At 30.3% G+C, this 288,358-nt stretch overlaps 3 protein-coding genes and 1 pseudogene across 13 annotated transcripts; 2 read left to right on the forward strand and 2 right to left on the reverse strand.

Moving 5' to 3' along the window:
* Positions 1-20,324: 20,324 nt before the first annotated feature.
* On the reverse strand, positions 20,325-50,219 carry LOC142325793 (T-complex protein 1 subunit beta-like; annotated as a pseudogene).
* A 2,303-nt stretch (positions 50,220-52,522) lies between these two features.
* On the forward strand, positions 52,523-102,423 carry LOC142325580 (T-complex protein 1 subunit beta-like). 5 transcript variants are annotated; one of them, XR_012756572.1, is made up of 4 exons: positions 52,523-52,650; positions 53,426-53,735; positions 85,079-85,196; positions 102,285-102,388. XR_012756572.1 is itself a non-coding variant. In XM_075367498.1 (4 exons), the coding sequence occupies exons 1-3, from the start codon at positions 52,648-52,650 to the stop codon at positions 100,892-100,894; spliced, it is 450 nt and encodes a 149-aa protein (XP_075223613.1). In that variant the 5' UTR covers positions 52,523-52,647; the 3' UTR covers positions 100,895-100,904; positions 102,285-102,423. The 5 variants fall into 5 exon arrangements, 3 of the variants coding, with proteins under 3 accessions (XP_075223613.1, XP_075223612.1, XP_075223614.1); XR_012756571.1 differs by lacking the exon at positions 102,285-102,388 and adding an exon at positions 100,758-100,896; XM_075367498.1 differs by lacking the exon at positions 85,079-85,196 and adding an exon at positions 100,758-100,904 and having other exon boundaries at positions 102,285-102,423.
* A 2,963-nt stretch (positions 102,424-105,386) lies between these two features.
* On the forward strand, positions 105,387-169,277 carry LOC142325578 (kinesin-associated protein 3-like). 6 transcript variants are annotated; one of them, XM_075367496.1, is made up of 6 exons: positions 105,387-105,522; positions 109,296-109,397; positions 112,704-112,925; positions 114,462-114,627; positions 116,048-116,173; positions 134,164-134,808. In XM_075367496.1, exons 2-6 carry the CDS (start codon positions 109,347-109,349, stop codon positions 134,208-134,210), a joined length of 612 nt encoding a protein of 203 aa, XP_075223611.1. In that variant the 5' UTR covers positions 105,387-105,522; positions 109,296-109,346; the 3' UTR covers positions 134,211-134,808. The 6 variants fall into 6 exon arrangements, with proteins under 6 accessions (XP_075223611.1, XP_075223608.1, XP_075223606.1 ...); XM_075367493.1 differs by lacking the exon at positions 134,164-134,808 and adding an exon at positions 123,814-124,490; XM_075367491.1 differs by lacking the exons at positions 105,387-105,522; positions 109,296-109,397; positions 112,704-112,925; positions 114,462-114,627 and adding exons at positions 151,980-152,136; positions 159,095-159,365; positions 165,941-166,133; positions 168,932-169,277 and having other exon boundaries at positions 134,164-134,346.
* A 48,296-nt stretch (positions 169,278-217,573) lies between these two features.
* Positions 217,574-267,798, reverse strand: LOC142324586 (dynein axonemal heavy chain 10-like). Of its 2 annotated transcripts, XM_075365431.1 has the most exons (12): positions 266,706-267,798; positions 262,486-262,684; positions 260,571-260,741; positions 255,941-256,213; positions 255,070-255,254; positions 252,377-252,488; positions 250,677-250,897; positions 245,238-245,426; positions 240,071-240,265; positions 237,818-237,995; positions 236,353-236,550; positions 217,574-217,969 (listed from the first exon to the last, which is right to left on the reverse strand). In XM_075365431.1, exons 5-9 carry the CDS (start codon positions 255,076-255,078, stop codon positions 240,233-240,235), a joined length of 564 nt encoding a protein of 187 aa, XP_075221546.1. In that variant the 5' UTR covers positions 255,079-255,254; positions 255,941-256,213; positions 260,571-260,741; positions 262,486-262,684; positions 266,706-267,798; the 3' UTR covers positions 217,574-217,969; positions 236,353-236,550; positions 237,818-237,995; positions 240,071-240,232. The 2 variants fall into 2 exon arrangements, with proteins under 2 accessions (XP_075221546.1, XP_075221547.1); XM_075365432.1 differs by lacking the exon at positions 255,941-256,213.
* Between the last annotated feature and the right edge of the window lie 20,560 nt (positions 267,799-288,358).

The following is a 288,358-nucleotide window of genomic DNA, read 5'->3' on the forward strand; positions in this document are numbered from 1 at the left end:
TTTTTTTAAAAAATCACTGTAAAAAAAATTAAAAATATAACTTAAGAATATATAAAAACAATTATAATCATAATAATTAAATTTATAAGCTGACTGTGATGATCAACATGCTGAATTTTAAGCATAATATACTTTAACTATAATATGTAGTTAAAGGCATTTTTTCATCTATCACTTTAAAAATTTCATATTTTTTTTAAAGGAAATATTTAATACATCTTCAAGTGTCATAATTCAATAGAAACAATAACAATGTTAAAAAAAAATTTTAGTTTATAAAAAAGAAATGTAAAACATTCTTTTACCAGTGATAAGCAGTAGAAACTTTAATTACTGTGTATGTAGACAAAAATAATTTTCTTACATATGAAAAATCTACCACAAAATAAATTTTACCAGTAAAGAAACTGATTAAAAACCATCAAAGGAATTGAATGTACAAAAAAATTATCAATACCAATGCTTAAAAATATGTTTACAAAACACTCAACTGAGAACTTTACTCCCTTTTGTTAAACTACTAAATAAAATATCCTTGTCTCATTTTGTAAATTAGAATTTAAGTAATTTTATTATAGCATGCCAATAACATGAAAACTGTAACTTAACTATAATGAAACATGAATAGAAGTAGTCCGAAAAATAATCTGAGTGATGGAAAAATACAAGAAAACAGTTTAAATGTTGCTAAAAATAAATAAAAAAAATCGCAAAATGTGATCTGTTGAGAAATAGTAAATACCACAATAAAGGTAAAGGCTTATAGAATGAAAGCTTTTTTAAATAGCAAAAATTCATAACAAGATACTTTGCTTTTTGTGCCATAAGTTTGTTATAAGGTCTACACACACTAAAATTAACTGCTTCTGAAAATGTTACTTTTGCATGTTGTTTTTAGGCAAATTAAAAACTGTCAGTAACCAGTTGACCGCTACAAGGTTCACCCTCAACATTCACCCTACCAGATGTACAAAATGTTATTACTTATCAACTTATACTAGCACGATCAATGATTTCAACACCATAAATAGCTAGAAAACAATGAATATCACCATTAAAGTTCACTTTTTTGATCTATAAAGATCAAAATCTGTGCATGTTATCTTAAACACATTAACAAATTAGGCACATTCCAACGGCTACTGAAAATAACAAGAAAATGGAATTGATGAGATCTGGCATGTAGTAGTGAAATGCAACTACATGATGACAGCATGCATCACCCTGTAGGAATGTTTTGTTCACCCATTACATGCAATTGTCCATTACTTATCACCTGCCCCTCATATTTATACTTCCATCCTTCATCTTGAAACCATTTAAGATTTCAGAAAATATTTTTGAACCTTTATCAATACTTTTCTTTATTACAATATACACCTATTCCGAAAGAGAAACAAAGAATTTCTTAAAGAATGACTTTTGAAGTGTACAAACAAATTAGTCAAAAATATCTGCACTCTTTCCAAATTTTTGTTGTAAAAATACACTTCACGTCTCACAGGTTTTTGAGCAAAATTATATTAAAAAAAAATTAATTTTGAGCAAGTTTTCATCCGGTAACAGCGTATCAATAAACTACAGTATTAAAAAAAAAAGGAATAGCATTATACGGATCACCTCGTGACAGAAAAATTTATTAAACCTAAGATACCCCACTATAACTAAAAATATTAGACTGTAGATAAAATTAAATTCAGAAAAGGGTATTCTTCCCTTCACATTAATGAAATTGTAGAATCATTTTTTTTTTTTTTTTTTTTTTTTATCTATTCACACAGTAAAATTGTTCAATTGATCACAGCAAAATTTTTTTGTTCAACTTACGTTTTTGTATTTCCTAATGACAAACTTACAATAAATTCCTGCAACAAAGCTGAAAAAAATATATATAAAGAAAAATCTCATCTTTTGAAACAAAAAAGATTTTTTTTTTAAAACATTTTTCCTCAAAATGTACCTTCATTTATTTATTTTTACAAATAAGTACCAATATTTGCTTAAACAAGAACCAATGAGCTGATTTCAACAATTCTTTTAGTACTACACTAACTGAACTCAAGGACAACTTTATTTCATATGTAATTTTATCTATATAACTTCATTATTGGGTAAGTAAGTAAACTAAAAGATAACATCTTTTACACATCAATTTTTGAGTAGTAGCTGTTTGTGATTTTCTACTAAAGGCACATTAAACAGTTATCACTTTCCATCTCTGATCAGTTTAAGATCATGCAATCTCTACCACTCTTGCAAATAAATTTTTATTTCATCCAACTCATAAAGGAAGGGGGTGGCATCAGGTTGAAATGGGCAATTTGAGTTGGAAGACTGTTTGTAGGCTAACTATGTTTTTGAATGAGATTCCCTAAAATGATAAATGTTACTTTTTTTTTGTCAACAGTTGTTTTTACTCTTATTCTATAAAAACTGGTAAAAGTATTCATTTTGTAAAGTTTTGCAAGTATTGTTTATCAATACGTATTACTTCCTCAATATAATTTTTTTTTTCATTTATTTGCGTTAATACTATTTAAATATATATGTATATTTAATATTATATGAAATAAATATCCACCAAACTGCAGTAATTATAAGTTAAATTTACCATATTAATTCCCAAGAATCGATTTTCTCAGCATCCCAGATCTTCAGTTGGTATTGCATTCTGTAATTACATTATATTTAAATTCTATTAAATAAACCAACAATTACAGAATACTCAGATAAGACATAACTTACCTATTTTTTCATGAAAGTACTTTCACGGGATCCCGCATCTTCAGTAATGATCAAAATAATTCTGTTATTGCATGATAAAAATTTAAAAATAAAAATACTAAAATAATGAATTAATCTATTAATTAATGTTAATAATGTATTAATTTTGTATGAGCTATGTTTATTAGATGGTATGCTATATTAGATAATTTATTATTTTTGAAATTTCTATAATGTTCAAGGACTCTTATTTTTAAGGATGTGTTTGTTTTTCCAATAAAGATATCATCATAATCATTACATTTAATTAATAATATGAAATTTAAACAGATTAATTTCAGTAAAATAATTACATTATAATATTAATCTTCAAAAAAAAAATATATATATTATTTTAATTTTATTTTAAATTAATCTTTGTTTTGAATTTTTGAAGTATTATGAATACATATTCAAATTTTCCTATCAAATTTGCAAACATGTTTATAATAAATTTCAAAATTTTTAAACAGAAAACATCTTGACAAATTTACAAATTAAAAAATGAAATTGTTTTAAAGTAGTTATAGATTTCAATACAAACTGAAAGTGCGGGATCCTATCCTGCAAATCGATTACTGTAAATTAATGTGGTAAGTTTAACTTATCTAATTACTGTGTGTTGGTGGTTTATATTTCATACAATATAAAATATTCATATAATATATTATATAAAATTTCATATTAATTTTGTACAATATTATATTATCATTATTATATATATATATCAATCCAATCAACCTAAGTACAGAATAATAAAATAAAATAGGATGACACCTACCATATTCCATAATTCAAGCAAGATCGCTTTCGCAAGTCATTCTCATCATCAGTTGCTCTATATAATTTTTCAAATCAATCATATCAAATTATACATTAAAATCGAAATTAAAAATCTTATACTATACATAAGATTTACAATTTTAAATTATCTTTTACCAAATTAATATCAAAACAGAAATTAAAACTAAAAATTTTTAAATTCAATTTTTTTAAAAATTTAAATAAAATTAAAAATTGTATATATATATGAAGTCATTTAATAAAATTAAATTAAAAAGTCAAAATTAAAATCAATAATAAAAACAAAATAAAAATTATCAAATTAAATTTACTTTTATATTTACACATATAAAATCTTTCAAAAGTGTCAAAAATCCTATTATTTATATTAATACTGTATTTCTTAATTTCTAGTATTTCTAAATTTGTATAAATATCGGATATTGATCAGAAACATCAAAGAAACCCAATTTTTTACTTTTATATCTAAAGTATTCATGAAATCTAGTTTACCTACATACAGAGTTGAAGATGACACAATCATAAAAGCTGCTGTAAATAGCAGCACTTCTTTAGTGATTGATAATTCTTAATACTTCAACTCTGTACAGTTACATAACTTTGGCTAGCTAGTTCACATGAATTTCTATTTTGTTTTTAATTATGACTTTTTAATTTAATGTTATTAAACGACTTCATATATTTGTTATATATATGAAATTTTTAATTTTAATTTTTTTAAATGTTTGAATTTAAAAATTTTTAGTTCTAATTTCTGTTTTGATTTTAATTTGGTAAAAGATCTTTTAACAATTGTAAATTTTAAATCTTATGTAGAGTATACGATTTTTAATTTCAATTTAATGTGTAATTTTGTACGATTGATTTGAAAAATTAAATAGAGCAACTGATGATGCAAGGGACCCACAAAAGCGCTCTTGCTTGAATTATGGAATAAGGTAGTTGGTGACATCCTATTTTATTATTCTGTATTTAGGTTGATCAGATTAACATAATTTTTACAGTGCAGAGGAATATGATTCTCGAAAGGATTGATTTTAGAATTATATATATATATATATATATATATATCACTACAAATTCCTAAGAATCTACTGATGATAAATGTAACAATCAAAATGCATCTAGATTTAAGTAACTTTTTTTTAATGGTGCTTTCAGCATTTTCTTTTTTCCAACCTAGTCTTTCAGTCTATTTTTACAAGATGGATTTTAACACCTAACATTGTTTAGTTCATTCTACCGTTTCTAGATCCCATTACAATCTATTATTTATTTTTTTGCAATATGCCTGGCACATTAATGAAATTAAATTTAAATCAGTTTATCCCAGGAAAGGAAAATGTTCTTAATATTCCCTTTGTTGAAGCAGATCGTGTTACTTTACCACCTCTACAAACAAAACTAGGTCTGATGAAGAATTTTATAAACATGTTAGATAAAGATGAAGATGGCTTTAAATATTTAGCCGAGGATTTTTCATAAGCCAAATTAAAAGAGGGAATAATATTTATCGAGCCACAAATAAGAAAATTAATTTGTGAAAATATATTTGACAGCAAACTGAATACTAAAGAACTAGCAGCATGGAAGTCATTCAAAGATGTTGTTACTAATTTTCTTGGAAAAAAAACGCTGAAAACCATGATCAGCTTATAAATGAACTCTTAGTGTAGTAAAATAATTTAGGCTGCAGAATGTCATGGAAAATTCATTTTTGACATTCTCATTTGAACTTTTTCCCTTTATACTTGGGTAACAAGGAGAAAGGTTACACCAAGATGTATTGCAGATGCAACAATGTTATCAAGATAGATGGTATGAATCTATGATGGTGACTACTGCTGTATGATAAAAAAAGACTTCACTGAACACAAAAGGAAAATGAAAAAAAGAAATTAAGATAAACGTAAATGTCTGCAAAATAAAGGTAGGAATTTTAATTGTAATTATTATATTTTTGTATTCTATTATTTAAGAAGTTTCTTAATATGTTAAAGGGTTATAACTAAAGATCTGAGGGTGATGAAAAGCTGATTTCATTTTAGGATTCAGTCCCAAATTATTTTTTTTTTTGGTTGACCTGTGTTATTTATTGGCAAAATATTCAAACAAGAAATAAAATCTTATGACCAAGCAGGGTTTGGTGGCTTCTCGCACATTTTTGTAATTTTAAGTTAAGTTTAAGACAGCAGAGACCAAGCTAATCTATGAAGTTTCATTAAAAGTAGTTAAGCCATTAAGTAATTTTATTAGCTATAAATAAATAACCTTAAATTTTTATTATTATTTAATAAATTGACTGCTACTCTAATTTTATACTAATAAGAGTTCATAATAATAGACTGCAGGTCTAAACCTGGATCTGGTGAACTAGATGGGAAGTGGCTAACGAAATGCAAGCAAATCATCAATGTATAAAAGCTATTAAAAAGAAGTGAATAGTCAAACAAACAGAATTTCTTATTTGTGTTCTGATTATAACATAAAATTAAAACAGAATAGCTATAAGTTTATTGACTCATTTAATAATGGCAGTTATTAAATTAAATAAACAATATTAAAGTTAATTTAATCAGTAATCAGTAAGTTAATTTAAATCAGTTTTCATTAGATAAGTCTATAAATACATGTATTTATAGACTTATTACTAATGTATTTATTTACTTTGTTCACTAAACAACTAAATATGTTACATAAATAGTTACTCTACATAATCATATGATTCAATAGAATAAACTGGAATGTAAATTTATAAATGGAATGAGTACAAATAATGGAATGTGCATGTGTTGTGTGTGTGTGTGTGTATGTGTGTGTGCATGCGTGCACACGCACGTGTTCACTCTCACTCTCTCTCGCTTTGTTTTAGAGTTACGGCCAGGGAAAGATTTCACCAGATTACAGGTACTCTAACAAAATCCTACCATAATTTCTGGGCCCCAATTAAGGAGTAAAGTAAGGGTTTCTTATGTAATCTGAGTGGAGAAATAGGATAAACAGGTCCCAGAATAGCTTTTATGATATCTAATGTAAACCACAAAATTAGATGTTGAAAAACATTTTTTTTTTTAGTTTCATAGTACAATAACTTTGTTAAATTACTAATAAATGCGGAAGATTTAGCAACAAAACTTGTACAGAATTTAATTCTGAGAAAATTAATGTAAATACAGTCAATAAAAAGTAAATAACTTTTAAAAATCGGTTTTTTGTTAAAGCAAAACAGACAAAAAATAAACAGAAAATCATATTATTCTTTCTTCTTTCTGTTCCTAATAAACAATATTATTGTTTACTAATATGTTTTAGTATTGTTTACTAATTTTGTTTTGTTACACTTAATATACGTGTAACAAAACAAAAGAATAAAATATACGAAAGATACGACGAATAGAACAAAATACGACAAATAGAAACAGAATAACAAACCTTAGTTACAATAACTGTTTAAATTTCCTCCTTCACAATGTACACAGCACTCTGCTCAACATAAAATACTTCCGGTGGGTTTCCGTATCATCTCAGGATCATTTCGTATAAACTCAATAGCATTTCATACTTTAATGAGTAACTCTTCTTTAGTGTTAACTTTTTATCGATATACAATCATTTTCATATGGCCCCAAATGTAATATAGAGGTGTTAAGTAAGATGATCATGGTGGCCGATAAGATTGATCCAACACGTCCAATCCAGTTAAAAAAATTAGCATTCAAGTGATTTCTAGCAACTAAAGAAAAATGTACGTTGCACCACTGTACTGGAAAAGCTCTCCTGATATTCAAGTCAAGCAGCTTTAGAATTTCCATTACAAAATCTATAAAAAAAAGTTATACCAGCATATTCCTCGTTAGAAAATTGAAAACTGCATTTTTACACTACGATATGATAATACTACATTTCCTTTATCTGTATAATAATTTATGACAACAGACTCAAAGTACACAATTTTCATTATTGACCAGCTGTTAATATTGCCAACCGATACAATAAATTTTTTTTAGATATTTCAAAATTAACATACATTTCAATTTAGTTTTTTATGTACTTATTTTGTTTTAACTGTATAAATTATTAAATTTAATATATTTTTAATAATTTTTTTATTTCTTTTAAAACCATTTTCAGCAATTAGCAGTTTTGTTTTAAAAAAAAAAAATGTTTTTAGGTACAGCAAAAATAATGATTTTTTTGCTGTCTATTTTTCGTCAGTTTTGCTTCAATAAAAAAGGAATTTTTAAAAGTTTTATTTACTTTATATTGGCTGTATTTACATTAATTTTTTCAGAATTAAATTTCCTACTAGTTTTGTTACTAAACATTTTTCGCGTTTATTAGGCATTTAACAAATCTACTGTACTACAAACCTAAAAAAACTTGTTTTTCAACACCGACTTATTTTTACATCGGATATCTTAAAAACTACTGCAGTTACAATTTCAGAATCTGTTTCATCCTATTTCCTAGTTCAAATTACATAAGAAACCACCAACTTTACTCCTTAATCTGAGTTCCAAAAATTACAGTAGGGCTTGCTTAACTCAAACACAAAGCATTTCCAGATCTATGTTCATATGAACATTATTTATTATTTTCTATATTAGAATATATCCTGAAAGTTTCTCAGTCTCTTCATGAAACACTCTGAGAGAGAGAGAGAGAGAGAGAGAGAGAGAGAGAGAGAGAGAATTCTTAATGCTTCAATATTAATATTATAATAATATTAAATACTAGACCAAACTATGTGTATACACATACATACGTAAAACATCTTTGAAGGTTTAGTTTTATTGTTTCCTTATAATAAAGAAAGATATAAGCAACTTAAAACCTAACCAATAAAGACAAACCACAGTTATGACATATAACATTTTATGAATGAAATGAAAACATAAATTTAATTTTGTATTTACATTAGCAAAGGTTTACAAATTTACCATGGTTTTACAAAAGATGTTGATAGTGAGCATCCTGCACAGCTGTGCACTTTTGTGCTAGAGTGATTACAATGAGAATCACTGGACGTAAGATGTTGTAGATGTTGTAGTTGGCCTTCAGTTCATAGACTGTATGGAAATTCGATTCAGAAGCTCTATCGTTCATAGTGCTCCAAACAAATAAATTGCAACTAGATGAATCTAAGCAATGCGGAGGCCACCACCCTCTGCTGACATTCATTCTTCTAGTCACACGAATGTGTGTAACTGAATTGTTTGATATGTGATACATTACTCTGTCTTGTGGAAGTACTATTTTTCAGTCTATTAATTGAGCAAATTTTTTTTTTGAAAATTGTACCTCTTTAATAAGAGTACGGTCAAAAAATAATGGCCACAATATATGCTTATAGAAACAGCAACCATACATTAATTTTCCCATCAGAAAGCGGATACCTAAACATCTGGTAAGGATTTTCAGTCATCTGATAACTGGTATTACGCAAATTAATATGCCCAATAAAAAAACCCATGCCTTGTCCGACATGAAGTACAACATCAAGTCTATCTGTTGATCAGCAATGTTTTTGAGAAGCCATTTTCGCAATAATTAAGATGTTTTGGTTTGTCCGTACCCTTACATTGTTGCAGTTATATATGATCCAAATTTAAATCAAGAAGTATCCTATAGGAATATGAGTATTTTATACCACTTTGCTGAAATAGCTTAAATGTAGCTTTTTTCAGGTTGGCAAATATTCTTCTTTGAATAAAAGTTTATAAGTCCTAATGGAAGACTGAATATTTTGTTTCATATCTGAGCCAACCTTATGGTATGTCTCTAACTGAATTCAACAACTCAGCTGAAACAATGGCATTTAGAAATTTATCCGCGAATATCTGATGCATTTCTTGAAAGTATCCAGAATCCACATAAGCTTCTACTATAGCAACCCTATCATCAATCAAATAAGGCATTTTACAAAAATGCAACTGCAAAGAATAAAACTAAACTGAAATGAAGGATGAAAAATTTACAACTGACAACTACAGACAAGAGAAATAATACACAACTAATAGTGGTGCTAGTAGTAGCAGTGTTAAAAGTGAGACTTAAGTAACTAAAGCAGAATTGAATACTAGATCATAGGTATCGATGTTCTTTGATGATTGGATTTCAATTAACCATACATCTCAGGAATGGTTGAACTGAGACTGTACAAGACTACACTTCATTTATAATCATACATATCATCTTCACTCATCCTCTCAAGTAATACCTTATGGTGGTTCCAGAGGCTAAACAAAAAAGAAGAGTTCAAACTGGCTCAGTTCACTTTTAAGTTGCTCACCCTACCTCAATACAAATCTCATTATCTCAAATACAAATCCAAATGTTAGATTAGATAATTTGGAATATAAATTGAAATCTACCCTGTAAAATTTTTCATACTAGCATTACAAACTTTTCATTTAGCTGGCTTAGCATAAATTTTTTTGCACTATACTGGAACTTTCATAATCAAACAAATAACCATAATTAAACATTTGAGAGAATGAATTAACATAGAATTTTATTTCTTTACATTTATAATGAAATAGGAACATGACACCATAGTGCATTTTATTAATCTGCATTTTAAAAGCATCTTTTAACATAGAATCTCTAATTCATTAAAAATACTAAGAAATAAGTTGCACGATCTGTACAGGCAATTTATTAAAGCTGAACATACCACACTGAACATACAATGAGTAACTACAAATAAATACAATTAACATATCTAAAGACTGTTAACTAGTTTTTAGTAAGATTCCAGACATAAAGTATTTAAAAAAATAAATAGAAAATTTACCTTCAGTTTCCAACTTATTCAACTGTTTTTCAATTCTTTCGACTGAAAAGGAAAAACAAATATATATAAATGTGTGATATGATACATACAAAACAATTATTAATGTAAATTTTTTTTTAACATTACTAATCAATAATTAAATAAATACATGTCCGGATACACCTGTGCAATGTTTATCCTTACATAATTCAAATCATAACTTATCAGACGGTAGCTGACTGCAATCACCTAATTCTTCAACTATAGTCATAGCAGTGTATATCAATGATCAGAACTAGGACCCCATCAAGTGTATACCTGCTAGATCAAACTCAGTACTAGTACTACAATAGATTTCAGAGAACAGAGTAAAAGGGAACTGTACCAGGAGAATAAGGCAATTTTACTGGTTTTCATTAAGGCACAAGTTACATAATTATTCACTGTCCAACTGGTAATACCAATCTAATCTTCATACCAAATAATTCCACACATAAAATATTTCTAAAAATCAATAAAAAAAATTACCCTCATAAGTAGGATTTTTGATTTCCAATTTAATCAATTGTTTTTCAATTCTTTCAACTAAAACGGAAAAGAATATTATATACCTTGTCATGCATTCAGTTCCTTATACACCTAGCAAAAATTACATGAGACAAGTCTACACACTAATGGCATGCAGAATAATATAAGCTTATTTACTAATGTTATGTTTTTCTCTTCTTACTTTATTTTTTACAGAAACCCGGTTTCAATAACATCTAATGAAAACTGGAAGAAAAATTAAAAAGAGTACAAGAAGCAAAGTGTATTGTTATTTGGAATGGAAACTTATAATATAACAAGCACAATACAAAGAGGTTCAGAGCTGTAAAGATAGTTTTAAGGAGAAAGCTGCCGATTCTCAAGGTTGCTGTGATACAAATAAGATAAAAAACAAACATCAATGGAGGGAGATATTATGAGAAAACTGAAAGATGTTTGAAATGATACAGCCATCTACAAAGAATGAAGAAGGAATATTGGCCAGACAGTATTGAAATAACAACCATCTACAGGTGAGGAAGAACATACGGTAAATGGATAGGACAAATCATGGTGACACTGAGAGTGATATAGTAAGAGTATTGAAGAATAAAGTATACATGAATCAAAAGATTATGAGACAGCCATGAGTCCTGTAAATTACTCATCCCTTAAAAAAAAAAACAAATGTTTATTCTTATGAATTTTCTTTCAACTAAAGTCTACTTCGGTAATAAAAAGTTTTCTTATAAATCAAGTTTTCTTATAAATTAGTAATGTTTAATCACAAACAATTACGTCATAATATTCTAGGAAATTAAAATAATATTAATACTCCTATGAATATCAAACACTACAAAAACAAAAGTTTCATCCAAACACATTCTGCAGTTAATTGTTCATAGTCTGACAAACTGGTTTAGAAAAATTAATAATTAAAATATATGATATAGCTTGTTCGGTTTGCATGACTTAAAATTTCTTCCTGTTATTTTTTTTAGTTGTACAAATATGAAAAAATAAGCAATTAACAGATTTATTATTCACTAGTAATACAATACACATAAATAACACTCACTATAACAATCTACTGATAATGACTCCCTTAGTTTATTAAAAATAAGCAACTGATATGGTTTGCATAAAGAAAAGGGGTTAAGTCCTTGCAATCATACAGCACTTTTTATTATTATCTCCCTTAAATTAAAACTTATTCCTCTTTTTTGTAGCTATCTTTCATTCCAATATAGCTTTACACTTAACACTCTATACTAAAAAGTCATTTTTTTCAAATTAATGCAATATTTCTCAACCTATGGGGCACACTCCCCTAGAGGGTTTGTGATAACACTAAATGGATGCCACAAACATATTGGAAAGAAAATATTATTACAAAAATGTATAAATTTACTGAAAGGAAAGCAAAACAAAATACACTCTGACATAATACACTTATAAACATGATTGTATCAGTACTGCACAGTGTATTTAATAATTAGCTTATCAATACTTAATTAACAAGTTTAATAATTATTAGTAACTCCATTGGCCTTGTCTTGCAGAGCAAAGTTTTTCGAAGGAAGGTTTAATACTAGAAATAGACATGAGTTCTTTTTCTATGTTTAGCTAAAATCTATATTTTATCTTCAAAGCAGCCAACGTAGAAAATCTGGTTTCACAAAGGTAGGATATTGAAAATGGTAATAGTATATGAAATGCTCTTGTATTCAGTGCAGAAAACTCATCATCCTACATCTTTATTGTTATCTGTTGCCTTATCAAGCTGAAATGAAAACAATTTCTCACACAACTTTCCAAAAAAGTTTCCAAAAGATGCTCTACATCTTCAGCTATATCACCGATTACACGGGCAACAATATCATTTGATAGAGGTATGGTCTGCAATTGTTTGGAAAATTATCTCCAAACATAGTTTCTATAATCTCAATTGCAACTGGCAAAATAAGCTCTTCTTCAATGGTGTGAGGCTTTTTACATCTGGCTATTTTATATGAAACTTTGAAAGAGGAAAGTAAAGCTTTTTCATTCACAAAATTTTGTTTAAAAACGATGTTTGCTTTGCTTTTCATATGATTTTAATTTTAATTTGAAGAATTCTAGGGGTTTGTTAACGTACTCACTATGAAGAGTTTCTAAATGTCATTTAAGTTTATTAGGTTTCATGCTGTCTTCTGCCAACATTTTTGGGCAAATGACACATAGGGTCCTTCTTCTTCATTTACTTTAGTACTGATAAACCGAAAATTTAAGTATTCTTGAGAATATTTTCTTCATTTTATTTTCAAAACCACGCTCATCTCTGCACTTGATGCTTCACTATCATCTAATACTCACTTACGCCCATATAAAAATATATCCATGATTCTGTATAATTCTACTGTCATGAATATTTAATACTGTGAATTGCAATTAACATACAAATTACAACATACACATTCACAATAGATTCGATAGCGATTGAAGGATCGACTCCACTGAGACTGGCTGGAATTGAACAAGGTGCAGCATTTATACACATTTGCGCAGACAGTCGTGCAGATGTTCCAGAATGTTAGAGACAAATCAGAACTTCTCATGAAACAGTGAGAATGTCCGATATGGTCGACTAAGACAGAGAGCAATAGAGAGGCATCAATTCTGGTTTTGCCAAATATCAATAAATCTGCTTATTCTTGGTAATATGTAAGGTTTATAATTAAGGTCGTAATGTAGCTTTGTCAAAATGCATTAATATTGTATACATTAATTCTCATACAACATGGAAATTGCATGAGAAAGGAGCGCGATGAAAATTATGACTGAAAATTGGGTCGCAAATACTGAAAGGTTGAGAAACACTGAATTAATGTAATTTCACACTATGAACTGTAATATTTTAAATGGATTTTGTAAATGTATGTTGTTGCCTGACCTGCATGATTAACGTTTTTTACCATAACCATTTGAATCAAGAAATTCAAGAGAATTAAGAGTTAGTGTTGTTTTCAATGTCCTGTTTAGGGTACAGTTATCGTTTTATTGTTTCTTTAACTTTATATTTGTTATAATTATTAATTTGCACCAAATAAATTATCAGGAAAGGAATATACCTTTGTAAGCATATTAGTGATAAAATGGGTAAAAAAATAATAATTTCTTTAAAAGAAAATTCTAAAAAAGAAAAAATTCTAAAATTCTAAAATTCTTGAAAAGACTTAATTCTAAAAGTAAAGATTCAGTAAAAAAAAAATAAAAATAAATGAAATAACTTAAAATGTAAATTATTTCTGTTACGTTAAAAAAAAAAATCAAGGACAAATATTTGAAAGATGAGCAAGTGTTTTAGATGAAGTACAAAAATAGCCTTGGCATTGCCCGGCTGACTGACTGAACTGTTTATTCAATATCACACCTGTTTGCATGCTGAGAACGCCCATATTTCATAAAAATATATAATACTATAAAAATTTAATAAAACAAAACAATCGCATCATCCATCAATTGTTTTGTTATCTCTGTGTATTACAAATTTATACAAGTTTTGTTTTATAAACCCAATAAGAAATATAAATAATATAATAAATAATATTTTATAAGAACTACAGCCTGTTTTGTGAAAGCAACTTTTCTAATACTGAGATATTGTATCATTAAAGACTATACTTTTATTACTATTCTACATATCAGAGTCTAAACAAAACCGGATGAACTTTAACCAGCATGCATGACTCATGAGTTGAAGGTTAAACAATTTTTATTTCAAAAGATTAGTTTTTTGGTTTTGACTACAACCAGAAGAGTATGATTTTTTTTTTTAATTACTACAAACCGGTATAAATAAACTGTATTTTACAATTAAATTCATTAAAACCGTCAAACCATTAACTTGTGCATGACAGTAGATTATTTACATAAAATTTTGTAAACAGGAGTAATACATTTTTTTTTTTACTGTTTTAACGTTAAAAACTGTTCTGTTGATTGTCTTAACGTTTAACACTAATAAAAATAAATATACAAGAGGAATACTCATGTTTGCAGACAGTCAGAGATTAATGAAAGCTGCAGAATAAATAATATTCAGCTCCTGTGGAAGTAAGGATAATAATACTATACTGATCCTATGAAAGATTTATGAAAGCCACATATTGCAAAACTGAATTTTTTGACAGACAACTTAATCAGACAACTATTTCTGCAAAGACCTTACATACCTGAGGAAGAGTTCTGTCAACAGTGGGTGGTATTGTACAACTTAGAAGATGAATCACATTCCAACATCAAAATACTATAAAAATGGCTAATCATATCTCGTAAGTTAAAAATAAAGGCTTGTTATTTAACAGCGAAAAAAGCCTCACTGGAATTCAAACCCAGAATCTTCTGGATGAAAGGCAGAAACGATATCTTTGCTATGGAAGTCGGCAAACAAAATATTACCTTTAGTTAAATTAGTTATACATATATAGCTAAAGAAGTACACTTGCTTTTCAGTGTTTTTTATAAATAATATCACACTGTTGAAATTCAGTAATTAATAACCACAAGAATCAATATTACATTAAATTTAATAATAACAAAAGCATAATAAAGTTTCAAATTACCTTTTTCTTTATCAGCATTTCCTTTCTCCGGCAATTTCAGTTCTTCAAGTTTTTTTCTGAGTTCTTCAGCTAAAGCAAAAAAAATTAAAACACATTTTACAATTTATAAATCTATCAGACTTTCTTACAATCAATTGATTAAAGCAATATTATGTTATTAAAACATAAAAACTTAAAATTTGAAACAATATAAACAACATTCATTCATCAGATAGTAGGGTGAAACAAATGTAGTCAAAATATTGCCTCATTATAATAATGTTACTCTAATGAGTCACAGTTTAATTTTCATTCTCACAGCTTCTTTTGCTGTACGTTTATACATTTAAAATACAGAGGAAAATTTCTAATACAGAAATTGGTAATGAAAAGTACATGTCAACACAAAATTTACTCAGATCCCAACCAATTATGCTGTTTTACGCAGCTATAATTTCTAGTGAAAATATGAACATTTTACATAAAAAAATATTGGTGGTGAAAATACAAAAATTATATATTAAGCATAACATTTTCCTTGTCCTTTACATAACTGAATTAGTAAATCATTCTTATATATGTAAAAGTATTCACAATCTGTTCTTCTTCCAAAAGATAAAGCAAGTATATTCTTGCACTATGTACTTATAATGCTACTTACAATACATTCAGCTTTAACAATGGAATATTCTGACAAAATGTAAACAAATTAATAATAAATAACAAATTGCAGCTACATAATGCATTGAAACCAGACTGCACTTGAATGAGAGAACTCCATTCCACCTGTACCTTTTTTATTTGAATCACAATGATTCAAATGACGGCAAATTTATCAAATATGCCTGCGAGATACCACAATGCGCTTCCTTGACAAAAAAAATACATGTTATCTGTAGCCTTATTTACAATTAAAAATTGTGTAATTGAACTGATACTCAACAGAATGATAAACAAGTTTAAATGAAAATATATTGGAATATTAAATATTTATTGCATGGTTTTTTTTTTAAAGACTGTCTTAAGCTTTACTTTTCTAAAAGTCTCAGGAAAGACATTTTATATATATATTACTCAGAAAAAAATAATGAATCTAATAGTGCAATTAATTTTTTTCTATGATCTCATTTTATAACGGAATAACCCGACAAAATCACATGCCAAGTTATATGATACTTGGTGTAATAGTTTAACTGAGAAAGGAATGACACATCACATTCAGAGATAAAGCAAAATTCACAGAATGAAGTATTTAACATGTGACTGTTTCTTTACATTTTAATGAAAAAATTTTTTCATTAAAATCTACAGTTTGAGACATTTGAAAAAAAAACAACTTCTTCACATCTTTGGAAGTGAATTATCCATACGTCCAAAATATTTTTTATGAACAAAACCTTTGACTGCCAAACCTGTATTCTTATTTTTAGTTAATAACTGTAACATGCCAAATCCAAGATAACGTTGACTACATTTATAACATTTGCTAATTCGAATTACACTCATTACATGGCAGTTTAGATAACTCCCTAGAAATGTTGTCAAATGTTATTTTATGAACACTATACATTACAGTTTGAATAATCTTATTTTTTACACTGACAAACCAAGTGACTTTTCAGCAGTTGATCACAAGCTGTTTAGTGTTTATTATTTAAACACCAAACATCAGTTCATAGATTGTATACAACTACTACTACAGTAAATAAATAAAATTGTAAGTAGCAACTTTAAATAAAATAGTAAGTGGCAAAATCAAATTTTTCCACCTAACTGTGATTACAATGAATTAAGTGAAATTTTAATTCTTGATTTCAATATCAACTAATTGCACAATTTTACACTGCCCAAAGAGCACAATACTACTTCAATATTCAGAAAAAAAAATCTGTTATTCTACTATTTATGACAGTATCTGAAATTATAGGTAGCAACCAATAGATTGTGTCTAAAAAGAACAACAATCTCTGTTTTTATTGCTTGTTAAACAATTTTTCTATTCAGGCATAAATTTTATTGTGATATACTTATTCAACAAGTATAAAACTGACATTTTTGTCTAGAGAAATTAACAAATAAAAGAATGATAAATGAATTTTTTTTTCCTTTTTTTTAATAAGAATTGAAATTTGTTTGGTCTAGAGCCAGGCCAAACTTTGAAATGGCATCTTCAGTCCGAGAAGTTAGGCACCAAACAATACTGCGTTTACTTGTGTGGCCTATTGTCAGGCAAAGTTTTATTTTAACTCTTGTGTTACCTAACACAATATTTTATAATTTATTTCTGTGTAGAACCAAGTGATAACCTCTGTACCATCCTACATTCAATACCAACACCAGAAGACTGTAACGATAAAAAGATATTAGTTACAACCTGCCTAAAAATTTCCTCCACAAATTCTACTTGTTTTTTGTATTTTTTCCACACTTATATTTTTTTTTATTTTCACTCTCAAGAGGCAAAACACTTGGAAGCGCACACAATCTTGCAAAAAACACAAGTATAAAAGAAATTAAACTAACCTTCTTTTTCAGCTTCTAGTCGTTTGGCTTTTTCTGCAGCCAATTCTGATTTCTCAGAAACTGCATGTTCAACATGGAAGTTCATAACTTTTGTCAGATTTTGAATAACATCATCTGTAAAAAATAATAAATAATAATAATTCAATTTTTCAGGCCAAAAGCCAAATGAAACCATCACATTTACGTTTTAATTTAAATTCCTAGAATTTAAGTATGGCTTTAACTTACCCTTGGAGTAGATATCAAAAAATTTCTCACAAGATGTAATTCAAAAAATGAAGCAATTCCAAGCCCATCTTTATATGAACTTTTTTTTATTTCCACTTTAAGGATATGTCCTGACATTCTTTTCAGTTATTTGTGAGATAACTCTTTCTCACTCGCACTCACACTGAGTAAAAGGTGAGAGATACCAGGTGATTCAAAAAGAATTTCCGAACTTTAAAAGCATACAAATATTTATTTACGTGTCTTACAGATTCAGCTTAGGTCTCATTACATAGCAAAACACATCAAGTTTTGACTCACATAGTTCATTAGTACCAAATTTGGCCACCAGTGTTGTTAGAAATGGAACAATTACTGGTGCAAAATGTGCTCACTGTGTTTTGGTTTCACAATTTGCAGTCAGCAAATGTAGTTCAATTTTCTTAGAGAGTTACTATTGTCGCCAATCCTTCATTTAGACAGGTTGATTGTTATTTAAACACACAGAAATCACCAAGGCACCCATACGTCCCTGCAGCTGTTGTGGAACAAGTCGAAGAAAGCTTTACACATAGTCTGAAGAAATCAACTTGACATGCATTACATAAGAGTGGCATTTCAGAAACAACTATTTGGCACGTATTACTTAACGATTACTCTTGAAGCCATATAAGCAAGGTTCAACAAATTACAGATTATGACAAAGTTGCTCAGCTGCAGTTTTATTGAAATGATGGATAGAATTCAGACAATGATACTTTTTTAGACAATGTAATTTTTAGTGATGAGTCAACGTTTCACATCAGCAGCAAGGTGAACACCCATAAGCCTAATATGGGGTAGTAAAACTCTCATGAAACTTTGCAGCACAATCTTCATAGCCCTAAGGTCAATGTTTTTTGTGCCCTAAGCAAACAAAGACTATACGGCTCGTTCTTCCTCCAAGAGGCAACCGTAAATTCTGTAGTTAATTTAGTATATCTAGTATAATCTCCATATATTATTGATAACTCCATATAAATACCAAACTCCTGTTACTCTTGCTTCAGAGAAAAAGAATGGCCCATTCCAACTTGCATCATAGTACTACACAATAACATTTAATTTTGAGTTCCTTTCGCATTGTAAAAGTTCACGAGGATTTTCAGACCCCTACCTCCTCGATAATGACATTACGTGTATTAACTTTTACACTAAGATAAAAACGTTGACATATAACTAAACAAAATACGAACAAAAAAAAAAATCATCTTCAGGCTGCAACATTTTGATTCCGAAGTCAACACAAAGAGCATAGTCGGTAGGTTTCAACGCCTTTAACAGGTGTAAATGATATGGATGCATATGTAGGAATTTCCTTAAAATATTCCACATTGTCATCACTGGCATAGCTAGTTCACATTGATCTTCGACAGATTTTTATGGACTAAGCAAGAAAAAAACCACCAGACACCTTCAACATTTTCTTCACATACTCTTGGACAACCCGTACATACTCTTCCTTTTACAAAGACATCCAGTCGTTTCATACTGATTATGTCATTAATGAATGTTATTGTGACTTGGAATTAAAATTTTACAGTTAAACTTCCAGAATACATGTTGAACTTTAACTACAGATTCACACTTAGAAAACATCAAAAAACACAGAAAGCTATCCGTTTAGAAGTTGCCTTTGCTAGTGGCACTGACAAGTGGAAAGATAAGAAATAAATCTACGGCCATGCACACAACTAAAACTGTCCTTTTTGCTCCTTGAACCTAGCCTTAAATCAACAGTGTATACCGCATGAAAGGGATCTAACAAATTAAAACTCTGTTATTTTTTTAACATCTGAAGTGCATATGTAGGAAAAACACTAAACATGGAAAGAAAGGCCACCATGCTTTAAAATGGTATAAGGTATCAAAATATAACTTGTATTCTATAATTTCAGCAAGGATTTTTTTTAAAAACAATAAAAATGTCAGTCCACACTCACTTATGGTCTCATGAATTATAAAAGTGAAGCATGTTAAAATATTCTGTAAAATCATAACTGAAATAACAAAGGTGCGCTATGCAATTCACATGCTTTTCCAAAACTCCAACGACTCATCTACAAAGAGGAAAAATGTTACTGTAACTTACACGCACTACTTGAGGAAGCAGCAGCACTAGCACTTTCTTGGTAACTGGCAATTGTTTCCTCAACAATTTTTCTTATCTTCTCTTCATTACTTTCTATTAACAAACATATAAATCCACAAATAAAAATATAACATAAAAAAGAACAAAATATAATTTTTTTTTTAAAAATAATAAAACATTTAGAAAAAAATGTGCTAAAAAAGGTATAATCTAAACTTTTCTTAAAATTCTGACATTTAGAAATCTCTACCAAATTAAAAGTTGGTAATTAAGATGTAATTATGGGTTAAAAATTAGTTGCAAGTTTTTAATTTTTCCAGTAACTTCACATGACTGATTTTGAAGTCGAGAGTTCTAAGGTTCAAATTCTAGTAAAGGAAGTTACTTTTATAGAGATTTGAATACTAGATCATGAATACCGGTGTTCTTTGGTGGTTGGGTTTCAATTAACCACACACCACAGGAACAGTCAATCACAGAATATACAAGACTACACTTCATTTACATTCATACATATCATTCCAATTCAACCTCTGAGATAATACATTACTGTGGTTCCAAAGGCTAAACAGAAAAAGAAAGTAACTTCAAATGTGTAAATTTAAAGAAGAACTGAAGAAATATTATCATTTGGGTGTAGATTTTTTAAATACATGTTTATATAATAGAAATGAGAGAAAAAGCTCAATTTTATAAAAAAAAATTAAAATTTGTTGGTAAAATGAGAATGCTACAGCATGTACAGATTGGTTTATTTCTAGAATGAATTTTTTTATAACATTTTCCAGCTAAATTTCAAGGATTTTTACAAAAAAATATTTTAAACAGAATGATATCTGGCTAACTATAAAAGGCCAGTACCAAGTGATGACTATGATAGAAAATCACCATCAAATCATTTTCATTGAAAATGTATTTTTTCATTTAATAATTATTCATACTTTAAAAACTTGGAATGGGATCACAAGAGAGAATTCTCCAAGTGAATACAAATTAATTGCAGAAATTAGGCCATTTGTTTAATAGTACAATCAATATACAATTAACCTCATTACAGGTTAAATTGGAAACTTAGTTTTATTTATAGTTGATTAAAAATAAGACTGAGTACTTAATTTTCATCATAATTGTTTTTAATTACAAATAAATAAAAAATTGCAGCATCATAGAATAAAGCTAGATGAGTCAGGAGCCAATTGCGCACAAATCCCTCCATGCCCTCATCATCTTCAAATCATTGTCCTCCTAGAGCTTCTTTAAGCAACCCAAACAGATGAAAATTGCAGGTCGATAGATCCAGGCTGTAGGGATGATGATCAAGTTGAGTCCAGTGCATTTCTTCTAGTTTTGAGACCGTTAGAGGTGCAGTGTGGGGTCTGGCATTGTCATAGAGGAGGATGACCTCTCGAATCGGTTGGTCTCATCTTTAGCGCCAATATGCAGCCCTCACCTCATTTAACAGCTCACAGTAGTAAGCAGCACTGATTACACATCGCTCATGCACAAAATCAATGAGCAAAATTCCTCACCAGTCAAAAAAAAATGGTTGAAAGAAACTTCCCAGCTGACAGTAGAGTCTTGGCTTTTACTGGGGCTCCCTCCCCTTTCTTCCACTAATCCATACTAGCTTGTTTTGACTAGGGAGTGTAGTGGTGGACCCATGTTTCGTCGTAGGTGACAATCCAACTCAAAAATACATCACCTTCTTTCACAAACCTTGCTGTAAGCCTTTGACAGATCTCCAAGTGTCTTAACTTCTGATCTCCGGTCAAAAGACGAGGGACCCATCTGGCACACACTTTACAGAACTGTAGATCATTTGTGATGGTCGCTTGACAGCTCCCAAAACTTATTCCGACCTGTTCTGCAGTTTCAGATACTCTTACCCATCGAACGTTTTCATGAATGTCTTGAACTGCATGAATGTTTTCATCTGTAATACTGGTTCACGGACGGCAATCATGTTCCTGATTTTCCACTCATTCTCGTCCTTCCTTCAATTCTTTATGCCAGGCAAACACATGAGTCCTTGACAATGTTTGGTACCCGAACTGTGCAATCAATCTCCGGAAAATTTCCATTGCATCAACTCCTTCATGAGCAAGAAATTTTATAATTATGCATGGCGCAGTAGAGGGGTGCACCACCTTTGCTCCCACATCGTAAGTGTTACTGACAAATTGGTTGGAAGTGTGGAATGGCCGGCGGCTCTGCCCACTCCTAATGATCCTAGAAGTGCAGGCCCAGTCCTACCAACCATAGATGCTCAGGAACAAAAATCGCGTTTATATTTGATTTACCCTCATATACATAAATAATGAATTTGCAATTATGAATCATAACAATAACAAAATACCAGAAAAAAAGTTTTAACATTTACTACTTTAATATTTTGTTCTTTATATGAGTACTTTTGTAGTGATCACTAGTTCATCAGATTCAAACAAAAAACTTTTATGTTAAAAATTAAAATAGAAAGAATTACATTTCACCTTCTAGGTCAATAAATACTTATATTTTTTTTTACATATTTATAATTCTTACATTAAACATTAAAATAAAAAATTGTGTTTGTCTTCTAGATCTTTATTGACCTAGAAGACAAAACATTTCTTTTTTATTTTAATTTTTAACATAAAAAGATTTATTTGAATTTGATGAAGTAGTGATCACTATAAAAGTGCTCTTATAAAAAAACGAAATGTTAAAACACTATTTTATCAGTTTTTTAAGTATTTTAACTTTTATTATTGATAAAATAATATATTTACAAAATTAGCAATTATTGAATAAATTTGTACATAACTGACACTGAAATTAATATTGTTATGTCAACAATTGGCACATATAATGAGAAGTGCAGACTAGTCAAAAGGTTCATGACACAAGCAAAAATTATTCTTTACTTGATTATTTATTAAATTTAGATTATCTGTTTTTTATACAAATTTTAAGTGATAATGTGCTAAGATATTAGCTAATAATTAATTAAATTGTAACAACATGCAGTGACCTGCAACCAGCATTATTTATGTTTAGTGATCTACAGAAACCAGTTCATTAATGTGTTTTACCTACCGATAATTTACTTTATTTCATATCCCTTAAAATTGAAAAAAAAACTGCTATGTCCTGAGGTAGTCCTTGCATTAGGAAAACAATCACATTTTAAGAAAGCATACAGTAAACAGTTTTACTCAGGACTCATTAATCATTTTTAATTATTTTTATGATTAACAAAGAAAAATGTTTTTCAAGTATAATACTGTTTTGGAATATTAAAATAGATTTTAATTTTTTAAATCTGGTTTACAATAATTTTATTTGGCAACAGAATTGATGAATTAAAATAATTTTTTTTTCAGTTTGGGAAAAAAAAAAATCATAATTTTTATAATTATCTACTTTTTCTTCAAATCACTATATATTTTGTACCACTCGAGTGAAATAATCTTTCAAAACTTAGTTCATGAAAACCAGAGAGCTATTCTGGACTAACAAGAGACAAACTGTGAAAAAAATTAAATAAAAATAAACACACACAGACCTGCAGAACTTTTGTTAATTCTGCCAGAAAGCAGCTTCCGTAAAATATTCTCTTCAGCCATCTTAATCACAAATTCTCAAAAAGTAAGTATAACCTATAAAAAAATAAGATTGAAAACAAAACACATAATTAAAATACTTTTAGTTAACAAATTTTTAAAAATCTGAAAATAAATTCATAAGAAAAATTCCACAATAATCTAAGATTCCATGAATCTGGTGCAACTTTACTTATGAGGATCTAATAAGAGCTGCTACATTCTGTCTGTTACATGAATGCTTGCTTTTAAATCTCTTCAAAAGTGTATTCACAAACATTTCATTACAATAGGATTTTTAAAAACATTAGGCTGTACAAAATTCAATAGTTTGTATTTACTACTAATAAATAAAAAGATCATTCATATGTTTTTGAAAAACTTACCACACTCCATCATAATCTACATTCATTCCAAGACAGTAATCAGTAAGCCCCCATTATACTGAGATAACATTGATCAATAGACAGAAATTAAGTAAATTATAAACCAAGAATTGCAAATAGTGACCAAACACATATAAGAAAAATGAAAAAAATTAAAATGTAATACTACAATTATAAATATTTAGAACTTTTCAAAATGGAATTAAAAATACAATTTGCCAATCCAATCTGATAGATGTGACACATGATGTTGGCAGTACCACATGTTAAATTTTAACTGGGGTGGTTGGAGATAAATGTGCAACTTTGGCTGACACAGAGTACTTATCAAAGCAACATCAAACTTGTTGTGTAAAGCAATATCTAAATAATAATAAATGTGTAATTAAGGTACAACGGCTGTTTAGGAACAAATCTGAAGTTTCATAATACATCATTATAATATTTTGCAACAGAATTTTGAACTGGATAAAAACTTGACAAACCAGCATTGATATCGCAAGAAAAGTAGATGATGTTATTTAGTCTGAACATCACAGAAAAATCAGAGCGAGTAAATGATGCTATTTATTTAAGTTCACACTTCTACACTGAATTTCAAATTCATACGGCCTGAATTTCAAATTCCATAGAAATCAGTCTGCAGAATTTTGCGTTTGAATTTGGGTATAGATCCCTCTAAATCGCAATGATTCATAAATTACAACCTCAAGATAAACAGGAATAAGTGAACTTTAGAAAGCCCATGTTAAAACTAACTTAGGCAAAATATTTTGAGTTCATTAATAATGTCAGATGATATTATTGTCATCTTTTCACTCTTCTGGGTATAATAACAAAACTTTCACTACTGGTCAAGGAAAATAGACAAAATACACATAAAATTCTTCTGAATGTTCACATCACATGTCTTGCATGATATAGCTCAATTTGGGGTTACTAGCCCACACAATTCTGACAAAAATGAACAACCAGTTTCTTTGATTCCATGTTGGTAGTATCACATGACAAAAATCATTTAAACTATGACTGGAAATACTAATAATCAAATGTTATGAGTTAATCAAATGTTATAATCTAGTAAGAGAGTGCAACAGTAAAGTCAGAATATGATTTTATAAGTGAGTTCCAGAGACTGCCTTCCAGATTCTGTGAAATGAATAATACAACTGCTCAACCACACTTGCAAAATTTACTTCCTTCTACCTTCACCAGGAGAAATTTTTTTAAAAATTATATAAGTTAATTACATGAACAAAAAAAACCCATAGAAACATAAGTTTCTTTTTAAGAAGTCATTCCCTGTCAAATAGCCTAAAAAGTCAAAATGTAACTCACTAGATTTTGATAAAACACACATATTGATCAAATTTTTATAAAACTCACATTTTTATAATTGTGGTTATTAAACTCGTAAAAATATCCCTATTTTAGGGATATTCTGTATCCTAAATATACGTTAGGGATATTTTTAAAAAAATAGTCAGTCATCCTTTGACTATTTTTTTTCTATGAATTTTTCAATTTTCGGATTTTTAGGCTGTTTGGTTACTCATGTGTTCAGGAAAAAAGCTGTTACATTACAAAATTTTATTTTTTGCTTAACAGATGCATACAATTCACACTAAAATCTTGAGTGGTTACAGCAGAAAAAATTTTTTAATTCAAAAAATTCATTTGAACTGTCATTTTCTGAGCTGTTAAATAACACCAGTATCATAAAACTAAAAATTTAATGAAATAAATTAGTCGTATAGCAAAAATATTTAAGATAGCTTTCGGTCCTTGGATTAATTATTTATGTAATGTTTCATTAAAATCTAAGATGGATTACATAACCAGAGTGATCTAAGAAGCAATAAACCACTGTAATGTTAAGTTTTCAGCTTGTACGATGTATGAGATACTGAAAAAAATTGTTATAATTTATAACTGAAATAGCGATTTTAATTACATTAGCATTTAAGCAATAAAACTGAGTAGCTGATGAAAATCATTTAAAAGATATAATTTTGAAAAAAATAATAATACGCATAGCAATATTGATATATGAAATTGTAGCACATAGATAAATAAATTTTTTTTTTTTTAAATCGATACATTTTTTTCACATCAAGTCCAAATGAAAACCATCAGTTTTGACAGGCCCAACGTATATAATATAACAAATTTGAGAATTTATATTAAAAACAGAAAAGCCCAGTTCCAAGCTGTCATACCAACCTTTTTGTTTTTTTTATTTTTACTAATGGTAATTTTTTTCCTGGCTCTTTTAAATGTATTACTGGAGTAGCTATAAAAAATGTGCCACTTGATACCTTTTAATGTAATACATCGCTAAAAACTGCTGGGATTTTAATACAAAGTAACCCAACCTATTTATATTTATTTAATTAAATACAGAAAAATTTTGAACTATAATAATTTTTGGGGCTGATATTACTTTAATGACATTAGATTTTTTTTTTCAATTCTATTTAAACTTAGTCATACCTGAAAGATTTAACATATTAATTTTAACTTAAAATAAGAACATCTTCCCTTCATACTGGGTTAGGCTGCCAATCGTGGATCTCCACTTAAGCCTGTCTACCATTACTCATCCTCAAAAATGTTCTCTTCATCACTGCTTTTTTTTAGGTTTTTACAATCTAACAATCTCTTTTCAAAGAAATTACATATAAATACTTTATAAACATAACATGCATATTTTACACAGTGCATATCCTGAACTGGGCAAATTCTATTGTAATTATTGTACTATGTAATTTATTACAAATAAAATTTGATACACATATTTTAATGCAGCATTTACAATCACGAACTTGACACATCCTAATTAATAGGACATATGACACTATTAATAGGACATTAGGTCATACTATTAAATTTATTATCAACAAATTGTACAACACAATATATAAAATGAATGAACACAACAGATTCTAATGTTTATATGACCACATTACAAGTTACCTGACCCGCAAACCAAAATTAACAGCATACGTAAAAGGGATCAAAACTTACATTATGTTAAGTACCAAAACCAGAAAGGTTGTAGACAATCTGACAAGTAACAAGTTACTCCTAAAAGAAAAAAAGCAGCAGTGATTACTACCACCTCAGTTTTCTCCAGTGCTAACTCCAGCCCGGCATCCCCCATCCATGCTCTAATCGCCAAATAAGAGTCATGTATCTTAGCGACAGTCTCCCTACGAGTGAGGGTATCAATCACCATTGCCAGGTTATTGGCATATCCATAAAGCATGACTCCCAGAGGAAGGGCAATCCAGAACACGCTGTCGTATGTGAGGTTCCAAATAGGGGAATCTACGACATAGTGGTCTTGATAGGGCCACTTCAACCACAGTCCATTTTGAATCTGGCATACCATCTTACATCCTGTAACATATGACCGGACTATCCTACACAGATACTGCTGGACACCACGAAGGAGTGCATAATGATAATGTGAGGAATGCTATTAAATGTACTCCGCACATCCAGCGTCACCAGAACACACATCCTGTCGCCACCAGTTTTAATAAAAATCTCTGCCGTCTTGCTCACTCCACCAGCCATGGCAACTGATACCTAACTCTTGTCTGATACCTAATTCATAATATAACAAGCCAATATTGCCCAATACTGTCTGCATCAAATAACTACCAATAAGTACATTTTTAAATCAGAAACTAAGTATAAGATTCTTTAAACGCATAACTCAGTAAAGCAAGTGACAACCACAGGGATGGGTCCAGTAAATGTCCTTGCCGGGGAAAATCAAATAAAGTGAAATATCAGAAAATATATACTTTTTCAATATTTCAAAAATACTAAAAAGTACGTACTTAACCAACCATAAAGGGAATCATTACAACAGTTAAATATTAATTAAAAACAAGAAATTAATTAATTATTCTTTAGACAATACTATAAAAAATATAGTTTATTAAAAATTCATAAAAAGCTATAGCATAACCAAAAACACTTACTTATTAACAACCAGTTATAAATAATTGGGAGCAAATTCAGAAATACTGAATAATTTTGAATAACTATAACTATAGGAAATGTAATATTAAATTAATTTTAATAAAACACATTAATTATAATTATTGAATAAATACAAAAACTTTCATCGTTTTTTTTTTTATAGAAAATTTAACTTGTAAAAAAAATTAACCAATTGAAGATAATTATTTACAATTAGGGATTCACATCTGAATTGGATGAAATTTGAAATATACCTTATTTAGGACCTAAATTATTCATTTTCACCCTTATACCTAAGTTACGTCCCTTCTAAGTTACACAGTACCCTCACCAAAACGTTTATAATTCAACACTATAAGTGTAATATACATTATTTTGGACTAAATAGTTTAGTTAAGTTTGAGAATTAAGTTAAGAATGAGATCAGACTCACTTCAGACTAAATTATGTTTGGTTAAACTTAAATGCAATATACATTATTTACAGAATAAATAACTGGTTTAAGTGAAATTTAATTGAGTTCAATTAGGTTTAGGTTTGGTAACTATATACTGAACTTTGTACGATATCAAAATATCCTAACCAAACATAACGCTCACTTCACGCATATATTAAATTGACCGATTAAATATTAAATTGACCGATTGTTAGGCTGAACCCAAAATTAAATACAATAACAAATTATTTAGAACAAAAATAATTATAATACACTTGTACGACGCTGAATTATGAAATTTTTGGCAAGAGTAGTGACAACTTACAAGGTACATAACTTGAATGAAATATATTTCAGAAAGCAAATTTCAATTGTATGAACAAATAGATCATAAATAAAGTATATTCCAGATTCCATCAAAATCAGAGGCAAGTCCCAATTGTAAATAATTGCCAAAATAAATGTACCTACAAACATTTAAAAAAATTACGTAGATCTAACTGAACATTGAAAATTTTGATTATGAAGTATAAGTGTATGACAAGAAATAACTAGTCATTTGGTGCTATAAAATATACAAATATAAATCTTCTACTGGAAAGTAATCACCTCCCTCTACAACTTAAGGAACATCATTTTACTTCAATACTATAAAATTAATTTTTCATTTGTCTATTAGAGAAGCAAACCGGTTTTACATAATTCTGAAATAGTGAAATTCTATTCCCACTATTAAATGCTACTAATATGGGAATTCTAAATTTACAATAACTTCTCTTCTAGAGGCGTATTTTGAAAGTGAAGTATACTTTTTTAACTATACCACGCTAACCCATAAATTACGTATTTTTCAAACTCAAAATTTCATTTTTTTCAAATTAAACAGCTGCAATATATGTTGAATGACATATTTTGTAGCTGTTGCATATTTTAGGGAAAAAATATTCATGCAAATTTCGAAGGACCAACTTGTAACTTGTATGGAAACTCTTAATTTAAGACGTAATAAATAGCTCTTAAAGAAAGACTCACAATCTTAAAAAACCATTATTTTACTCTAATAATTTCTAACACTTTACAAAAACAGAACAAAACCTTAAATGGTGTCCCGAACACACAAAATTGTTAACAAATTAAAAAAAATTTCATATAATTGAAATATTGAATATCATATAACTAAGCAAAATTAGACGTCCCAACACAAAAGTAAAATTTTGTTTGTAATTAAACCCAAAATACTTTTGGGTTATAACGTCAACTAAACTATGATCATTAGTTAAATTCAATATTAATAGTTTTTAAACACAGAAAACCACAGAAATATGGAACTACAACGATTAAAAATACAGTATAATTCCTTACCTAAGTAAATTGATATTAAAATTATGTAAATTAATAAACTCCCTAATAGCAGTCAAATCCGGTTAATTACTGAGGTAACTTTAGAATGCTAGATGTAAATAAATGCATAATACAAAACACAAAATCTTATCACTCCAAAATTACAGCATGTTATGGGAATTACCGGAAAGCCTACAATATTATTGGTACCACACAACGCACTCTATGATTCCTGCGTAAAATCATTGATGTTTTGGTAAATAACCAACCAACCAAAATAACCAATGTAAACTGAACTTAATAAAATCCAAATATAAAAAATGTAATAATATAAATGTATTTTATACATTGGTCATACATTTGTATTACAATATTACGACAAAAATCGTAAGGTAAAATCCGAGACTATGACGTTGCATTACAATCTGAATCGAAATCTTCTCAACTCTCTTAATACCAACTCTATCTACAGACGTCAATGATTAACCATGACAAAAGCTTCACGCATTTCGAGCGTAATTAAATCAATTTCATGCAGTACCTGACAGGGAGTAAAGTATAAAAATAATGAAATCATTCCTACTTGTAAATTACGATCTACTAGTTGATAAAGATGGTTAGCTTAACAATCTAGCTTTTAAAAATCTGGTTCGATTTTACCACTGAAAAAAAAACTATTTTTTATCTTTAAAATGTGCAAAATTATGTTCGGTAGTTTTAATAATAACCTAGAAATAATACGTTCATTTTATAATAAGAATTACATAAAATTCAACTATGTATACGTTATTTATTTAACATTAAAAATTGAAATTCTTAATCTCACTTTTAATAAACTTTTTTATTCAGTAACAAGTGTGTAATATATTCCAGTTATGAGTAGCTAAAGTCTTATCAGTAAAATAAATTATCTAGTTGCAGTCACATGCTTATTATAAACTTATTTAATAATTAAATAACAATTTGCATGTAAAATAATTTAATTATAATTAAATAATATTCCACATAAAATACATTATAATCTGATAATTGCTACAATATCAAGATATAATGATTTATAAACTAAAAAAACTTCTCTGAAGTAAAACTTCTGAAAATAAAACACACTGGCATACTCAGACTGTTTATGTAATAGTCTTGATGCTGTATTTCGTAACCCAATTTAATCAGTGAAAATATAAAACCAACCAATATATATAGTTTTTTTTTTTTTACTTTTATGAAAAATCTTTCATGTATCTTTACTGATTTTAAAACATTAATTTACTGGATATAAATTTTGCAACAGGCATTATACTAGCACATTTAATATGTAGTATAGATAACAGAAATTAATGAACAGAAAGTAAATACATTTCTGCCTAGTACATTTAGTTTATTAAAACTAATTTAACGATTGTAAAGAAAAGTTTACATTTCTTAAAAAAACTGCAGAAATTAATTATTCTCAGACAAATTTACAGTATCTAAATATTATTCTGTTTACCTTTTTGCTGAATTTTAAATTTACTGATAGAAAGTAATAAAAAATACATCAATAACATTTCTTCTATTTAAAAAGAAAAATAATAATACAATGTCTCAAGGAAGGAATTGTAGTAAAATTATTATATTTAAGATAATATTTAATAATAGATTTAACACTATAATATGTCATTTAAGACACATAATAGAAATTTTATTTCTTGAAGGTGACACATTGCAGGTAAACTGCATTTTTGTACAAACATTCCTGCAGTCTCTTAAAGATATTTTGCATAATATGATGTAGCATTTCCAATGTTTGCAGAATTGCTATTGCTTTAAATAACTGTTTGATTTAAGTTCCTGGATGATTTCCAATTTGTACTCCAAATTTGTCTCCAACTTAGTGATATAAGTCCTGTAACAACATTCTTCAAATTCTTAAGCAAAGAAACTACAGACACTTCTTAAAGATGTGTTGAATGATATGGCTTTTTCTAGCAAACTGATTAGTCTCAATTTTGTACTACGAGTTCATACACTACCTAAACGTCTTTTTAGAGCAAAACTTGTTTTCTCAAACTTCTATAATTACATGTTGACTATACTATAAATGATTATAGAATATGATTGTGACGTCCTAAATCAGAGTGACGACAACATTTTCTACACACACTAAGACTGTTTTTAAAAAATGCTTAGACACAAAAGTAATATATTGCATGCTATTCCATTGTTCTACGATAACTTAATGGAAAGATACTGTAAGCTAAGTTCATTATGTTACTCAGCTGTACCAAGGTAAGGGGGCTGCGGTCTACCAATACAATTTTTTCAAAGTTTCTCATTTCCTTGATGCAAACTATATAACATTTCTTTTATTGTTTACTAGATATTAAGTTAGTCTGTGTCAAGAAAACAACAGATGCCGTAATTAAATTAAAAAATAGAAATCCATTTATAATTTTACAAAGACTGTTATAGCAATACTAAACTGACTTTAAAAATACTAAAATTGTGCTAAAATTTATTTTCAAGTATTTTATCTTATTTTTTAATTTATATTTATTTTGAATTATTTCTAGTTGTTTTGTACTTAATTTGCTAGTGATTTTTTAAAAATTATTTTTTATTTATAGTAGCATCAAAACAAGTTAGGTCATTAACGACTTATCAGTGTAATGTAACTGTACAGTAAATGTGTAGTCTTCAGCAAACTCAGGCCGACCATTCCTGAAACATGTGGTTAATTAAAACCTAGTCACCAAAAACACAGACATCCACAATCTGGTATTCAAAACCGAATAAATCAACTACCTTTCTTAGGACCTTAGAACTCAACTTCAAAATCAACTTATCTATGACGACAAGTTTACTACTAAACCAACTTTATACATTACTACTGATTTAATTTGTAACTTTTATGTTTTAATTTGATATGAAGGGATGAATATATAATACGAAAGGTAAAGTCGATAGATGGGTGGAATATATTGAGTTATACGAAGGAAATGAATTAGAAAATGGTTTTATAGAGGAAGAAGAGGACGTTAAGGAGGATGAAATGGGAGAAACAATACTGAGATCTGAATTTAAGAGAGCATTAAAAGATTTAAATGGCAGAAAGGCTCCTGGAATAGACGGAATACCTGTAGAATTACTGCGCAGTGCAGGTGAGAAAGCGATTGATAGATTATACAAACTGGTGTGTAATATTTATGAAAAAGGGGAATTTCCGTCAAGACTTCAAAAAAAGTGTTATAGTTATGATACCAAAGAAAGCAGGGGCAGATAAATGTGAAGAATATAGAACAATTAGTTTAACTAGTCATGCATCAAAAATCTTAACTAGAATTTTATACAGAAGAATTGAGAGGAGAGTGGAAGAAGTGTTAGGAGAAGACCAATTTGGTTTCAGGAAAAGTATAGGAACAAGGGAAGCAATTTTAGGCCTCAGATTAATAGTAGAAGGAAGATTAAAGAAAAACAAACCAACATACTTGGCGTTTATAGACCTAGAAAAGGCTTTCGATAACATTGATTGGAATAAAATGTTCAGCATTTTAAAAAAATTAGGGTTCAAATACAGAGATAGAAGAACAATTGCTAACATGTACAGGAACCAAACAGCAAAATAACAATTGAAGAACATAAGAAAGAAGCCATAATAAGAAAGGGAGTCCGACAAGGATGTTCCCTATCTCCGTTACTTTTTAATCTTTACATGGAACTAGCAGTTAATGATGTTAAAGAACAATTTAGATTCGTCTTTTTTTTTTATATAAAATCTCTAGACCAGGGGTTAGTAGAAAAAAGAAATTACTGGCAAAGGCTATTCCAGACGTTGATCGCAAAATTAGATGAAGGAATGACTGTTAGGGAGGCCTTAAAGAAAGTCACCTTAAAAGATGTAGCATACTGGATTGGTTCAGCGTGGGCTGAGATGAAAACCACTTCCATTCAAAAATCTTGGAAGAATTTGGCTTAGAAGGAGCCCCCCCCCCAAAAGTGCCAGAACAGGATAATGTAAATAAACTAGTGCAACTAGCCAATGAGCTACCTGTTGAAGATCAAATCAACAGCGAAGGTATTCGTGATTGGTACAATGAAGACCAACAATAAGACAATTATTGAAGAGTGCACACCACATGATATACTGTCTCTACAGTGTTGGCATAACTGCAAATCATCTAACAGCACAGAGGCTGAATCAAAAATCAATCTGACTTTTTACAAAAAAAAATAATCTTAAGTTTCTACATGCTTACAGGTCTGTAATTGTTTATTTTACATTTTTTCTTACAATACACTAATTCTGTATATTTTTAACTAGTTTTTTCGTTATTTTTAGCCCAACAGCATACTTAACCTCCATTTCGTTTTTCTGTATCTGAAGTGGTCTCAGTCCCAATTACCTCTGATAACTGCGAGTCTACTGTATTTCTAAATCTGAATTAATATCACAAATAGAATCTTTATTATTTACTAGATTGTCTTCCGTATCAGATAAATGTAATTTATTATTTTTTGTAATTTCTATCATATTTAAGAAATCTAGTTTTAAAAGATTTATTTGTTTTTCCTATATAAATACCATACAATCATTATTTTTCTTTTGTAGATATTTTATTATGTGATTATTAGATTTGTATGTTAGTTTTGATGTTTCTTATTAAAAGTTTTAGTAATGTTTTCAATGATATTATTTAAATATAAAATACTTGATGTACATTTCTTCACTCTTTTGTGTCTTATGTATCGGTTGAAGATAGTTTATTTTTTTTATTGTTTAGATAGTTGTTTATAAATATTATTAATTACAGTAGTATCATATCCATTTTCAACCTCTATATTATTTTATGATGTTTATTTCATTATTTAACTTTTTTTGTTATTATGAGAGGTTATTTTAAAGATAACCTAAAAAGTTAACGTAAAGACCATTTCATTGTAAAAAAAATTATCCTGAAAACTTTATAAATATTTTTTTCCTCTTAAACTACAAACTATTTCTCAATAAAATCGCCACATGAATTAAGACATAGTGATAAGCCAGCTTCAATATACCCTCATCATATTCTTCTGCCACCAATTCGTTTAGCCACTGATTAACCTTTCACCAGCTTTCTGAAGCCTAAAAGGTCACGAACAATGCGACCAGTAATAGCTCTTGAAACATCAGGAAAAAGAAAAGCCAGGTCGGAAATCATTGAGTAATGATCTTTTCTGATTTCATCATCAACACGTTTCAAAAAGTCCTCAGTGATTATAGGGGGTCTCCCTGAACGTTCTTCATCATACACATTAATTCTGTTATTTCTAAACCTTTCACACCATTTTTGGACGTTTCTTTCATTGAATACATTATCATTGTACACAGCAACCAACTAACTGCCTATGAATTTCAGCCAGCTTAACGTTTTGATGGTTTAAAAAACGTATGACTCCACAAATTTCACAGTCAGTGGCAATATCGATTTTCCTATTCATTTTATAACGTAATAACTCAAATGTAATCAAAGATACTAAAACGCTACATCTTACAGACAACAATGCAGTGTGTACATTACGCATAGCCATGAATGACACAAATTCACCAAATTTAAGGAGAGAATTTCCCAGCAGTCTTTACTTTAGAGATATCCCTCGTATGTTTGTATTTGTTCTATTAATCATATCTTTATAAGTAAGTCCCAGCAGTCTTTACTTTAGAGATATCCCTCGTATGTTTGTATTTGTTCTATTAATCATATCTTTATAAGTGATTTTACTATTAAAAGAATATCTTATGTATGAGATTTCTACTATCAGCAATTATGTCAGAAATATATTTACAGGAGTTTGAGAGTAAATTAGTACATGTTATTACTCATACACATAGTTTTAATAAGGACACGATATGTAGATATTCAACATACCATTGGTGTGTTGATGGTATGTTTGATGGGTTATATATAATGACAATACCAACAGAGTAAATATTTTTTCTATTTGCCATTTTTTCTATTTTTTCCATTCATGAATTTTTGAAATTCTTTTTCTAATAGTGATTACTTGTTTATTACTTAAAAGTTATCCTTTTAATACTTTGGAGAGTCAAGTAATAATTCAGATGTGTAATACCTTAAATTACATTACTCATAAATTTTTCTTTTCTTTTGGTGAACAACATCATAAAAAATATAGACCTATGGTGTACATCAAATGCAGTACTTAATTACAATTTCATTAACAAAATTTGGTGGAAATTTGTATACTCTATGCTATAGAGTAACATATACAACCCAGGTCAATGACCCAAATCCTATATTAGGTTTTTATTTCACTATAATCAAACATCTCGAGTTCCCCCGAGGGGAGAAGATCCCACCTCGTAGCGTGTCCGGTCGCTACACCACCCCCTCCGTTCTCCTAGCCAGTAGTGGCTTTAACGGAGGACATCTTCTCGCCCTCAAACTGATTGCGCACCACAGCTTTCTGGTCAGGCCCCGCAGAGATGCCCCGAGGGACATCTGCATCGGTAAAATTCACCCCGAGATAGTTTTAGTGTTTATGCCTTCAGAAAGAAGACAACAGACACCTGCAGCTACCACGTCGCCCTCAAGAACTAAGCTAGAAGCCTAACCGCGGAACGAAGACCCCGCGCCTAGCACTAACTATTAATGAGCCAATTTATTGAATGTCTCAGATCCAAGCAACAACCACTATAACAAAACTTTCCCACTAAAAAGCTTAACACAGTGAAATTTAGACCTAGTTCCCTTAAAGAACCTCGCTTACTACTCGTATGAGTTTCCTAACTGACTCCGCTCTGGTCTGCCCGGGAGAGGAGAATGAACACCTACTCCCACACAGCTCCATCGCGCAGTCCTGCGTGACAATCACCATCTATCGTAAAACGCCGCTGCATACCACTGAAGCGGCACCCAGAGACGCCTCGCCGACAATGTCGTTAGCTCACAAAATGCTCCCGTCGAAGCGCGACCGCACCCCCCGGGACAAGGATAACCATGCCCGTTGGCCAGTAGAAGAATCAGCCCACCTAGCTTGCCAAGAATCAAAACCTTGGTCTTCAATTTCCCGCATACGCCCGGAGGTAAGAAGGCCTGCCTTCTTTGAAATAAACCGCTGGCTACACTCTGTAGCCAACTATAATCAAACAATTTAATCAGGAGATATTGTGAATTGATTGACAAATGGTAACTGTTTCTTTATTTTCAAGTCCCTTTTTCAAATCACCCTTGTCAGCTCTCTAGGAGGTTTTTTTTGGAATTTTAGACTTTCCTACGATTCTTAATGCTACGGAACTTTCTTGGTATCAAGATTGAAGTTTCTGTTATAGAACTTTTTTTTTAAATATTGAAATAAATAATTCTGTTCCTTTTCTTTAACAAATGTTCAATATTATTGTTAATTTATAAATATTGTAATTGCAACATTATTAAGTATCTTACTTAATCCATATGTTTCATTTCCTTTTGTATGTGCAGCACGCAACTCGCTTATTAATTGTGCAGAATCATAACCAGCATTATCAGCAATAATAATAGGTAACATCTGTAATGCTCTTGCGAATGCTTCCATAGCAACAGCTTCTTTGCCGGGTGTTTGGGTAGCCTCACTCTGTACAGCACAAGCCATTAACATTTCACTACAACCTGCAAAAAGTTAAAATACATTAAACAATATTAAGAAAACTTAAAGTTAGATAATATACAGAATGATTAGTTTTAAGAGGGATTGAACCAAATCTTTTAATGTAACAAACATCAAGATGTTTTAAGTTAAACGTATATAGCTTTCATCAACTGCTGTTTTTTTTTTTTTTTAATAATGTAATTCCAGCTGAAGTCGTAACAAACAGTTTTACAACATCGTTCAAAGTATAATCATAAAAAGTAACAAATGTGAAAAGCAACACCAGCCACACTCAGATAGTACTACACTAAGTGACAGCAACAAAACAGTGTATCTAAACAAACTTGGTGCTCATTTCTTACATTGACACCAATCATAAAAGCATAATATCATGTTCATATCACAAACATGCATCACTATCATAAAAGTATTTTACGAAATATATTTTCTGTTAATGTAAAAATAATGCTGACCTCCTCCATAAACAACTCTTGTTTCACGTACAGTTGCTGCTAAAACACATAAAGCATCATGCAATGATCTGTCAGCTTCATCGATGATTTGCTTAGTAGCACCACGTATTACAATACTGCAAGCTTCACCCAAAGGTACACCACCAAATCTCAACAAAGTATCTTCACCAATCATTATCTGAAAGAAAAAACCCACATACAGCATTTTAATTATATATTAGTATCTTCTGCATATTTAATATTCTGCTTAATTGATATTTTTTTTAATTTACGCATTCATATTACAAAACAGACATAATTCAAATTTTAAAAAAATTTGTTTAAGTAGGTGTATTTGAATGGATACATGTTTAAAAATGTACAAAATCTGTACATCTGAAAATCTTTAGAATCTAAAGTCATTCTTTAAATCTAAAATAAAACCTTATATGAATATTACTAATTATATTGCAGTATAGGTTCTTTTCATAAATTGAAAATTTGGATTATTGAATTTGTCACAGGGTATAAATAAATCCTGGGTAGAAATGCCACAATATATTTGTTATTTCAGTAGCGACTAAAAATACAGGTAACTGTAATGCAATGAACTATAATACCAACAACGTCATGTTGCCAAGATCAAGCATATGTCTGCCTATTGAATGAAATAGTATCATTAGTCTACCATCAAGTCATCTTCAAACACCAGGGAATCAGGTGTTTAACAATATTTCTATTCCATGATCAGCAAAAAAGTAATGAGAAGGTACAGATCATGTTGAGTCACAGATACGCATATAATAGGGATGTTCAGAAAGTTCTCGGCCTGACACAGAAATGGAGCAAGTATGACAAAATGACTTTGATATATGTTAAGAATAAGATTTTAAGGTGGCATGCTATTAAGTTTCAGATGCTTGTATATAATTGCTCATTTATGGCAATCAAACAATATAAACAAGTTTTGATATTTTCTAAAAAAATGGATAAAATTCCCCTTCAGAGGATTCTTCCTCCTTCATTTTCAACAGCAAAAAAGTTGGTTGCTGAATTTAAACACTGTTGAATATTCAAGATGATGAACACGTGGGATGCTGAAAAACCACTATGAACCAAGAACACAGTCATCATCATTCAATAAAGGCTTCGCCTTCTCGATTTAGCCACGTCACTCTCATCTCCACTTCTCTTTTCAAGTCATTATACAAACCAAGGCCCATCTCTTCTTTAACAATATTGATGATGGTTGCTCTCGGTCTACCTCTAGGTTTTTAACCCAAAACCTTGCCCTCAAATATATTCATCAAGAATAATGTTTTCCCTAACATTAAATTTCATTACTATTATTTATTTCTAATAATTCTAGATTTTTCTCTATTTTTTATCATACATCCATTTATAATTTTTAAAAAATTCGGCAATATTTCACAAATTCTTTAATCTATTTTTTTTAGTAATTTAAAAATGATCTAATAATTTATAAACATTATAATTAATACAGTACATATATTAATGATATTTATGCAGTAAAATTTGTTAAATCAAAATGTAGTAAATGATAAAATAAAATGTTATCACTAAACAACATACCTCTTCAATAACATCACAATGACCTAATTTAACTTTATCTGGGAAATCAAAAGTAGAAACAATTTCACCACCAGTGACCAATGCAAGGCGTTCAATAACATCAAAATCAGCATGCTCAATAGCCATTACACCAGCATCAACAAACAGTTGTTCAGGATAATTGTATATAAGTTGCCTACAAATGAACATTAAATAAAGTAATAATAGTAAAAAAAAAAAAATAATTAAATTTATCAATAAATGCAATTATATGAATATCAATGAAACTAATTACTAGTAAGAAACAACAGCAATGTACCTGTTAATGAAAACATTAGCATTATGCTTAAGAATCTTTTCCACTTTATCTTTCATCTTCTCCTTTTCAGCCACTTCTAATTCAGCAATTTTAGCCATAGAATCAACACGTACACAAGAACCAAACACCTTAATCTTATCAGTATCCATAGGTGTGTTGGCAATTAATATTTTTTGCATTTTCAACACGTTTTGGCTGATGCTGACCAACTTTCTTATCCAATAAAAATCCTAAATAAAACAAAAAAGTAGAAATAAATGACCACTGTAGCATTAGCATTATCAATTATTATTTTATATTAGTAATACACAGACATCATATTTTGAAAAAATTCAAAAATTTTGTCAAAATAAATTTCAAAAACAGAGAAAATTTAATTCATATTACATGAGTATTTAATCTAACATGATATGATATCAGAGCTACTTCATAAGGACAAAATATTATATATATCATTAAAATCATCATCATCATCAGTGTTCTACTATTAAGTAGGTCCTTACACAGCATTAGCTCGCTGTTCTTTTCTATTTTCAGCTATCCTTTTTGTATGAACATAACTTCTTTCTACCTTAATATCAAGCACTTTCCTCTTCGTTGCAAAAAGTCCCTGTCTCAGCCCCATATAATGCTATACTCCATACAAAATATTTGGCAAGTCTTTTTCTCAGATGTTTATCAAGCTACACAACAAGCAACACTTCCTATTGAAAGCTTCATTTCCCACTGTAATTCTAGTTTTTATTTCCTTTGTGTATCTCACATCATCACAGACAATGCTTCCAAGATATTTAAAGAACTCCACCTGTTCAATCTCTCTCCTTCTAGGTTAACTAACATTCTTTTTTTTTCTTTATCAATCATCATAGATTTAGTTTTCTTATTACTGATTTTCATACCAAAGTCCTTACCCATTCTATCGAAGTTCTCCAGCAATCCTGCAAATGTCTTGATATTTTCTGCTAGCATACTATGTCATCAGCAAATCTACTCTTCCCACAAAAACATACACCCTTTCCTTTCTTGCACTTTCCTATGATCTCCTCAACGTAAATGTTAACAGGGTACAACAGATGAAAAACAACACCCCTGTCTAACACCTCTTCCAAACTTGTCTTCTTCCCTAAGTCATTTCCTACTTGATCTTTCACTTTTTGTTCAAGGTAAAGGTCTTTCCTTCCAGTCAACATCTTTATTTTTTATAATGGTCACTAGTTTATCCATTCTACTCTGTTGAAAAAATTTTCAAGAGCCTACAAAAACTATATATACATCTCTTCCTTTCACAATGTACCTTTCACCAACAGTTTTCAGTAATCCAATGTATCTCATGTATTCCTTCCCTCCTGAAAAGCAAATTGTTCTTCAGCACCAGATTTGAAAAGTCTGCTGCATATCCTTCTGTTCAAAACCCTCAGAAGCACTTTAGTTGTATGAAACAACAAACTTTAGGATTCTGAATTCCTCACACTTGATTATATAAATATTTTTTCTCAATTGGTATCATCACAGTTGATAAGAAGTCGCTTTGCCATATTAACTGGAACTGCAAAAACAGAATAGTAATTTATAAGAAAGTTTATGAACCACAAAGTTCCATTTTACCAATCCCCTTTTCCTTTCCCACTAGTTTGTTTCCTGAATTCTTCTCTCATTACTCTGTTTTGTTTTGAAGCTTATTCTTCATAGAAATCCCTCCTTTCACATATTTGTTTTAATTTTTTATTGATTCCCAATTTTATGTTTAAAATTTCTATTCCTTTTTTTTTACACTTCTTTATCTTTACCAAAATGTATGCTTTCAGTTTTTTTATATAAATATAAAACATTTATTTATTTGAGACATGAGAATATTTAAGATTTTTTCTTTAAAAATTCCTCAATTTATTCAAGGAAAAAAAACAACTGACATTTTTAATCCTGTAATGATTAACTTGTGGACTTTTTTTTAATCTATTTTATTAGGAACAGAATGCTGCATTAATAGCACACCAAAGTGTTTTTTCAATGTAATTCTATAAATATATATAAATTGTTAATAAAACTGTAAAAAATTACCATCATCCAAAAATGAATCTTCTAAAGTTCCACCTTTTTTACGTATAATTTGAATAGCTGAAAGATTACCGGATCCTTTAAGGCGAAGAACAGCATCTACTGCTAATTTTGAAAAATGTTCTTTATACTGTGATAAAATTTTTGAACTTAATGTCGTACGAGCAATATTAAGTAAATCTTCACGGAAAGTTGCTTCATCACCACTAGAAAAAAATGAACTTATTTAAAATATATGTTTATGTATAAAAAAATCATATTATTGAAATTATTAACATCTTACTTTAGCTCATTTAGATACAATTTTTTTCTGTTAATGGTGACCCTTATGCCACAATTTTTTTTCATCAGTATCACCATGAGGCACCAATAGTCAATATTTCATTGATAAAAATATATCCAAGGAGTAAATTCTGAACTGGAAATACTTTTCTCATTATAAAGTAAATTTCTTAAATATATGAGGGAAAACTGTAAAAGTACATTAAACAAATAACTACTTATAAAAAAAAATCTTTTCTAATAGGAAAATTATATGAAAGCAAGCTTTAAATTTTACTTCCATAACAAAGAAACTTACATTACACTAAACCTTAATAATAATCAATTTAGAAAGTTACATAATTCAATCAACATAAACAGTATTATGAAAAAAACCATTTGTACAAAGAGAATGCAGCATATATGAAGTTAAATTTGATATCAACTAAAGGAAAAATAATTTAGACAACACTTTTTACTTCCTAATACGTTTAGCATATGACCTGTTGTAACAGTTTTTAAATTAAGTGAACCTTAACCTTTATTGACCTGTGTAATTAATTCCTTTTGTGATTCTGATGTAAATTTTGACTATGTTAACTAAGGACTAAGGATAATACTTTTAAATCTCAATAATTCAAAGATCCTTTTTTATTAAAAAATAAATTTTAATACCAATATTGTTATTTTTTTAAGGTATTTTTTAACAATTGTTTCTTCGGTCATCATTACTTATAAAATTTATTGCTCATTTTCTAATAATACAACAAATATGACTCGCAGTTCAAAATATTTTGAAAATTCAACAAAACTGGTGAAAAAACTAAGAGTAAATCAACAATTCATATTCTCACATTCTAGTCAGTCTTAGCTCATGTTCATTAGCAGTCTCTTAACTTAATTTATCTGAATTTCTTATTTCTATCAAAATGTAGTGAAATAATGCTTGATATTCCTAGATTCCAGAGAGCCTTACTTGAACTTGATATAAGTCTCTTCATATCAGTTCTCAGTACTCCTTTTCTTATCGTCACAAAACTTTTGTGACACTAAGAACACAGTTTTGTCACACAGTTTTTACACGTCTAACCAAATTTTATATAAAAACAAAATTAAATATGCAAACTATGCAATAAACTTTAAAGATGTAAAAAAATTCTACCAAAATACTTTATCACTCTAAATTTTGACTCCTAAATTAAGGGAGCAATGCAATGTTGGTATTGTTTGTTTTTAATTGAGAGCTGACATCAATAAGTCAAAATTTAGGTAATTAAAAAAACTATTATTTTTTTCATTTCGATGCATGTAATCTATTTTACTTTTTAAGAAGAATTATTTACATCCTATTACGTTTTTTTAAATTCTATCCAGCATGAGTAACAGCTAAAAATATAGGTTTCATTACGAGGGATTTGGCCCACTGATTATTGTTTCAAATTAAGAAGAAATAGACTGCTATGATTTCATCATATAGAATCACTGACTAGTTAAAATACTGAAAGTTCATTAAAACAATTTACATCACTCATGCTTATTCCTGTATAAGCAATAAAACATTATAAAATTGAAGTAATAAACAAATTAAACAAAATCACTGAAGCAGAAACTCCTTTGTAATAGTTTAATAAGGAACTAAAATATAAAATACATCTTTTGAAATTATTATTTACAAATGTAGAAATTACTGTAAAATCAGGAAGAGGAAGATCATTGGGTGATAAATGAATTTTATTAAATGAGGAATATCTAAAAAATAGTTTATCTACTTCTGATAAATGAAACAGCAAAGTAAACAGACTTTTTTCCAAATTTAACTTTTGGGAACTGTGTGGCTAATTTTATACAGAAAAATAATGCTTTAAAATATGACACACTGTTTAACGTTGAGCCCCATGGCTGTTAAGACAGTTATATCAGGGGCTGTCGGCACCATCTAGCAGTCTATGCATAAGTAATATGGAATGCATTTTACTTATGCTACCCTTTCAGTTCAGCTGTTAAGATTTATGTGGTGTGCAAGTTAAATACTTAGTGCTATAAAATTGCTTGTGGTCCCCAGGTTTTAAATTTGGTAAATTTACCAAAAACAAAATTTTTGAAAAAAATACACTACTATAAAATAAAACTACATGTATCATATTTTTCATATCATAAGCCACTGATAAACCTTGTTCCTAATCAATCGTCATCAGAAGAATTAATGGAACTAAACTAATCAAAATAAATTCGATGAGCTTTGTTTTATATGACAACGAATACTTCAATAATTTTTAAACTGTATAAAATAAATATTATTTAATTTAATTTAAGTGTTATTTATTCAAACTTTTATTCATGGTGTATAATGTATTCTATCGATCGTTTGACTCTGTTCAAATTTGTTTGAATGTATAAAAAATTTTTTTTATTCATGCCAAAGAAATATAACTTCTTACGTGCATATATAAGTACACACAATCTTTTTTTTTAACTTTAATTTTATTATATAACAGTATATTCTTAACGTAAATTTTTGTAACTCATACCAGCGCTCAGTTTTTACTTTGCAGGTATTATTTCTTGTATTCTAATATTATGTGTGTTTCTATGTATTTAAAAAGAGGAAATAAAATTGAATTGAATTTAAGTAAAAGGAAGTGATTTGGGTTCTAAACCTAGAAGAAACAATATGCCTGGTTGTAATTATGCTATCTGTAAATGAAAGAAATAAATGATTTTAATAATTGTACCAACTAAAAAATACTTAGTAATATACTAGAACCTGTCTTTATAAAGGTAAAATCTACCTACGTAAACATATAAACAAACATCACTTACCTGTGATCTAATGAAGCATTCATCAAGGCATTTCGGGCAACTTCAGTAGCACGTCTCCAACCAGCAATTATGGTCTGTGGATGAATTTTTTGATCAATAAGTTTTTCGGCTTCTCGAAGAAGTTCAGCAGCTATTCAAGGGAAAAACATATTACAGAAAAATACTCCACACACAATTTTGTTCAATGTGAGCACAACTTTTGTTACACAGCATACATCCATTCAACACAAGAGTTCATCTTGTTTTTCAACAGCAAGTCTGGAATTAACAAATGCACAAATGTTTCATTCCTAGCCTCAAAATGGGTAGATCAGTACATACACAAGATCCTTTATAAAACACCAAAGGAAAAAATCACGGAGTCAAATTGGATGACCTTGGAGACCGCCGCAAACTCTCTCATCATATCCATGCCAAGCAATCCAGCAGCAAGGAAAACATCATTCAACCAATCCCATGCACGGTTATGCCAGTGAGGATGCGTACAATCATGTTGCAAATGAAATTCTCTGATCCATCTTATAACCGAGGAAAGAGCTATATATACAGAATTTCCAAATAAGCAATTTCTATTACTCTTGCTTCAGCAAAAAAGAAAAGCCCATAAATTTGCATTGGAACATTGAACCTAAAACAATTAATTTTAGAAAATCCCTTGAATATTGTAAGAGTTCACATGGATTTTCTGACCCCCAGATATTGACATTATACGAGTTAACTTTTTCACTAAGATGAAATACTGATTCATTACTATACACAATATGATCAAGAAAGTCGTAATTTCATGCTGCAACACTTTTATTGTGAAGATAGCATGCACAGCATAGATGGTGGGCTTCAAAGCCTTTAATAACTGTAAACTGTCCAGGATGTAAGTTGAACTGTAACTACAGGTTTAAATTTCACAACCCTGTAAAATACAAACGGCTTTCTGTTCAGGAGTCACATCTTTGCTAGTGGGACAGTCAAGTGTAAAAATAGGGAATCAATCTATGGCCATGCATGTAACTAAAACTGTCTCTTTTGGTTTGATTCAAGCCTTAAATTAACACTTCATCCGAATGTATAACAATTTAAACCCTGATACTCCTTTTTAGTACACCCAATAAACAGTTACAGAAAATCCCATTATTGTGATAAACCTCATTAAGTATAATGATATTCTGTAAAAACAACAAACTCCTTTAAAACAATGTAATTAATCGGACCCATATTATGTATTTATTTCACTAAAATGAATTTCAAGCCATGTAAAGTGAAATAGTTGACATGTAGATTAAGTAAATGAAATTATCTTTTATTCACATCGGCACTTTGTGTTTTAAAATTTGTAAGTATGATTGGTACCTAAATACCATTAAAGTATAATAAATATGTACCACAAATAAGACAGAATATCAGTGAATCTTAGAGCAAACTATGTACTCAACCTCTTCTGTGACTTCAAACATAGAAGTTACAGAAGTTGATTGAATTTTTATGCAGGTAATCAACCACCAAGTTTCCTTTCGATTGAGAGTAATTTTAAATATAATTTTTTTACATTAATCTTGGTTTTAATTACATGAAAATGATACTATAAAATTCTGTCCAGCTCTCTTAACAGCTAGTGTTTTGTTTATGTTAAGTGGACTGTAAATAAAACAAATACCGATTTGAATTAAAAATTGATATACTGATATATTAACATGTTCATTATTTTATTTAATTTGTATTACATTGTTGAAAAAAAATACATAATTTAATGCATATACATGTCTAATGTATGATGTGTAAATTTTGACCGAACGATATGAGTCTTCAAATGATAGATTGAGACTTGCTGGACAAGGAGAGACTGGCAGATTCTAGTATTGAGCTGGCTTATATAGTGTAGATGGGGCAGAGTTAATTGCCAGCAGCTGTGTCTCAACATTTTGCCCGCCATAAGTTAACACATCTTACGATAATGTAATAAGATTGAATCCAACAAGCTTGGCGACTAGGCCATATCGTATGGTTGCATGCTACGCACTAATAATTAATAAACAATAAACACATATAAAATACAAACAAATTATGTTGAAAAGAAGGAAAAACTAATATTTAACATCACATTGTGCCAGACAGCAGTGCTGTCTGAACAAGTAGTGTGAACTGTACTCAACCATGAATACACAAATATCAAAAAATTATAAAAGAAATTCAAATTAAAAAATTGCAATTTTATAACACCAAATCAAAATTATATATCCAAGGCCATCTGTAAAATAGTAGTGGGATACCAATTGGTCAAAACTTGGCAATAAAACATGACAGGGACATGAAGTTTAAGTTAAAAGGAGGAGAAACTATCTCAGTTTTCAATATGGAAATAAGTTTTGGTACCAGCACACAATGTTGTGTTACAAGGTCAAAGGCCACGAACTATGCTTTACCAGATATAAAATTCAGGTTTATATAAATTTATCCACAGGATAAAATTAAACTATTTTTAAAATATGCAAAATTGAACCTCAAAATGTCATTATAGAACATCAACATGATAGCAGAAAGTTAATGTGTGATGCGCAGTTGAATGAATGAGACACTGTTCATTTTGTTTTTGTTAAAAACTATAACAGAAAGCAAGAAACTTTCTGGATATCTCAGAAGGGTATGCAGTGCTCTAAATGCCAGAGAATTTCATTCTCCAGTTAGATGAAGCTCCTCCACATTTTGTCACATTCATGTGGAATTATCTTAAACATTTCCTCAGCAAAGTCTCTAGATCTTATCCCTTTGAATTTCTATTTATGGAGTTATGCAAAACAAGAGCGGTTCTTTATTCCAATAAAAAAAAGTGCACCATTTAAAAGAAGGAATCACCAGAGCTATTTTAATGTCAACCAGTTCTCTGCCTTGTATACCAAGAAGTTGAAAATCATCTTGATGTCTGCAAGGCAACTACTGGAGTTCATATGCAGATCTAATAAACAGATAAGGTTCTTGGAGAGTTTAACATATTTTGACATATACTTCATGTTTCTGTCATAATTTGTTGCAATACTACCACTGTTTGAAACTCCGTCATTATTTGACTCACATGCTATGATCAAAATATTCTAATTAAATTATTATTATAAGTAATATTACAAATTTTTTTTAAAAAGTTGCTTAATACTTTTTAGTCATACTTTAATCAAATTATCATATATTGCATTAATCAGTAGGTTAGGTGTTGCATACTGCAGCAAAGAACCAAGTTTTATTTGGTCATTGGAATAACCAATGAACAAATAACATTCAGTAAAAATAAAATAATGTTTAAATAAATTTAATATTCTAAGATTTTATTTTTTAGATATTAAACTAGTCAACAAAGTTTAATTTTTTGTTTGTTAAGTGGGAGTGAATTGCTAACTCTTATAATATTTTCTATGCTGATTTCATGTATGTTAATAGCTTTTTTCTACTGAGCTCAATTTTTTAAGAATTAAAATTTTTTTGAAACAAAATATGTAAGGTGAACGTAATATGACAGTACATTACATGCACTTTGTACTCGCCTAAAATCTATTTCTTTTGGATTTTCTGCTGTAATTTGCTATAAGTAGATTCCTCTTAAAATTCCAACAGTAGTCAGCTAACACTTCTGGGTTCCATTTTCCCTGGTAACATAATTGTAGATATGTCCTGGTGAAAGCGTTCTCCATATTCATCACTGGTAGCACCGAGATTGTTAGAGAAAAATTCCAAATGTGAATGTAAGAAATAGATTTTGAGTGCATGTTACCCCCAAGTTCTATACAGTTTTGAAGAAGTTCACTAACAAGTTCTCTGTAGTTACTGGCCTTATGGTTTCCAAGGAAATTGTTCGCCACAGTTTGAAATGATTTTCATGCAGCAATCTCAAAATCAACATTCTTCAATCGCCAGATTACTCATAGTTTTATTATTTGTGGCCCAACAAATATAACTTCCTTTATTTTAGCATCACTTATATTAGAGAATTTGCTTTTTAGAAACTGAATTGCTTTAACAAAATTTTTTAATAAACTACCTTAACGTGTAGTGGTGTAAGATAAACCTTTTCTGGTTTTACTAATGCCTGACTAATATTCTTTTCTCTTACAGTTAGTATTGGCCACTGGCAGTCACTACTGTCTACTGACAGTCAGCACAGACCACTGACAGTCAGTACTGGCCTCCTACAGTTAGTGGTCTTTGGCCACTGCTCTTTTTTCCTATTCCTGCTGTCCCACTCACACAAAAGCAACAGAACTTAGTATAACCAAGTTGCAATCCAAGTGTTTCCATATGCCATAAATATTTCTCTTACTGAATCCTGTTCAATACAAGTTTCATATTTTCATAAGACTCCTTCATGTGAACACGTATGCTAATGGTATTGATGAGTATTTATTTCTAATGTGAAGAAGAACAGCTTTCAAACTTGAAGTTTTTACAAGTCAATAAAAATTTCCCATTCATCAGGATGGTGTGTATGTCCCAAAGCTTCCTGTAAATAGTTCACATCATTGCAATATACTAAGTTTTCATACTGAGAGATAAATGTTCAAATTCTGACTGGATGTCACAGAAAGCACTTATTTAGTGTTTGGTTGTAAAAGATGCCATCCTTTCAATACTGAAAGGATGGCATCTTTTACGTTGGAAAGTCAGCACAAAATTTGGCATCTTCATCTAAGATCTGTGTTTCTGGTGGTACTGGAATTGGAATCTCTTGGCTATGTGGCACTGGCTGCATGGCAGAGGGAATATCAGGGTATTTAACAGTACACCTTTTTATCAGTTATCCCAGATATCTTTATTACACATAAATAACTGTTTGTGGTTTGATTCTTTGGTCTCTCCAAACTTTTGGAATTGCAAATGGCATGTGACAAGATCTATTTAGCCAACTAGTCAGCAATGTTACACAAGAAGCACAGTAATTATAAGGATCCCAACTGATTTGTACTGATCACCTAATTTAATTCAAAATACAGTTTGTATGACATTTTTATCGATGGAGTTATATTTCTTTTCTGAGACTAGAATGTTAACTTACCAGAGATGTAGCAGAAATTATTTGAATGATTAATGCAACTTTGAGGCATTATTAATATAATACAATAACTAATGTATTTTAAAACGAAACACTTTGTAAACACACTAATTTAATAAAAAAACACTCAATTTAATGAACAACATATACTCGCAAATACGAAAGTCAGCTACAAAACTGAATGTTACACACATGAGAACTCGCACTTGAATGAGAATTAAAAATATTTCTACAATCTGCACAACAGTTTATATATAAGTAAATATGACAGAAATAACTAATGAGTAGATGATATCTTTATAGTAAGATGAAAATAGGAAGACCAACCAGAGAATAGAACCACCAAAGAACACCGATATCCACGATCTAGTATTCAAATCCGTATAAAAGAAATTGCCTTTACTAGGATTTGAACCTTAGAACCCTCAACTTTGAAATCAGCTGACTTGCGATGACAAGTTCACACCACTAGACCAACCTGGTGGGTCAATAGAGGTATACTGAAATCCAGGTGAAATATTTTTGCTAGCCTTAACTCTATGACAGAGTTTTTGTACATATGATTATATGAACATTTTTCCTTATTTTAAGCTTTATAATCAATTCCCAAATTATTTCCCCCTAGTCCTGAATTGCTCTGTATATCTGAAATAAACCAACCAAATGTACACAGTTAAGAATTTATTTTAATATCCTTGAACATTATTAAATTGAACACCATTGAAATCCATCATGCTTTCAAACAGCATTCTAAATACGAGGGTTATTTTTTTTTCAAGGTCCGATCAGTCAAGAAATTAAAACCACAGTGAAAATAAAAAAAATTTTAATTGTAACAAGTACTTACATAGTTACACTATTTCTCTACATAGTCGCCACTCCAATTTAGACATTTGTCGTAACGTGGTACCAAGTTTCCAATACCCTCGTCATAGAACAGAGCCGCCTGTGTTTTCAGCCGTGTTTCTACGCTGGTCTACAGCTCCATGTCTGTGCCAAAATGTTGTCCTCCTAGGCAGCGTTTCATGTGAACAAAGAGGTGAAAATCAGATGGAGCGAAGTCCGGGCTATATGGTGGGTGATCAAACACTTCCCAACAAAAACGCTGCAGGAGCTTCTCTGTTACAGCTGCAGTGTGTGGCCAAGTATTGTCATGGAGAAAGACAATGCCTGATGACAACATTCCTCTTCGCTTATTCTGAATTGCCCTTCGTTGATGTTGAAGAGTCACGCAGTATGGGGCTGCAGTGATGGTCATGCTATGTTCCGCGAATTCCACCAAGAGAACTCCATTCCGGTCCCAGAACACAGTAGCCATACACTTTCTGTTGGAGAAGGTTCGCTTGAACTTCTTTGGTTTATTGGGAGAATGAGAATGCATCCACTGTTTGGATTGTTCTTTTGTTTCTTCAGTTTCAAAATGGACCATGTCTCGTCTCCTGTGACAATTTTATCAAAAAATCTTCTCCTTCATTGTGGTAGCGCTGGAGAAACGTTAGGGAGGCGTCCATTCTCATTGTTTTGTGATGGTCGGACAGCATCTTGGGAACCCATCTCGCACACAGTTTGCAGTACTGAAGTCTCTCACTCACAATGGTGTAGAGAGCTGACCTTGAAATTTCAGGAAACGAATCGAGTATAACACTGGCTTCATCACTGAGAAGCATTACAACTTTTGTGTGATGAATTGCCGATAACTCAATACTGTTTATATTGCGAATAGTTATCAACGCCCGTAAGAAAGTTGTATACTACGACGTATTCTCAACGAAACGTGTTATTGAGTATACTTTAAATATTTACTATAGCTGATTGTAGATGCGTGGAAAATAAATTTCTCTGTGAATATTAATAGCAGTGTCTCTAAAAATATTGCGCGGTCGCGCACCCGCGCAACCTAGAGGAAACTATGCTTATACCTAAGTATATGAAGTACGTAGAGTATGTCAACGGTTATCCGATATGTTTCTTTTCTAATCAACATAAGCAATGTCGACTATCTATAAAAACGAATGATATAAATTAAGTTTGGGTGTGCAACATTTTTAGTTTTATTTATGGAGCATTTTATTTTTAGAAAATTAAAAATATATTAAAAAATACGTTCATTGAAACTAACAAAATTCATATGGTCATAGATATTTTATATCATTTCTTCAGACGTAATTATAGATTAACAATGTGATTTTGGCATTATAATAAATTACTTTACTAATAACTTCCCAAAGTAAATATTCTTTTTTTACAATGATTTTTAAGAATAAAATACCGTAACTACTTTTGTTATATATTTTTTTTAAATTAATATTTTTAAGAAGTAGTAATTTATAACTTTATCTTTTTTTCCATAGCAGCGGCATAGTATTTGTCATTGCTTTATGTGGGTGGATAACCTGCTTTCCGTTCACCAGAGTTGAGTTTCTCGAGCTGTGAGGTTATATTGAAATCGTTACATCGTTTATTGTATAAATAATTTCAGAATGGTAAGCTTAAGTTGAATCATTTTATATTCATCCTTTTTAAATAAAATTATATGTATCTTTTAATCATTATAATTACTTATTTAATGCACTTACGACGAACATTATAAACCGGATGGTTCACATGCTTGTAACTGTAAACTAAACTTAGAAATTTGTAATAGTACACATGTTTTGTTTTAAAACATTAGTTTGTTTTTCCTTTGTGAATGTATAGTCGGTTCAGTTGTAAAAATCAAAGGTAGTCAATTATTGAGTGAGTAGTATGGTTTTTTATAAATATTTTTCATGATTTCGTACTAAATGGTTCATTTCTTCATTCGGTTTTATTTTGAAGTTAATGTACCTGCAGGACGTTTTTTTTATGGTTCGGGGTGGTTCTAAAATTTGAGATTTTGTTAAAGTAAAGAGAATATTAATTGGCTAATCCGTTGTCATTGTTATGACACTCATTTATAATCAGTTTTAAGAAATGATATAAATACGTGTGAAATATAATGACGCTATTTTCATTTTATATATACATATATAATATCTGTATCTAATATCCTCCTTAGCAGTATAAATTGCACATTTACGCTGTCACAGAAGATTGATTATAGTCTTGAATGATCTTTTATGTTATTCCCAGGTATGGTAGCAGATTCTGTTTTTTGTATTTGATGGTTGTAAATGCCTACTCTGTATTTTGAGTATATAGAATGATTAAGTTTCATTTAGTTTTCAGTGTATAAGTCTTTATTATTATTTCAGGTATCTGATTTTATTTATTTTTTAGGTGTCATTAAATCCTGTAAGAACATTAAAAAATGAAGCAGCTGAGGAGAAAGCTGAAACAGCTCGGATGTCTTCATTTATTGGAGCAATTGCTGTTGGTGATTTAGTTAAAAGCACTCTAGGGCCTAAAGGAATGGATAAAATATTAGTTTCATCAGGACGCAATGAAGGTCAGGTTGAAGTTACAAATGATGGAGCAACCATTTTAAAAAATATTGGAGTGGATAATCCTGCAGCTAAGGTTTTAGTTGATATTTCTAGAGTTCAGGATGATGAAGTTGGTGATGGAACAACTTCTGTTACTGTGTTGGGTTTGTAAATTTTTATTAATTTATTTGCTTAATTCATTTAATATTTCATGATATTTTTTTTTAATGTTTATTAATTTATTTTCAAGAAAAGTTTGTTGAGCTCGGAAACTATTAATTAAAAAAAATTAACTTGCAGTGAATTTTTTGATTTTAATTGAAGAAAATTGTTTTCTAATATCTGTTTTCTATTAAATATATTATACAGTTGTATATATATTTAATGATAGATAAGTTAAACTTACCATATTAACTTATCTATTTACTGTGTTTTGTTGGTTTAAATTTCTTTTCATATTAAATTTAATTAGCACAGTTAGTCAGTATGTTAATGAATTATTTGAACTTTCAAAAAATTATGAGTATATATATATATATAAAATTATTTAATTGAAAAACAATTACAGTTTTTTGGCAAGGCTTACAAGTAATTATCTCCTAAAACTGCCATCAACATTGCAGGAGAGTCAAATGATGAAATTATCACATTTGAACCTCCGAGACTCTATTTAATATTTATATATATATTGATGGCATAATTAGATGGGAAATTGACCCTAGTATTAAAATGACCAGTTGACATCCTATGAACACTTTTCTTTAATTGCACCATAGAACTAGAATATATATATATATATATATACAGCATCATGAAGATGAAACAAATATAATAGGCATAATTTAGTAAATTAATTTCAGTTTTGTTTTTGTAATTAAGTTAAAATGCAGTTGGCTTTTATCATAAAACATTTGGATTGTTTCACGTTTTAGAAAACATAAGCTTTTGTTAGAAAAGTTACTAATTGATTATCTCCTTCGTACTGCTTATGAAATGTGTGTTCAGGTTAACCCAATATTAAAAAATCTGATAAATACAGAAAAAATTATTTCTTTTTTCACACCACACCTTAGTCTACTTTTTTTTGAAAAGTTGGAAATGATTGCCTGTCAAATATGGTAATAACAGTATTACGTAGTCAATGTTGGCAATATTGAAATGAAAAATTATTCAAATCTTTCATCTCAGTATAGTAATTTTTTGTTTAAAAAAATTTCACTTATTCAAAAAAATTCAAGTTAATTCATAAAAAAACATGCAAATGAGCTATCAGAAGAATCTCTTCTACAAAGTAAAATAAAATGTTATAAGTAGTATATTTGGTAAAATAAGCAAATAAAAAATTAATAAGTCTTTATTACGATTGGAGTATAAAAAAACACTATAGATCATGTCACTATAAGATCAATTATAAATATAAACAAATTATGAAAAAAAAAATAGATATATATTAAGTTCATTTTAATTATTTAAATATAATTACATTTTTTTTTTTTGTCTTCAGTCATTTGACTGGTTTGATGCAGCTCTCCAAGATTCCCTATCTAGTGCTAGTCGTTTCATTTCAGTATACCCTCTACATCCTACATCCCCAACAATTTGTTTTACATACTCCAAACATGGCCTGCCTACACAATTTTTCCCTTCTACCTGTCCTTCCAATATTAAAGCGACTATTCCAGGATGCCTTAGTATGTGGCCTATAAGTCTGTTTCTTCTTTTAACTATATTTTTCCAAATGCTACTTTCTTCATCTATTTGCCGCAATACCTCTTCATTTGTCACTTTATCCACCCATCTGATTTTTAACATTCTCCTATAGCACCACATTTCAAAAGCTTCTAATCTTTTCTTCTCAGATACTCCGATTGTCCAAGTTTCACTTCCATATAAAGCGACACTCCAAACATACACTTTCAAAAATCTTTTCCTGACATTTAAATTCATTTTTGATGTAAACAAATTATATTTCTTACTGAAGGCTCGTTTAGCTTGTGCTATTCGGCATTTTATATCGCTCCTGCTTCGTCCATCTTTAGTAATTTTACTTCCCAAATAACAAAATTCTTCTACCTCCATAATCTTTTCTCCTCCTATTTTCACATTCAGTGGTCCATCATTGTTATTTCTACTACATTTCATTACTTTTGTTTTGTTCTTGTTTATTTTCATGCAATAGTTTTTGCGTAGGACTTCATCTATGCCGTTCATTGTTTCTTCTAAATCTTTTTTACTCTCGGCTAGAATTACTATATCATCAGCAAATCGTAGCATCTTTATCTTTTCACCTTGTACTGTTACTCCGAATCTAAATTGTTCTTTAACATCATTAACTGCTAGTTCCATGTAAAGATTAAAAAGTAACGGCGATAGGGAACATCCTTGTCGGACTCCCTTTCTTATTAGGGCTTCTTTCTTATGTTCTTCAATTGTTATTGTTGCTGTTTGGTTCCTGTACATGTTAGCAATTGTTCTTCTATCTCTGTATTTGAACCCTAATTTTTTTAAAATGCTGAACATTTTATTCCAGTCTACGTTATCGAAAGCCTTTTCTAGGTCTATAAACGCCAAGTATGTTGGTTTGTTTTTCTTTAATCTTCCTTCTACTATTAATCTGAGGCCTAAAATTGCTTCCCTTGTCCCTATACTTTTCCTGAAACCAAATTGGTCTTCTCCTAACACTTCTTCCACTCTCCTCTCAATTCTTCTGTATAAAATTCTAGTTAAGATTTTTGATGCATGACTAGTTAAACTAATTGTTCTGTATTCTTCACATTTATCTGCCCCTGCTTTCTTTGGTAATAATTACATAAAATAATGTTAAGATAAATATATTAAGTATTAAAAAACATTACTACAAAATCATTCAGAAGCCGCTATTGAAAATTATTTTGATCATATATTAATTACATATGTACACGTTGGACGAGCTACAAATAAATCTTTTTTTTTTCTTTTTTTTCAATTAGTATTATTTAAATAAACTCTGTGTAAAAATATTCAGGAATTGTGTGAGATAATGATTAAGGAGGAACTGAGATTGCTTCGTATGTACTTTGATAATTAGTGTCTGAAACCTAACACAACAGAGAAAAGCTGCTTCCATTTAAGTTACAAAAATGCCAGAGAGTTGCTAAAGGTCTTATTTGTGGGGAAAGAACTGCGACACAAAACAAACCGAAAGTACCTCAGCATGATGCATGACAAAATCCTGACCTACAAGCAGCATACTTCCTTGCCGCGCTGTCTGGCTTTGAGTCCTAGTCAGGCTCAATATTTTTACACCCTAAAAATTAATTTCATAATTGGAGAAAAAATAACTAGATATTAATATGTTCAATTCAAATTAATACATTATTTAAGATAAGTAGATATGAATATTTGTTTTAGTAATGCGTGATGATAAAAGTTCCTTGCCGCGCTGTCTGGCCGGCGCCTGGTAACTTGCTAACGAAACGTTTTCGGACCTATGTTTATATGAACTTTTTATTTTTAGCCTCTAGAATGAGTTGTCAAAGTATTGCCCTATCCTCCTGAATCACGCTGTATATTGAGTTTGATTACGAATATAAACTGATTATTAGATGATATAAATAAATAAGTGAAAATCACGTTATAAGCTCCTTTGTGTATGGTTGGCTATTATAGTAATACGTACATTCATAGTTTAAGTGAAAAGTTATTCTCTTTAATATTTTATGTAATTATAAGTTTGTCAAGACTGATAATAAATTATAATAATAAAAAAATAAAATAGTTTAATATTAGACAACATATAACGGATGGTCTGTTGTTAAAAAAAAAAAAAAAAACTGATCGTGAATGAAACAGTTTGCGGACCAAATTTTACATGGAGTAATTTTTGATGACGCTTTGTTGTTTATAAGTAGAGGTTGTTGATGATGTATGTCGATGACGTCATTGCCGTGGCAATGACGTCAGAAAAACATGATGACTACAAAAAAACGTTACGAAATCTAACCAGTCTTGCACTTATTGGCGGGGAATTGTCGGTAGAGTATTACTCAATACTACAGTGCCTCTAGTCGATATTGTTGTTTAAACCTAACCTGATCACTTGTTAATGTATCCAGTTTACTTTTTAATGAGATATATGATTAAAGAAAGTTTTATTTTTTCGTTAATATTATTACAATTTCTGAAATAAAAATTTGCAATTGCTTTATTCTTTGTACTATTCAAATTATTTATCAGGTTAAAAATGTTAGACTCGAGATTAAATTCATTTATTTTTACAAAATAAATTAATAAATTTAATAATAATAAATTAATTAATTTACAGTATTTATCTCTTAATAATGTATCCAAATACTTCTAAATAGTAGCAAAACAATATAAAAAAAAGCAAATAAAACGAAACAAGTTAAATATTTGGTTATACTTTGGGTTATTTGACCATTAATTAACCAGAGAAGTAAAATACGTCCATCGTATATCAAATTTAACAGTACGTGATATAAGCAAAGTGGATTTCTGTGTAAAGAGAAAGTTTTTAAACATGTAATTTTACATGTTTTAAGTCTGGTAACGAGAGTGAAGCATACTAGCAAGAAAAAAATTCGTATCTGTATCGTTATTAAAAATATACTGATTCTGAGGCTCCTGGGTTCAACTCCCAAATAATTTACCATTTGTTCACCGATATCAGTTCGTGTCGTTAATTATTTATAAATCAATATAGACTTAGGAATAACACAAAAAAGCAACTAATTTTTGCTTGGAAAGGAAGCAAGATATAACATTTTAATAAATTTGTATAAATATATTTTTCAAATTTATCGGGTTTGGTAGTAGTTTTTATTTAATATATATATATATATATATAAAGGAGCGGAGCTACCAATAAAATTTTAACGAAGTTTATACAAAAAAAATTTAGAACATTCTATCAGTTTTTATTTTTGTAATTGCAAAGGTTTTGCTATAACAAATTTGAATGAGAAAAAAATAAATTTATACAGAGTAATACATTTCAATATATATAATTAACATTGTGCGCGGGTGTGTGATTATACAAATAAATAAAAAATTTAATTAATATATTATTTATAAAGAGATAATAAGGTTTACTTAAACTGAAAATTACTTCAAAATTATGTAAGACAACCGTTCGTTTCGGTTAACGTACAGACATTAATATTCTTAATAGGGAGTTGTATTCATAAAACACAGTTCTAACATTTACTGATGCTATGACAGACGCTATGTTGCCATTTAAACTGATTTTTTTCCCGCCTTGCCAGTGTACTCGCCACAGTTGGGTATCAGATAAATCGCTGCGTTGCATTTGTCTTATATCTTATTCAATTCATTTTCATAGAATAAATCTTCCAACAAGTTAACCCAGTAAGGAAATGAATAAAAAAATTTTTTTATTACTTATGGTAAAATTTTTATAATTTTTTTTCTTAATTTAATAACGAATCATTATATTATCATTTTACTATTTTTTATAAAAAAATAAATATAAAAAAAATAAATAACGTATAAATTATTGCTTGTTTTAAGTACTCGAGTTACCAGAGATTTTCTTATAACAAAAAACAGAAATTAATTCTGAATCAAATTAAAAAATATAATCTGAGATTAATGTTCATTAAAACGTCGATTATTCGGACCTCCATATCTAAAACATTTTTCGACTTAAAAGCGGTGACAAATCTAAGAGATAAATAAAAATAAATATTAAAATATTGTTTGTTGAACCAAGACTCGGATTTAAGCAAGAGTGTATTTGTAACGAAGTTATTAGTTACGTAATTTCACAGCCAATGGTAAATAATGACGTAATGCGCTAGCATTTCACTTAATCAATTTTACCTTCTCAATTCATAGATTTAAAGCGTATGAAAAATACCAAATTTTGCCGGGATTAAACCCAGAACTCTCCACTGATTCTACCGCTCTTTCCGTCGTGTGTGTTTCCTCAGTTCATTCAGGAAATGTTATTCTGTTTTATATTTGCGCTAGATATAGGCCGACATTTTTTCATTATATTTTATTCATTTACTAATTATTAACTCGTAACAAAAAATAAAGCTAATTAGCCAACCCGTTAATTTAAATAGTTATCGATTCTTCGACTGTTTTGTTCACAAAAACGTTTTTCTGCAATTACACTCTCAAACTGTTCCTTCATAAAAATAAAGATTATATGAAAGTAATTTGGAAATCGTAAAAGTTTTATAGTCATTTTACTAAAAATTAATTAAACTTACAAAATTAATGATCTTCTCCACCAATAGTATTTTATGGGGACTGGTGCATATAATTTTTTAGCGTCTTAAAAAATTATTATTTATTATTTTCATTTCATTAAAATTAAAAAATAATAAACTGTACTTAAATTGTAATATTTTTTTATTGTTATAATTATCCGAGATATGATTATGCATAAATGTGCCGCAGGGTTGAACATAGAGCAACGCCCGTGCGAAGTTACGTTGGGTAACTAATTGTAGTACTAGACTGCATCTTAAGCGAAAAATAATATTACTGTCTTTTTACCTCATACCGGGCGTGGGAACACATGCACAGGTAAGGAGTATTTCAGACCTTTTTTACTTCCTTGTACGAAGTAAAGGAAGTATTGTGATCGCGAAAAATTTCGCTTTTCAGATTTCAACCAAAATATTCATTTTGACCATCCCTGAATCCATTTGACAGTTTCGGCGTGACCTCTGTACTTATGTATGTATCTCGCATTACTTAAAAACTATTAACCGTAGTATGTTGAAATTTTGGATTTAGGACTGTTGTAACATCTAGTTGTGCACTCCTCCTTTTTATTGCAATCGACTGAACCAAAAGTGTCCAAAAAAAGCCCACTATTTCTTAACTGCAGTAATAAGCCCTGATTGAGAGCTTTTCAACGATATATCATACTTATTTTCATTGGTTCCAGAGTTATAGCCAAGTAAAAGTTTAATGAAATATTTGGATTTTACAAGGAGAAGGCACATCGGTTTGAATCAGACTTCATCTCCTTTTTTTAACTTCTTTTATTTAAATATGTTGATTTATTAATTTATTAAACTCTCATTGTAAAAAAAACTTTTACTATGAATAATAATTCAGTAATAACCAAAAAGAAAAAAATATCATTAATTTTTATGAAATAAAATTACATACTTTTTCATTTAAAAAAAAACGTGTAAATATAATTTAATTTATTAACCTGTGATTGTAAAAAAATTACAATAAATAATAATTCAATAATATGAAGAAAAAAAATCAAAAAATTCTTTATTAAAGAATTAGAGGATCGTATTTCACTTTCAAATGAAATAAGTTTATACCAAATGAAGCAAAAAATGTGTATATGTAATTTAATAGGCATACAAGGAAGTCATGTGGTGTCCCACATCAATTTTTTTTTTTTTAATTATGACAGTGAGGTAGATAAATATTTTCGTACGTAAAAAATTAACGGGATTCGGATCCAGAACCTTTTGGATATAAATCAATTTTGTGATACATTTAATCTGATAAAGTAAAATGAAGTGTACATTGTTTTGTCAACCAGAACGGTAGTAATAAAAAAAACAAGAAAATTGTATCCTGTTACCATTTTAATACGTATTATGTGTTGACAGTTAGTGAAGCGTGTCAATTGATTTAATTTCTAATGCAGTAAATTTTTTGTAAAAAAATACTCTTCCCGTACATTTTTTGGGTCAATGAAATCAAAAGAATGAATTCGTGATGTACAAAAAATTTCAAGTTTTAAGTCTGTTGCGTAATTAAAGAATAATGGAGGGCGCGCGCGCTCACACACACACACGCACACAATGTTTTATTAACTTACTCGTATGTATTGTTAAACCAGTCAGAGTGACGTTGCATCTGAATTAACGTTCTTTTTGTATAGTAAAGAATTCTGGGTTCGATTTCCGGTTAAGTTATCTTACATTATTATCAAAATTCATAACATGAAAAATTAAAAATCATAACCTAAATAAAATTGGGTGAATAGTAACTGACGTTTGTCGGCCTCCGTGGCGCGAGTGATAGTGTCTTAGCCTTTTGTCCGGAGGTCCCGGGTTCGAATCCCGGTTAGGCATGGCATTTTTACACGCTACAAAATTATCATTTCATCTCATCTTGTGAAGCAAATACATAACGGATGGCCCGAGGAAAGGAACAAATATATATATACTTTGTATGTTGTCAATACGATTAAAATAAATTTAAAAAAAATAAAGAAATGGTTATAAATATTCGTTTTATTTATTGAGAGATAATTTTACAAATTATACTGCGCGATCGTAGACAAAACTGCTCGCCGACGCGCTGTCTACTACTCCAGTTGCTATGAGACGTACAACTGTTTCAAGGTTAAACTACACAACTGCCGTCTCGAACGCGCGGCTGCATAAAGCACGTTTAACAATAATAATAATTTACAAATGTTTAATACTGTCTAAAGTAAAGCCATTCGGTTTATTTCTTTTTCACACCCTCCGAGATTTTTATTCTACTTTTAATTTTTTTATCATTTTTATTTATTTATTTTATATTTTAAATACACGTATAAGCAGCATAGATGTAAATTGGTGTCGAAGCCGATAATATCAAACCTCATCTCTCCAGTATATAAGTTTTTTTTTGTTTTTTTAATGGTTTTATAAATAAATTTAAATGTATGAAGGTTAAGAAGTGTAACGATAATAACTGAAAAATATATAACACTATTTTAATTCAATAATTTATTATATTAGGTTGGAGGTTGTGTGTGGAAGTATGGTATTGACATTTTGAAGTGAATTAAAATTTCAAGCCTGACCGGTATACGAAACCGGGATCTTTCGGATGAAAGGGAAGATATTACTACTCCACCTCGGCGATTGGCGAGGTGATTAGTTGATACGTGCTGAAGTATTAATTACATTAACTTATAAACTTAAAAGAATTGTAATAAAAAGAACAAAGATAGAAGATAAAAAGTATAAACTTCTATAGGATGTGATTTTTAGTGAAGATCTAACAAAATAATTAAATAATTTTTTTTTTAAGTAACAGTACAAGTAAGTAAGTAACGGAGTAACAGTACAAGGTGAAAAGATAAAGATACTACGATTTGCTGACGATATAGTAATTCTAGCCGAGAGTAAAAAGGATTTAGAAGAAACAATGAACGGCATAGATGAAGTCCTACGCAAGAACTATCGCATGAAAATAAACAAGAACAAAACGAAAGTAATGAAATGTAGTAGAAATAACAAAGATGGACCGCTGAATGTGAAAATAGGAGGAGAAAAGATTATGGAGGTAGAAGAATTTTGTTATTTGGGAAGTAGAATTACTAAAGATGGACGAAGCAGGCGCGATATAAAATGCCGAATAGCACAAGCTAAACGAGCCTTCAGTAAGAAATATAATTTGTTTATATCAAAAATTAATATAAATGTCAGGAAAAGATTTTTGAAAGTATATGCTTGGAGCGTCGCTTCATATGGAAGTGAAACTTGGACGATCAGAGTATCTGAGAAGAAAAGATTAGAAGCTTTTGAAATGCGGTGCTATAGGAGAATGTTAAAAATCAGACGGGTGGATAAAGTGACATATGAAGAGGTATTGCGGCAAATAGATGAAGAAAGAAGCGTTTGGAAAAATATAGTTCAAAGAAGAGACAAATTTATAGGCCACATACTAAGGCATCCTGGAATAGTCGCTTTAATATTGGAAGGACAGGTAGAAGGAAAAAATTGTGTAGGCAGGCCACGTTTGGAATATGTAAAACAAATTGTTAGGGATGTAGGATGTAGAGGGTATACCGAAATGAAACGACTAGCACTAGATAGGGAATCTTGGAGAACTGCATCAAAGCAGTCAAATGATGAAGATAAAAAAAAAATTCAAAAGAAAATGTAGATTTCTCTTTTAATACAGTTTCTAAAATACATTTCCTGTTTCAGTAATAATAATTATTAAAGTATTCAATACATAAAACAGTAAAATTAAGATAGTTCCTGTGAGATGTTCATTGTACTAAGAAATTTGTACTTATTTTCAGTAGGCCACTAATGATAGCGAAGCGCAACAAAGAACAAATACATATAAATTATATTTACTATTTATACAAATAATGTATCTAGATTTAATATAAAAATTAGGCATTCCTATAAAATTATTTAAAACATTAAAGTCATTTTATAAATTTTACCTTTATAAAATTATTTTAGTTCATTTATAAAACTGATGAATTAATTTTATAAAACTTTCGCGATATTGATGTATCAACATCAAAGAAAAAAAAAATTAAAACACCCTTCTTATTTTGAATAAAAAAAATTTGTAAACTGGAAGATTATTAAATAACTAGAATAGATTTTAAATTTAAAAATATCATTAAAACACGAGATTTCATCTAAAAAAAGTGCATCATATAAATTGTAGCAAGGTACTTTTAAAAATCATGTTGAAATTTTAATTTAGTTTTCATTAAACTATAAATGAAAAAAAATAAATGTTTAATTTTAAACCGATATATTAAAAAAAAAAAAAGTTGTATACAATAAATTACATCAAATGTTCATAAATTTAAAATAATGTCCTAAACTGTGTGGATTTCCTTTCTAGAAAATTCTTCAGTTACCATACAAACGATATGCATAATAGTAACCGATTTTGATGAGACTGAGAAATGTCTCTTAATTGGCACGACATTAGAAGTTTTACAAACAACTTTATTACTTTTCTTTGTTTTTGACTGGTGGACGATATTAAGAGTTTACTCGCTATATTTTATGTTCTCTAAGACGGAAAAGATATTATTATTTCATCAATTAATATAATGAAAATTGGTAAATATAAAATTAATTTGGTTATAAATTATTTTCTTTTCTTTTTAATTTAAATTAAATACCTTAGAATAAATAATTCATAAAATCATTTTATTAAAACATTTGCAGTGAAGAAATTCGAAAAATTCAAATTAGCTTAGTATGGTTTTAGCAGTCAACTACTGATTTCTGTTGAAAGAGGAAGTTAAATCCGTGCGTAAATATTTACTTGATTTACTGATAATCTATTTTTATTGTAATTGTACAGTTTTTAGGTAAGATAATATTTAAGTTTATTATTTTATTTATTAATATTATTTAACTACATATGTTTCGTAAAAATCATGTCTGTAACTTTCACGTAGGTTAACAATAAATTTTAATCTATTGTAAGTTTAATATTGGATAAATTTATATTCTCTGAGAAAATAAAAATATAAATTACAACTGTAAGTAAAAGAAATACTAAAGTTTATAAATATTTTTTAAGGTGGATTATCTACGTATTACAGTTTAATTATCATATAATTAAAACACTCAGGCAATTTAATAACCTAATAAAACGATTACGAAAGTTCTTGTTATGACAGACACGTTTTTCTTTTAAGATAATTAAATCATTACGTTAGTTAGAAGTTTGTGTGTGGGAATATGGGAAGGAAATTTGTAGTTTGTAAAATAAATACTATGCCTAAATGATTTTCGATCCTGGATCTTCTAGGTGAAAGGCTGAGTTTTTACTACTCTACCATAAATATCAGCGAAGCGATAATCCTACTTAAAAAAAAAACGATTAGAAGTGTAGATTATGTTTGTTTAAAATAATTATCAGTTAAAAATACGTAAAAGTAAACAATTTAATTAAACGCTTACCGTATTGTAAATGTGATGAGTTTTACCAAACATTAGTATGATTATTTAAAAATAATATTATTTCTGAATTGCTCTAGATTAAACTGAACTAAAATAGAAACACAATTATGTTATTTTTAAATACAACTATTTAGTAGAAAATAATATTTTCCCTTACAATAAAACCACAATTGTTATTTGTGCTTGAAATATAAAAAATAATTTATGTGTATACGTGTACTAGGGGTAAACTAACTTTTAAAATAATATAAAACAAGTGTTGATTTATTTCTTCATCGCAAAGCTGAACAATTGCTACTGTAAAACAGTTAAAAAGATTAAACGTGTGTCCAGTTTAGTCACGTCTTTCTATACCTCGCTTATTCTTTTCTCATTTTACTCCCTCACTCCTTTCAGTATGTTTTTTTTTTTTTATTATAAGCTATAGTGTGTGTATCTTATTTCATGTAGCACGTACTCATTTTTGTCCTTGAAAATTGACTAAACAGCCTTTTTTGTTTTAAATATTACCATCAAAACAACACAGATTTTAACTTTATTCTTGACCATATCATCAGACATGTTTTTTATGTACTTATAAAAATAGAATTAACAACTATACTACATCAGCCTTTCTTTTTTTTGTTTTTATCCCTCACACACACATATATATATATATATATACAGAGAGAGAGAGAGAGAGAGAGATAGCGCAACAGATCAAAAGACTTTGCTTTAAAGGAGACACAGAAGCGACTAATGGTTATAAATAACTGGTAATCTATTCGATAGTTTACAATAGAAAATGAATATAATTTTATGCTACCGTTTTTTTTTTTTGTCTTCAGTCATTTGACTGGTTTGATGCAGCTCTCCAAGATTTCCTATCTAGTGCTAGTCGTTTCATTTCGGTATACCCCCTACATCCTACATCCCTAACAATTTGTTTTACATATTCCAAACGTGGCCTTCAATCGACAAAACCATTTGTCGATCAACGCTCTCGCCTTTTAATTATGAGCAATGAAATTTTGAAAAACGGAAAAATTGCGATAGAAATAAAACGAGTTAAAATTCCCCCGTAGTAACTTTTTTATTACGTTTTACCTTCAGAATTACATCCAATGACAAACATTATTCGCTAACTAATTAATTAGATTCGCCTAATTAAGGTCATATTTTATTTAGGCACATTTGTTAACGATTAAAAAATAACATTTGAATAACATTAAAATCTGGAGTTAAGCTTCCCTCATCACCCCTAACATATGGAAAAAACATCAATCGGTAGGTAAGGATTTTCAAATAAAAATACAAATTGACTGTACTAATTCGTTTAACTATCGGAAGAATAAAATACATATACATACACAAACATGCGCGGGCGCACGCAAACTCACACAAAAATACAAACAAAAACAAACAAAAATCAACAATAATTTGATGTTTATAAAGGATTAGGACACACACAGAGAGAGAGAAAGAAAGAAAGAATGAAAAAGAGAGAGAGTGACCGAGCGAGAGAGGGGTTTTAAACAAATTATTCAATACTACTTTTTAAAATATAATACAAAAACGTAATACTTTACATTCTATATTAACTATATAATTAAAAAACGAAACATAGGTGACCACTTAAAAATTAAATATATACGTATTTTAATTAAAATCCTTATGTTTTAATAATTATGTATTAGATAGAACAAATAAAATATGTAAAAAAAATACATACCAAGATGTTAAAATAAAGACGTTAATTTTGTCTATACAAGCAACACACACATTGATGATACGTAAATTTAAACCTCGACTGGATCGGGTGAGTTAGACTGTATACTGTATGTTCGTTCATCTCCGCGTACAATCGGTGATCTTCGGTTATACACGTCTTCTTAACTTGAACAATACAGATTAATGTTACTGTTCTTGTGGTACAGTTTTATATGAATTACGTAACACACGTGCGCGCACCCTCACATATACACTCGAGATCTATTTAAAACATAAAATAAATGATTAAAATAAATCTTACAATAAACTGTTAAACATAATTTAAAATTCATTTTATGCGTAAATATTTTTATTTATTAATAACAAATAGCTAAATAAAGGTTTATTAAAAACAAAAAAAAAAATAGATTAATATCAAAAAATTAAATTAAAAAATCATTTAGAAATCGAACCCAGGTTTTAGAAAATATACTGATATAAATTAAGCATACCACTCTTCTGATCACCGTAGCGGAGTGGTAGCCTCTCGGCATTTCATCTGGAGGTCCAAGATTCGAATTGTAATCAAAATATATTTGATTACATATAAAAAATTTAGTAAAAAAAACTTAACTAATATTTATTTTAACATTAATAAAAAAAAGGAGACATATTATAAAACCCCTGCAAAAAGTAAAAAGTAAGAATTAAAACAAATTGAAAATTTTAAACAAAAAAATATAAAATATTAACAAATATAAAAAATAAAAGAATACCTTGTGATCTGGGGGTGTCCAAGTTAAAAATGGATCCCGAGACCTTCAGTACATTAGTCATTTGTTGTACTATCTCTACTAACTGTGTTACAATAACAGTATATTATCAAAATGAAAATGAGACACAGTTAAATATTTTGTTCAATGTTAACAGCTAATTACTATATAAGAACAAAGTAAGACAAAATCTGAACAAACATAGATTAAATTTCAAACATTACTTTTTGTTAGATTAATAATAAATAAATCTCTCTTTGTGTGTGTGTGTGTGTGTGCGCGCGCGCGCGCGCGTAAAGTAGTAATCGGCTACGATAGATAAATTTAGAAATAATGAAATCATATCATTACATCCTTATGTACCACTCGTTAATCTTTTCTATAATCTATAATAATTTGTAGTTCAGCTATTTTTCTTTAAAATAATTAGCTATTGAAGAAGTTACAATCTAATTGTGGAAAATTCTTCACATACTAATCTGGAATCAAACCCAAGACCTTTGGTATATTATGTAGCAAGGAAGTACGCTTTCTGTGACACGGTCGCGGCGACATTACATTTTTATTGTTAATTATAATATTCGATTTTTTAAATTTCTGCTTTAAATTAAAATAAAACAATGTTTAGTAAAAAAGAAAAATTATAAAAGCACGCACGCGAATGTACTTTTATATATATGTGCAATAATCACGTTTACGTGCGTGGTTATAATTAATCGAATATTAGGTAAAATTAAATAATTGAAAGCCTCTACATCATTACTCGTTTATGTACCGTTAGCCATGTTCTTTAGCTAACAGATACAAGTGAATTTAAAAAATTGCTGTCATTTATTCATTAGTCTAGTCTTTTTTTAATAAAAAAAAGTAAAAAAAAATGAAAAAGAAATTAGAACAAACATTTTGGCTAAATTTTTGTCGAAAAAAATTAATAATAAATCTGACCATGTAACATAAAAACCGACCGTTTTGATCTACAGAACATATCAATGTAAATTTCAAGAAAAGTGAGAAAATATTTGTAAAGTATTTCATATGAATAACAAAGGCAATTTATCTTTCTAAAATAGATAGCTAATTTATTAATTACCAAATGTAGACACAGGCAAACGGTTTTGTTAAACAGAAATCTAAATTTTTAAAACAAAAAACAGAACTTCAATAATTAACTTCCACCATAATTAATTTAGTCTACAAAAGATTCAGCAAAACCCCTCTTATAGTGTAACGGTACTTACTTGAAAGCAAATTATTTTAGTTACATATTTTTATAAAGTAATCTGTACTTAATTTTAATTAAAATAGCAAGAATAAAAATATATTTGGCTAACCTAAAAATAATCATTTTTGCCAAAATAAAATGTTTAGTTCATTAAACTCCCAAATTCCTCCAATATGTTAACCAATACAATCACATTATTTAATTGTGTATTAATTTCTTATTACAAAATATTATAATTTGAAAGAACTTACCTCATTTACACGTAGAATTATTTTCTATACGGTTGTCAGATTCACGTAAAATATATTTAAATATACTGAATTCTCTAAATACAAATAATCAAATAAACAAAATTTGATAACGGTTTTAAAAACACAACTACAAATCGTGAAGAAATAAACTTTATTTACTGTATGACAACGTTAATCTTTAATAACACTTTTAATATATTAATCACTTTTATTAGATTAATATCAGAAAGAAAATGTTAGATAATATTATTATGTAAGATTTTTTGATTTTTTTACATCGCTGAATATAATGGAAACAGCTAATAATATTATAATCAATTATAATTTTTCATCAACGTAACACACATTTTGATCTACGTAGTTTCATTTGATGAATTTCGAGCGAACCAGGGGGAGAACGTGAGAGTCAAATGCATTCACATTCTCTCTGCTCTCTCCCCCCTCTCACAGTCAACATACGTACAAACTAACCGCAGTAGTAATATTTTTCCTCCCTTCTATTGTTCCGAAGCCATCTTTTTTTATATTGTTAGGTTATTTTTACTTTTAATAAATTGAATCTCGTGTATTAAAAGTGATTAAATACGGTGACTGAAGTTTCGAATTTTTTTTAAAAATATTTTTTGTCCAGATAAATTTTTTTTTGTGTGTAGTGACAGCTTGGGTTATTAATCCTAGGATATCATATTCGAATCCTAATCAGACTCATTAAAATTGTACGAACCACTGTTTTACAGTGTAAAATTTATTATTATGTTTGGTCATCATTACTTTCAACGACAGTGTAATATATGTCTATAATGTCAGTTTAAACTTCAAAATCATCAGTTAAAAGTTCTGATCACTTTTAAATTGATAACGATGTTTTGAAAAAAAAAATCGGGCGTCATTACTTTCAGCGAAATCGGTATGATAGGTGATAAAGGTTGTAAATTGATTTTTTTTTATGATAACTAATGACGTTATCTTATATATATATTATACATAAGAAAGGGTATATCTTATATTAAATAATGATTTCTAAAAAAAGGGCGTATCTCAAAAATGGTCCACACAGACGATTTCTAACGAAATTTTGAAAGGCTTACTCGAAAGTGTGTTTTCCAACTTCCTGGAACGATAGCCGGCAGTTTCATGTGTCTAGGTCCAACCGTTCTCGACATACTAGCGCGAGCGAAATTCGCATATGTCAGTTCACCTTATGTAAATGAATGAAAGGTGGTTTTCATGCGATTTTTTAAATTTATAATTTTTTTTACGACCATAACGACGCCCGACGTTATGGATCGGTCGTCGTTATGGATTATAATTTTTCATTAATATATATATTTTTTTAATTGTGGAGAATTATAATTTTTCAGTAGGGAAGAAGCGGAGCTACAATAGAATTTAAGGAAGTTTATAAAAAAAAAAAAAATAGTAAATTTTATCAATTTTTATTTTTGTAATTACAAAGGTTTAGCTAAAACAGATTTCAAGAGAGAAAAAAATTATATTTATATAGAATAGTATATTTTAGTATTTATATATAATTAAAATTGTGCGCGCGTGTGAGTATACAAATAAATAAATAATTTAATATATTATTTATTAAGAGATAATAAGGTGGTTTACTGAAACTGAAAATTATTAAGACACCCCGTTCGCTTCGATATTAATCGAAGCGAACGGGGTTTATTCTCTGTATATTAATACAGAGAATCCTATTCTTAATACGGAGGTTGTATTTATTAAACACAGTTCTAATATTTAGTGACTGACAGGGCTATGTTGCCAATAAACCTGAATTTTCCTTCCCCCTTGGACCCCTGCCCATCCAAGTTTGGCATCAGGTAATCCACTGCGTGCGTATTTGACTTATTCAATATTTACATAGAATAAACCTACCAAACTATAACCGGTAAGAGATGAAAAAAAAATTTTTAATTTTTACGGTAAATTTTTTATTTTTATTTTTTTTTTTTTATTTTTTTTTTTAATTAACGAATCAGTATATTATACTGATAGTTTTACTATTATTTATAAAAAAAAAAAAATATATTTTCCTAAAATATTTCAAATCGATGTTATAATTCCCCATTTGACAATAAATTATTTGATATTTTCGTTTTATGTAGTAGTGTTAAAAAAAAATCATACTTAATAACTTTTTTGTTTATTTTAAGTTTTATGTTATATAATATAGTTAGTAAAATAATCACCGATTTTATCATCCGACCTCTTAGTTAACCGGACTTACATATTTTATTATCCGTAAAATTTACATAAATTATTGCTTCTTGTAGTATTCGAATTATTTAAGAGATTTTCTTGTAGATGATTCAGAGATTAATTATGATTCAAATTAAATATAATCTGAGATAACTGTTTATTAAAACGTCGATTATTCGGACCTCCATATCTCAAATATTTTGCGACTTAAAAGCGATGACAAATCTACGAGAACTTTAACAAATCTTAAATAACTTTTTTGTTTATTTTAATTTTTAAAGTTTTATAAAATAGTTTGTAAAATAATCACTGATCTTATCCATCGGCTTTCCCAGTTAAAACCGGACTTACATGCTTCATTTACCCGTAAAATTTACGTATAAATTATTACTTGTTTTAAGTACTCGAGTTACCAGAGATTTTCTTGTAACAAAATTCAGAATTAATTCAGATTCAAATTAAATATAATCTGAGATTAATGTTTATTAAATTGTCGATTATTCGGATCTCCATATTTCAAACATTATGTGACTTAAAAGCGGTGACAAATCTGAGAGAAAAATAATTATTAAAATGCTGAAAAAAATCGCTTGTTGAACCAAGACTCAGATTTAAGCAAGTTTGTAACTATCACGCGTCTTATAAAATTGTCTTTTATAATTTTTTAAATTATAATACTTTTTTTAATTAATAGTACTAACTGTACTATACTGCATCTTAAGTGAAAAATAATATTTTTTCTTTTACTTCATACCCAGCGGGGGAACGCATGCGCAAGTAAGGAGTATTTCAGACTCTTATTGAAGATAAATGAAGTTGTGTGTGTCTCGACATTTGTTATCTTACACGGTTCTGGAAGCAGGTCGTGTTAAATGTAATTAAAATATTTAATATTTCCTTTTTTAAATATGAATGGAGCCAACCGTATGGAGATTCAGGCAATTCCGATTGTCATTTAGTATTTTTGTTTTATTTCACCAATACGTAACGTTAAATATTTTTTTTGTTAATCGATGCGTTCCCGTAAGCTGCGAGGTAACATTTTTGAAAAAAGAATGCAACATAGTAAAATTTCTTATGCGAATGTGTTTACTTTCAATAACAAAGGAAGGTTTAATATTAAACTGTCTGTGTCGGTCGGTCGATCGTTATTATGAGAAATGAAACTACAGTGTAGGACATTTTAGATGGTGTGGTTACTTTCATAATTATTTAGCTGTGGCAGTTGAGAAATTAGTTGTTTGTGCGACGGTATTTGCAGTGGTGGGGAGCGACAAAGATATTACATATGTGCAGTATGGAATCCAGCGGCCATCACGGGTTGATTACACAGTTCATTGACTGCGGTAAGTAATTTTATATTATTTTAATATAGCATAAAATAAGTATCATTTTTTTAACTATAGTTTACCTATTGTACCCATACTTATCACGTAATAAATTTTATAATACAATTTGCACTCTTATTTATACAAAATAAATTAACTAATTCGTATAGCCAAACATTTCTAACATTGTTTTCTAATTCTAATACCGGCAAAATAATACCCCAAAAATAGAAACAGAAATGAAATGACTTATAAATTTTTCCTTATCCTGGTTATAAGTTTTACGTTAATCGACCAATAAAATAATCGAGGAAATAAAATTATTGCACAGTCTAAACGAACTGGTTAAGCAAAGTTTGTTTTATGTGTTAAAAATAATTATTTTATAATTTTAGATAATTAAAGTTAGGACAGATTCGTTACTTTCTGGACCCAAGCTAAGAATCGAACCTGATCTTCCATACAACATAGACAAGTACGCCTTTGCCATCGATGCGGTGATAAATTAATTTATAGTTTTACTGATTTCAATTACCGAGCAATATTTGTAGTTTGTAAAATAACATTGCCTAAGCTAGAAAAATAATGTCAAATTCGTGCCATTACAACTTTTTAATTAATCTGTACAATAGATTACAAAATTGCTATTTTTTTAGGCTTTTTAATTTATTTTTTATTTACCAAGATAATAGTAAAAAAAAGAACAAATTCACCTTAATCAAACCAAACTGTTCTCATGTAACCCAACACAATACTTCAAAGTTAGAGAGGCTGTGGTACATTTTTCCTAATCTATTACTGTTTGTTATTAGGATCATTAGACATCTTCTCTTGCACCATTAACCAAACATTTAAAGAAATCCTAGTTGCTATAGTTTATAGGTGTTCAGACTCAAGTATCAATTCTTCTTTATTAGTTAGTTATTTCTTCTACTTGATAAAGTATTAAATTGTTACAAATTTCAAATCAACAGCTGACATTTACTTAATATTTCTTATAAATCTATAAATAAATAAACTGTTTCATTCTTCTTACTCTTTTATAAAAGTAAATAAATTTGTATATTCAGCTAGCCTATCATATCAGGTGATAATATTAGTAATTCATTATTATTAAGGCACTATTCAGCCTAAATTTAGGGCTCTTACTGTCAACATACACACATATTAACATATTTCTTTTTCAACAATAATGTAAAATTATTTAAATGTTAACATTTAATGGTGATTATAACATATTAAAATTAATACTTAATCATCAATTGGACAATGTCTTTTATTGACTACAAAATATCAACCAGCAAAGTTAATATGTAGATTAATTACACCTAACTGAGGTATTACTTTGAGTGATTAGTTATTTGAACATATTTTGGTCCTCAACCACGGATATTGAAGGTTCTACAATTCAATTCTTCAATTCATAATTAATACCAGAGAAAGGATATTGAAGATTCAGATATTATTCATCATTGGAATTGGGTTAGCAACAATTCATATTTTATTTTATTCATATTTAATTTACCTTTATTATTATCAAAAACAGTTGTTATACAAAGCGGTACTTTCATTAACTTTAATTTAATTGTGGAATAATTGAAGGATGATACTGTAAAATTTAACATTTTTTCAGCTATTTTATCGGTTTTTTTCTTATATTGTAGAAATACTAATCAACTAGCTTAAATAGAGGATCAATGCCACTATCAAAGGTCTATTTTAAATTAACTATCCTTTCTACAGTATTAATCCATGCCTTTGTAATTGCCATTTCAGACATTGTAATAATACAGGAGCAAATGTTATAAGTACAGTGACTTAAAAGAAACTAATAGTAACTTACTAAGCCAGGCTTTCTTGCATGACCCCATATCAAAATGAAATCAAGTGTATTGAGAATGGACCTAATACAAGGTCCACAGATATTATTTGCAAACAAGTTTTGTTCAAATTTATTCGCTTCAAATATTCCATATACATCTATTTCAGAATTAAAAAACATGATTCAAACAAACTTTAAGTAGAGAATAGTTTAGATTTTAAACATTTTCTAGGTAGAAAAAATCAATTACAGAGAAGATATCTAAAAATATTATGGAGATTTTAAATGTCATATTCATTAAGAATAAATACAAATTAGATTTTGCTGTTGAGAACCAAAACAAATCTATTTCATTAAATTTGCAAATACCTTTTTATGATGAAATATTATTTTTGAGTCCTTGTATATTTACAATGTAAGGTTTTTATTGAATTTACCATTTTGTTTCAATTCATATCTTTTCAACTGATTATGAAGAACGATAGAAACATTAAAGAAATTTTTCATCTGCTTTAATAGTTAATATAAAGCACAAGTTTTGCCTATGAAATATTTATGAATGAGTATCAATATAGGTCTGCATAATTTAGATAACAATAAAAAAAATATTCTTTGGAAATTAACAATTTATTATAAGTTCAACAATTAATTATATAGACCATTAAGGTTAGGAATGGATTTGAACAAGTGTAATCGTGATCTAGTAATAAAATTTATTTGATTTGAGTGAAAGCTATCATTTATACACTAGTATGCTAAATACTTTATTAAATTTGAATTATCATTAATTTTATGGATTACATGGCAATGACCTAACAACAAATATGTTAATCCATATAAGATTTTAGCCAGGTTATTTTCAGCATTAAGTAAAAATCTCAAATGACTATGAAAAGGTAAAGCAAAAGATGTTTACATCAATCTAAGATTTAAAATATGAAATAGCTGCTGTGTTGAAGACATCATTGTTACAACACAACTTGAATTGCAGTTCAGTTTCAAATAGTAACATCTGTTAGATGTTAGAAGTTAAAGCAAACAAAGCAGTTGTTAATAATACCAATAAAAACATACAAGATCTTTACCTATATTTATCAAGAATATCTATTCATCAATTAAGCTGTGTAAATTTAATTGCAGTTTGATGAACATAAACAATTTCTTAATGCTACATCATTTGCTTTTAGTATTTGATACACTGAAAGCCATCCTATTATAATAAATGCTATCAAAGATTTCTTAATGTGGCTTCTAATTGAGACATTTATTACAAGACACATGGTTTTTAATAACTCAGGCTTAATAGAAAAATTCAAAAAAGCTTCCATCAGTTCTTTGATCATTAAAATATCTTGACATCTGTAAATAATCGTTTTTCAAATATCACATTACACTTGCTTTCAGTTCACTGAAGAGTTCCCTACCTGATAGTCAATAGATAATCAGATAAATACAAAAACAGGTATGATGATCATGTCAAATATGCATTGACTAATCTACAAATAAATGTAAATTTTAGATTAGTTAATGATTGATGGTGAAGAATTAATTGCTAAAATGATAAAACAATTTTTAATAGTATACAGAGATAGCAACAATTTATAATAAATTTGTTACTTTAATTCGATTATAATATATCATTTTATTATATTTCATTACAATATTGCAATATGTTTCTGAAGTGTATAAACTTAAATTGAACGTTTGGTATTTTTAAGTTTACTAGGTACTTACGATAATGACTCTATTGATTTCTCATTTATAAATAGTACCATGATTGAATCTGTCAAAATGTGATTCTTCATGGCAGGCAGAGGTTTAAAACTGTGATCAATTGTCGTGCTTTTTATGTTTCATTACTAAGGCTTATCTCACGCTTTATCTTGCTAACAAAGCTGTTCATCTGGAATTAGTATCCGACTTGAACCTTTAAAAGATTCATATCAATTAGCAGTATACCTACTCAAGTCTTTTCTCACAACAGTTCTGACAAAATATATTGTTCATAATTTATCGATCATCATTTTCATTGCATAAATTGTTTGCTTGCAGTGTCTGACAATTAATTGAAATTAAAAAAAAAACTGTAACTTCACATCTAACTGAGAATTTTAAAATAATTTTGGTGATTGATATACCTTATTATTGTGATTTAATTATTGTATCGTATAAATATGCTTTAAATTGTGATCTATATTAGGGTCATAAACATTAAATTGTTATTAATCTAATATTCTATATATTTATGTCTTACTCATATGCTCTTCAACACTCTACTCTACAGACTAATTATTATACTAGGTTTACATGTACATATATACTATACACACGTATGCTGGCAACTCATAAAACACGCACGCATGCATGCACATACATACATACATATAACACACAGATATTTTATGTATGTTAGATGCGATAAGTCGCTAACTGTGTAATAAATCATTTACACATTCTACCCGATGGCACCATGGTTATTCAGACCATTGGACACATCTTCCGCTGCACCAACACATTTAAAGAAATCCTAGTTGCTATAGATTATAGGTACAAGTGTGCAAGAATATATCTACTTACATATATTAAAAGTTAATATTATGACCATAATGATTATTCTTATTATTGTTACATATTTATGATTATTACATAGATTAATGAATATATACAGCATTGACTTATTGCGTAATACATTCATTTACAATTTTACATCATAATATTGTATGACATATAGAGATAACAAATCAATCATTATTGTAACGTTCCTATTTAATGTTATTTTTTTGTCTTCAGTCATTTGACTGGTTTGATGCAGCTCTCCAAGATCCCCTATCTAGTGCTTGTCGTTTCATTTCAGTATACCCCCTACATCCTACATTCCTAACAATTTGTTTTACATATTCCAAATGTGGCCTGCCCACACAATTTTTTCCTTCTACCTGTCCCTCCAGTATAAAGTGACTATTCTAGGATGCCTTAATATGTGGCCTATAAGTCTGTCTCTTCTTTTAACTATATTTTTCCAAATGCTTCTTTCTTCACCTATTTGCCGCAACACCTCTTCATTTGTCACTTTATCCACCCATCTGATTTTTAACATTCTCCTATAGCACCACATTTGAAAAGCTTCTAATCTTTTCTTCTCAGGTACTGCGATCGTCCAAGTTTCACTTCCATATAAAGCGACACTCCAAACATATACTTTGAAAAATCTTTTCCTGACATTTAAATTAATTTTTGATGTAAACAAATTATATCTGACTGAAGGCTCGTTTCGCCTGTGCTATTCTGCATTTTATATCCGCTATTTTATTTGAGCTGGTTCGTCGTTATTTAGCTCAAAAGCAAGCAAATTATAAATTAAGATTTTTTTTAAATAAAAAAATTGAACTGAACGGAAAGCTATTGCAACCCGGGGTACCCACTACATGTATGTATTCTTTACATTAAAAATTATTTTTTGTGATGCATCCAGGTAATTTTTATTCCAAAAAAAAAAACAATTATGTTTAAAAAATATTATTTATGACAGTCATTAGATTTTAGAATGTGTGATTGTTAATCACAAACAGGCAGGTGTGATTAATTATAGTTAATTTATAGCATGTGGCAGGAACCAGTGAACCTTTTCCTCCCTGCTGTCTAGCTCAACAGATGAACCAGTAACCTCTGTAGATAGTATTTGATGACCTATGATTCTCAATTGCAATTTTTGTAGTGTAGATGCGCATCAGTTGGGCATTCGACATGCGAGCTTCAGATTGATTTGGCTAGTTATTCACTCAATTGCCGCGTAAAATGACGGTTTTTTGCGATATAATTTTATTATTTTTACATTAACGCCGCGAGTGAACTTGTGTATTGCATGTTGAAGAACACGGCCATCGACCATCTTTAACATCGACGTTTAATGGTGTACCTTCTTAGCATTTAGTCCATAGTGTCAATGCCAGTTTTATATTTATTGTAGCAACTGATGATACCGGGTTTCTTTTTCAAATCATTACTCAGCCATATTCGAATACATGGTTGATATAAAAATTTCAGGTTTATTTTTCTTTGGGACATAAGAGCACATATTATTGTGTGAAAACCAAAAACACAGTCTGGTATTGCTCTCTCGGAGCCATGATACTAAGTATATACTGTTTATTTTTATTTTGCCATAAATTGTGAGATTCTACGATAGCAAGTGCTTGGCAAGGAGCAAAGTTGTGAAAAAATTGTTCATCTAGATGTTTTCTCCACTACCTCGGTACGCGGACTCAAGTTCATTTACCATTCTCTCCCTGATCTTTTGCTCTGTTATTCGCTTTGCCAGTGTAAATTGTGCCGTGCAAAGGATACGTGTTTTTCAGCATCACAAATCCATCAAATTTTGATCCCGTATACAGCTGGCTTCGAAGGCGTATATTGGGTAAATCCTGTGCGACCTCAAAAAGGCTATAGGTGCTGCTCATCAATCATTAAATTCTCCTTAGGCTTAGACATCTGAGATAAATTTGCATTGTACATTGTTCACAGATCACGAATTGGAGCTGCCTTATCTTCTTTTTTGCGGCGACTGCGAGTATTACTGTCATCAAATATTATTAATTAATCTTTAACTGGTTTATGCTGTCTTTTGTGTATCTACAGCAATTTTTTTTCCCCTAGAATTATTCAGATACTAAATAATGATGTTGACATATCAAAATAAACAAAAAGGAAACGCTTTCTATTAATGAAATATCCAAAACTGGAATGCGAAACAACGTCAGTAAAGTTGGGTATGAACATAAGGGTGTAGGAGGGAGGCTACAGAATTAATGGAGCAAAGAGGGTTTTGTATCTTCCTCTACTAGAGGGAGATTCAAAACCCTTTTAACCCAGAGGGATGTTTTTATTTTTCTGAAAGTAAAATCCTTTTTGAGAAAGAAAATAAAATATTGGTGTATACCTGTATGTATTTTTACACTGTCCAAAAAGGAGTGTAATGTATTTAGGATGTGTGTCTGTTCCACTGTAGCAGCTCAACAGTTGAACCTGTTTAAGATGTATGACTCCAAGTTGGAATCCTTATCTTACTGGGAGTGTCATTGGCTAAATATAATGTTTAAAAAAATTGAAAAAAGAAGCAATTTTTTTGCAGTCATGTTATTTAATATTTTAGATACTGTAAGTTTAATCTTTGCAATAGATTTACGACATTTTAAGTAAACCAATGTCAAGCAGTTTTACAACCTTTCAAATTTACCTTGTGGTTTAAGGGGAGGTACAAAATTTAGTAATTTATTTTGATTTTCTTTTTTTCTCCCTAATTCAAGTATACAGATGAAACTCAGATTACAGCCTTAGGATCACAGTTTGTGAATTTTTGTCCCCCGAAAGATTATCTTGCACGTATTTTAGTATTACCTCTGAATAATTTATAATACTTTTATTAAATTTTTAATACTGACTTTCAGAGGGATATTTTATGTTAAAAATTTTTCTCTGGCTTCATTGCTAGAATTACTATTGCAGCTTCAAGTGAGCATTGGGTGTGAATATATTAAGTTGTTTGAGTTGATCGTTCGTTTGTTTTGTTTTTGTTGTTAACTACAAAAAGCCTTGAGAAACCAAATATATAGTTTAAAAACTCGTTCAGGAAGTGATGAAAAAAGCATGTGTTAATGTAGAAGAAAGTGTGTTTATGTTAAAGTTCAGGTGACATTTGTAGGTTATGTCAAATTTCAAGCAAGTTAGTGTTAATGTACCACACTGATATTTAATCGTATTTGTCAATAAATTTAGCTCACTGTTTTGGATATTACTGTAGTTGCATATGGGAATATTTTACCTACAAATCAAAATTATGTCCATTGATAGAACCAAATCATATTTTGTTCCCGATGTAAAAAATTTCAGAATAATTGTAATTTAATTTTATGTGTTTGTTAAGATTCATTTATTATATACTGAACCAGCTGATATTAAATATTGTTAGACTTTATTTATTGTAACGCATTATAATTCAGTGTAGTGATTAAATTATTGTAAATTAAAGGTGAATAAAAGAAGTGTTCAATAAATATTTGTGTATTGGCAATTACTTAATGTATACAGTTTACATAACCAAAGTATTACAGAGGCTGGAATTGTACAGTGTCTGTAAAGTCTGAACTTTAATATCCACTTAAATATTAATATTGTCAATTAATTTTAAGGTATGCATTGTAAATGATTTATTTTGTAATCTAATAAACAATGCTCCACGGAAAACAGGTTGATTTTTATTTAAAACATACATTATTCTTTTCGTAAAAACTAATGTGATCAGATGCAAGTAACCTACATTGTGACGAGTGGTAGATGTGTGTAATACATTCAGGTTTTAGGTTTGAATCGTTGGTTTCAATCTTTTAATACGTAACATAAAAGGTAAAATGTGATTTATCTCTTGTGTTTTAAAAACGATGTGTAATCTTACCCTTTCAGTTTAACAGTTTTAGTGTCCCAACCACAGGGGTTTGAGGTGTGGTGGCATGATATCAAAAATGTCATATTTCTAAGTTTAATGGTCAAATACTTATTACTGTGTGTGTTTATACACTGCCTATTCTACTTATTATTTTATGTCATTATTGTAATCTTACTTTATTTTTTTGTGTATGGACAATATTAAAGATAATTTCTTTTAGCATTTTTTTATGCTTTGACTAATTTTCTTTGTCTTTTCTTCAGTCCATTTATTTCCACAACCATCTTGTTTTTCTATTTCTCAAGTCATAATTGAAAATTAATTTTCTAAATATAACATGACGTCAATGAATCTTTTCCTAAGGAAAAGTCAGGAATTTTTAGAAGATATCAACAAGACTTGCAACAAATTCAAAGAAACATTTTTGTTACCAAATAAAGATGTTTAATTTTCAAATGCACATTGTAAATTATTTATTTTGTAATCTAATATACAATGCTCCACAGAAAACAAGAAGATGTTTAAGTAGTGGTGACCCATTGCTCAGCAAATTGCAACTACATGCTTTAAGCAGCCTTTAACATGTCCTTTTCTTATTTACATTTTCCAATTATTTTTACGTATTAAAGGAGGAGTATTATTGGAATTTATCCCAAAACACCACAATTTTGTTTTTGTTTAATTTTACGTAATTAATTGCTTTTAAATAGCATCTAAAAAGACTGTTTACTGGTGAGTGGTTAGATTAATCCCAGAATTCAGTAAATTGAGAACAGGTAGAGATGTTTTCTGTGACTTACACAGTGTACCGTTTTCCTTAATTAAGGTAGCTTTCACTGAAAATTTAATCTGACAGCAATACTTCAACTTAATAGACGAATACTTTGATCGGCAGTTGTGAGAACAGTGGTTGTGATAAATATGTGTGTTATTTGCCCAGATATTTTGGTCAGAGTTATAGCATTTCAGCAACAAGTGATACATTTGATTCCTTGATTTTATTTATGGAAAATGTCAACACAGTTACTTATTGTTATTGCAAGATGATGTTTCTAAGGCGGAGATTGTGGGTTGTCAATGTTGTAAAAAATAAGTTATACTTAAGTTTATATGAAGATATTGGTGCGACTTTTAAAATTTTTTCCTAATAGTTGTATAGCATCAAAATTCATGGTCTTGAACCAAACTTTGATGGCATCAGCAAATACCTGAACTTTTTTTGTCTTCACTCATTTGACTGGTTTGATGCAGCACTACAAAATTCCCTATATAGTGCCAGTCATTTCATTTCGGTATACCCCGTACATCCTACATCCCTAACAATCTTTTACATATTCCAAACGTTGCCTGCCGCACAATTTTTTCCTTCTATCTGTCCCTCCAATATTAAAGAATAAAATATTTCAGAAAACAATAGTATAGCAGTGATGTGCGGGCTGATCATCTAAGCTCGTCATTACATGTTGGCTACTGTATAGTTAATTGAGATTATGAATATTTTCAGCATAGTATAATTTCTTATTAAAAGAAAATATTTTTGATATTTTAATCAACAAGATACGTCTTGTATAAGTAATCTACTCTCAAATTTGGAATGAATTTTTTTTTTCTATCCACAAGAATTTTGCTTTCCAGCCTAAAATTAAAATATTTTAACGCATTACTATTTCATATTTAGTTTTCAGGATGAATTTAATTCTGGAGTATTAGAAGTGATTTCTCCTTCACCAGCCTATTATCCAGATACGTCTAGACTGAGGATAACATTAGGTGATCCTCCAGAGAGAGTTCGTTGGCGTAGTAAACAGAATTTAGATTTTGCATACTTAATGATGTATTCTCAGCCTAAAACGGTTTTTTTATGATCAACTAGATGACATTTTAGCTAAACCACACTTTATAACGACTATGAAAATAGCAGCTTATGATCGTATCGCTAATAAACAGTCGGTTCGTCTTAGATTTTTGTCAGCTTGGATTTATCGGTAAGACAGAGCAATTAAGTTTTTCAGATGAATTATTTGTAATTTAATTTTTTGCTTAATATATGCCAGCGGTCAGGTATTTATGTAGCTCTTACTCTAAACAAATATTTTTTCAAATCTTTTTGGCTGAAACTATATAATTTTTTTGTTCGAGAAAAAATGAGGTTTTTTCATGATACATCTGATCATATTATTAATAAAACTTTTGTTTAATGTTAAATGCTTAATGAGTGTTAACCTTTTATTAAGAAGCCCGTAAAATTATAGTTATTTAATTTTTTTAAATGAATTATTACGTATTTTATCGTTTGATTATTAATCATTTCTTGGAGAAATTTTGTTTAGGAACGTAAGCATTGTCAAACTTAAGAAAATTTTATATGTTTTGCTTATCGGCTTCGCTTATTTCAATTCTTAGCAATAGTTCAATAATATCTCATACTATCATGTTCATTAACAAAAAATAGACCTAATATTTGATTTTACAAACACGGTATAGTTAACATTTGCATACTTGTTAGCATTTATGGAAAACCATAACAGATTTATAACGTGTTTGCTTGATAAAAATGTACATTATGTTGGAAATAATTCACATAATATGATAAAATTGTCACAAAATACATTGTACTTTGTACGATTCAGTATAACAATTATCGCTTGAAAAATTAAAAAAAAAAATTAATTTTCCATTAATATCTGACAGATCAGAATTATTAAAATCTATTACTAAGCATTAAAATAATTAGGTTAGGAGTAAATTGGTATATTTGCCTTTTCCGATAATTCTATTGCGCACATTACTCGATTAATGAGGATGACTCAATCGTGTTTGATTTCCTGTGACGGGTACTGTATTCTCTATGTAGTGAGCAAATGTGCACTTTTCCTCGTATTTTAGAAGCAACTTTAACATACAGCATACTAAATCTAGCCTGGTAATGTTATTTAGATGTTATCTAGCCTAGTAATTATTTAGATGAAATTTAAAAAATAGATTTCAAACTTTTACATTGTGTTTATTTGTAAATGAAGATTATTAACTTTACTATAAAATTTCATTCTTAAAATTGTTCATGTAAATAAAGTAATATTGTATATGTGTTGAAGAATAAAAGAAAGTTTTAACCGCTTTGAACATCGAAGAGATAAGGAAAATATAAGGAAGTCACTTAACTGAAATCAATATAATTCAACAGTTGAAGGAGACAACTCTGACTGATATCTAGTGATAAAATGTGAGACAATTTGTAACGGTTACTCCATTTATAAAAACATTTTTTAAACAAAAACAGCTATTTCATTGGTGCAAAAAAATTAAAATGATAATTTACACCGCACAATAAAATTAAAGTAATTTTTATTTATTTTTATGATTACAGTTGCCTCACAGTTTTTCCTGTAAAATCCTGTCAAAAATTGGTAATTTGTACTAATAGTGGTAAAATTATTACAATCAAATTACACTTTGACAAAGCGAATAACATATCAAGTCTAAAAAATATATCACATAATTTTTCAACTAATTTATCTATTTAAGTACTTAGGGATAGATTTAAATATATCTAATTTGTGTGGATGCATATTATTTCGATTAAATTTTATTCAGTAGCTAATATGACATTAGCGTTCAAAAGTTGAGTAACTCTCACTTTGTTACTTAAAAAATTGAAAATAAAAACTACAAAACTTAAATTGCTAAAAGCTGTTACGGCAGGGTGAGTTAACAATTTGTTACTAAGGTCGATTCACTTGTAGGTTAGTATGTTAGCCTCGTTGAATAATATTTTTGTATATTTTTATATATTACTTATTATATATGGAAAATGCAATGCACCATGCAATCCTTTTATAATTAAAACAGCTCTAACTTTAATTAAATATATTTTGTTTTGTGTTTTGAAGTATTACTTTATAATCGTTTGTTTATCTTTGGTTATTTAAAAGTAGTTGCTTGCTTGCATCATTAAAAGTAAGTGTAGTTTAAACTGTTAATTACTTTTGACAAATGTCATTGCAACAATTAATCGTTTGATCATCATATAAGTTACTGTTTGTATTTAAGTATCTTTTTAGAAATTAATTATTTTGCAACCGTTTATTTTTCAGGTAAAATGTTCAGATGTGTGGAACTGCCATGGCTTGTACAGTTTTTCTTTGTTCTACAGTGATAAACCTGTTGACCGGTTGTTGGAAAACGATTCTGTTAAACTTGGAAAAAGATTCTGTTAGTACAAATCTGTTTTGTTGAACAGTTTTAATTCGTTTCTTACATTTAAGAGATATATGTATAAGAATTTTATAATCTGTATTTTGAATGCGGTATGTAGTTAATGATTATTGTAATAAGAATCAATTTTCTGATAAAATTCAGGATTAACACATTTCAGAAAAATCTAAACTTTTATCCTTTGGTATAATTTAATTTTTAGTCCTATATACATATATATATTAAAGAAACCAACATATTGCCAGAAGAATTAAAAAGCAATAACGGAATAATCAGAACACATCAAAATGAAAAAACCTTAATGCAAACCATTATATAGAAAATTTACTTCATTTGTAACTTAATACCAATGTTGACTGGGTTCTAGATGCATTTGACTTTGGTTCAAGGTGTAGATTTTTCAAACATTGCATCCATCTTACATTCCCCATTATTGATTTTGTTTCCCTGTTATTTATTTATTTTCATTAACATATTTTGTGTGCCGTGTCCAAGGATCATGTTACTAAAATTAAAAACAAATACACACCAAAGTTAGTTTGCTGGCAGGTTTACCTGTCTTTAGCTTTCTGACTGAAATACATTTACTACATGTTGAAGACTTTTTTTATCAGAAAGCTGAAATATCTAGAAAAATAAATACACTGGGCATCATTATATTGATGATTTCATAATCCTGTGCAGAAACATCGTAAAACTATTATAGAGTCCTCATATTCAACGATTAATAACATTTCGACTTACAACATTTCATTATAGTTTGTGAACGCAATAAATTTCCAGTGTGCTTGATCTCTCCGTACCAAAGTTCTGTAAAAAAATACCTTTAAAATTTATAGACAAGCCTTTATAACCGATAATTTACTTATTCTCCAACACATCTAATCTAATTGTTCCGATCAACACAGATTGGCAACTTTCTCATATATTTAATATAGGCTTACTGTACAACTGGGATTAGCCTGGACAGTCGTGAGTTTTTACTGTCCAGGGTACTGTCCAGGGTTGCAAAAATGTCCGGGGTTTGAGAATTTTATGACCGGTGAGGATGCTTTTTAATTTTAGACCTATATGTTCAACATTGCATTTTTAAATATTCTCTTATGATTGTGCATCTCTCAGTCGACCTTGGAGCAAGCGTTGCTGATTTAGATGGAGGCATGACTACCGGTCTTGACATAAGTTTTTACCTAGTCACTTGGCAACACATCAGGGGCGATGTGTTTATGTTGTTTTTGTGTGTGAACTGACTTGTTTACACATTTTTGATCATTTTATCTCTATTTGTTTTTTGTCTCATTGTTTAGCAACGGGCAAAAGAAAATGCGTGTTTAATGTTTACTGCAAAAGAAATACAAAATTTTGTAATGACAGTAACAATGAACGTGTTTATTGCATGCTACATACTGCAGAATTTTCTGTTGTATGTAAAGGAAAGAGTAATATTGAAGACCATGTAAAAATGGCTAAACATAGGAGTGCTATTAATGCTACTGCTTCAGCAAACATAAGAAATTTTTTTAAAGCCAAAAATGGGACTAACAATAACACTGATCTGGAGTGTCCTGGTAAAGAAGCTATATTTTGACACTGCTAGACATGAACTCAGTTTCAAAACATCAGACTGCAGATCTTAACTGGTTAAAAAGTGTTATATGACCCAAAATTTTAATTTGCTAGAACTAAAACAGAGGTGATTATTGTTAACGCTATTTCACCATTTATATTTGATAATGTGTTGCGTTTTTTGGAAAATATTAATTATGTAATAATAATGATGGATAGCTCAAACAAAAGTGAAGTGAAACTTGTTGTGATTGTTGTAAGATATTTCAGTCTGGAGGAGGGAATTCAAGTTAAACTTTTAAATTTTGATGATGTGTCAGGTGAAACTGCTTAAATTTTGACTCTGTATCTTTTACAGTGTGTGAAAAAATACAGACTTGCAGAAAAGTTGGTTTATTATACTGCTAATAACACTAACAGTAATTTTGGTGGTGTGAAGAGAAAGAGGAATGAAAATGTGTTCAGAAAAGATCAAAGTGATTTAGATATACCTATTTTAGGAACCGGTTGTTCAGCTCGCATTGTACACAATTCAGTACAAACAGCATGTGATTCTCTCCCCCTGGACATAAAAGTTATTATAAAAATTTATAGATATTTTCACATATATATAGTAAGAGTAACGAAACAAAGAGTTTTGTGAATTTATTGAAACGGATTAAAAAAAAGTATTATCTCATAGCAGCACAAGGTTCATTAGTTTGTTACTTGCAATAAAAAGAATTCTTTCCATTTTTGATGGCCTAAAATCATACTTATCTTGTGAAAAATGGCCAAAATTATTATTTGATTTTTTTTAAATCTAGAAAGCGACTGATTTTGAAATTTTTATACAGTAATCTACAGTTATTTAATAATGTAGTTCTGAAATTGAAAGCTAATTTTATCAATGCAATAGAAGCATTTCAGACATATTCTGAACTAATTTGTCGACTTCAGGAAAGAAAAACCCACAAATTTATACCATCTACTGCCAAAGAATTGCTATGCACTCTAAAAGAAAATAATGATGTTCAGGAACAAATATTCTTCTCGAGCGTAGACAATTGTTATAATTCTAGTATCCAGTACAAGAGTTGTGGAGAACCAGTTTTGATAAAGTTAGTAAGTTTCAGTGGATAAATTTATGAACTGAAATTGCCTGGTCTGATTTAGAAGAAAGTGCACAAGTTGTTAATGAAATTATAAAAGAAGATTCCATAAATATTGATGACCTATTTGATGAACGTACATTGTTGAACAGGGTAATTAAAAAACCAAAAGGTAGGTTGCAGTTCAAGTTCTGAAAAATGCCAGATATTATTGAAGAAAAGTCGAATGCAATTTTTAAGGCGTTTTGGAAGACCAATATTTTATGTTTGTGCTGTCTTTGCCTGGGACATCTACTCCAGTTGAGAGTTTTTTCAATTACGGGGAACATTTTGTCTGTAGAAAGGAGTAGACTATCAGTATCTACTGCTAACCATCTGAATAAATAAACTGCTAAGACTTTTAAGTTATTTCAAAAATATGTCCTGGGTCGGACCCAAAAAATATGGTAAGCCTAATTTAATTTCACCTAATACATACATCTGTGTAAGCAGACTAAACTCAACAATTAACTGTGCAGTTGTATATTTTAGATTGATGTGAGTTATTCTTGGAAGTTGTTTATCAGAATTTGTTACATTTTTATTGCTGCATTACATTTCTTAATTGCTGCATTTCCTTACGTCTAATAATTTAAATTGGAAGTAATAATTGTTCGTTACTGTTTGTGTGTTACTTTACTACAGTACAGTGTATATTAGATCAGTTTGGTTTATTTAAGTAAGAGTTTATCATTGTGTTTTGTGTGAAAGTTGCATGTAGAATTTGTGAGTAAAAGGAAATTTTTTTGTGAGAATGGTAACCACTAAACATAAGTCATATTCTGTAAGGGGAAATTAGAAGTAATCGATAAAGAAAAACACAGAGTTTCAAAAGCATAGTTAAAGAAAGAACTTGGAATTCCAGAAGGCACAATATGGGAGGGGGGGGATGATGGAAGAAACTAAGTTACATTCCTTTCTAGACAAAGTTGAAGGCACAGCCGGTCTCGAAAGAAAAAAAAGCAGACTTCGAAAACCGTTGTTATTGATGATCGCTTTTACGCAAGGTTTGTCCAGAAAAGGAATGAAGGAGGTCTAGTTGCTAGATCAATTCTGAAAATTCAGGCAGCTAAGTATTTTGTAGACTTAAAACTTGAGGATGAGTCTCATGCTATGGATGGTTGGTTGTGGTGCTAACAAAAAAAGCACAGGACCGGGGAGATAACATCAAGTGGAGAGTCTAAGTACACTGATTCCGAAAAAGCACAAAAACATTTCTGTTGCAATTAAAATCACTAATAGAAGTGGGTAATGCTGACAAACAGTTATATAATTGCAATGAAACCACATTATATTATAAAATGCTTCTGAATATATAACTCTTGACTTAAAATCAGTTCCAAGTAAAGCAGGATTAAAACTAAGTAAAAATCGTGTCATTCTTTTATTTTGTATAAATAAAACAGGAATGCATAAACTAGCTCCTCTCTGCATCAGGAAAAGTAAAAATTCCTGATATTTTAAACATGTTAACCTTATGCGATTACCAATCAAATACGCAAGTAGCTGCCATCCGTGGGTGACAAGTAGTTTGTTTACAAAATGGTTCCATGAGTTTTGTTCCAGGTCATATGAGATCATTTAAAAGAGAGAAATATGGAGGACAGTAAACCATCATTATTGTTAGACAACTGCTCTGCTCGCCTTCCTGCTGAATTCCTAACATCAAAAGATGGAAAATTAAGGTTCTTAATTTACCTAAAAATACTACGGCATTGATCCAGCCACTCGATAGAGGGATAATTCAAGCTTTCAAAGTGAATGAATTATAGGCATGAGCTAATTTTAGGTCTACTTTCTTTCAATAATGACATTACAGAATTAAAAAAAAAATTAATTACTTTGAAAGAGATGGCTTTTAATATCGGTTTGGCTTGGAATTCTGTAACAAAATTTTAAATACAGAAATGTTGGAAAAACTGCACTTTATATTTGGATACAGATGACAATTTTAACAAAGCAAATAAAAAATCATTGATTCTTGATTTTCAACAACATTTATGTTGATTTCAACATCTTGTGATTTGATAGAGGTTAAAAAATTCTCACAGAGCCTGATCTCACAGGTGAACAATTGGATCAGCAGGTAGAGATCAACAAAAGAGAACCTGTACTTCATGAAATGACCGACAAAGAAATTATTCAGATTGTCACTAGAGAAAATGACCCTGATTTAACTGAAGATGCCAACGAAGAAGATGAAGAACAGCTGACACAGAACCCAACAGCACAGGAAGCAATAAGCAGGTTAGAGGTTGTAATTGTGTTTTTGGAAGGAGATGATATTCAGCCCATCAGACCTCTCCAGTTAGCGTTGATTTAATCTATACTTTTACAATAAAAAATTTGGTCACGTAAAACAACAAAAAATCATTGACTTTTTTAAAAATTAATTTTTTACAGAATTACATATAAATGTTTATTTAACATAGTTTTTCTTTTATTTTCGCAAATTATTTTATTAAAACTATATTTAGATTAAAAACTATTTTTTATTCTAATACAGTATTGTATAATGTGTTGTTTATTTAAATAATGAGTCATAAAAAAATTCATAAAAGTTGGCTAAATTTTTGTGCAGTATTTTCTCTAGCTGCTGTAATACAGTATTGCATATAAATTCACCATAGTTTTTAAGTTGTATGCAGTTGTTTTAAGGGGTTTCTAACCATAATATGATGGTGTTCTGTATTCCACTACATATGTATTAGTGCAAGGTAGATTTTGTAGTACAGTATGTACAAAAATTGCTACCTTCATTTATACCACGATAGGTTATATAATGCTGGTCAGTAAATGTCCCACTACACTTGTGTTATAACCAGGGACCACTGCATTAATAATAATATTTTAACATTATTTGATAAATTTTTAAAAATTGAAAATATACTTGTACTTTTTATTTTATTATTAGTTTATTTTCTTAGTTTTTTTTTTTTTTTAATTTAGAATTATATAAAAATATATAAATTATAATAATATAATAATAAATAAAAAGGTAATTTAGATCTACATACTTAAATGAAAAATGAATTTAAAAACTAGTTATTGGAATTTTAAAACATATCTCTTAATTTGAGACATATCTTTTAAATTCATTTAAAAATATTATACATTTCAATGGAATAACATTGAAATATCCATTAAAGTGGTTTTAAAAATATTCTTTGTAAAATTTTACAGTGTTATTATGCTCTTTAAAAAAATTATCCAGTATGTAATAACATAATTAAAAACAAAGTCAAATAAAAAAATGAATTAAAAGCAGTGAAAATAAAAAACATCTAAAATTGTTAAATGTCAACAAAAATTTCCGTCTTATAAGGCAAATAAACAAAAAGAAAGATTAAAATTGCAAATCTTAAAACAATTTAATTTGTTAATCTAATCTAAAAAAAAAAGCTATTCATGCTAACAATCAACTAGGACTGTCATTGACATTGTCTAGATCATCTATTTCTGCCTTTCTGTTGAATTTTATCTTCTTCTTTCCTAAGGACTTGAGTCATTTGGATAACTCCTCTTCTTTATGCTAAAAATATCGTTCAATATTTTAGAAAACTATTATATACTGTTATACTATTTCAGAAAATTTAATTTACAGTTACATAAGAATGAACGCCTCCTCTATGAATCATGAGACCTTGCCGTTGGTGAGGGGGCTTGAGTGCTCAGGGATACAGAGTAGCTGGACCGAAGGTGCAACCATATCGGAAAGGTATCTGTTGAGAGCCAGACTAAGGAATGATTCCTGAAAGAGGGCAGCAGCTCTTTCAGTAGTTGTTAGGGGCGTGAGTCACAATGACTTAAACGGCCGTATCAACATCACTCAGTCCTCTGAGTACTGCTTGTGAGAAACGGTCTTGTCAATGTAGGACAAATTTGTCTGCACCATATTCAGTTCAGAGTGGCCTGTGCTGTTTATATAGTATATTGTTGTGACAGATGCTTTTCAAATCTACTAGGTTATAGTAGACAATATTACTGTACCAAGCTCATTGTGTTCTGATCAATCCAGCAGTTGGTGTATTCATTCCCATTTTTACATTTAATGTATGTTAGTTATAATTAATAAGTGTAATTAATTTCACATTGATAATGGAGATGTAAATCAACAAAGATTTACTTATTATATTAGTTGAACAAAGACCTGTAATATAAGTTTAGAAGAGTATAAAGATAAAAATAAAACTCAAGCAGTATGGAAAGAGATACATTTCTTTTTTTTTAAATTTCAATGAACCGGAAGAAAAACAACGGCAGGAATTAGATAAGTGTTATGTTATACTAAAAATGCACTAATATTTTGCCAGACTGTATTTTTTTATTCTATTCAAATTAAATTATAATAAAATTGTTATAAATTAATTAATCAATTAATTGTTATAAATTAATTATTTTTAAATTGTTTAAATTATAAATCATTGACTATAAAGATAATTAATTACACTCAATAAAAATGAATAACCATGTATATAATAAATATTAAAAAATTATAAGTTCATTTATATATCTCAAGTATATGTATTACAGAATTGTTCTTTTTGGAACATAAAGATACAGATTACAGTCTGTATTATTTAATTGAAATTAAGTACGATTACGAATATTCTAAACAATACCTGTTTAAGAGTTTAGTTTATTATTTACAAGGGCTGTTTCTTTTCAACCTTTAATAGGCTATAAAAAAAAAGACACATTGACAGAACAAAATGAGTTTATTACTAAAAGTAACATAGTATAACTTACTTTTCTACATAACAAAAACAATAGAGGCAGTTGACATATTGTGACACCAGCTTTCCGATGTTCTTTTCAAAGAAGTTTGCTGTCAGTGATGTAGGTATGTCTTGACAGCCTTCTGAAGTTCTTCATTGGTGGTGAAGTGTTGTCTGCCCAATCATACCTTCAGTTCTCAAAAAAGGTGAAAATCACTAGGCGCTAGGTCTGGACTACATGGAGACAGTCTTTGCCATATGACAAATGTTCACATATATGAATCAATATTCAGAATCCACAACAAATAGCACAAATTAATAATAATCTTTGTAATTAAATCTACGTTAATCCACTTTCCAGAGGTTTTTTTTTATTCTTTATGATTGCCTTTGACAGCATCAAAACAATGAGAAAAATCATCTTTTCCTTTGAAACTGTTGGCTGTTTCTACCCAGTTGGCTGTCGATAGTGGTGGCATTACCTTTTCCTTTAAAACAGTACTTATTGTACAACAGAATCTCTTATTATGATACTAACTGTAGGTATTCCAACTCTGTAACTATAGTGTAACAACCAGAAAGTGAGAATTAACTCTAGAGTTTATAATTTCAAAGACCTTAATGTTTACGATTTCATGAAACATATGTACACTTTTTTTAAATTATATATACAGTAATTAAAATTTAATAATAGATTACATTGTATTAGGAAAAATATTATTCTATTAATTATATAAAATTATTCAAATAAATAATGTAAAAATGTAATTTTACATTTTACTGTTAAAATTTTGTGTAAAAATTATTAAAATTATTTTATGTAAAATTTTGCTCATAAAATTTCTAAATTTTAATTTTGGCTAAAATACGGATCTTAAACAATTTATATTTTCAAGTTAATAATTTAAATATGTTCCGATTGAAAAATGTTAAGCGATTTAAAATCCTTTCTCATCTCAAACAGATAGCAGATCTTTGAGCCATATTAATGGTGTACCTCATCTTCATTTCTTCTCAAGGCACACTAGTTTTCATTTAGCGCTAATAGCTTATAAAAACTCCTTACAGACATCTCTAAGTGATTGAAAAACATTTGCTCCTTATTCTTCAGCTCTTCAAAAGTATTTTAATTGTCCCTGTAGTGTTCCTTTCTCAGAGCATAGGATATACCCGATATTGTTTGTTTTGCCGTTTCTGCTGACAACAATACTATATAAAACCACTGCAGTGTGAGGATCCATTTTTACATAGGAAAATTATTTTAGGAACCAAAACCGGGGATCCCCAACACAACTCTGATGGACACGTCAGATTGACATATATGTTATATGACGAAATGTGTGAACAGAGAAGTCTCTACCCATCAAAAACATGGTCTGTCAAAATGATAGAAAGTGTGAACTAAACCTAGATACAAGAAGAATATAAAAATAAATTTTACAAATATAAAATAGTATTTTACAGTAATAAAAAAATATATATATTAAGTAGATTTGTGATTTTTTCCAAAATTATAAATCTTAAGATTATATACAATATTGCAAAAACTTAATGCAAATTTTATCAATTTTTTGACAAGAACAGCAACACTTTAGGTATAGTCATTTACTTTAATCACAATAAGTCATTTATTTAATCACAATAAGTAATACAAGTTCTTTCTTGTATGAACTGTAATTTGCAGTAAATAGTTGGTCAAAAGTGTTGGAGTTTATACGGTTTACAAAGTTTATATTTCTGTTCTTGGGTCAACTCTATCAATAATATGGGTGGATGACATGCTTTCAGAGTTTAAATACCCTTTGACTGCGTAATGTGTTTTCCCCAGATTATTGTGCCATATATATCATCAAAAGAAAAAATATCCATAGTAGATATTTTTGATGGTGTTGAAATGAAAGGTACTTTCTAGAGCCTTTAAACTTAGATTATACAGGGCAGAATTACATCTGACTGTGACTTATCAACATGAAGGGTGGACGACTTTCTAAAAGACAGGAAAATAAACTAAATAGTATTTGAGAATAGAGTGCTGGGAAGAATTTTTGTACCTGTGAAGGATCGAACAATAAGGGAGTGGAGAGTGAGGATGAATAGGGAGTCAGATGAAATGTACAATGGTGTTGAAATTGTGAGGATGAATAAGGCAAGATGAGCGGATAATGCGGTCAGAGCAGAGGAGGACAGTATAGTTTCAGAACAGGTGAGACGTAGAAGAGAAAAACTAGACAGATATGGTGTGATGATGTCAGGGAGGATTTTTTGAGGACTTTGATGCAGGTGGCAAAGGAAGCTTTTGTCACAGAGATCTATCAAGACTAGGATAATTTCATGTAATAGCAGATATTTAAACAAAATTGAGCATTTTTTGTATTTCTCAAACAGCTCTGTATGTTCTGTCGATCTTATACTATTTTGAATAATTGCATTAAGAAATTTTGTTGTTTCTGGTAGTTGTAGACGATCACCTGATTTAAGAGTAAGGGAGTACAGGACTCTTGGTTCTATTTTTGTAAGGTGAGAATGAACGTTAATTTTTCTGTAATTTTTTCTCTTTTGTTACAACTAGTTCATCACAAAAATCGCTGAAAACCAACAAGCCATGCTATTAAGCAGGTCTTTGTTCAGAGCTTTAACAAGAACTGTGATATTGTCTGTAGATGAAAATACATATGAATTTATATTAATCAAAAGGTTATTATATAAGGAATAAAAATGGCCGGATTTTGGATTTGAGGTATTCCAAAGGGAATTTACAATCAGTTTGAAAAGTGTAATGACTATTCTTGCATATTATTTTAATTTGGTGAAACCAGAGAGTGAAATCAGAGAGTGAAATTTTAAACACTTAACACCATAAAACATCTACTTTTCTAGTAGAGTCATGCTTAACATAAAAAAAAGTCATACATTGCAGAAATCGACAGCATCCTCTAACCTATCCAGGGTGTTTGCTACTTTTGTAATCCTGTTGAAAAAAGGCATCATTTGTAGATTTACTTCTGAATCTAACTAAATTTCATTCAACCATTTGTTCTTTTCAAAAAGCTTACTACCTGATTCGATGTGAACAGTAATCCTGAACATCATATTAAAGCCTATACCTTACTTCATACCTACTATACCTTACTTCATATTGGACCTTTACTTCTGTAAAGGTCCAATATGATTGATGAGTGATGAAGTTTATTAAATTTTCTTGAAGATTGTTTGAACACTAACAATCGCTTTTAACTATCTTCTAAAAATATAGGATTTAAGTGCAATTTTTGGAATAGTCCTCTCCACCCTTGTATCTTATAAAGTTCATCCACGCAAACCAGGAGGGTTCTTAGGGATAGAAAAGCGTCATTTTTTTAATATTGCTAATTGATGGTTATAACTTGCATTTAAAATTTTTATTTTCAAGAAAACATTTGCTGTATTTTATTTATATACTTGTTATCTACACATCCAATAACAATAAAGAAACTGCTGTTGGTAGAATTCTTTTCTGTTGTGTACCTTATGCCTACACTTCCCATAATCAGATAGCGTTACCGTTATATAAAGTTAAATTGATAACCGGTACAACAAATAAGAGGTTAAACTGGAATCTGTTTTTATTATACCATTTTTAATGGTCTTTATAATATTATTCTGTTATTATGCATACATTAAAAGTATATTTGTTTATACTAAAAGAGATATAAAGTATATTTGTAAAAAGAGATTCTGAGAGGCAAGTTTTTGTAATTCAATGGCTTACTATATTGCTAATACATCCATAGAGAAATAAAGAAGATAAAATTCCACGATATAATATTTTGTATTTTCTATAAAATTACTTATGTGTATAGTAATTCAGTCTATTAAAAATCTCAAAACTTCACAATTTTAACAAGTCATCCTATTAATTTTCTAATTTTTTTGCATGTTGTTGTATTTATCTATTATTACTAATTTTTTTTTACTGGCCATCTAGTTATTGTGGTCAGCATGCTTACTTCTTAATCAGTCTTAATTCTTAATCAATTAAATATGCATAATTTGTTTAGCTTTTTTTCCATTACTGTTAAAAGAATATAAATTGTTGTATTGGGCATCAGTCTTTCGTTTTAATTGTTAAAGGTATCAGCCTTTAATAATTAAACTTCCTTTACTATATTGATGTGTTGATATTTTTTTGCTGTCTTAAAAAAAAATTGATAAAATAAGATTTTGTAGAAATTTTTTATAATTAATATTGTAGGATTAAATTGGTAAATAGTCTCTTCTTTCATCTACAAGTTTCTGAGTTGGAATCCATTTTTTATATACCAAAACAATTTATTATTCATTTTCAAACAAAGAGAAAAAAATGGGGGATTAGCATAGATGTAATCCGGCTTCAGGTGGTAGTTACTGGAGTGAATAAATAAATTGCATTTTTTTTTTTTATTGCATGTATATATTATAATGTTACATTCTGTTTTTAATATTTCTCGCTTTCAGTTTATTTTACATAAATAATAGAAAATAAATTCTTTCACTTAGTTGTTTGTAATTATAGTTAATTAGTAAAATTATTCAGAATATATTATGATAATTAAATTAAGTATATTCGGATCAATTTATTTAATATTTACATCAGCTTAAGAATGTATTAACTTAATATTTTATTGTTAATGAGATATATAATATCTAATAATATATAATATGTATAATAATTGTTATGTCTAAAAATAATTGGTTGTAACTTAAACTATTTCTATATGTGATCTATTAAAGCTTTTACATTCTATTAATAATATTTATACATTTTTAACTCTTTTTCTGTTTTTCCTACTTGTGTGATTTTAACAATTCTCTGGAAATACATTTTTTGTATCTGTAAAAAGCAAAAAAGTGGGTACTTGGAATATAAACAAGGTTATGAAACCGAGGTAATTTATAGACAATGGATTTATTTTAGTATTCATGTACGGCTAAGCTACAATTTTTTAATAACTTACACTTAGATCAATATTTTTTTATACTTTTAACCCAGTTAACTTTAACAGGTCGTTTATGCTATTTGGATAAACAATTATATGCTATCAGGACAATTATAGAATGCTGTTTATTTTTATTCAATTTTACCAAATCTTAATGTTCATTAATTATTTAAACATACTGAATCTCTGCTATTATTATTTTAATTAAGTACTGACATCTCATTCATATATACTGCATTATTTCAATCGGAGATAAGCTACTGGATTATACAAAGTTAAAATATATAAATTACAATAACTTTTGTTTAAGTAACTGAAATTAAATCGTGACGTTTTATTTAAGGAGAGTAGATGATGGAAAATGTTTAAGTCTACTTTCTAGTAGAAAGAATTTAGTATCGACAATAGCAGAAATTCAGAATAGAATATCATCAAATAAATGGTTATCTTGTAAACTAGATTTTGTAAGAATTAATATATTTCTTATGAATTATATAATTACTCCTTATTAACATAATAAAAAATTGTAGCTTAGCCGTACATGAATACTAAAATATATCCATTGTCTATAAATTACCTCGGTTTCATAACCTTGTTTATATTCCACGTTGTTTTTTGTGTAAAATATGAGGTAGCTTCAAAAGGTTACTTGTGTAAATTTATTTTACAAAACTAGGTGTATTAAAAGGTTTTAGGTTTTACACTGCACTTTCATGTAAAATGTTCATTAGCACCTTTGTATTATTTTTTTATGAAGTTGATCTTAAAAGAGAAGATAAGTAAAAATTAGCTTGTCTAGTTTGGGGAGTATGGTAGATGTTCCAGTGACATTATATTGTACTTTTTGACTAGCATGGATTAATATGATGGCAAAATTATAAAAGATTCTCTTCTGACAAATATAATAGATTTTCTAATCAATATTCCATCTTCTGAAATTTCTTTAAAAGACTTCCTTCTATCGTAAAAAAGTATGTTCAATATTTTTATTATTTGTTGTAGCGGATGGAGATAAGTATATTCATTAACATACCCTCACAGAGAAGCTTGTATATTTGATGTTACTGTACATCATATACTTTTATAAGTAACATTATTTCTATTGGTGATTTATAACCAAAATTTAATATTTGTTTGGTCTTCAGTAATGTTTTAAATTGTGATACATGTTACACAACTGTTACTATTTTCAGAGAGGAAACAACTTGATGTCACCTTATTGTCATATGAATGTTGTAATTTAATAAAACAACTGTTTCCTGGCCACAATTAAATTAATTACTGATTCCAGAAACTGTTTAATGCTACATCATACTTGATAGTAGTAGTAGATATGCTTCCTTACTTTATTCTCAGGGTAAAAAGTTTATTCACTATTTATCTTTACAGAAGGAAAAAATCCTTCATATTACATCATACTTTGAATTTATATAATGCAATAACTTTTTAAAATATAATTTTGTTACAAAAGTAATTAGAATAATGTTCATTAAGTACTTAATAGGCAATGTTTGAAATATAATTGACAAGTAGTATGGTAACGTAGTATTATCAGTTACATGATAAAAAAATGAAAATGAAATGACTAGCACTAGATAGGGAATCTTGGAGAGCTGCATCAAACCAGTCAAATGACTGAAGACAAAAAAAAAGATAAAAAAATACTTGTATGTAAAGTTCCAGTACCATCCAGATGATTACAGTACATATTAATAATATAAAACAATACGATGATTATTTCATAAATAATCCTTGCTATTTTTTTGATGTATATTTTATTTTAGGAGGTATCTGGAGTAAAGGTAGCATATCTTTACACTCATTTTATGTGGTCTCCTCTCGTTTTCAATGATCACCTCCAAATATTTCATAATATTTACTATTCCAGTGAGGTCATCACTTCCATTCCATAAGTGCCCTGCAGGTAAAGTTGTGAGTGTTCCAATGAAAGTTCCTCTGGAGAGGAAAAATAATCTCTGAACAATTTGTTCTTTCAACTTTGGGAATAAGTTGAATCTGGTATATTTATTTTCTCTATTGTATGGCACATGAGGTAACACTTCTCACTCGTATTTACTTAGCTAATCAGTCATAGCTCTCTCATTCACCAGTCTCTGAGCGAATCAGTTTGTTTTCCCCTATATTATTTACGAGGGACGTTCAACAATTAATGAGACAAATTGATGTTGGGAAAAATAATTTTTCAATGACAATGAAACTTTTACTACTTTTCAACATAGTCTCCAGCAACATTTATGTCCCACCGATCTATGAGCTTCTGATTCTCGTAGCATAGCCTGTACTTTTTACTCTTTACTTTGTGGTTTGAACTATTCGTGTACTGCTTTTTTGACCGCTTTGTTGTCGTCGTTTGCATAGTCTGAGCAACTGAAAATCAGATGGGGTAGTTGTGGGCTGTAGGGAGGATGTGGCAACTCCTCCTAACCCAACTTCAAGTGTTTCTCCCATTCTTTGAACGATGTGAGGACACATGTTGTCATGCAAGAATTTTTGATTACACTCTCTGTTTCAGCATAAGAAATACTTTATAAAACATTCATTAACATATCTGTTCCAAAAACACTTGTAAACTATTTATACTTTTTGATTTACTATAGAAAAAGCTATAACTTTGTACTGATTATGATTGATCAAAACAAAAACTGTTGTTTTCATTAAAACATACAAAAAAAAAATAATAAAATTTTATGTGAGAAATAATTTCAAATTATGAAATCTGTAGAGCAGAGATAATTAAAAAGTGTAATCAAACCCCATAAACAAAGAAAATCACATAAAAGAGAAAAAAATATTTATAACTTAAAACAGTAAACAGAGAAACCAAGCAACAGCTGCTTTACTTAAATGTGGACCAATATTATAAAACAAAATGAGTTGATTTTCCAGCTGCTTTAACGTTAGATGTTAAAGGATTAAAAAATATATGAATTATCTTATGGCACAATACTAGTAAATATTAGTTAAAAAATAACTAAAAGTATCTTTAAAATATGGTATTTTTTTCAGTCATTTTAAAAAAACTATCTTCTACATTTAAATTCTATGTTCAGGATAATTTTAAAAATTGATATGCACTCCTGTTTAGAAACATAATTTTCAATTGTAAAGATGTAAACTGGTAATTTTAAAAACCCAGTGATTAAAAAGTTATTTATTTTTTGTTTCTAGCTCCTCGCTCAGCTTTAAAAGCCCCTTCCACTCCTAGCATTACTAATAACACTACTGTGTCAAGAACTCCAGAATCTGATGATGAATCTGTTATTACTGGAAGGAAGTTATTTACTTTAGCCAAAAAACAAGATTAGCTATTAAGAGGTGGTTATACAAATTTATAAAAATATAAAAATTGTTATTATGTTAAGGAGTAAATCGTATATCATTGTAGCTTTAATTTGTTCTTAATTGAAATTTGTTGTTCAGGTGTGTATGTACCCCATTGGAATTAAGTTTTATATATACTTTTTGTTGTGAACTTGATACAATTATCTTAATGAGATAAGGTCAATCTATGGCAGAACTGTGCCAAAAATCCTTGCATAGATAACTACATATATCCCTATATATATATCAGCTTCTTATCAAAGATCAATTAAAAAAAATGTTTATATACAAGAACTCAATAATTGAGAGACATCTTGTTACCATTAGATCATCCTCAGTCTTAAAATTGTCTAATTATAAGATTTCTAATTACAGCTACATTACAGTAGCTGGCCTCTGTGGCGCGAGTGGTAGCATCTCGCCTTTCATCCGGGGGTCTTGGGTTTGAATCCCGGTTAGGCATAGCATTTTCACGCACTACAAAAACTGTCATTCATCTTGTCCTTTGAAGTAAGTAATACCATGGTGGTCCCAGAGGTTGAAAAAAAAGCTATATTATAGTAAAGAGATGAATGATATCTGTAAGTTGGTATATGGTAAACTAGCCACTCACTATTTTATTAATAATTTAAAAAAATTCTCGCTTTACTCACTCAACTATCTAGTCAGGGGGCTCCACCCCCCTGTACACCATGTTTGTTATTTGCATGGTTGTGAGAATATTAAATATTTTACAAAAAAAAATTAGTCTTTTTCAGAAATATTATTAAGTAAAAGGATTAATTTTGGTTTCTTTAATGAATGAATATCTTTTAAATCTTAACCCTTAAGAGGGCTAGGGCCTCAATCTATGGCTCAAACTCTTCCCTGGGATAACATGAATGCATCCCAAAAATTAAAAGCAAGTTTTTGCTTGATTCTTGCATGATGCAAAACAGATAAACTTTTGCATTTATATATAAAATTTGTATTATACATTCTGCGGAAAGCATACTAAGTTCTTTTGTTTTGTAATAATTATTCATAGCAGTGACAATGTAAATACAATGGGAAATTATCAGATTACTGTAATGTCAGTTTGCAAGGAACCAACTTTTTACCTTGAGGAGATACTACATTACTTTAATAATTTTATCACTTTACCATCTCTCAGCATCATTGAAGAGTAATTTCATTTAGTTTTAAGTAATGCAGTCTTCAGTAGTAGGCAACAATATGTTTAATCAATAAGATGTTCAAAGAGATTTTAATTCAGTATTAACATTGTTGCTATTATTTATTGGTAGCAAAAATATTGTTTATCTGCTGCTGCTGCTATTTTATTTTTTTTATAAGATTAATTGCATATTATATAATTTATTTATTTATTTTTAGTATGTTTCTATCTTCTTTTGAATATTGCTGAGAATCCTAGAGTTGAAGACAAAATGAGGAAGCATAATTTAGTCAGTTATCTGATACATAGTTTGGATAGATCAACACCTGAATTATTGGTGCTTGTTGTAACATTCCTGCATAAATTATCAATTTATAAGGAAAATAAAGAGGAAATGGTCAGTAATTGGTTTATTTTATTTATTCAGTTACTTAAGTATAAAAAAATAGTATAGTAAAATAAAGCTTTTAAAACTTACAATAAAAACCGTTGAATGTGAGATTTTAGAAAATATTGTTGGAAGTGTCTAAAAACAAAATTTAAAAAAATTATGTGGAATAATCAAACAATATATGTTTTTGGAAAGTACAATAATTTTTTCAAAAAATCATACTTTGCCTCCTGAAAGAATAGGAAATGAAAAATTACAGAATTTTATGTAATGTTTATTATTATGAGTAAAGTCTTTGAACTAAAATTTTAAAAATGCAGTCAAAATTCAATCTCCACATTAAAGATCTGAAATGTGTTGTGCTGCTATATCTGTGTCCACATTAATAAGTAGTTTAAAGTAAAAAAAAAAAATCACTATATGCATTAAAGTAACTCACAGCTATAAAGTTTCAGTGAATTTTTTTTTGTAGTTGAATATTCATGTAACGCATACCTATTTTGTTGCTAAAACTTAACAGCTAAGCCAAAAGGTTGTGGCAATTCTATCATTAAGAAACATTACTTCTATCTTTTTAATGAAGTAACATTTTCTTCTCATGAAACACTTACCAAGACAATTAGATAATTCATTTGACATAAAAAAAAACTAGTTTCAAATAAATTAGTATCAAAATAGTAAAAACAAATTTTAACAATAGTAAAAATTTATATTTACTCATATTTTATTTTATTTTCCTAATGAGTATGTTGCAATCTGTTCAACTAGTGAGCAATAAGCAACTCCCACAGCCAAATAAGATGAGGAGGATATGTATGACGTGTAAATGAGGTGTAGTTTTGTGCAGACTCAGGCTAACCATTCCTGAGACATGTGGATAATTGAACCTTAACTACCAAAGTACATCAGGGGTAGAATTCAAATCCTATAAAAGCAATCAACATTTACTAGGATTTGAACCTCAGAACCTTCAACTTTGAAACTCAGTTGTTAAATAACTGATTTGTGACGAGTTGACCACTACACCAGCCTGGTGGGCTTATATTTATTTTATTTAGTATTTTAATAGTAAAAAAATTCTGACCTTTTTAAAATTAAGTATTGCCTGAATCAAGGGGGTCTATTTTAACGATGGTTTTACTTATCAAAACTAAATTCATACACATTGGAATTGAAATCAGAAAAAAATTGTTGCGATTTTTTTTAATTTCAAGAGCCCGCAGTCAAGGTAAGGTAATTTTAATAACATTAATGTTGTTCAATATCAATTTTAAATAGATTAGGGCCAAAATTATTTTAAAAATGTTTCAATATTTTAAAACTTGAGATCACAGGATCAAGGAATCAATTTTTTTTAATTTGGGATCTGCATCAAAGAGTGCTTTTTTAGTGACCTAAATGTTTGTAAAAATGTTTTAAACCTCATACTTTTCAAATTATAAATTAATTTTTTGTTTTGTTTTGGGGGCTCCCTTACTCCAGAGAGACAGATGGGTAGAAACTTACTACTCTCTAATTGGTATTAATAAATTAAAAAATCAGATTAAAAAAATTTTAATCTGTTGATTCAAACGAGCATATTTTTATTTATTCATCTTTTTTTCTCACCCTCAGCCTTTCTCTCACTCATTTCTCAAGTTGCATGAATAGACAGAACTTGAGGCCCCTTTACAAACATGTATGGCCATGTATGTATTCTTGGGGTTAAATATAGATTTTGACCCCCTCTGGAGGGCACCCTGATGTTTCAGTCAAAATTTCCCAAAAGAAATTTCCCTAATTTTTGTTGGAGAACCTGAATCAGGTCTCAAATCCAGAGGGCAAATAGTCAGGATTCCCCGAACTGGATTGGTAGATTACTTTGCATAAATACAAACAAAATATTTTTATAAAATTGGGGCTTTTGAATCTATGAGATTATTTTATGACTCTAATATGCTTAAAATTGATATTAAATAAATTAAAATGGAAATTCTTGAAGATTTTTAAAATTTTGGGATTTCTGCATTATAAGGGCTTTTTTTACTCTTATAATTAAAAAAATATGTTTTAGGCATTGATAATTGGAATTGCAAAAAAAAAATTGAGTTTGGGGCTCCCTTACTCCAGGAAGAGTAAATGAGTGAAATTAACATTAAAAAAGAAGCCCCAAAATGGCAGTAGTAAAGTTAAAAAAAATTGTTCAAAAATATTGAAAAAAATTAAAAGATACTGCTATATTATAAGTAAATGTGTTTCTTTTAGGAAATTGTGAAAAATTTTGTCAATATACTAAACATTTGGGAATAATGAAATACTTGCATGCAATACTTACTTATGCAATACTTGCATATTTTAAATGCAGTAGTATTATTTGAATGGTTGATGCATATGAAACATTTATTACTTCATATTAAAAACTGCGTTTGTGTTATATAATGTGATATGCATTAATGTTTACTCTACAATGAATAATATCATATCGTTAATAAATATTATTTGGAAAGTAATGGGAAGAATTCTCAGTCTTGTGCAAAGGAATAAATAAAATAAATTTCTGGTGACTTTGGTATGAGATCAAGATTATTTGCATGAATTGTTAAAAGGACAAGTTCAGGTTAGATTAGTTGAGACTAGAATTTCTTTGACAGATTTAGTTTTGTTTGTTGTAACTTAACCACAAAATACAGTTTTTTGATTTGAAACTAAGTATACATCTTGACATTTCATAGCTACTTTATTAATTAATGGTTTCTTTCTTGTGTATAATTTTGCATTTACTTCCTTTTTTGTTTCAGGCTAATATGAATGTAATTGATAAATTGCCTAAACTTCTTCAAATGAAGGAAAAAAACATTGAGTTAGTAACCTTGAAACTTTTATTTAATCTTTCATTTGATACAAAGCAGAGGGAAAATATGGTTCGAGTAGGCTTTATTCCAAAATTAGTCTATTGGGTAAAATTATATTGTTACTTATATATTTTCAATTAAATATGAGTGGTATATTCCAGCAGCAACTGCTCAGAAGCTAAACACACTGATCTGAGGAATTATAGTCTACAAGTAACTGCAGTATTTCAAATTGTAATTATCTGATTAAAATATTAATGTTTTTTTTTATTGACTGAACTGATGCTATTCTTCCCTTCTTTGTGTTTGGTACTAATCTTTTAATCTCAACATAATTAAGTTACTACCTAACATTCTGAGGAAGTTAAGTTTTACGTAACATCCTGTTATTTATTACCTTAATATCTAATATATTACAATTTTTGTCTTCCTTCACAGTTTTATCTACATATTTTTTTGTGCTAATGTTGAACATTCATATTAAATTTACTGTATCTGACTGTCTTGGTGACCAACCAGCCTGGCTTGTCTACAAGATTCTACCACAAATTTTCATTCCTTCCTGTTTATCTTACAATTTCATTTTGTACTTGTATCATCTCATCAAATTTTCAAAATTCTGCTATAATACACTTCAAAGGCTTCTTGTATTATTTTCTTATTTCCAACATTTTGCTATCATAAAAAGCTACATTCCATACTTATAATTGTGAGATATCATTCTAATTCATAGAACTATAGATACTACTGTAATAGACTATTTCTATTTGAAAGCACTTTTTGTTTGTGACAGATTGCTTCTGATCTCTACTTCCTTCATCCATCCTTTTTAATTTTACTCCTAGATAGCAAACTTTCCTTATTCTCCCTTCTGTCACATATCAGAACCCCTGTTTTCAATGTATTTTTTCATTATATACCAATGTATCTCACCATTTTAATTATTTTCCCTATTGTGATTACACAATCTCAAATTTGTCTTTTAATTCCTATGTTGGTTATTCTACATGCAAGTTGAAAAGCAATCTTGGACATTCTACTCCTTGGTCTAATCCTTTTTAAGTCATCTACCATTCTTCATCTTTTACTCTTAATATTGTTACCTGATAAGTTCAGATTGTATAACTGTTCTTTTCCTTTATTTTCAGCCGTTTTTTTTAAATTTTAAACATTTTATTTCATTCCATATCATCGAATGCCTTCTCCAGATTTACAAATGCCATGGTTTATTCTTAGGCATTTTTTTAAGGTTAATCTGAAGCTCAGATTGCCCCTTCCCATTGTACCCATGAGTTTTCTGGAATGCCTTTCACCTTCCACCATACATCTTTTCTATTTACGTATAAAATATTGCTCTAAATTCACAATTCTTTTGGATAACGATGCATGCCACTAGCATTCACTTTTCCCACTGCTAAAAATTCTACCACTGCAGGTTGTTTTTGACACTATAATATAACGGGCATACTTGACTCAATAAAAATGGTGCCTCACAGAACGAAAGAAAGCATGGGTCAATGAGTTTTGGAATGTTACTAGTAGGAAAATGAAACAACAAAATGACAATATCACTTCGTGCTACATTCTGTTCTTCCTTTATATTTCAGTGTGCATTATATTTTAGCTATCTCTTATAATGTATTTGTACGATTTTATCATCTCATATAAAAATCAGACTACACACCTAGATATTGATGAGACCCCAAACTCTTCTAATTCAATACCACAAATTCTTAAAGAAATATTTTATTTGTTATACTATCACAGTATACACCTTAAACAATAAATCCAGATTTTTTCTTTTAAAAATTAACCAAATATTCAAAATATTTTAAGTTATGTTGTTTTTTGAGTATTTTCAGAGCTTAAAATATTTGTACATAGTTTACTTGTGGTACTGTACATCCATTTGGTCATGCTTTAAATACATCATTTTTATAAATTATAAATAATGATGTATCTGATAATAGTTGTTCAGAATATGTATTGTTAAATTACAGGCAATACTCATAAATTTACATCTTTACGTTTGATTTTACCTATTAAATAGTCTGTAATTAAATTTGAAAGAGTACCACAAGTAGTTTGATAATTTAGTATATCAGATGCCTAAGATAAGTTCAGAAAGGTTGCAGTTAGAGATCTATTTTATGTATACTATAAAAAGTTTTTTCTAATGGACATTGTGCGTTAGAAAACCAAACATCTTTTGTTGCTTTCTATTTTTGCAATTACAAATTGCATATTAGATAGTATTCCATAATCTTTTAAAGAAATTGTTAATTTTAAGTGCATTATTTTCTTATAGTTGCAATATTATAAATTAGCGATATAGTTGATTAATTTGTAGGATAATACTTCTCACCTAATATTACACTGGTATTACATAAAATCTGGCTACTTCTGTAATATCTGGCTAACCAGTTACCAAGTTTGATTGATGAGAAAGTGAGTACAATTATATGTAATTGTGAGTACAGTTATATGCAATTCACAGATTAAACACAAATACTTGGTAATGTAAACATGCTTAGAGCATAAGTTATTTTAGATATAACAGAATTTTACTGTATAAAACTGCAAGTTTTTGTTGATCTTTGGTGGTAATGCCAATTTTTTTTAATGAATACAGGGTTAATCTAAATTTTATTCTATTGAATATTTACTGGTTAGTCAAGCAATAAAACTGTGCAGAGTAGTCACCAGGAATCTCTTTAGACACACATCTGTCATCCATTTAATTCATTTCAGATAAAGCATAAACATATAATCATTATCACTCCTGTCAGGTACGGGATGTGTGGCATAATTTATTTTTTTGAAGTCGGACTCTGCTGTTAAGATTAATGCTGAAAACTTGAGAGGGGCACACAGATATGCATGATGAGAGGGGACAAATTTATGCAGCTATTATAAAACTGAAAAAAATGGCTAAAGTATTTAGGAATTGCAAGTGAATTTTGGTGACTCATAAAAATTGGTATGACAGTATTGTCAAAAATTTATTGCAGTGTGCTAAAAAAAAAAGTTTTAAAGATCAATCAAGAAGAACTGATGTGTGTTAAAAATGTTCTGCATGACAATATGTAGCCTCATTCTGCAAGTTGCACAAAGACTACTTGAACAAATAAGACAGGAATATTTCAGTTACATCCCTTACAGTCTGGTCGTGGCATCATAGCACCGAGTGACTATCATCCTTTCGTGAAGATGAAAATTTAACTGGCTACTCAGTAATATGAAATCAGCTAAGAGCTTCCAAGTAGGGTTGACAACTGGATGGTTACCCTGTAGAAGATTACTTGAGTAAGAGTCGACAAAAGTTTATTTCATGGTACAATAAGTATCTAAATGTGAGCGACAACTATCTGGAGAAATAATGTTGATTGTTGTAATTTATGTATATGTATACAATAAAATCCTTTTTGTATAATTGGCCAATGTGTAGTTTATTTTGGAATTTTTTTCTTTAATTTTTTTGCTTGATGATGTTGCCACATAAGCTTGAAGAGCTTATGTATGGAATTTGGAAATGAAATTTTATAGTGCATGAAAAATGCCATGCCCAACTGGTATTCAAACCTGGCACCTCCAGATGAAAGGCTGAGACACTACCACTTCGCCATGGAGATTGGTGTAGTATCAATAAATTTTTCATGAATGTTCAAATGCTATGTATAATTTGAGTGTGAACACATTATTATAATAAAATCCTTGTTTATGTCATTGTTTGTTTGTGAAGAAAAGTTCAACTATGTAATATATTCATATTTAAATATTAAGAATATTGATTTTTGTGTAAATTTGGTGTCATAACTGTAGTAGTTGTAGATGGTCTGACACTAGATGTTAATAACAATAATTGGTGTAGCCATTCACAAGAATAACAATCAATCCATGTCAGGTTTACTAAGTAAACTGAAGTAAGCGATTTCTTTGCTTAACTTGAATTTACTATTGCATATCAGTTAGCCTAGCCCACTGAAATGCAAATCTTGTTTTTTTAGGTGACGATCGACTTAGAGAAAGTTATTCTGAAGTTACTGTACCATTTGTCTATGGATGATAGAGTTAAACAGATGTTCACATATACTGATTGTGTACAAAAAGTAAGTTATTAAATAGTTTTTTTATTGTAAATTTTAATAATATTATCTTTTACTATTTCTTATTTGAAATTTGGCTGTATTTAGTGAGTATTTTTATTACTTATACTGAGTGCATCAAGAAGTAACAATGATCAAGTCCCACTGCATCACTGTAATGTCAACTGTTCCAAATACCAGGTTTGATTCCCATTGAGTTCTCATTGTTTATTATTACCAAATCATCAGAAAAAAGATGAAAAAAAGAATATATTGTGGTAGTTAAATACTTCAATGTTTGATAGATTTTGAAAATAAATAATTATTGTTAAAAAAACTGATAGAAAAATAATTTTAAATACACTTTTATTTAATATGAAGAACGAACTTTTAAGAAAAAATAGAATTACAAATAATTATTATACTTTAAGAAATATATATAATGAAAATAAAATATGCACTAAAAGGAAGAAATTAATGTTTTCTTCTCATATTGAAACAGATACACAGTGTGTCTGAAAAGTTCCCGAACTAAATTAAATAAAAATACAGATTTAAAGATAAAACAAATTTACTCACATCAGCTCCTGTCATAGAACCCGCAACTTGTTGCAGCGCCGGTAGAGCCTGTTAAATGCTCTGGAGAAATCACTTTGTGGAATTGCCTTCAATTGCCCAGTGCAAGCCCTTTGGATGACTGGAATGTTGATGAAAAAGTGGCCTTTCATCATCAACTTGAGTTTTGGGAACAGAAAATAATCTGCTGGAGCCAAGTTGGGTGAATAGGGTGGGTGGAATGAAACGGTGATTTGATCTGTGGTGTAAGTTAAAACTGTTGCCACATATGCCGGGGCATTGTCATGCAAGAGGGTCCAACTGCCTGGATCCTGGTACTTGGGGTGGATTACTTCCAAATAGAATTTAGAATTCATGATTTGACCGGTTGGGACAAATTTATGATGAATCAGGCCCTTTGAGTAGAAGAATGCAATCAACATCATTTTCACTCTTGATTTTTGCTGCCTGACTTTCATCGGTCTTTGTGCCCCAGGACTCAACCAAGCAGCTGATTGATGCTTTATTTTCGGATCATACATGATGCATTAGTTTTCATCTGCAGTTATAATTGTTTACAAAAAATTCAGGTCACTATCGCCAGTCTCAACGAAGTCTGGAGCACAAGAAAGATGCACCTGTTGTTGCCCTTTGGTCAAGCAGTGTAGGACAAAACAAGAGCACACCTTTCGGTGATTAGTTTTTTCTGTTAAGAGTTGTACATACCACATCTTTACCAATGTTTCGTTCTTCAGCTGTGACTGGTAAGATAAGGTTATTCGAGCAGGAGCACATGCACTTTTGCAATGTTTTCATCATGAACAGCTGTTGACGGCCTCCCTCTCCCTACTGTCTAAACCACTTCCACAACATGTTTTTTGTTGTATGAGATGCAGCTTCATCACTGAATGCTTGCTGTATCGTAGAATAAGTTTTAACGAAAGATTTTTGAAATTTACCACAAAATTTTTATCGCACTTCTCTGTTTCATGTTGCGAGTTTGCACAAGGTCACATGAACACAACATACACGGTCAAATATAACTCTAGACTGAACTGATGAAATTGTACACATACTCGTCAAACAGGTTACCACATCGTTCCTTGGTTGTCTGAGAGATGGTGCTACTTCTATGGAATTTTTCAGACCTACTGTGTATGAAGTAATGAGTGCGTTACTCATTTATTCATATTTATTTGAAGTAGGTTTCACAATATTGGTAAATTGTAATGTAAAGAATCCTACACAGACATAAAACATGTATTGACTACATTAATTGGTATACTTAATTCCATTTACAATTTTATACCCAAATAATAAAAGTGTGGGGCATCCTTGAAGTATTTTGCAATTTAGTTGATTTTATTATCGGGGCACACAATGCTTTTATTTTTTGTGATATAAAATTATGTAATTTATAATTATAATTGTATAATAAATAATTGGTTTCCAATTGTTTAATTAAAATTAAATGATTCATTATTACACAATTCATAAATATGAACTTAAAACTATATCACTAAGGAGCAATCTTTCCTTATCATATTTTGAACTATCCATTTATACTGTTAAGTTTAAGTGAAAATGTTCATATTTTGCACTTAACAAGTTTTATTCTATTAATTGAGACCATTCAACATTATTTTGTTATATCAACAGACATTATTCACTTTCAAACAAAATCAAATACTGTTTGCCTATCGAGTGAAATAATAAAGTAAATTACACTATATGTTAACATTTTATTAAAAAGTTTTTTTCTTTGCATATTCCTGATAATTTACTAACAAATCTGAAATCACTTAACTAAAGACAAGGCAAAATTAAACTTGCATTTTCTTATTTGAATAATTTAGTCATTGTACTCTGTGTAAAAATATTGTTTTAGAAATATTAGAGCTCCAAGATACAATTGACATAATTAAATTAAATTTCAGGCTTTTTTCCTTTATGGAAGTATACTGTCATCAAAAAAATTCTTCAATCTTTAATTTTTTTTGTTCCTTGCATTTTTATCTGCAATTAAATGCTGTAATTTTTTTCACTATATAAGTTACATCTGTATTTTAAGTTTTTGTAATAGTGTCTTGTAAAAATCAAGAACGATGTTTTTTCACTACCTTTTTTAAACAAATTATAATTTTTTCTGAGAAATTAAATTTTACAAAAATTATGTAAAAGTTAAAAATTTTAATGCTAAAATTATTTTTTTAATTTGGTTTTATGTTAAAATTTGTCCAAATCTTATTAAAAAACAAAAACTTTTTCATACCTATGTTTAAGATGCTGTACTTCATTTTCACTTTTGAAGCAACTTCTTAAAACATTTCTATATTGTCAGATAAATACAGGTGCATTTTACATATTTTTAAAAACATTATTTACATTTAATTTATCTGTTAATAAATCATCTTCATTGTGAATTACATTGTATAGACTGTGTATTTTGACTTACTTTGATGTTATGTAAACTTATTTACATAAATACTTTTACATATTGCTTTATTAAAGATAGTTAATTTTTTCATTATTTACTTAAATTGTATGTTTATTATTTTAATTTCAGACTGTGTTAACTGTTACCTGCTTTTATAATATTTCATTTTAATTGCGATTTTACTTAATTGTATGATTAGTTAGCAGTACTTTTGTTATATATAACAAATGCAACTGGAAATTACAGGAAATTTTTCCTGTAAGATATATTTCATGTTTCAATTTTTTTATCATTAAAGATTATTTGTTTTATCACTGTTTTTCCTTTCTGTTTTTTAGGTTATTTCATATGTTCTTGATTGGGATGGTGAACAACCTGGATATCTTGTACCTGTTGCTGTTTGTGTTAATGCAGCAATAAACTCACGATGTGCTGAACTAATGTATGATCAAGATAATTTACAGAGATTGATGGCAAGAGCTTTTCATTTACAGGATTCACTTTTATTAAAGATTGTCAGAAATATCTCTACTCATCAGGCAACCAAACATTTATTAATTGTAAGTTCACGTAAAGATTAAATTATAAGTCTACAGCCGAGAAGCTAAAAAGAATTAAGTCATTAGCTGAGAAGAAAATTTTATACCTCTTGTTTACTGTACAACAATCCCACCCAGACAAGTAAATAAATGGTATTAAAAAGGGATCATATAGCATATAAATATATGAAAAATTTCTCAATTAATTAATCTTTCTTAATTACTTTTAGAAAAATGTCTCAAAGTACGTATTTCTGTATGTGTAATGTGTAATGTTTTTTTCAACTAGTTTAATATTTTAGTATAAAAGTTTTTACAAAACCCAGTGGCATATTAGTTGTTGTATCAGTACAAGTTGTTGTATCATTAGTTGTATCAGTACATCAGTTCACATTTGAACACAGGAGGAAAGGTACACAGCTGTCTGGACCTAGTAAATTCTCTCCAGCCTAAGCTCAAGAAAAATTTGCTAAAATGGGCATAAACAAAGATGTGTTCATTTCAAGATAGACTGTCCTTCAGTCTCAATGGTTTTTAATTTTAGCTGAAAATCTGAATTTCACCTAAACTTTATTGTTTACATTAATTTGGTTTAAGCACAGGATATGATATATTGTGATTGAATGTTATGAAATTGAAATCTAGTCTGAAAATTGGTTTTCTACTTTACAGAACAAAATTTCTGAAATGCCTACAATATTGAAATCATTTGTTAAATCAAATTCTCCCAAGTTGATGAATTATTTGAATCAGGCAAGGATGCGACTGAAGTTTCTAATTTTATGAACAGGACTGAGAGAAACTCTTACATGTTGCAAAATTTTAACGGGTGATTTTTATAGAGAATGTAACAAAAATCAGAAAAAATGAGTATCATTATGTAAAACCTACAGATGACCACTAAGTTAATGAATAGCTGTAGCTCTTGTTTTATAAAATCTAATAATTAAACTAGAATTAGTAAATTTATTTAGTACTGCACACACTGAAAAACCACCCTGAAATTATTTTGGCATCCTGAGTATGAGAATTCATAGTAAATGTACAATGTGTTTGTTTATTACACGCTTGCTGTATTGCATCGAGTAATAATTTAAATAGAGGGATAATGCATAAATCTGTATTTTGACCTTACTTTTACAATCACAACTACTCATCTCGATTAGAACCTTTTAACTAGTACCATACTGGGATATTTTGTGTAATATTTTTGTGTTGCATACTTTATAAATGCATTTTTTTATTAGTAAATAAAACTAGCTTTTAGTGCTTACCGGTTGGTTAAATCATAGTTTGTAAGTAGTATTTGATTAGAAATTCTCTTATTCCAATTTACCATTAATGTATTCAGATTTCTTTCCTTATTTTTATTATGAGTAAAATTGAGCTCACTTTCAAAATTTTATATTGGAACAACTTATTAACCTTTTTGAATTCTGTAAAAATGTCAGTTAAATTCACTTTTTATTATCTAAAATTTATTATGATAAATCAGTGTACAAATTATTTACTACAAAAAGATCTAAAACTGAATTTAATGTATGTTGTTCAATTCAGGAATTTGTTGGGGACCTAGCCAGTGTACTGACATGTTGTCAAAATGAGGATTTTCTTCTGGAATGTGTCGGAATACTGGCCAATTTAGATCTTCCTGATCTTAATTATTGCCAACTTCTTAATCAGTATAGTCTTATTCCTTGGATTAAAAGTCAGTTGGTACCAGGTAAGCTTGGTTTTATATTTATTAAATTTGTAAAGATTGTGCTAACATAATGTTTGCTACGTGTGTAGATAAGTCTGTAAAATTTTTGTTTCTTAACAGATGTTGTTTTCAATTCTGGTAATACATGACTATATTTAAATAGTTTTTTGAACCCGGTTAAAATTATTTTAACAATAAAGAAATACCTATTTGTTTTCTGGCATCGGTTTTGGTTTTTTTTAATCATATTTCTTTAATCATTAATCAGTCAAAATGTTTAAAAATTCTTAATTAGCATTTTATTGGTAACAAATAGAAAACCGGACTATTTTTCTATAAAACTAGATTGACCTTCTGTGTAATTGGTAAATCCTAGCAGATTACTAATTGAAAGATCAAATTGTATACTATCTGATTTAGAAAATTAGTTTTGTTCTTTTGCAAATGAAATTTAATTCTTTTTAGTTGATGTCTGAAGTCATTAGTTTTAATTAAAAAGTTTGTAAAATTTTTAGTCAATTTTTTTTATCAGCATTCTGATGCAGTCGTGAATTTTATTGTTTGTTTTTTTGTTAACATCAATTCAAACAGTGATCATTTAAAATTTAAAAATACATTTAACTGCTACTGATTTAAAGTTTTTTATATTTTTATCTTAGTTCAGGTTTTTTAATTTCATGATCAGAAAAAATTGTTTTCATTTTATTTTATTGTATAAAATATATCAAGATTAGAATGATATAAATTCAGATTTTGTATGTGCGCTGCTGAAGAGCAGTTTGATTTTGGCGAGCTTCCTTCCTATTTTGATTAAATCCAAACCTTCTTGCCTAAAACCTCTAGTAGCCCTCTACAAGAGGTGTGATAAGGGTGGTTAAAATTGAAAAGAAACATGTGAATGTTATAATATTATAAATATTAAGAAGATTCTGGAAAGAAGTATGAATTGGGAATGAGAAAGTAGATTGGAATTTTACATAAAGATGCTTTTAACTAGGTGGACCTTATTATACTTTTAAGTACCAAGAATTTAGACTTTCCATTAAATAGCCTATTTAGATGCATTATAAATATTTTCCTGTGATTTGAAATTTTACGGATAATTCAAAATGAATTAGAAAATACTTTTAAAAAGGCTTGCACTGTGCATTTGAGAAAAATATTTGATAAGGCATCTCCTCAAAGTTATTATCTGTTGCATGTGTATCTGAAATATGTATTATATTTCAACATCAAAAATGGAAATTATAGTAACAGGTAATGCTAAATTTAATTCATTACAATCTGGGAATGAGTCATAAAAACTGGCTTTTGTGTTTGCCTTATAAATAGTTTGCTGTCTATAAGAGCGGTTTACTAATAATAATAATGATTAATCATTTGATATACATGTCTCCTAAAAAAAATTGTTTGTGTTCATTGTAAGTTATGCAATTTTTAGGCAAAGCTGAGGTTGATTTGGTGCTGGAAGTTGTTATGCTGGTCGGTACGGCTGCAGGAGATGAATCTTGTTCTTCGTTGCTGTGTAAAGCAGACATATTGTTATCATTGATTGAACTTCTTAAAGGTTAGTGCTAATTTTTAATTAATTTTTTTTTAATCAATTTTTTTTCTAAAACCCCTTTTTTAAAAGATTTATTTTACTAGAATAACCCTTTCAATAAAAGCCTCCAAAAAAGTTTTTTTTGCTAATTTTGAGTATTGTGTTAAGTATTCTGGTAATGCAAAATTTACTTAATTTATAATTTCATTTTGTATGAAATACTTTGGATAGTTTGCATAATTAACCGTTACTGAAACTTTAATTATTAATATAAATCTATTAATACTTCTTATAATGTTCATGCGGTAAAGTGTGATAAGTTTAAGCGGTTAAGGCTAAGATACCAGAGATATCTAGGATAAGTTTGTGTATGTATTTGAATATTTATATATTAGGAAGTTCACTTTATACCCGATAAAATCTGGGTTGGATATCTATAAAGGAATCGGATAGGAAACTGAATCTTAAAAAGGTCTGGTAGATAAATCGTTAACCCACTGATTACCAAGGACACAGTATCACTACAACTCCATATCGTTAGTCCTGATTCAGTTGTTGTGAAATCAAAATTCCATGTAGAAGAACAAGTCCAGGATAACAAAAAGAGGTGGTGGATGAGGTAGGAACAACCTACCTAAAGAGGGACTGTAAAGTAAAAGAAATTCACCAGAAATAATCTTTCGAGGTAGATATACACATTTTGCACACATTTCCTTGGGGATTGGATTATCGTTATCTAAAATACTAAACTATCACATTGATGATTTTGCATTAACACATTTTGAATGTGTGCTAGACTGATTGTTTTTCCTCCAGTTAGTAAAGAATCATCTGAGAGGAAGCTTAGGATTTTCCATTTTATTTTTCCTTTTTTTTATTGCGCAGTATGGTAGTATTCAACTATATTATAACTTATTAACCTGACCGCTTCTTGAGAGAATGAGATACAAGATGACAATAATTGAAAAGTTCATGCAAGTCTTTTTTAAGAGGTGTTTGTATCTATTGTTAATATCATTCGCCATTAATGAATGCCTAAGATTGCATAAAATAGCATCCAGTTTATAACATTTCACTGATTTATAATAATTGCTTTATTAAAAAAGCAACATATTGCAAGTCCAAGTACAGTTCAGCAGTTGGTCACATTCAGTCTCAGGCTGAACATATCTGTCCACCATTAATGTTGCCTGCATTGTGATGAAAGCATGAAAAAAAGACTTGTAAAGTTTACAATGATTTGGTGCTTTGTTTGCAGATGTGCTACTTTGTAAATTATGCAACAGTATAGTAATAAATTTGAAACAATAGAAAGTCTTGAAGCCACGTTGAAATCTAGACAGCCATGAGTGGCTGGTAATGAAGATTTGTACTATAGAATTAATTGCTTACTTTCTTAAGTCCTTTTAAATTGATATGGAGGCACCTTTTTAACTAATGTATCCCAAAGTAGCACGCAGTGAATGTTGTAGGATCTAAAATCCATGGCTTATTCAAAATTTCCTAACTTATTGATGTTGATCAACACATTATGTTTTGTGATCTTGCAATCTGTAAAAAATAGATACAAATTTCTGATAGACTGCTCAGTGGATAGATGTAGTATGATAAATGTAATAAATGTGACAATCATAGTAACTGCCAACAGGAATCCATTGCTTGTAAAAAAAAAAGTAGTATGGGGTAAGGTTCTGGAGAGCCCCAACCACCATGCATACAGGAATCTGAACCCTCTGGAAACCCTTCATTAAAGATCAGATCCTAGCAAAAAAATATGCCCATAAACATAAACTCATTACTGAAAACTGGGAAACTAAAAAATCTAATTGATTTTAACAACACCGCTTAAAGAAACGAAGTATTTGGATAATGACAGTTTCGAATCTGAGAATTTAGGATCTATATAAAGGTAAACGGTAAGTTGATGAAGAACATACCTTACTTAGAAATGGCTTCTCTGGTAAACTGTACAATCAAATTCAGTCGTAGACTTTAAATTGCCATCAGAAAGACTCTCTGTTCTGACTCTAAAGTGTGCTAACGAGACATACACAATTCATCAATGCACACAGTCCTATAAATGAGAACAATTGGAGCAATGTACCAGAAGTGGAAGAATTTTGGAACTTGTTAGAAGCGGAAATGGAACAGGTCCCCCGAACAATATTAAGATTCTCGTAAGTGATTTCAATGCACTAATTGTAACAGATAGACGAAAAGAGAAAGAAATATGCAGCTATACGCACATAAAAGAACCAATAAAAATAGTAAAAGACTAATCTCTTTATGCCAGTGTGAAGATCTCAAAATTATGACAACATATTTTAAATGATTTCCTAGGAAGATGAAAATGTGGTGGTCTCTGTGTGAAAGGCTTTCTGAATTCCAAATAGATCATTTAGCCATCATGAAAAGGAGCATAAGAGAAATGATGAACGTTACTGGTCATTATCTCATCACAATCAAAACAAGGTTTTTACTCCAACATAAGAGAAAGGTGACGTGAGGTAGAATCCAAAGAATAAATTGTTACCACATATATGCCTAATTATAATCGGCGGGTGAACACGGTAGCAATGATGTGAGCTCACAGTAAACGTACGTGCTGATACAAGCATCACTCCTACCTGCAGTTCTCCCACCATAGCGGCACTGCAGCCCCACCACTTTCAGGCTCTAATAAATAGCGTGCATGAGAGTGTTTTTTCAATTCATCGTCGACCACCACCTGGAGAAGACCAAGTAGAAGATGGAAGAAGACAGAAGTTCCCTGGCCGCTTCAACGTGGGACCTCCCGGCAGACGCAAACATCCGTGCTGGAGCAGCAGGCCTGGCCAGCCCACCAAGGGAGCTGCTGGACATGGACTCTGCCTTCCCACTCCAGCTCCAGCTCCAGCTCGCCGGGCTTCAATCGCCCTGGCTGGCAGAATAAGCAGCAGGAGCTGACCTGGCATGGAATCAATCGGGAAGAACCGCCTTGGCCATGCCAGCAAAGGATGACCGACACCGACCCAACACTGCATGGCTCTGGGGGGCCACATTGTAGTGGGACCCAACTGCCACTGAGGGAAAGCCCGGTCGGACTTCAATGAATGAGCTACAACCCCTTGACTTCACCGGAGACCAGCTTCTAGACCCAACAGCTCTCTCAGAGCTAACCCAAAAAACGGCCCTTTTCAGAGCCACCACAAGGTTATGATTTATGAGCCGTTGAAGCCATTTGACGATAACAGCCCTTTTCAGGACTACCATAAGGTTAGCAACTACAACAAGCTATCGAAGTCAATAAATGACAAAACTGGCCCTTTCAGGGCCACCATAAGGTTAGTAAGTACCACGTGCCATTGAAGCCGTTCGGTGACAAGATAATCAGAAATTATATGATAACAGAGAGGAATTCCAAGAACAATTTGAGAACCTTAAAACACAAATCTGGCAAGAAATTATGTTAAAATGTGTTGAAGCAGCACAAGCTGTAGCATACTCATTGAAGAAGAAGAAGAAACATATTTGGTGGAATAAGCTTTGTGATAATGCTGTAGCAGAAAGATTATGTCTGAGGAAATATTGGTGTGCAAATAAAACTAAAGGTAAACCTTGAGAACCTCCAGCAGCAAAGGAAAGCAACTTGCAAAATGTTAAGAACAGTGTAAAAGGATTTTGAGATGGTACTTTTAGACAAGATAAACAAAGAGTTTCAAAAGAATAACATAAAAAATATTACAAATTATTTAAGCAAAAGTTGACAAAATACACACCTCCAAGTCTTTGCTTTTGCAGGGAGAATGGGGAACTTATGACCAACCAACAATAAAAAAAAATTATGAAATTTGGCAAAATATTTTGAGGGCTTGCTCAGTTGTAAGGAAACAAAGGAGTGATTCGCAGAAATATTATTAGAACATCAACACCTGAACTCTGTGTCACTGATTCTAGGAGAAATTAAGCAGAGTATTAAACATATGAAAAATAAATAAAATAAAGCTTGTGGAGAAGATTCTCATGGCTGAAATGGAAGAATGTAGATAAAAATACTGATCGCACATTTAAAAAGATTATCATGGGAATATGGGAGGAGGAATTACCAGAGGAATAGAAGGTTGCTTTAATTCATGTTGGTAACTATCATGGAATTTCACTGTTACCTTTTACATACAAGATCCTCTCAAAAGCCTTACTCACTAGACTTGAAAAACAAATGGACCTTTGCTTAGGAAATTTCAATGGGGTTTAGGAAAAGTAGGTATCTTCTACCAAACAAATTTTTAACCTGAAATCTGTAATTAGAAGATATAATGTTACAGGAAAAAATATAGTGATTGTCTTTATGGATTTTATGAAGGCATATGATCACATTGGCAAAAAATAATTGTTACAACATATTCGGAGAATCTGATGCAGATAAGTAATCATTGAACCGTGTAAGGCTAACACTGACGGGAACAATATCAAAAATTAAGTTAAAGGAGAAATCTTGCGGTCATTTAGCATTCAGACAGATATAAGGCAAGGAGATGACCTACCCCTACTTCTTTTCAGTGTGGTTTTGGAAAGGGCCATTAGGGAATGGAGGAAAATCTGCAAGAAAAGAAAATTAGAAAAGTTAGATCAGGATATGCTAAAGAAAATCTGAACATAGATTGTATCACATTTGCCTTCCAGTTGTAAAGAAAAAACAGCGGAGGAACTATTGAACACATCATGATGAAGATAGCTGAAAAGGTCTAAGGATATCAATCGTACATGACAGAGTACATGACCAACAATAGGCATTCACCAAATTGAATTACCAAGGTTTGGTAACAAACCTTGGAAGAATTAGGAAGACTGAGAAATTCAACTAATTTGGAGAAATAATACAATCAAATGGGTTAGATAGAGAGGCAATTAAGGCTAGAGTAAATAAACTGCAGAAGGCTTACGCCTTTACAAAAAATTTATACAATAAAAAAGAGGATATTGAGGATGGGAAAGATTTGACTTTACGCTATAGTAGTAGTTAGGTTTGCAGTACTGTATACTACAGAGTGTGTAACTCTAAACTGAGGAGAGATTAATAAATTGGAAGTACTTAGACAGGTAATTGGACCATAGAAAACTGATGAGTGTTGGAGGTTATGGAAGAATAAACAACTACCTCCATGTATACAGACTCACAGATGCCATTTGAAAAAGAAGATTGGCCTTCTATGTGCACTTGGCTAGAATGGATGAAAACAGGTTGACAAAGAGGATTTTTGAGAAGAGTGATAGAGCCAAAACAAACAGTAAGTGCCTTCACACAGGTGAAAGAAGATCTCATGATTACAGGGATAACCAATGTAAGGGACAGAGATACATTTACGAAGAAAATCCAAATTGGTGAATGTTCTCAGAAAGGAACCAGAGAGTGCAGCAGTAAAGAGATGGCTGCAAGAAAGGAAGGAACAATATAGTTTGAAAATGAAGAATACTTGGAAGAAAAGGAAATCATCCTGACATTAACTATTAAACATGGTCCTATAGTGGCAGGTGACAAGAAAAAAAAACTAAAAAAATTAATCTCTGTCATTTATTTGTCAAGCTAAATCATTCATTATATGGAATTATTTATTTTTTTAAATATTGCTTAAGTCAGTGTTTCTCAACCTGTGCTGCCCCCCCCCCCCCTAGGGTATGATGACACTAAATCAGGGGTGCAGCATATCAAAAAGGAAATATTAAAAAATTTATTAATTTACTGAAATAAAAGCAAGCAAAACAAAATACATTCTGACATAATAAATAATAAGTACACATTTACACTATTAATAGGATAAATCAAATAAATTTACACTATAATACATATGTACACTATAAATAGGATTGTATCAGCACTCCACAATGTATTAATAACTAACTTATCAATACTTAATTAAAAACAAGTTTAATAATTATTAGTGACTCCCGTGGGCCTGTCTTGCAGAGCAAAGTTTTTCGAAGGAAGGTTTAATATTAGAAATAGACATTCCTGAGTTCTTTTTCTATATTTAGCCGAGCACTATATTTTTTCTTCAAAGCAGCCACTGCAGAAAATCCATCCCTCATCATCCACCCTTGCCTAAAATTCCAAGAGTGATTTATTACTAAATTGTGTTTTGATTTTCCCACTTGCTGTGAAGTCTATGAAGATTTCTTCTTCGGCAGTTGAGAGCCCTACAGGAGTATTTTAAAATGGATCCCTAGCCCACTCATAACTTGCTACCAAGTTGTGTCAGTAAGAAAATACTTTTTGAAATTCTTTGCCAGCATGGCTAAATGATTTTAAAAGGTTACAAAAACTATTTTCACCTGTTATTCTTCAGCCTTGTAAGTTTTAACACATTGATCCACATTTGCAAACATTTCTAGGTTTTTTGCTTTAAATTTCTGCTCCACAATTCCAATTTTTTTACAAAAAAAACATTCTTAATCACTCTTATCCAACATGTGTGTATTTGGTCCCTTGAATATGTCGACCAAGTAGCTCAATTCCATCACAACTAAACCATTTCGAAACCTCTCCGCTTCTGGTCGGTTTTCCTCTTCTAGAAAAATGACAATTTCATCTCTTTAATTCAGAAACACATAGCTAAAATTTCCCAGTTGATAATCATCTTACCTCACAACAAAATAGTAATGCTGAATGTACTGCACTCATGAAAAGATTTTTGATTTTAGGGGTCTTAATTTTATAACTGCCATTACAACACAATACAACTGTCATTAACACAATATTCATACCAGGACTCATTTCTTTGGAAGCCAGAGCTTCTTCTCTGGTCCAGAAATACTGTGGAGATTCTTCTTTCACAACTGCTTGTATACTTTGTAATCTTCCAGACATTGAACAAGCATTATCGGTGCTATATTATTTTCCGACACAATTTTTCCACTCTGTGTTTGCCTCATTTACAAAATCATTTAAGATAGCAAATGTTGCTTTGAGTACTGATGGTTTGCAGAAAAGTAGTTCTTCTACTGCTGACATACCATCACAAAAATCAAACACAGACAATGAAATAATTATCTTTACTGATATCTGTTGCCTCAATAAGCTGTATTGAAAACAATTTGTCATGAAACTTCAAGAAAAGCTGATGCTGTACATATTTAGTTATATCACCAATTTGATAGAGGCATGGACTGCAATTTTTTGGCAAAATTATTGCCAAAAATACTTTGCAGCCGGCAAAATAAGCTCTTCACCAGTGATGTGAGGTTTTTTACATCTGGCTACTTTATATGAAACTTTGTAAGAGGCAAGTAAAGCTTTTTCATTCTCAAAGTTTTTTTTAAAAATGATGTTTTTTTCATATGATATTAATTTTAATTTGAAGAATTCTCAGGTTTTCTTAACGTACTCATTATGAAGCGTTTTCAAATGTTAAGTTTATTAGGATTCATGCCGTCTGCTGCCATAATTTTTGAGCAAAGAACACACAGGGGCCTTTCTTCTTCATTTACTTTAGTACTGGTAAACCCAAAATTTAAGTATTCTTGATTTTATTTTTGGAACTACACTCGTCTGTACCCTTGATGCTTCATTATTGTCTATTGTTATTACTTAAAAATTTAACCATGAGTCTGTATAAATCACTACCATGAATATTTAATACTGTGAATTGCAATTAACGTGCAAATTACAACATATGTATTCACAATAGATTTGACAACAAGAGAAGGATCGACTCACCTGAGGCTGGCTGGAATTGAATAAGGTGCAGCATTTATACAAGTTTGTGCAGACGTTCCGGAATGTTCAAGATAAATCAGAACTTCTCAGAGAGCAACAGAAAGGTCTTCGATTCTGATTTTGTCAGTGCAGCAAATCTGTATTGCCAAATATCAATAAACTTACTTTTTTTGATAATTCGTAAGGTTTATAGTCATAGTAATTTGCAGTCATAGTGTAGCTTTAGTGTCAATATTCAAAATAGATTATTACTGTATACATTGTTATTGTATGAGAGAGGGGACACAATGAAAATTATGATTGAAAATTGAGTTGCAAATACTGAAAGGTTGAGAAACGCTGGAAGTTGTGTAATCTAGTCTTCACTTCCTATCTATGAAGTTTATTATTGTACATGTCTTATATGTTAATATAGTTTAATATGTTAATGCAATTAACGTGTTAATTTCTTAAAATACAGTTTAAATATGTTAAAATGTAAAGCAGTGTTTTATTTGTTAATACAGTATAATTACCCTGGAATTAGGTAGTGCCTGAATGTTATGAAGTAGTTTTCAATGATTATGTTATTGTGTATTAAACTTTAGTGCAAGAATTGGAAAAGAGTTTACCTAACTAACTTGCAGATGGGTTGCAAGTTAGTAATTATTATTTTGTTAGTGGTATATTTTATAAAAAAAAATATTTTCTTAAATGAATTTTTTGTTTTAAATATTTTTGATTGTAATCTTTAAATTTTAATAAATAGTTTTTTAATAATTATTAATTGTATTATCATACCATCGGGCCATGTTTGATAAAATTATAGTTATTTTTAAATGTATTTCTGTAATGTATTTAAACTGCTATAATAACATTTTCTGGACGAAATGATTCCGGGACCGATTTAAACTTTCTCCATACTTAAAATCTCAATTAAAAAAATCGGTTTGCGCCTCCACGTTGGTTCGTCTGGATAACCAGTTAGAAACGTGGAGATTTCTACTGGTGAACTAAATCGGAATCACCTCTCTGGATCACATCCAGAGTTGTAACTCGGGAATTTATTCCCACCCAAGGCTGACTTGCCTTTGAAAGTCAAATATGGAAGGTCTTTTAAGAAAAAATCCACCGTCTGGTAAATACCAGAGAAGGCTGCACTTGGATCCGGTGTCTGGTGGGCAGCTGCTTAAAAGATAACAATGAATCGCAGCGTTTGGAAACACCCAAAAACAACACAACTTCAAAATTGAGGATAAGACACAAGCAAATAAACTACATTGCCACTCACAACATTAATTCTCTAACTCAACCCGGCAAACTAAAAACTCTAACAGACATAATGGACAAACAAAATATCCTAATCGCAGGACTTCAAGAAATGAGAAACACCGATCGAGAGCCGTTTGAATCTCAGGGTTACAGAATTTACAAAGGAATCCCCGGGAAACGTGTGATGAAGAATTGCCCACAGTTCAGAACAGGATTTGCAATCAATCTTAAAATAATTGACTCAGTCGTAGAATTTAAGTCTTACTCCCCCAGGATTTCAACCTTAACCCTAAAATCAGCCAATAAATTCTACACCATAATAAATGTCCATGCTCCCACCAATGACAAAAACAATCTTAAAAAAGATAGAGAAGAGATGGCAAATTCTGGGAACTTCTTGACCAAACTGCAAACAACATAAATAAGACCCACACGAAGATTTTAATAGGGGACTTTAATGCCCAAATTGGTAAAGAACGAAGATATCGTGATATTATCGGAAAATGGCCTGCCCAAAAGAAAACTAACAAGAACGGCCAAAGACTTGTCGAATTTTCCAGAAACCATAATATGATCTCAAAATCCACCTATTTTATGAGAAAACCAAACAAATTGAAGACTTGGAAACACCCAGATTGGAAAAAAGGAGAATGGCAACTGGATCATGTTTGCATGGACCGGAATTATCACAAGGAGATTTATAATGTAAAAGTCTTGAGAGGAACAGATACTGGATCGGACCATTACTTAATTAAAGTTAAAATAAAATTCACCCCGCATAAAAAGAAAAAATCCCAACCTAAAAACAAAAGAGCTTATGATCCACATAAATTAATAAACAATGCCATCTTTGAAGAAACAACAAAAAAAATCAAATTAACTAATAATTTAAAAGAACTGACATCCCAACTGAAAGAAATAGCTGAAGAACTAGCCCCTATAAACCCAAGAAAAAAACACCAATGGTGGAATGAAGATTCCACCATTGGTGTATATTTTTTTTTTTATACTTCATACAAACTTCATACTTTTATACTTCATACAAAAAAATCAGGTTTTTAGGATCACGAGCAGAAGATAATTATATATGATACAAATGGCAGGCAGTGTTAGTAAGAAAGGTTAAAACAGAATGGTTGGGGAAAAATAATTCACGATTTCAAAGCCAGTGTTCACGGCTTGCAAGTAAAGATTTATAAAATTCTTAAGATTCTCAGAATAGAAGCGAAGTATATTATGAATCTTAATCTTATATCTAAATAAGATTGATTGGATTATTTTCAAAGCTTGTGGACTGAGACCAGACAAGAAGAATATGTTGTATTCATTCGTGTTCAACAGCCAATATGGAGGTTTCCTGGGATTCATCCAGGAAGGTCTTTTTTAAATATGCCTGCACAATCCAGCCAACAGAAAATATTTTTAAACACGGTTTAAAGATATTAAGGAATGATTTAAATAGAACGGTTTGGGATTAATTTAAAGAAAACAAGTTTAACAGATTTTGACTTAAACCATAATGAAGGTATGCATTTTTTTGGATTGCCAATAGATCTGGATTTGGTACAAGAGATTTCCCTCCTTGGTATTGTAGATGAAGGATGGAAGAGACATATAATAGCCTAACTTATAAGGCTTAAAGATACTGAGTAAGGCCTATTTTGTAATTAAAGAATTACCTTATTATTAATGTGTATTATGGTTATTTTTATATTCATTGTTAACTTGTGGAGAAATTTTTCGGGATCATCAATGAATATAAAAAAGTATTCAGAATCCAAAAAAGATTGTTTTGCCATCATGCAAGCCCCACTTTAGACATATAAACATTCTATTATTTCCTGTTATTTTTTTATGTAATTATATTCTATAAATCCAATACATTTAAATTTATATCTTTTTTGGAAACTCACAATTATAATATCCACTAAGAGTTGAATTTTCATTTCCACTGCAAAAAATTGACTTTTTAAAAAAAATACTCGCTTGTTATATACGTTCAAAATATGGTAAATTTTCACTAGTACCAGAAAAATTGATCTCATCAATGATTTCATGAAGCATCTTTTAAAATTATTTCAAGAGAAAAGCTATTATACAATAAATAAGTATTTGACTGACAACAGCAGTTATGGTTGTTGAAATCAATACAGTATTAATAACTATTTCGATTATAATTTAAGTGAATTACCAACAGAAAGAGTTTCTAGGTTTCATGTTTTGTACTACAACTAGTGACATTGCGACACATGAGGTATTTGGTGTAGCAGAATAATAGTTCTTGGTGTACTTCTCCAGCAGAGAATGTTGTAATTACAATAATAACACCTGAATTACTTGCTTTTGCTAATTATCTAGTGCTTTATTTATAAATCCTAAGAGTAACCAGCTGAGATCACAGTGTTGTTCAACTAACCCATATGGGTTAATATTTCATCAACAAAGACTAAAACTATGGAATTTCACTGGGTATTCACCCTGTTAGAGCCAAAGATTTCGTAAATTGCAGCATCATAGAACAGATCGAGGGCTTTAACTTCCTTTGATGCAAGTAGTCTTATTTTAACTCTTAAGAATTTGGTTTCAAAGCTGCACAAGTATTAAATTTTATCAGAAGTTTTGAAGAAAACACTATTGGGAAGAAAGATACAATAAAGAAATTCTGGAAAATAATAGTCATTCCAGTCTTGACATATGGGTCGGGGCTATCGGTGAGGGAGATGTCTGCTCATCAACACTGAGATCTTATTCCATTTCTAATTCCTTGCATCTTTTTCTGACAAACTCAAAAATTGGCCTTACTTTAAAAAATTTGTCATGTGAGTCTTTCATCTCTAAATTGTTAACGATGTGTAGGTTTGATCTCAGTTGATAAAAGCGATTATGAGTCATTGTTTCAGAAAATATCATGACTTTTAGAGATTTTCTCCAGTATATCTCTATTCTGGGAAATTTTAAACCTGACATATAAATGTGTAACCCAATCAGTGCACGAATTTCTTGAGCATTTGTGGGCTGAAATGTTATACCTTTCTAGAGAGCATACATGTTAGTTTTTTCAACCGTGAATGAAATACATTCCTCAGTTATATATTTGCAAAAATAATCTATAGGAGAATCCAAATCAAAATAATTCTGTGTTTACAGAAAAATCACCGGTTGTAGGTGGATTGGAAGGCCTTCTTCTCCATCGGATATCTTTTTTATCTGTGGCAGAATTAATAAAAGCGGTGGATCTGACCCAGCTGATGTTGATGGCCTATCATGTAATTTTGATTTACTTGTTCCCCTGCTTGATTTTTTCATTTAAAATAGGTGCTGATTGTACTGGAGCTACTTGTAATGGTGGGAGTTCAGGCAGCACAGGTGCTGTTTGCAACAACAGCTCTTTATTTCTGCATCATCTTGAATAGCTAATTCCTCATTTCGTAGGACAACATCAGCACCTGCAGCATAAAAAAATGTAGCTTTAGCAGGTATTCACTGAATCCATCCGTTTTAATACTGGTAGGATATTTGTTTCATGAGCCAAAACTAGGCTCAATATAATTAAAAATGAAACTTACCAATTCTTGTAGGTCCCTTTGATGGTGCTTCATCTTCTCTCGCATCACCGCTCTCCAAACCTTCCAAATCTGAACAATTTCCATCTAATAGATTCAGAACAGATCCAACATCGTCTTTGTAATATAAATCATAAAATCCATTGTCTGAAAAATAAAATACTGTGTAGTCTGATTCGTACACCTAACTAAAATGTAAAATAAGAAAAGAAAATAGTCTAAAGAAAAAGAAAGTAGCCTACTGGTTACTGTATGATACTAGAAATTTATTTTTAGCTCATTATAATAAGAAGACAATAGACCTAATACTTATTTTAGAAATTCAGCAATTCATATCTTGCTTTTACAGCCTTATAATAAAATTTCTACATATAGTACAAATTTCAGGGTTATTGTAATTTTTCAATTTATGAAAATGCTAAAAACAACTAAACTGAAGCATAAACTATCTTATGCTCAGATAAAATAACTTAATGAAAAGATGTTTACAGATTATATTATGTGAGGTTAGGAATATTTTTCCTACTATGTAGGGCTACTTTGTTATTTTATCAATGTATAAATTACCTTACCTTACATAACTTATAATAAATAATATAAATTAGAAATATTACTCACCTCTAATTAAGTAAATTTCCAAGTAAAATATGAGATATCAGCACTTATGGTCACTGCACAAATAAGCAAAAGAACTGTAATAATAATATTAATAATAACCATAACCTCAAAATTACATTGCAGTAGCAATACCCTTTGATTTCACTTGGGCATTTGAATGTACACAGAGTTTTTGTGTAATTTATAAATTTCAGCATGCACCCCTTCAAAATGTAATCCAATTTATAAATTAGAAAATATCATTTTAAAACTAACAAAATTTATATTATGTTGTGAATGTGTCGGAAAATTAGAAAATATTACGTACCTCTCAATACGTTCAGAAGAAGAAATGCACTACTTGGATTAAAAGTATAAAAAAGCCATCGATACATAAAAATCAACTGGTAAAATATTTGGGCACCGAAATGGACAAGAGGAGTGAAAGGGTTAAGTTACTGATCATCTTTAACCACCAAAAATAATAAAATAACCTGTAATACCAACCTCTTTTATATATAGACTATATATTAAATAAAACTTTATACGATAAATATTATATTTTGGCATATTCATCACAAAGTTATATAAATAAAATATGAATTCTGCTTCATAATTTACAATGAAGTGAAATTCAGAATAATAACTGTGAATTAATTAAAACTGTATAATGCCAGATTACTGTAAAATGATATCGACAGTTTGTCACATTTATGTGGTTAATTTACTATAAAATAACATTTAAAACAAACCCACAAGAGACTATGCCAGTACAATGGAAATGTTTCATCAAAAAATTATTTTGATAAGATTACTATGTTTGGAGATTTTTTAATATTCTTATCTTTCAGAAAAAAATTTGCTTATAATCCCCAGAATTGAAAAAAATTTGTATGAATTATGTTTTACACAATTTTTGTAAAAATTATAGGGCTTTGAAACTGCAAGTCCAAAGAAAGGGAGAAGTAACTCATTTTCTGGTGGCTTCCTGTAAAATTTACTCAATAATGCATTACTCAAATGTAGTAAAATAATATATTCATAATAAACTAATGTAAACAAAACCTTTGCATAGATTATATTATATTTATTACATTATATTTTTTCTAATTGATGATGATTAAAAGTTACAACTCAAACTTAAGTTCAGTTATTTGTTAGCCAGACTTAACATTTTATTTTGAAGTTGTGATCTTTTAACTAAATTCATTAAAGATCAAACCGGATAAAATTTGGAAAAAAATTGTTATCCACAAAAGTATAGTTATTTCAGATATTTAAACATATACAGTGGCAAATAAGCTGTTTGAGATGTTTTTTATTCTTTGAAATGAGTGAATAATTTTTTTTCTCCAGAGGAAATGATCTTGGCACTTACCCATATGAAACACGTTCAAGTGAACCTGTTTGCCAAGGCCAATTGGTAGAGTGAAATTAATGGTCTCTGTGGTAAGTAAAAATATTGTTTATGAAATACAATTGCAAAAAAATTTATTTTTCTTTTTTTTCTTTATTTTTATAAGAAAAAAATTGATTCCAATTCGGATATTTCAGAAAAACCTGTAAGAAAACTAGTTTTCCTAAACTACAAAAAATTCTTTTTTAATATTTATCTGATTATAGAATAGTGTGATTTTAACCTTTACAACAGATTGTCTCCAATCAGATTTTCAAGAGCATTATGTTATCTATAAAAAAAATGTGATAGTAATAGTTTTTGTAATTACACCAGAGTTTGCCTATTTATTAACATTATGACATATATATCAACTGATTCATACAAACAAGGCCACTTTAACAAAAAGCCAGTTTGTCAGTTGGGTTTGTCACTTGTAAGTAAAATGTTATTAAACGTGTTAATTGGTTAATTTAATCTATTAATTGATTTTATTATATTTTTTACAAAACCAAACTTACCAATCTTTTAAATAATATAAGGTTTGTTTGATTTGATAAGCATTCAAAGTTTAGTTGGACAACCAACTTAGTAAAGTGTCAACAAATAAGATCCAAACAAGTAGATTACTAATTCTTTCTTTTGATTTTTTTATATGGGATCTTAACTGTGTTCATTATTAGCCCAGCCAATGTAATGTAATGAATACCATTATTGTTAGAGAAAGCATCTATTCCTTTGATGATTTATGTATGTATCACAAGAAGAATTGTAACGTAAAACAAATTTATATATTTTTTTTACTGATGTATTTTCACAAAAACTAGTAATTTATAATAAAGGCAAACAAATTTCAAACCTTATTATTCAATAAAACCTTTCTTTAAATAATGTTTTCAAACACTATCCAAGAACTTCCCTCTTGGTTATAAGCCCGTATTTGAAACCAAATATTAACACAAAGAAGTTAACAAGCCCTAACTTTGTTTTAAAATCTTTGCTGCCGAAAGTAATCATTCAAGAGTAACTGCCAAACTCTTACAGAATGCATTTCGAGCATTAAATGGGGATTGCTTTGCACAGAATAACTCTGGAAAATATGGAAAAATTTAGAGAGCTAGGTTGGAGACTTTCCTCTGACTAAGTCTGAGAATTTTTAATTTGTGTAGACATATAGCAATACAATGCTGATTTGTATCTCTAGAGAAAGGCTTGATACCTGAGGTCAACCTTCAATCTCTTTGAAAGTAGACTGAAGTGAAAGTTGAAAAAGAGGTGGTAGTCAACCTTTCAACACAATTTCCTCCAGCAACAAGTACAGTATATTCAAGTATTGATAATCAATCGCTTACAGCTTAATAGCCTTACCAAGATGTTTATGTCAGTTCTTCCACTGACAGTTCTTTCTTACAACGTCTTTCTTGACTTAGTGGAGTTAAAAGTTCATTAACTCCTTCAAAAATTTGGAATTATTCAAAATATGTGAGAATGTTGATATTTCTTCTCAAGAACTAAGAGAAAACTCACTATTTTCATTTCTTTTTTTTAACACGCTGCTGTTGTGGTATCCTGGTGTATCAAATTATCAGGTACTACACAGTCAGTACACCTACTTACTGCACTTAAGATTATTGTAGGACATCCTGGCACACAGGTCCCAAGAATGACAAAGCTTGTCCAATACAGTTTCCTTCTGCTGTAATCAGTTTAAAACTATATGTGCTGAGTATATTCAGCTAATTGAGATATCTGTACATCTGTAAGCCATAACGGCGTTTGTTTGGACTTTTCATTCAGAAGGCACTTTCTTATTACAAAATACAATAATAACAAGACAAATAGCTCAAACTACCTCTATTTACTTCTAATCTATTATAATTAATTTTCTTCTTTAATTTCTATATATTATAATAAATAAATGCACTTAGTGTGTTTAGATAGCGGAAAAAAATTGTAATATTTTTATTAAAATAATACAACAATGAAAATTTGGAAGCAAAACTAGTAAATATTAAAGAAGTTGTAAACGCATAAAAATTGTAAATAACATATCATCATAACTTTTATTTGTCCCTTTTATTACATTCATTCCATATTTGCAGACACCGTTAACTCCTCCTTTTTTCTGCATTTTTTAATAAAATCTACAAGTAGGCCTTTTGTGTTTGCCAGAAGAGTTCCATAATAAAATGCTTTTTTTCCAATAATTCTTTAAGAATTGGTAAATTATTATAGAAATTCTCTCCATTCAGCAATCTTCCTTCGTCCATTAAATTAATTATGATTTTGTATACATGTTTGCTTAAATATGCAAATTTATCATAACAAATAAGAAATACTGTGTATAACCTGATGTTAAACATAATTTATAGCATTTTAACCTGTATTTATGCAACCTGAGAGGAATATATTGAGAGAAAATAGGCCACCCCTCCAAGAGATCTTTTATCAACCTCTAGCTTCATACCAGGTTTTATTGCCTTTCCTGTCAACCAGTGCAGACCACTGACGAAACGCAGTACTAAGAGAACTATCATGGAGTGATACACTGGTGAGCTGATGATAATATCAAATGGTGTGCTGCTACCTAGCAGCGGTACACACAGCAGCATTGGTAATATTGATCAGAGCAGTACAATCATGTCCTGAAAACTACCAGCCACTTTTTTTTTGTTTTTAAAATTATATTCCATAAAATAATGCCAATATGGTTATTTAAATTGTACTTGAATGTCATTTATAAAAAAAGCAAACCATCCGATGGAAGAATTTTCAAAGGGATAGATGGTTTTATAATCATTAGGCGATATATTGGCACACCAGCATACCGAATGGCAACAACATGTAAACCTTGGTTTGGTTTACAGAAATAAACAAATGAAATTTATTATCATTAATAGATGAAATTAAAACAATATATATAATATTCAATAATTAAAGAGACAAATAATTGCAGAAAAATTATCATTTATTCAAAGAGAATGAAGCTTATGCTACTTTGCAACATAATCTCCCAGCTACATTTCAGTACTTGTTCTTTCTTTCAGTGAGCTTTCTTATTCCAGTAGTACAGAATTGTTCATCTGTGTCTGAGCCATTCTTGTACTTCTCTTTTGACTTGTTCATTTTTGCCAAACTTTGTGCCCTGTAAAAACTCTTTGAGGACTAAACAAAAATAGCTGATGGTGCGAGATCAGGACTGAAAGGTAGGTGTAACAACAATAAATCTTTTACTGCGATGAAAGAGTTGTTTGTTTGCCTGATTTAAATTGCTCAATTCAGGTATTTCATAGCTTCAATGATAGGTAAGAAAAATTGAAATTAAAACTTCAATTTTGCTAATAATAGAAAATCCTATATAGAATTGAACTAAAGAACTTAAAACACTGAATTCCCTGCTAGATATCTGTGGACATTATGCAAGTATTCTACATACACACTTGCAGTGATATACAATATTTTGAATGTATTGTAAACACATGCCTAATATATGTTTATCTGGTTTTACTTTCAGATGTTGAAGTCTATAATCTTTTATTGTCAGATATTTATCCTGCATGAATACATCTGCAATACACAAATCCGTCCATAGAAAAATTAGCTCCAAGTTTTGAAAAAAGCCCTGAAGATGTTAACCGCTGGGCATACCAAGCACTTGAGATGTATAATAAAATTGAACCTCATCCAGTCAATCCAGGTACCACTAGATCATACTACTCGGCATACTAAAAAGTGTATACAATCCAGTGACCAACTCCTGGAGGTTCACACCATAACTGTAATGAAATTTATGTGAAATAACCCTAAAAAAAAAAATAATACATACACCTTTTATGAACAGAGTACAATAAAGAATAGTTTTCATGTTATTATCAGTTTCAAAATTAAATAAAATTCTTTATTGTTAGTAAAAAAAAACAACTTTGTTAATGATTTGAAACAAATTATGAATAAATTTTAAATGAGATTTTGCCATATAATCTAATACATACCTCCTCACCAAAAACTTTTATTATAAGTACAATACAAAATAGTAATATACTCTGTTTGTTAATTAGAAATGAAGAGTTAGTAATATTTCTGTTATACTTTTTTATATTTCCAAAAAATTTGTTATTGTTGTACAGAATTTAAAACTGCAATAAATTAGTTAACTCTTTTTACAGATCTATTAATCTTACCTTAACTCTAAATGGCTTAATTGGTTACAGCCAACTTTAAGTTATTTACATTCTCTATCTTAAATATGAATCATATGGATATTACAAATAAGGTGTTAGAGTAAATATTCTATGACGCTCTACACCCTGGTGAAATATATGTTAGTTTTGATGTGTACAATTAATGGCTGTGTCTCTCACAGTATTTGGCTTGCCACTGGAATAAAACAAATAAGGTTTATTTGTTTTTTTATTCAGTTGTAAACCAGGTTAAAAATACACTTTTTTATGTTTTAAATAAGATCCTGATAATTATACTGTATATGAATTTTTTAGACTTACACAATACAACACTTACCACTAAAAATAATTACTAATACTATAGAAGTGTAGTAATCCATCACACCAGATATGCAACCCAAACACAGAAAAAACATAATGAACTGAGCTTGTGATCATGAGCATGAGCTAGCATGAAAAATTTTATGTCCAGTGATTTCTCTGGCAGGGCATTCATACAATGATGATTAAAATTTACATGATAGTCAAGTTGAAAGGTAATACATTTGCTAATTAAATTGTATTTGTGTTTCATAAATAGATGACATTCGATTTTTATAAATTATGCCACTGAAGAAAGTACTAGATTTTTATAAAGTACTGAAGTACTAAAATTTTTCATAATTATTCATAAGGCTCATGTAAAAATTCATAAAAATAATAATAACAATAGTCAATGGACTAATAATGAAGCATATAAAATATTTAACATTAAAAGAAAGGCTATTTGCATTTGCACTTTGTAGGAGAATGTAAGAAGCTTTAGCTGACAGAACATAAGTCATTAAGTTCAATTTTCAGCCACCAAATCAGAAACAAATACCACAAATGATCTATACGCACATCACACTTACTATGCATTGGCTGTCGAGGTCTCAGTGACCACAGGTATAGGTAGAGGTAGAGCATCTGCCTGGCATTCACATAACTCATCAAGTGAATGGAAAATAAATAAATAGTAAGTATGGGCAATCTACCAATAAAGAAAGCAGAAAGAGGGGCAGTAAAAGTTACTTTCAGGCAGCACATGCTCATTCCACCCACAACTCATTGGTTTATAGTAATTTTGCCCAGGATGGGAACAGCAAAAACCAATTTTTGTTTTTTGCCATATTTAACTAAATTACCTCATGACTATGGAAGTTAGAGGACAAGAAATAACTCTTGTTAATCACAGTTCATAAATGAATTTTTATTGCTTTCCTTCTGCTTTAAAAGTTTCTTAAGCAAAAGAGAGGGAGAAGTTAACTTTTCTGTACCAGCAAACACATATGCATACCGAAACTAATTTATCTGTGGTAGACCTCTGAATGTAATAAATTATGTAATATTTCTGTTTCTGTCAAAAATGGGTTTCCTCTGACCATGAATATGATTTACTAACTTTTAATCAGAATTCAAAGAGATATGATATCTTGATTACATGGTAGCTGAAGTGGAGGTTAGTTTGTACTTTAAATTCATTTTAACGAGATAATTTCTGCATATACTTTCTAAATGGATTAAATATTACAATATTAAATGTTATGCATAGCTTTTACTTTTTAAATAAGATTTTAATAAAATCAACAATAAAGAAAAATAATAATCTAGAAAAATGTAGTACTATACAAAACTTTTTTATATTCCTAAAGTGTATGTTGCAATATGTTCAACTTTTGAACAATAAGCAACCCCCATGGCCCAATTAGATGAGGATGACATGCAAATGAAGTGTAGTCTCGTACCAGACTCAGACCTACCAATCCTGAGATGTGTGGTTAATTGAACCCCAACCACCAAAGTACACTGGTATCCACTATCTAGTATTTAAATTCGTACAAAAGCAACTAGCTTTTACTAAGGTTCTAATCTCAGAACCTTCAACTTCGAAAATCAGCTGTTAAACAACTGATTTGCGACAATTTAACCACAAGACCAGTCAGGTGGGCTAGCATACAAAAATGTAATGATAAAATTAAATCTAAATAATTTTAAATTATATTATTCTATTTTTAATTATTATATTACAGTTGCACCTAAGCCAATTTCTGGCTTATTATGCAAATACTAGTAAGGAAACAATGTTTCCATATACTACCACAGGTACAGGTTACATCCCACTTAGTACCAATAAAGAAGCAGCTGGCCCACTGGCTATTTAAGGATACCACCATGGCACAATGGATGGATCTTGTTGGAAATTATATTACCCACATGTATGTTTGTGATGATACAATTTTCATTGTTCCTATCTCTTCAAGGAGTAGGCAGTGCAAGTGAATGATCAGGAATAGATTGGAGTAGTTAAAAGTCTTACCCAGAACCAATTAATGAGATCATTGTCAAATATAATTTGAAAATAACAAAACATAATATACTTGTAAAATTAAAACCTATAGTATCATATAATATATGATCCCTTTCTCTACCCAATTACACCCTTGGTATCCCTTCATTCTAATATCATTCATTACTAACTAGTACATACAAAAAATAAAACCTGACTGGGTATTTGATTCTATGAGATCAACCCATCACTAGAATTAAAAACTTTTTACATTTTTTTAAGGGAAGATAGTATACGCTATATTATTAATGTAAACTGTCAAACACTAGGTACACTTTTAGAAGTATTTACCTTTTTGATTCAAAAACCAAGTTATTTACCTCATAACTTTCACAGTTTACTGATTTTTGTATAGTTAAATAACTTTTTTTTAATTTACCCAATTTTTCTGTTTTTGCTATAAAAAATAATGAACAAATTTTTCTTTTATGTGGTTAATAGCTACAAAGAGCAAATTTAAACATTCTAATAAGGTTCTAGCATAAATTTCATCATCCTAGCTCAACAAGTTTTTGAGAAAATTATACTAAAGAATAAGAATTTTCAGAAATAGAACTGCATGAAATAGTCCCTTACTAATTCTTGCTCTGTCAATTTCTTTGAAGATATTTAGTGCACTATGACCGGGTTAAAATACTAAGTGTTTATTTAAACATAATTTTCTAAACAACTTTGAAAGACAAGACAGCACCATATACTTCAACTTTTAATGCATAAAGTCCAATGAAAACATTTTGGGAAGTCTGTTCCAGATGACACTATAAAAAGATTCCTTGTAATTTTGGGTAATGCCATGTAAACATTTCCATAACAGGTTTCTATCTGATAGGCTTTCAAAGATTGATCTGATAACTTCAGCTACAGCTGGTGGTACACAATGTTTATGAGTACAATGTTCACCTCTGATTTTGGATCTACTGAATCTGCACCACAAATTTTTCCCAACAGGAATTTTTGTGCAGTCTTTGATAAATGTATATTTTATGTAAAACATTTCTTCTCATTTATTCTAAATGAAAAAACGTCATTTTTCTTTGTAATCTTCAAGCAACCATCTCAAATAAGACCCTATTCACTTTTGTATGTGCCCAATATATTCCAGCTTTTCAATGGGAACATCAAATTCAGTTTTCTTTTGAGTACCTAAATGAAGGCTTTGCAATAACTATCACATTCACTCAGGTACTTTGAATATTATTATTATTACTCACAGATTAAATATGGCCACTGCAACTGCAACTTCCTTTCTGCCACTTACTCCAGTATAGCTCATCCTAAAATGAATAAAAGTACTTACTTTCCAGTTTGTTTTTCCAGTTTTTCTTTAACATTTTTTTTTTAATTTTCCCTCATCTGGCAGTATTTTCTAAGTATTTCAACATCTATAACCTTACCTGTGTCAACACCGGTAGTGTTTATTGAAAATTAAATTTTTATTTAGTAAAATTTTTAACAGAATTAATAATTTTAAAATGATATCAAGAATGAGTTCTGGTACAAAAGAAAAAAGAAAGGGGAAAGGCAAATTAAAGAGAGTTTATCAGTTGAAGATAAATTGTATCTGATTTTAAGCAAATCTGATAACACTGAAAAGGAAATTTTACTGAAACAAGAAAAAAGTATATAATTAAATCAATTGATAATATTTATGAAATGATACTTCCGTAAATTCAAAAATGGAATAACATGATTATAATCTTTTTTCTAATAAACTGTTGAAAATAAATGATGAAAATTAAAATTAAAAAATTGGAGAAAAAGTTTAATTACTGAAAATAATGATATAAACCAGTGCTTGAGAAATTTTAATTGGGAACCCTTTGAGAAAACTTGAACATGTTTTTGATATTTTGAATAGAATATCACCTGTAATTGGGTTTCAGTTAAATGAAGTAATGATTGACAATTATCACAGAATTTTTTTAAGAAATTCTGAAACTTACAGACTACCCCTATTAAATAGTCAAATTTAATTGTTTTCCAACTAAAGTTAAGTTCCTGAAATTTAAAAAAAAAGGGAAAAGTAAAATGTTCAGATATTGGCTGGGAGAATCTCTATAACCTTGTTTACATGAATGAATCTATGTCTACTGAAAATTGGAAGATCTTCAAGGTGGCCAGCCAAATCTATAGAGAAAAGTGGTGTTCCAAACAGGAAAATTTATGTACTGTTAAATAAATGATAATATGTCTGCAGCTAAAGTTATAATCATCCTCGGACTTAAAATCCTTAAAGCCATGTACTGAAATACATATGTAATTGTTAATGATAATTAGAATAAGAGTTAATCATAAATGTAATGAATTAAGACTCTAAAAGGGGACTGCTGAGTTACTACAATATACTACAATTACTTTTTCAATTCCATTTCTGCTTGTGTATTATATAGAAACATTCAATTAATTACATAAATTTAATTACTTTAATTACATTACTTACTACTGAATTCAGAAAATTTTTTCTTCAATATTTTAAGTTAAGCATTTTCACTTTGTACTCTATTGCATACCACCAGTAATTAATGAAGAGTTAACCTACAATTTGTTTAGGAGCTTCATGGAAGTATTGTCTTTCTCTGGATAGACAGATTGATGATTTTTTCTATTTGGTTGTGGGAATGAGTGTGTGTGTGTGTTTGTTTATGTATGTGTGTGAGTTGTTTTGTTGTACATGTTTTGCAAATTCATTTTTACTGGTTACTGGTTAGATGTGAATTTTTAAATTCTGCTATGATTATGGGAGGTATCTGAGACATGCATGAAATCAGTTGATGAAGCTTCTATATATACAATAGATGGATATATATCTTTTTTTTTGTGTAGTAATTTTTCTAAAGCTACACACTCAACTCAACCAGGTGGAATAACATATTAAGTGCCCTGAAGACCATCATACTGCAATCTGAGAAGACCTTTAGCCGATTCCTTCAGTAAGAGTATTCTAATAGTGGTGTTTATAACTAACACAAAAATGAGGGAGTACATCACCCACATTCTGCATTTAGTGCAGTTGTTTTGAGGAGTCATGTGGTTGAATATAGCTATTAAGAATATATTGAAAGAGATATAAGCAGTATCATACTGAGATCTGCAGGCCATTAGCACATCGAGGTTTTAAAATAATGAGGAAACTCTTACCTTTTTAAGGAAAAGAAAGAAGCATGCTCTGATGTAACACAGAAGAGCTTCAGCTGTACTTTCCTTAGTAAAATAAAGTTTAAGTGACTGTACTGAGATAGGGTAGGCTGAATCTGAAGTGTATGGTGATTGCTGAACTAGTTATATCCTGGACAAAGATATTAGTGACATGTGGCTAACATAAAGATGAGGCTAGGCTGTGACTACCAAGGTTTCAGCTGATGCTTCATATATAATATTAGGTTCGGCCATAGCTGTGGGTAATTAAACATAACAGTAGGCAGGTAACTCTGGTGACCTAAGTGGGGTGGCGTGAAATTGATAGAGTAAAGCAGACTCACTTGTTGACTGTCTGCCATTCTGTCATTAGCAGAGGAATCCTGCAACAATGTTAACTCTAAGTATGATTTAGATAAAAAAAACTGTGAATGTGAGTAAAATATGTTGTGTAGGATATTAAAAAAAAAAATCAACAAGTTTGTGTGAACAGTAGTTAGGCATTTCTAGATTATAACACAGCACAAGTACTATTTACAGCTATTTAAAATAAATATAAACAAACTTTGTCAGCTGAGTTTAACAATAATGAAAGGGATCTTTTTATTAGTATTATACATCTATACAGAAAAAATATTTATATATTATAGTTTGTTTTTGATAATTTAATTGGATTTTAAGAATATGGCCTTATATGTGTGAAGTAGTATGCAAATTTGTTAAAAAACACAATGAAGACTTATTTTATTGACCGCATAGAGGTCTTCTTCTGTAACAAGTCCAAACATACGGTACAAAGTATTCAAGAAACATTGGACAATCAGCTGTGGAGTAACACCAATCATGATGCATCTTACAACAACTGCAACAAAAAATTGAGAATTCCTTAAAATATTATCATTTTAAAAAGTTAACATGCTAAATTAAGCAATCAAAAAATATTAAACAAACAGTATCATAAAAAGTAACATGAAAAATAGACCCTCTTCCATACCCAGTAAATACCATTTACTAAACTACATCAATGTATTTATTATCAACGATTAAATAAATCACACTTATGAAAAAAAGAGGATAGTCTCTGATGACCTAAAGCATCAGAAATCCACAAAAAGGGAAGTTGCTACAAGACCTTCCAAAATACAAAATTATAGTTCTAAAGTTATAAGAAACACATAGTTTTTTAATTATCATATTCCCAGATTTATAGATGCACATCAATGAAATATTTTATGACATTAAATCACAGACTAATTTAATTCATAAAATGTGATCTTTTCTCTTACTTTTTTCCAGTAATGATTAAAAACTATTTCTTTAAAAGAGTTTCCAGTGATTTAATACAACTTGATTTTAAATTACCAATTTGTATTTACTTTCATATAACTGATTTAAAAATTCAACGTTGAAATTAAATTTTACTACATTTGTTAACATTTTCATGGTTATTTTAAATAAAAGCTATCTAATTTTAACTTTTACAACAGTATTTTTTATACATAACATTGTTAAAGAAACTTAAAATGTAAAATGACACAAGGAACAATTCAGTGTGTAAAATTTTATATTTTATCCACAGCGTAAAATGAGCACCTTGGTAGATAATGTCTTGTAAATTTTCATGGATGACTGAATTGATTTTGTCTGCAACAAGATAAAACTTTCACTATTTCACTTTGAGATATCTCAATCAATCGATAAGTTTGGTATTGTTGTTAACTATTTATTATGTCTACGTATATTGCAGTCTAAAATATACATCTTGGGGTTGTTTGAAAAATTCAAAATGAACTGATCATTAGATGTCTGCCTGGTTATTTTTACTGGCAAATTTTTAGTAAATATAAAAATAAAATAAATGAATAAATAAACAAAAAGCACAATATTAACATAACAAGGATGCGTTCCTTGTATCAAACCAGGCAACACAATTATTTCATGTTACATTACAAAATAATTTGACTTTCAAAAATGGTCCAATGTTTCTGATTTTTTTTCTTTTTCAATAAACTACCTCAAAATCTAAAAGATTTCAGGTTCAATTTATTTAAATGAAATTAAAATAATTTATTTTACATAAACATTATTACTCTCTCAATGAATTTTAAAATAATATCAACTGATTATTAGATAAACCTAAATTTTTATTAATATCACTGATAGACAAAAGCATTTTTTTAATGTTTCTGTAAGTTTGATACCATTTCTTGTATTGCTTTTTTGCATACATTACAGATCTGTAAATACAATTTTTCTATCACCCTTAGTTTTATAAAAAAAAAAAATAAGGAAAAATATAGTTAAAATCTGTAAAATTTATAATTTTGTATGGCCATACCTGTGTTAGAATGATTTAGTTGATGGTTTTCTTTTATAAATAACCTCAGGCACATCCTGAATTAATGTCCAACAGTAATCAGCTAACAAGTTAATATTCAATTTTCTTTATAGCAGCTTTCCATCACCGAAATGTGTTGGTGTAAACATTCACCGTATTCGTCACTTACGTCTCTAAGGTTGTCCAGAAAAAAAAATCCAGATGTGAGTGGAGGAAGTGTATTTTCAAGGACATATTACATCCCATTGCTCTGTATGAAGTCAGAAGTTGGATAACAATAACATGGTAATTGTCATATATTTGTTTGCCGAGAAAATGTTTGCAAAAGTCTTTAAATGAAGCCCAAGCTGCATTTTCTACATTATTTAACATTGAGTTAAATACATCATCTTTGATCAACTCTCATATTTGAGGACCAACAAATATTCCTTCTTTAATTTTTCCTTCACTTTCATTCAGAAATTTCTGCCTGATGTATAAAAATCTGGGACTATCCTTCTTCATTGCTTTTAAAAAATGTTTCATTAGTCCAATATGGAGAAGGGGTAGAAATATTTTTTTGGATTCAACTAAGGGCTCATGAATAATATTTTTCCCATTTGGAGTTCTCGTTTCTTCCACTCTTTGGTAACATAATGTTTATCCATAGCTTGGCTGTCCCATTCATAAAGAAAACACATGTACTTAGTATAGCCTAATTCCATGCCTAAAAAAATAGCTATAACTTTCAAATCACCATATATGTTCCAGCTATGTTTTTTACAATTTATATTTTCAAGAACGTCTTTCATCACATTATATTCTCTTTCAAATTAATGCTATAAGCGATTGGTATCGAAGGATATTTGTTACTGTTGTGTAGTAGAACCACTTTTAAACTATACTTGAACAAATCTATGAAAAGACGCCAGTCCTCAGGTTTATGAACTTGTTCTAAGTGCAATATAAGCTCATCTATATTTGTGTAATAAACCAAATTATTTTCATCAATAAAGTACTGAGAAAGTTCTTTTTGTTGGCTTTGAAAGCCCAAAATTTTTGTATTTTTTTGAAGTAAATTCCAACCTTGAAATCTTGATCCTAATAGTTCAGCTTGATTTTTTGATAAATTTAAATTCCTAACTGAGTGATTTAATTCACCTTGTGATATAAGATGTGGCGTATTGGAAGATAATTCAAAATCAAAATCACTGTTGTCTTCTTCAGTAATGCCTGATTCTTTATTGCTGCTTTCGAAACATACATTTATAGTAGCTCAAGAACTGGAATAATTTCACTGTGAGGCCTGACTGCAGATTGTAATGAAGAATATTTTAAAGTATGTTTAGATTTTTTAGAAATTCCAGACACACTTGTTAAACAAAAGTTACAATCGGTTACATGATCCTTTGGTTCACGCCAAACCATAGGTACACCAAATGGTAAAGCCTTCCGTGTACCTTTTAGCCATCCTCTTTAAATATACAGAGCAATTAGTGCATAGTATATGAAGAGCCTACATCTTATCCTAATCACCACTTTACACTGAAAGTACAAATGATATGCTCTTTTAATTAAAGGTGTAATGTTTTTTCTATTTGATTTTACAATAACCACATACATAACAAAAGGCATCGACATAATTTACACAATTTCGAGGCATTATGACACTGCATTGTTAACAAACTTAAGAAAGCATTAAGACTGAACAAAATTAATTCATTCCTAAATTCAGTACTTAATACAAACGGCACAGCTGTGTTTTCAGTTACATGTTTGACCTGCACAGACAATATTAATCTTGTCCATGAAGGCTCAATCTTCAGTATTAGATGTGATGTCATAATATGATTTAATTCTTTGTATAGTAATGTTTATTTACAGCTTACAAATTATGTTAACAAAGTTAATCAATATAAAATGATCTAACAAAATACAATATAGGAGCTTAAAATGCTAACTATATATTGAAAAATGAAAAATATCCTTTAATTAAAATTTAAAAACTTTTCAAAGGTGGTGGGTGATGGAAAGAATCTTAGTTCATATTCATTTTCAGTATAAAAAACATATTAAAATGATGCATCGCATGGTAGGAAACAAAAATTATGTTCATCAATGTATTCAGATGTATATTCAAATATTTAATCTCTTTAAGATTCTTATCTTATTACTTAATGATTCTGTTTACTATCTTTGCATAGTGTCATCACTTATTCTTTGTAATGCTGCTCTCGCAAACATTTTTTATATAATTGCCCTTTGATTCTTCCAAGTCGATAACGGTATATTTTCTTTTTGTTTTCTATGGATTAGAACCATATCATTCCCAACATGATCCATATACTCTACAATTATGATATGATCTTGAACAAGGATATTATGATCCAGAGATCAAGAACTTTAATTTCATAATGGACTTGATGAGTTAAAATTTTTGTTTTTTGGTTCAGAGAAAATGGTTATCATGAAAACCTTCCACCTGCTATAAATTGGTTAAAAATAAACATTGAATTGTACCATATTCATAACATCAGATAGTAATAATAATTTCTTACGTATTATACTGTCAAGCTGTTCAAAATTATTAAAATACTTTTATAAATTTGAAGAAACATTAGTTTCATACATAACCTTTTAAGTAGAGGATCTTCCTTCCATGGAGAACTCCATCAGTAACAGCCCATTCTGCATCAAAAATATCATTATGTTGATGCATAATGATATCAAATAAGTTATTATTATCAAGGTCATCAAATAACAGGAAATAAAAATACTGTTTTAAAACTTGTTTTATTTTTTAAAAAAAGTAATTGTTAAAAATGTACACAATCTGTAAGTACTGATTAAATCCTGCCAATTAAAAAAAAAAAACAAAAAAAAAACCATAGATCCTTTATACAAATTTAATTAAGGAATCTCAGGAATGGAAAATTTCCCAGCTGCTTTAAAATTTTCATTCTTATTCATTCTTGTCCTTAAGAAATGGTGTTAACTTAATTAGAAAATTATAGCCCAATTTAGATATGTCTGTATTTTCCAAACTGTTTGAAAGAATTATGAAAAATGGACTTTTAAAATTTATTGCTAAGCATAGCATATTAACAGATTTTCAGTATAGGTTAAGGAAAAGTTTGTTTACTGATTCAGATATTTCCATTTTTACATCCTTGTACAAAGCTTAAAGAAGTATTGTGATCGCAACAAATTTTGGTTTCCAGATTTCAATGGAAATATCCATTTTGACCACCCCTGAATTGATTTTGACTAGTTTGGCATGACATCTGTTTGTATGTACATACGTATGTATCTTGCATAACTCAAAAACAATTAGTCATAGCATGTTGAAATTTTGGAATTCAGACTGTTGTAACATCTAGTTGTGGACCTGCTCTTTTGATTTCAATCGACTGGATCAAAAGTGTCCAAAAAAAGACAAAAATTAAAAAAAAAATTGATTTTTGACTATTTCTTAACTGCAGTAATAAGCCCTCATTGACAGCTTTTCAATACTATGTTCATAAGTAGTACTTATTTTCATTGTTTCCAGAGTTATAGTAAAAAATATTTTAATTAATTAAAAATATTTGGATCTTACAAGGAAAAGAAGGCACATCGGTTAGAATTAGACTTCATCTCCTTTGTTTTAACTTTTTTTTGTTTTGATTTAATAATTATTAACCTTGGATTGTAAAAAAAACGTTTTACGATATATAATGATTCAATAGTAACAATAAAAAAAAAATGAAAAAATATCAGAAGTTATTAATGAAATAAAATTTTATTATCTACTTTTCATTTAAAAAAAATGAGTACATGTAATTTTTAATAGGCATAAACTAAGTCATATGGTGTCCACATCAGATTATTTAAAAAATATTTTAAATGTAAACAGCAAAAAGCCTTATTTTCATTTTTCTTTTTTTTGTGATCTCTGTAAAACATTCAATTTAGTTTCATTTTTTTTTTTTTGCTGTTTAAAAATTATGGTGTCTGTGCTCTTCGAGAATTCCATTAAAAAACTCATATTAAAAAAAAAAAACATTATTTTTACTAACATTAACTAATTAACAACAGCCTGTGTAAGGCTGTTTGCAACATAACTTGCAAACTAAGTATTTTAGTAGAATAGGTTTTATTTAGTAGAATAGGTTATCAAAGTCTCGCGTGAATTTCGAGCTCTCTCTCTCTCTCTCTATTCACTAGCATTCTCTTATACTTTCTACGTTCATCCATCAGCTCCAATATATCTTTTGATACTCATGGTTTTCTACAAGTTCTCTTTGTTCTGCCTAAGTTTGCTTCTGATGATTTAAGAATATCCTTTTTAACATTCTCCCATTCTTCTTATTTTCTACCTTACCTTTTTTATTCAGACCTCTTGCAACATCCTGCTCAAAAATCTTCTTTACCTCCTCTTCCTCAAGCTTCTCTAAATTCCACCGATTCATCTGACACCTTTTCTTCAGGTTTTTAAACCCCAATCTACATTTCATTATCACCAAATTATGGTCGCTATCAATGTCTGCTCTAGGATAAGCTTTGCAGTCAACAAGTTGATTTCTAAATCTTTGTTTAAATATGATATAATGTATCTGAAACCTTGCACTATCACCTGGCTTTTTCCATGCGTATATTCTCCAATCAAAACCTAACAACAACGTTGTTAGGTTTTGATTTTATCCTTGTTACAATGATTCTATTGCTATATATTTTGAAATACTCTACTCTCTTCCCTATCCTTTTGTTCTTTACAAAACCTACTCCTGTCTTCCCCTTAGTTGAAGGTGAGTTATTTATTCTAAAATCACCTGATCAAAAGTAATTTTCCTCTTCCCTTCAAACCTTGCTAATTCCTACTACATTTACCTATCCAATTCCCTCTTTAAATTTTCTAACCTACCAACCTTTGACTTCTCACATTCCATGCTCTGACCAGTAGAATGCTATTTTTTTAAAATTTTCTGGTGACCCCTTTCTTGGTAGTCCCCACCCTGAGATCCGAATGGGGGACTAGTTTACCTCTGGATTATTTTACCAAGGAAGGTACCTCCATCTTTGTAGCATGAAAATGCAGAGAGCTAGCTACATTTTCTTGAAAAAAAGAACAGCTGTAGTTTTCCATTGCTTTTAGCTGCGCAGTACTCAGAAGATTAAGGGTGATGTTGATATGGCCATTTAAGTCCTCCTGACCTACGCCCTTAACAAGTACTGAAAGAGCTGCTGCTCTCTTTCAGGAATCATTCCTTAGTATGACTCCCAACAGATACTTCTCTGATATGGTTGTACCTTCGATCTAGCTATTCTGTATTACTGAGCACTCAAACCCCTCACAAACGGCAAGGCCTCATGGTTTGCAGAGGGAGTTTATACATATATATGTATATGTAATGCATACATATACATATATATGTATATGTAATACATACATATACATATATATGTATATGTAATACATACATATACATATATATGTATATGTAATACATACATTCTTATATATACACAGTGTCCAGGACTGATTCTGCTAAACTTCATAGGCTTATTTTTCTCATTAAACTTTTTACACTATGCTATTTTTCTACATAGTTACTTTGTTTTTTAAAACATTTATCATAGCGTTTTACTAAATTGTTTATGACAACATCATAGAAATCAGCCACTTGTGAAACAACCAGTCTTCAACTATTGTTTTCACTTCTTCATTGGTGTCAAACTGCTGACTGCCGAGAAACTCCTTCAGGTAGTGGAACAAGTGGTAATCACTTGGCACAAGGTCTAGGCTGTACAGGGGGCTGCCATTTGCTCCCATCCAAAAGATCTGATTGAGCAGCAGAATGAGGTCGTGCATTGTCATGCAACAACAAAACTCCATATTACAGTAGGCTGTACTAAGCTTCATCAAGGTCTGTCGGTACACATCTGAGTTTATTATTACCCCTTTGGGAAAAAAACTGACTAAAAGGACACAATGTCTATTCTAAAATACATTTGCCATAATCTAACGTATTAACATTGTCTGTTTGGCTTTCAGTTTGACTGAAGATTTAGTATATCTACATTCCATTGACTGCCACTTTGATGCTGGAGTAATGTGAGAAATCATCTCTTGTCCCATATGACAGTGTGGTCAAAAGTTCATCTCCTTCACTGTATCAGGTCAAAAATGATAAAGGACTAGCCATTCCCTGTTTTGGTGTTCTTCAGAAAGCAGCCTGGGAACCTATCAAGAGCAAAGTTTTTTGAACAGCAATATTTCAGAAACTTTGTATATCACTGACCTTGAAACTTGTGGAAATATCAGTGTCAAAGTGGAAATTGTGAATTGCCGGTCTTACCCATTTACGTACAATCTTACAATCTTACAATCTTACCCATTTACGTACTTTGCTGTCACTCACTGAATTAGGTCTGTAAACCTCACATATCTGGCAGTTAATGTCTGCTGCTGACACATTCCTTGTCAAAAATCAAATCACGGACCATATTTCACAGTCTGCAACCTGCTCAATTACTATAAACATTTATAATTTACAATATAAGCCATACACAGTGACGCTATGACTACAAATGACATTCTGATTTACTACAAATGACATTACTGTGCAAGGCATTCCAGGAGCCGGGGGTGCATGCACTTTCTGAGGGCTGTGCAGAATTTACATAGCTACAGCTAATCAGACCGTATTTAAAAAAAATAGGCCTCCTATATACACATTCTAAAGCTTGAAATAAGGAATAAATTTCATGCAAACATATGTCCAAAAATGCTTGTTCATTGAGTTATGGCTACGAAAAATTTCACCTTGATTTCAGTTCCCACCCCTGTCCTGTGATATAAGATCATAGTGAAATTTTATAATTTTATATAAGGGGTAAATTTTATGGTTTCTTATGTTTTTTGACCTGAAAAATGTAATAAACCTGCTCCCAGAACTGTATCTCCTGTAGTTTTCATGATGTCCAACATAAAACAGAAAAATTTTGTGACAGAAAACATTTTTTTTTAGGTTTGAAGTACAATAATTTTGTTAAATGATTAAGTGCAAAACATTTATTATCAAAACTTGTAGAAAATTTAATTCTGAGAAAATCGATCTAATAAAGTCTACTGCACATGGCCGAGATTGTCACCTTACACTATTCGGTTATACCAGCTTTGATTTAATAAAGTCTATGAAAACCAGATGAAAAATCAACTTTTATTATAAAAAAAAAAAAAATTAACAGAAAAATGATATAAATTTGTAAAAATTAAAAACGGCTGTTTTTAGTTCAATAAATTTAGACCTTTAAGTTGGCAACACTATATTTATGCTTCAAAATTAATTTGAATACAACTCATTGTTGTCATAAAATTGTGGTTATATGTTAATAATAAATGTTAGTCAGTTTAATTGTTTTTTACATCATTTTTATTATGTTTAATTATTTGTGAGAATCAAATATGTATTTTTTTTATTTTTGAGAGTCAAATATGTTATGTTTTGTGTTAGTATCTAAACCGTGTCTAAATTGTTTTCCAATTTAATCTGAATTTAAAAAAATGAAATTCATTTTTTTACTCTTATTTTGAAAAATGCTGCATTTCTTTACTCATGCAAAATATGGTGATGTGATTTTTGTGTATGGCTTTTACGATGGAAGTACTCCAGCTGCAGTGGAAGAATACTGATGTAGGTATCCTGAACGGGTACTTCCAAACCATAAAGTATTTTTTTAGAATTTTTAATAATCTTCAGAGAATGGTACACTTCCCAGACTCATGTTACAACTGAACATCAAGCATTATGTGGTTATGAAAGGGAAAACATTCTTCAGGTGATACAGCATACTCCTACAACAAGCATGCGAAGAATTTCTACATGACTTAACATTATACAAAGTACGGACGGTATGGAGGACATTACACGTTCACAAACTGCATTCTTAATATGTTCAGAAAGTTCAACACCTCCACCTAGTGGCCATGCCTGATGACTGCAGTTTTTTCAATGGGTTATCAATAATTACCACTTAATTCCATTCATATTATTTTCAGATGAAGCTACTTTTACCTATAATAGCATAAACAACACACTGAATTCAGTTACATCGGTGCCCTAAATAAAACCCACTTGTAGTTGAATCAAATTTCTAGCAATGATTTTCGGTGAACGTTTAGATTGACGTGATTGACACTAATTAATATGCCCTTTAATACTAGAACATTTCATTGGGAGAAATTATCTGGAATTTTTAAACAATGAATTTCTTACAGTGCTTGAAAACTTCTCATTGGCGAAACAAATTGAAATGTACTATCAGTCTGATGAAGCACCAACACATTCCACAAATGAAGTAAGACAATTCTTAGATGAAAAATTTACTAGTAAATGGATTGGTCATAGAGGGCCAGTAAATTGGTTACCCAGATCACCAGACCTTACTTCCTTAAATTATTGTTATGGGGATGAATGAAATGCGAGATATACAAGCAAAAAGTAGACATTCATGATGAACTGATCGCTAACATTCTCAATGCTGCTGCCATCATCAAGGATTGTGAAGATATCGTTAGGTTAATGACAGAGAATGCAAAGAAACAAGCTGAAAAGTGCTTCGATGTCAGTGGTGGAATTTTTGAATATTTATTATAAGTTAATACATTATAAAGTACAGTGAGTATTTTTTTCTTTGAATTAAAAGTATTTTAATTTTTCATTGGTCTAAATTTATTATACTAAAAACAGCTGTTTTTAATTATAGAAGTTGGTTTTTATTTTATTTTTCATAGATTTGATTAAATCAAGTATTTCAGAATTAAATTCTCTACAAGTTTTGATATCAAAATATACCCATTTATTAATCATTTAACAAAGTTATGCAAAGTTTGAAGTTATTGTACTTCAAACCTAAAAAAAACCATGTTTTTCACCACCAAATTCTTCTGTTTTACATTAGATGTCATAAAAACTACAGGAGAACAGTTCTGGAACCTGTTTTATTTGATTTTTCAGGATAAAAAACATTAGAAACTTCCAAGTTTATCAATTACAATAACACCTTAAAGATTTCACTACAACCATTTCACAGGGGTGAACTGAAATCTGGGAAAACATTTTTGCTAGCTGTAACTCAATAACCAAGCATTTTTGGATATATGTTTTAAGCTATAATTGATATATTTATATATATATATTTTTAATCTCAAGGAGAATTGCACATGCACATATATACACAGTGAGAGTGAGAGAATTGTTGGAAGAAAGAAGCTAATACATAACAATAGGCAATGTGTTCTGTATAAAAGTAGATGTGGTAAATGTATAAATTTATTTTTGTTGTAGCGTGTGTATCCATATAAGTACGTTTTAGTAGATCCTGGAAAAAAGAACTCTGGAGTAGCAAATAGTAAATCAAATTCCATTACTGAAAACAAGACAAAATGGGAAGAATTCCAAGAAGCTTTGCGTGATGTCAAAACTACATGGCTGGCAAAATTAGGTAATTAAATGGTTTTTTTTTTTTACTTTGAGCATGAGGTGTATCTATGAATTGTGTTTTTGTTTTTTACCAGTTAATTCTATTGAAGCAACTTTTCAATTATATCTCTAAAATTGTGAAAAAGAAAATAAATGCATATTTCAGTTAGCTCACTATTCATCTTTGTGTATTATTCATTTGAAAACTATTATTATTTATGCATGAAGTAATTCATATTAGTTAAATCGCTGATCTCTTTTCATTGTTCTTCTTGTTTATATCTTGAAAAATAAAAAGAGAATAAATTTAATTGTTCAGTAACTATGAAGATCAGTTTTTACACATTTATTTCATAACTTTACTTGGAAATCTGTTTTCATATGATGGCTCTACTTCAGTTTAGAAAAATAGGTTGTTCACATTCTGACACGCAAACTTCACCTACACTTTCTACCGATTCTATCAACTAACAGTATGTGATCAGAAAATATCTCTCTTCTGACTAAATGGTTTATTCCTTCCAAAGAAAAACAATAATCAAAAACTGATTACCCATTGCGTCCTATGTAAGTAAATTCATCCTTTTCATCACCCTTTATTACAAATAAATGTTAATTTAATTACAAATAATTTTCATCACCCTTTATTTCATCTATTTATTACAAATAAATGATTATTATCAAATAAGTTTAACACAGATCTCCCCTTGGCATTTTTTTCTTTCAAGGATCTTAACTCAAACAAGTTACTGACATTACTATCCTGATACAATTCCTTGGAAGTACGCTGCTCAGCTGCCGTTGGTGTGTTGCAGTGTCCCATTAAAATAATTTTTTTGTTCAAACAGTATTCCTCAAAAAAAACCCCAGCTTGAGAAAATCATGATTCCACTCCCCCCCCTCCTCACAGCAACAATAAATATGCAAATATTACAAAAATATTCATTACCTTAAACTGAAATTTTAACAATAGTAATTCTATCGCCCAAAAATTTATTTGAATACTGTCTTTTAAAACCAATTAACATCTCTCCCTCTGCCGTACTGTAAACTGATACCCTAACTGCCAGTTCCCCATCCACTATATATTCCTGAAAAAAATATGAATACATTTCCACATTATCACTTTCAACTAAGTTGAAAACATTGAAAGCATTATCATTAAAACAAAGTTGAAAAGCATTGGTGAAAGAACATCTCCTTGTCATACTCCTGTTTTTACTTGGAATGATTCAGTGACTTCACCTAGAAACTTGATTTTAGATACAGTTTGGTTAAAGTGAGTTTAATTAAATTTTTTTTTTTTTATTGTCTACTTGTATAGTTTTAGTGTGTCAAATATGGTTTCTCTATCTACTGCATCGTAAGCCTTTTGAAAATTAATGAATGAAATAAAGATGTCTTTTGGTCTTGTGTTGTAATATTCTAATATAATTTTTGGGCTGGGGGGATTTGCATATTTTCTGTACAAGATCTATTCTTCTGAATCCACCTTTATATTTGCCAAACTTTGAGTCAATCTGTGATTCAAGTTTATTAAGAAATAGTTTGGAAAATATTTTATACATGACAGGTAATAGTGAGATTTCTGTATGGTTATTGACATCAGTTTTTGAGTTTTTTTGGATGGATGAATTAATGCAACAATCCAATCATCTGGAATTTATCTTCTATCCAAATTTTCTGGAAGCGTTTTGTTGTTTCGATTATAAATTTCTCATTTGCAAGCTTTTATAATTCTGCGATTTTACCATCCTCATCTGATGCTTTGTTATTTTTGAGTGAGCTGATCACATTATTAATTTCTTCCTTGCCTGGTGGATTAGAGTCAAGATTTTGTGTTGTGAAGCTTACATTCAATTTATTTATATTAAATATACATTTAATATAAGCAAACAAAAATTAACAATTTTTTTGTCTTCTCTCTCATTTTCTGTTACAGTACAGCAAAAGTAATTTAAATATTTGAAAATTATATCGGTCTTTAGCATTATTGAGAATCCTAAACTGAGCTTAATTGAAAAACACAGCGATTAAATTCTGAAATCTTTAAAATGTATATTTGAAACAAACTATCTTAAGTTAAAACTTTTGACAAAACATCAGAACAATTATTAAATTTTCAAATTAATTCATATCTGTACACAACTATAAATTGAAAGATGAAAAAAGAAAGGAATTCCAAAACAATTAATAAAAAGATTTTGGATAATTCAAAAACCTGGCATTGACGAAAGTTCAAAACTAATTTAAATTATTTTATTTGGGAAACATTTTCAGCAGTTAAAATCATATTTATATCTCTTAACTCATTTCAACTGTGTATACTTTTACAAAGGATTTAAAAATGAACACTTTTCATCATAACATAGACACCAACAAAATGTAAAACAGCATCTTTTTTACTGTTTATCTAAGTGAATTAGTTCTGCTCTCACTTAATAACCAACTTATAAGACAAACACTAACATTATTATTCACACAATTCACATCAAGATTGGATTCTTTATTCATAAATTTTACTGACTTTGTTGGGTAGTCAATTTATACTCACTTTAAAAGACTACTCTTGATTTTATCAAGCAAGTTTCTGATACTAAAATCCATCATCAGAAACTTAATCTTTTCTATCTGATTAAATTTTCTATCAGGCACCCAGCAAATTTTCGGCTACTTTTTGAGTTCCAAAGTCATGATTCTTTTACTGGATGTATTTCAGATACAATTATAATGTATTGTAGAAAATGAAAAAAAATTATATTTCTAGATGTAGACAATGGTTTAGAGAATTTCTGGGAAAGTAGAAATTATCTTGATGAAAAAATTCAGAACTGTTAACTAAGTTTTCATATTGTATATTTCCTCAAAGCTGGGCTACATAACACTTACTGTTCTTGAAACAGCATTAACTATTTTCAGCTTCGTATTAAATTGATTATCAGGATTTTATAATGTTATTAACCCCTTGTCTCCCGCTGGTCACTATATTAACCACTGGTAATCAATTTTTCAAATTCAAATTTCTCATGAACCATTTAACATAGAAAAAAGATTTTTATATGGATTTAATCACAACGCATTGAATTATGAGAAAATGCAATAACCATAACAGTCATGTATAGTGTAGATATTTCACAAGGGATCAAACACACAGTACTTTTTTTTCACTGACGTCATTGTTTATGTCGTAGTATTTTGTTTTTTTTTGTTTATTAGCGGTTTGTTATCTTTTATATAATTGCTATGCAAACTTAAATTCAACAGAATAACGAGTGAACGTAACTTTTAAGAAAGGAAGCAATAATTTTAAATAATTTTTTTTTAACCCATACTTATTCTGTAAAATAATATACTTATTCTTAAAATATTTTTATACATGTATCAAAAGCAAAATATTTTTATATATGTATATATCAAAGTTAGATTTTATTCTGGTTCAATGACACAAACGTATGTACGTATACTCCTTTACCTTTACCGAAATCTCAATTTTTTTTAGAGTTACAATTTTCTGAAATGTAGTGTTTTTTATTTTTTTATTTATATAATCAGTTTTTATCGGATATAAATAAATGTTACGTTAAATTAACCAGAAAAGTCTATAGTTTATATGAATATAAAAAAAACAATGGATCATTAAAAAAAAAATCAAAAACTAAAAAAAAATTGTATTTTTTTTTTACCATATTTGTGCGCGCACAACATAATCAAATATTAACAAAATATTTAGCTATTTACAATGTACTGTTACATTGTAGGATAACTTACTTCCTATTATAGCCAAACTTAGCAAATTTAAAAGTGTGCTATCTACTCTAATATTGGGATTTGTATATCAAAAATATGATTTTTCTTCAAAAAGTGACAAACCAAACTTCCTAACATCTACAGAGTCCTTTGCGTCTTTGAAAAAGAGTTAACACGCTAATCCCAGTAGGCCTTCTTTTTCTCTGCTGCACACAGTTTTACTCCTTATTTAAACGCAAGTATTGGGCTTTAACAATATGTAAATAAACACAACAGAAATAAATGTGGCAGTACAGAAATTTTAGAAGTAAATAATGTTAATGAATTAAAGAGAAAAATATTATAAAATTAAAAATCAATATAACTAAATGTACCGCAGAGAAAAGTAATATTATAACACTATAAGACAATGATTTCCAAACTGTGCGCCACAGCGCTCTGGGGAGCCACAGCCTCTTCACAGGGACCCCGCGAAATGTTGTAAATGCTTCATAATTAAACCAAGACATTTATAATTATTAATTTAATGTTAATAAAGTAAAAAAGAATGTTAAATAATGAAGATACAAGAGTTTTATTTATTTTTATCTCTTAAGAGTAGTCATACATTTACTTAGAGTAGGGCACCATTGAAAAAGGATACTGCGACTCGGAAAAGTTTGGGAACCACTGCTATAAGATGATATTAATTTTAAATTAGCTGAGAAGTATTAATAGAGCTTATCATGCAGTGTTGGCTACACTGTTTATAATAAATGCTAATAGTTTGGTTCAATTATATATAAACTTTTTACATACAATTTTGATTGAAAAGTTAAGTTTTTTCCAAATCTGTTATAAAAGAGGGTATTTCCAATAACACATTCCTCTATATAAAATAAGCATGTATCATTAGATGAATTTAATTTGTATTGTGTACGTTCTTGTGCGTGCATATATAAGTAAACAAAGGCATACAGTGTGCTTGTTTATTTGTCTAAAGCACTACAACAAGGATATTGTCAGCAAATAATTACACACTTTGGGGTGCTGTTGTAAGTAGACTTCCTTATCTCAAACTTAGATCATGCAATATTTGTACTTCTAGTCCTGTCTTTTATGAAAATTTGTAATTTTTAAACTTTCTGTACGTAATACATATGGTTAGAAAAAATCACACAAGTAGTTGGTAATTTTGGCCACTATATCTCACTAAGATCCTTTTTACACTAACTTATAATGAATATAGCTACATCATTTACTCATGTGGGATATTTTATCCTTTTTTTACTCCCTTGTTCAAACTAAAGGAATTGTGATTGCAAAAAATGTCAGTTTCCAGATTTCAGTGGAAATATCCATTTTGACCATCCCTGAATCCATTCTGACTAGTTTCGGTGTGACATTTCTATGTACGTATCTCGCATTACTCAAAAACAATTAGCCATATGATGTTGAAATTTTCGATTTAAGACTGCTGTAGTGTCAAGTTTTGCACCTCCCCTTTTGATTGCAATTGACTGAACTAAAAGTGCCCAAAATCCAAAAAAATTTGGCAGTAAATTTGGATTGCAGTAATAAATCCTCATTGAGGGCTTTTTAATGATATAAGTGGTACTTATTTTCATTGGTTCCAGAATTACAGCCAAATAAAATTTTAATTAATGAATAATTTGTTGAATCTTAGGGAAAGGCACATCGGTTCAAATCAGACCATCTCCTTTTTTTAAATTTAAATACATCGATTTATTAATATTTATTAACCTCTCATTGTAAAGAAAAATTTACATTGAGTAATTCAATAATAATAAAAAAATTATAAGTATCAGAAGTTTTTAATGAAATAAAATTTTATGTACTTTTCATTTTAAAAAATATGTAATTGTAATTTATAGGCGTACAAGGAAGTCATTTGTTGTCTCACATCAGATTTTTTTTTGTTTATTAAAAAAAATCATGTACGTTACTGAAATATTAGAATAAAGAGTTTGAATCATTTATTCTATTTAGCATAAACACTCTAGTAGTATTTTATGCTCTACGTATTTTAGAGATTTGTCTAGACTTTCACAACACAACTGTTGAAAATTACATCCCCTTCCACATTGACAACAAATTCTATTTTTAACTGCAGATATTACTGTAAATTAGAAGCATTCTCAATAACTTAATCTTCCGATTTAGCACTGATGAATTCATTTTACTTAAGCATAATTGTTGTTGATCATATTGCTTATCCAATAAATTAAATTTTTTGCAGAAACAATGAGTGGAAATTTGAAATACGTACAATGACTTTTTTATTACCACCAGATCATTCTCTTTTTTGTTATAGTCAATAACAGCAATTTCAGAAAAATTTTCACTTCACTTACATAGAAAATAGCAAAAATTAACCTATGTAGAAAATAAATTGCAGTTTTAATAAACCTGCTAAATAATTTCTCTCATTGCAATCGATTAAATTAAATTTCAAATTCTGGAAACTAAAAAATCTCATTGTAATTAATAAGTTATAAAATAAATAATTAACTTTTAAAAAAGAAAAGCATTATTTTGCAATCTTAATAGGAAAAGATGATGATGGTGATGGTGATGGTGGGGATGGTGGTGGTGATATTTTTTATAATTTTTCATTATTTTCTATAACAAAGCGATTAATGTAATGAATTACTTCTCTGTAAACACCATCCAAATATGGCCTTCAAGTTTGCATGACAAAAATATTGTAAAAAAAAAGCTAATTTGTTATAATTTCGCTAGAAATTTATCTTGGCTTGTATCATCTACATTTGATGTAGGAGAACTGAAAACAAATATAATTTTATGAAATTTTAGTTTTTACTTAAAATAAATATAAAGATAATTCAACACATAATAAATCATTAAGCTGATTAATAAAAAATAGTAAAAATTAGCATGGAACTAATAATATAAAATGAAATATTGTGAAAAACCATAAATATCCCTAAACAAATGACAAAGTGACTTTTGGTATTAGTTTTTTGATTGTTTTTTTTTTTTTTTTTTGAAAAAAGGTCGTGTGGGTTTAAAAATTCAAAATTCAAAGATCTTACCAGTAATTGTTTTTATGAATATAATGGTTATAAGCCACCTAAATTACCCTTTCAGTTTAGAAATATTAAAACACAATAACACAGTTGTTATACATATGTGTATATTAAATATTTTTTTCTTACTTTAATAATTTAATAAGAGTATATTAATATTATAATAAAATTCTCTTTTTGCAGATACTGGAAATGAAGCTGATCAATTATACAAAGAATTATTAAAAATATACCCTGATCATGTGAATATTTATGTTGCTATGATGTTGATGTCAAATATAGAACCAGATAGCAAAAGAATTTTACCAGGACAAGATATAACCAATTCTCTTTCAATAAATACCCAATTGCTTGAAGTCACTAATGCAGCAATTAGTAGTATTAATGAAACTGAACTGTTGGCATTCATTGGTATTAAATCAGATCAGCGACCAGATGCTGCTAAAATTAAAGTGTAAGTTCAACATTAAATCGGAATTTGTTAATCAGAATTAAATATTAGACTAGATTATTGATAAATAGAAATGTGGTGATTGATTTTTTTTTTTAATAATTAAATACAGTAGATTCTGGGTAATCGGACCACTTCAAGACTGGGGCTAAATGGCTCTATTAAACGGCTGGCCCTATTAAGCAATATTAATGAAAAATGAGGAGCTACGCACAAATATGATATACAGATGTATTCTAATTATTAAACTCAAATTAGCGATTTGCTATTCTTAATTTTATTTCTAATTTTAAGATTACATGAACAGTATTATAAATTACAACATAATAAAAATTTAAATACTCTACCATACAATATGGGTCTAATAAAATACAATACATTATTTACTATCATTTTATGTTACATAGCTACATGTAAAAAGAGGCATATTACAAGGGACGATTAGAAAGTAAGTTACACCCCCTCTCTGAAACAAAACACATATTTATAAGACAGTTTTTTTTTATTCAACAAAAAACTACATATTTTTATCTATTTTTCAACATAATCACATAGTTTTCTAAACACTTTTCATACCCTGTGACAAGTTTTTCAATTCCATTCTCATAAAAATTTTGTCCAATTTCTTTCAACCATTTAAGAGGAATGCTTCCTTAAGTTAATCATTAGCGAAACACTCCCCTTCCAGGTCTTACTTGAGAGGATCAAACAGGTGGTAGTTGCAGGGTGCTAGGTCAGGCCTATAAGGAGGATGAGACCACACTTACCACTTGAATTTTTGCTGTAACTCCTTTGTCACATGAGGCTGAATGAGGTCTAAAGTCTCGCAGTAAGATTCAGCATCGATTGTTGTGCCTCGGGACATAAATCCACTGTAAACAACAGTATTGAAAAAAACTGTCAGCATAACCTTTCGAACATGCAGAGACATTTTCACTTTTTCTGGCTGCGGCAAATTTTTGTCTCCACTCATGCGATGTTCGTTTAGTCTCAGGAGTGTAATGAAGCACCCAGCTCTCATACCCTGTGATGATTTGTTTCAAAAACTGTGGACCAGTCCTGGAATAACATTGAAGAAAAGAAAGAGCAGATGCAAACACATTACCATAACTGATGTTAAGTTCACTTGCAATCTCTCTAATTTTAATGAGCCGGTTACTCAAGATGATTTCATTCACACGTTCCACATTACCCTCAAGTTTGCAGTTGAAGGACACACAACATGCAGTTTGTCACTTATACTCACATTTGTTCTTCCATTTCTGAACGTTTGACACTGTTTTTGATCATCAGGCATGACATTGCATTCTCACCATATACCTCAACAATTTGGCAATGAATTTCACAACAATTGTAATTTTTTGCCCACAAAAGTCTTAACTACTAAACACACTTCTATGCTGGACGAAACCTCTAGAGGACACGCCATATTGACGATACTACACATTTACTGAATGTCGAACAGAATTGCTGTTGGGGGGAGCATGAAGATAATGCAACCAGTGCTGCCACCACAAGACATTAATCCCTTTCTGTTCAAGAACACGGCAAGGGTGTCACTTAATTTTTTATCCACCTCACCTACATTTAAAAAGAATTACTGTTCTGGTACAGTGCATTACTGAATAGTTTTTGTAATCTTACATAATTAAAAAAAAAACAAAATAGAGGTACAAAATATAATAATGATTGCTATTTATGATCAGTAGAATAAGAAAATAGTTATATGAGTTTATGATAGTGCTACTTCATCTCAACTATCGGCTATGAACTGAATTCTCTGCAACAAATTTACATGTGCACTAACATCTTTAGTCATAGCTGAGGAAGTCAACATATTTCCTTCAATTTCTTGTATAATGTAACTTATTAGTTTACTTCAGTAAATAAATTTAAAATTTTGTATTATTCCCATTTCAAGCGGTTGAATTAAACTCATTGTATTTGGTGGTAGAAACTCAGTTTGAATGTTTTGTAAATCTACATTAGGATATGCAGCACAGTTATATCAATAAAAGGCAAATTTTCTTGATTTTTTTCTGTAACTTGTCCCAAGCCCTTGGCCAATCACAAAAAATTAGACTCGTCATCTAGGCCTTTTTATTAAAATAGTAGTGCACAGGTTAACTCTCCATTATAACCCAGTTAAAACATCATGGTTTACCTGCTTTACCGATAACAAGAAATTTTAATTTGTCACTGCCAGACGTATTCGTACTACAAAGCGCAGTAATTCGATCCATTGGTTTTTTAAGCTAGGTAACGCGATATGTTTGTAACAGAGAGACCCATCCGCTGTAGCATGATAAAACAGGCCCGTTTCATCTGCGATATATATATCATTGTGTGAATATTTGTTCATTATTTTAGGAAGTTTAGAACTCTTTCATGATTCAGCACTGCCAGTATCGGCGCTTGTCTTTCATCGTGAGCTTTTTTAAATTTTATTTCACGTCTCCGTTTCCAATGTGGCAACCAACCATCTATTGCTTTGAAATCAGTGTCCCAATTTTTTTGCTAGCTCTTGGTTTTTTGTTTTAGCATAGGTCCACTGATACTCCTCCACTAGTAATGGTAGAAAACTATTCATTTAAAGCTTTTTCAACGAGTCGGTGCTTTCCTTCGTGTTTTCACTTTTGAGAAGTTCCTTCTCTTCATGTTTATTTGACCATTCACTGTGAAGAGTTTCTTCTTGCTGTAAAATCTGAGCTATTATAGTTTTTGATGCGCCCAGTAGTTTGCAAGTTTACGCTGACCAGTGTTTGGTGGATAACCTTTTATTTTGTCTAGCAAAGCGATTCTTTCTGCCAATGTCATGTCTTTATGCAGTATGGCAACGAATTGGATAAATTATAAACACCGACTTTTAACTAAACTAACACTTCAAAATAAAAAGATAAAAGTGATTTTAAAAATTAAATGATTAACAAAAGTAAAAAGATAAGCAAAAGCGATTAAAAATAATTACTTAAAAACAATAATAATAGCACCTTACACAATGAACAAAATAAAAACCCGTGCTTTGTCATAACTACATGATGTCATCTGTGTCACCACACACTACATACTGTGCAGACCAGTGACAGAATGAAGTTACCTCTTCAATACAACATTCAACAACAGTCAAGCATTTTAAATCACTAATAAAATTGTGATATTTTAGAAGTAAAAGAAACAAATGAGCTAGTGAGCCTTATAAGCGGCATTTTGGATCGTTAAACTGGCATAATTTTACATGAATTATACCGATATGTTTATGTTTTAACAAAAATGCTCCAATTATACGGCTGTCCTGAATAATCTGTGTCCTGTTAACCAGAATCCACTGGTATATTATATAATTATTTACTAATTTAAGATATTAAATTAGATATTATAATTTTAATCTGATATTAATTTAAGATCATAAATGGCTTTTTTAGTGCTCAGTCTGAAGTATTTTTTAAGATTATATCGAAGAATAACATTTTTCACCGCCATTCAAATCGGTTAATAAAAAAATCTAATGTCACATGTATAGTAATATTTTATATGATTGTTGCACAGTATAAATTTAAAGTTCAAGCCAAATACTACCTAATATTTGTTTATTGTAAACGTGATATTTACGTGGTATTTTTTTTTCATTCTTTCATCCATCCAAAATTCCAAAATATTTGATTTTTAGTATCAACCTAAAAACATTACCATTTATGTATGTTATATGACATACATTGGACTGCTTATTTTGTTTTAGTTTCTTTGTAAACATTGTTTCGCTAATTACTTTTTGTATTTGCATATATACTAATACCGATTTAATATTTATTGGTTTAATTTTACATTTTCTATGTTATAAATAATTATTTTTTTATATTTTCTATTGTGATTAGAAGGATAAGATTTATTTTAATTTCTGTTATGTAATGATCTGAATCAAAACTTGCTATTTTTGAACTCCACATTTTAGAGTTAAAAGATAACTATTTTAGAGTTAAAGTTAACTAATATTGTATTGTTTAATTAACTGAGTTAACAAACTCATAACTATTGAATTTATAATTTTCTTGTTTACTGTGAATGCCGTGTCAAAAACCAGAAAGTTCTTCATTATTTTAATTGATGGTTTGCCTTTATTCTATAAATTTTTAATTTATGTTTTCATCAAGAAGTAGTATTTCCTGTATTCGTAAAAGTTTAGATTTTAAATTGTTTGATTACATTTTTACAGTTTCTTTCTATTTACCAGTTTTGATTAGAAAGTTTACATGTAAAGTCCCAAAAAAGCATTCATTTTTAGGGTTGAGTTTCCCAGGATTTCTAACAGGCTCTGATTCCTCTATGCAATCTGTTAAAGGTTCTTCAAACTTAGACCTTAGACTTGCATTAATTAAATCAGTGGTGAATTTTTTTGAGGAATTACTACCTGGAGACGTGTCATTTAATATGAATCTTCATAATGCATTGTTTTGTTATTTAAAGTTATGTTTGGAGTTATGCCCAAAGCCATATTTAAAATTAAAACTAGGATACTTAGTCCTAAAATTCTCCTTTTCAGTCCAGTTAGATCTTTAGCTTTACCTAACCAGGGTCGTCACATAGAAAATTGTGCCTCTACTTTTGGACCTAATCAAAACTGGAAAGATTTTCTCCAAAATTAAAAATTATTTTTTATTACTTTTTTTTAATTATTATTCCAAATTATTTTTGAAGTGTTTTCTATCTGATAATATAGTCTAGTGTATAATTTACTTCTTTTAAGAAAACTCACCACCGTAAGTACAAGTAAAATACACTGTTCAAAGTTGAAATACAAAATGAAATAATTCAGAGGAATGCTATCAGTAACAAACTAATTTTAGTTTCACTACTATTGACCTTACTCTAAAGCACACCTCATATATAGAATCTATATAATTTGTTTTAAGAAATTTGTTAATTGAATCAGAACTCATAACCAACCTTAATTCTGTTCAGTAGAACTTATTAAATACATTATTATGTACATTTTCTTACTTAAATAATTGAATATAGGAATATATGTAAAACCAGTTAGGGGACTAAAATTACAAAATTTATTGGCCTTGTGGTATCTGTTTGATTTATTCTAATATCATGGTTTTGGAAGAAAAATATGAAAGTATTTATTTATTTATATAAATTTATTCTGAGTCATATAGTATGAATGAAACAGAAGTAAGATTTCCTTTTTTTTTTGCTACTTCAGTAATTGAAAATCAAAACATTTTTCTAAAACTGATATTCACATTTGTTGGACAGATTTGAATGTCATTATAAAGTAATTTAGAGGCATATATCTTTTAAAAAAATTCATCAAAGTAAAGAATGTTGAAAAATAATGAAGTAACCCATCTTTTTCAACAGTATAAATCTGAAAGAACTAGTCTTTAAAAAGGTTTAGTACTATACAAAAGAAAATAAGTTTAAATTATTGCTGTAGTAGCTATTAAGAATATTAGTTGCTAAAAAAAAATTATTATTATTGTGTAAAAGATGGATTCAAAACTGGTTTTTGTCTTAACTTGAATAATTTCTGAAAAGGCAATAATTATGATGAAATTGTTCAGTGTATACTTTCCATTCTTTTCCGCATTTCAACTTTTATAATCTTATGTAGATTTTATTGGTGAATATTATTATTAGCCCTCTAGAGGATGGCTGAGGGGTTCTGATGTTGTTATAGATGTATAGATAAAATATCAACCTGGATGGATTGGGGCTTGCCTGGTTGCTTAATTTGCCAAGATAGGTGTTTTGGCATCGAGCTCCAGTTAGCTGAGATGGATGTATGGAGAACTCTGTAATGGAGTTATGGTGTAAGAGGGTGTAACCTTTGGCCCCACTCTAAAGCAGAGCTGCAGAGCAGAAGGAATGATTTAATTAGAGGCTTATTAAATTTGTTTCTTGATTTTTAAGTAAATCAAGAGGACTTTGAGTAAATTGAATTGTAGGACAAAATTATCATTGTTGCGATCAATACTTGTTTTTGTTTTGTTGGTATGAGGATAGTATTTTTGGTGTTTAAAGATTGAATCAAGTAATGATCTGAAAGCATTGTCTATTGAAGTTAGATACAAAAGAATTTTTGGGTGAAACCTTCAGTGTTAGAGGAAGGCGCTGGGATCGCACTTCTGCGAATCAGTTAATTTGATAATTGAGGGTTGTAAGTTATGGTAGATGGTGGTGATTGGAAGAGGCCATATGAAGGCAATTGTAGGTGTTGGAAATGTCTGTCGAGGCATTTGCATTGGGGGCATCCTGACAGAAGACAAACTGATAACTGTGTTGTGTTATCAAGTTAGAGGGTCTAAAAGACAATTTCTGATGAAGCCCATAATGGCTAGGAATGGAGGAGTGATGTGGCAATCAGGATCATCACAAGGTGGGTGTCTTTTCCTATGGGGGGTCAAGATGTACTTGAATATTTTATTTGTAAAAAATCTAAGGCTTGATAGGCAAGCCATTACATTTGTTTTTAATGATTGCACTACTGAAAATCTGATGTACACCTATTATTACTAAACATCTACTTTAAATTTGTATTGAATAAATTATAAAACTCTTATTTCTTGTTTCAGTACAATGGAACGTCAAAAGAATGTTATGATTGAAGCTCTTGGACGCCAAGGAACTGCTTTATCTAGGATCTTCATTTTCAGTGATGAAGAAAACAGAAGTGGAAATGGGGAAAGTGTTAACAAGAACACTTTACAAGAAATTGATGAAGTCTGGATGAAACTCCTTCGATTTGCTGATGCAAATGATATCAAGGTTTTTTTTTATTTTAGTGTGATGTGCTGTTGACAGCTATTTAAATTAAATTAAGTAGTATGTATATACCAGAACATTATTACAGGCTCCCAGACAGAAATTTTTCAAAAAGGACTTATGTAATTAAGTTTCTGTAATTTTGGAAATGTAATTTTTAATTATTAAATTGCACACGTTATACATACCTAAGTAGACAGTCTTTAAATCTGGAACAGCTGATATCTTTAAAAATTGTTTCATATCTTGTGGGTATCTGTCTAAACATTTTTTTAAATCTCTTACTTAATATGTGATGAGATGAATGACAAATAGGTGTGAAAATTCCACGACTGACTGGGATTTGAACCCGGGACCTCTGGATGAAAAGCCGAGACACTACTACTTGTGCCATAAATGCTGGCTCTACATTCCCCCTATTCACCAGTCTTAGCACCTTCAGATGTAAAACTGGTTTTAAAAACTTACTCAGTTGTGTAAACTGGTTTTTAAAACTGTTAACATAACAAATTGTTCTACTTCGTATTCAACCTTTGCCAACTTTAATAGGACCCATACATATTTTATATTAGTTGTGAACTATTGAGCAAAAATCCAGACAACATTATCGGTATGCGCAGTTTGATAATTGAAGATCATCAGCTGACTCCAAGAAATTACAAATGGCCAGATCTATGAGGAATCACATAAGTTATATCTGGATCACAATAACACATTGGCCCATTCATCATGTTTGAGAGTTCTTGGTTAAGACTGTGCTTACCAATGTGTTGAAGAATTCTATAGTCCCTCATGTTCACTGGTTTCCTTACTCACCATACATAGTTCCTTTTTTTAATTCTAGTTGCTCCCCAAGATGAAAATACTGCTGAAAGGGTTCTGATTTGATAGCAGAGAAGACATAACATCAGTGCAATATCATGGCTGGTAGCCATTTCAGATAGGACAACAAATAATATTTCCAGCAATAGAAGGACAATCGGATTTTAATGAATGAAGTCATCAGGGAAGAGCTTCGAAGGAGAGCATGATTGGAATCCACTAAGCTAATTTTTTTATGGCTTACGGTTAGGATACTTTTTGAATAGATTGATGTTGCTGAAACTGGACTTTCAGGAAAATAGATCTACTAGAAATGTAAAAAATAAAGGGATAGTGGATAGATTAAGTAAGAAATGAAGACCTGCTGAACTGCACTAGAAAAAAGAGAACGTAATAAACAGAAAAAGAAACTAGTTAAAAAGAAAAGTGTGTTATTGGAAGCTCTAGAAGGATCCATATTACCAGTATGAATTGACCAGTATGACTCTTTTGGTGTAATGGTAAAATATTCATTTTTGTTAATAAGCTGTTATTAAATTGTTTTTTATTTTTAAAATTTATGTAATATAGTATTTATTAGTAATTTTGAAAAGTGTGTTTTTTTATTATAGCTCTTTGGTATTATTTATTTGATATTTATTTATTTGATATTATAGCTCTTTATTTTTACGGTGGTATTAGATTGCGCTTAGATCAGTCTTGTAATCTGATCAGTCTGTGAAAATTTAATGGTGTAATTTATGAAGTTGAAGGACATACATTTATGTTTGGGTTAGTTGTAATTGTTACTTGTAACTGAAATAGAATCAATTTTTAGAATTACTGTTTGTAATTTGCCATTTTTGTAATAATCTTTATATAATTTTTGTATATAATTTTTTTTTTAGTTTTTATGAAGAAAGAGAGAGATTGTTATGTATTGAGTTAATTGTTAATTTTTATATAATGTTATTTTTATCAGATAATGTTTAATGCATTTAGAACTCTTCAGTTAAGTTAAATTAGTAAATTGAATTCAAACTTTTCTGGGAGAGATAAAAAATTCAACATGCTCCTTTTTGTTTGAGTTTTTAGGGTTTTCTCATTATGAATGCAGTTTTCATGAGAACTGCATTCATAATCATCAACTTTCTTACCGCAGAACAAAAATCCTGTCTGAAGAAGGCCAGTATTGCTACACTATCAGTTCAACATCAGTAATGATGACCCAGCATGAGCAAAATAACTAACTAGGTGTACAAACAACCTACCAGATTTTTATGAAGAGTAGTCCTTGACTTCACAAAGAATGAAGAAAAAACACTTACCTTCTGTTTTAAGAAACTTCTGAGTCAACTGTATTTACAACCATAAATGATTGGACACCAGATGCCATATAGTGCACGATCTCACAACTCCGTTAATGTATTATTTATATTTTTAACGTAGTCTACAGTGGTTATGCCATTTTCATTATAAATTTCATATTTTCAGCAATAAATGTTAACTGTATCACATTTCCTGCATATCAAAAACAAATAAAATTTTCTATATTTACAGCCAATTGGCACCTCACTTGTCTTAAAACTTTTGAACACCAAATAGTATGTTATAATAGTATGTATTCTATTTTTCTCTTAACCAACTTTGGTGGTTTCGTAATAGGCAGTGGAAGTTAATTCATGTTTTTAATCATTATTAAGAACATTATTAATATATTAATTTGTAATATTTATAGAATTTTTTATTCTGATCATTAAAAAATGTTAAGTTTTATAATTTTTTTTATATTTCATGTGTCCAGATTGAGTAAATCAATTTCTCTATCCTTGTTTGAAATCTTTAGTTTTACCTTTAACAAAAGAAAAACCTAATGATCATTATTCAAAAATGTTTAGTCTTTAGAGAAAAAATATAGTTACAAAGGATATAATTATTAGATTTCATTTAGACCTACACAACCATAATTGTTAAAAAAATGTATGATTTTCTGTTAATAGGCTACTTCATATTTTGGGCTGTGGCACGCTGCTGCTCATAAGCATTATGGTCGATTATTGAAAACTGCATTAAAGCTATATGAAGAAAAACAAAGTAAGGATGTGGATGAGTGCATTGTCTGGGCTCTTGGCAAACTTAGCTGGAATCATGCTGCACATCTGTACTCTTCTAACATTCCAATCCGTCATCCAACTGGATTTAAAATTTTTTAACAGGATTTCATTAATACTTTTATAAACCGTTTTTATCTAATGCAAAGTCTACAGTGCAAGTAATATTTGTTTTGTAATTAAGTGAATGAGCAAGGAATTTATTACATATTAATACAAAATTTTGAATATCTACTCTTTATTACTTTTATTTAACAAACCTTTTATTACTATTTTTAATTGTGTTGAAAAAAGATTTTACTGTGTGTTATTTTCAAATGTTAATGTGGAAGTGAATTTATTTAAACATTGCCTTACTTTAGATAGTCATAAAATAATGATAAAGCAGGATGATTTCTGTTGGCTTACATTCACAAAGATCTTAATTTTTTAAATATTAAATTTTAGTTAACAGGAAAATATATAAAAAAGAAATCACATGAGTTATCAGCTCATTTTTGTCTTAACAAACACCATGAAGAAAATTTTCTTCATTTCATAGTCTAACGCTATAGCAATTACTACTCAATGTAAATACAAAGGAATTATTGTATTGTTTTTAAATTATGTTGTATCTTGCTTAAAACCTACAATTTAAAAAAAAATGGAAATATCAGTAACAAGTGTGTTTATTGTAATACAGGAAAGAGATATGTAATGTTAAAGTCCTTCATACCTCTTCAACCTATGCATATTCCCGTCATCAAATCTGTGCACAGTATCTATGAATGAAGTTTTTGGTATAGCATAAGCTTTTGTCACTTTTATTATTCTTAATTTTTGTGTGATCCTCCTACATAAAAACATTTGTTTTTTATCTTTATTTAGAGTTAAAGAGTTTATGGATATGTTTTTCATTATGAAGGCTGGGATATGCTGTAGCACACTAAAACTGCTGTAACAGTTTGGAGAATTCAAATTTTGTGCTTGACAATTTACCATTATATAAACCTATTTACTCTAACTATATATCCATTGTCTTCTAATTTCAATATAATGATTACAATCCGATGTTGAATTTTCTACCAGTTGAAAGTTGTATTTTATGTTGTTTTGAACTATATTATGAACTGTTATTAATAGATAACTGTATTCTTTTTATTACACTGCATTCCATAGCTTTTACTCTGTGAATTAATGTCCACCGATTTAGATACTACAATGAATTTAAAATGTCAACATTTTTTGTTGATGTAATTATGTAAAGCAACTGTAATGACAGCATGATGTTGTTCGCATATTTTCAGATTGCAGTAGTGAAAATATTTTACACGGGAGTAATTCAGGAAATAATTTTGGAGATGAAGTATTAGATTTCAAAGAAATTGATATTGATAGTGAAAAAAATTATAATATTAATGATAGTGAAATTGATGATGAAAATAATGTGAGTGATAGTGTTTGTTAGAAGCAGTTTGCTTCAAATGATCATCCACCACTAAAAAAAAAAAAAAAAAAACTTCAGTAATTTCTCAGATTCCTTATAACCTGAGATAAGAACATGATTTGGATTACTGTCAGTTGTATTTTGCAGAAAAATTATTTTTTATAGTTGTCAAAGGAGTGCACTGAAAAAATTTAAAAGGTCACTTCACTTTCATGTTATTCTGTACAGAATGTGTGAAAAGATATAAAATAGATAAAAATAAAAAGAAATTATGAAATTAACATAACTTAATGATACATAAAATATCAGCTGAATCAACATATGAACAATGATGTTAAATGAAAAAAATACATGAATATACATTTTTTAAATACACAATGTAACAAAGCCTGAAAACAAGAGAACATAAAACACCTTATTTTCAACTATATACTTAGAAAAACAAAACATCAATAATCATAGTCTGACTGGAAAACTATTACATTACTGACATATGCTGTAATATTGAAAAATTAGCAATGAACAGATGTGCTAGTGGTTACCACCACTAGCTTCTGCAATCTGGACCAGTGTGTGTATCAAACATAATAAATCTCTATTTTTTAATGGAGCTCAGAGTGAAAGCTATTTATTATTATATTAACATAGCAAGGTAATATACACATGAATTTTATCCATTTAATGGAGTATTATTAGGACTATAATAAATTTGTCATTTGAATCCAACAGCATTCATATTAAATGTAATTTCTTGAATAAGCTTGTAACCATTATAAATTTTGACTAAAATAGACTCATACGGGCAAAATAAAACCAGCAATTCACTGGTTTTATACAGGGCCTGATTTTACAGTGTAACTTTCAATTCCATTCCTTTCTTATATACCTTCCCTGGCACTAGCTGTTTTTTTCTTTTTATAGCAGATTTTAAATATTTGATGTGAAGTGTATTCATTTTATGCATGTTACTATAAAATATCAGTAATCCATAGCAAATATGATATAATAAACACAGTATACACTGAGATCATAAAACCATATTGTGTTCAACAAACCGTTCATTTATACTATTTTCAATGAATGAACCGTTTTTTATTGAATTCCGTATGAATGTGTGAAATGTATGAACACGTTTTGTCTCAGATATTGATTTTTTCAGATTAAGCATCATGAGAGGATTACAACGAAACGTGAATGGTCACAATCGGTTTTTGGGTCACCTCAAAATGGCCACCAAAATTAAAATTTTATAATAATTACATAATGGTGTAAGCTGTCAAGTTGGTTCAAATGCAGTAATCTAATGTTTCTAAAATATGTAAATATCAATTTTGTAAGTCAAGTGAAAGACCCCCAAAATGGTGGAATAATTCAATTTTTAATAATTGAAAACATATATATGCCATAAAACTGCCAAAACATGAGATAAATAAATTAATAATTGAGAGAACAGTAATAATAAGAATGTTTATCCAGGAAAGTCTTACTAGACTTTTCATTGATAACTGTTTATTTTTTTTAGATTTATACATTATTCTTTTTACTTTGTAAAGGAAGAACAAAAAAATATCAGGGCTTTGAAGCCATTTAATATCTTTTAACTTTGATTTACAGTAATGAATCACAAATAGAATGAAAGAATAACTCTTACCAGTTTTCGCTGCAAGTGCCGCATGACAAAAGGTAATGCACATATCCAATCAATAGGAGAGTTTCTCCCACACTGTAATCATCAAGTCTTTAGTAATGGAATCACCATTTTCTTCAATTCTTTGTCTCAAGAGATCAGTTAGATCAGTAGCAGCTGAGGCATATACATAAGATTTTTTATAAAACACCAAAGGAAAAATCACATCAGGGTCAGATTGGATGACCTTAAAATCCACTGCAAACAAGTTGTGATTGGGTACATGCTGACCAATAATGCCGTTGGAAAAAACATCAATCAACTGGTCCATACAGTTACACCAGTAAGGAAGTGCACCATCTCTTCCTGCCAAATAAAGTTCTCTGGATCTTGCAGTTGAGGAAAGAGCCAGGTACGCAGCATATCAAAATAAACACCTGTTTTCACTTGCTTCAGTGAAAAAGAATGGCCCATAAACTTGCCGTCAGGATATTGCACTACAACATTTAATTTTTTGGGGGTCTCTTTTGCATTGTAAGAGGGGACTTTCTAACCCCGACATCAATATTATGTTTGTTATCTTTTCCACCAAGATAAAATTGTGACTATCACCAAACATAGTGTGATAAAGAAAGACATCATCTTCACACTAAAAACATTTCAATCACAAAGTTACCAATTACAGCATAGTCAGTGCGCTTCAAAGCCTCAAAGCCTGTAACAGCTGTAAATAGATTAACATGCAAATGTTTCCTTGAAACATTCCATACAGGCATTGTTTGTTCACAGATGACTTTCCTTATAGATTTTTTAGGACTATGCAAGAGATTCTGACAGGTTGAATATTTTCTCAGATACACCATTGGTTGTCATATATTATTTGCTTTACATAAACACCTGGTCATTTTAGATTGATTATGCCATTGTTAAATATTATCTACACTGTGCACTTCATCCAAGAGATGGGTTTTAACAAATTAAGATCCTGTTATTCCTTTTTTTTTACACCCAGCACATTTAGTATTCAAAAGAATCTGTGTAGGTATTTTTGCATAGTAAAAAAAATTGACAAATGAACCAAAATGCAGATTGTATTGTAACTATTAAAAGTCTGTACTAATGTAGTAAATTAAAAATATATATTAGCATACTAATATTTTTTCACAAGTAAACTTCATTTATTATTTATCATGTTCTAAGATTCAAATATCATATCGTTCATATTGCTTACATTTATTACTGTTCCAAAAAACAGGCTATTTACTGACTAAAATTAAATCACATTAATATCTGCTTGTATATCAATAAATCCTCACTTCAGTGGTTTGTACTGGTTATGGTGGATGGGAAGGAGGATCGTTTGAAAGAGTTTTGTGGGATGGTTGCAAGGGAAATAGATATGGAGAGCTTTCTACTTTCAAGTCTATAACCTTAGTACCAAGAATGTGCTAATAAAAAATTTCCCAGAATATCTTTAGAAATGACTGGTAAAATTATGATTATAGTAAAAATTTTGTGACAGTAATTCCAGATGGCATTTTTCATTGTATTAAAAATACAATGAAAGTTAATAAAGATAGCAAGTAATACATAGCTCAATTGTAATTAAAGACAATATTGTACATGAATATCTACAACTTACATGCCTCTGGCATAACTAAAATTAGATATCAATATGTAGATAAAATTGTTTTACTATGATTTACTTTAATCAGGAAATGTCAAATTGGAATATCTGTGTTCTCAATTAAGACATTAATTTTTTTTGTAATTGCATATATATTTATAGATATATGCCTTTGTTGCCATCTTTGGTAAGAATAATTAAATGCAAATAAAAATAAATACTTTCATTAGCCAAATTCTGTCAAAAAGCTAGATTGAACAAAAAATAAACTGTTCTCTTGAACGATACAGGTAGTGAAGTAGGAATTGTACTATGGTATCTGTAATAAAATAAATATATTAGTAGCATGGCAGTTATGAGAGAGTAAAGCAGTTGCATGTTTGGGTTGGCATACAGAGCTACACAGATGGTAATCAACATATGAAAAACTGAATATGCCCAAACAAATAGAAGTTTGTAACTAATAGAATTAAGAAGAAATTAAAAACATGAAAACATCTTTTTTTCATAAAAAAAAGTAATGGCCCTTGCATTTCAAGACAAGAATGATGACTTATTACTAAACAGGGAGCTGAAACAAACACACACACACACACACATATATATATATATATATAACAAAACGTAGAAGAGGAAGTAATGGATTTTAGTAAACCTTGACTGTAATAAATTACAAAGTTTATGAATGGTGGAAAAAGGTGTAGATGAATACTGAGTACGTACACTTTTATAACAAAACATTTCTCTGGTTTTTAAAAGTCAATGTAATAAATAGTTATGTATTAGTAATTGAATATGTTCAATTAGTATTTGATTTATGTTATAAATGATTGGTTATACAAATCATTCACAGCAAAGGCACAAACTAAGACACATCATTAGATGTTTTGTTCGTAAGAAACAATTATGCCTTTTATTGTAGGCATCTGAAGAATTCTAAACCAATTCATAAATCTACATTGTCCATGACTTACTTCATTGTTAAAATAGTATTTTGTTCTCACTAATAATTAATCACTTAAATACATCACTTATACAAACATTTTTTTTAAAATCTGTATTCCCAATTTAAGAGTTTGCTGCCAGATTATTGAATTTGACTTAATTAAGTCAAATTATTTTACTTAATTACGGTTTGTTTTTTTTGTAGAACTCAAAATGTTTGGGAATATATTTGTGTATCACTTCTGGCAATATTGGCAAGGAAGAAATAAAATTTGGAATTAAGTATGGATTTTTTTTTTTTTTTTAATTAAAAAAGTAGGCACCATGCATGTGTTCTGTTTATACTTTAAATTTCATAAACTTAAGGTGCTTTTACAGTTATTTAAAGGAAAATAAAATGGCAATTGATAGTAATATAAAATAATTAGCTCTTTTTTTTTTATTGCACATGTAATCACAATCTAAATACATAATTTCTTGTCATGTGAGTTAACATTTTACTGTGTTAAATTTCAAATAAATTCTAATCTAATTTTGTTAATTACATTAAATAACCCACAATAATGATTAAATCGTTACTTTGCAAATACTGCTTTTTTTTCTTTCTAACACATTTTTTGAAAATATAGCTTTTGGATTGTAAATTGTATTTAAGTAATAATTTTTAGAAAGAAGATAGGTATAAGATTTGCAATGCAATTCTTGGAACGGATCAGTCTTATCTGTCCATCTTTACCCTTACTTTTACTTTTTTTTTGCTTGATGATACACTTAAATCTTGGATGTGGATATGGTAATAGAATTTTGTAGCATTTGAAAAATATCATGCCCAATTCAAACATGTGACCACCAGATGAAGGGCTGAGATGCTGCTACCACTGCAAGATTTAACTGCTTAAAGTTTTAATTTCTGCATCTACTAAGTATTAATGTGATCAGTGTTAGAACATGCCTTACGTACAATTTTAAAACAAAAACAAGAGTAATAAGTAAATGTAAGTATACTGTGAATGTTGTAAACTGCCTAACTGGGAACTATTATTTACAGCAGTAGGTTGATCAAGTACATTACCAAAGGAGTAATGGATTATTTTTTCTTACTAAATAAAGACTGTACGTAATAGTAAAACAAAAAAAAGGATTTGTACATAATAAAATTGTTTCTTTCATACTATCTTTCCAATCTTTCTTGTGGTTGGTTATGATGCATGTTAAGCAATCTGAAATACAAGCTCAAAATTGGCATTCATTGTTCAGCCTTTTCCTGGCATTAATACACTGAAGATCTACTTATATGCCTAATCTCATGAACTTTGGTATACTGATGTGCTACAGTATATTTGTCTCGATGGAAAAGGCCACAGAAACAACTTCATACAAGTAAACATGATGTGAAATGCTTGTTAATCTAGGGAATGACTACAAATTTCATCCATGACCAGTCTCTTCTGCCAGCATTATGTTGTGGCACTTATTGTAATACATACTTGATAATTTATTTACAATTAGAATGTAAGGTGATATTAACTGCTCAACAGAAGAAAATATCATTATGCGCAAGAAGCATGGTATCATTGGCATATCTTAAGTTGTTAATAAGGTTGCCATTAACATTTATACTTTCTACATTTCTTCCAGTTCCTCCTGAAACATGGCTACAGAATATAAGTTAAAAAGTAACTGACAATGCACTTCCTTACCTGATACTCTATGTTCTCCCATCCTAAATTGCACCATCTGATTCCAATAAAAAGATTCAAATTCCTTGTTATAAACTCTGTTATATTTGAAAAATTCAAACAATTTATAATGCTCTACATTATCAGAAGCTCTCTCAAGATGTATACGAGGTGCTACCCAAAAGTTCGGGGAATTTTACCATAAAAATAAAATAGCATAATTTCCACTGTCTCCTTCAGAGTAATACCCTCGGGCGTTGATACAATGATCCCAGTGAAGAGGGTGGGTGGAGAATCACTACCGTCTTTTTGGAAGCCAAGAAATTTCGAATGGTTAGCGAGCGGTTATGCTCTTTTTTCAGTCAGCAAAAAAGATGAAACTCACTCAGAGCCAGGTCTTGAAGGCAAAGGATTGTTTTTTGGTCATATTATCTTGATGAAAAATGACATGCCTTTTATAGCTGATTTTTGTTTTCAATGATCACAGTAGTTTTCACTATTCACCTTCAGGTGTGAAGTGAATTTAAAAACTGGCCTTCCTAATCCACATTGTCATCATAAACTTTAAAGCAGAGATATGAGTTTTGAATTTTCTTGCTGTAGGAGCTGATGATTGTCCAGACTAAACTTTGTTGCTTACACGGCTTAGGTTCAAAGTGATTCACCTAGTTTCATTGACTATTACTATCCACTTCAGAAATGAGTCTCCTTCATCTTCAAAATGTCTCAAAAACATCTGTCAAATTTTCTAACAATTCTCTTTGTGGATGACCGTCAATTGACATGCGACCCAGTCGTTGCTCAGGAGAGTTAAGCCTGGTTTATGAGAGGCTCAGCTGATATATTTTGCACACTAGCATACTACACAGAGACAAAAGGTACTGTCGAGTTGGGCATGGCAGCACATGATAGCTAAAATTGAGCACAAAACTACCGTGTAAACTCTCTGATACCCACTGGGTAGGTCTAGTAGTGAACACGTCTTCCCAAATCAGCTGATTTGATAGTCAAGAGTTCCAGCTTTCAAGTCCTAGTAAAGGCAGTTACGTTTACATGGATTTGAATACTAGATTGTGGATACTGGTGTTCTTTGGTGGTTGGGTTTCAATTACCCACATATCTCAGAAATGGTCGAACTGAGACTGACACTTCATTTACACTCATACATATCATCCTCTGAAGTAATGCCCGAATGGTAATTCCCAGAAACTAAACAGGAAAAGGAAAGAAAACTCTCTGATGGCTCTTCACAAGCTGAACTTTGAGCCTATTCCACATTCACCATACTCGGCGGATTTGGCTCTGTGCAACTTCCACTTCTTCCCTCATCTCAAGAGGGATCTCAGAGTTAATCATTACACCACCAACAATGAGGTGAAGAAAGCTGTGGCCACTTGGATCCGATTAAGACTACCAGAACTTTTGCAAAAACTTGCAGAAATGCAAAAACTTGTCACATGTTGGGAAAAGTGTGTCAGTGTAAACAGGGATTACATTAAAAACTAATACTGCATTTTGTAGCTAAAATATTGTGCTTTTATTAATTTTTTATTTCATTCCAATATCACTTTTCATTGCCATGCTATGCATATATGTGCAAAATTTATTAGCTGAGACTCATATTATTATTCGTTGAAGTATATCTTTTCATTGTTTATCAAAGAAAGCCTTGCTTTTTCAAAAAAATCAATCCATTTATAGATCATTTTTTTCTCTAAATAACTTTCTCCATATTGCTCTTGAATTTTATGAATTAGCTCTGCTGGTTTCACTTCTTTTGAATTGATAAAATATATCACTGCTCAGTTTATCCTTAGTGCAATCAGACAAAGGAGGATTCATTTCAAATTGACTTTTAAACATGACTACAAACAGCTAGAATAAACAATTCTTACAATGAACAAATGATATTTTTTGGTTATGATAAGCAACGGTACAGTTAGCCTAGTGAGATAAACAATTATGAGGAAATTGAAGATTTCTTTTTACTTTATGATTTTTCTGGTAATTATAAACAAAAGGTACAATTTGTTGATACAGTTTACTACATTGATATTACACTGATACTAGAATTAGGGCTGTAAAAAAAACCAACTAGATTGCTGCTTAAGCATTATTAATCTAGTTCTCAGATCTTGTCTGTAAGAAAAATAAGGAAAATGTTTTTGATGTCTGATTTAGAGATTTCAAATTTAAAATCAATTGAACTGTTTTAATAAATGGAGTTCTCATAAAATCTGTATGATAAATATTATATTGTATAATGTGATCATTTTGTGATTATTATGAATATGATTCCTCCAGAGAACATTTATAAGGTTTATTGCACAAAACAAAAATTCTTGTAAATAAAGAGGCAAAGTAAGTGTGTTTAATCATATCTACAAAAATTCTTAGTTTTCTTGAATATCACTCAAATCATTTTTAGGCTTAAAAGTTTTATGCTCAATTAACCATTGCCCCAAAGTACTTACTATAAGAAAGAAGAGAATAAACATAAGCATAATTATTTATGTATGTTACCTACCACATCCCAACCCAGTAGGGGAATGATACCCACCATATAATGTTACAAGTCACTACACCAATCCTATGTTCCAAGCTTTAATGAGGGGCTTTACTGGAGGTCGTCTTTAGACCCTCTAACTGATTACAAGTCACAGTCATCAGCCAGGTCTCGGTCAGGATGCCACAGATGTAAATACCTCGGTAGACATTTGCACCAGTAAATACAATTCAAATTTTACCTTCATATATGCTCCAAACGGACATCTTCACATCCAGCCTAACATGATTCCCTCAAACCAACGGACCGAAACCGCGGAAGCACGAACCCCGCGCCTAGTCCAGATTTGACAGCATGTTCGTGACTGTGAATGCCTCAGAAAACGAACGAGTTGAAAGTTAAATCAGTGCTACGCTCATACCAATCAAATTTATGTTTTACGCAACATAGAAATTTAGACCTACGATCAAACAAGTTGACCAGTTAAAGTCACCTAACGTAACCTCATTCCAGTCTGCGCAGGAGCCGGGGATAAATCCCGCACCACTACCCGGTCCGATTATGGAGTCTCGCGCGGTATTACCAAGTCATACCACCGGCAGAAGGAAGCCACGTCGCCGGTCGCACGGGCTACCATACCACGGCAACTCCCACCAGCGGGAACCCCAAACCCCGAATCACAAACAACACCAATATAACCGTGGCACGATGCCAATGCGCTTACCTCCAACCAATCCAATGCTTAGGCCGGAACCCTAGCCACTCGGAATCTTACCTCGATTAAACTCCCTCTGCAGACCTACACACCGCAAGGGCGCGAAGAGAACCAGTCACTATAGACCACTCCTCGCGGATCATTCAGTTAATACGGAGATCCAAAAAGGAATGTATTCTTTCAAGTTCTTTCACCTAACTCAACCTGGACTACGTAAATATCCTGGGCATTAAGTCGACCAAACCTAACCATCTAATGAATTAAAGTAAAGCTCAACGGCCCTTATGTAACAGCCACACTCCTTACTAACAACTGCGTGCTCATGATTCTTGTGCAATCTCTTACATTTAGCACAGGCTGGAGCCTCAGACCTATGCAAACAATCATCACGCTTGTGGCCCTCCTCACCTCAATGGGCACACACCCAAGCAAACCTACAAAATTAAGTCCTGTGACCATGTTAGCTATCACAACAAAAATGGGAGTAGGCAGACCGACAAGAGTTGCAAGTCATTCCTGACACTGGCATAGCCATTCTCAGCATATCCCATACCAGGCTTATTAAAGGAATTGAGTAGTGAAGTTGTTTCGTGTTGCCTTCTTCACTGACCTTAATATAATCACTTATCAGTGTTCTAATCAATTAAAAAAGGAAATGTTCATCCACACAAGTAGTACCTTTAATCTGTTCACAGAGAAGACTGTAAAATAAACATCATTATTCTCATTGAAAGGAATTACATCACTGGTTAGGGTGGTACAAGAGGCACCTGCTGCATCCTAAGTACAACACAACCTAAAGAAAAACTGAACTAGATGATAAAAAAATTGCTACACCCTTTTCCTCAAGAAACTGCTGGTTGAAAACATTTTGTTCAAAAATATTGGAGAATGAAGTTACAGAAACATAAGCCTTTCACCAGTTTAAAGAAATAAAAATTATTTCTACCTTCCTAGAAATATATTTATTAATCATATTGCAAAGAATATTATTTTAAGTAAATAATAGAGACAGATGATATTTCAGTTGAGACATGTTAGACATTTCACAGAGACAAACATTTAAAGCAGTAAGTTTATAAAGAAGTCTATGCTTGTAGAAGATGACTTTGGGATTAGTTATATGGCAGTAACATACTGCCTCAAGATTTGAATTACAAATTTCATTGAATTACAAATTCAATGAAATGTAATTATCTGTCTTTCGATTTGATTTTCATTTCACCTCTGTATCTGCATGCCAATTCTTTATTTGTTAGATTTATATATAACTAGTCTGGTTTTAATTTTGCTTCATAAGATAATCAATTCACTGTGTGCATAACACCTGGGTTACACTAGTTGTGTGGTTTATGGAAATCAGTATTTAAAGTGTTAAACACATTTTCCTAGTACCAGCAGTACTTTGTGGGTTTTCATTCCTTTGTCACAACACCATTCTAGATAAGTTACATTTTTTCTTGGATAACTTATGTCTTAAATATTTTTTCTTTGACTCTTTCTTACAGTAAGGTGAGGGAACTTTAGGAGATGAGTTTATCTGTTCTTTGATTGATTATTACATCATAAGATTTATTGTTAATAGGAATGGGCTGCCTTGTTTATCTGAATCACTACGTTAATAGAATATTTTTTTTTTAGAGAACCATATGCTACTAAAAAGTAGAAAAATTAATCTTGTTTTAATAAAAGTATCAGAAGTAGGAATGAAATAAAGAAACCTTTACTTACTCTATATTTAATACCATTCTTTATTAATATTTAAGAGTATATTTCCTGCATGACTTCAAATGTAGTTTACTTCGAACTTGTTTTATTGTGTTCAATTAGATCAAATGCATACTGTCATCGTCTATTTTTTTTTTGCCATGTGAAAAAATTTCAATGCAATCATTTTCATGAAAATTTATTCCACATTTGCAAATACAAAGATTGTAATCTTTAGCCTTTTAAACTTTTTACTGTAGTATAAAATTCTCTTTTCCATATTTTGTTTTTTCCAGCAATCTGGATTACCATGTTTACTGCATTTGTGAGGTATATAGTCACCAGTGCCAGTATGAGAATCAGCTATTTCTTGGACATGATTTTCAGAAAATGTATTGTTAGCAGTTCCGTTGTAATCTAATTTAGATTATTTATTTTTTTTTAGTTTCTATAAAGAATACTTTCAGCAGAACTATTTAGATCTTCATTAGTATTTAGTATAGTAGTCATCTGTATTTAGTTCTAACTACAGTATTCAGTAACGTAATCTCTGTGTGTCCCTGAATCTCTATTTTCATGCACAGGTAAATATTGTTTTATATTTCTTGATTTACTGTTGCAACAATACTTTTTTCTGAAATTCTATGCTTTCATTTACTTTCAAACTAACAAAAGTTCTGTTATGTTAGTTTGGCATTAAGAAATTTTAAAGTATCAGTAAAGGCATTAGTTTTTATTAATTTTATAGAGCTTGATAAAATTCATATAAAATTAATAAGAGCTATTAATGTTGGTTTAGGAAATATATCAGTTTGGTACAACATAGTATTCACTTAAAACTAAAAATTAATTTAAATTATTTTTGTGGTTACTTGTCTGGCTCTAAGGCTTGAATATCATTAAAGAAATTTATTTTTAAAGCTTGAAATGTATACAGTTAACAATTTTTGAGACAAAAATTAACTTTTAAAATAACCCAACACAAATCTTATCATTAATCTATTTATTTAATCTACTTTTTGCAAGTACAGTACAAAATCAATATAAGTTGTCAATAGAAATGTTTACTACTTTAACGGTAAAGCAGAATTAAAAACTGTTCCTAGAATTTGATTATGAATTGATTATATTTTTATAAATGAAAATAAATTCTCTTTTATAGTTTTTTAATGATCAAGAAATTGAAAGTTGATAAATTATAACTAGAATTTTAAACCGTAACAATGATGCTTCAGCCTATCCAGCCAATAATGTGTACTCCTCTTGGAAATATCAAGGTGGCTCAGTGAGATGGAAATTTACTAGAAACATACGAGATCTGTATGTATTATGTTTTTCATAATTTAAAACCATAATTTAAAAATTATGGTTTTCTGAACCATAATTTTTCTTATGGTTCAAAAAATTTTTTTATTTACAATCCAGTTATACATGGACTCTATCATTAATAGACTCTATCAAAATAGTTCCCTTGGGAAGCCATGCAATGCTTTGAATGGTTTTCCCACTTTTCATAGCCATGTTGGAACTCAGAAACCAGAATATCCTTCAGATGGTCGCTTACATTTTTTTAATGTTTTCTACTGTTCCAGAATGGTGTCCTTTGAAGTGATTTTTTAAAGTCAGGAACAGGAAAAAGTCACAGCGACTCAAGACAGGTGAATAAAGTGGTTGAGGAACTACAGGAATGTTTTTCTTCGCCAAAAACTCATTAATTAAGAATACAGTGTTAGAAGGTCATTGTCATGATGCAGCATCCAGTTGTCTTTGATGGCTAATCTCATGCAGGCAACTCTTTTCTGCAGTCTTTCAACAATTTCTGGGTAAACATATTGATTTACAGTCTGGCCCATAGGCAAAACCTCCTTATGAACAATGCCATTACTGTCAAAGAAACAAATTAGCATGGTTTTGATTTTTGCTTTTTTGAGACGTGGTGAGTTTGAAGTGTGCCACTTCTTGTTCTGGCACTTTGTTCCTGAGTCATACTCAAACATCCAAGAGTTATCACCAGTAATAACATTTTTTAGAAAATTAGGATCAGTTTAAATTTTCCCTAGAAGATTCAGCACACTTCCACCCTGTTGTTTTTCTGTTCAACAGTGAGGTTTTTTGGGACCAATTTGATACAAACGTTTTTCATATCTAATTTGTTTGTCAAGATTTTGATGGACTGTGGTACGGTTCAAATTCAATTGTGCTGCTATCATTCTGACAGTTAATCGCTGGTTGTACCGTATCAAGTCTCTGAACTGCTCAACATTGTTGTCACTATTTTAATGTTAACAGTCTTCCAGAGTGTGGATTGTCTGCAACTGATTTCCAGCCATATGAAAATGCTTTAGACCACCTAAAAACTTGGGCTCATGACAGAGCGTCATCTCCATATGCCCTTTTCAATTTTTAAAAAGTTTCAGTAGCATTCTCACCGAGTTTAACACAAAACCTGATTGCACAACATTGCTAATTATGAGCAATGTTGAGTTATGTTACAAAAACTTGCTTCACGAAAACTTTGTTTACATCTCATGTGGCAACAATAGACTAAAAATACAGAGTGTCCCATATAAAATGTAACCCAACCTTATATTGGTAGGTATTGAAATAATAAAAAGGCATGTGTAAATGTAAATGTAAATTTTATTATTACCATCCATTACCTTACATTTAGAGTAAATGTTGGAAGTGGCCGCCATCTTCTTGAATACAAGCTTCAATTCTTTTTAGAGCGTTTCTTGAAACTTTTTTCAAAGTTTGTGGCTGGATATTTAATAAAGTTTGTTCAATATTGACTTTCAATTGTTCAAGTGTTCATGGTTTTTTGCTGTAGGCTTTTTCTTTGAGGTAACCCCGTAGAAAAAAATCTGCGGCAGTCAAATATGGAGAGCTTGGTGGCCACAAGCCTCGACCGATAACACGATTACCAAAGAATTCCTCGACGAAATCAGAAGTTGAACATGCGTAGTGCGATGTCGAACCGTCATGTTGTAGCTAGCAGTGTCTGTCTTCCTCTTCCAAGAGTGCTTATATTACTGCCAATATAACTCACACTTATTTTATAAACTTGAGATATTCTAGTGCCACAGAACCTTTTGGGATTAAACTGTTTTCGGTCATATTTTAAAAAGTCAAGAAGAGACTGGTAGAACCACGGTCTGTTTTTGTCTTCAAAAACCAAAAAAATAAATATTAAACAAAAGGCTTCTTTTTAATTAAGTTACATAGTAAAATAACAGGATGCAGTAATAAGAACTTATGAGTAACACAGGAGAAAACTGCTCATCTCCAAACTTTGGATCATTGCAAAAGTTGAACAAAAAAGAAACATGTTTTTGTAAATCATGTTAAGACATGTAAACCTGTATCAATATTGTCTTTATCAGAGATCTGTACATTATTCATGATACAAGATATGAATATGGTTAAGTTCATAAACTTCTTTAGTTCCTATTCATTTCACTGAAATTTGTGTGTTGATGGTTCAGAACATATCATAAATAGCAACAAGAAAGTTAAGTATACAGGTGTGGACACAGCTTAAGTATGTTCAATGAATTTGGGCCAAAAAGACCACTATATTTATTTTGATTGATATATATATATATATATATATATAGAGGATTTGAATATATATATTCAAATCCTCCAACGAGGATCTGGCTGAATGATTTGTATACTTTGGTTGGATACTTCCACCTATTGCACAGTTCTGAGGGTGGGTAAGGGTTTTCCTTAAGGAATTCTGAGGCTCACCTCAGGAGGTCATTTAGTATAGTACCCTTCTGAGAGTATATGGTATCACCATTCACCGCTTTCCCTTATCATAGTTCCTTTCCTTTTATATAAATTTTTACTAAATGCCCATTGGATCTGTGTTAAGGATGTGCAGATCTCTTTGGGTTTTGTGTCCTTGGTGTTTGTGCAATTTGAGGCTCTGCTTATGGATCCATCTTGATTTTTTTTCTATCTGTTGGCTGTACATTAAGCCTAACCTAAGATTAAGCTGCTTGTCAGTTAATACTAGGCTTGTTAATACTTTCTAATACAATAAAATAATTATAAATTAAAATAAATAAAATATCTATAAATTTTATTACAAAAAACTTTTGTTTTTTTGTACATAACTAATTGCTTAATTTTTCTTGCAGGACCATTTTTCACTATATACTTCATTTCTTCTTTCTTTGTTACATTTATAGTGAAGGTGCATTTAACAGCATAAATATTTCCCTAATTTTCTTCAGTTTTGGAGCACCACACATTCCAGCAGAAAATTTCTTCCAGTTTCACTGGATTGTTCACATATTACTGGGCTCTGCATTTAGGTATTTTTTTAGACCCATCCTATTTAAAGTACTGCTGACTAGTTTATGCCCAATTAGGAAACTAATTAATCATCTTCTTTAGACCTTGCCCATTACTATCTAAGATGAGATAGTAATCAAAATCCCATTGAAGTTATCTTGATAACTTCATCCCATTGAAGTTATCAAGATAACTTCAATAATCCTATAAAATTTAGGATATTTTTGGGTAAGGATAAAAGAGTATTTTTATCTGCTGTTTTGTGCAGTATTTTTCATTGTAAAATGTATATCGGCATGAATATAGACTAGATTTATTATGAGGGTGTGGCAAGCCTCTGTGTAGTTTGAAGAAAGATTGTAAACTGTTAAAATATTCCATATCTCTACTCCTAAAAAATTAAAATAAGAAACTAAATTAAAATCACAGACTTGAAACATCAAATTTAAAGAACATTATTTTGAACAGAAAAATAAATGTGTTTACTAAATGTACATTATTAAAGAAAAGAGATAATTTGGTAACCGGTTAGAACTTATTGTAGATTTAAAAAGGTTATTAGGCATCATATACCCATGCCTCCTTTCTTAACATTATTTAAAAAATACATGAAAAAATGACATAGTTTATCTTTCAGTCCATTATGCTTGTAAAGGCAGAAGCATGCACTGGAGCTATAAATTAATTTGATAAATTTACATAGCAACTCTATCCCTGATTAATAGAGGTTAGGCATTTCATAGTTAAGTTATATTAATTATTTTGTAAACATTTACTCTGGTTAACACATTAATTGCCTATAGGTTGTTGTGTCCCTTGTTCGTATAGTGTGTGCACCTGCAGCTTTTTTCATTCATGGATTATTGGGTCAGGATGTGTTTTAAGTTAGATCCTAGCATTAGAATGGTGGCCTGGGATAGTATCAAGGCCTTAAAAATATAGCTGATTCAGTTAAATCAGTCTCCCATAGAAGGCAAGCGCTAACCATCTGCACCAGTTCAACACATGATTTGTGAAATCTGACAAATATATTATTTATGTTACCTTAGGTTGATATCACTTTGGTAAGTGTGTTTATTCCTAATGTTTTCAAACTATTAAAAGGTTTAAAAACTTCAACTAAACCAGATTTGGAAATACCGACTGTGCAATTGTTGAAGAATAAGTCTTAACAGCTTCATACATCTCTTATATGTGTATTTAAACCTATAGCTATACTGAATACATATGTAGTTCTTTGATCATGCCCATAGCAAATTTAATTTCTGTCAGTCAAAGGTCAAGGTATGGCGAAGGTGTATCGATTTCATTATGTATTTTTTCGGCTGTTCACATTATTCATCATCTGAGAATATTAAATTGCATCCAGCGACTAGAATTTTATACTTTGAATATTTTCTTTCATGAAATAAAAACTAGACCCATAAAAGATTTAGAGGATATTGAAATGTTTTTATAATCAGTCGGCCTTGCTGTACTTGACATAACATGTAGTTAGAGCAATTTATTCAAGGAAAATATGACTTTTTTTAGCTTAACCCAAGTGATGAGCTTTGGGAGAAAGGAACGCCAGATTTAGGTTTGCACTAATTGATATAGCTGGGAACAACACTTTTAAAATTCTAAAACCAAATTGCAGTTCATAGTCTGATGCAGATAATGAGTTGATTTTGGTAATTTTAATGGATTTAGATTTTAATTTCTTGTGTTTTATAGAAAATTCCTGAACTAGAAAAAATATTTGGAATTAACATCGCTTCCACTTTTATTTAATTTAAATATGAAACAAATTTTTTTTGTTTAACTTTTTTTATTGATCACATCAAATTGTAGTTAACCTTTTTAAAACACAGAATAAAGAAAACAACTCATTTTCAAAATACAGTATATGGAAATGTAAATAGATGCCATCTGTAAGTGTGACATTGAAAAAGGACTGGAGAATAATCGGTTTGTCCATTCTATCAGTTTAGAAAACAAGTTGTTTTTAATTTTTAAGATTTTCATTAAGCAATAATTCTAATGGAAATCTAAACTGGGTTTTCATTTTTAATTATTTCTAATACTTATTCCAAAATAAACACAAGCCATTCTAATTAATACAATTTAAAATAAAAATTGAGAACTGCAGCAAGTAAAAAAGTTATTTAATTTATAACTGATTTTAGATTTGTAATGTTGTCTTTAACCAAGCTAAAGAAAGCAGCGGGATCTAATGGAATATTCCCAGAATTATTAATCTACCTTGGGGAAAAAGCTAAGGAAACCCTTCTGGGTACTATAAACTTGACATAACAGACATATTCCGCAGCAATGGCGAAAGGTAGAAATTATTCCCATATTAAAAAATGATAAAGACGCCAGTCTAGCTGAAAGCTATGGGCCTATATCCCAAACAAGCTCTTGTTGTTAGGTGGCAGAGATGGTGGTTGTCAACCATCTAAACCAGTTTATTAAAACACATGTAATCGTAGACAATGCTCAAGCTAGCTTTTGCAGACATTGAAGCACTATGGACCATATTGTTTACACAACAAATCAAAGATGGATTTCACAGAAAGATGTCTGTACTAGCAATTTTAGTAGACCTAAAAGCAGCATATGGTATCGTCTGGCAACCCATGCTCATTCACAAGCTGGCCATGTACAATATACCTGGATATTTATTCAATTGGATCAAGTCTTTTCTTAGCCAAAGATTAGTCCGAGTGTGCCACAACCACAGTAGTTCCAAATTCCGCATTCAAAAGGAAGGCCTGGCACAGGGTGCAGTTCTGAGTTATACATTATTCAACATTAGGATCAATGATATCTTATATGCAATCAGAGAAGTACGAGGAGTCGAAGCCCTCCTGTATGCAGATGATCTCCTCACCTGGGCTACTAATAGAAACGTAAATGCATTGGAAGAATGCCTCAATAAGGCATTGCTGAATCTTGAAATCTGGGCAACACGCAACACTGTGACTGTTAATTCCACATTCCAACTGTTCACACTTTCCACAAAAGGACTGGTAATAAGTCTATCCTACTAGGGTCAAACACTGGAAGAAAGCAACATTTTAAAATACTTGGGAGTTACCCTGGATCAATGACTCACCTGGAAACCACATGTTGAACAATGCATGGGAAAAGCAATGAAAAGGACTTGTCTACTGAAAAGACTCACTGCTGCGAAATGAGGAGCTAACCAGGAAGTGTTAATGACAACATATAAAACATACATCCAGAAGTCCTGGAATCCAGAAGCGAAGTAACAGTCACCATCAGCTCGACAACTAAGATAAGATAAACCTAGTTCAGAACAATGCTCTGGGACTAATAACCAGTGCCGCTAAATCCACCCTGGTGGCAGCTATGGAAGCTCAGAGACAAATTAAGCCTCTTCATGTCCACTGTGAAAGAAGTGCATGCACTTCTGGGAACATTCAATAAGAGTGTATAAGCAACAGTGAGACAGTTACCAGCAAGCAAACAAGCAGGCTCAAAACCCAAATTGCATAACTAACTCACTGCATATAAAAACCTATATGAGAAGTACGGCATGACACCTGTAGATGTGATGCCACTTAAAATCTATCAGATTCTTTCAGCAACCTACTGCAAGTCAAATATAACTTAAAATATCAACAACTGCCAAAACATGCCTTTTATGAAGTTGAATTAAAACAGACTGTGCTCCAAACCATTCATAAAGATTATCCAGAATAGAAATAGTTACATATTTACACAGGCGGATCATCAATACCGGGAACAGGAGAAACAGGAGCCACGTACTACTGCTGCCACTTCCAGGGGCATCTTGCAGTTGGTGCTCCACAATGTAGTAATGATTTAGAGATTGCCGCGATTCAAGCAGCTGCTACCCAACTTGAAATCCTTTCCACACAAAAGGCAGTTTTCTTTGTTGATTTGCAAGTAGCCATCCAGAACTTGTCATAACTGAACTTGTCTATAACTGACTGCACAAGAACTTTGGAGTGCAGGAAGACCTTAAACAAACTGGGATATCAAGGCTGGCAGTTGAAATTCCAGTAGGTTCCCAGCCATGTTAACATATATGGTAACGAAATGGCTGACAAATTGGCAAAGCTGGGAACCTCTCTGCCTCAGCCATCCAGCACTCCTTCTTTTAACTCAGCCAAACTGCAAATAAACTCTGCATTCAATAAATGGATTGTCGTAAACCGCAAAGAATCAGCAGCAGGCAAGAAGTGAGAGAGCCTTGTCATACATGGCCCTATAAGCCTTCCTTGAGCAATCAATGTTGCTACATTTAGATTAAAAACTGGGCATGACCATCTGGTCTCACACCTACATTGCATACGAGTTCTGACCTCTCCAGCATGCCAACCTCTGCAGCTATGAAACTATGGATGCAGACCAACTGAGAATCTGCAGAGCACTGGACCACTCACAGAAGGATGATGAAGACCCCGTTTACATTGAAGCCCATCTGAACTGGTCAGCGCATCACAAAATTTCTCGAACAGCCAAGAGTAGGCGTTGGCTAGTAAGTAAGTAAGTAGCAGTAGATTTGTAAAATGTTTAATATAACATATGTTATCAATAACCATTAACAAGGGTGTTATAAACACAATCAATATACCCTAAATACTATTTGTTCTCATCAACATTTACATAAAGCTCATTTTATTATCTTAATTATTCTTTAGTTCATAATAAATGTCCATTATAAGTTAGGTGCTACATATCCACATTAGATAAATGGTACATGTTTACAGTGTATAAAAAACCCATTGCAAGTGACGCACATCCTCAACACATCTAACTACATCTCACAGCACAAATATTTAGCTGTCATATATTTTACATCGCCTAGTATACGCATCTTTGTCAGCCAACATTACAGCGAAGAACACAGTAAAATAAAGTAAAATAAACACTGATTAATAGCTACCTACCTACTCATAGTGAGCAAAAATACATAATATTATAATTCATTGATCCACATTCACATAAAATTAATGACACTTTCAGGGAAGAAGGTTAATGTATCAATTCCAAAACAAATAAAATTCACAAAATCACAAAGCTAAACACAAGTGACAAACACTGCAACCTAGAATTATACAAATTAAACTGTAGTTGCTACAATAAAAACTACATCAGACATACTGGATAAGAAATATATTGGGCTCTGTATACAACAAAATCAACTTTTGAAAATCACCTCATAGAGACATGTTATACACAATGAGATTGCATATTTTACATATGGGAAATAAAAATAAAGATCTTAACACCTTGAGTGATATGAAATTTACAAAATAAATTTGATGTTCATTTAACAATGTAAATTGAATATGTTACTCAAATGAATGAATATGTGCTAAAAGGGCTTTCCTATCCTTTTTAACATGGATGCCATTAATAATAGGGCTTTAATTTTAACTCTGCTGAAAGGAGTTTCTTAACTTCTTTCAGAAAAAAGTAGCGCCGATTTAAAATCAAGTTATTAAAAATGTTTTGTAGTTTTCATTCATTTTGTCATGCTGACCAACAAATTACATAAAAATTTGATTGGGTATTTGATTTATTTGTGTGTTTTTAGGTTACTGTAATTTCAGGTTAGGTAAGCAATATGTTTCATTAAAAATTATAACTACTTAAAGAAATAAAAAACAATACATTTGTTATGACAAGTATATTAAATTCTATTTCTAGAATATTTTTACACGGTTTCATTCTAATATCATTATTTAAAATAAAATTAACAACCTGATAAACTTGGTAATATTATTTATATTTTTACTAGTGCTTCTAATAAATAGTATCTGTACTATTAATTTATACTGGTATCTATATTATTAACAGTATGTATATATATATTTACATCTTATAACCAGTTAAGGGGTATAAAATTGTATAAAACAACATTAAAAAGCAAATATTTATAAATGCCAGATAAAGTGCATTTTGAAATAAAAGATTAGCTTTAATAGAAAAGAGATGGAGAAAGGTATCAAACAGTTGAATTAAATGAATATAAAAATGCTAATAAAGTGAAGAATATGATTGAGGTTGCTTTAACTTTGTTAATAGCTATCATGTCAGTTACTAGATGTGCTAACATGATGCCACAGTTGGATTTTTTTACTACCAGCGCATCAGAAAGCTGTATTTTATTAGTTGTTAGAGTAAAGGCATAAATTCATAATTAATTTTGTACAGACGATATTTTATTCAAGTTGGTAGAAAATTAAAAAAGATTGAATGATGTGTTAAAGAATACATGCCCTTATGCTATGTCTACTGATTCCAATCATATTCTCTCCACATACAAACATTTTATTTTGTTTATAAAACAACTCAGATTACCAGTTATTCATAACATCTTCACAATTTACACAAAACTAAACCAAATTGGCCCGATCGATTAATTACTTTTTTTATTGTTTACATATTATGTAGATTCATCTGGCAAGTATTAATAAAGCTTGTGTGATGAATTAACCCCTTCTTGCTATGAAGTAGTTTTTTTGGCATTTATACGATCAGAATGTATTTAATAAAACAAAAATTAATGCTTATCAAATTTTCAGCAAGTTAGTTGGAAATAATTTTTGGAATTTTTAATGATTTCGTATTAAAACTGTTTAAGCTTTATGTGTGATTTAAATTACTAAGAATAAATTTAATAAAAAATGTCAAGGGTTAAAATTGAATCAAATAAGATTTTAAACACATTTCATCCAGAGTGTCTTTTAAACTGAATTATCTTTTAACTTTTGAACCGAACATTTACAATTCCAGGACTAACTTTTTTTTATGGTACAGTCAGATAGAATGATCTTAAGAAATATTTTCAAAGGAAGAAATACAGCATGGAAAATATATTTTTTTTAATTTTTCTGATTTTTGACAGATGTTTTACCTCCTATTAATACATACTAATAAATGGATGTATATGTAATATGATCAGTAAACCCAATCTGCACAGTATCTTGGTGATATAAAACTTCCTATTATGTTAATATTTTAATTAAAACAACAACTGTTGACCAATAAAATCCATAATGGCGTTATTCCATTTCTTCATATACATGAAACAGTGAATGAATTAAAATTGAATTTGTAGAAAAGTTTTTGTCTCATGTTCCAGGAGACAAGTTAAAGTAAACCATCTGTGCTACTACTACACAGTACTACTACTACAGAGTAGTAGTTGTACTACAGAGTTCCACAGCACTACTACTAAAACACTTTGAGTTTTGATACTAAAGCCAAATATTTGGTAGAATGTGTCAGCTTTTTTGTTAGTGTCTGAATAGTGTAGAGGAACAGCATTTGCCTTCCTGTTTGGGGAGTTGACAGCTCGAGGCCAAGGCAAACTAGTTGTGTTTTAACCTTATCAGCTCTTTGATAATGTTTCCAGCCACTATTCTACTCTTACAGTTTAATCAGCAATACATCTCAGCCTAGTGATACAGAGGTATAAAAAGTTACAGTTACAGAAAAAAAAAACAAGGGACGCTACTGAATATAGGTCCTGTTTTAATAAACTCTCATGATATAGTAGCTGGAGACTTCTGGAATAAATCACACAAATAAATCGGTCAGTGTTTTGTTTTGTTTTTTTACTAATCTTTGCTAAACAAGCATATTTAAGATATAGTAAATTATTTTATAGAATAAATCAATTTTAATGTTCAATTTCTCTGAAAGATGATTTCAAAATACATTGCACCTTAATGTCAAGGAAGTATGGTATTTTGAAAAACTCAAAGAAATTATTCTTTTCAATAGTTACATTTTTACTTTGGTAAAACCTTTCGGTTTATTAAGTTGAGTGGATACTAAGCATGACATTTTGTATAAATGTATATTGAAGGACAAATTGAAGTAGCTGTTGTAAAATTGTATGTTTTTTTATTTTTAAATTAAAGTATTAATTCGTTTTGCTATTAAATTTGCTTTTCACTATTTTATAATGCAAGTTTAACTATTATGAGATTATTTAAATAACTAATTTTTTATTTATAAATTAGATTTTTATCTTTATTATATGTATAAATTCAGTTTGTATGATGAAAGTATCACAATGAAAAATGGTTGGTCGTTAAAACTTAATGTCAGTATACTTAATAATGTATGTTTATACAAGGATTGGGATGTGTATATATATATATATATATATATATTTATGGTTGTGCATATGATAAAAAAGTAATATGGCCTTCAGTTTATTGTCACTTGTTTTATTGCACTATCAAAATTATTTCTCTCTGTTACTTAGAGCAGAGAAATGATTAGCAGTTCTTTCTCGTTACAATAATTTAATTTAATCACTTATATTTAAATTATTCTTTTTACTTTTTCAGCTTTTAACTCAGTTAAGCTCTAAGGTATTGCAAAATATTTTTTTCCATTGTGTATAATAAAGACTATGTATATTTATACTATGTGACAAATTCAAATTCCATTTGATAATTAAAGTTATCAGAAATTAATAAATTTTATACCATAGATCTCACATTTCAAATGTAAATAAGATTATCATTATAACGCCAAAAATATTTTTAAATTTCAGGTTATTATTCTATAACCTATTACTTATCATTCAGTGAATGATAACTAATATATCAATAATATTATTCATACATTATTGATTATCATATTGAATTGTTCAATGTTGATTGAAATAAGCTATTATAATTTTTATAATGACTTTTGATTTAATTATAATTGTAAATTAATTATTATTTATTTGATATAATAATTATTTATTATTATTTACATTATATATAATAATGTAATTAAAATGATAATTTAACTTTACTTGCTGATTACTCGTAGTTTTCAGTAATTAGTTATCTATTACTGTCAGAAGAAAGATCTGTTAATGTAATTGGATTAGAAATTCATAAAGTAATTCCTTTGAAAGTTTTTCCAAATTTTGCTGGTATTAATGGTCTTGTAATATTCTTCCTAAAATTTTATCTGAGCAAACAAAATAAAAAAAAACCCGTCGGCCTAGAAGTGGCAAAAGCCTCCTTTGAATCTTAAAAAAATATTTCATGATAAAGTTTATAATTTTGTTTGCTTTAATTTTTCTTGAAACATTTAATTTACATTAAACAAAACAATCTTTTGTTTTATAACAAAATTTTATAGACTTTTTTAAAACTTTTTAAATGGAAAAAGCATTCAAACTCGTAATCAATGATAGAATTGGGCTGAACTGATAATTTCAAAATATGATTTTACAATAAATCTTATATTCATTAATTCTTGTTCTAATCTTTTAAAATAATTTTTTAATTTGCATCAACTGCTGTGGTTTTTAGATACCAAGAAACATGAACAGCATTCAGGGAATAAAACTGTACTGGTCATTCTTTAACTTAGATAATCTTCAGAAACCAATTTATTAAAAGTGGCTTTGGGCTTTTCGTATTTTTTCATTATTTCACAATCTTTAATTTCCAGGATGTTATTCGCTGAGATATTTTAGGTGTTATGGAATTATCAGAGTTTAAGAAGATGTATTTTACCATGTTATCCAGGAAACTGTTCTATTATTTTTATTAGCTTTTTAATGTATTATGCCTGAGTAAGACTGAATTATAAATATTTTAAGTTATAAAATCATGTAGGTTTTGATCAAGATTACAATAAATTCATCTTGCAAATTGAGATAAATATAGGTGTACTCATCTGATGGACAGACAATACACAAACATGAATCAAAATAATGGATTAATCTGGTTAAGTTTTACATCAAATACAAGTAAGTGAAAAAATTATATTCAAACAATGTAAGGCAAAATTTCAATTTAATCTTTACAAAGATGTTTATTTATTTTAGTTAATTTACAAGGTTTTTGCTTAGCTAACCATGATTATTATGGTGATTCATGAAACTCTTTATATAAAATAATAATAATATTTATTTTAAAGAACTACTTCAGTTAATTAAATAATTAATACATTCTTTTAGTGCATTGTTGTTTTGTAACTGAAAGGCATCATTTAATACTTAAGTCCTTCCAGACAGCCCCCCTCAGACTTCAGAAAGCTTTTTTTTGTAATAGCAGAAACATGGAAAAAATCTATTTTTTAAGGGCACCTCATAATTTTATAACCTGACAAAAATTTACAGTTTTAGAGGTAAATTTGCTAGCTCTGTTTATGTTGGGTTAGAGAGACAGTCTTGTAAAGAGTGATACAGTTGCTCTTTCTGTGGTTACAGAATTATGTTGTATTTTAAATTAAATTATGCACTGCAGACTACCATAATTAAAACAGTAAGTAAAATCTGTGTATCACATGAAACTGATTTATACGTTATACTTACTTATTCAGAAGAATATACCGTACTATTATTATTAAATAGATATTAACAAGTTTAGTCACTGACAGCCAGATTGTTAGCAGCATTTGTCATCTAGCAGAATATTATCATACAATTATTGATGAGATTTTGTACCAAGACAATTTTCAAATCTTTCTTTTCCAGCCACTTTCCTCAAACAATACTTCTACACCCTCAGCAGAGACATTTTCATAGCCTTCTAGGTATAGGATTGATCATTTATTGCATTATAATTAAAAGCAATATGATGCATAGCTCGACTGTAGTAAGATACAGTTCCTTATTGGAAAAGCTAAACCAGAATAACAATCGGTTTGTTTGGATTTTATAACTTAAGTCAGTGTAATAAAAACGTTTGGTAATTTTTAACTTAAATTCTCTTTTAAATTTTATAATTTAATCCACCAGTGTGTTACAGAATGGTACTTTGGCAGGTATTTAACATATATGAATTCAAAATGACTTAATTTTATTATGAAAATTATTTATATTACAATTGGATAATAAAAAATTAAATTTCATTGAATGAAAAAAAAATATTAGTAAAAAAAATAACCCTAACTGTAAGTAGTGAATAATCTTTTGGCTGCATTGACCCGGCATAAAATGTAAATCACTCAAATGATGTACGTGATCTCAAAAATTACAATCATCCCATACAAAGTTTATTAGCAAAGTGATAAATCACTAAGAGCTTTCTCATTGCTCAGTCTACTGAACTGAATTTATCACTGCTCATCAATATATGCAGGTGATAATCGGCCTTAAGAGTTTACCCTTTTCAATATGAGACTGGCAATGTAGTGATTACCGTCAGAAAAGGCTACTTTAAGTAGTTCCTTTTGGACCTCTGGCACTACACATGGATCTCAATCATAAGGAAGACTGGAGGAAATAGCATAAAGCAACAAATTAATAAATCCATTGTAGCATTATAGTAGTGCTGTTGTAATCACAGCTGTTTTAAAAAGAAATTTATGTACACACTAACAACTTATAAAACAGACAAACACAACTTTGATTACAAACTTATGGAGTTTCCTATGGACACTACAAACAACAGTCATTCAAAAACAACATTAAAAAGAGGTCGATCAAAAAGGTTAGTTCAAAAAGGCTTTTGGAAGAACACTTCAGTTAATTTGAAAGTGAGTTGTTTAATATTTTAATAATTTAAAGTATTTGTTTTTTATTCAGAATTATTTTTCACTTAGCAAGCTTCAAGCTCAAATTATATAAGAGTATAATAGAAAATGTATCTATCTTTGTTTCAGGAAACAAAGCAAAACCACGCTGCCCAAGCCATGACTCAATAGTTGCTAAGGCCTCGTTAGCTCTTTCCTGGACTGCGTCTTCAGACTGTCCTCCAACCACATCATTGCCAGATCATCGGCGTAAGCAATGGTTGTTGTCTGTTGCAGGAATCGAACACACAGTATCCCATCAAAAACAATGATCCACAGGAGGGGTCCCAGGACAGAGCCCTGCGGAACCACCCCAAACAGCTGAAGTTTAAAGCTGCCTTCAATTGTTTCAACTGTGGCATTGGCAGCCGCCTACCAAATCGTCTCATAACGATCTGGTAGGCCTGTTCCCAAGGATCAATGTCCAGTTCTTCACACAGGGCTTTCTACTTTGATCTTTTGGCATTCTTAATTTCGTAATATAGAGTTTTCCTACTTACCTTAACCCTCTGGATGGCATTCTCATATCCACTTCTTCCATTCCTGTGTAACCTTTATTCTATCCTTCTCCATCCTTGATACTCCTTACAAAGTTGATTGATATATGGAGACCACCAGCATGCAGGTTTAATATTTCTCTTAACTGGAATTATCTTATTGATCTCCTGTATCATTACCACCTGTAGATTTTCAGCAGTCACTGGAAATACCTCCTCCAGTTTCATAATGACTCTGTCAGCGATAACATCCATCTGTCTGTCAGTCTCATAGGAGGCCCACTTCTTTCTCCAAAAACTATATCCTTGATTTCCAGGAAGGTCGCTCGGTGATCACTCGTCGTCTCATCCTCCAAAACTCTCAGTTACAAGTCCTGTGATCCCATCTCCCGTCAAGTATAGTTAAATCAAGAACTGCTTCATGTCCTCTAGCATGAAAGGTCAGCGTCTGATCATTTAGGCAATACATATCCATAGTCTACAAGAACTCAGTCAGCAATTCCCCCTATCTGATAGTGTAAGAACTTCCTAAACTAACTGTCTTACAATTCAAATCACCAACCAGGATAACTCTCCTATGAGCCCTATATATTAAAGCCTGCAACCTAGACACAAAATCTTCATATTCATCTAAACTACAATTAGGGGAGATATATGCACCTATTATTATTGCATCCCCAACCTCTACTGAAACCAAACCCTGGCTTCTATCAAATAATCACCATCTAAGTCTGCCGGTGACATCCCGTATGGCTACATCTGCATTGGTGTCATTGCACCACACATTTTTTGTAGCTAGTAGTTTGTTCGGCTCACCAAAATATCCGCCTGATAACTCCTGGCTATCTCATCAACCATGTCGTGTGATAAGGTACTTCTGTTAGAATTGGTTAAAATCAATCTAAGCATCACCATGCGTGGTCTGACACCCTAGGCCTCTGGTGCTGCGTCCAGTCCTTTGTGCGTATTCAGGACAATCCATTTTAAAGTGGCCATCTTTGTCACAAATAAAGCAGCATATTCTTTTATCTGGGCCAACACAATTGATTGCCTTGTGACCTACTGCCCAATATCTGTAACATTTGTCTGACTCAATACCTAGGATCACACAACACGAGACCCAGCCAATTTTGATTCTACCTTTTTTACAAAGCACATCAGCCACCCTACTTGGCAGAAGCACTGTTGCTGTCTTACTACTCCCAAATGAGTCTCAAATAGCCATGCCTCTCAGTTGATCTCTATCCAATTCTGTTAATGTTACCAGCACCTTGATCACCTCCTTCATGGTAGACAGCATGTCTATGTCCTTTATAAGTACACATTTGTACCTAATTCTCCTGGAACAGAAGACCTTTACACCTTCTACACATTCAGTGACCTTCTTCTGGAAGCAGTCAACCTCCTGCCTTCATCCTTTATCCTGATGAGGACCTCACCAGTCTGCCCCTTTCTCAAGGACAGTATCTCAGGGAGATCGCTATCAATACCATCTTTCACTTGCTTAAGCAAGTCGGCATAAGTCCTGTTCAGCGCCCTAACTGCAAAAGTTCATGTCGGGAGTCCACGAGGTCTCTCCATGGACCTACCTCTTGAGCCGAGATGCTCCAAGTATAATTCAATCCTGATATTTTGCTGCCAGCCAACAAAGGCAAGAAGCTTCTTGGTCAAAACACCTACCTCCCCATCAGGAACTCCAAAGGCCAACACCAAGGTGTTATGCAATCCAAAGACTTTACCTAGTCCCTCCAAGAATTCATGACAGATCTCCTGATCTTATTTAGTGGAGTCGGTTTCTATGTACACGACCCTATTATCCTCTTCAAATTCATCCTCAAGTAGCACTGTGGTAGATGGTTTAAAAGCCAAAACTTGATCCTCTTTCAATTTGTTGGTTGCCACCAATTCACCAACACTGGGTATTTTCTTAGATATCCTGTCAAAAAACACACCATTCATTTGTGCCAAGTTCAAAATAACTACAGGATTTACCTAAAAAAAAATAAATAAATAAATAGCCTAGACTTTTTACAAAATAGTAATTTTTATAATTTATTACTTCCACTTCCATATCAGTAGACACACTGGTCTGCTGCCTTTCCAAATCAGGAGCCATCAGCTCAAGTTCCATTTCATTGGTCCTGCAAAGTTTTGGTATGTCAGACCTCTTTTTAGTGAACCCACTGGGTTGGTCTAGTGGTGAATGCATCTTCTCAGATCAGCTGATTTGGAAGTCGACAGTTCCAGTGTTCAAGTCTTAGTAAAGTTAGTTATTTTTGCACAAATTTGAATACTAGATCGTGGATACCGATGTTCTTTGGTGGTTGGGTTTCAATTAACCACACATCTCAGGAATGGTCAAACTGAGACTGTACAAGACTACATTTCATTTACACTCATACATATCATCCTCATTCATCCTCTGAACTAATTACCAGAGGCTAAACAGGAAAAAGAAAGAAAAGACCCCTTTTTAGTGCCAATTCTTTTTGACGTTTTAGCTCTCTCGGCCTTACCAGCATCAGACATCTCAACATCTTTGCTGCCACGAGCAATGTAAACTTGTTATCTTCTTTCTTTTCACTGGATCCCCTTCTATGCATTTCCGGTAAACATTGTAGTGTAGAAGTGGGGTGAAAAGGATTCACATTAACCACAATTATAGATTCACATTACAGATCACATTGTAGGTTCTGTTGGTGAAGGCCTGACATTGCTAGATCCAGTATGCTAAAGCCTTTATGATACAACCTATGCATTTTTAGTGTTATTTGGTAGAAGGCTATTTGTGGAACGACTCAAAGCTAAAAAAAATTTAGGGCAGTCTGAGCCTATTATTGGTTGGCTCTTTAGTATCTGAAGGAAAAGCAAACAGTTTCGGAATATATCTGTGCTGGTTAATTCAAATACATCTCCAGTAATGTATTGCTCCCTTCCCGGGTAAAAATACCCTGACCTTTCAAGGAATTGTGGACAAAATGAATGCTGACTGCCTAGAGAGGTCCTTAAAGAATTCCTCTGAGTGTGACTGTTTGTCTTGTATCATAGTCCTTTCTCATTATTCATCTTTACCTAATCCTTGATATCACTTCTTCTTGATGGTGTCCTGTGGATTTTTGTTTAGTGCTAAATGGATCCATGCTGAGCACGAGGATATTTGGGATTATTAAACACGTTCCTTGGTATCAATATGGAGGCTGTACCTATAAACTTATATGTGGACTGTGTTTCTTAAACACTAGCTATACAAAAGGTCTTACCAGGCCTGACATGCTTGAGCATGTCAGGCCTACACATACAATGAGGCCACCTATTATTGTTCTTCTTAAGTGTGACTTTTTGAGGTCATTACTATCTATAACACACCCTATTTTGATCATTAACAATGCTTTGTCTACTTAATTGTCAATCATGACTTATGTTTCATGAGTTTTTAATTGTGTTATTTATAAAATATTTTTCCAGAAAACAAATAAGTTAGTTTACTTTTTTAATACTAATTATATTTCATTCACTTATTTTATAATGTGAGAGCTATTATAATCTATGTTATTTATAATCACCAGTTATTGTAAATACTAATTAATTTTCACTTAACATTGTAATATGGAGTAGTACATATATTTTTAAATATTAAAAGCAGAGTTTGTATTTTGGAAAGATATGAAATTTGTGTTTAAAAAACTTATTAAAGCACTTTAAACCATTTTTGGAAACAACTCACTTTCTTTAGTAAGCTTGGCATGAGATACTTGTTATCTTGAGAATTACCTACAAATGTTTTGGTTATGCCACCTAACATGCATTCATAAGGAACAATTTTTTGTATTTTTTAAACAGATCTTTACAATTTTATGCATTTTAACTTCAAATTGCATTAATTTAATTAGATCATAGAATTTTGTATTATGAGTGATTTATAAATAAGGAAATAAAGTAATTTGTTCATAAATGAACAACTGAACTAAATTAGTTTGGAGAACCAGTATAACTTTTACTAAAAAGACAGGAATTTGATATTTTAAACACAGTTTGAACATTTTTTGAACATTTTTCAAAATTTCAAATTCATAGTCTATAACAAAATTTCAAGTGTGGTTTAACTGAGTGATTAATTATTACTATAAATAAACTTCTGTATATTTAAAAAAAAAACAGCTGAACTAATAAACTACAGTATTATACCACAAAAGAAAAGTGTGTAACATGTTAATACATAAATTTAAATGGATTAATTAATATGTAACTTTAAATTCAAAGCACTAACATAAAATGAATTAGTCCAACTACATTTGGATAGTAGTTTTCATATATAAATTTATTCTGTATCATAAATACACTTAATTAATTATAAAAAAATATTTATAAATTTTATAAAAATAAATGCAGAAATTTTTCATAAAAAATTCCATGTAAATTCCTTCCAAAAAAAGAAATAATGACAAAAATGAAATCACTAGACAAAACTCAATAAAAATGTTTGTAGGTTTTTAAAATCTTTCTTTTTGTTATTATAAATGTTTATCCTTCAGGAGCTAGTGTAGTTTTAAGAACACAAGTACTGGCAACCTCAGGATTCAAACTGCTTAGAGTCTTTTTTAACAATTTATAAGTCATAAATAATCCCAATAATTTAATGTTAAGAATGAGAAGAATTGAAGAAGAAAAACATGTTCTGTCAGAATGCAAAATATAAATTAAAGATTCTTTTTTTTGTTGAGAAAGTAGAGAATCACAAATACTTCCACACACTATTTGCTGTAGGTGACTATGTGTTAATTTTTTACAGTTAATCAAAGATGTAGGATATTTGCTGAGAACGACCATGATCACTTCAAAGATTTTGACTAGAACAATGAAATCAACATTGTGACAATGGGAGAATTACGTCTGGATAAAATACCTTAAATGAAATGAGCTGGTGGTTTAGTGGCCAAAGCCCCATGATAAAAACAGATATAGAAGTATTTAAAAAATCACTGTATGACCGAGGAATAACTACAATATATGTGGAAATCTGGAATATCAATTTTTTCTCAACCACAAACTCCAGCAATTAAACAAAGAAAAATTCCTGCTATTTATATAAGATTAAAAAAAATTAGTATACTTTCAAGACATTCCATTTGGTAAGTACCTCATCACTCAATAAGAAGAATATACGTAAAAATTAATAAATTTTCTAGATTGCAATGCTTCTTATAGACAAAAAGTCTATTATATAAAGATAATGCCTTTATCTAGAGCATATATTATGTGTATGTTCATATTAGGAAGGGTAAGGAGGCTTAGTTTTACCTGATAAGCACTCAGTCCTAGGCTGGACTCCTATTCAACCACTGGATAGAATAAAGAGACTCTGAATAAGTCTCCATAGGCAGAACTGCCCTCCTTCTAAACTACACAATAATGAGGTCATAATAACTGAAAATGGATCCTACTTATTAAATATTGATACAGTGGGCATCTTGTTAAACCTCACAACAATATGGCAAGAAAGTGAAAAGAGGTGTAACTGAAAAAAACACATGCGTAAATAAATTTGATCCTAAACAAGATGGTACAATATTTCAATTTATTCTAATCACAAGAAGTTTCTCTATGGATTGATTGTTCCCTTTCTCTTATCCTCCCCATTTTTTATTCTATATTCCGCCTTCCTTGGATAATTGTCTTAGGTTCAGCTGTTGCTCTGGTTCCGTCTATGCCCCTTGATTTTGCCATATGTAGCATATATCTTCTAGCAGCCAGTAGACGCCCACTTCTTTGTTGGGGTTTAGTGGGTGGTAACTTTTGTTTACTTGTGAAACCATCCAAGGGCTCTGTTTCCTATTTAGAAGTTGCAAAAGTCAAATTAAAGGCTGAGGTGTCAACTGGATAAAGCGAGAACAAATATTCCTCATAAGATCTAATCTAAAAGTATTCAAATTACATTTTAATTGTGTAAATATAAACTTTTTAAACTACAAATCTGAAAAATACAATGTTATAAGATGAGTTTTGAAAGTTTTATTAACTTTAACCTTGGTTGTTAATAATAATCCATGATGGTTGTAATAATTTTCATTACCAACCATCATGGACAAAAACGTAGGAAGTTATATTTTTATTTATATGAGTGTAATGCACATAATTGCATTGAATATTTTAAAAAGTGTTTTTTTAATTAATCTGAAACAACATGACTGTTAGCTCAGCATTAAATTATTATTTTTTAATTTGCTGTTTATTAAATTATTGATTTATTACCTATTTTGACCAAACTATTTTAAGGTATCAACTGCTTAGGTTATTAACCAAAAAATCTCAACATCTAGCTGTACAACATCCAGCTCAACAATCAACATAATCATCAAGCTATATGTAAACAACATTAGTTGATATTTAACCTCAGTGATCTATGAGTACTGGTTTATTAAATTGCGCTTTAGTAGTTTCTTTATCCTTTCATCAAATCATATTTTCCAAGATGCTCCCTAAGATTTTGCAGAACCTGAGGTTTAAAAGGAATAGAGTTTATCCTGAGGCCTTAATTTGACCTTAATTTTATTTACTTTTATTTATTTGCTTATTTTTCTTATACCTTAACTTTATTATCCAATTTTTATAGTTGAACAGCAGTTCATTTATCACTTTTAAACTAGATAATCAGGATTCTATTGTAGTAACTTCCCATAGCATCAGTATTAAATTCACATTAAAATGTTAAATTACTGACATGATGAATACAATAATTTGATATATAAATTATATTATAATAAGAATTAATCTTAATTACAAATTATTCTTCAATTAAACAAAGATACCTTTCTTTTATACAGTCATCCTCTCAGTAAAGTAACATGTAGTATAGAAGTATAATAGTACGTATACTAGAAATGTTCACATCTTGACAAGAAGTTTGCAGTCATAATAATAATAATTATGAAAAATGAAAATTGTTTTTCTGTATATTAACAAGTTAAATATAAAAATAATTACAGTATTAATTCAGCCATATTATTTATATTATCATAATATTTCATATATATTTTACTGGTCATCATACTGAGAGTTGTTATATTTCTAAATATTCACTTTTAATGCAATATTTATTAATAGCAGGCACTGAAGCTATAATTGCTATAGTTCCATTACAAAGTTAGGGTCAGTGGACCAATCGCTTGAGCCTAAAATCTGAGCTTTAAAAAGAAAACAAAGATAATAGGAACATACTCAAGCACTACAACTTTTATAGATGTCATAAAATGATTTTTGAAACTTAGGATATCAGAGGAATAAATTGAAAAGTAGAAGAATTTTTTGAAGGAGTTTATAGATTGTAAAATTATATTTCTTTGACCATAAGAAAGAAAAATTAAAGAAACAGGATCTAATTATTTTAGCAATAGTTGATGCTTCATTTCTAAGGAAAGTATGAGAAACAAAAATGAATGGCTCTAGAACTTAAGGAAAACCAAGTTTTACCTTGGAAGAGACTTTAGAGAGGGGTCTGGTAGAAAGATCGGTTATAATGATTAATGGGAAATGTGGGACTGAGAAAATTGGAAACAAAATTGTCTATCTACATCTGTAGATAGATGAAGATTTATATGATTAAGAAGTTTAATTTGGAGTTCAAAGGCTGGTAAAAGGCACTGGCATTCCCTGCCAGTGCCTTTTACCAGCACTTATTGGACATCAACTCCCTGTTGAAGACTAATAAGTTTCATCATTAAATGACAGTTTTGCTTACTGTATTCTGTTGAAGGGGTCAGAGGTTTCTTGCTTATGCAGTTTGTCAGCTCTGCCAGCAAACTTCAATGAGTCCTTGGCTTAACCTCTAGACTGTGGCACTGGGTTGTTATTATGTAGCAGGGGGTGAAAAGATGAGTACATAACACCTAAACCGAGGTTCTTTTGGCTAAAGTGTGGTAACTCTTAACAAAAGAGTCCCTGGTTCTCATAGTCAGGGGGTTGGGCATAAGGTTGACACACCCCTTACCCAATAAGAATCTACAGCATGACTACCTCAGATCTGATTTCTGAGGATCGGATGGCTTAGTGTGCTGTTGTGAAGGAGTCTAGGACTTTTCAAGGGTCAGAAAAGAAGAAGAAGAAAAAACATAAATCAGTCTGAAAGAGCATCTTAATGCATGCAAATTTACACTGATTTAGTCTACCTTCTAATTTTAAAAATTTGGTCTTTATTATCTAACTTCTAATGAAAAATGTAAATGAAATTAGTCAAGATATATAAGCAGTATGCATAAACAGAATTAGAGGATATTTAAGATTTATTTGCAGTACATTATGGTTTAAAAAACAGAATGTGCACTGAAATTTAGTAAAGATTGTAAGTTTTATGAATTATAAATGGCATTGAGTCAAAAATATTTTGAATTAGCGCTGGCTAGCAATTAAAAAAACCATGCGAAAAAACTGTATCTTAAATTTGTAAAACTGCACTTTATTTTAGCCATTAACCAGTTACCAGAATGTCAATTAATGATTAATTTGTTACACTTTGTGTTTTGTAAATATTAATTATGTTCATGTAAAAAGTGTACAACTTGTTACCAGGTTAGTAACGATGATTAGCTCATAGCTTATGTTACAAAGGAACATATAGGAAAGACAATGACCTAACTGAATTCATGGTTAATTCATTCTTGGTAATAGTAGTTAATGAATAGATAACTCTTAAAAAGAAAATAATTAAGGAAAAAGAGAAGACATTGATAGAAAAATGATTGACAGATGGTAAAAAAAAAAACCATTAATAATAAGAAATTTAATAGAATCACTTGATTATTGTGGAATGAATAAAAATACATACAGGAACAAATGCAAATGTATAAAGAAGGCAAGCCAATAACTATGTTGAATTTTAAGAGAAATGCATTTAATACAAAGGCCAAAACATTAAAGGGATACAGATTAAAGAGAAGATCTCTGCAAAAAATGGACCCGCTAGATGGCGCTGGGGTTCAAATATTTAGAAAAATTATGTTTATGGATCGATTTGGTCATATTCAGAATATGAATATTAGTTACGTGAAAATAAATATTTTTGCAAAAACTATACCCGCTAGGTGGCGCCGGTGTCGAGATATTTACGAAACAAACAAATATACAAACAGACTTTTTATTTCTATATATATATATAAAAGGCAATGTTTGTTGTATGTGTGTTCGCTAAAGACCAAAAAACTAATGGACCGATTTACGCGCGGGCAAAAGGGGAAAATGGAAAACGGGGAAGAAGGAAATGGGAGAGATGAAAGGGAGAAGTTGGATAGGGAAAAGAGAATAAGTAAAAGGTAAAATTTTGTGAAGTTCCGTAATATTTAGTTTTTTAATTTTTTTATCAAATTTTCAATTGTGTGATTTAAACACATACACTCTCTCTCTCTCTCTCTATATATATATATATATATATATATACACTTAAATCTAGCAATAGCGAAGCATTGCCGGGTCTGCTAGTTTGTAACAAAATTATGAACATAATTAACATTTGAATTAAAATACTACGTTGTAAAAGAGATTTCTGTTGTAGAATAGTAAATTATATAATTTCTATATCCTACTTCCTCAACTATCTGTTTTATATATTCCAATCCTTGTCTTCCTTTATACTGTTTATATTCTACACGCCCCTCTGTTATCAAATAAGCTAAACTTGGATGTCTTAATATATGTATGACCTACCAACTAGGTTCATCTCTTTATGAGACTCTGCCATAAATTTCTCCCCTCAACTCTTATTTTTCTTAAGACCTTTTTACTTCATACTTTTATAACACCACACATGCTTCTATTCTTTTCCTTTTTGCTCTTCCTATTGCCCATATTTTTCTACCATAAAGTGCTACACCCCACACAAATAAGTTTAAATATTTCTTTCTAATTCTTGGATCCATATTTAATACTAACAGACTTTTTACATGAAAGTTCTCCTTGCTTTTGATCTCAACCATACTTAGCCTATACTTTTATTTTTCTGTATAGACAATAGGATATTACAACTTTACGAAATTTTGATTCCGTGTATCTTAATAATTTTTTATTGTTCATTTTATTAACAGTTTTATTCTTATTTATTTACAAATTATATTTCTCTCATAACAATTAATGTCATTTAGAATTTATTCCCACTCGGTTTTAATTTATTTTGAAAGAGCAATGGCATCGGCAAATTTTAACATTGTACCCTTTCTTCGTCTGCATTTACCCTGCTCCCAAATTTTTTCTTCAGTTTCTATATTGCTTCTTCAATGTACAACTTGAAATCAGTGAGTTCAGATTAAATCCTTATTTTACTTCATCTACTCTTATTGTAGCAACCTGATTCTTGCACAGATAAATGAACAGATTATGTACATTTATTCCAGTCTCTTATAAAATACCTTTTCCAGATCTACAAATGTCATTAAATCGTCTTATTCTTCTTGTATCTGCCTTTTAATATTTTAAGATTACTCTGAAATCCAGAAAGGCTTTGTTTGTTACCCAAGCTCTTTCTCAAATCAAACTAGTCAACATCCAGCACACATTCTTTTTGACATTGAATTTATATACAATTATTTATCAATCAAAATTATATTTTATATAATTTCAATACTTCTATCAATTCTAATATACCTTCTGTAAGCGATAGTTTACTACCTAAATTTTCCTCTACCTAATTCTCTTCTCTTATCCCTTTTTGTAAATTTGTCCATTAATTTTTTCAGTTGAAAATACTTTTGCAGTAATATCTAGAGCTGTATCTATAATTTGTTCAGATTTTTACTTACATTACTCTTTTTTTTGTGCTATTTTTTGTTCGTGAAAAAATCAGTAATTATAATAAAGAAAAGTAAACTTTTGGAAAAACAAACCAAACCAAATATAATGTTTTTAATAACTTAAAGAGATTTCAGTTGTCTTTGTGACCATCTTCATATTCTCTTTTTATTTGTCTGCATCCCATCTCTTTGAGAGATGGAAAGTGTTTCATTTTAATAAGTAAATCTTAATGCATTATAAGAATAATATTCCATATTTTTAACTCCCATCAATATAAGTGCATGAGTTTCTTTATAGGCCAGATTTTGTTTACCTATCAGTTACATAATTCAATATAGCAAAGTGTAATATGATGCTAAATTTCTTCAGTTGTAATACAAAAATTTCAAAACATAAAGGTATTTTTCATATTTCTATAATTATATTTAAGGGGAAGAAAGATTTTAAAACTGAATTTTTCAGCTTTCAAAAAGTGTTGGTAATTGTTTTTTTATCTACCTTGCATAAAATTTATTTTTCATAAAACTATTAAACTTTCACATTGTACAATTTTATGGGATAAAATTAAAAGTTAACCATTTATTTTATTTAAATACTATTCTGCAAAATGTTCCATTTTTTAGTGTTTTAAACTAAAAATGTTTTCCATTTCTTTTCAAGGAAAAGAGATGAGACTGTAGAAACCTACATAATATAATTACAACATTTTTTGTGTGTCAACATTTTTCTAATAATCAAAAGAGAAGGTAAATCTTTTAATTTTACATTGAAAAAATTGGTATATTCATAAATTAAAAGAGGATACCAACTGTACATAGGGATCATAACAGAACAAGGAATCATCACCCATCAATTTCTTTATGAACTCCATCGTTATTTATCTTTACTGTTAGTATGGGAATTGGGTAACAAATATTATGATTATTTTATGTTGTAGTAATGTTCTACCTTATGACTTTAGAGCTGCATTTTTTTAATTTTAGATCTGTAACTTTGTATCAGTTTACTATTTGCATTTGATTACTTTAAACGACTGTTAGTAACCTCTTGATAGTAACATAATTCCATGCCCTGGTTATCACTTAACATAACACCTTTTAGTATTCTTGTATACATGTTTCAACCCACAGTCAAACAGCTGAAAGCAACCTCTCATTATGTACCAGTACCAGTGAACCTCCATAAGCAGTTTTGCAATTCTCAAGATTAACAATCATCCTATGTCATGCTTACAAGAAAAAGTGGTAAGTGAAACGGTTTCCTGTCCCCATCTTCATTGTACCAATCACACTATTGAGTATAATCATGAAAAGCCTTCCAAAATGCAGGTGATGATGAACAACTCAAGTGACACTTTTTTACCATAGGAACTGGGTGCATAATGAACATCATTACTTTCAGAAAGGGTAATTATGATTAGTGCTTCTTGTACTTCAGTGCCTTACATTTGTCACTGTCATAATGCAGAAAAGGTTTAGTGATAAATAGTGTAAATTAACAAATTAATGTACCACTTTCTGTGAGAGAAAATGCACTACATAAAGAAAATTTGACAGATGTTTTTGAGACATTTTGAAGATGAAGGAGACTCATTTCTGAAGTGGATAGTAATAGTCAATGAAACTAGGTGAATCACTTTGAACCTAAGCCGTGTAAGCAACAAAGTTTAGTCTGGAAAATCATCAGCTCCTACAGCAAGAAAATTCAAAACTCATATCTCTGCTTTAAAGTTTATGATGACAATGTGGATTAGGAAGGCCAGTTTTTAAATTCACTTCACACCTGAAGGTGAATAATGAAAACTACTGTGATCATTGAAAACAAAAATCAGCTATAAAAGGCATGTCATTTTTCATCAAGATAATATGACCAAAAAACAATCCTTTGCCTTCAAGACCTGGCTCTGAGTGAGTTTCATCTTTTTTGCTAACTGAAAAAAGAGCACAAGGTGTTTTTTGTTCTTACAAAAACGTATTCCAGTAAAAAAATGACTATGCACCTGACCAAAAATTTATTCCAGGAAAGAATTAAAAAGCTTGTTAAAAAATAAACATATATCATTTATGTAAATGAAAATAAAAATGTTTTCATGAATTTTACTCTACTTTTTGGTTTTACTCTTCCATTATGTAAATATTTTAAAGTCAGCTATTATTTTATAATTACTTTATGATTTATATTTTTATGATAAATCATCTACTTATAATGCTATAGATATTATATTTCATGAACTGAACTAAATAAATAGTATAAACAATATTCACATAGTTATATTTACTCTATACAAAAGGTAATCCAAAAATTAATAATGTTACATATCTGCAATAAAAAATAATTTAAGAAATTATTAAATTCAGAAACATATATAGAATAATTACAATTAAGAATATAAATAAAACCATTTCATTGCTGCTTAATTCATTACTAAAACAGTAAACTGAATTTTTCTCATTCTAATTAGATTTAAAAAAATTTATTCAATGATAACCGAGTACAAGACTTATCTCTAAATTGTGAATTCAGAAAAATTTAACAGTTATTTTGCGGTGATAGCAGAGTGTTGTAAATATTATCATGAAAAACCCTGGGTTTCATGGAATATATAAGTTTACTAAGTGGAAAATATGATAAATATAAAAGGAGAGCAAAAGTATTATATTTGATTGCCTTTTGGTTAGATTCAAAATGTCATCCAGATAAACAAATCTTATTGAGACTCAAGTTATTACAGAAAACAAGAGATTAAGAATTTGCAAGGAGAACTGGTTTTTAATAAGATGAAGCTAAAATATTTAAAAAAAATTTAACTGGAAAATAATCTAGTTAGTCTTGCAATGAAATATGATTGGCATAATTTTTGCACGTGTATTGACATGCCAGTGCCAGTATACCAAACTTTTGACATTTCCATTGGATAAGGATTTTTATTTCTGATTTTAAAATGAAATATGAGTATTTATAGTGAAAATGAGTATTAACAAGTAGAAAAAGATTAAATTGGAAGCTAGACCAGGAAGTACCACTGAAGAAGTAAAAAATTAAAGGAAAAGATTTCAAGTCTCTGTATTAAGCATAAATTTCCGCGATCCAGTACTAAAGAATTAGTAAAGGAAAAAGTACCCAATTTTTATTTCATTCTTGTAGGTTGTCTGACGATTTTTTTCTCCTCAACCAAAAGATTGGTGGGTCTTACACTATTCTATTCAAAGCCAGTTTCTTAAATTCCGTGAAATGGTCTCCTTCCTTCATTTGAATTTGAACCATGAACTCTTGTTTGCATTTTCCTCTTAGCTTTCTTCCCTCCATTACAACCTCTACCAACGTAATAAACCAACTGTAGTGTTGAAGCAAGTGGCTAATCATATTCTATTTTCACCCGTTCTTGTTAATAATTTCTCGTCTTCCACACTATCTCTCCAAGAAACTTTCAAAAGTCTTCTTCAACACCACATCTCGAAACCCTTAAATTTATTCTTTCCTGTTTTTCTTATGGTCCATATCTCTGAGGCGTATATTTAAATTTAACCATTAACCAATTACCAAAATTTAAATTTTGTAATTAAACAAATCTTTTGTGCAAGTTACTCAACTCTTTTTTCTTGTGGAATATGAAAAATAAACTTCGGAAATACCCCCAAAAAAGAAATGCTTTCCCCACTTGATAGCTATACATGAGATAGCTAACAATCTATTAACCATCTCTATATATCAGATGCTGCAGGCACACTTAGAATTAATCATAACTGCCAGTAAGGAAATCTTATCAATGTAGTTTAGTAATTTGTGCAGAAATTAAAATAATTTATTATTTACATTAAGTTATACTAAACTTTATTAGTTTACATTAATTACTTCAACTCGATTACTCAAAAATTTATTCATTAACTGATATTACCATCTGTATTTAATTTAATTCTGGATTTTATTATCGACAATGTTCATTAACGATGGGAATAATAACATGTATACAATGATACTAGGCATGCACTGAAAATAACCATTTATCAGACAAGTGCTTTTGTTAGTTTACTCCTGGATTTCTTGTAAATTCAGAGCTACCAGTTATGAATAGTCTAGCTAACATTATCTAGATCAAGCTATATAATTAACCATTTTGATGAACATGTTCATTTCAGTGTTGTGTTGAGCGTGGGCTATGCTCTTCTACATTAATGGAGTCTGGTATAGAATATTATAAAGGAAGAAAAGGTGAAGAGGTTTATAACTGTAGTTAGAGTGTTTTTGAAATCTATGATTCTGTAATAAAAAAATTGCCCACTTCTTTGATTAAAAAGTTTAAAATAATTTTTTTATCTGAAAATAAAATATGACATCAGATGCTATTCTTTCATTCTAGCCAGGAATTAAACCTATATTACATGATTTAGACAACATAATCATTATATTGAATGATCAGCATATCCACAAATCATATAAAACTACTATAGCACAGTTTGTGTTTATTTGATCATGTCTTTTACAATGAGTACTTTCTTAGAAGGGTTGTTTAATTTTGTACTATTTCCTACTGCAGTGTTCTGAACTTATTTCTTATTCTTACTTAAAACAATAACACCAAGTGTAATTTACCTATACTATTTTTTAATTTAATCTTTTTTGTTTGTACTCATCTTTTGTTCTCATAAAATCAGTGATTTATGAGAACTAGCTTTTTATTAATGTGTATTATATTCTTGTCATTTTACTTCACTTCATTTCTTTCAATTTCCCTCAATGTTATTCCCTGAAACATTCTGGTGCTTCACAACCATCAGTCAAGGGGAATGCAGGACCCCAAAAATTAACTATGTTCTGATGTGATCTATGTTTTATAATTCATGATGCTTGTGATTATTCTAATATTCTTTGTCTTCATTTTGAATTTGTGTGTATATCTTTGTAATGTGTTTTGTATAATTGTCAAGTAATTTATTCATTGATAATGTACAAATATTATGATGAAGTACATTTTCACATAGCAATGTGTATATGTATATTTCTGAAAGCAATCTATTATTATTATTTTTGTTCTTACTACTACTATTACTGAAGTTCCAGGTTAGGTTGGTCAATATTCAATTGGAATTGGGAAGTTCAAAACTTTATTTATTTATCAGGATTGCTGTGGTTCATATTGGTTGGTTTTACTTTATTGGTTAGAATTAATTACGTACAAATAATTTTTAGGAATTTAAAAATTATTTTTCTTTTTTTAATGTATTTGAGGTTACCAAATAGGTAAGGTGGTATCTGTGGATAATGACAGTAAAAAAATACGAGGACATTATAGATGTCATACAAGTAAAAAAAAAGGTTTGGTTAAATTCTTGGTATAAAGTATTCAATTCACTACTGAAGATTCAAATGTTTAGTTGGGAGAGGAGCATATATCTGTGGCGCTGTTTTAACTCCACACTTTTTTGTGATTGTTTAATATCTGGCATGTAAAATTGATAATGTAAACCAAGGCCACTAGATGGTGTCTGCTTCATTATGCTTTCTTGAAAGTTTTGATCATTTCAAAACATTTCTAAAAATCTTGTGAAATTTGGAAATTATTGCAAGGAAAGAACTTCACCATTGGCTTACAATAATTATTCTAGTTCTGTAGGTGATGTATCCTAAATTTTAAAGCTTTTATTTGATATTTTTGGTAATAAAGATGCTTGTTCAGTTTTTAGAGTGTGTGACTGCTTTATTAAGCTCTATGCTACAGCCACAGAAACAGTCTGATGATTATCTTATGGAGCATTATCTTTTTGTAAATCAAAAGGTTCTTATAAAAGCACTTTAAGGTTTTTTGAAAAAGCACAAGAAGAAAATAATGCTCCTTAAAACAAAAATAAATAAATAAATAGCCTAGACTTTTTACAAAATAGTAATTTTTATAATTTATTAATTCTCTGAGACATACGTGTATAAGTTACTGCCATAGATTAAGTTATTTTTTCTTTTTTTTTTAAATTATAGCTGACAAAAAAAAACAAGATTATAAATCCAATAAAAAACAGATCATGCCAAAAATTTCCTAATTTAACTGATATTACATTTTTTTAAGATATTATGTTCAAATTATTGCTTATAAAATCCAAGAGCATCTCTTATCAGCTTTGCTGTGCTAAATGTTACTACCTCACTACGTGTTCATAATATCACTTGTCCGATGAAGAAATTACTTTACTGTGAATAGAATTTTATGTACCAATATAATAAAATACATTTTATTTACATCTTCAACAAAACAAGCATAAATTAGACATTTGAATGAAATACAGCAGTAGTATAGAATATGAGTAAAATATTTAATTTTACTCATTTTACCCAAAGTTTAACGTAAAGCAAAAATTTCCGACAGCTATAGTCTCTATAGTCTACATAAAACCCCCTCCTCAAACCTTCTCCAGCAACTTATGAAAATAACATTTCCAAAAATGAGTTAAAAAAACACAAAATGATAGATCATTATGACAAATATGTTTATATTCTATCTGAAATATCGTTTCATCTTTTGGAATGTCTCTTTGTTTATTTATAATTAATTGTGTATTTTGTGATGCTGCTCTAATAAGGTTTTACCACAGTTTTAAATGATCCATCCAGGCAAATGCCAGAGCAGTCCCATTTTTTAATCATGGAGTACACCTAATTATTTCTGACATGATCTGGGTAATGTAGGTACCTATCAGAAAAAAATATTTATTTATTAAATTAGTTAATACTTTTACTTTTATATTGGTACTGTTTATTATTAAACAGTAAATTCCTGTTTGTAGGACGTTTTTTATAAATATGTAATTTATTTGAAAACTAATATGATAACCTTCCATAAAATGGATAGTTAGGAATAAAAACCAAATTTAACATCAAGTGGGTGAATTTTTTGCCTTCTTGGAATCCAAGATTTCTTTTTCTTTTCTACATGTTTTTTACAAAATTTTCTAGTTCTTATTCTAAGCTAGTTAAGGTACCAAGTAATGATTTTACTAAACATTTTGCAAGAGGCTAAGCAGGATGCTACCCTCTTGCTCTTTGCTCCTACCAAGAGGAGCAAAGACACTCACTTGGAAAAGACGCAATGAATGTCTGTACTTAATGTTTTAAGTAGTACTTGCAACCACCTTCTGGGACTGGTACTACTTTTCTTACCCTGGCTTTAGCAGATGTTATTGCAGCTGTTTTTTTTTTAGTCAGACATTTGTGTGTGTATGTAACATATCAAGGTTACGGTCAATGTCAGTGAAATTTTGACAAAAAGTGACTAAGATATAATGGAAGGCTTTTAAGTGATCATTGTATATTTTAAACTGAATTCCATTTGACTGATGTAGAATACTGTGCAATTGAACCAGCTCAGTTTATGTATTCCAAGGCAATGTGTTTGATAATTTGATTTTAAGTGTAATGATTTGTTTTGTTTGATTTTCTGAAAAACATATTGAATCTAGGTATTTATAATTTCTGAGCTGTCTTCTCCAAATAGTTGTTAACATATAATTTGATTCCATTTGCCTTTGTTTTTATTTTATTTATTTTTTGTGTAGAAGCATGTTAATGAGTATACTACAATATCCATTTGCGCGTGCTACTAAATGACAATAAAATACTAGTTGTGTTTTTTGTGTATCCTGCTTTTTTTGTTGACATTGTGGTCTTCAAATTTATTATTACTTATTTTATGATGAGGATGAGGTGAATTCTGTTGCATGTGAAAAATGCTAACACTGACTCAAATTGAAACCGTTAACTTTCAGGATAAAAGTCAGATACTACCACTTAACCATGCAATTTATTAGTGATAATAAATTTTCTGCCACTAGTTGTGCTTTCATTTTATTCTGTATTTTATGTAAAATATTGTTTATGAGTGAGTAGTTACATAAATATTTGTTATTATTTTTTAAAGCTTTATTTTTTAAGTACAACTCAAAAGAAAATTACATTGAAATTAATTAATCAATTTCAGTAAAATATAGCTAAAATAACTTGTTAAGTTTTATTAAAATTTATTCTTTATTCTTGCAGTAAATTTTAGTTACATTAAACCAACTTTTTATTGTCACTTTTTCAAAATGCTTCTCCATCTATAACCAAAGACAGGATTTTTTTTGATAATCATGCATAAACATTATTAACTCACTGCAGAGATATCCTGATTTATTTAGGCACCTACCTTCAGAAACAAGAACAGTTCTTAGATAGAGATCTCTAAAAATGTATTAAGTTTTGTGAAATTCACTTATCTATAAAATAGCAATTTTAATAATTACTTAGTAAAGATTACATGAAATGCAGAACCCAAAAGTAATCATTGATGAAAGGAGGTAGAACATAATGATTGTCTACATAACGACATTGTAAAACTCTTTGAATGTACTACTGTAAATTTTAAGGAATACCCCCACTTTCCCTCCATACTACTATAGTTCTTCTGCTGCAGTTGACAGAACTCTGCTGTCATTAGCAAGCAGCCCCCCCCCCACACACACACCAAAAACATAATTTCATAAAAACTTATTGAAGAGTACCTTTTTTTTTCCTGTTTAGCCTCCGGTAATTACCTTTCAGATAATACTTCAGGGATGATATGTATGAGTGTAAATGAAGTGTAGTCTTGTACAGTCTCAGTTTGAGTATTCCTGAAATGTGTGGTTAATTGAAACCCAACCACTAAAGAACACCGGTATCCATGATCTAGTATTCAGATCCGTGTAAAAATAACTGACTTTATTAGGACTTGTCGCTGTTTACTAGGACTTATCATAGAGTATCAGATATTTTTATTCCACAGGAGAAAGTATAGCTTATTAAACAATTTATTGATATCATCATCTATGATCTGTCCAATAAAAACTCACCTGAGAACCATAGACAATTTCAACAATGATTACATAGTTCAAATTAATAAAATTTTAAAATAGTTAATTTTTTTAATAAATAAACATTAAATTCAACATAATATATGCAATGAAAACAATATAAAAACTTTCTCATAATAAAGGACAAGTAAAGAATACATAGCCTACTCATTCATATTCACTAAAAAAAAAAACTTTGTTTCTACATAATTGTAATATTATGCATAGTAATTATGGATAAAATTATAAATATATAAAAAACAAACAATAATTCATTCAGTTGAGAAATACTGCTGATTTATTTTTATTGAGAAAATGAAAAGACTATTTTTGCCCTCTTTATGTAACAAACACTTTGTTTATTGATTTTTACAACAAATATTTTCAAGCCAAGAGCAAAAGAGTAGTATTTGAAATAAAGAATGAAGTTATACTCATATATAAAACACATTTATTCACTTAAATTAGAAATACTTCTGATCTATTTATTGTTACTGTTGAGAAAATAAATATATAATTAATAATATTTTTCTGCCTTTGTTAAGAAACTACTCTTTTTTACTTCAACTAAAAATTGATATTAAGATAATCTTGATTAGTGCTAAAAAAAAATTGTATTCCATGAGTTAGCTAGTTTGACTTAATTACTTGTATTTTCAAGTCTGGGCTTAAAAAAATTTGTTTTCTTCAAGTGATTTTATTTATACATAGCAAAGGTTTCTCTGATCCATGATGTCCACTGCTGGAAAAAAGAGTAAGCAGAAGTTATAATTATTTTAAAACTGATGATTGAAACAGTATGTGTTGAAACTAATCATAAGCTTACATTTCAGTATGAATCTATAAAACTTTGATAGCCAGGTGATGTGATAAAATATTCAGTGATCCTTCCATCATCCTCCTTATTAAAGCTGCAAACAGTATTGTCTGTATAATATTGAATTATGATATGGGAAATCACTTTCTCTTCCAAATGCAATTGGAAGAGACCTTATATGCATAGCCTGAGGATGTTTTATAGAACACTCGACTATAATAATATTTTAATACTGTATACTGGGAAAGAAGTACTAGATATAAGTACAACAATTATTTGGAAGAACTGTTTAATAACGAAGGAAAAAATCATGATGAGATAATGAATAAAATAAGCAAAGGGTGACCCAACAGAGGAAGATTATGAAGATAGATGGAAGAGGAAACTGGGTGCAGAAAAGCACTAACTGTAACAATCTGCTAAAAGTAAGTAAATACTGCATATAAGGTTAGAGGTGTGTGTATATTACATTGTAAATGGTGAGTAGGTTTAGAGTACATTGTTCTTATACTGTGTATAATAATGTGTTACAGGGTATTTAATGTTTATACAGTTGTTCAGGGGCTGATACAAAAGTTATAGTCTAAATAAATTAATGAAAAAACTGATTTCACAAAAAAATACATAATTTTTAACTAAGAAAATACTAAACACTGATTATTATTTAGACTATTTTATGAAGAAAAAAACATACTGTAGTGTCTGAATCATTTTTCTTTTCTTTCTCCTCAATTTCAGCTGAAATGACATAAATGAATACATAAGTTATACATGTCATTTCAGCAAATTATAAACATTCTCTTGGAGCAAAAACTTTAAGCCATAACCAATTTTTTCTTTTTTAAAGTTATTTGTGTATGTAATTGTGATTATATTTATGAATGTGCAATCAGCTAAAAAGATAAAAAATAAAAAGATATTCATTTATTAAAAAATAATAATATCCGCCTATAACTAGACAGAACTGTTTTTTGTAACTCAACACAATACCTTGGCTTACAAGAAAGGACCTTTTTATGCTTCTTACAATTTTAAATAAATGATCAAACCATTTAAAAAATCTTCCCACCTATTTGTTTAAAATACAGTTAAAAGACTCTCTTTTACAGAAACATCATTACCCTTAACTTTCTGCATCCTGTTCAATAGGTATATAAATATGAGTTAAAAAGTGGAGCACATGAGAAGGCAATTGTTTCGAAAAACCACAATGCAACTCACCGCCATGGATTGGAGTCCGGTAGAAGAGCCCAGCAAAGAACCAGCATGAAGGGCAGCCATAAAAGAAGAAGAAGAAGCTCTAAAACTCTCCTAACCAACTACCCACCTTCCTTTAAAAATTACAATTTACTTCAACCAGCACATGCGACTCCCTCTGCAGAAGAGAGCGCATTCCTTCCTCCAAAAACTAGGGCGCCGGTAGGCATATTCCTGCTAGCCCGAAAGGCGCTAGCACCAAAAAGACTTCGGCGAACGGACTGAAGGGGAATCATGCCGGGAGTACATGACCAAAAAAAAAAAGCTTAGTCTCTTACGATCAGTCCCGGTAAATAATTTTCACGCTGGTCCATACGATAAGAACGCAAATCATCAAATCCGGTCCATAAATAAAACATGAAAAATTTATAACCGCCACTAAATAACCAATAACCCGCCCGATAAAAGACACAGCAGCAGGGGACTTTGTCCAGGTTCTGCGATCTGTAGGGAGAAATAATTAACTCCCGCTACCCTTGCGTTCCGTTCCGTTCCAAGGGAATTATTGAGTGGAGCATGTGAGCAGTTGAACTGCATGGAGCGCATCAGTGCATCGGCGGCTGTCGCGGGTTTGTGGGTGGCTGCTGTCTTACGTTCAACATTGGTTGGAAGTAAGCACAGTAACATTAATTTTTATTACAAGTATCAAACTTTTTCATAATTAATTATTCTGCTTGATTGTTTGTATTTTATGCGAAGTTATTTTTATTTAAAAGCTTTTAACGAGTTTAAGTGTTAGGTTAGATTAAGTATTTTAGTCACATGAATTCACTTCTGCCTGAATATATATTGTTGTAATTGTTTACTGTAATGTGACAGTACTTTTAATTGAAAATGCAAAATTTGCCTTTTATGATGTACATTTGCAAACAGCTCATAAAAAACCCAATTAATAACTTTTCGAAAGTATGAGCCCGTCTTGCAGATTACATGCCGTCATAAATATTCTATTACAATATTTTTCTTGCTTGATTTTTGAATGTTAGATTAATGCTTGCTACGTTTTTAAATACCTTTTTGAAGGTATTATTTGACGGATGAATAATTTTTACTTATGTAAAATAAAACTGATAAAATATATAATCGAAACTATAAATAAAAGATAACCTGCACAATTATTATTACTTTTATTTGACAACTGAATTTTTATTGATTGATTAATGGATTTTCCCTGCATTTTTATTTGGTTTAATTAATTTATTAACATTGCTGTAGGTTTTTAATTTTTTTTTTTAATTATTGGTATTAAAAGTACGGAATTCTGCAAATTTCTATACCACCGATTTTAAATCACTAGGTTATATTAATTGTGTTAATCCCTGAGGTAATGACTGGTGAATGTTATTTAAATGATTCAGTGATACAAGACTTAGTGTATGGAGAAATGTATATGTGTACAGGTTGTTAAATCACATAGTATGTGTAAGAAGTTATAACACTATTGTTTACAGTACAGAATTATCAGTACAACACTGTTGTTGTTTTTTTCAGTTCTGAAACTATTTCTGATTGTTTTAAAAGAATATGCTTAAGTGTGAAATTTGTTATGTTCCTTTTAAAATGTGACTAGAGATACACTTTACTTCCAGAAATTATCATTATTAATTTTTAAGTTTGCTGGGAATCTGCATGAAAATTGTTAACTTTGTGTATAATCTGTCACAATTTTTTTGAGATTACTTTTGATGTTCAGTATTTAAATGTAACAAAAAGGATTAAATTAACCGACAAATAAGAAAAAATTGTTTTAAAAATTAATACAAATGAATTGACTGTAGAACATGCAAGTTATCGTATTCTTACTTTGTTAATTCAAATATATTATGGCTATAGTGTACCTGATACCATAACCAAATTATTATAAGCAATCTAACATGAGTTATAAATCTCTCCTGAAAAATTGTTATAAACTGGTGCTTCTTGAGATTCAGGTGTTTTATATATGTAACATACATAATGAAGAATATAATATAATATAATTATAAACCCACATATGTGCTCCTATCTGTCAAGAAAAAATTACATTGCATCATGTGTCTATTTTTCAGTGGAGGAATATCTTTAAAAAAATAATAAATTGCCTTTATGTCGGGTGCAATTATATGACAGTTTGATTTCATAATATGAATTATTTTACTATTTTTTTTCTATTTTCATGAGCCTCTGATTTTGTCTAAATGAAGTAAAATGTTTTTAGTGTAACTGATTTATTTTTTTAATGTGGCTGTAAAGAACAAAAAACATTCACCAGTTTGGGTATTGATCTAGGGAGACATTTAATGAGTTGGGTATTGATCAGAGTTGTACTTTATGTTTGTAATTTTTGCTTTAGAAATTTAAAAAAAAATTGTGGTATTGTTGGAGACTTTGAACAAATGAAATATTAAAAAACAAATTAAATTTGTTTTTTATAGTGTTAACGTACTCTTTACTATTTGTTAGTCACTTATTTTTTTTTATCCATTTTTATGTCATTGGACAGTCATCTAAATCCTGCACCAAAATATTCATCATATTATATTAATCATGATATTTATGCAGATAATTACAGTTTTAGTAAAATTGTTATTACTGGTTAAATTTATATTTTACTAATAATAGAGCTTAGTCTTAATGAAAAAGGATAGCAAGAGATGGTAAAAATGTGTAACATGGTTTATACCATTGAGATGTAGTCTGACGATAGTGTTAAAATAACCATAACTCCAATCCCCAAAAAGCATGCTCAAGCAAGATCACAGGAGATTTATTTTAATTTGACATTCAGCAAAGATATTTTTTAAGAATTCTGAACAGTAATAAAATAAAAAGTAACAGTTAATAATAATGATAATAATACATAAAATAATTAAACAAATGGTTACAGAAAAACTCAATGGATTCAGGGAAGAGGTACAAGGAATGTGATGAGAAAACTATGATGAAAGATATATAAAAAGTGGTGAAGAAATAAGTTTATATTATATAAATGTGGAATAAGTTTTTGATTCAATCAAATTGAATAAGCTAATGGAATTATTTAAAAGCCAAAGACTATATTTGAATGACAAGATTAATTATCTAATTCATTTTTGATCCCTTCCTGAATCAGAAAAAGCTGCAGAAATAAAGGATGCACTAACTGAATAATTTGACCTAGAAGATGAGCAATGCAAAGGATACCTATATCTCTGACTTTGTTGTGTTTAAGTTTATGATAAAAACTGTTTCTGTAGAGAATGAAGATGTCATCATTTTTGGCAGAAAAATAAATAATATTAAGGTTGCAGATAACATGATGTCTTTAGATGATTCAAAGGATATTCTGCTTATGATTTCATAATTAGACGCTATAGCAGAATTGATGTGGTATGATGTAGTAATAAAAGTTAAGAACATAAGTAATGAAGAGAGGTTATAATAAATTGGTGGATGTCTATAGAAAAGGATGAATTGAATAAAAAAGACAGTACAGGTATTTAAGAAGCAAAGTAATGGAAGATGGCAAAGAAATAAGAACAGAACACCAATGGTTATGGAAGAATGAAAAGTAAATAAACGGTTACTGTGCAGGTTGGAATGATGTTTTTAGTGGATTGTTATGTTTGGAATATACTTCTGTAAATGTTAACAAAAGGGAAGAAAACTTTTGTAATTTGTCAGGATTTTAATAATTAAAATGCTTTTAAAAATAATTATTAACTTAATAAATAATTATTATCAAAATTTAACTTGCGTATGGTATTTTTTAAATGAAATGGGTTTTACATTGTTATTTCTTTTATATAGCTTTTAAACAAACACACCCAAGGGATGCAGAAGTTGTCAGTATTAGAAGAACAAAATACATTACAATAACATTTTTAAATGATCATAATACTGTATTTTAAAAAAAATTTGAAAAACTGATCTCTGGAAAGAGAACAGAGTCTAGCTCTTTGCCTTCTGAATACTCATCAACTGTATATATATATATATATATATATACTTTTTTAAAAAAGTTATTGGTAGAAGATAATTCACTAACTATAACTGAATACATTATGTATGAACGTATAACATCAAAATAATATAAAAGTTTAAACTTAACATTTTTTAATTCAGAAACTAATTTAAAGGCAATTCTATTCAATTTAAATTATTGCTTCTATTAGCTGTCACTGGGATAATAGGGTATATTATGACAAGGTTAGTATGTTTTATTAGGATATGGAAATGAGAAATTGTATTATAATTGTAACCTACTTTTAATGGTATTTTTAATAAAGACAAACTTTTACAAAAATATTGTCGTATAAAAATATAATTCATTATGCAGGGAAAAGTTGAAAAAATGTACATATAAATGTAAATAAACGTTTTTGTAAGATGATAATAATGTGTGTACAAAAAAAATATGTATATTACTTGTGTTTACTAGATTATATAAAAAAATATTCAATATATGAAATATAATTTTATATAAAACAGAAGTAAAGATTATAGCTTGATAAAAAATAAGTAACTTTTATGTTTACTTTTGTCACATGCTTTTATAGAAAAGCAAATATTTGTTATTATAGTACTTGCAGAATGCTATTTCTTTATAAAGTTGCAGTTCCTGCATTGAAAATAAAAGAAGTCCCTTTATGAGATTCTTTTAGTGATGAAATTATTTGTGACATCAGATAGCAGATCATCGTAAATTGTTGCTGACAAACTGTTATTGAAAGTGGCCGACCAGTTACCCTTTTTAATTGAAGATCCTTCTTCAAGTATGGAATAGTTATTTGCTATCTGAATTGCAAGATGTGTGTCTGTAAAGGACACACATCTTTGTACAGGTGTTTCAAAAAGGATCCAACCCCTTTGTTTGACAACGTGAATTTATTACAAAAATATAAATGTTAATAAATACTTATATAACAATATTCAAATTACCTTTAATAACTTTACAATAGATATTCAAAATGATTTCCTGTGATCCCGATGCACGTTCTTACACGTTTCATAACATTTGCAGCCACTTTTCGTAATGTTTGCTCACTAATGTTTGAAATATCACTTTCAATATTAGCCTTCAATGTGTCAAGTATATGAGGATTGTTTTTAAAACCTACATTTTTTAAATACCCCCAAAGGAAAAAGTCTACTGATGTAATATCTGGGAATTTTGATATCAAACGATGACCAAAAATTCCCGCAACATATCCAGCGTTTCATTAGCAGAATGACACGTTGCGTTATTCTGCTGGAACCAGCATTCTTGTTTGTGTAAATCTAACATGGCAGTAAACTGTTCGATTAAATTGCAATAAACCACATCATCTACAGATTTGCCAAAAAAAGAAAAAGAGATCCTATTACACGTCGCCAGGAGATGTGTCACCAAACACTAATTTTATTTGCGTATAACGGTCGTTCATGAAAGTCATGAAGATTTTCAGTGCTCTATGTTTGGCAGTGTTGGCTGTTATTGTAGTCATACGAGTGAAACCATTCCTTGTTGCTGAAATAAATACGATCCAAAATTTCAATACCATTATTATCAACAAGAGAATGAAACCGACGACAGTACTGTAAACGTTTTATGTGGTCTACTTCTTCACTTCCTGAACGACATTGATGCGATAAGCATGCAATTGTAATTTTTTAGTAGCCCTGAAAGCTGTAGATAGTGAAAGCCCAGCCTGTGAAGATAACTTTCTGAGCGAGTCAAACATTCTTTACATCCCCAGAACTTGCACCTTAACAGTGGTGATTAACTACCTGTGCTTTTCCGATCATGTACACTTCCAATCTCATGGAATTTATTAATCAAACGCGATATTGGGAAATTTCATCTGAAACTCGCCTTTCACTCATTCGTAAGATTTAAAAAAATTACATATTTAACACAATAGAGATGAATTTATTATACTGGTAAAACACTATTGCATAAGGACATTTCAACTGTTACAAGCTGCTAACTTTGTGTACAGTGTTACTAACTGACATGTAGGGAGAAATAAAATTTACCTGGGCATGACTTCTACCTTCTTAATCATAGGGTTGTGTACTTTTTGAAACACCCGTATTATACATAATCCGTGAATTCAATAATTGTGTGTGCAAATAAAAACCAGTACAAATATTGACATTGACGGCAAGACCTTGACGGCCTGCTATTAGTGTCCTGGCAAAAAATTTCACTTCGGCGGTGGTGGCGGCGGCTGAAGCCGCCATTCCTAGAGGCACTGACCGGGAACTTATATCTGGTTGGTGGTCTCAGAATCTGACAGCAATGAAGCAGTCTGTGAACCGACTCAGAAGGACTGCGCAACGAGAGGGTGATCCTGATCGGCGTGCGGTCCTAACTGCAAATTACCGCAGAGCGAGGGTTAGGTAGTTTCATAGCATTAGGTACTTTCCTCCAAGCTTAATTCCTGGTGCTCCTTCGTTCAGGAGCAAGGGAATAGAGACCCTTGGGGCTTTGTGTATACATCCCTTGGACATAAGCATAGGAAAGATGTCCTCTTGTCAGCCTTATCAACCCACGAGGGTGTGGTAATTGATAAGGACCGCGTCCTTAACATTTTGCTTAAAGATTTGCTCCCGGATGACATTATGGTGGGTGAAGTTTCATACCACCGGCGTGTCAGGCGGCAAGTTGCGATTTTTGAGGCCAACTTATAATCTTCTGAGATCGCTGAGATGGAAGTGCGCCAGGTGATCTGTAGTATGGCACGGCACAAGACCCCCGGATAGATATGATTGTATCAGAGTGGAACTCCTCGTCCGAGCGCTTCCAGTAGTCCATTGTCCTCTAACTAGAATATATAATAGGTTGCTCTTCGCCGGCCACTTTCCGTCGTGTTGGAGCGTGGAAACTTGGTGTTGTTGTTCAAAGACGGTGACAAAGATCCTACTGTTAGTTCTTCTTACCGTCCAATAACGTTCTTGCCCGTGATCGGCAAGGTTTTTGAGAAGGTCCTATATTTATGTATTAAGTTAGATCGACCACTGATCATTTGCTAATGGACAACCAGTATGGTTTCCAACCGGGCAAGAGCACTGATGATGCCATACTAAAGGTGGTGGATATAGCTTTCTCTAGTCCACGTGTAAATATGCATTAGAAATTTTTCTAAACATATTCGGGGCATTTAAAAATGTATGTTTTTAACTGCCCCAGGAGGACCATAAGTGGGATAATCCTAGGGACCAGCGGTTCTATCTCTCGCTCAATTGATGAGATGATTCAGCGCATCAACAGTGGACCTCCCCTTCACAAATCCAAACTGCCTATGGGAGAGTCCACCATTCGCCTCAACCTCCGACCACAGTCTGTCCACAAGTAGCCTCTCGTATAATTTTCCGGCAGTGTTCGACAGGCTAATAAGGCGATATACTACCTCATCTTGATTCTCGTCTAGTTTTTTGGTATTAAGACCACTCTGATTTCCTTTCAGCAGTTAGGGAATTGAGCACCTTCCGTGGTGTAATTTATTGCATCCAATATGTGCCATGGGTACCATTTGATCATCATCTTTACTATCGCCCTGGGTACCTAATGCGGACCGGGGTTCTTGTTTGGATGTAGCTTGGCAGCAGCAATGTTAAGCTTATCTAGTGTGAACCTAGAACTAAGTTCAGTCTTCATTTTCCTCCATTCCGTTTCAACAGGGAAATCTCTGAAACTACTATACGCGCATTCTCACCAAATATAGGCGCGGCTGATCGCCCAAATCTATCCATAACCGCTTTACAGGCAGTACCCCAAGGGTCCACATCTAATTCGGTTATTAGTTGCTCCTCCTAGCAGCAAGCGTAGCTGCCCTCTTGTCAGCAATGTCAGACAACCACCAAAACACCCGTCGTTTACCCGAATCCTTTTGTGCTCCTTCCCGGCGACAATCTTCACTTAATGCCTCGGACAATCTTTCTGCCGTTATTGGAGTAGTCGAGTCAATCCTTCCAGCAACACTATCTACTACTGTTTTTAACTGCCTCTCCCCAAGCCTCCAGCGTGGGATATGTCTGATTTCAGGCTGTACATTTTCCACATGGAACGTTACAGCGAGATGGTCTGTGGCTTGCTCCTACTGCCGTACCCTCCAGTCTCACATAGTAACAGCAATTCCTTCAGAGATGGCTGTAATGTCCACTTTACCTCTGCCAAAGTAAGTGTGGGTGTATTCCCTATTACACACCACGAATCCAGTAGCCCAAACATTGCTGCCAATGCATACCCTCGTGCAGAACAAATCCTTCACCTACCTCACAACTCTCTGCGTTGAAATCACCTGTCAAGATGATAGGTTTTCGATAGTCTTCGAGTTCATAGATAAATTCGCCGAATCTTTCATCATCGGAATTAGGTGATATATAACCCACAATCAACACACGGTCCGTTAACGCAGTGGCTACGAACCCATTTACTCTCTTCAGACGGATTTGCGCATAACGGCTGGACACACTTAGAATTGCAGAGTCTGCACGACGGTCTGCGTCCCACGTATGTGCGGCCACTCTACGCATATTAGGCTCCACCACCACTAGAAAGTCTACATCCTCATCTATGACCATTCGCCACATTAGGTCATGCGCCAAGGGGCTTCTGTTGGCATTAATCTGCCCCACGATCTCTTAACACCGTTTTTAATCCTTCAGTGCCACCGTGCACTTAGCCCTTATACAGAGTTCTTCGTTCGTACTCTTACCTAAGGACAGAACCTCTCCTGCCGCATCCCTCGTAACGGACTGTTTTATCGTGCGCAGTAGATCTGCGTACGTCCTGCCAAAAGATTTCACAACCAGAATATTACTATCTTCGGCAGCTGGCGTAGCCAGTTTGGCTTCCCTTAAGTTCTCTACTGTGGGTTTTACAGCCACCAGCAGGACTATCATTTTTATTTTGTTAATTTTACCATTCATAATATAAACCAACAGTCTCCGAACTGCCGTACCCAGCTTGCTCAGGCAACACTACGTAAGCGATGCCAATGCTTCTAAAATCTTCCTCAGCGACGTCAGTATTGTGAGAATTGTCTTTCCCTTTTGTAGCGTCAAAGAAGACTTTGTATTTTCCTTTCAAGACACTTGAATCACTTTTTCCAAGATGCTAGATTCCTCTTTGATTATGTCTCCTGATTTGAGTTCTGTAGCCTGTGCATCCGCTGAGATAGATTCCTACCGTTTCTCAAGTTCCTTGAATTGACAGTTATCGTCCTCTGCCTTCGACACACTTGGTACCAGCATCACATGCTATGTACAGATTACTTATCAAATACTGTCGGGTTTTTCTGGGTTTGCCCAGGTGCCCAGAGGACATCGTTTGAGAGAATCATTATGTAGAACCATTCACCCATCAGTAAGATAATTTCCACCTTAGGTTACACTTGCGTTTCGTAAGGTATCGCAGTACCAACGATGTTGTTATGTGTAAGATGTTGTTATGTTAAGGGTATATGTTGTAATTTTTGCAGTGAATGCATATAGTTCAGCAGCTCAGAACCATGATGCAGGGGATGAGGAAAATCACTATCGTCGACTGCAACCCAATAATGACAACATTCAGGCTGTTAATGACCTTGTGGAAGGTGACTGGTGCATAGTAGTTGGTGAAATTGCAACAGAATTGGGATTAAGTATTGGGAGTGTACATACAATGTTGTCTGACACTCTTGGATGCAGAAAGAAGACAATGAGGTGGGTTTTACGTCTTCTCACTGAGTACAGAGAAATTTCCGGAAAGATATTTGTCAGCAGCTTCTGAATTGCTTGAGGAAGAAGAAGAGGCATTTCTGTGTCTGTGTATTGTGACCTACAAGAAAATGTGGGTCCACCACTACATCTCGGAAAGCAAGAAGAAGTACGGAGTGGTGGAAACATTGGGAAAGGCTACTGATCAAGACCAAGAAATGCTTGTCAACTGGAAAAGATTTCCAGTTGAATCTGCTTATAGATTTCCTGCAGAAACGAAGGATGGTAAATGCAACATACTATTGCCACTTGTTGAATCATAGCTGCTTATCGCAACAAACATCGCTGGAAACCAATTCACAATGTCCTCTTTCTCCACGATAATGCACAAACACATACAGCAGCTCAGATTCATAATAAAATTGCTAAAATTGATTGGACACCTCTTGAACAATTGCTGTAAACTTGTCACAATGTGATTCCAGATATCTGGTTTGTTGAACGAAGCTTCAGGAGAAAGATTTGAAGACAATATCACAGTCAAATGCTATGTGCGCAATTGATTAGTGGGGCAACCATATTGTTTTTATGATGAGAGGATCAAGAAGCTACCTATCCAGTGGAGAAAATGTATTTCTGTTGAAGGAAACTCTGTAGAAAAATAAGATAATATTTTGTAGTTTTATTTAATAGAAAACTATATAAACAAATTACAGTTTATATTTTAATGACCCTCAAACATAAGAGCTCTCTGTGCAGCATTAGAAGCACACAAATGGCCTGTTGATATTTTGTACTGAATAGAACAATCAATCTCAACAAAAAGTTGGGATGAAGCATAACTTTTAGTTCTGCTGGTAGTTTCACATTGAGTGTTCAAATTACACGGAATTGCAGTCTAACAATTTTTTTTTTTTTTTTTGAGCATGAGTTTCAAGCTCTGTACCAATGAAAGTAACAATTTTGCTGACAGGATTAAATGAATAATGCTTGTGCTCATGGTAAAGACAACTGTACATCACTACACAAATCAAAACTTTATAAGTTTTTCCTAGAGAATGACATAACCTCAACCAGTTTTTGAAACATCTCAAGTCCTTTTTGAAACATACAGTGAGTGCTAGGATTTAATTCATAATGTGGAAAAAACAGGAAATTTGTCTATACTTTTATAATACAATGTATTCATTATTTTTTAATGTGCTTTAACTTTGTAACATTTCTGGTAACAGTTTTAACAGTTATTCACATTTGCTACTGTGGTCTAAGAGACAACTTCTTCTCTCTCTGCTGTTGGAGTTTACTGGTTTATTCATTTGTTAGATTGGCATGAATGAAAATAAAATAGCTATATAGAAGCGTCTGAACTATGTTTGTAGAAAGAGTACATAGATTTGAATATAGATATCATGAATGACATTTGTCTCCTAAATGTTGATACAAATCAATTTAACTGATTAATTTGCTTCAGTTCTCAATGAAAAACAAAAGTATAATAAAAAAGCATTCTTCTTTTTCCAAAGACTATGTACATTAGCCTGTTCTAGGATCCAATGCTTTCTTCTCATCGACCCCTTCCAAGCTACAAGGGTCAATAAATGTTAGCTTTAGTTCTTAATGTGAAAGATTAGTAATTCCACATCTCTAAAGATTTGTATATACTGGCACCTCAACAGATGTTCTCGTCAATTTTATCTGTAAGTTTTCACTATTATTTCCTTAAATGATTCCAATACATGATTCTTTCCTTGAAAGTGAAACATGTACACATATCTTAGCAATTTAAAGAAAAAACCTTACATTTAAATGTAGAAGACTCAAAAAAAAAATACAATAACCACCTGTAAAATGTGCAAAATCAGTACGTTAAAAAAATAATAAAAAATTTTACCTCCGAAATGAATTGCTTACAATAAGTGAAAAATGTAATAAAAGTGAGACTATTTTCTAATTTTCACTCATGACAGCATTCAGCAACTTTAAGTGATTCAAGACAAGTTTTCAGTAACTTACAATAGTGAACAATGTAAAATGATGCTGTAAAACACAAAATGCTATTTAAGCTAAATAAGTTTTCCAAATAAATTTATGCCAAAGTCTCACACAGCAATTAAAAAAGACGATATTTGCCATTATACTTGAAATTGTTTTCTTATTAAAAAATATGTCTTCTAGCAACATTTAAACATATTTTACACTACATTGAATTTTTATTATAAATACGTCTTATCTACCTTTTAAAAATGTAAACAATAAAATTTTCTATTAAATTGGTGATAATAGAGAATAAATAATTTATCCAATTTTGTTATGTGTAATAAAAAATTCCTTAACAGAACTTTAAAAAAAAAAGACACAACAAATTACTTCTTATCTCTAAATCTTGTGATTCGGTCAGCAGCTTAAAACATTACTTGAAAAAAAATCATCTAAGAATATGATATGCTTTTTGTTTAATGGTTTAAATGGTTCTGCTCATGCAATTATAGAGGTACCTAAATAAATTTATGTCTAACCTTCCTTTTTTTTGAAGTCTGACAGAATAAGTATCAGACCGAAACTTTAATACCTCATTTTTCGACCCCACAGGAGGGGGAGACCCAATCCTATATCAACACTTATTCTGATTATTTGGACATCCAGAAGTATATATTTTAATCCTTCCAGGATTCGGATTAATCTCCCACATTAAATTAATTTCATTTTGTTCTTGTTTATTTTCATGCGGTAGTTCTTGTGCAGGACATTATTCATGGATTCATTGTTTCTTCTAAATCTTTTTAAGACTTGGCTAGAATTACTCTGTATCATCAGAAAATCATAGCATCTTTACCTTTTCACCTTGCACTGTTACTCCAGATTTAAATTGTTCTTTAACATCATTAACTGCAAGTTCTTTGAAAGATTAAAAAAGTAACGGGGATAGGGAACATCCATGTCAGACTCCCGTTTTTATTATGGGTTCTTTCTTATGTTCTTCAATATTACTGTTGCTGTTTGGTTCCTGTAAATATTAGCAACTGTTCTTCTATCTCTACACTTACCCTAAGTTTTTTAAAATGCTGAACATTTTATTCCAGTCTACGTTATCAAATGCCTTTTCTAAGCCTATAAATGCCATGTATGTTGGTTTGCTTTTCTTTAATCTTCTTTCTACTATTAATCTGAGCGCTAAAATTCCTTCCCTTGTCCCTATGCTTTTTCTGAAACCAAATTGGTCTTCTGCTAACAACTTCTTCCACTCTCCTCTCAATTCTTCTGTACAGAATTCTATTTCAAGATGCATGCGTAGTTAAGTTAATTGTTCTATATTCTTCACATTTATCTGCTCCTGTTTTCTTTGGTATCGTAACACTCTTTTTGAAGTCTGACAGAACTTCCCCTTTTCATAAATATTACGCACCAGTTTGTATAATCTATCTATCACTTCTTTATGTGCACTGCATAGTAATTCTGCGAAGTGCAAAATCAGTTTACCTCAAATTGGAGACTACTGCAAGAACAAGATCTCATAATCCTGGGCTTGTATACAGTGTTATAGTGTAAACTTCATACAGGATCAGTGAATGGTACATTACCAGGCCAGACTCATCTTAAGTTTAGAGATCAACCTTTGAGCATGAATGTGAACAGCATCAGAGTCATGTTATTCTCAGAACTAAGATTATGTTTTCAGTCTATGATCAACAAATCAAGTCTGTCAGCAAGTGGTTTGAGAACAAGGAGTACAGGTGCTCCTTTATGACACAGTTCATCATCAATCAGTTGATTGATCAACTTTTTAAGTTATCTACATATGAGGGACATTCAATAATTAACGAGACAAATTGATGTAGAGAAAAAAAATAGTTCATAAAAAATAGTCAAGTTAGCAACCTTGGGAACAATTTAATCAGCTGTTTGATCATAATTAATCTAAACATAAAATCTTTTGTTGATTTCAGAACGTCAGCTTCGCTTGAAACATGTACGCTGGAAAAGCAACATTCACTGATAATATTTCTGTTATCAGAATGTAAGATTTTTGATATGAAACTAGCAGAAATTTACTCAAGAATGTTGAAACAGTATGGTGAAAAGTATTTAAACTGCAGTAAGGTGTATAAGTTGGTGGAATAGTTTAATTTGGACAGAACAAGTGTGACTGATCTCCATCGCTCTGGAAGAACAGTTGAAGTTTCAACTACCACGCTGCAAAATTGCATAAATAATCATATTCTCAAAGACAAGAGAGTCAACATTTCCCAAATTGCTAGTTTGTGTAATATCAGTGTTGGAACTGTGCATTCAATCATTTATGATATGCTGCATTATCACAAAACATGTTTGAGATGGTTCCAAGACAGTTTACTCAAGTCGATAAAGACACTTGGATTTGCATTTGTTCTGAGCTCAAAGAATGATTTGAACCAGAAGATAATGACTTCCTAGATTGTTTAATAACCTGGGATGAAATGTGGATACACCATTTTGAGCCCAAATCCAAATGGCAACATCTTGAGTGGAAACATCCAGATTCATCAACCAAAAAAATTCAAAACTCATGCGTCAACCAGTTTAGTGATGATAATCTTCTGGGACTCACAAGGCCCAAATTTTAATGATTATTTATAAGAACAATGTACCATGAACAGTGAGTGCTATTCTAAAATGCTCCAACAGGAAGTAAGACCTATGATAAGGCAAAAACGTCAGGGTGCTCTCTCAAAAGGTATGGGTCATCTCTTGCATGACAATATGCACTCCCACATTGCTCAGACAATGGAAGAAACGCTCAAAAAGTTGGGTTGGGAGGTGTTGCCACATCCTCTGCAGCCCAGACCTTGACCCATCTGGTTTTCTTTTTGTTCAGTCTGCTCAAAGACTTTTTACATGGCAAGAGGTTTGACGACAATGAAGCGGTCCAAAAAACAGAACACGAATGGTTCAAAGAGCAAGATAAAAACCTCTGCGCTGCGGGAATTAGCTCACAGAATGATGGGGCAAATGTTCAAATGTTGCTAGAAACTATGTTGAAAAGTAGGGTAAATTTCATTATCACTGAATAAATTGTTTTTTCTCTACATCAGTTTTTCTCAATTACTGAATGTCCCTTGTAGATTTTAAAATGTAAACATAATACACAAAAATATAATATACTACCAAATATAATTTTGTGATGATGAAAAAACCAGAAATTATTGGTTTAGACAATACATAAACATGATGTGCCTTTTTACTAATTACTTTACCTTATTTATTACTATGCTTACATCTTTCATAAAAAGAAAAGAAAAAGTAATTATTAGGCTGACAACATTTCATTTTGCCTCATTAATGTGATTCCTCTATCTGAACTTGAGACATAAATTTTTATATAAAAATAACAAAATGACGGACAGAGGGAGAATGAAGGAGAAATTGCCATTTTTCTCAAAGGATATTTTTTGTTTAGTTTTATAAGTAGAAACCAAAAAAGTGTAGCCAGCCCACCATTTTAAAAAGATACAATTTTTTTTGTATTATAGATATTTGGTTATTTTATATATAATATATATATATATATATATATATATATAATGGTATTTTATAAAATATATATATTTGGTTACTTATATTTCATAACATACATGTTATGTTACAAAATTTAAGTTGTATTGTCAACAGTTTATCAACTTTAGTTGATCAATTCATTGTCAACGATGAACTGTATCATAAAGGAGTACCAGTATCCTTGCACCATCTGCTTTCAAGTCACTTGCTGACAGAGTTGAACATAGACTTAAAACAAAATGTGAGTTTTGAGAATGACATGTTTGTGCCAGAAATGTACTCAGTATGGAAATATTATTTTTATTTGACTTTAAAAAAAAAATAAAAAAATAAATATATATAAAACCCAAATCTAAAATTCAGTCTTTTTTAATGTTGTTAAAAAATTTTAATTTACAAAAATCACAAATAGGAGGAGGAATAATGCAAAGAATTGCACACACTAAAAAAGCAATTTTCTCTTTTTTCCAGTAACTAATTACAACTGCATAAGATATATTATTAAAAAAAAAATAAAAATCTGAAAGTATGCTCTTTCTTCTTTAAGTAAAACTTAAGTTAAAAAAAAAAAATATTATGGATTATATCAGATCTAAAAGAGTATATTATGTAATGGGTGTATAATGTGGTGTATATGCAATACTGTAAGTTCTCATGTACATGTAAGAAATGCATCAAGACATTTTGTCACACCATGGAACCAAATTCTAAATATCCTATTATAGATAATGTCATTTGTAAAAACAGCCAATGTGCAATTCTTTAGACATCATCATCATTATCATTACCATCATAGTATTGACAAGCAAGAACAGCTTCAAAATAAATAAAAAATAATGAAGTCATTTAGTGCCAAGTCTGTGCTATAAAGGGACAATCTGTTTCCAGTCAAATAATGTGAAGAGTTCAACTCAAGCAGCATATATGGCCAAGCGTTATTATACAGAATACAACACAATAACTAAGCATTCTTCACCTTTTTTTTGGATCACAAGTTACAATTACTTTAAAGTCTCACAACAGGGTGTATAATTTATTGTTGAGCCCATGGCAAGAAATCAACTAGAAGTATTCCCTTTCTCTCCCAAAGAAATCATTCTGAATGATTTTCTAGATTAAGACTGCTTGCTTGAATTTGAACTGCTGTACTGATTTCAGAATAATGTGTGACATCTGTGTCTCATCTCCAGTAATAACATACTTTAATAATCATTACTTTCATTTCTATATCATCATCAGAAAAGTCAAGGCATTGTTAAGTTTAGGTGCTCCTTGAAGAGCACTTTCAGCATCTTGGATGAGCATAACTTTTTATATTTGCAATGAAAAATAGATAACTTTGTAATTTCAATGGTTCTTCAATTGTCTTTACATTTAAAACAAACAAAGCAAACTTTGTATGTTTGTGTAAGCAAAAAATGCTTCTGTAGAAAGCCAATACATGAAGCAGCTCAGCACGCATGTATGTACTGACAACCGAAGCACTATAGGAGTATATATGGAACACATTCTTCTGAAATAATCCTTCTGTAGGTAAAATTTTACTTTCCTTCATCCCCTTTTCACAATTCTTGATCCATTCTACAAACCTTTGAAATGTTAATTGATTCCCCAGCTCCCCATGAGCTGATTTAGAGGCACATAACCTTTTTCATCGGGAAGGATTATAAAAAACAAAAATTAGTGACCAAAATGTCAATGAGGTGAAGTCAGGCCTCATATTATATTTCACTTAATACATTACTTTCTAAAATACAATAATTCATATAAAAATCACAAAACAGAATACTAACAAACTAAAATTATTGTATGTTATTGTTTAAATTATATGTATTTTAATAAAAAACAATTAAAAAAGAAAAAAAAGCTGATCTAACCTGTGCAACTATAAAGTTATTCTTTTCTTCAAGGAGAAGCTTATAAACATTGATGAAATCCAAGTAATGTTTAGGAGTGACATAATTCTTTCTTCTAAACTTTGTTAGAAAATCTGCAGTATATTTCACAGTGGTTTTATGAACATGAACAACATGTTGAATTACACTAGGCCTCAGGTTCTCTTTTATTTTTTTCTCCTTTTAAAGTGAAATAAAATTATAATGTATTTAATCAAACATAGTTATAATTAGTTAGTAAAAATAATTTCCTATTTTTTTAAGAAGTTAAAAATTACATTAGTATAAATCATTGAGTTATTGTAGATGTGTATTGTAATTAATATTTTTATATAAAATGTGATAATAACCATTATAAAATCAAATTCTCCTATCGAGTAGGCAATCACAGTAAATACTGCCTCTACTCAGTATAAGAGTAAAGACAGTCAATATTTCTTAAGGCTGTGATCATGAAAAACATCTGAAGTATACCAGGTACTAGTGATAAAAATTCCTTTATCTGAGAACAATGAAGTTTATGGGTTCTGATCAAGAAATTAAATTACCATCTTTCTCACTACCTAATCCTTTCTCTTATCCTTAATACGTTCTCCTCATATAGGTCTGATTTTTTTTAAAGGTAAACAAATAAAAGGCAAAATTATTATCATCGTCTGATAAATAGGGAAAAGAAACTTTTTTCTCTCTTTGCTTGTAGTAGTATGTACTACAAAACAATTTCATTTTTTACTTTTGTACATTTTATTTAAAATTTTTAAACAACTGCTTTCATTTATTTTTTATTTACTACAAGTTAAGGGTTAAGGGATTATAAAACAAAATATTGCAACAAAGAAACAAAATATTTTGTTTTCTTAAACAGAATTGAAGTTCTCTTAAACCATTAAATGCAATTAAAAATCAGATTGATCGATCAAGTTTGATCGATCGTAACACAAAAAAGAAAACAATAATGAGAAAAAATGTGTTCTTACATAGACCAAATCAATGACACAATAGAATAAATAAAAATAAATTAGATCGCCTGATGTGACAGATTTAGAAGAATTTTTTAACATACTCTTAAATGTTGATCATTTTGCAATACCATATGATACAGTACTGGGATATTCCATTTTACTCCCATTGACATACACATTCACTGTGTTAACTCTCTGGGCAGAGTTTAATTCTGAAGACCTTAGTCTGTCTGCGTTCAATGCAGAGTTTTATACATATGCCACCAACTGTACTAAAAGGATTTTTTCTATAAAACCCATTTATGGATCCTTTTATCAACAAAAATAGTGTAATAGTGGTTATGTTAGTATTATTCACCTTTCATTCTTTAATAACCATAAGGAAAAACAAATTTTATACTGCCCATGATCTCTTTTTTATGATTTAATTTTTTTTAAATGCAATGACTGTATTACAAAATATGAAATAAATATTATTTAAATACCTGCAGTGAATGCAGCTAATCTTGTAAGACTTAACTTGCCACTTCCACCAGAACCTATAATTAGCACATGGCCACGATCAATTCGCAGAGTTCTATGTATTCTAGTCAAATGTTCTAATGCATCATCAAACAAAACCAAAGACATTTTTTGGTAACGCTGATTATATTCTTCTAATATCTTTTCAACAAAAAATCAGAATTAAAAATTAAAAAATTTAACAATACAAACTATATTAGAGATATGAACAGATATAAGAGCAATATAAACAGGTAAATATATCTGTATGTATTGCATATGCCAAGGATGCATATAAAGCATGTGATGGTTTTCAGTTATCCCAGAAATGTCATATGCTGTTTCAGAACAGGTATGATAAACATCACTCAATATATTACATATACAATCAATATATTATATCTATATATGAATAAAAGATATAAATCTTTAAAAAAAAAGATACAAATCTGTAGCATGGTTTCCATTGTTTTTTCTTTATATACCCATTGATTAGATTTTTCATTTATGAGCATTCCTTCTAATCATTATCCCCATATATCCCTCAAAAAGGTTGCTTTTAGGTTAGTTACATAGATTTTACATTTTATAATTAATATTTATTTGAATAATTTGAATAATAAGATTTGAATAATTTGAAGTTTGCTGAATTGGTCTTAATAAAATTAATAATTTTAATTATTTCCTTTAATGAATCTGGTAGGGTTTGGACAGTAGGATTTGTCTGTCAACACAACAATGACCTTTACAATCCTGTAAATTGGACCTTTACAGGATGACACAGAGTAAACTGAGGAGTACACCGTGTAATAATACTGAATATGGTTTTATAAAGAGTATAGATAAAAAAATCTTTTTTGGAAACCACAAGTTGTTACTGGTAAAGTGAAACCAGATAAAAAGCATCATTAACCACATCCAGCACTTTACAGTGGTAATACTCTTCTTGGGCAAATGAAAGGCTCAGAAGGATATATCAATGGATATTGAGAAAGCTAGACCTGAAATTTAAGAAAGAAAATTATTATGATTGTCAACATAGCAGTGGTCCCTGAAAAATATCTAGTGGAGTGATTGAGTCCCAGGAGGTCCTGTGGGCACCTTTCAAACTATACCAATTCATATGGAGAAAAGTGACTTGCATGTCAGTTAAAACAAAGATATGTCTGGAATAGGTGTTTACAAAATTTGATGTTAGTGGTATGTTTACCTAAATAGGAAGAAGAATGATGTTTTCACCATAAAGGTCACCTTTAGTACCCCAAATATTTTTGCTAAGGAAAATCTTAGACCTCCTAGATAAACAATATGGAGATCTAAAGATGTCTGAACATAGAGTTGTTGAATCCAACAAGAGCTCACCTGAGTCAAATTATTAGTATCGGATGATGATCAATAAAAAAATATTTTATTTCATTTTAAAAAAATAATTGCAGTAATTTTATAATTGTTTTGAAAAGGAACATGATTTATATCAATAAACAGCTGACTTTACAGTAGTTTCTGTAGAATGGTTTATAACTGCTGCATCAAAGACTACATACAGTCACCTAAAATAAGGATCAGCTGAAGGTTTAGTTCCCTACTAAATAAAGGTGATTACATAATTCTTTTTTACCCACCAGAAGAGGTAAATTAATTTGTTATTTAATACTACTTGTTCCAGTCTTTCTTATGGCTCTAGTGAAAATAAAGCAACTAAAATATAAGAGACGCCAGAAGATTTAAATTCCCTGAAAGTAATGATACTCACTGTATAGCCAGTTCTTGTGATGAACAGAGTGAAGGTGTTACATGTAGAACTGAACATCTCCAATATTTTGGTACGCTTGGCATGCCAATATGTAACAAATCAGAATATGTTGTTCCAATGTGTTTAGCTCAATGAAAAAGCCAACACAAAACCACATTATTCTGGGGTTTCCCGTATTATCCCTGTGGGATGTTAATATCTAAAGAACAGTCATGTCAAATTCACAGTAGTAGATAACATGTCATTTACAACCACATGCTTGTGTCATGTAACATGTATAAAAGCGATTAAAATCTTTGAAGTACATAGAGCAATAGGAAAACATCACTTGGATGATGAACTCGGATAACAAGTTTTCTCAAAATTTCCTCATATAATTGTAAGTGAAACCTCACTAAAACAATGACAAGACACCAAAGACTAAATAAAAACATATTGTAAGTGTTAATATATTTCATATGACAAAACATAAGGTTTTACATACTCATTGTAATTCGGAAGAAATGTAGAATGTAACTTAAATTCATCATTTAAATTAAAAGTAGTGTCAGAGTTATTTCCATTAAGTAGATGTGATAAATCCATTATAGTTGGATGCTGGAATGCTGCATTCACATTCAATGATGTCTTAAATTCTTCATTAATTTCACTTATTAAATGAGATGCAGCTAATGAATGGCTGCAAACAAAACATAATAATAAATTCAGAAAACGTGAGCCTTCAATTTCACTCTAAATAAAAAATATTTAATTAATAATACAAAAAATACATGAAATGTGTATCCTGCAACACGCACACAAAAAGCTCAACTCAAAAATCTACAGCAAAAAAAAAACACACGTCTTAGACTTATAATAGACCATAACCTCCTAAACATGACACTAGACATATGAACAAAGTCATCACACACGACATTTAAAAACATCAGATTAAAATAAAATAAAATAAAATGAAACATTACCGTTTAAAATAAAACAACTTATCAAAATAAATCAGTGCATAAAGTACACTTCCATTCTACGACATTGACTTACTTGTACACTGACACACTTAAACAAGAAATGTAAGGTAAACAATAGAACACAAAAAGCATACTCTTAACAAAATTGTCTTGTTAAGGCAGTTGCTTTTATATGGATTTGAATGCTAGACTGTGGATACAATGATTGTGGACTGTGGTTGGGTTTCATTTAATCACACATTTCAGGAGAGGTTGGCCTGAGTCTGTTCAAGACTACACATTTACCAGTACATTTACAAATACATGCCAGACTGCGCACAGATGCTTTGGCATCTCTGTAGAGTACTGTTGGCAACATGTCACTGTGCTGTTACTCTGTAACTTGGTATACATAAATAAATAAATTTTTGTAGCACTTCAAAATTACAAATATTTTTACAATAAAAACCCAAACAATATACATTCCTTAACAAAAGAACACCAAGACAATGCCACAAATAATCATATCCATCAACAAATTTACCTTGATTTACATTTCATTAAAAATAAATAAAAAATCATTTGACCTATTTTTAACAATATTCTACATCTATAATACATAAAAACAAACTAAATAACCCATGTTTATAATTTTAATATTCAGTGACTATACAAAATACTAAATTTGACAGAGTAGATGTATTTACTCATATAGCAACAGATATAAAGAAAAACCACGAACTACATATATCAGAATCAGTTCTTTTCAAACATCTAACATAAACTGGAAAAAAGTACATTTTATGCTTACATAAATGCTATAAACCCAACTTGTGCCAACAAAAATTAAATCTGACATAGAATAGCAAATTAATGAGTAAATGACAAGAGCAAGAATAGAATAAGAATATATTTCATTCAAATGTTCAAAGATTTCCCTGACTGATTCAAGATGGGCCACCATAAACAACACCACTAATGAGGGAGCAACATAATAACTCCAAAAATACTTTCTGCAAACATATTTAAATTTATTTAGAAAACAAGACTTTTTGTACATTTGCTTTCTTTATTAACAGGGTATCACCGGGTAAATCAATAAATTAATAATATAATAAAACATTAATTTTTTTTCAAATTCAAAAATGTATTTTTTTTTTAACTTCCAGGAATACCATTAGGTACTGCTTCAGAAGATGAGATGAATGACAATTTTTTTAGCTTGTGAAAATGCCATGCGTGACCGGGATTTGAACCCGAGACCTCCAGATGAAAGGCCAAGATGCCACCACTTGTTAGTTTTTCAGACACAGTCTTCACTGAACATATATTAACACCATATTTGATACAAGGAAATATAAAATTTTCAGCAATAACTTATTCTGTATTCAACCTCATTCTCATTGACTTAGTTTGCAGATAAGTCATAACTTAAATTAAAGCCGTTACAGTTGCTGAAAAAAACAAACATCTTTTTGTTTATAAATTGGATTGTTTTGTCTCTACATGAAACATCAACAGAAATTTCATTCTACTAACATTAGATAATAACAATTGGTCCTCTGTGTACCTCCAGAGGTATGTATAGTTACAGAGGTAGACTGGGAGTTATAACATTACTATAGCTGATATATACAATTACCTTTCATTAAATCTACATTAAATACACATAACTGCAGAATTTCAACATACAACAGAATTGATTTCTCTCTGTACATTCTGGGTTCCTTCAAAAATTCAGATTGAGTTTTTGAAATTCAAATATTTGCTACCAGATTACTGTATGATAACCAAAAATATAAAATACATCAACCAACACTTAGCAAATTAAATACTCTAGCATTTTTAGGTTTTTGCATATTTTAAATGTGCTACTTTTGCAACAAAAGAAAAGAAAGAAAAAGTAAATAGTCATTCCTAAATATACACTTCCGGCAAATCAGGCAACAATAACTTTTTTCTCATTGTATAGGATAGTATTTTAACCTACAAAAAAGGTTCTTATGTTTTTGTCAGTTTTAATAAATCAAAAAACTTTCAATCTTCTGATCAATTTATTTACAAATGAATTAAAAAGTTTCCTTTATGGAAAAAATAACAACACTACAATTAATGAACTTTTAAATATGATTAATTAAACAAACCACATTTATTTAATGTGTACAAATAACATGTATTCAAACATTTTTTTAATGCCTTTAAAATTTAAATTTTATTTATTTATTATTTACATAAGCTTAGGTTTTGCCTCTGACTTTTTGGCTTACATTGTGTTTTAAACATTGCTTTCAAACAATCTATAATCAGATGCAATTCTTTTTTGCTTTTTTATATTAAAAATATTAATAGTAATATCTAAATACTAAGATTATTTATATTAAGTTATAAAATTGAAAATTCAAGGCTAAAGAAGTGATAACTGGAACAGTTATAAAAGGTATTGAAAATGACCTCCTCCAACATCAGTAAAACACTGCACGTTTCAATTTATTTTCAAACATTTTAACCAGCTGATGTAATGGAATATGTTATATGTATGCAGTTCTTGGTTTTTCAATCGTACATGGTCTGTTGCAATGCACTGATTGCTTCACTGCCCCCCATAGAAAGTAATCTGGGGGAGTCAGATCAGGAAATTATTTAAGCTACAAACCCCTCAAAATTATTCATTCACCAAACATTTCATTCATTGACCTGTTAGCTGTATGCACTGTGGTGCCATCTTGTTGGAACCAACCGTGATTAATTTTCAATTCAGTTAAGTGCTAATGAAGCTTGTTAAAACAGCACTATAAACTTATTTTCAAAAAATATTGGAACAACAATGTTCATTCTATTCACACTAACCCAGATTCCAATTTTTGTTTTGTGTAAAGATGGTTCATGTAATTTATGGGGATCAGTTTTTGACTAGAGTCATGTTATTTTGTTAATTAATATACCCTCCTAGATAAAATCATGCTTCAGATAGTCTTACTAGACTAGATTAGTCTTACTTACTAATCTTACTGCCTAGTTTCAGCAGTATTTAATAAATAAAAAGCCACTCACTATGTAGGTGAGCAATGCTGCAGCAGTATATACTTTTGAGCATGTGTGCCATAAACAAATGCCCATTAACTTTTGATTCATTAAAGATATCTAAGAAATTACTACCTGTTCTGGTACCTGAAGGAGTTTCTCGGTGCTCAGCAGTTTGACACTGATAAAATACTAATACTCAAGATAATTAATCACAATTATTTTGAAAGTATTTCAAATGTTTGAATTCCCAGTTTTCTTGTTTCAGTGTTAATTGAATTAGTAGATTCAATATCGGGCCTAATTCAATGAGTGACAGCAAATTGTGTAAATGGATAAGACTGTTCAGGGACAGGTGGGGGACAGTGTCCATGATGAAACACAATTGGGCTGGCCTTCTATAATTACAGACGATTTGGTGGGTGAAGTTAATGCAAATATTCATGAAGACCATGATTCATGATTTCCACTTTATCACTGATATTCCCACAAGTTTCAAGGTTAGTGCTATACAAAACTGTTTCTGAAATCTTGCAGTTCAAAAAACTGTGCTCGCGATGGGTTCTCAGGCTGCTTTTCAGAAAAGTAGAATGGCTAGTGCTTTAACATTTTTGACCTGATATAGTGAGGAAGGAGATGAACTTTTGGACTACATTGTTTCACGGGATGAGACATGGGTTTCTCACATTACTTCAGCATCAAAGCGGCAGTTAATGGAAAGGTGACATACAATGTCTCCGTTCAAAAGTCAAACAGACAATGTTAACGTGCAAGATTATGGTAACTGTGTTTTGGGATAGACATGGAGTCCTGTTAGTCGATTTTATACCCAAAGGGACAACAATAAACTCAGCTGCAATACTGTGAGACCTAGACGAAGCTTCAGCATGCCAAACAGAATAAGCGACATGGTCTAGTGTTATCTGGAGTTTTGTTGCTGCATAACAATGTACACTTCAATCTCCTGCTTAAAATCTTACAGTTAATCAGATCTTTTGAATGGGAGTAAATGGACCACCCACCATACAGCTTAGACCTTGTGCTGAGCGATTACTACCTGTTCTGGTACCTGAAGGAGTTTCTCGGTGCTCAGCAGTTTGACACTGATAAAGAAGTGAAAACAATGGTTGAAGACTGTTTATCTTCACAGGCGACTGATTTCTATGATGTGGGTATAAATAATTTAGTAAAATACTATGATAAATGTTTAAATAAAAAGGTTAACTATGTAGAAAAGTAGCATAAGTGTACAGATTGAAATAAAAAAAAAAGTTTTTGACAATATCTTTACTAGTTTTATTTGTATTAAAAAAAAACCTTACTTAAAAAACAGCACTTGTAAATACAATCAGAATTTCAATTTGATAATCCATCAGACAGTATTTGAGGGAGACAATCTTATAAAAATGGTTTTATTTTAGTGTTACAATATATAGTTAATTCTTTATATTTTTATTTTAATGTACAATTTAATAAAATAAATTAAATCATGACTGAGGATGCCCGATCCCGCAAAAGTACTATCATGATAAAATTAAACTAAGAACTGTCCTATCTCAATCTTGTACTAGGTGGTTTACATTTGGAGAATTAAAAATATAACAGTACAGAGAAATAAAAAAACTAATTTCAATAAAATAATTATTTTTAATAAATGCAAAAACTAATTAAGGAAGTAGTTATACATACCTCATCACTAATGAGACGATCAAACAGCACACGAGTAATTTCATTTCTCCATAATCTTAAAAACTGTCTATCGCTAGTATAAAATGCAGCTTTTGACTGTACAAGTCCAGCAGTTATGCGAGATAAATCACGTAAATTAAATATATAATGAAATTTTGATGGAGTTGCAGGCAGCTCTTTTGTAATAGCCTGTAATTATTTTTTTTAAGTTAAAATATTAGCTAATATTTCATTTTTGTTTTACAATTTTACACATAATAAGACTGTTTTATTACAATGTCGTAACTTAAGATTATTGTAACTTCATAAACAAGTGATGACTCTAAATAAATTAAACAAAAAGACACAAAGCAAAGCACTATACCAAAGAATTTACACCTCTAAATTAGTTCCAAAGAAATCCTTAATTTATGCTTGATTACCCAGAAAATATTTTTTTTAAATTATTTTAATGGAGTAAATAATCAGAAAAATAACCAGAAAATTCTATTTGCAATATGCACAAGTAATAAAATACCACACTTAGTGAACTATGTAATACATTTATGAATTTAACTAGATAAATTGAAAAAAAGACATAAAAGTAGGGAAAACTATTTTTTTTTTACATGGAAAGCACAATTAGAAAATGTACAGTGACACCTCTCAAAAAGAAAAAACAAGAAGAATAAGAAAACATCAATCAGTTAGATATATAAAGAAAAAAATTGGAACAAGTCATATATAAAATAAAAACTTTATGAAAAATCTGGTTCAAATCCCTGACTACATTGAGAGTGGTAATCCTGTATTAAACATTATGTACATTACTCATAATATACTTTAAATACATAATACTTTAATTTTTTTTTTTTTTATTTCTTATTTCATGATTAGCTTATTACAAATTACAAGAATTATTACAAAAGCTTTTATAATTTTTTACATCATTTCAGTTTCTTCATTCATATTGCAAAATTTATTAATTAAAATAAATGTTTAATATAGTAGAGATCTGATACCCAGACATGGCAGAATTGGTCTTGGCTCAGTTCTGCAAAAATCAGATCATAAATAACATCCCAGTCTTTAAAACAGTTTATATTCTCTTCTCCTCAAAACATTATTAAAATTTCAAGTAACACACATAACTATTAATTTTTTCTTTTGATTAATTTGACTCCAGCCCAGGTGTAGAAGTAAGATGTTAAAAAGTAATTTTCAGAAAACGACACTGATAAAACATTGCCAAAATTAAAAAAAATTATTGGCACTTTTAATAATTAAACTGGATCAACTGTACTTACAAGTGAGTTACATTTATACTTCATTATCTTTTTCTCAATTCTTATATTTAAAGATGATTAAACAGATTAATTCATATTAACAAAAATGAAACAAATTACTGAGTCTGCATGGTCTTTTTGAAGCAATGATTTTGTGAACATCTTCAGTTTTTTCCAATATTTTAAAATTAGCCAAATTAATAATATTTATCAAATCTTTATAAAATTTCTTGTGATAATCATGAACAAATTTAGATTTTCACATAAAAATCAGTTTTTCTTTTGAATTTGCAATTACTGAATCAGTTCTGCCGAACACATTAAATTTGAATGTTAGTATTCTAAATCTGTAAATGTAATATTTCTTTAAAATATATAACTATTCTTTTTTTTAATATTATTCTTATTAATGATTCATTATGTTTTAAGAAGCCTTTGGTTACACTAGAAAAATTTTTTGAAAAAAATATATCATAATTTAAAAAAAAAACGTTATAAATTTAATTTATAAAATTAAAATACTTTAATCAAATAATGTTACAACAAAGTTGGAGCCATTGCAACTTATCCTCAAACTTTTCACAAAAATTTGTTAATTTTTTAATTTATTTTATGCAACAATTACAACAATTCTGAAATCAAAGATACACAAGCCTGCATAAATTTGGGTTGGGGAATGTTTTTTAATTTTTGATAATTGATTCTTATGCATTTTTTAGCACTAAATCTGAAAATAACCTTTATTTGTTTCCTTCCATCACATCAGGATTTTTCATGAATCGCAAATTTCAAAATTTGTAAAAAGTTGAAAAATTGTGAAAATGTGATATAAAATAGACATAAAATGCTTTTTTATTTAATAATAAATTAATATATTCACTTTTTTGGCTTATACTATGCATTGTTATAGCTAAGCAGTTGAGTGGTCTGAAGAGGTGAGTGTAGCATTGGCGAGTAGGGGGGGGGGGTTGAAAATGATGAGACTGTAAGAAAGCTTGGCCAAGAGGTTATGACAAGACTTAACAGGATGTAACATGTTTATTGGCAGCTATCCACACTACTCATTTACCATGCAACTACTATCAGTGTGGGTAAATCAAGTTTTTTCCCATCCTCTGTGATCAAACGTGTTTTTGTTGGTGGAAAATACATTTTCAGGCCATAAACCAAACTTCCATTTTCAAAATGACTTCAAGAGGCTGCAAAAATTCTACAGACTCTTTTTGTTACATTTGTGGTGAGTTAATGGTGGAAAGGCAAAAAAGAAATATAACAAGTTTTGTTCGACAAGTGTAGTACCTCACATATTTCAGAGTGAAAATAGGAGATCAAGACAAAACTTGAGCACCCCACTACATTTGCTGCAGATGTGTTGAAGGAGTTAGGTGGTACTCAAAGAGTGAACAAGAAGTGTTAAAATTTGGAGTTACAATGGTGTGGCAAGAACCATGAAATCACACCCCAATGATTATTACTTTTGCTCGACTGGCGTTCACAGTTTCAATTTAAATTTAAAAAAATCATCTATCCATTCACTTTACACCTGGTTCCTCATGATCCAGATGTACCAGTGCTAATTCCACCAAAAAAATTATCTGAAACAGACAATTCCACAAGTGATTTAAATAAAGATAATATTGAGGAGCACAAACCCATCTGTGCACTAGAGCTTTATTCACAGTCTGAACTAAACAATTTGGTTTGAGACCTACATTTGACCAAAGAAAATTCAGAATTTCTTGGTTTGAGGCTTAAAGAGAAGAACCTGCTAGCAGCTGGCACCTCATTTTCCTGGTTCAGATACAGAGAAAATGATTTTCTTTCATATTTTTCAGAAGTGGAAATAGCCTTCTGCACTGATGTATGTTAACTTGACTCCATTTAATATTCCGTACGAAAGAATTGATTGCAGACTGTTCATAGGTTCATCAAAAAGAAGCCTTAAAGTTGCCTGTCCTTCTTCACAATGTGAATACGTATCCATCAATACCTGTTGAATAATCTGTCCATTTAAAAGAAGGAACAATAATTTGGAATTTGTTCTCGATAAAATTAAATACAACAATCATACATGGATTGCGTGCAGCGATCTCAAAATAAAATTATGCTCCAAGGACAGCAAGGAGGATACACAAAATTTCCTTGTTTTTTGTGTGAATGGGATAGCACAGACAGAGAAAATCATTAGATAAGGAAAGTTTGGCCAAAAAGAGCTTCATTAGAACCTGGAACCAAATGTGCTCTGAAAAGTTCTCATAAATTTGAATAAGGTTCTCCTTCCACTTCTGCATATCAAGTTCGGCTTGATGAAGCAATTTATCAAAACCTTACTAAAAGAAGGTCAATGTATGAAATGCATCTGTGACAAATTTCCAGTCTTATCAACCGCCAAACTAGAAGAGGGTGTCTTTACTACTCCTGATATTAGAAAACTTCTCAATGATTGTAATTTTGAGAAACAAATGGAAGTTGCAGGAAAAGAAGCCTGGGGAGCCATTAAAGATGTATTAACCAAATTTTTGGGCAATAAGAAGGATTAAAGAACTTCAAACCAATAGTTGAGAACATGCGGAGAAGTAAAAAAAATCAAGGCTGTTCCGTGACCTTGAAAGTTCATATTCTAAATTCACATGTGGACTATTTTCCTGAAAATGTGGGTGCATTAGTAAAGAGATGGGTGAGAGGTTTCATCAGGACATGAAAGAAATGGAAAGGATGTATGAAGGAAAATGGATTACTATGATGATGGCAGACTATTGCCAAAAGTTACACAGAGATGAACCCTAAGGAGAACATAGAAGGAAAAGCACAAAGCAGAGTATATTAGCTGTCCAAAGAAAACTTCAACACATGGAATAAAACTAAGTATTTTAAATACTTCATCATTAAGGGTGGGTGAAGAGGGGGAATGGTTTCCAAAGGCATGATGTACCTCAAAAAAATTAATTAAATAAATAAAAATAAATTAATTTAAAACTGCACTATAATAGAAATTAGGTTTATTTTATGGCAATTTTCATTAGAAATTAAGGGGTCAATGACCCCACTCGTCCACTCATCTGACCACTCAACTCTTTGGCTATAAAAATGCATAGTATAAGGCAAAAAAGTGAATATATTATAAAAAAATGTTTTATATCTATTTTATTGTATCACATTTTCACGATTTTTTAACTTTTTACAACTTTTAAAATTTGTGATTTGCAAATAATCATGACCTGATGGAAAAAAATGAAGGTTATTTTTGGAGTAAAAAATACATATGAATTAAAAAAAAATAAAAAACACAACTATCACAGGCTTGTGCTATCTATTTTCAGTAAGAGGACATTAGCATAAATTAGCACAATCAAATGTTAATAGTGAGCTTAATATTAATTCAGTGAGTTTATACCAGTTGAAAATCAAAATGATGAACATCAAAACTGGCCATATTTGGATCAAGCCTACCTTTTTTCCTAAAAAAGGAGTAAAATAAAAGTGTGTAAAATATGGTCAAATTCAACACTTTTTCCTGAAATCCTCATTCTATGCAATTATTCAAAATGATATGACTATATATTAAATTTCATTGTCTATCCAGATAATTATACACTCCTGTGTTTAAACTGTGTATGTAATCCAAATGAAGGGTAAATGTTATTCTTTGTAACAAAAAATTATCTAGATTGATCTCTTAATATTGTTTTCTGCTTTTTCATTTATAAGACTAACTCTATTTAATAACAATAAAGAAGTAAATCATTACTTTATTAATATGACAAGCACTTATTAATATTGTATTCATTTAAAAACAAAAAAATTGTTTTAAATTTCAATCAAAGCAATTTTTTAATTAGGTATGAATAAAGAGAAATCATCAGAAGTGCACATATACCATAACTTAATGAGATTACTCAAAATATAAGCAATACTATAAAAAATTTAGACATAAAACCAGCAAAACTACCATTTAATTTTACCTAAATTTTTTTTTTTATACTGAATGGAAGAAATATTTATAATTTATAAAAATTATTGCGTTATTAAATTGTTTTTAATATTGTGTGTTGTTAAATTAGTAATTTAATAGCTTACTGCAGGTTAGGTCGTGAAAGTTTTTAAACTTTATTAGATAAACTATTATATTTCACTTTAAATTAAACTCTAACCATGAAGTAATATTAATGTATACCTTGTAAACTTGTAGCGTCAAAGTAACTATTCTTTCAGCTAAAAGTTGTATTGAAGCATTACAATTGTTTGCCTTCACATGACCTTCTAATATTGATTGATATATGTGAGTTACAGTATCATCTGATGGAAATGCCATATTCCATACACTAAACATCGATATAAATCTTGTATCAACTTCATTGCGACCTCCACCAGCTTTATCCATTGCAGCAAGAAAACCTATTCACAAGTGGAATGAAATAAAAGTTAAAACAAAGGCAAAGAAATACATTATTGACACATAGTACATTTCAGAGTCCCTTATTTGAGAAGGATTTATTAGCAGAATTGTTGTCTATTCTTAGATAAACAAATTCTAAAATAAATGTACATAAAATGGTAGTCATATTTTCATAAATATTCCAATGATGACAATGAAAGCTAAATAAAATGATAAAGAATAACAAAACTCAAAGCTTGTATCTAAACAAATTTTTAATCAGAATAGTTCTTTATCAGCAAACATTAAAAAAATAAATAAATGAATAACTTAAAAAGAAATAGGTACTGTTAATTTATTAGCAAAATGTAATATATAATGTAATTTTTCTGGTCAAAATGTTTTATCTATATATTTGTTTCTCAACTCTGGAATAATAAAAAGGGTGTCTTTGTGATCTACACGAATAGTATTTCAATTTTTACTACGTTTCAGCAAAGTTAGACATCCCCATCATTCTAGCAGTTAATTTAAAAACGTAAGTTTATAAAAATGTTTCTCTCTCTGCTTTCATCTTTTTTAACAATCTGTTAATCTTTTTCAACATATTTACATGATATATTGACAAATAATTACTGTTATTGAAATACATATTACAATTTTAGTGTTTAGTTTTTGACAAGAGGTTGTGGTTTAGTTACATTATCTTTAAAACAATCTGATGAGGATTTTCAGTCATCTACTACCTGTCTTGTGCAAATTAACAAACCTAGGTTAATGAAATCATGCCTTATTTGACATACGGCATGGGCAATGTGCATCAACAATTTTTTGAGAAGCCTGTCAAAATAATTAAGATGTTTCGGTTTGTCTGTTTTGTTGCACAATTGTATACAGTAAGATTTAAAATTTAAATGATGGAAAATCTTATGGCAAGAATTTACCCCATTTTGTTGTGATAAGTTACATGACAATTTTTTCAGACTGACAGAAATTCTTCTTTGAATATTGGCTATGCCCTCTAGAGTCCTAATGTAAAAGTTGCCTATTTCATTTTGTATTTGAAACCAAATCCTGTTGTTCACCATTTTTTAATCAAATTATGTGCTCTACTCTTTGCTGAATACTGACATCCAGAAATGTTGATTGAACCAGAAATCCAGAAATGATTCCATAAATATTGAACACATTTCTTTAAAGGATTTAGAATACAACTAATATTAGTCTAGAGAATCCCATCATTGGTCTAGATATTATATATGCATACAGTTGTTCCTGTTTACTAATATTATTTACAATTTATGACTAACCTTTCTAATTATTTTAATACTAATTCTTCACCATCTACAATTGTCACTTATTAATTTACACTTTATCATATTTAATAAAACACACAATATAAATATACTTAAATCTAATTAATTACCCAAGAAGAAAAATACACTTACTACTAATTAAGTGTACTTAAAATATAGTTTTAAGAGTACTAATATACTTACTAATGTCTCTTATCATCATCCAATTCAGATCCTTTTCTCTTCCATAGAATCCACCTTTTTCAAAAAGTAATTTTAGAAGAGCAATTGGCTGTTGAGTTCCATAGGAGTCAACCTTAAAAAAAAATAAATAGATTTTTTGTTTATGCAAGTACGTGTACATACCTCTAGAGTTAGTACATTCATGTTTTACAATCAGGTAATCAATCTAATTTATAATTTCACATTTTAAATTTTACATGAAATAAAAAGTTTTCATTTTATTAACTTTCCAAGCTCCATTCAAATTCAAACCATCATGCGGTGTTTCTGATATGGATGGCTTTATAATTCATTCCTACACTACATATTTGGAGCTGTTGCTACATTTAATCTATACTTATTTTCAATCATGTTCTGCTTTACACTAGTCAGAGAAGAACTCAGTTACTGATCCCGACAAAGTAGCTTTTACTGTCACTTACTTCAAGCCAATTTTTTGCTGGCTAAATTATTTTTATCATCAATCAATCAATATTTTTATATAAAATCAGAATAATTCCCAAAAATATTGTTTGTACATTTTTTATAGTTTTAAATGCATTCTTCTGGAGTGATAACTGTGATTAAAAATTTACAAGAAAAATATCTATTTGTATAAATTAAAAGGTCTGTCCATCAATAATTTTTATTTAGAAGATTACAAATAGCATAGATTTATTTTAAACTTTAATTAAGGAACCTTCCATATTTTTTGAGAAACATAATAGTATTTTTTTTAAAACATAATATTTCTGATGTTTTCATTCATTTTTCAATGCAGTAACCAATAATTTTTTTAAATGGTCAATTCCAACTTTATGACATTTTACTGAAAAATATTCCTAAATATAATTATTTCTAAACATAATGTTTTCAGCATTAATCCAAGTAAAAGAAAATAATTTAGTCTGCCACTTAAATAAATATTAAATTTTATTCAATTTTTGGTTATGATACATCATTTTAGTAATATTTATATGTATTTCTTTTAAAATTAAATGGTACAAGTAATGGTGTCACCTGATTAAAAATGGCAAAAAATTATAATTAAGTATTTTGTTGAGGGGAGAATTGTTATTTTAGTAATGCTTTCAATCATAATGGAATATATAACATCATGAAGGATTTTTTATCCCCAATTATCAAACTAAATTATTGTCAGTTAATAAAGTAAAAATTATTATACCCAAAGAATGTTCAATAAAATTAAGATTTTACAGTAAATCATGTTTCCAAAGAGGTAGATAACATTACAGAACAGAGACAGATGCACATGTGGTTCAGAAATTATTAGATTTGTAATAAATACATAACTTTAGAAAACATTCAGAATTTTGGGTAGTGACAATTTTTTTTCTTCAGTACTGTAGTTCAGAAGTTTCTAATTTAAATTTCACCAAGCAGAAAAAATCCTGAGTCAGCTTCCAAAAAAAGAGAAAGACAGAAGATTCTCTAGATTTAGGTAATTTATTAAAAAGTTGAAATAAGCAGTATCCTTCTGGGAACCAGATTTTATTTATTGCTCAGAAATGACCCCTTTAAATATTTTGTACAAGATTGTTTCAAACTATAATTGCTTCAATTTCCTGCATCTCTCAATATCATGCACAGTGAGGAAATCACAAAATATTATTCATACCACATAGAAAAAAGAATTGCCATTTAAAATTTTTACTTCAATTTTCAGTACCTCAAATGAATCAGTTAATAAAAATAAAAGTAATAAAAATTATAAGATTTCATTAAATTAGGGTATGTAGTTTACAGGTAATCTTGTACAAATGGAAACAGATACAAAATTGAGATAATAGAATAAGTAAACCAATCAAAGCAAAAGCCTTTGATTCGGTTTTGAATAAAATGCAAAGATTAAACACAATTAAGCATGAAAATAAAACACATCTAAGTAATTCTAACTAATCTTTTGTAGCCATAAATTGATATTTAACTTTGCCTAAATAAAATTATTGAGAAACTAGCATGGACATACTTCGTAACTTCTAAAATAGTCACTTTACTCTGCTTATTTCCAATGTTTCATTAGTTGCTGTTTTGTGCCAGAAGAAGAGGAGTTTTAAAGTAGCAAGCAAAAAAAGATTATATGTGCTTATTTCTATTCATTTCCTGCTTTACTTTTAGTTGTTGAATCTCATGATTTAACAACTGAACGGACCATCTAGTTTTAGATGTAAATAATTTTTTCATTAACAGTACTTGAATAATGAAAATACATTTCAATTTACCAATTGATTTTAAACATGTTAATTTCAAACACACAACAATAATATTAGTTACCAGTAAAATCAGAAGAATTATGCATAGTAATTTTTATTATTTTTAAGTCAAAATATTAATACTATTGAGTAATTAATTACTTACACTATGTTGTTACAAATTAGTGTATTTTGAAATATAGTTTGGAAATGCTTGTTTTAAAGTCACAAAAAACATGAATGTCAAACTTCTAAGCACCCTCGAAAAAATTTTAATGCTAGTTGAAATCTTTAATATCACTCACAAAATGGTGCAGATAAATGAATATTTGAGTATTTTAGAGTTATTTGAACAAATATTTAAATAAATATCATAAATACTTTTAAAAAAGATCATATACACAGATTGTTGATTTTCATATTATTTGTTAGTAATGATAGAATATTTTAAAAAAAACTTACATTATTCATTAAACTTAAAAGCCATGTAATTCTAGATGAATCTTCAGTAGGAACAAGAATATCACAAAACTGTTTCTTGTTGTCGTGAACATATTTTTCAGTTAAATATTTCCAGGATATCCAAACTTTTCGAAAATGATCACAATAAAAGGTATAAAGTGTTAGATCTGATCTTGGAGAATTGTCTAAATTGAAAATTAAGTTATAAAAAACATATGACACAAAAACATTTCAACATTTTAAAGATACATATTTCTACTGTTTACTAAATTAAACTGGGATCTAAAAGAGGATTAAAATTATACTCACCAATTATTGTCTGATTAATTAAAAAAAAAATTCCTGCAGTAACTTCCTTATTACATACATTGTCAAAAATATTAAGTAGACTGTTCTGCTATACATTATGTTTTATAGTAATATTACATTTTACACTAGTTTTTTGTTTATTTCTTTTTTTATTTGTAAAAAAAAAGTTTTACACTACATTCAGAAAGTTGCTGTGCACTGGAATTATTGAACTCTTATTACTTTGTATTTTTACTTATTATGTTATAGAAATGGATATTACAATAACTGGAATGGTTTATAAAAGGTATTGAAAATCACCTCCTCCAACATCAATACAACACTACACACATTTCAATTTATTTTTAAACTCTATAATTAGTTGGTGTACTGGAATAACTACAATATATGTCATAAATGCGGTTTTTAGTTCATTAATCATGTGTGGTCTGTTGAGATACACTGCTTATTTTGGTGCTCCTCATAGAAAGTATCCAGGGGAGGTAGATCAGGCAATTGTGCAGGCCACATACTCCTGAAAATGATTCATTCACCAAAGACATTTTATAAAAAAGTCACTGACCTTATTAGCTGTGGCATCATCTTGTTGGAACCAATCATAACTGATTTCCACTTCTGTTAACTGACTAAAAAATTTTCTTAAAACAGCACAACAATGAACACTATTAACTATATTTTCAAAAAAGATTGGACCTACAATGTGTTCTACACACTGACCCAGACTCCAATTTTCACTTTGTGTAAAGATTGTTCATGTAATTCAAGGCGATTAATAGTCAACCAAAGTCTGTATTTTGTGAATTAACACACCCTTCCATATAAAACCATGCTTCATCTGTAAAAAACATAATGTCAAGGATATCTATTGAATTTTGATCAATTATTTTATTCAGGTAAATATTTCAAACTTTGCGTTAATACAAATTCTAAATTAAAACTTTTTTTTGAAGTTATAAAATGAAATACAGTAAATGGTTTTTGTTTACAAAGTGAAGTGGAAATAAAATATGAAAACAAACAAAATTAAATAAGCGAGATAATTTACAAAAAAACATTCAATTTTGTATCCATGGAAACTACACATTATGTTTTATACTACGATATTGCAGGAACATCGGAACATCGATGATGTTCTTGGACAGTATTTGCAATATACCTCTTTGGCTTTTTTCTGGTTTCTTTTGTACTAGTTTCTCTGGTTAGATTTTCATAGCAAGCCAGGCATCGTTTTCTTGTGTTGTGAACTGGACTCTCCCTTTTTATGAGGCTGTGATCTTTTTGGCTTTTGTTGCCTCTGTACCTCTGGTACTGCTATAGAAACTGGCGGAATATTGGCATTGTTTTCATCATCTGTAGCTGATATTAGCTTACTAATTAACTCCTCTTGGAAGCCTAACATTTCCCATTTTCTTCATCGATCTAGGCCTTTATAGAAAATAACTAACACTGTCAGAAATGCAAACATCTTTTTTAATTTTGTTGTATCCCAATACAGCAGTTGGTTTGAGAACTTCCTCCCCCTTCATGCTACGTTTACCTGAATAAGTCAAATTATCGGTATCTTCTGCTCTTGAGGAAACCATTAGAACACGTCTCTTGTCAACCCATTTTATAACTTGGTACAACTTTTGTGTACAAATCTATTTGTTTCCTGTACAACATGATCTATGAGATATTCAGTTAGAAATTGCTTGTATATTGTCAAAGGATCTGTTCGGTTAAAATCATATTGTACACCACTTCTACCAATGAAAGGAAATTGTCTTACAGTGTACAAACAATCTTCCCATACACTTTCTTGTACTGTTTGGTCAGGTTGATCAGTAGCATTTACAGCCAAAACTAGGTCTCCTTGGCCACCTACTACACTTTCAATTACAAAATCTACATTACTTAAATTAAGAATAGCTACAATATATAAATTACCATTATCTTCAATAACGAAGTTATCTTCAAAATTTTGAGAAATACTGAAACTGTCAACATTTCCTTGTTTGTCTTCAGATTGTTTGTCACTGTCATGACCTGACAAGGGGACGTATTCACTGCCGGATTCTTCAAAATCACTTAGTTCTAGTTCATTCATAGACTCATCTAAAGCACTAGATATTTCACTGGGATCCGTGTTTTGGTTCACGTAAAATACAACACAATAATCTAAAACAATACTGGCTTATAACCTCAAACACAAATCACTGTACGATGTAAAAGCGTAGATGGGAACTGCCATCTATGTCTGTGCAACTAGTGGCTCACCTAGGGCAGACTCAGAGAAATAAGACAGCTCGTGAACTCACGTGGGTGGACGATGCCCAGGAGTTATATATCATAACAAAGACACATTGTGTACCCTGTTGGATGCACGCAAAAAAATTAATAAAACATATGATTGGAGTTTTATTTCTTTGAAATAATGCTTGTTTCATGTATATTTCATCAAATATAAACTAAAAAAGTAAAAAGAAAATTTCTGGATTTTTGTAAGTATACATGTAAATAACTATGGAAAATAAAAAACCTATGTATTTTGGCAACCGTCATGAACGTGTTAACTAAACTCTAATAACAAAAAGTTATCAAGAGTATTTACAACCAAATAATACAGAAACTGTAACTTATATGAATCAAATCAGTCAAATAATTGGTGGTAAAAAGCTAACTTGTATTTCAAGATCGATTCTTAAGGACACTGAACATAGGCATATTTTCACTTTTTAAAAGCGTTTCCATTTATTTATTATTGGGTTTTTTCTCAATCTCTTCCACATTAAAAGTATGAGAATTACTATCTGAGTAACAAATCCTCATTTTTTAGCTGAATGATAAACAGTCAGATAAAAAAATAAAAAACACATCAAAACTGGAAATTAAACTTAGAATATGACTACGATTATTTTTATTTAAAAATCCATGAACAAATTTATAATACAGTAATGATTCCAAAGTTACCAAACTTAAAGAAAAAAAACTCTTACTGCAGTCTAAATGCTCTTCCTTTAAAGTAAAAAAACTGCTTTGTGTATATGAAGAATTATTCAATTCTTTTTTTAATTTAAAGTACTTTACGAAAGGGACATGTAATTCATTTTTAATGTAGGCCAGCTGTCATAGTAGTCATTTAAACCAGAAAATGCTAATGAAAAATATAACCTTTTTCCTTTAATGAGAAAAAACATTAACCATGATGTTTCTCTACAAGATTTAAAAAAGTATGCATATTCTAACTTAAACTCTGACATCTAGGCACGGTGTATCGGCTGATTTCGGCTTATAATAAACCAAACTCAGCAGTACGCGGCGCAGATTTAGATGCCGTGCTAGAAAATTGGGATGGGCCTATGATACTCATGGGTGACCTCAAAGCTAAGCACGAGTCTTGGAATAGCAGTCTGACAAGTGCAAATGGCAGACTGCTATACGAAAGAACACGAGCACGCCAGTTAGTCGTCATAGGCCCCGAGGTGCCCACCTTCATTCATCGAACGTGCAGATCGAGACCAACGAGGTCAACGGTGAAAAATCGGTGGCAGTGATGTTCACATGCAAGACACGTGCTCCGCCAAGTAGCTGGAAATTTCAAGAGAGAAAATCCCCTTTGGGAAAACAGTCAAGTACCTGGGAGTAGTCCTGGACAAACGGCTTACCTTAGGAAAATATGTTAAATATGTGACCCAAAGGGCAAAGGCCATCAGGGCCTCACTATACCCAGTACTGAACAGTGCCAGCCTATATCCACTGGCGACCAGATTGCTCATTTTTTGGCTATACGTCCTGCCAATTCTATCATATGCTTACCCGGCATGGGGAGCTTTGTTGAACTCGACGCTACAAAAGAAATTAGAAGCCGTTCAAAACATAGTGTTGCGGACGATATTTGGAGCACTGTGGTTCGTCAGAAATGTCACTCTTCGCTACAATGCGGGAGTACAGACCGTATCTGAGGTGGGAGTGGCGCAGGCACGCATACTGTTCAGGAGAGCAGCCGTGTCCGAACACGGCCATCTCCGAGACATCTGCTGAGAGGACCGTACTCCACAGTGTATAAGAAAACGGCCTCATGCCATATTAAATGAACTACCGTGAAGAGGTGGTACGAGAGTCAAAAAATGACAAACCAGGCTTAGGAGCCTCTATATTGCGTAACCTATAAATGGAAACCGCACCAAAATTCCGGCCACAAAAGTGACCGTTTTGGCAATTAAATTTTTTTAAAACTATAAAAAGCTAGACATCACCTCACACCGTCCCACAAAGAGACCACAATTTCATTTAGTCAGCATATGCGACTCCCTCCGGAGAACGGGGCGCATTTCTCCCTCCAAATAACTAGAGCTGCGGTAGGCGCACTCCTGCTAGCCCATAAGTGCTGGTACCGAGGGTATTTCAGCGGATGGACTGAAGGGGAATCACACCTTACTAGGCTTAAAAGCTTAGTTTATCACAGTCAGAACCAGTAAATAAATTACACCATGGTCCATACGGATAAGAATGCAAATTACCAAATCCGTCCATAAATAAAACTTAAAATTTATAAGCGCCACTAAATAACGGATGAAATCCGCCCGACAATAGAAAGATACAGCAGCAAGGGACATTGTCCAGGCTCTGCGATCTGTAGGGAGAAATATTGAAACTCCCGTCATTCTTGCATTCCATTCCATTCCGTTCCGTTCCAAACCCTGAACTTTTAGTTACTCGTTTCTTTTTTATTATCTTCCAATTTTGAAACTAAGAAGTAGTTATGATATTACAGGAAAAACTGAGATTTTTGACAACTTCACCAAAACATCCCAATTCCTAAGGATTTTTTTGGCATGATTAGATTAGGCTTTCATCTATAACTACAAAAAAAAAAAAGACCGATTACAATTACTGCTAAATTATTATTAATATATTAATTTATTGACCGGTATAATGAAATTGAGTTTTAATTTATACAAAGTTAGAAAAAAATGTTTACTTTGTAAATAAATTTATGGAATTATTATCTAATAAAGTGATCACAATAATGAACTGTATATATTTTTTTAAATTTGGATCAAAATGAAAGATAAAAAATGCCAATCCCTCACTGGAAATTTATTTACTCTAAATGTGTAAATACATATGTATTACAGTTTTACATACTAGCATGCTGACTCTCATACATAGTTTAGTAATAGTAATAGTTGAAGAAATATTTAAAGAATTACCTTTATTTTATTGTTAATCGCACTTTTCTAGTAACATAATAATTTTGTTGAGAAAGTGCACAATTAATAAGTGAAAACAACATGTTTTGATCTGTTTTACATATCTTTTCCTTTAACATTTTCTCATTAAGTGATTTGGTACAGTTTTTTAACCGGGAACAAAAGTAAGTTCTGAAATGCAAAACAATTTACTCATTAGATAAATATAGTTTAAATGTGCAAACATGCACATATAAACTTCAACTAAGTTCTGAAATTAAACTATTCAAATTTCAACTTCACAAAAGTTCCCGTGGCACCCACCAACTGCAAAGAAATTTTTCCCGTATCCCACTGCTGCTGTAATATGTCCTATTCTTTTTTCAATGTCTATCTGGGTGATAATGCAACAGGTCATTTTGAATCGATAAATTCATCTTCTTTTGATGCTTTTCATCAGCGACAGAAACTGGCTGACCACTGTGAGATTCATCTCAACATTCACTTTACCAGCTTTTGGTGCGCAGAATTTTATTGCCCACCTACTCACAGTACTTCAATCAGCAGTTCATTATAAATGGCTATTAGACAACAATGAATGTCTAGTGTTCACTTTTTCTGCTAATAAAAATACAACCGATGTATGTTGTTTTAGATGCATTGATATAGCAGGCATAAACAATGATGACTGACAGAAAATGAGAAGGAGCGGGTCAGTGAGTTTTGTGATGTTAGTAGTAGGGGATGAAAATACAAGATATCAGCATGTTGCTTTGTACAACATTTTGCTCTCCTGTTATATTCGTGTGCAGCTGTCCCTTGTAACACTAAAATTTGTAAAACAAGGTTGCATTTGCAGTTAGAAATTTCAATAAATATCAAAACAAATAGTGCCTATTATTTAAATAATAGGCACTATTTTATATAATGCAACTATTTATTATTTTTCAAAAAATTTTGTGAAATCTAGCTTGTTGGCTGAATTTCATTTTCCTATATGTAATATTTTCACTAATAACTAATACCTTACGTGAATTCAATTTTTTAAACAACAGCTTGTTTTATAATGAAATTACTTCACAAATATTAATCTTTTATAATTATGATAGGTAAACTGTAATTGTACTTGATAAATATAAAAAAATAAATAAACAGTTTTTTAAATAACATAAAAACTATACATGATACAATATTTTAATCACCCTAACGTTTCTTAACCTATGGTAAATCATTACCTTAATGAAACATTATGCACAACCATGAAATTACAGTTTTGTTAAGCTTGACAGGGACTAATGAATCCTGAATAATTATTACACTATGACTGCCAACTGTAAGAGTGAAATCCTTTTAAACCGTATTTCAGGGATTAGAGTAACTAAATTAAAGGGTAAACAATCAAAATGGCCTTTTAATGACCCGACTGAAAATTCAACTAAACAGCTGATTAGAATGGGATTGATAGCTGCATAAAGAACATTATCAAACATTCAATGATACACATGTCATTCCAAAAAAAGTCTTCCAGAAATTTTAGAACAATGGAAGGAGAACTGAACAAAGTATGTTAATGTTTATCACAATTATTATCATATTTTGAAGATAGAACAGGAACCAAATGCGTAAGACATTTTTTCTTTAATATCCTAAGGTCAAGTACTTTTAATAGTCCTTATATACCTGACAGGGCTGCAATAATTCAGTTGGCACTCTCTCTATGAGTATGTCTGTTTCTTTCTTTTTGGCAGGCACATGAGAAGTGATAAGACTGAAAGGAGAATAGTCCTAGGAAAGCTTAGCTTAAGTCAAAGAATTAAATCAGTCTTTTTTTTGTATTTTCCTTTAGTTACTGAATAAAATGTATATGCTTAATATTTATGTATTATTAACAGTAAATTAAAAAAATTCAATGAACTATTAAAGAAGCTTTAATTACCTTAAAGAACGCTTAAGGGAAAATCTTTTTGTGGTTCATTTTTTATAGTTTCATTTTTTAATAAATCACTATACTGCATTTTAGCAGTTTTTAAATTACCAGCAGCTTCATTTCTAATGCTTGATGTACATTTACGCTAGCTAATTTTTCCTCAAATATACCTTTAACTATGCCGTCTTCTCCCATGCTTCTGTAGATCCTTCAAATAAATAAAAAAATTTGTTTCTATAAAATATGACACGTTAAAAAAAAAACCACACTACAGGAATAAATTTATAAAATACAATCTTACATACAATACGAGGGTAAGTCAATTATTATCCGAAATGTAGTTATAAATTTTATTGCAATACAAATAGGATACTTACACATGCATCATTTTTCAACATAGTCCCCTTGCATTTCAACACACTTAGTCCATCGTTGCATAAGCTTTCTGATGCCCTCAAAAAAGAAGGTTTTCGGTTGAACTGCGAGCCAGGAATGCATCGCTTCTTTCACTGTTTCGTCCGAGGTAAATCAACGGCCCTTATGCCTCTTTGAGTGGACCAAACAAGTGGTAGTCAGAAGGGGCAAGATCAGGACTATACGGAGGATGAGCCAGTACTTCAAAGTTGAGTTTCTAGAGCGTTTCAGCAGTGTGGGCAGCAGTATGTGGACGGGCATTGTAGTGCAATTTGGGCGTTTGCTTCGAAGCAGGCTTATATTTGGCAGTAAGCATCTCACTGTAATGCGCACTGTTTATTGTTGTACCACTTTTCTCATAATGTTCCAGTACTGGGCCTTGTGAGTTCCAAAAAAAACTGTAAACATCAGTTTTCCTGCAGATTTTGGTTGGGTCTTGAACTTTTATTTGCAGGGTGAATTTGGATGTTTCCATTCCATACTCTGTCGTTTACTCTCCGGCTCGTAATGATGGATCCCTGTTTCGTCACCAGTGATGATTCTGTCTAAGAAGATGTCCCATTCATTACCATAGTGACCCAAATGTTTTTGGCAGATGTCCAAGTGCGTTTGTTTATGCATCTGTGTGAATTGAATTGGTACCCATCTTGCACAAACTTTATGAAACCCAAGTCTGTTGTGGATAATTTCGTAGGTAAAACTGTGACTAATTTGCAGACGATGTGCCACTTCATCAATAGTCTGTCTGAAAAAACCATGTCACCTGCACGCTCAATGTTTTCCTCATTTGTGGCGGTAAACGGTCGTCCGGTTCCTTCATCGTACGTAACACTTGTGCGACAATTTTTGAATTTTTCAACCCATTCATAGACTCTGTTGCGGCAACACACTGTTCCCGTACTGTACTGAAAGTTTTTGATGAATTTCGGCCCCTGATACACCTTCTGACCACAAAAAATGGATCACTGAACGTTGCTTCTTTGGTGCAAACAGAAAGTGGAGCAGCCTTGGTAAAGGCAGGGAAGCAATAATGGAACTAAGTATAAGCTGACGACCCTTACTTTATGAATGTGCCTCATAACTTGTTTACTAATTGCAATGTCGGTATGGTGATTCTGATATATTTCTCTAAGTTTCTATATGTTTTACTATAATTGTGTAGATATTAATTTTTTAATGTGTAACAGAAAAATGAATATTTTTCGTATTTTATTGTTTATTCAGATTGCAGGTATTAATTTTAACTCGACAGGAATTGAGTAATTTTAGAGATTTCTTATTGGTTTTTTTCCACTTCTTATTAGACTTTCTATTAATTTTAACTTGTTTATTTTACTACTTATGCTATTATGCCTTTTAATAATGAATTGTATGACTGTTACGATACAATAAAAGTAAATGATTTTTTTTAAATTTTAATCTTTTATTATATTTTAACCATAAATATGACCTAAATATAATTTATATGAATATAAGAAGTATAAGAACAAATTTTTATGAAGTAATGGTAAAGTTAAGTTTCAAATTATTATGTTGACTGAAACTTGGATCAGTGGACATTAATTTAATTTCAGTTTAGAAGGTTATAATGTACTCATTCAAAACAATAAATTTTACAAAGAGTAACAATATAGTTTATTTATAGATAAAATATTAAACACATAATAATGAAAGTAGAGTTAGAAAATGCAAATTCAGTTGTTATTAATTTTAGAATTGATAATGGGAACCACAAACCGATTGATGTTTATGTTAAGGCAAACCGATTGCCTTTCCAGATCATATATTCTGGCCTGGTTAGCTTAGATGCTTATCTACAGAATATACAAACAGATAATAACGTACTTTTAATAGGGGATACAAAGCTGAATATTCTTGATAATAATAACCTGATAAATAAGTTTCTTAGTATTATGCAACTGTATGGAAATCATATATAAACAAACCTGCATGATTACAAAACAGTCGATAGCAAAATTATGATATAAAACAGATTATTAAAATACCACATAAAAATAAACCACTAAAGCAGTGGATAACTCCCGAGCATGGTAACTGCAATGAATGAAAGAGATAAAATGCACCGTAAATTATTAAAATAACATTTCCATACAAAAGTAAAAGATTATTATAAGAAATATAGGAAGACATTATGTAATAAAGAAAGCAAAAATTGATTTATTTTAATAAATTTTAACTAAATAAAAACAATATTACAACAACATGGGAATGTATTATGAAATATTAGATATGAAAAAAGAAATTATGCAACCAAAAATTGAACCTAATAAATTAAATAAATACTTTATTAATGTAGGAGAAAATTATGCAAATGAAATACTATAAAATACAAATAACAAATCTACCTCTTTTGTTAGCCCCACTCTCTATTAATATTCTGTTTCTTAATTCAAAAAATAATACTGAAATATTAAATGTAATAAAAAATTTAAAAAATAACAAACCTGGAATTGATAGCTTTAATGCTTCTCGGTTAAAATAAATAAGTAACAATAATAAAACCACTCGATATATTTATTATGTACATGTTTTATTGAAGGAGGTTTCCCTATTAAATTTAAAATAGCCAAAATAATTGCAATGCATAAATCAGGGGATAAAAACAACCTGGTAAATTAGAGACCGATAGATAAGTCTTGTTATGTAACTTTTCCAAAATAATTGAAAAAAATATTGAAAACTGAATAATAAAGTTTTTTGATAAAAATAATTTTAAACATAAAAATCAATACGGCTATCAGTCTGGAAAATCAACAAAAGATGCAGTTTTACAATTAACTAGAATAATTAACAATTTTAAAAAAGCTCTAAGACTATAGCAATATTTCTCAATTTAGCTAAGGCATTTGACACGATTCCTCACAAAATTTTAATATATATACTGAATAACTGCGGTATATAGACCAGTAAAAGAACTGTTTGAAAACTACCTTCAGGGTAGAACTATAATTCTGATTTTAAATAACGCATGCTGTACTGATTTAATATATGCAGTACTATAAAACAAATTAGTCAATTACAATGAATTATGTTGTTTGTTAAGTGTTGTTTTATAATACAATACTAAAATGTTATACTTTGTAATACTTTTTTATTTAATAGAATATTTTTTTTTAATTAGCGTAATTTTTAGTGATTTTTTATAAAAGAAACAACTAAAAAGAAACAACATGTTAAAAGGTAGTAAAATCTATCAGTTTTACTGGTTATAAGTTCTTCACTCTTATTTGGTTTACCAAGAAAGCTTAGATTACTGGGAGTCTACTGCACTGTATTAACATATCAAGAATACAAATTTGATTTTACTGGGTATGTAGTTTTTCATGGACTTATTTTAACAACAAAGTTTAAGAAACAATTCTAATGTTACATTTTAGACACTTACACCTATAAAATGTTTTAGATTAACTTGTAATAAAAAAGAGGAACACTTGTAGTGAATTTGTTTTCATTTACAATAAGCAATATAAAAATATATTTACATTAATAAGAATGAGTAAATCTTTTATATGATTTGAAATTCCAAGCACAGTACAATAATTATAAAACTATTTAAAGTTGGTATGACAATACCTATACAACATCTTCACTTACAAATAAAAATGGATTTTTTCAGTATTTATTTTGTTTTTTGATGATAATAATAAAAAAATGTGAAGATTGTTAACGATCAAATATTCCAGCCATTAGCATGGCATGAATTGCCTTGCCACCTACATATGCAGTTGAATAAGAAATGTTAGAACATCAGTATAAATGGTACATAAGTAAAAACATTTGTTTATACTACTTACTGTGACAACTGTGCCCAAAGTGCTTTATCTGAAGATTCTGCTGAAGTTTTACTCTTTTTGGAAGGATTTGGTTCAGTACTGTTATTATACTGATTTAATTTATCTTAATGCACCTGAATTCAGTAAACCACAATTCTTTGAAACTGTAACAAACATATAAATAGGCAGCATTCAAATTTTAATTAGAAAATTAATTTTTAATTAGAAAAAGAAAAAAACAAAATTTTTACCTAAATTCTAAAAGAAATGTTTAAAAGAAAAGTTATAGTATTAAAAAAGTAACAAAAACAAATCTGAGAAATTATTTATGAAGGGTAACATAATTAAGCATTCTTCCTATTTATTACATCTTCTACCAAGATCATTCAATTACATTTGATTATAACAGATCATATTAAGCTGGGAAACTACAAATATAATACCAGAGTAATACAAGAGGAAGGAGATAAGATTATATGATACATTTGTTTGAATTCATGTAACTCTAGAACAGGTGTATTAATTTTCATATAATAGGTATAAAAAATTCCTATCAATCATGAGAGAAGCAATAGATAAATACTAAAGTATATATGAGGTCTGTTTGAAAAGAATTTATCTATATTTTTTTCTTAAAAGTACTTTGAATGCCAGTGGTAAAAACTCGGTAGAGCTTTGTCAGTTGTTGACCAGCAGCCATTGTGTGTTAGCGTAACAAGTGCTTTTCGGTTTTTTATTGCATAAAGTATTAAGCTGCACCAAGTTCTACCAAAAGCTTAATGATACCTAAAGTGAAACAATTCATACAATTAAAAAGGATGTTGAAAATGAAGCTATGAAATAATACAAAATAAAGAGTGGTTTAACTGTTTTCAAAATGACCAAACTTTAGCTGAGTATCAAGTGTACTGGCTGAATATTAACAAACCGAAATCCAAATGTTATTATCAACAAGAAAAGTTTGATAATGGAAAAATGTAGTCCAACACCAAAGAAATTTCAAACTACATTTGGATAAGCAGTAGTTGTGTGCATATGATCTTAATGGACAATTTAGAGGTGGACCAAATGAGTGCCAAAGGTGCTTTTGCTTTAGTAGAAATAGATTCATTTTGATGTTACACCCACCAACAGTGATTCTTAAGAACAATGGGCATATTGCTATGACCTGTAAAAACCAGACTGGTGGTAACTAAAAGTTACTATTGGATCACAATAATGCACCTACTCATTGTCATGTCTACTACAGAATTTCTTGGTCTAGTTCAAAATTCCTCAGGGTTTCCAGGCACCTTAATCTTTAGACTCTCTTTGTAATTTCTGGCCAAGCTGAAGTGTTTGCTGAAAGAGTCCTGATTTGACAGCTGAAGGCCAAAATGACGAATGTGATAGTACTGGTGGTAACCATTCCAAAAAAAGACTGTGAGAAATATTTCTAACAACCAAAATAAGTTATACGAGTGTAGTTTCAAGAGGATTGCTGTAATGGAGTCAAGAATTGGAAGATAATTAGGTAAGCTACTTTTCTTTCACTGGTCAAATACTTTTTAAACATATCTTATACATAAATTACAATTAGGTAGAAACAGCATTATGGAAAATAGAAGTCAAGTACCCAAATAAAATTTTAAATTATTTGAATGTCATTACATGGGATAATAAATAAAAGTGAGCAGCTTCATAATAGGCCCTTCCAAAGAGAAGTGGTTAAAATCCAAATCAAATTCTTAAAAATAAACAATTATAATCTTCCAAAAATGGAAAGATGTTACACATAATGTAGAAATTCAGATTTATTTAATTAGTATAATTTAAAAATTTATCAAAAGTAAATTTTTTTGTAAAACAAAACGTTTAATCATTATTTAAAATAAATTGGTCAAAGGATTTTTTGGGCATTTAGGAAATAAATTAAATATTGTAACAAAATGACTTTATTGTTCTCTTACCAGCCAATGTTCAATTTTTTTATCATGTTCAATGAAAGTAAATGTTGTAATTCTTAATTTTATAAATAAATGATTCATTATTATTTTTAAGTACATCTGTAAATATAAATGCGAAAAAACTGAACCGTTTAATTTATTGAATACTGGTCTCTTTACTCATAAACAATAATCTGGCAGTGTATTTGTGTATTCCAAAAGGATATTTGGGATATTTGAACTAGTACTGAAGTAAAATAAAACACACCCTTACCCTTACCACCACTCATAGAAATAGTAAATATATTCTGTACTAATATTCACAAATATTTATTTTATTCTAATCGTGAGACTCATAATATTTTCATAACTTAAGGATAATGCTGGAAGAGGTACAAGAAAGGCTGACATGAAGCAATTTTTTATTCATTACAAAAACAGAACTTCTGAATAAGAATTTTTAGATGCGATAAAGCAAACAATATGATTTTATCACCATGAAAAAATTTATCATTCACCAAGATACCCAAAAAATATTACATTATGAGCAACACAAATTATACTATGCAACTAACTATAAATTATACGTTTACTTGAAAAGTACAGCGTTTCTATATTTAATGTTAATTAAAATCAAAGTAAACATTTATTTTTGAATTGCTCAAGTAGAATTTTCTAAAATCCTGTAAGAAATTATCTTTAAGTATAGATATAGTGGCAAAAAGAGATTATAGCATTTAGAAAGGAATAACAATTAAGGGTTTGGGAGATATCATCTATAAATGTTTAAAGAGCACAATATTTGTTGAGCCAGAGAAGTGTCTGAAGACATCTTCCTGGACTATCCTATCATCTTGGGAGTGAGGATGAACATTTTCATTTTCTATCAACATAAAAAACATTAGCCTTTTAAGAATAATGAAACTAACATTTTTAATTGCCAATAAGTAATGCCTTCATTCAGCTACAAACCACTCTGATACTACACTATCAAATTTTTTTTTATTAGTAAGAAGTGCAGAAATAATGATGTTTAATGCTAAAAAAATTTTTGAAGAATTACTTCTCAAGAAAACACAAAATTAAACAAACAGAACAATTTCATTTTATTAAATTTGTAAATTTTTATGTGAAAACCATCTTTCATGAATATTATAATTATAATGAAGCAATTTATTTTACCGTTTTAACCAAGTTAATGTTTACAATCAATTTACATAAACTAAATGTATAACCATTTAATGATCTAAAACAATTAAGGGATGTAACTGATAAGACAATTTATTTTATAAAAGTGTAAATACAGGAAAACAACTTCATATTCAGTAATCTGGATGGAATCTAATTTAAATAAATCATTAAATCTGAATGCAATTTCAAAAATAGTTGAAACAACTACTGGTATCTTTGTTTTTAATAATATATAGTAAAATGATTTATTTAAATTTTCTATTAGAGCTTTTGTATCCTTTTCCATGTTCTTTAAAACACTTTCCACCAAGGATACCATCAGTTGGCCAGCAAATACTGAGTCCCTCTGTAAAAGAAATGAAAAAAAAAATTAGTCAACAAAAAATAAAATGAAGCAAAATATCATCAATTCAGTTATCAAACATTAATATTTTGATTGCAAAATATATAAATACAAATCATACTTAATAATTAAGTGAAATATTGTTTTTATCTGTAAGAATTTATATTTAATTAATAAATACAAAAAAAAATTAGCTTACAAGATCAAAGAAAGATAACATCACACTAGACTGAATTAAAAGGTGAGAGTTAAAAAATAAAATCTTATTAATTTATAAAATTAATTTTTAACCTGATAAACTAAACAAAAGATGGTTGTAATTATATTACATAAATTAAAACTGAATGTCACAGATTGCTGTCTAGCCGTAAGTTTAGATATTTAAATGTTCAATATAGAGATTGTTGCATTTTAAAATGAACTTACTTTTAACATGAAAAATGGAAGTAGGGTGACTGACTGTTTGGAAGCAATTCAGTGCAATGTCAAAAGAGCAAAGTATTATAAAAAGTTTGCAAAGTAAACAAAAAAGCAATATTTAATAACTTGGTTTGCATAAAAATGCTAAGAACAACAGACTTCAATTTAACAAAAAATATATGTATGATCACAACTTAAAGGAAAACTAAAATAACTGTGACTAAAAGTAATACAAATAAAACTTGAACAGAACACCTTATTTTGAACAGAAAACAAATGTTATTAACATTTACTTGAAAAAATTTTTGTTTTTAATATTCTAACGTACTTGCAGAATGCCATCAAAGTACGGTGCAAGGCCAAGATTAGTGAGTGATATAAGGGCATTTAGTAGCTACAAGCTGGAATTTTGATATTATACAGCTATCAGGAAACATAATTTCAATAGTTACACGCAATATCTTCGCATGAACTTAAGGATAACTTATTTTGTACAACATTGAGAACCCACATTGTCTTGCAAACATTGTCTTTATAACAAAAAGAATTAATTTTGTTGACATTTTGAGTAAATGAAGTCAAGGATTCAAATGCATCATTTGCTGCTGAAATGTTATTACTCTGACCAGAAGATCCAAGCAGAGAACCCATAGATATATCACAACCACTCTTCTCACAACTGTTGATCAAATTTTTAGTCTGCTGAGCTGAAATATCACTGGGAGATAAAAAAATTGTCAGTGAAGACTGAGAATTCCTTATCTTCATTATTTCATTATGCTGCTTTTCTTTAGTGTGCAAAGACTGCCTTTCAGCCCATATTGCCCAGTCCAAAATGTTTTTACACAAATCACAAAAAGCACGATACACATTTCTATCTCTTCTCAACCAACTGAATTCTGGGTGTAAATTTAGTTTAACCACTGGTCATTAAACAGAATCAAAATTCAATTTGAACAAACCATAGACAGAGCTCTGACATTAAAAAAGGATGTTGAATTTTATTGTGTACAGTTTTTTCCTGAATGATCACACAGTTTTGTCATTTCCTTTCTAAAACAAAATAAAAGACACAAAAATGACGAGTTGCAGTAGTTGAAGAAGTTTCCTAAGTAGTGAGATCTACATGAAATCAATAGAAAAAATTGATGACAAAATCAAAATTTCAAAGATGAGTGGTTATATTAGCTCACTGCAATAAAGTGAGTTTGGTGTGACACAAATTTTAGCAGCAAAAGGTAAAAGACACTTCCAAATTTTAATTAACAAAAAAATAATTTACTATATAGTACTGGTCTCAATACGAATGTCAATGATCTTTTTTTTTATAAAAATTAATAATAATAACTAATGAAAAGCAATAAAACTAGGGAGGCCTCTTTGAAGGAAAAAACATGGTGGCAAAAATGTTACACAATTTTTATTTGTCAAAATAAAAAATAATATTAGTCATTTCATAATTTTTCAAAATGTACTACAGCTTATCAGAAGTAAAGAATCATTACAACACTTCATTATACGCTTTTCACCTTCATTACAACACTTTTGGATATTTGAATTAGCAAAACATATTTATTACCTTTTATTATTATTATAATTATAGATGTATGTTACTTAACTGAAATTATTCTTAAGATTCATGTTATTCCTCCATACTATTAAATTCTATTTAACACCACCTAGCTCATAATATATCTTACCTTAGTTTTTCATGAAAGAAGTATTAATTTTTTTAATTTAATGTTGTGTAGTATTTTTAAAATTATATTAATTTAATTACAATGTAGATAGTAGACATAGATAAAGATTTTTTGAACATTATAAAAATTACAAAAATAAAAAAAAAATAATAATAAATTAAGTTAATCTAATATGGAATAAACAATAAACATTCTATTTCTGATATTAATATAAATTTAGAAATATTAGAAATTAATAAAGATGAAATATATATTTTTCATCTTATATAATATAATAATCTGTCTATACATTTTTTAATATATTAGAAAGATATTCATAAAGATGCAAACAAAATTTCAATTTGTAAACCAACAGGCAGTGTTTGAGGGGACAATCTTATAAAATCTACAGCAGCATAATGTGTATTACTTACATAATAAATTAATAGGCAATTTTCATTATTTTATGTTTTTAAAATGCAGTTTTTAGGTAGTTTATAACAATAGAATTTAAAATATAATTTAACAGAACAGAGAAATAATATGAAACAAATGCCCTGAGGTAGGTAATCCCCACGTCCGGAACACAACATCTACGTTCCACGTCCAGGGCGGTAACAACCGTACTTATGTACAATACATATAGCTGGCTAACGGGGCTCCGAGTAAATTCCTCGGATATGCTTTTCTTTTGACCTGTTTCCACCTTCAGGTCCCCTCATGGATTGGATTTTTCGGCTACCTGCAGGATATGAACAATTTATGGATTAGGAAGTGGACATATACCAAACTTAGAGCTGGCGATGTGGCGGCCACGGGCGAAGTTATTTGCAGGTGTAACGGAGACCTTTCGTTGTCCACATGCCCCCCGCGATGGCAAGCATGTAGTTAAGGTGCCCATGTTGTTCGGAGCATGGGAGCCCTGAAAGCCTCGGTGTGTAAGGGCCTGGAGTCAGTGCAGAGACTGCGCATCTGCTCTCTGCCAGGACATATGCCGGTTCCACCGGAGTACCGGAACGGACCTCCAGGGTTGGTAGCCCTGGAGTGGGGGTGTACCCCAGCGGCTAGCCTTACTACAGAAGGGATTTACTGTTCATGCAAACTGAACAATTAAACGTGGCAGAGGGTTCACGCAAACACCCTCGTTTAGAACCGGCCGTTTCGTCTGAGGCAAAACGGAGAAAAAGTGCGGAAACTAAAAGGATATAGATTGAGGCTAGAAAAAGCTTACAAAAAGCTTTTTTCAAGAGCAATAATGCACCGAAACCTAAATATTTGGTTATTACCAAGGAGGATGGAAATTTTTCGAAGGTGAGTCCTTTTCTCATCGCTCGGGAGATAACCAAATGCGCTGGTGGCCCTGTAAAAGAAATAAGGAAGACCTTCATGGGACTTCATGTTGAGACTGTAAATGATGTCCAGTCTCAAAAGATTTTAGGGCTTAAAAAGATTGGAGAACTGGTTGTACATGTCGATCCCCACGGTACGCTCAACACCTCAAGAGGTGTGGTCGTCTGTCGGGACCTTCTAAATTGTACGGAGCAAGAAATTGTTGAGGAGTTGTCAACGCAGGAAATCATAGAGTGTCGCCGATTGAACATGAGGAGGAATGGCGAGGTCCTACCGTCAGCCTCTCATGTTCTCACATTTAACCGGCCTACCTTGCCGGAGAAGATTAGAGCGGGGATACATCGATTGGATGTGCGGGCATTTATCCCGCAACCAATGCGATGCTTCAAGTGCCAACGTTTTGGCCACACCGCCATCAAATGTGAGAGAATGCAAATATGCGTGTGCGGCGAAGAGGTGCATGAGGGAGAGCCGTGTAAAGAGCCCCCTACATGCATCAATTGCAAGGGACAGCATTCATGTAGATCCAGGAATTGTCCTGTATACAAAGAAGAAGTAGCTGTGCAGGAAGTTAAAACTCTGCAGAAAGTCAGCTACATCGAAGCCAAAAAGATTGTTAACGCCCGCAAACCCAGAGCAACAACATCTTATGCTCAAGCTGCGGCTACTGTTCCTGCACCTGCTCCAATTGCTGTAGATGAAAGTCAGCTCATCAGTAAACTTGCTCCGACCTTGGCCAACATGATTGAAAGAATTATTGACAATAAAATGAAATCTTTCAATATTAAAGATCCAATAAAGCCAAAGATATTAGTACAGCCTCCTCCCGAAGATAAAACAGCGAAAGCTGCTCTCGCTCTGAAGAAAACGGACGCCAAAGCAGAATGCCAAGTCCGTCTTAGTGAGATTCTTGATGACAAGAAAACGATAATACCTACAGAGACTGTTATGGAGGCTCCCAAGCCTCCTGCAACTGAAGTGGCCTCTAAGCCTCAGAGGCCACAAAAAATCACACAGGAGGGGAGTGTCCCCCTCCCACAGGCGGTGACCGGTGCGCCCCCCGTGTTAGGGAGCGGCCAGGTTGCCGCCTGTCAATCGGCGCCAGAAACCGGCGCCGATCCATGCCCGTCGTCGTCGGCGGCTTCGGTGGTCTCCGATTAGGAGACCAGAAGCTACACCGGCGACGACGTTCTCCGCGAACATGATGCCGTTCGCAATATGGAGAAGAAAAGATTAAGAATGGCCGAAAGGAAAACCTAGGACATAATTTAATTAAAAATTAGCGAGTCGATTGTACAATGGAACATCAATGGATGTTTTTCAAACATCCATGAACTCCAACGCTTGGTACACGACGTAGACCCGATGTGTATATGTCTGCAAGAAACTCATTTCCGCCGAAATGAAAATTTTAAATTAAAAGGATTTGATATATTTCGGCGAGATCAACCGCCAAATGTAAGAGTTAGAAGTGGAGTAGCTATATTAACATCGACTAGAGCTACCACCGAAGCGGTTGTTCTAAACACAAACCTACAAGCGGTCGCCGTTAGAATGAAGCGTCCGCTTCAGATCACTGTTTGCAGCATATACTTGCCGAATTTTGATTGGAATAAGGATGACATAGCAAGACTAATTTCCGAGCTTCCCCCACCTATCCTACTGGTGGGTGACTTTAACGCTCATAATTCTCTTTGGGGATCGGTTCGAGTAGATCCCCGTGGAAGAGAACTGGAAGGGTTCCTGATGAATTCAGAACTTATTATTTTAAATGACGGATCAGGAACCTTTTTCAATGCCAGAGATGGATCGACGTCCTGTATAGATCTCGCACTTATAAGCGGATCGATAGCACCGAGGTACAGCTTCCATGTCATAGACGATTTGTATGGAAGCGATCATTTCCCGGTGCAAATTGTAACTGATGTTACAAGAACAATATACCCTATCCCAAAAAGATGGGTATTTGAAAAGGCAGACTGGACGAGCTTCACAGCGAGAACGATACTCCCAGAAACAACTGGAGTTATCGGAGACGATGTCGACGCCATAACAAATGAAATAATTGATTCGGCATCAAGAGATATTCCCAAAACATCTGGGAAACTTACGAAAAAACCCGTTCCATGGTGGAACGATGAAATAAGTGAAGCTATAAAAAGAAATAGAAGGGCGTATAACGCCTTTAAGAAGCGTCCTAGTATAGAAAATCTTGTTGCCTTTAAGAAATACAGGGCGTATGCAAAACGTCTTATGATAGACTCGAAAAAACGATCCTGGCAGCAATACGTGTCATCTATCGACAAAGCTACTACTGCATCAGATGTTTGGAGGAAAGTGAAGGCGATTTGTGGGCGCAATGATTTTGCTCCCATAACTAGCCTTCAAGATGAAGATGAAATAAAAGACACTCCATATGAAATTGCAGAGCTGTTATCCAATCACTTCGAATAGGCCAGCAGAACGGCCAACTACGAAGAAGATTTTCGCACTAAAAAAGAACAACTTGAAGGTCTACTAAACTTCAGAACTGAGTATAATTACTCATATAATGTACCCTTTAAAATGGAAGAATTCGCGAAAGCGTTGGAAAAATCAGGTAACACAGCTGCTGGTCCGGATGAAATCCACTATAATATGATCAGGCAGCTGAATACCACTGAAAAGCGTAGATTATTAGAACTTTATAATAAAATATGGCGGGATGGAACGTACCCGCAGCAGTGGAAAAAAGCTCATCTTGTTCCAGTACCAAAGAAAAATAAAAATTTAACGGACCCCAATAGCTATCGTCCTATTTCTTTGACGTGTGCTATGGGGAAAATATTGGAAAAAATGATTAATAATCGACTCGTCTGGGTTTTGGAAAAAGAAACCCTGATATCACCGTATCAAGCAGGTTTTCGGCAATACCATTCTACCACTGATCATTTGATCAGTATCAAATGATCAGCTTAGAGGACGTTATATATAACAGCTTCATTACAAGGAAACATTGTGTCGGAGTCTTCTTTGATCTTCAGAAGGCTTTCGATATGACTTGGCGTCATGGTATAATGCTCCAGATACATGAATGGAACATTCGTGGCAATCTGCCTATACTGCTCAGCAACTATATGAATGACCGTACTTTCCAAGTACGAGTCAGTAGCGAATATTCATCTGTAAGAAATTTGGAAAATGGCATACCACAAGGTTCGCCGTTGAGCGGTACCTTGTTTACCATTGCCATCAATAAATTGATATTAGCCATTCCAGCAGAAATCAGCAAAAGCGTCTATTTTGATGATCTGGCAATTGTGTATGCCAGCAACAAGACTGCTATGGTGAGGTACAAATTGCAACGAGCGATCAATGCTCAAAATGAAGTTGCAAAGAATAACGGTTTCCAATTCTCACCAGAAAAAAACGTGCTGTGTACACTTTTGTAGGAAGAGAATTCCTCATCAAAGTCCTGCGTTGACAATTGACGATAATCCAATACAATATAAAGACAATGTAAGATATTTAGGATTAGTATTGGATAAATCCCTTACATGGGGATTACATATACAGGACTTGAGTGATAGATGCAAAAGAGCCCTAAACATTATAAAATGTTTATCGAACTTAAATTGGGGCTCAGACAAAGAGACATTATTGAGATTGTATAAAGCATTGGTTCAATCTAAACTAGACTACGGATGTATTGTATATTCATCCGCTAGAAAGTCGCACTTAAGAAAGTTAGACGTAGTACATAATAGCGGAATAAGATATGCAACAGGCGCTTTCCGCACAAGTCCGGCGGCTAGTCTGATGTCTGAAGCCGGAATAATCCCACTACATTATAGAAGAGAGATCCTTTTGTTATGATATGCAGCAAATGTATGGGCTTTCCCTGCTCATATAAATAATAAATTGTTTACGAATCATACTATGGCTGCAGTATATGAACATCGTGCTACCTATTCCAGACCAGCCGGAATTAGGTATCACGAATTAAGAAGAAAATATGAAATTGCTATACCAGAGGCACTAGCGATTTCTACTAGAGAAATACCGCCGTGGCTCTTGCCAGCGGTTAATACAAGTTTAGATCTCTCTCAAGGAGAAACAAAAAAGAAACCAGCAGTGATCATCCAGCAGGAATTTTTGGCAACCGTCAGTAGTTACGAAGAACATATTAGAATTTATACTGACGGTTCTAAAACCGAACATGGTGTTGGATGCTCGATATATGTAAATGAAGAAGCCCACTTTTGGAGACTGCCAGATGTGGCCAGTGTCTACACGGCAGAACTCACTGCAATTCAGCAAGCTCTTCGCTACACTGAACACTATTGCGAAGAGAAAGTGCTAATATGTTCCAGTTCATTAAGTGCACTCGTCGCAATTCGGAACAAGAACATTAAGGATGTCCTAATTGCAAACATCCTGTCCATTTTATACGTACTAAAACAACGAGGACAGCGATGCGTATTTGTATGGACTCCGGGGCATGCTGGTATTACAGGTAATGAAATCGCAGACGAAGCTGCCAGAAAGGCAACAGTCTGTGATGATTTGGATGCATTTCCTGTAAGAGTGGGAGATGTTAAAAACAGTCTAACAAACATACTAAGAAGCAAGTGGAACGCTGAATGGAGGAGTTTAAATACAAAACTAAACTCAGTTAAAACTTCTCCTTATAAATGGAAAAGCGACTTTAAGTTGACTCGCCGTGAACAAGTAGCGGTGACCAGACTTAGAATCGGTCACTCGCGATTAACAAATGTATATTTGTTAACCGGCGAACTGAGACCAATGTGCGGTGTTTGTAATAAAACACTGACAATCAAGCATCTAATAGAAGAGTGTACCATATATGAGGACCTCAGAAAGAGGTTTATCTTAGAAATAATATTAGTGCTGATCTGGATACTGGAAACGAAGAAAATATAGTTGCAGTTTTACACGCCAGTGGACTTCTTAAAAGTCTATAAAATGAATGTTTAAAGCTGCGACAAAAGAAACTCTAAGCGGTAGTTTATATATATATATATATATATATATATATATATATATATATATAAAGAAAAAATGGTATTGATAAGTTTAATTTTAATTTTAAATGCATGCATATATATATAAGGGAGTCTTGAAACGTGGCACGTATAGTGACGGGAGGTAGCCCTCTTGCCTAGGCCATTTTGGCTCACCTGCATTCAAGAGCAGTGAGTCGGGGTGTGTCCGATGATGACATGGGGGACCCTCAAGGGTGGATTGAGGGCGCGAGGCTGTGGGTGTACGCTGTGCATGCCTATAGCCTATTTATAAGAAGGATTCAACTGCCACGGCACCCCGGCGCGACTGATATACTGCTCAACGGCGGTTCTGGTCGCCCCGAGGGTGCTTAAACAAACTATAAATGAGACTCGTAGAAGAAAGAAGGAAAGATGTGGTATGATAAGTTTTAATTTTAATTTTAATTTAATGGTCGTTTGAGAACCTATCTCAAATTTTAATATTGGGGCCCTTTACACCCCGTAAGTGTTTGTGATTGTCCTTGTCTTTTATGTCTTAAATGTTTTGTGTAGTTTGTGCTTTTAAATAAAATGTAAGGGCCCTTTACACCCTTACATATGACGATCCAGATGGTGATAGTAGTTTCTTTTAAAGATTATGACGAGGGCTAATGACCTTAGCAGTCGATGCCCATAAAAATTCAAAGAAAAAAAAAAAAATGAAACAAAATGAGAAAAATGAAGAAAAATAAAATGAGAAATAATATGAAACTATATATATAAACTAATATAAGCTGGAAATTTATGCATGGAAATATGAAATGGGAATATCGCAATAGAAATTTACCTATTTAAGTATTTCAATATTTGCATTTATCATGAATATCAGAATAATGAATATTTAAGGATGCACATCATAAATAATGACCAGATTAGAATGACAAGTAAAGCAAGAATATCACTAACTTCTTAAGGTCTGTAAGACTTAATATTTACCATGGAAATATATACAAACAAAAAATATCATTCACACTTCCTTTGTATCAAACTTTAATGCAGTACCAACCAAAACACTTTTAACTTCAAAACTTATGTACAATGTAAAAAGTTATTTTCACTTTTTTATTTTGTTTGAATGCAAAATCATTAATATCCACTTTATTGTATTACTCTTCAAAAATTGTTTAATTTTTTTTTGGGATGCAGTCAGTATGATTTTAAAAAAAAACACACACTGTTAAGTCAGAATTATATACAAAAGTTAAAAAAAAAAAATAAATAAATAAATCTACTATTCAGTAATATACAAGTAATTTTGTAGACATAATGTAACCTTTCTTTTTAATATTATTGTGGACATCTACGTATCAATTTACCTAAGTTTGTAGAATTTTACTTAATTATATTTTATAGTTTTCAAAATTAGTGTCAAAACATAGAAAAAATGTTGCACATCACATAAGACTCATCTATAGTTATAATAGTTCATACCTCAATTTTAGCAAATATTATGAGTAAATAATTTTAAAACAAATTTTTTACACCGTCATACGGTCAGTGGAAAATAAAATATTGATAAATAATGCAACTTTAGAAATACAAAATGTTACAAACCTCAGCCAAATCTTGCAAATGTTTTCAGCTACAAAAGTTATTTCAATATTAGGAAAGTCATCTTTCCTATATCTTCTTTTGTAAGACTAACATCTTTCTCTAACTTTTGTTTCTTTCTAACAAGATCGCTGCGTAATCCTTCATTGTGTCTAATTTCTATTTCAGCATATCTCTTATGTGCCTGTGTATTATGTTTAAGAAATCTTTGTGAACTTGGTGCCACAAATTTATGTTCATGAATGCCTGTCAAACATAAAATTAGGTTAGATAACCAAAAAAAAGTACTTTTGTTTTTAATAAATTTTAGATGGAATTGACTCCTATTGTCATTAGCTACTAATAAAGCATGCAAAACTGCATGCTGCAGTTAATGCTTCTGAAGCCTAGATGCTAGATTTCATAGCACACAGATGAAGGATAATGATGATGCATGCTCTACAAAGTAGAAAGTCATTTTTTAAGTAATCTTTATTAAAAACGATAAAATTTTTAAAATAAACATATCATCTGATGGGCATCTAACATTAAAGCTAGACTTTTAAAATAAATTTTAATAATTTGACTTAATAAAAAAGGTGCAGTATATATAATTTTTAGTAATATTTTTCTATTTTATATATTTTTGTTACTATTTTTTTACTGTACTATATTAAGTAACAGATGCCTATATTATTTTACTTATTACAAAATAACTGCCTGTTTTATAAAAAATAATTAATTAAAAGTATGTACACTGCAGATAGAATCCTATAATTGCAGCTAAATATAATACGCTCTAATACTTGTCCTTTATTTGGGGAAATAACTACATTAAATCACTATTTTTAACGCTGAAAAAAGAGCCCGAAATACTATTTGACTAATAATTCTACAGATCTAACATCAAATATTCATCAGAGAATAAGTGAAAATCCACATTACATTCATACATACTTACAGTATTTAAAATAAACAAATGATTAAAAATATTAGTAATAAAAATTTCAGTAATAATAATACTTTTTTCTCATTAAGAAATTAAACAGAATAATTTTGTAAAAAGTTATGCAATCACCTGATGTAGAAGGGTTCTTTACATTATAGCTGCTTCGTGATAACCCCCATCATACGTAGAAGAAGATGCATATCTATTTTGGCCATATGACAGACTCACTAGAGAACTTCCACCAAACGAAGACTGATTGTAACTGGAAGCTATAAAGAATACTAATTAATGTGTGCACGCTGTAATTAAAATAACATTAAGAACGGCAAGTTATGTTTTGTTGAATGAATGAAATGATCAAAACAAGAAATTAAATGAATAAAATTAAAAGAAAAAAATAACTGTTATATAGAAGAACATTTCAAATAATTAAAATTAATTTTTAAGAATTTCTAATACATATATTGATTGATATTATTAAACACACAGGCTTAAAAAGGTCACCAGAAAAAAATCCCTGCAGCTGCTATTACTTGATCTAATGGAAACTGCACCCAACACTATTTAATTTCAGTGATCTATAGGAATTCAATTAAGGGTCGTTTGTTATTTCATTTAAGAATTGTTATTTCATTCTTACTACAAATCCTTTTATTTTCAACATAGTAACCCAAGAGCCATTTCAAGTTTCACAAGTAACAATGACACTTAACAGTCTAATCTAGCATACATTAGCAGTTTAAATCCCAGTTCAAAACAAATAACATTTTTTCTTTATAATTCATGATGCTGGAAATATATATTACAACAATTCCTGGATTTACTTTCAACAAATAAAAAAGATTGTTACAAAGTTGTGTCAATTTGCGGCTGTCTAATGCGACTAAAAAGGATTTGAGAAAGCTTAACAACAACAATAAAAAATTCAAAACAGCAAAACCTAGAAAGGCTGAAACTAATATAATTTCCACGATGTGGTTAATATTTTTACACGTGTGACTTCCCCCTTCTACGAGGTTTGCAAAGGTTAATAATTCTGTTGTGTAAATTCTATCTATAGGTGTGTGTCAGGAATCATGTATGGTTGTGAAGGAACTCGTCTTACCTTGTATGAATCTGACAATTCGAGGCCCTGTCAAACCAGATCCAAGGATGTAACAAGCTACAGGTACATTTGTTACATGAACAAGGGAAGAGTTGCATTGGTTCCAAATCAAGAAAACTGCCCTAGATATATGGAGATTTCTAGAATATGATAAAAATCAAAATCAAAACCTGTGGGTAATCTGGTTTGAATAAAATATCTTGTGCACTTTTTGGTGGAGATTTTGAAATGGAAAAAATAACCTGCTCTAACATTAATGAAGGTTACAAAACAGAAACAAAATTGCCATGGTCACACAACATAAAAAAGCTCATACAACAGAAAAGAGATCATATTAGGAAAATATAAACTCAAGTATAGTGGTTGCACTAAATGCACTGCTAGGCAAACCAGATATATATTCACCCAGAGATACATAGAACTTATCTGCCTGGGACAACTTCAGACTTAATCTTTGTGGAATTTATAAATATGCTAAATTTGACAAAAACTATATACTACAGAAGCAAGTATAACAAATCAAACATAACATTTGACTGTACTATTAACTGGGTCTCACAAAATGATTTAAGTTGTGTGCTATTTAAAATGAGGTACAATATCATTGTGGGATACACTTGATTACAGTCCTAAAAAATCTTTTGGAAGCATATTTCCAGATATTTAGAGATTTTTTCATAAATCTTATTTTAAATTAATTTCATCACTAAATCAGTTATATTAATGTAACAAAGTTTATATGAAATACAAATATATACATACAAATAGATATATACAAGCTCTGCTCAATTAGTATTGGATCTTACTTTTTTAATCACACCAGCTAGTTTCACTATGAGATGGAGACCAGTATTACCCACGACCTTATTTTGTATTAAGTACATGAGATTTTGTAACAGATCACTGTATTCTGTAGTTACTGTCATCAGCCACACCATTTGTACATTATTTACTTTGTGCTCATTCCATTTTACATTTTGTTTAGAGTCGCAGAACAGATTGATAAAAAGTGTACACATTCAATTTTTGAGATGTTAAAAGATTATATCTGAACATAAGATATGAACAGCAGATCATCTGGCACACTTTCAATCAGCAAAAATTCAGAAACCATTAAGAAAGTTAAACAGTTAGTGAAGAAAGTTATAGAATAACAATTAGAGAAATAGAAATTGAAGTAAAAACGTAATAAATTTTGACTGATGATCTTTGCATTGAAATTCCTCACCCTGACCAGAAAAAAACTGTCTGCATGTAACAAATGACATGCTGTTTTGCAATAATGCCAAGCCTGAGTTTACAATGAAAATCATAACTGGAGTTGAAACCTGCATCTATGGTTATGATCCTGAAAAAAAGAAACCATCATCTTGATGAAAAATTATACAATTTCCTGGTTGAAGAAGGCACAGTAATCATGAAGGAATATGAAAGTCAATCAGATCACTTTCTTCAACTATCAGGGTGTGATTCATCATGAGTATACTCCTGACAATCAAATTGTCAACAAGGAGTACTATCTAACTGTTCTTCAACACCCACAAGATGTTATTAAATGCAAATGACTACAGTTGTGGCAAAGCGGTGACCGGTAGATTTATCAATGCTTCAACCCATGAATCACACCTTATTCACTTTTCTTTCTTTTTTTTGCAAAACATTGCATTCTTCAATAATCTCTCTACTCCTCAGACATACCTTTGTGTAACTCCTGACTCTTTCAAGGCAAGTCAGGACTCAAAGGGATTTCAAAATAGAGACAAGTGCTCATTAGATATTCTAAAAACAAACTACAAATATGTTTTCAACAGTGGAAGAACTCTAGGTGAAATATGTAACTCAGGAGAAATTTATTTTAAAGTAAAATACCTTTTCATCAAACATTCTGGTAAACTATTTGTTCCTGTTCTAAAGTCTGATGCTATATAATCAGATCTTGTACTTTTATTTTACTAACACAGTGTAATTTATGTTCCAGTAAAATCATCACCAATTTATAGTCGAGTCAGCCATCACTAATACCTACATAAGTTACGATTAAAAAAATTATATAGACTATAAAATTAAAAAAAAATTGATAAAGATCTATCAAACAACTTTTTAAAATTACTACTGTTTGTATGTTTGCTGACTTTTATGATAGGATGGTTACGCCTCTGCCTGCAATCAAACGTTCCACATTTGAGCCCTGGCTACGCACATCATTTTTAAATATGCTACAAAATTCATTATCATCCAAAACAGTGACTATTATTAAGCAACAGCCTGTACTTGCTATTCTAAAAATTAAAAAATAAGCATACCTTTTCTGTTATATAAAGTAAATCCCCAATTACCTGTGCCAATTAGGAATTTGTATCGGTAACCGAAAAACACCTTTAATTCTAAAAATAACAGTAATAAACATCATTAACCTTTTCATTAATGAGAGCCATAATTGTTCTTCGCATTAGAAAAAAATGTAAACAGTACTAGTACTTTGGTAGTAATATAATAGTTCAGAGGATGCCATAGAAAATATTGCGAGCTAATAGTAATGGAGGGCATATAACTCTCCTTTACAAATCCTTATTTGTTAAAGTGGATAATCCAGGTAGGAAAGTCGGCGGAGAATGGAAATTATGAAGTAATGTATAGATCGCATTTGTTGCCATCATTTAATGGTGCGAATACAAATTCAAATTACACCTGATACCAGTATGCCATAAAATACAAGGAGATTTTTTGAATGCAAGGCAGCAGTGTAACTATTATGACTATGTTGTAGCCGTGTCACATCTGTTAGTTTTGTGCTGCTGCCCAATTTTTTAATCGCTTCAGTAAGTGATCGGGTAGCTACAATGAAGTTGGTGATAAGTAGAGCATACAGTTTAAAGAAAAGCGGGGATATGCAGTAAAGTACTTAGAAACTCTGCTTTCAAATGAAACGTATGAATTTCCCTGATCATAATTATCTCAGTCTGGGTAGATAGAGACAATTTTATAGCTCAAATAGACAAACAAAAAAAAAATTGGTGACGATACACTGCCAAAAGAAGTGTTGGCCTATGTGAATATTTAATCTAAATCTTTGACAATACATGGAACAGGCAGTAAGTATCATCCGAAAAGATAACGAAAATTCACACATTATAGAATAATTATATTCATTCGACTTTCAATACAAATATCTAGGTGGCAGTAAAGAAATACGATTAGGTACAACTCAATAACTGGTATTTACTCCTTTTGCAGGAGTCTTTGTTACATAATTCCATGGTATTTGACTGAAATGGGATATAATACTTCACCTAAAAACAATACCATCAAAAAATGTGCTACAATATGTACACTGATTAGTTTTAGAACACCTTTTAACATAGTATTGGCACAGATAAATTCAGACTTTTCATTATTAGAAATACATGCGTGTGGATTACATAATAAATTTGATGGAATTCTGTACCCAATTCTGCTTAAATAATCTCTCCAGATGATTCAGGAAAATAGTACAGTAAATCCTTACCAAATAACACTAATGGAATACCATTTTCAGATATTCTTTGTTTGGCAATATTCATCCGTTGAAGATATGTTATTGTTAAAATTTTGATAGATACAAGAATGCATCAAAATTACCTGAGAAAATGCAAGATGTGAATAATTCTATGAATAATGTTCCAATAGTATGGGAATATAGAAAACATCCATATCTACCTTATAGAAGTGATGAACATTACATAAATTATGGAGACACTGTGATCAAGTACAAGGAATGAGTTTTCAGAATTGACATGTTTATCGATGTTAATTTTACCAAATCTGTCATAGTATGTTTTTGTTTGGTAGTCGACAGGAGAGGGATGTTTTACAAAAATATTTTTTTCAAAGGTTTTTTGAATATCAGTTTTGTTTATTTGTAGATGGATTCCTTGATATTTTCCCTGAGTGTTATTGCATTGTTCAAAAAGGGTTTGGGCTTCATCTTCAATCTAAGACACGGTACAGTTCTTAATTCATCTACAAATTGTGTTGCAATAAATTCTTGAGAATATATATGATCATGAGAGTCTGATGTTTTTATACACAATGATACGTTTAGTTGAGTCTATGGAGTAGTATACACCATGACTTTCTTATGAGAATTTATATCTACTATTCAAAATAAAAACATTCTACTTTATGGTAGTTTATAACTACTAATCACAAAGACATTCTGTCCAGTTACTGACAGTTTGTATAAGAACAGCCACATAGCCAATATGTGATACAATCAATATGTGATGTGCCAATATGATAGCTACAATAAAATAACAAAATATAATAATATCGATTAAGGAGGTTTAAGTGTAAAGGAAAAGATTTCTGGATGAATCAGAACATTATAATCAGTCATTAATCACAATTAATTAATTTATTTATATTAATTTCAGCACTAACATTTAAGTAATTTATTGTCCTATCTATAACAATTTCAAAAGTAAATTTTAACTCATTATAGTATGAATTTAATTTTTTCAAAATTATTAAATATAGATAGATGATATTTATCATTTAACTTTTAATTAATATTTTTATTTGACAAAATATTTTTATACATGGAATTTTTAACTTTAACTTTTAATTTGATTTTAAATCTTAAATTTAAAATGAAAAAAAATTAATTTTAATTCCATTTTGATTTGAATTGATTTTAAAGTTTATATCAAAGTTTTAAAAAAATTTGTTTTATTGTATTTATCAAGATTTTATTTTGTTAATGTTGTTATTTATAATATGTAATTTTACGTGAACAATTAAAAGATTGGATCAACTGAAGATGCAAGAAAATCGTGAAAGTACTCTTGTGTATATATGATATAAGGTAAGTGCCATCCTGCCTTATTTAATTTTATTCTGTACGGTGGATCAAGTTATTTATTTATATTTTTATAATAGTACAGAGGAATATGAGTCTTGAAATTGATTTAAAAAAATTATTAGTATATATATATATATATATATATACATAATAATTTTAAGTTGTATTTTCATAAAAAAATTGAAATATTCTTAGACCAAGTGCGTGTTTATATGGGTGTATATGTATCATGACAGTTTATATTAATTGTTTCTCATTCTCGGTTAAATTGCTCAATGCTTCAAGTCCTTAAATGCATGCAAGTAATCAACAGTGTTACTTTTTTTGAGTAGCATTACTATTCGATTTTTGTTATATAACTTATGCTAACTTATTTTGTCTAATTGATATTATTTTTAAGTTATTCTTACTTGTTTTGCAGGAAATGAAAATTGAGACGTCTTGGCATTATTCAAGTAAATTTGCCAGTTTTTGCTAAAACATTACCTAATCAAATGGGTTCTTTGGATGTAATGCCTTCTACATCATTATCCACATCGTTGAGAGAAAGTCGTTTATGTTTAAACCAACACCTGGTCAAGGTATTCTTGATGTCATTTTATTTATTTTTTTTTTTTTTTTTTTTAAAAAAAAGATTGTAACTAGTTTAATAAATCTTAGAAGTCTAAGCATCTTAGATATAAAGAAATTGACTAAATTATTGAAATGGAAGAACTTAATAGCAAATATATTTTGTTAAACATAAATATATATGAAACATTATAAACCTCTAATTAACTTTGATTGTTGAGCATTTTACCAGCCATCAGTTTAAAGGTGCAACCAAAATATGTACAATTGAAATTAAAATTTTAATATACATTATTGTATTTCTAATAATAATATGGGGTTTTAATTGACCTCATCGTTTTTAAGTTAACTAACATACCACTATCCCTGAAGTCTGTAGAAGTTGTTAGTTGCCCAGTTTTGTCTAGAAATAGTAAATCAATAATTCAGTGCTCTACCTGCCTCAATTTACTGCACATTTCTATAACGTGTCTTAGTATGAACTTAGAACTCGTAAATATTTACTGTCTGAAAATAAACTGAATGAATGGGAATGCCAACAGTATATAACTGATAGAAGGAAAAGCATTCTTAAATTTGGCATATTAAGTACTGTCGAAGAACAACAAAATAAAGCCGATAGATTAATAAAATTAATTAACCAAATGGTAAACATGGAAAAATGATTTCAGAACAGCTGCAGTCATTTAAATATGAACTCAGTCAAATCAGGTGTTACATTTAGTTA

The sequence above is a fragment of the Lycorma delicatula genome, chromosome 5 (genome assembly GCF_047948215.1).
Source record: "Lycorma delicatula isolate Av1 chromosome 5, ASM4794821v1, whole genome shotgun sequence".
Classification (NCBI taxonomy): domain Eukaryota; kingdom Metazoa; phylum Arthropoda; class Insecta; order Hemiptera; family Fulgoridae; genus Lycorma; species Lycorma delicatula.

Excerpts from the sequence above, each read along its gene's own strand:
- LOC142325580 (XM_075367497.1), top strand. Across the intron at positions 53,736-64,173 it reads AACTTCTGTTACTGTGTTGG|AAAATTCTTCAGTTACCATA; the intron begins GTTTGTAAATTT and ends TTTCCTTTCTAG.
- LOC142325578 (XM_075367491.1), top strand. The coding sequence starts at position 134,278 with ATGTTAACCGCTGGGCATACCAAGCACTTGAGATGTATAATAAAATTG. Across the intron at positions 152,137-159,094 it reads TACATGGCTGGCAAAATTAG|ATACTGGAAATGAAGCTGAT; the intron begins GTAATTAAATGG and ends CTCTTTTTGCAG. Across the intron at positions 166,134-168,931 it reads CTGATGCAAATGATATCAAG|GCTACTTCATATTTTGGGCT; the intron begins GTTTTTTTTTAT and ends TTCTGTTAATAG.
- LOC142324586 (XM_075365432.1), bottom strand. Across the intron at positions 250,898-252,376 it reads GATGATGATAAGAGACATTA|GTTTTCTTGCTGCAATGGAT; the intron begins GTAAGTATATTA and ends ACTTGTGAATAG. Across the intron at positions 240,266-245,237 it reads ATCGTCTCATTAGTGATGAG|CCATTCATTAGCTGCATCTC; the intron begins GTATGTATAACT and ends TTTTGTTTGCAG.